Raw genomic sequence first — 280,698 nt, 5'->3', positions numbered from 1 at the left:
CCACCATCTACTATGCATAGCAAATATCACACAAGCACATGTAAATACAAACACATTCATTTATGCATACAAACAGGGACACAGCTCATTATTACAGTCCTAAAGCACTCTGCAGAAGGCAAACCAAGAGTAGCAAATAGAAATTGGTACAAAATTTCAACTGCACACCGGCACCACAGCTCAGGAAAGGTTTCATTCCTTGCTTTGTCCCAGGGTATCTGGGTGTTACCTTTTCTATGCCCTTACTGTTTGTAAAGCAGCAAGAATGAATTTCCCTTGACTACGTGGTCCTTACTTTACACATCTACACGCAGCACTTCGCCCCTATTCCACTCAAAAAGCAGCATTTCTCCTTCAGGTCGTGTCTCCTTGCAAATCAAAAATGAAATAACCCAGCAGCCCTGAACGTATTTCTAATTTCCTTCAAACAAACCATTTTGCTACTCCTGGAAAGTGCATTCTAACGAGGAAACGAGGGAGGAAGAGCTATCAAGATATTCCTTGGTCTCTTAATTTTCTATTAATCATAAGGATACCTTTTTCCTGTTACAGTTTTTTAACATATCTTTCCTCCTCAGATTCCTAGCACCCACGTAATTCACCCACACCCAGAAGTGACTGAAAAAGCTCAAGGATTTTCCAAGCAATAGATGGGACACGGAGATAACTGCAAAGCTCTGCACACAACTGCTATGCCTACGGCTGCTGGATGTGTTTTCCAGTGTTGAAAACTCCAGAACTAAACGCTGGAGCTGCGCGTTGCAGGAATACAACCTGGGCATGAATGCTCAGCCTTCAGCTCTTTGTGAGCCCAGCAGGAAGCGATTGTCATGTCAGAGGGGATCAAAAAGGCAAATCGCTCCTTTGTTTGCCATCAAGGCTGCGTTGGAAGGATGAACCCAAAAGCTGAGGGTGCCAATTGATAAAAGCAAATGCATGGTGCGGATATTTCATTCCTCTGATTGATTAGGAAGAAAACTTAATCAGGACTGTTCCTAACGCATGGAAATCAGCGATTCCTTTTTGTTCCCATAGATTTTTACTGCAGGTCTAGCTACCTAAAAACCAAACATCCACATTCCTGGGGCAGAAGGATCTGCTGCTGCAACAGCACTTCTCCGGCCGCAGGGGTGATGGAGTTTGTTGTGTGCTGCAATGATTCTTACTGGCATTTGGTGGGGCGCGTTGCTTTGCACCTCCTGAATTTTAGCACCCAGCTCCTAATCGCCATTGGGATTGGCTAGGAGTTTATTTATTCACTTATTTTTTAAAAGAGGAGCAAACCTCGTGTGCCACAAGCGGGCAGCAGGAGTGGCACAGCCCGTGGGACAGCGGGAGGAAAGGAATTTGCAGCGCCTCTGAAACGAAGCTGGGCATGTTCATCCCAAAACCTCGTCCTCATGGGGACCTCAGGCCCAGGGGCTGGCTGTGTAATTATAGCCACAGAGGGTGTGGAGGGGAAGGAAACAAAGCCACATCCAAGCTGCACGTTAATAAATATGCAGGAGGTTATTCTCCCGTTTGAATGCATAAATCTTCCCGGAGCGTTTCTGTACGCGTTTGGAATGCGAGGAGCCCGGCTGAGCCAAGGCGAGCCCTGTCCAAATTTCACTACTTTCCAAACGATGCCTCATTTATTAAGGCAGGCAGCTCCGAGTCTCGGGGGATTACCGCTGCGGCCGCCCAGCGTGAGATGAGCCGCGGCCGGGAGGAGCCCCGCAGTGCGCAGCTACCAGCGCTCCCACGGTGCCCCACGGATGCACGCTGTGTGTTTCTTGCACAGCGACCACGTCAGGGTCAGATGTATTATTCTTATCCCTAAGCTGAAGATGGTGTTGTTTGTTTCTTGGGTTGTTTTTTATTTTTTTTTTGTGCTAGACGCTTTTTTGGCACGGGATCTCGGTGTATTTTGCAAATATTCGCCTCGGAAATATCGAAGCGAAAGAGCAACTCCCGTCGGTTTAAGGGTAGCGTTGAGATGAAACAGAAATGCAGGAGGAGGGGTTAAACGAGCCAGGGTGAATATTCTCTCCCCAAAATCACACGTCCTCCAACCACACCTTGACCTCGCCAGTAATTTCACGTTGGGTGCCGTTGAATCGCCCAGTGCCAAAGATTCCTTTACTTGTACTTTCTTTTTCCTTGGTGACTTAACCCAAAGAAATGCTAAGGCTCCAGACCAAGCTGGCCCTCTACGAAAGCGTTAATAGCTCTATTTGCAACTAAAAAGAAAGAATCCGCACTCACACCTTCCCAAAAGCAGGGCTGTTAGCTGGATACATCATATACTCTCATATTGGAGATGGCTTGGGTTGGAGAGTGGCTCATACTGTCCTAAGCAGATCTCTTTATTTTCAATAGATAGTAACGCAACAGGAAATTAATAATATTGAGGTTACACATTACAAATCATCTGCAAATTAATCTCATTTTATGATTGCAAGAGAACCCAGCCTGCTCCTTCGAGCTTAGATGGAATGCACTGAGCATCGTTTTCTGTTATAGATGTGGTGGTGGCTTCTTGCTCTCCTGGCTGAGCCATCTGAAATCAATTGTGCCAAACTGCCTTTTTGGAAGCCGTGTAGTTTTAGCTTTTGTAGCTTTTGAGATTTAGGTGGGACCTTCCTAGAAAGCAGAAGGGAAATTTCCATAAAATCTTTACGAGGACTTCCATAACACCTCACTATTGTTAGACAGCACCTTGTTAGGAGGAGTCCAACCATGTACCTCTCCTACCTCTGCAAACCTCTCTGCAGTCTGTCAGCACTTCTACAACCACTGTTCTCTGCCCGAAGGCAGCAAAAAGGAATATATTCCTGCTTGCTGGCCAGCCTAGCCCACAGAGGGGTGAGAGCAGCCCCTCTGGGACGTCCCAGGGGGGAACTGGGAAAGGCTGCACAGTAGGCACCATCCCACCTTCCGTCAGCCATAGGAGCTTCACCAGGTGGTGTTCCAGAGCCCCAATTAAATCCCAATGCCAGTTTTTGGGAGGGCACAGGGATTTGGCTCATGGGTGGGCACAGAGTATTTTTAGGGGGGATTATTTTTAGTGGGGGGGGGGGATGAATATTATGCAACTCAGATGGAATACGTGTGCCTCAGCATGCAGTCACACCGCTCCCTGCCCCAGAATAGGACTCTGCAGCTAAAAAGAAAGATTTTTTGCTATTTTTCCTGCCAATTTCAGGAAACCATCCCAAATTTCCATTGCAAGGTAAGCCCGCTGCAATTCACCAGGGAGAGGAAGTTGAAAGAGGATTGTTTGTCCCCAAGTCGGCCGCGCATACAGACACACACCGGAGGAAGGCATTGGATGCCATAAAGCACGGCCATTGGGAAAGGGAACAGAAATCACAACATTGTTGGCCATTAATAGCTCTCCTCAGCCTGAAACGTAGTTCTGTAATTGTTAACAAACTCTAATAGAAACAATCAGCGCCTCGAGCCACCAGGAGCAGCATCAGAAGGGCCAGATCTAAATTTACATCTCCCATTTACTAGAAAGTGTTTTTTGCATTGGGAACCCTTTCAGCATTGTTTAAGGACGAGCTCTATTTAGTCTCCCGCAGGAAAAGCAGGTCCTAGGATTTCCTTGTGAATTACAAATAGATCCCACTACTCCAAAATGTTCATATGCAGCTCCAGGAGGAGTCCCTGGGCACTGCCTGTGATCAAGGATGACATTCTTCACATGCATCTTTCAGGCAGACTTTATTCTATTATAGTCTTCTTTTTCCTTTTTTTTTTTTTTGGCAGGGGCACTCATGAGAATTAGGACAATTTCGGATGGAAAATAAAAGGGGGGGAGGGAGGAAGAACGGGGACTTGGGTGTAAAGTGATAAGCCATTGAGCTGTAGCTATTTGTAAGCCTGTAAGAGGAAAAGCTCTTAGAAATACAGAGGAGGTGGGAGATTGATGGTGCCAGGCCCCAGGATGGACTATACAGCTGCACCAAGCAGTCCTATAGCAAGAGGATTACATGCTGCAACGCCCAGAGCATGCTTTCCTGTACCTGAAGTGCAATCAGTGCAGTGCAGTGCAATGCAATGCTGTCCTTTACCCAAAGTGCAGTCTGTGCAGCGCAATGCAATGCAATGCAATGCAATGCAATGCCATGCGAGGAAGCCTCCAAATTGCCCAGAGATGCTCTGGCATCTCAAAGGGAATCAGATTATCTCCAGGTGCCAAACTCACAGAGTTGATGCTTGTGTAATGCAGCTCCTTGCTCTGCAGAGAGAAGCGCCGTGAGAGCCTGCAGCTGGGATCCTGCTCAGTGCACAGCGGCTGCCACCTGGAGCAAGAAGGACTTGCATGGTCACTGTCGTTGCAAACAAAAGTCCTGGTGGATTAACCCCCAACCGTGGCATTGACTTCTTCATACCACCCAAAAAACAACAGCTTTGAAACACCTTGCAGGGGCACCGAGCGCCGGGCAGAGGATGTACGGCCATGTGTGATTCTCATCTGCTGCAACCCTCTGGGAAAGGAGCAGCGTGATTTATCTCTGCCTGTTCTCAAGGTATCCTTCCTATTGTTCGTGGTGGCTGTGAGCTGCGGCGGCTGGCGGAGGGGTCAGAGCCAAGGCAGGGAACAGAGCCACGCCGAGATCACGCAATGCTCCCGCCGGTGGCTGCAGTAAACAGAATCTCCCCAAAGGTCACCTCTACAGGCTCCTGCCGCGATTGCCAAAGGAAACTGCAATCATTTTTCAGCCCTTTAAATGCCAGACTCGAATGTACTCAGTCACCATTTCCCTACGTGTTCCTGGTTTGCAAGGAGACCACTTAGGAGTCATTTCCTCGCCAAGAAAAGCTTCGTTTTCCTCACAGACCCAGAATAGACCTTCTGCAAAGTGAGGGGTCAGGGCACAAGGGATGCTGCCACAACTGCTGTCCGTAGGGCACCCCGAGGATGTGCTTGGCAACGTCAGCAAAACCACCTGGGTGTGCAGAACTTGTTCTTTCCCACTCAAAAATCTCCATTGGCAGTGCCGGAAGGATGAGAAATTGTATATACCTTTCTGGATGGAAAGGTCATTAATTGACTTTTTCCTCCACTAAATCATCTGTGAAAAATCCTACACTTCTCATCACTGCCTCCCAAACAGCACTTAGAAAATCACCCTTTGCCCCTCGGATCATAGAATCATGGAATCATTTAGATTGGAAAAGACCACTCAGATCACCACGTCCAACCCCAACTCATCCACAACCCCCATCAACCCTTGTTTACAGCAGGGAATGGGGTCTGTCCGTGCTGCCCCAGCCTCAGTTCAGGAGTCTCCCAGCCCAAGAGCATTGCTCAGGGTGAATTAAGTGCTGTCAAAGTCAGCAAGAGGGTCCCCCCCGTCACACCAGCCCTAAATGAATAGCCACTGTGTTTATGTGAGCTGCCCGACAGATTGCTTTGCTCTTACCCCCAGCCCCAATGTGTGTCAATAAAAATCTCTGGGTTTCATTAGGCGAGTCCTGCCTGGCTACATAAATAATAAGGCTGTTGTCAGATCTCCCTATGGTGTGTAAGGGCAGATCTGGAAACCTGAAGGCCACGACCTTCATGTTTCTCAGCAGGGACTGAAACGCCCTCGGAGCCAAAGGAGTGGGAAAATGAGAGTCTGTGTTATGCTTTAACATGATACTGACAGGCAAATGCAATTTCTCAGAGTTCACTCGAGTGAGCGCTGTTCTGGTTTACAATCTCACGCGCCCAACGCTGTCTCTGCAGCTGTAGTTCATGCGGTGCTGCATGGGGGGACGTGGCCCTGTGGTGCTGTGGGGCACAGGATGGATCTGGGCTCTGGGATGGCTGAGGAAAAAGGAAGGTTGAGTAGAAGATCAGCTCCAAAACCAGGCTGGGATGGAGGGGATGCATTGCAGGAGTGTTGGAAAGAACCAGAAGAGCACGTGGGCAAATGGCTCAGTGGGACTGGAGGATGCATCTTCCTTCACTCACCCTGGCTGTTGCTTGAGGAAGGGCTGTAGCATGTTTTTTTTTGTACATGTTGGCTGATGATTGGCCATGCACACAGCCTGGCAAAGGGTGGGTTTCCCAAAAAGCATTCGGTATCACCAAGAGCCCTTCCAGCCTTGTCACGGAGCATCTTTCCCAAAACTTCCACAATGGCCAAGAGCCCTTCTGTGGGGCAGAGCTTCCCCAAAAAAGTTCCGCAATGGCCAGGAGCCTTTCTGTAGGTCAGACAGAAATTCCCCAAAAGCTTCCAAAATGCCCCTTCCAACCTCAGCACGGAGCATCTCTCCCCAAAAGTAAGGCTGATAACAGAGCTTTGGTACCTTGCTGGAGAAAAGGAACGAGATATGGAACCAACAGGCCAAATTACACGAAGAGGGACAAGAGTAGAGAGCCACCAGATGACCTTATTGGAAGCAGCAGTGGCGCTTTTCCAGCAGTACTCTATGTCTCCAACAGAGGAATGCATGCCCTGCTCCCCAGGCCGGGTGACAGAGTGAATCACCCCAAGGACCGGGGGGAACCGAGGGGCAGAAGGCACTGCTGGGGCTCCTCCAACCCCGCGTGGGGTGAGCAGCAGCCGTCGCCCTGCATGCATTGCGTGCAAAGCAGCTCGGCCCCGTCCCTGTGTGGTCTGGAGTGGGTTGCGTGTGTGGTCCTGCAAAGCCCTGCTCATCTGTCCAAAGGCTGCTAACTGCCTGCTGAATGACCACGTCTGTTTACTTTAGCTCTGTCTGCACCAACTGAACTCTGATCGCTGCCTTCCTCCAGCTGGGCCGGCTCAGGACCCCAAAGTGAAGGAGAGCGGAGAGAGAGATCTGTGTGTGAGGCTCCAAAAAAAGAATAGGCTGCAAATGGACTACAGTGTAAATCATGGCGAACAATTTATGGGCCATTTTCTCTCCCATCATTTCTTCTCTGATCCCCACCCCCTCCTCACTCAGACCAAGCTCATAAATTGCCCGTGCTGAGTGCTGGCAGAAAGGTTTTTCATGTTCCTGACAGATGCAATAAAAATATGCCTGTGTGTCTGGTGATTGTGTGTGCAAGGGGGAGGGAGGGAGCTGGGTGCCTGCTCTGGGTGCTGCTGCGTGGGGCTTTGTGAATGGGAATGCAGGTGTGGGTGCTGTGCCTGCACGCACTTGTGTGCTGTGGTTGCATCTGCATGCTGTGATTGCACTTGCACGGGTGCTACAGTTGCATATGCATAGGCACTGTGACTGCAAGTGCATGCTGTGATTGCCTGTTTGTGGCTGCTGTAGTTGCACGTGCATGAGTGCAGTTGTATGTACATAGGTGCTATCTTTGCACTTCTGTGATTGCATGTGCATGCTGTGATTGCATGTGCATAGGTGCTGTCGTTGCTTATATGTAGGTGCAGCCTTTGCACTTGTACTGTGATTGCATGTGCATGCTGACCTTGCACGTGCACGCTGCAACCACCTATCTGTAGGTGCTGTGGCTGCACGTGCATGCATGACATAATTGCAAGCACACTCTGTGACTGCATGTGAATCAACGCTGTAATTGCACCTATGTGCTAACACTGCACATCTGTGGGTGCTGTGGTTGTGGTGCTGTGATCACACATGCTCATACTGTGGGTCTGCATGTGCCATGACTGCACATGCATGGGCTGTGATACTATACTACCTACATGCATGGGGCCAAATTACTCCCGTGTGCTGCAATGTGGATTTGCAGCAGTTGTGTGTGCAAAGCAGAGTTTGTTATGTCTACTGCAGAAGCAATGCGTGCGTGGGGCAGTGGTGCAGCTGCCGTGCACCCATCAGCACGCGGTTCAGCACAAACATCCCTGCAGGCCACATCTGTGAGCATGTTCTCATGTGTAGGTGGGAAGTGGTTTTTTTTTTGCTTTTTTTTTTTTTTTGGCACAGGGGCAAAGTTTAAGACTTTGAAATTTTGAGATAAGAAACAGCAATTTTTGATTTTGAGACTGGATCAATTGCTGTCTTTGCTCCAATCGTTCCCAAATGCTCCGTGCTGAGCATTCCTTACCTAAAACCCAAATCTTCAGGCTATCGCGAGGTTAAATGTCGAGACTCAAAATCAGCTGTGCTCATCGATCCAAGCTGTGGAATTTTTCAGTACAATGGCACTTAGAGATCAAGCAGCATATTTTTGTGATTGTAATGGAAATAAACTCAAATCCTGCCAGCCAGATTGGAAGGAAATTACGCACAGCCACAGAATTCCTAGAAAACAGCTCTCTCCTTTTCATCACTTCTCCATATTTGCTTCTTTGGCATCATTCTCACAAGGAGTTTGATGGGAAGCAGCAGCCCAGCGTGAGTAAAGCATTGCCCACCGAAGCCTGGGAGCTTTGCTGGTAAAGAAGTTTTTTACCTCTTGGTCTGCATTTTTGCCCTGATCCACTTTTGTTTCTCTTTTGCTTTATCTATCAGTAATACTCATCCAAATGCCTGCATCCATCTTTGCACCACTATCAAGTTGAAAAGCTTTTCGGTATGGCAGGATTCAAAAGATGATGAGGAAGGCATACAGGGAAAGAAACAGGAATTTAGTTAAAAAAAAAAAAAAAAAAGAAAAAAAAGAAATTAGAGCACCCAAAAATCTGCCTCTTCTTAATTTATGATGTAAATATATTAACTGCCTTCCCAACACAGCTCAACCCACTCCAATCCAAACCAACTCAATCCAGTCCAGCCCAATCCGATCCAATCCAGCTGAACCACACAGGCATTAATTCAGATCTATCTGTCCCCTAAAAAGGACAAATAAAAATAGCAGAAGACAGTCACAACGATGTAGACAGAGAAAATCCCCAACCACGGGAAAAACTGAGCTGAAAGAGGAAAAACAACGGGCAGAAAGCAAAGCAACGACGTAGGTGCAGATGCGTGTGGCGAAGAGATGGAAACACCAGAAAAAGGAAAGAATGCATTTATCACAAGGTGCAAATGTGTCTGAGCAGAGTTTGGCTGCGTGTGTGCTGGTGGGGAACAGTGCTGGGGACTGATAGCCGGGTGTTCCTGTGCTTTGTAGCCATAAGTGCCTCTGTAGGGAACAAAGCAGGGGAGTAAAAATTGAATTATCCACTTAAGGTTGTGTCAGCTTTCCATCATAAATCTTATTTCAGATGTTTATTACTCATCTGTAAAAATTCCTCCCAGCCTTAGCCTTTGCATATACAATATGGTTTCAAAGCTGGAAGCAGCTTTAGATACGTGTAATTTAATAAGGTATGGAGTTATCGTTTGGGGCAGAAAGTTAATATTCTGCCTCACAGCTACAGCAGAGGACTGAAGATAGGAGCTGGTGGGAACAGCAGCTGGATGGGAGCTGCGGTCAACCCTTGTTGGGATGCAGCAGTTCCCAGTGGGTCCCAGTTTGGGCCAGTGATGGACTGGGAAGGAGTGCTGACTTCAGGTTCAATCTGTGGACAGCCCAGGCTTGCTGGTCCTCACACCTTCTTGTATTTTAAGGCCAAAAAAAATATTAAGATCAAAGCCCTGAGCTGGAACTAGTGCGAGAAAACCCTGCCTTATGAAGTGCATCCTTAGGTGCTGCCTGCCTGGGTTAATTTTAAAAGTCTTAATCTTCCTTTCCCCCCGCCTTTTATATTTACCTTTTATCCCTTTTCCATTTTCAATTTTATTCCTTTCACTCTTCTTGTGCTTCTTTCCCACATGCTCCTTCCAATTCCCTTCTCCCCCCCCCCCCCCCCGTTTTCCCTTTCCCTCAATTTTCCTTCTTCCCCTTTTCATTTTTCCCTTTCTTTTCCTTTCCCTTCCCCCACCATTTTCTCTCCTTTTCCTCTTCTCTTTATCCCTACCCTTACTCATATTTTCTTACTCCTATTCCCATCTCATCCTTTCCTCTCCCGACCCCACAGTACCTGCACACCCTCAGCCCCGATCTTCACCACTCCCTCAGTGCTCAGAGCACCCGAGGGGGTCAGCATCAAACCATGCCCAGGGACCAGAGTGAATTGGGGCCATGGGGCACTGTCCCTGACCCCCACTCTGACCCCATTGACACTGGCAGGCGCCGCCAAGCCCAGCCCCAATGCTGCCCTACACCTCCCCCAGGGACTGCCCCGCTGCCCCCCTCTCACAGCCATGGAGCAATGCAAGAAAGGACATTTTCACCCTCCAGCCCCCATCCACTTCACTCTTTATGGGGTCAAAAGGTAAATGCGGGGACAGAAAACTGTCACAGAAGGAATAAAAATTGCATCAAACCAGTTTGTACTCATACAACACCAGGGGTGTTTCTCACTGCATCCCACCCTGAGGAAACTGGGGGGGGGCATAGAGGATCTCCCAGTCTCACTACTCAGAGCAGACCCTCAGCTCAGATAGGTCTAAGAAGATAAAAAAATGTGGCAGTTGGGGACATGGCTGAGTGGACATGGGATTGGGTTTGGTGGGCATGGTGGGGATGGTTTGGCAGTTGGACTGGATGAACTTGGAGGTCTTTTCCAACCTTGATGATTCTATGATTCAGTTCTGCCATTGTAGAGTTTCATGATTCTATAGTCCCACCACCCAAACCCCCAATTCCCATCCAGCCCCTCACATAGTTCCCTAGTACAGCCATCTGCCAGTGCACGACCATGGGAAAAACCTGAGATGCCCCTGCAAAATTAAGGGCACATTCAAAAAAAATTCCCATAAGGATATCACCAATAGAGATATCCCATATCTGCCGCTCATTTCTGCTACCTCCTTGCTCAGGGAGAAGGGATTTCATCACTGCAGCCCTCAGGTAAGGGGAGAGGGGGCAGGGAAAACGATCACTTTTGCCCTCCGCCTTCTCCCCATAGCTTTTATTTTATTATTGTGTTCATACTTTCTCTGCTTTAAGGGTTGGGGCTGTGCTTTTGACACATACCCGTGGTGCAGGTGGGGCTCCCCTCCCTGCAGTGAGGAGTGGGATGCTCAGCATCACCCGCAGCAGCATGGATGAAGGCAGAGGCAGTGAGAGGAGAAGAGGGGAGGGAGGGCAGAAAGCTGATCCTGAAGTTTCCATCATGTGAAATTGAAGCGCATGTGCCTATAATGAAATATTTCCTCCCATTTCATGGCAGCTCAGTAATTCCTGATGGCAGGGAGCCTGGGAAAACAGATCCCCCCCTCCCTGCTCCCACCCACAGCGTTTGACCGCACGGGCAGGGACAAACAAGGGCCTCATTCTGCTGGATACCTGGAGCACTCTGAACATCCCTACACTGCCCAGCACCATGGGGAGGCCTTTGCCCCCACAGCCCTCTGCCATCTACTACAAATCCAGGGAAACCCACATCTCCAGGGTCATTTCTGCACCGCCCCCTTCCCCCCACTGCATCCCCAGGGCTGTGGCCAGGCTGGCCCCCACCCTCCCCTCAGCAACAGCCACTGCTTTCATTTACTTTTTAAATTATGCAGTTTTTCCAGCTCCTCTAAATTTAATTAAACTTTGACCAAAAATTCTGAGCCAGAGAAGAGAATAGAAAAGGCGTTTTTGTGCCAGAACAAGCATTGCAATAATATTAATAATAACAAAAAACAACAGCAAAGCCCTTAAACGCTTCAGGGATGGGCTGCAGGAGTTCAGGCCGCTGGGGTGAGTCAGGCAGAGCGCTGTGAGGCTGCAGCCCTTTGGAAGCACTCCTGCGACAGTATCAGTGCACTTGGGGACACCAGGAAGCTGCAGCAGAGCAGGGGTTTCCTTAGGAATTGCATTTTCCTGGCAGACCCCAGTGGAAGCCATGCACCGGTAGTCAGCCTCGATTCCTGAATAGTTGTTGTTGCATCCCTTGTGCACAGCCCAGCAAGCTTAACCTCTTTGAAAGGCAATGCCTACTTGCCCTGCTGCTGCCATGGCTGGAGCCACCGGATGGACTCATATATACAACCCTCATTCTTTACTGTTAAGCCAGTATTTTAAAGAAAGCAACTACAACAAACGAACCCACAGATGTAACCCAAAACATGCAAGGCTCAATTGCTCCCCCCTGAAAAATATTAGTTTTCTTCAACCTGCTCTCATTCCATTCCCTGTTATTTTGGTGAAGCGTTGGCCAAATGGTGTTTGTCGGGCAAATTTTATTCGGCCTAGTTCCTAACAGGATGAAAGTTAAGACCATATAAATTCTTCGGCCAGGTAAATGCCCTGTGCAACCCCATTCCTTCCCTGACAGCAGCCAGCACCAATTCTTCTCAAGATGGGGCAAGAATTCCATGCCTGTATACGGAACTAACCAAGCTTGAAGACAACACTCTGCACCTAGCAATTAGCAGATGACTCGATGGACCTAAAATAGCCCAGGTGGAGAGAGCTTTCCTCATGCCATTATCTCATTCATTATCATTACTTATTATTTTATTAATGCCCTCCCATGGGGTCAATAGGAAAGCAGGGGTGAATCCCAAATCCAGCAGCCCTGCACGTGGCCATGGCTCTGCTCTCCACGTGTTTCACGTACCACAGCAGTGGGAGGCAGGGCCTTGGAAGAGCCCCGCTAACATGACTTAGCAGTGAGCATTACTCATTTCTTGGTACGAAACGTAACTGGGGGATTTCAGGACCTGATGCAGAAAGAGCAGCACGGGAAGTTGCTGTTATCCAACATCTTGCATGGTTGCGGAGAATCGCGGGGGCTCAGGCTTGTTAATGCTCTGGCACTGATTAGATCTACGTTTGATTAAACGATGTCGGGAAAACAAAGCCTCCTAGATTAGAAGCAGAAGTGAGCAGAGAGAAGAGCAGAACGCAAACTACGTGGCCCCATCCAGCGAGCAGCGTCCTGCACTTCTTGTGCTTGGATGCCGAGTTGTTGTTTAAGGAAAGAACGACCTGCTGATTCTTCTTGAATTCAGTGAGGCTGTTCTGTGAGAGTACCAGAGAGCTCCTTTTACTAATAGAGAAAATACAAATAGATAAAAGCCTGGCGCATTCCCACAGTTCTCCTTTTGCTGCAGGATTCCAACTGTCCAGCATCCTGACTGTATCTCCAGTCATAGAGGCCATTCCTGCAAGTAAAAAGTAGCTTATTCAACAGCCACGTGCATGCACATTCATTCCTCTGCTCAGCTGGATACCCACCAAATTGTGCACACATCAAATCTGTCAGCACCACTGGCCATATTACTCAGCACCATGCAACTCTCCTCCATCTCCTGTTCTCTTCCTTTTTGGCAGCACAGAGCTCCCAGTCATCTCCAGCTCCCTTCCTTCTGTCAGCAAAGAACACTGTGTAGCAAGACCGAGGGCCGCAGAGCCATCCACCCTCCATGTTTTGGGTGCTAGAAGAAGCCCTCTGGGATGAAAACATCCACTGCATGCATGCACCTACATTCCTTAGAGCCTTGGGTTTTGTTGTGGATCTGGGAAGATGCAGGTTGGATATGCTAGGAAAAAATATCTTCTCAGAAGGAGTGGTGGTGCAGGTGGAGGAGGTACCATCCCTGGAGGTGCCCCAGAACCACAGGGATGTGGTGGGTTGATGTTGGAGATCTCAGAAGTCTTTTCCAACGTGAATGATTCTTTGATTTTATGATTCTTCCATGGAACAGCAAGGAAACAGCTCCCCAGCAGCTCTCCATTGGAAGTGTTGGCCTTCTTCATGCCAGAATGACCACTCATAGCCTCAATTCAATGGGAATTAGTTGAATTATTAGACAGTTCATGCTAATTTTCTTCATACAAACAAGCTTGATTCATTAGCTGTTCACAGCGCCCATGTTGCCGTATAGCCTACATTTTTCCTTCTTAAAACATAGATATAATTGTATTTGATTCTTATTGCTGCCACTTCTCTTTTTCATAAGACATTAAACAAATAAAATGAACCATTTTTAATAGAGCAGTGCATTTGAAACTTAAACAGGGGGCAAACAGCAGCTCTCTGAAGCTCACAGCAGGAGCGCCACCCTTCTGCTTTGGCTCTGGGGGTGGGTGACACCACGTCTGCGTTGTGCAGATCTTGACTCAACCTCTCTCTTCTTCAGCAAGTGCTCTCAAGAGAAAAAGAAACCCTTCTGTCCTTTCTTTTTCTCCCCCATTTTTTATTTACATTTTTCCCATTCTGAAGCTTTTCTGAGCCCAATTGCTTTTCCTACCGTCCCATTCTCAGACTTTCCAAGTTCGAAGAAATTCTTTATTTGGTGGTTTACTGGAAAAGCTGTTCACATCTATAAACAGAGCTTACTCTTCCTGATTTTATCTTTCTCCTTTTTATTGTTTCCGGTTGTTATTCATTTCAGCTGACACTTCCACAGGGACTTTCCAAAGAAGAAAATCTAAAGCGATACAAAAGTGCATCTGAACAACATCCAGGAAGAAAAGTAGGATCTGATGATAAATGCAGTGCACGACTACCTATTACTGGAAGAGCCAAAACATTCAGGAAGAAATTCAGGTTGGACACAATGGGAGGCAAGTCCACCCCAAGAATGGTCCACTACTGTGCTTGGGCAATGTAACATCAGAATAAGATGCAGGGAGAAAAGCATCAACCCTAGCAATGTTTAAAGACCCTACAAAGAGCTCACAAGACCAGAAGTTTACCTGCTTCTCCCCCAAGCCAAATCAGTTGGCTTATTACAAACTATTTATCCATCTCACACATGCTTTTTCACTCAGCCCCCTCGTAGGGCACTTCCACACTCTCTCATTATCATAATTTTAAGAAGGAGTCTAGATGCACACCTAGAACTCAGTCAGCTCCAACAGCATTGTGTGGGGGAAAGGAAATGCACTCAGTCAGCTTGGAAACTCATAAGCACACTCCAGTTTTGAATCCCTTGGCCAGACTCTGCAGACTCAGTTACAACTTCCCCAGCAGTTCTGCATCCCCGCCCCCACTTCTTGATTCCTTATTTAAAGAAAATCCATTTGATTTCTGTAACCTGATGAAGGAGTGGAAGGATGAGATGAGGATTACCCATGAGCACCCCAACAGCAGCACACAAACCATCAACACCATTTCCCCCCCCCCTTCATCTCTTGGAAACTGCTCTCATCATTCCCCCCTCCCCTCACTCAGTGCAACAAATAATTGCATGGAGAGGAAAGCATCCAGAGGAACAGCATTCCCTTCTGCAAAGGTTTGGTATCACTGAACCTACCCAAGAGATGAATAGACATGGCTTGGAAAGCTGGAGAGGTCTCATTGTGCTTAACAATTGCCCATGTTTATAGCAAAGGTCAATGAGCAAACAAACCTATGTAGTTATCCATGCAAGCTCTTGCATACCTGATACATCAGACCTTATGGAGACATCATCAGGACTATCAATAACCAAATTACATCAAACAGTACAAGTGCAACACAATGAGCAGCAGCAACAGAATAGCAACATCCCAGGCTGCAGCAAGTGAGAATTTGCTCAAATGCAACAGCCTTCAGCACAGAAAAGAAACTGCTTACCTTCAGAAGATACCCAGATACACAAGGATCATCAGAGAGACACCTTTGCTTCCACTGCCAAGCCTTAAATGAGGTCTGGAAAGGGGTGGATCCTGGCTCCAGCCCTTCTGGTCACTCAGGTTCATTGCACGCACCTGAGTTCCCCTGGGCTGGCCCTGCCTTCCTACCAGGTGTCCATCACTGCTCCAAGCTATGACTAGCATTTCTGCTAGAACAAGTTACAGAGGAAGGGAGATGGGAAACAGGTCTGGATGGAGGAGACTGGGTTATGCAGGGGTGCTCCCAACCCAGTCTGGATGTCAGCAATGACAAAACTGGCTCAATTTATTGCTCAATTTATTAGTTCCTTGCCTGAAGGTTGAATGTGTTAGCCCTGCTGCTGAGCAGCCCATGAGAAGTGAGATAGGGGTAACTCTGCACTGCAGAATGCAGCCCTCATCCACCTGGGCAGGGCAGCTTTTCTGCAACTCATTACACAGCTGAGCTCATGCACGGCGTCAGAGCTATTTTCCAAGCCTTCAGGTTAATAAAGCCTTCAAAAGCACCGTGAAGCAGCCGCTCTTCCTTCTTTACATCCCAGGGCTTTCTTTAATAAATCCCATACCGGTAGGGTGGAAAGCAGGGCTGTTTTTCTGCTTTCTGAGCTTTTCAGCTCATTTCAATCAGTATTCTGTGCTGGGACAGGAAAGGGCAAAGAGTCATCAGTGTGGGGAGAGGGATTTCTGTATCTTCACGGCTCCCCCAGTGTCACCCACCCAATGGCAGCAGTCCTGCTGTCTCCATCCCTGCTTGTCCTAGAGCCATGGTACAAAGACTCACTTGCTGGGAAGGGGGAGGCATTAGGATTTATGTAAACATGGCTTCAACACGCTCCTGGGTGACAAATGGGCTTTGCTGCCTGTGGCAGGCATAGGCTGCCAAGTGCCAAACTGGCAATCTGCTCCTCGAGGCACATGCGTGAGGCATCCATGCGCACGGAGTTGCTGGACTTTTATGGTCATGGATAGGGGAGGCTTTAAGCACTCGGGATTTCTGTGCATTAGGACGTGTTGGCTCAGACAGCCCTGAGATTGTAGGTGCTCTGCAGAGGGCTGGCACGGAACAGTGGCTCTGCCCTTGGCCGTGCCATCCATCATCGGGAGCTGCCTTGTTCTCTCTGCTTTCCAGACTGCATCCTTAGTGGTGACAATGTCAGTGCCACTCTGCTCTGAAATAAAAAGCGGTGGGAAATGGGCTTTCATAGAGCAACAGAAGAAAGTCCAGATTGGAATCTGCAAGTCAATGGCACGTCTTTCAGGGTGGTGGACGTGTGCACCTTCCACCAAGATGCAGCACACTGCATCAAAAAGCAGAATGCAGGCAAGTGGCTGAGAACTACTGGGAAGTAAGACCACGTTTGCTTCCCGCTCTCTGGATTTATGTATTTTAATGCAAGGAAAGGCTTTATTTTTGAATGAAGCTTCAGTGAGCAGAGTGCTGTTTTGCAGAGCAGAGGATTTGGATGGGATTGTGACAACCTTTAAAATACACAGACTACCAGAAAAACTTGCCTTGCGCTTCTTGTTCTTCTATACACCATGGCTCCATAGGTGTCTTGCCTGCTTTCTTTGAAGGGAAATGGCAAAGCTTGCATCAACATTACTGAGAGCAAAATTAAGCCCATTAGCAGTGAGTGCTCACAGGAAAACCCATGTGCACTTCTCTGCACGTCCCTGGCCAAAATCCTTTCAGCACGCACCTGCTTTCTGTTTGCTTTGGTGAAAAGCTGGAAAAGTTTTAACTTTACTGAAAACAGTTCTGATTTCCCTTTAAAAAAAATAAAAAAATAATGGGGGTTGGGGAAGAAAAATGCATCACTTGCTGATTTATTTCTCTCCTTTGAGTTTCATGGGGTGTCTACAGAACCCTCCTGTCGAGCCAGTTCCATTTATTGCCAGTATTGTGCTCGACTGAATGAAGGTTCTGCGTGTCTTGTTTGTTATTCTGAGTCATATCACAAACATTTTAGCAAAAGGTCCAAAGTCTTGCAGGGAACACAGGGAAGCCAAAATCGCCAGATGGAGAAAAGCACATCTTAAGGGATGACATTTGGCATGAGAAGCGGAGTAGAGGTTTGGTTTTAAAGTTTGGTTTGATCTGCCCCGTATTATATCACTGCTTGTGCTTTGCAGGAAATTGTTGAGGTTGAACCAAAATAAAGATTGAGTTTTAGAGCATTTTCTCTTTACACGTTCTTTTGGGACCCACATCTTTCAGTATGTAACCTATTAATTACAAATATACACACACACTCGTGTTCAATTTTATTATTTGGGCTTCATTTGACCCTTCAGAGGGAACCAGATGAAAGCAATAATCAGTTCATTCAGCTACAAAGCAGAACAAAGCAAAAAATAAAATTAAATTAAAAAAAAATCAAAGCTAGATAAACATAGCGTGTTCTCAGGGAAAACAACAACAGAAAGGCTGCACTGGCAGGAGACTTAATGGGGCTGCACACCTCCATCAGAGCAGAGCATGGGCTGTGCCTGAAGGGGATGCCTGGGGCTGTCTGGGTTGGTGTCTCCCCCAAATCCTGCACTGTTTCCTGCCCCTAGAATCCAGCACTGATGTTGAAGTGGAGCAGAAGAGCCCAGGATAGAGCCTGCTGGCACATGAATTCCTTATCACCGCTCTGGGGGCAAAGCCATTGTATTCTGAGCACCGCAGGTCTCACTGATCCAAAATCAGGAGAAACTGGGAAGGGGAGCTTATCCGCTGGAGGGCTCCTTGTTTATTGGGTATGTCCCAAGAACGAGGTTAGATGTTAGGACAAATATATTTGCTGGAAGAGTGGCGACACGTTGGCACAGGGAGGTGGTGGAGTCACTGTCCCTGGAGGTGTTTCACAACCGTGGGGATACGGCACCGAGCCAAGCGGTCAGTGGGAATGCTGGGATGGGTTGAGTCGGAATTGGAGATCCTAGAGATCTTTTCCAGCCTTAATGATTCTAGGATTTCAACTACCTGAGGGCTGGGTAGGTCCAGGGTTTTGCTGAGGATGTGAAAATACAACGGCTGCGGAGTTAAACCAGCGCGTTTTGAAGATATTTGGGTGAATGTGTACACGGCGCTTCTGTAAAGCTGGGTGCTGTGCTCTCCAAAACCCCACCATCTGCAGGACGTTTCATTGTGAGTGAACGCTCCTGCATGCTGACATCAGACCCAGCAGGGCTGTGCCTGTTGGGGATGCTGTTTTTATGCACTGCGAAAAGCCCAGAGCAAATCAGGGCTCCTCACTGTACAGTTATCTGGCAGAAGCTTGCAGTGCGAGATCCCAGCTGCGCAAACGTACGCGTGCACTAAATCAATGGGGCTGTGCGTGTCTGGAAGCACAAACACACATTTTTGGGGATTGGGATCCTCCTTCTGATAGGGAGGTGCCTCTGCCCTGCCCAAGGCTGAGATTTCTCCAGGCAAGAACTTGAAAGAATGTGATGATTTTGCACTTTACTTCGCTAGGCAAGCCCAGCAGGTGAGAAGTTTTCTTTGGATACTCAAATCTTGCAAGAATCCCACAGAAAGTGACCATCAGTGCTCACACATCCATCCCTTGGCTTAAAGAGAGGGACCATAACAGCTCCCATAGATAGGACAAGCCCTAACCTTTGAGCTCTGCAGTGAGCTACTATGGAATTGAAGGGAGAAGAAGAAAAATTTCCTTTTTAGGTCCAAAACCCATCAAACCCATTGTTCCTGACCCTTGTTGAGAGTGATGGAAGATGAGATACACAAACAACAGCAAAAAATGTTTTCAATCTGGACTGACAAGTATGGAAGGATATTTGTGGTGAGGGAGAAATTTGCCACCCACCGCTGCAGCTTTGGAATACAGTTTCTGCGGTTGTTCTTTATTCAGAGTTGGTTGCTGAAATAAACCAACACCAAAAGAAATGCCAAACTACAAAGTGGGATTTCCAGATAATGCATTCTTTCTTAGAGGAGGAAAGAAAACCCCATTTTTTTCCCCCTTGCTTCATATTTTCCAGCATTTTTTGCAGGATCCTCTATCATTTGCAGCTATTTACTGAGCAATATTTTGCTTTCCTCACACGCGTCCCTGTAGCAGGATCAGGTTGTTTTGCAGCAGTGCTAGAGGCTGAAAGCAAAACAAAAACAAAAGCAGAGATTGTTGCTAGCGATAAAGAAACCTCAATGACTTGTGTCAAAGCTTCGTTCAGCAACCAAAAATTTGGACTCTGGCTTACGCAAACTGGCCAAAAGCCACCTGAATTTGTGAAATTCAGCTGGAGTTTCTGGAACTCTCAGGAAGAAGCAGGGAGGGAAAGATTTTGCTTTTTTGCTTTTTGCTTTTTTTTTTCTGGAATTTTCCACTGTCCCAGCAGCAGAAAGGGCTCTGGTCACGGTGCCGTGGGAATAAGCAGAGGGGCTGCACAGCCACAGCTTTGGGATGTGGTGTGAGCCCATGCGTGGTGGTGCTAGTTGTCTTTGCCCTCTCCATTTGGCCCTGAACAGAGGAGTAAATGCAGAGGTTTTTGGTAGAGGTTGGGGGCTCGGGTGCTGCTTGATTTATTTCTCTGGTGCAGGAAGCCTGTGCAGGATGTGAAGTCATTGTGGTGATCCTCTCCAGAGGTGGCATACTCACGTTCACCCAATCCCATCCAAATATTGTGTTTCATACTCACAGAATCATAGAATCATAGGACGGTTTAGATTGGAAGGACTTTTAAAAGTCATTCAGTTCCAAACCCCTGCCATGGACCAGGTTGCAACCCACCAGGTCAGGCTGCCAATGGCCCCATCCAATATGGCCTTGGGATGGGGCATCCACATCTTCTCTGGGCAGCAGCATCCAACCTAAATCTCCCCTCTTTCATCCTCAGAGCCCTTCAAACAGGCCATGTGCTGCCTTGGGGAGGTCACGTTATTTCCTGGTGAGAATCAGGAGGTTTGCATATGCTGCGAGCAAAATTTCCTTCCAGAGGGTTGCATGAGGTTTCTGACCACTGTATCTGTGTGTTCTTGAAGATGACGTATCGTGTTACTAATTCCCCTAATTGCATGTCTGGGCTAAAAACAGACTGAGTTTTCCTAAGAACTTACATTCTTAATAACATTACTTAAAACACTGTGGTAAATTCAAGTAAATTTTTAACTGATGCACGTACATTATAAATCAGGATATACATGCAGATAATGTTTACCTTAAGCTTGTTTATCCGACCCTGCCACTCATTTGTTCTGTGCCTTGCCAAAACACAGCAATACAAGATAGAGTGAGTGGAATAGATTCAAGCCTTCAGGGTCCTAAGGAATGGAAAGCTTCCAGAAGCACAGTGCCCCAAAACAACCACATAGCTTGGCCTTTCCTCTGGACTCTTACAATAGAATCATAGCATAGACTTATGATGGTTGGAAATGATCTACGATCCCCAAATACAACCTTAGCTCATCCCACCATGCCCACTAACCACGTCTCTCAGTGCCACATCTTTACAGTTCTGGAACGCCTCCAGGGATGGCGACTCCCCCATCTCCTGGGCAGCCCATGCCAGTGCATCAGCACTCTTTCTGAGAAGACATTTTTCCTAGCATCCAACCTGAACCTTCACTGGTGCAATTTAAGGCTGTTACCTCTCCTCTTGTTGCTGTTACGTGGGAGGAGAGGTCAACACCCACCTCTCTACAACATCCTTTCAGGGAATTGTAGAAGCTGTAATAGCGATAGGTACAAAGAGATGCAGCCTGATGGTGAAGCAGATTTGCTTCCAACTGAAGAAGGTCCGAGAGCAAAAAGGCCCTGTGTGACAATGGATACGGGATGGCTTCAAACAGTGGGCTTGTCTATGCGGTGTCTCCAGGACAGACAGCACTGCCTGGATGCATTTTGATGTTTTAGTGATTTTTTACAGCTTACAGCATTAAGAAAAGTTCCTGGAAATCCATGGGCAGGATGTGAGCCCACTGCCTGGGGGTGGTCTGCTGTCCCCTCCCTTGGGGACAGTTGGGGCTGACTCACCCCAGAGCAGGACCCAGCCTTGGCCATGGAGCACAAGGCACGAAGAGACACTTGACGTGGAAATGGAGCAGTCTGGAAGGTGGAGTCTTCCTAGGGGAGGCCCTTGATTTTCCATCTTTCTTTTTTTCTTTTCTTGAATATCAGCCCTGAGATTTCCACAGAGGTCAGGAAATGACACACATGTGCATTGTTGCCACCTCCAGAGGGAATGGGGGAGGCTGCTCCTGGCAGCAACCCAGCAGCAGTGAGCACGCACTTTTGGGAAGAGCATTATCTCACTGCTCAATGGCCCCTCGCAGAGGAAAGCAAGTTGCTTTTCGTCTCCTAATGCCAGCTCCTTCACTGCAGCACCAGGAAAGCACTGATAAACATTAGTCATGGAGAAACTCTTTGGAAACACAGAAAGTTGAAAGAAATACAACCAGCCCCAGGGTGGCATTTTGGGGGAGATTTCAGACGGCAGCCACCCCTCCTCCCCAGTTTCCCATTCCCCATCAGCATCACACTGGCATTGCAAAAAGGAACGAGGCACCTGGATGCTGGCACCCACTGATCCCATCCACAGTTTAGTACGAGGCTGATGGAGAGGAAACCTCAGGAAGGGTTATTTTGTTTTCTCCATATCCAAGGGAGATGCTTTGCAGACGTGACAGCTTGTGTTGGCACACCAAGAAGTGCCCTCCGAGATGTTTTCCTGCTCTCCTCAGTTTCTCAGCTTTCTCTGCGGGCTGCATTAGTGCATACTTACATGTCGACAGTTCATTTCCAGCCTCAGATGGTCAACACCAAGGAATTCCTCCTGGCCTCAGTTTGCATTTTGTGGGCAGCTGTGCAGCCAAGGAGGGTTTTCTCCAACATGAGCCCATTCTCACATTTTCTGACTTCCTAAAGCTGTGAAAGGCCGAAATTCTGTATGTCTTCAATTAATTGTGGGCATAATTAATGAACAACACACCCCCTTTTCTCCAGCTTCACCCTAATATAAAGGTTCTCTGGCTCTTTTGGGGTTGTTTCCTTTCTAGCTCTTCTGATTCCTCTCCTTCTCCAGTAATGGCTAAATTCATCCTATTCTTCCATCATATGCATGGAAATTGAGCTCTCCCAAACCTCAAGGTGGGAATAAATCTCTCCATCTGTTATGTGAAGGTATTGTTCCCTTTCTTCCCTGCCCGGCTTTGGTGTTTTTCCTCCTCCTGAACCACGTTTGTGATATCTGAGATACAACAGAGAACCCATTTCCAACTCCCCTTTTAATTAACAGAGCTCAATGTTGAATAAAAAGACACCTTCCCTGTAAGCAACAGCAGTGGGATAGCAACAGAATTGAGCACATCTACTCTCAAATCCCAGGATTTGGGCATCGGGTCAGGATAAATGTGTGAAATACCACTTTTTTCCAATGTAAGGTAAGGAAATGTCCTGGGAACAGCACTTTTTAGAATCCAGGTGGGATCCAAGAGACAGCAGATGGGTGTCAAGGATGGGGACTGCATTGTGGCGTGGAGGGTGCAACAGAGACACAGAGACTCAGAGCCACCCGTTGCCTCTCCCCATTCTGCGTATCAGAACATTTGAATTCAGGCAAAAGAAGAATTTCAGGTGTTGTGAAAATATCCCAGCAAGCTGCGTGCAATGAGCTGACATCCATCTGCCGTTTTTGCTTTCCTAATGGTGCATTTCCTGCTCATCTCCTTGTTCCTGACTCACTGAAATCTTGAACAAAACACTTTCAGCCAAACTCTTGCACCAGAATAAATACCTAAGTGCACCGCATGCAAACCTGGAATGCTATCACATGAGCCACACTGAAAACACAACTCTGGGACATCCTTCCAAATTTTGGTGCTGTTTCTTCCAGTTTTGCAGGATATACCATCCCAGCCTGCTCCCTAAGAGTTGAAATTTCATTGTGTTGCATTATGCTATGTCATGTTATGTTATTTTTTGTCCAGGGAGGAGTGTTTTCAAGCTCCCAGCGATTTGCAGAAGGATGTGATGCCTCACAGTATTGGATAGGGCATTTTCTGAAGAATTTTCTGGGCACTAGAGAAACCATGTGAGAAATTCTGCTCAACTGCTGTTGAAGTGACAGGGCCTACACAACAGTAGATTTTCACTTCTTCTATATTTATAGCAAAATGGAAACAAAATGTGCTTTAAAGTAAACAGTAATATTTCCAGAGTTGGGCTGTTTTTCTTGCTCTTTGGTAAGCTCCTGCAAGCAAAGCTTCTCACACATCGAGTAATGGCAAAAAAAGGTAAAGACAAAAGAGTGAGATCTCAAGGCAGTGACCTGGCACTTATTTGGACAAGGCTAACTTTCACCCAAAACCTTTAAAAATGGTGGCAAGGGTCATTTTGAAGCCACCAAACCAAGCAAAGCTGGTAGCTGCAGCCTCTGCTCTTCCATTCCCTGTCCTGAGCCAACAGCACAACCACTGGGGAACCCACCAGCACTGTTAGATGATGCAGACCCTTTAAACACTGAAACCACTGCCCAGGTACACGGTAGCTGAAGGACACCTATGCCGAGAATTTGATGTCATCACACTGTTTTTTGTTCCTTCCCCCTCCCTGTCACACAAGGAAGGTGATGAAGCACCGTGACCACAAGCTGGGAGTGTTTGCTCTGTATGCATTTTGGTTGCATCAATACAGGGAACATCCTGAGGTCAGGAGGGAGCCCAGTACTTGAACTGAGCTGAACCGAGAGCAAAGGACAAAAGGGAGGTGTTGGATCTCTACAAGTTGGACACTGTGGAATATATTTTTGGAAGACACTCCTTGTGAAGGAGCAGACCCTCTCTAGAAGTACTCAGTAGCAGGAACAGCCTAAAATCCCCTTTTGATTCCCAACTTTATTTGACTCCAGCGAGCCCCTTCCGTTGTCCCAGAGAGAGGCAAAAATTTCCACAGGTAAAACACATTTTGCATAGATGGAAAGATAAGAGAAAAAAAATATATGATTCTAATAATAAAAAAAAGAAAACTGGCAATTTCACAAGGTTAAGATGACCCGCAGTGGGACTGGCCACACAGAGCACCTGCAGAAGGAGGGAATGGGGGATGATGCCCAGACCCAGGACACATCTGCCTTATTGCTCCATGATGTCCTCTTACTCATCTGTCTGATGCTTTAACGCCTCCTGGACTTTCCAATGTGACTTAAAGCGAGGTGTAGGCTGAGGTATGGGGTATAGCATCACTGGAGCATTCCCATGAACCTGGACGTCATCACCCAACACTGCCACGTTGGCAGACCCATGAGCTGGAGGGGTTTGGGAAGTATGACTCAGGCCACCTGCCTTCCTACATGCAAGCTTGAAGTCATAACATGAGAAAGCAGCAGAGAAAGCAGCACAGCCGCTGGTCAGCAGAGAGCTCTGCATGCAAACAGCCACTTGGGCTGCCCAGGCTCAATGCCCAGAGCCCCACATCCCAGTCCTTGCTCAGTCCCACAACACCAGTGAGTGATGATGTGGGCTCCTCGAGCTTCAGGGCATGCTAAAATGAGATGTGCATTTATTACGGTAAAAAATGTGGGAAATAGGAAGGGTTGCGATTTCCCAAATTACTTTTCTTCTCACTAACAGCAGCTGGCAGCAAATATATTTAAAATGTAAATATTTAAATACTCACTCGCAAGCACAATTACCTTTTTTTTTTTTTTTCCTTGTTCACAACTCGACCCATTCAGAGTCTATAAATACCCACTCAGGAAGCAAGAGTCTATGCCGCTTTTGGGGAGCAATCTGAAAATCCTCATCAATTGATGCGGCTTAATAATTAGAGGTGAGGATGGGCACGGAACATGGCTTCAGCTGGGTTTTTCTCTGTGTGTTTTAAAGGAGATGAGGCATGGCTACGGAATAAAATGCTGTGATTCGTGACACAGAAAATGATTCTGGTGTCCAAAGAGAACGACGGCTGTTTATAGCACACGGATTAGCGCCGTGAGGTTCCTTTATGTTTCCCTGCGACTTCTTCTCCCTGTGAAACAACCCCACCAAACGCCTGAGAAATGAACGTGCTTCAGCCTTTCTATTTATTTTGATGAGCTGAAAGCAAGGAAAAAAGCTCCTGCCGGCAAGCAAGGTGGAGGAGAAAGCATTGCAGCTTCTTTCCCCCACGCTGGCTGTAAAACGTACAGAAATGTAAAGCCATAAAATTTTTATGAGGGGTTGTTTTTATAATGTTTACCAACCTCATGCCTCTATGACGCTTTCCAGCAGATAGTGGTTTAATAGAGCTCCTATCACCCAACGGAGATAACTGTGAGGGAGAGCCTGGCTCTGCTTGCAGCAGCGCGGAGCTGCCCGCGCTCTGTGGCTTTGCAGCGCTTCTGCTCGATTTCAGCCCCTTTCGCTTTGGTGGAGGTTTGACATAACGTGGAACCTTTGCATCTGATTAAGAATTAAAAGCTGGAGGTGGGAAAGGATCTCCCAAGAGGTGTTTCTTAAGGAAACAGCTAGCTTGCTAATTGCGCTATTAGTTTTGCTGCTAATTAACACAAAGTTGAGTTTTGTCTGAAAGCTCCTCTGAGCAGCAATTTTGTAAAGAAATCATCCTAACCATCCTAAATTTAACCAATTTAATCTCTTGCTACCCCTCCAAAGAGCAGCTCCAGGGGCAGAGAATATCCCCTTTTCATAACAAAAAAAAACAAAAACGTGTTTATTAGCCCAAGGTTCATCCCCTGATTTATCGATTTGGATTTGCACTGCGCGATGGGCCGGGTGTGCAGCACACCAGTGTGCCTGTCGTATGTTCCCCACTGACGTGTTTACAATATTTTTGATTTACACCTTCCAGGTGTTCTTTTGGAAAATATCACCGCCTTTGGTTTACACATTTTTTACAATATATTTGTGGCCATCGGCGAGCTTCCACATTTGTTACAGAGGATGTGCCAAGAAGGAGGGCTTTTATTTTCTTTCACTTGCTGGCAAGATACAGATTTTTGGCTTTTAGAAAAACAGAGGATTGATTGACTGAAGAAGTAAAACCCCCAAAGTATGTATTTGGGTTGAGACGCAGTTATTTGCTCAGGGCAAGGAGCTGTGTGTCAGGCTGGGGCTCCGCTGTGCTGATCTCAATCACTCCATAGAGAAGCCCATCTTCACCATAAAACGGTGAAAAATGGCTGCTGAAGTTCTGCATCCTGACGTTTTTTGGAGCTACAAGCACAGCACACAGAAAATCTGTGACACAGGGAGAGATTGAAAGGGGTCGATGCACACAGCCGTGTTCTGCAGTGCAAAGCCTTGCACGTAACCCAATAAACAAACTCGACGCGCCGAGTTCTGTCACTGCTGAAACGGCGCACATAAAGTCACCCTCCTACTTTTTTGTTTCATTATCTGTATGTTTAATATAGAATTTAAATGCTGCGTTATCAGTGCCATTTAATTTCAGAAGGCTCAGAAGGAGAAACTGTCATTAATTAGTGGCGTGAAGTGCCTTCAGAAATTATTTTTTTTTATTATTCAGAAGGAAAAATACTCTGCTTGCACTGTGAGAATGCCCCGATGCTGTCCTTGAGCACTGAGCATTTCTCTTTCAGCGTGGCCAGTAAACGCTGCAGTTTTGCTATTTGCCTTTTTCCTACATCGTGCCAAAACACCATCAGTATTTCATGACCACATTTCAGCAACGTTATTTAAAAAATACAGATTTTATTACACAAACAGCCCAATCCTCCAGTATCTTTCCCAGATAAATCTGCATGAGGATCCATGGGACCGCTACCTGCAAAGAAAGCCCACTCTGAAGCCTTACCTGCTGCTCCCACTGCTTTTGTTACTGAAGTTCTTTGCTGATTTAATCTGATTCTCATCACACCGCTAACCAGGTGTGGGCTGGAGGCTGTGCTTCACACCGGGTCAGAAATGTCAACCATGTGGGGAAGCTGTTGGGAAAAACGAGGCAAGAAGTGGTGGGCAGTGCAGAGTGTGTCACCCTACAGCTCAGGTGCTGTCCAAAGACCTCCAGTTTTATCCCGTTTTAATGGTGTATTATCAGCCTCTATGCTGCATGAGACTGAAAAGAAGGAAATAAAAATCATAGAGTCATAGAATGGCTTGAGTTGGAAGGGACCTCAAGGGTTATCAAAAATATTGATTAATAGAAGGGAACGAATCTGTGCTTTATGTGCTTGAAATTGTGCATTGGACAACAGCGTGGCAATCCACCACTGCAGATTAATCTCCTCTTCTTTGCTCCGAGATCACAAGCATCAGTGCTTGAAAGGTTCCCAGTTCAGCATTCTTTGCGTTTGACGGACACAAACACCAAGCGCTGAGCTGCAGCCCCTTTTCTCCCACCTTCACTGCTGGAGTCCATCTCCAATAAGCATAAAATCTCACAATTCTATGGTAAACTTTGGCTTACATTGCCGAGGTGGCTTTGCTTGGTGTTGGCAAGCAAACCCAGTGATTGCAGGACAGCGGTTATTCCGCCAATTTAAAAGAAATTAAGCAAACACATAAATTGGCCCCAAAGCCAGGAGAAAAGATGTGACAGTTGTCGATGCCGGGCAAAGGGGCAAGCAGATTAGCAGCCTTACTTTTTAACATATAAACATCTGAGACCCGTTTCCTGTTAAAAAAAAAAAAAAAAAAAAAGAAAAAAAGAGAGAGAACTTAGGTGGATGACCTCAGGCAGGATTTTATTTTAATAGCAAACGCGAATTGTACATCACCATGGAAGAAAAAAAATAGGCCACTCTTGGTGGTCTCGATCCGCTCTGGGTACGGGAGAGCAAGAGAGAAAGGGGAGGAAAAAAAATACATATATATAGAAAAATAAACTTTACCTTCTCGCTTTCAGGGTGGGCAATGCCATTTCGGCTTCGGGGTCCTCGGCTCTGGGAAGTGTTAGCGCTGTCACCGCCGCACCGCCGCAGCGCTGCGAGGGAAAACATTCCCCGCATTCCTCCTCCCCTCTCTGCTATCCACGGATCCGAGCGCTGCAGGTTCACGTTGCTACCGTCCGACTGCACGGGACAGAGCTAATCTAAACCGGGGCCGACCCACCGTCCGACTCGGCAGCGAGGAAAAACATTGACAAATTTGCTGTTTAAAATGCTTTCTACTCTTTCCAGTGTTTTGCTGTGCTTTTTTTTTTTTTAAAGCTATAAATACACCCCGCCAGCTGCAACATGTTGCACGAAGCCAGCTTTGTGGATCGAGCGTCTTCTGACACAACGCCTTGCACTGGCTTCGGGTTAATGTTTGATACTGGGAGTCAACATGATATTTCTGTCCTCAGCGAGGATGGTGTGGTTCTCCCGTGTTGCTCTGCAGAAAGAGCTTGAAAAAGGCACAGCATAAGGGCAGCACAGCCTCAAGCATCTGTTCAGCCATTGCGGCATGAAAATAAAACTGAGTACAAAAAGACAGCTATCTCTTAAGGTAGTGCATAATTCAAGCTAAGGCAATGGTTGCATGCAAGAACTTTGGCAAGTGCATAATCATTAAATTCCCTTCTTTTTTCCCAATGAGGTGGACTGGGGAATGTGCAGGACGTTGATTCCTCTGTTGTAGGGTTGGAGAGGTTCATACTGAAGCAGAACCAAGCAAGAGGCAGCACAGACTGGATGTGATTTTGCCTGTGCAGATTTTTGGTCAGCTAAGCACATACCCACAACATTTCTGAGAAATTGCAGGTCTATTAGTTCACAATGGAATGTATCATGAAGATGTATATATAAAATGTGTATGCAGTATACATATATATAATGTATATATAAAAAAATCTGCTGTACACACTGTGCAATCCAGCACTTACCCACCCATCGGTACTGCTGCACTGCGAACCAAACCCACGATCTGTAGCAACGCAGCACCAAAATGGCTCCTTTTCACCCAAAAAACAGAATCCAGGGCACCGTTTGTGGGCAGGCATCCCCTGCCGTGCCCTCACACCATTCCCCACAAATGCCAGGAGTTATTTCACTAATGAGCGATTGCTCCGGCATTAAGAAAGTCAATCAATCTTCTGTGCGCTCTTGCAAATGAATCCTCATATTATCTGTATATGCCGTCAGGCAGGATAGTTTAGAAAATACCAGCCCCTATCTTATCTTGTCAGTTCATACACTGATTGGGGGGGGGGGGGGAAATAATGGCTGAGAGAGCCACAGGCTAGGATAATTAGTAAAATCAAGTGACTCGCTGTTTGTTTGCTTTGCAAAATGAACTTTTACCCCTCCACTGCCACTCCTCCCCCCAATTTTCACCGTCTTATCATATGGCATTTGACATGACAGGTTAATGAGAAATCCCCCAAATTCAGCTTCTGCAGCTAATTGTAGCCGTGGTTGCTCTCAGCTTGATGGTCCGGCTCCTGCCCTGTGAAACCCGAGCTCTCGGGGGATACAACGGGTGTGATTACAAACCTACAGAAACACACACTTACAGACAATAAGTTGCTCTCATTACCCTCATTTCTGTATCTACAGGAACTGAGTCTATGCATTTTTCACAATTTCATCTCAATCAAGCAGCAAATTAAAATTTAGAGGGTTTTTTTTTTTTTCATCTGTAATGCACTCAGTTTATAATTATTTTAATATAATCTAATATTGCAGCCACTCGAGCAGGCAGCTTGCAGGGTGTCGGGCTCATTCGCTGTGCAATCCTTCAGAAATCACAATTTTCGGATGGGAAGAATTGAACAATTTGGACAACAGAAGACAAACAGTTGCTGTCAGCTTGAGTGGAAAAAGAACCACATGGCGTGCTCTGGCCATTAATAATCCCCATTGGCGTGGAGATCTGTCTGCCATTGCACACAGCATGCTGCTACCTCCCAGTTTTTCTTGTTCCTCGGGCTTTCTCCCATTAGCTGATTTTGTTTGGGGGTATTTTTATTTTTATTTAGGGTGGGAAAGGGAGGAAAATGCAAAATTTGGGCTCTTGACACGAAGATCTCATGCCAAACTTCCAACAGCGCAGGGAAATCAATTTCTTGTTCAAATCCCATGGAGAAAGGCTGAACTTGGGGACACTGTGGTGAGGAGGAGGAAAAAATCCCTTTTGGCTGCCTTTTCTCCATGAAAAAACATTTAGATGGTCCCTCTTTCTGGAATACCCATGTAAAAGCCCAGAGCTTAGCTTTCTTCTCTAGCAAAAGCTGCTTTTATGTTGGATGAGGCTACTCAACTTCATCCACTGAACTCCTGTGACCAACGCACGTGGTCCGGCTCCCAGGAACACAACATTTGGCCCCGTTATGCATCAAATTTCATTTCCAGTCAGTGGATTTATTGACGTTATAATGGCCAGCCCACACAAACTGCAGCCATGCAGCCAATTAACAGGACAGACAACAACAGACATTTGAGAAGTTGCTAAACTTGGTCTTGAAAACGAGCTTGCTTTATCCCCGTAAACGGATCTTGTTCTGTCATCGTGCATTAAACTGGAAAGCTTCACGTTGCAAAGTGGTACAAAATCACATCCTGATAACCAAGGCCTCACAGAATATTTCAACAGATCGTATCGCTTGTGGTTTTATTTCATAACTGCAGTGCAAACACGAGGGTGGATTCCAAGACAAAAATATCCGCATACGCCGATATGAAGTTCTTGGTGCATCATACCTAAGGGTGCCAAAGGACAAGGGGGTCTGATCCATGAGCGTTTTACCCCCTGCCAAACCCATAGACACAAAAGCAAAACTCCTACGACCGTGTTTTTCCCCATCCCGGATTGAAATGCAGTGATCCAAACCAACAGAAACATTTGGGGAAAATCGCGTTGATTTCACCGGACCGTTGCCACCATCAAAGGACTTTCGAAGGTCACCGCCTTTCTTTCTGACATGAAATGAAGCATTGCAGATAACGCAATGTATTTCTTTATTTTAAAAAAGTTCAAAGGTCCATTAAGGCTTCCACATTGTACAAAAGGCTTAATTCACCGGAAGCCATTTTTCTCTCCCAATTGTTTGGAGCAGCAAGTGAAGCAAACAATCCGTTATTCACACAGATCTACCCAGAAACATATTTCCCATGCCCATGCCCAAGCCATCTATGCTTTAACTTAACAAAAATAACTTCTAACTGGGCTTGCACCTTTGGAGATCACTCTACGTTTTAGCTTTATCTTATTTTCGCTCTGTAGTTTCATTCTAAAATATCCAGCGATTTGATGACTTGGGTTTTAAAGCGCTGAATTGGTTCGTATTTGAGAGCGTGGTTGGCTGAGCTGGGTAGAACTTATAGCTACCTGTGGTAGGTGGAAGCTAAACTGAGATGAAGAGCTGTGCAAGAAAATACATTGAATCTCTTTGTCCAAAATTTGGGTCCGTACTTTGCATCTAAAGCTCATAGCTCCTTGTCAAAAGATGCACTAGGAGAATTGGTGTGGACACACCATTTTCTGGTGCAATTGTCTCATATTGAGTAAAATTTCCACTTTCCCATCACTGTGGGTAGGCCATTTTCTGGTACAATCGTCCCGTTTTAAGTGAAATTTCTACTTTCCCACCGTGGTTTTGGAAAACAACAGCTTTCGGCTCTTTTGAAGAGCGTGGTTCACTACTCTTGGATCCAGGCTGTCCAAGTTGCCATGTGTAATACCAATGTTATTTCCTTTATATTATAAATAGGATTTGGGTTGAATATGAATAAACTCATACCCATTGGTATGCTTTGTAACTCTAATCAGTGCTTTCCTGAAAAAAAAAAAAAAGAAAAAAGAAAAAAAAAAAAAAAAAGAAGAATGTTTATCCGAAAAATAAAGAGGTGCTAATTTTATCTTGTGAAAGTGGATATCTCCTTACGTCCCTCCAACTTCGAGGAAGATAACCCGAATGGATTATATCGTCTAAATCCAGCATCCTATGAGATCAAACAGAATAATGTACACATATGCCAAAGATGATTGAAGTATTGCTGGTGCTCACTTCCGCTTCGCTAAGTATGTGTTTCATTGATATACGTAATTTGCCACCGCCATGAAAGAAATTCAAAGTCCTCTGTTTGTGCCAGTTGATTTCTATGATATCTGGAGGCTTTTAAAATAGGGATCCAAAATAGATGTGCCCTTGTCACCCTTGTGTTTAAGCTCTCTCCAACAGGAAATGGCACGGGTTCAAATTTTTTTTATACTGGAAGCCACATGTAGCTAGATAAGAATCATGTCTTGTCTATGACTAAGCATTGACATTTCAGTGTTTAAAATATAGTCAAAATGATCCATGGCGAACCCACCTGAGACTATTTTTCTTTGTCTAAAGTCCCACTTTCTAACTTCTTGAAAGGGAAGGTGGAGCTCCGGGGCTTGTGACATGACCATGTTTTGTTAAGGAAATGGAAGTTTGCTTTATTGTTCGCGTTCAAAGACGTGGCTGTGAGAGGAGGCTTTGCTACCGGGCAGAGCATCGCCTCCACCCGCACCAGTGTGGATCCCTGCCTTCTTCATCCTCACCAACAGGTTTAAAACACAGCGTAGGAGGGGGGGAACAACAACAAAAAAAAACCAATTCGCCTTTGCCAAATCGCAGATGTCAAATTTAACACACTTGGGAAGAAAAAATGAAAAGGAGAAATGAGTGGTATTTCCTTCAAACTGCTGGTTCTCCTAGAGGAAGGGGCAGCTGGAGGGGTGAGAAGGGCTGCGATGTTTATGAAGTGTGCCGGGACTTTTGAAGGAAGCTCACTGAAGGAGGACAGATGGTTTGGGGAACTGGCAATGTGATACCAAGCCTTTCACTTAGAGGTCGCCCGGTTCAAAAGCAGCCTAGGTCGGGGATGGCACTGAGCCATTTCCATCAAATGGCTGCTTGGTGCTGCATGAGAAAAATGGCTCAGCCCCCGCGGCGCTGGCGGGTTTGCATCCTGATCTGTTAGTGAAGATGCATGGGAAGACAAGGAGTGGGAATTCCTGACACATGGGATGGGCAGAAGGCATTGGATCCTCATCCACGGCATGGCCGGGGCACATGGCATCAATTCAGCAAGCCGAGAGAGGTGGCTACCACGGGTGTGCAGCTTTGCTAGCATCCCATCTTCTAAAACCAGCCCCCATTCACAGTCTGTCTGAACCTGTAAAGGGAAAATCTCTAAGAACAAATGTCTGATTTCTAACAATGCTCCCATTGGCATCAGAATTACACTAGGCAGACCCATGGACCAGCATCTTCCCTTGTAGCCTTGCAGCATTCTTGTGTTCATTCCTAGAAATCAAGGAGAAAATCTCACTGGAGCTGTGGCTTCCAAATGCCTTGCACCCTTGGAGATCACCCTATGTTTTAGCTTTATCTTGCTTTCACTCTTCAGTTTCATTCTAAACTGTCCAGCGATTTGATGGCTTGGGTTTTTTAAAGTTTCTAATTCATTTTTCTTATCAGCCTTTGATTTTGGATTTGATTAAATGCACCCGGATAAGAAAACACATCTTATTAGCAGTACTGCTGTAGGGAGGAGAGGAAAAATGGATGTATAGAAAAAAAAAATCCTATGTAAGTCTGCAAGCCACAAAATGCTTTCTAAGAATGCTTCTAGATTTTTAAAGCAAAAGCAGCTGTTGACAGGATACTTCTTTTCTGCATAAATGCTACCCACAAGTTATCAGCTGGAATCCTACACAAGTTCACGTTCAGAAGAGCGCAGTGCACATTCACATTTGCTGAGAGGTTAAAGTGTGTCATGTATTATGTGCTGGCTCATAGATTCAGTAACACATCAGCATCCCAAAGTGTCTCATTCCAAATTAAATTGCCAAGATCAAAGGCTCGGTGATTTGGGACCCAGGGATTGCTGTGCTTCCTCAGCTAAGGGGCTGGTTTGGGCCACAACACGGAACTGTAACAAGCTAATCATGAGTTTGCATCAAAGCTTGCAGCTGGATTGTGTCTCGTGTGGGTCAGCCTTCTCTTACATATTACTGGTGCTTAAAAAAATCAGGGATGTTCATAAGTGTAATTAGGCAAATATATAAAGAAATTAGGCTGCCAGGACTTTGTGTTTCCAGAAGTCTTGCCCACACTGAAATCAATGGCAAAATTATCTAGCAGGAGAAGGAACGGTCATCCAACAGATGAGAGCAGAGAGACAGCATTGATTCTGAAAGAATGGACAGAAAACTCAGAGCAGGACTTCTCACAGCTCTGGTCTCCATCACTCCCACATGCAGCATTTTGGGCTCGATACCAAAATCATTGCAACTGATAAAAGTTCCTGGTAAGATTCAGCCAAGTTTAAGATGAGCCATGGCTTATCTCAGCCAACATCTCACTGCAGGCAGATGCCCAGCTCTGTTCTTGGCATATGTGTTTTTATTAAGGTCACCCCTTTATTGGCAAGAAGGACATGTAGAGAGAGAGAGGGAAAAAGAAAAGGAGAGAATTCATGTCTGGCCTTGCAGGGGGATTTCTGTGTGCAAAGTGGTCATCCTGCCAGCAGAAGGAGCTCCAGCTAAAATCCTGGCACCGCGCTTTCGTTGCTGATGAGATCCCAAATGCTCTTGAGAGAACGAAAGAAAACAAAATGCAAAGGAGTCAAGTTTAGGAGAGAAGCAAGGCAGAAGGAAGTCCCAGCAGGAGCAGGATGAACGGGGAGCTCAGATGGTCCGGTTGGCACAGCCCAGCCTGCGGGAGCCTCAGCCCCACCTCATGTCTGTGCCCACCTGAACAGTGCAGCAGGAATAGGGCTGCTCCAAAACACTTCTGCTGGCTTCAAGCCTTAATATCAACCAGTAGAAGAAAGATTTAAGTTAAATTAAAGAAAAAAAAAAATATGTAGGAAGTTCTGTTGTTCTTAAAGAGAAATTCTGAGATTGAAAGAGAGAAAATAAAGCCACATAACTCCAAGCTGAAAAGCAAAGCATCTCCAGCAGGCCTTTGAAAAGAGCTTATTGCTACTATTACAGCAATTTAAAATATTACAGAATCACAGAATCACACAGAATTGTAGGGGTTGGAAGGGACCTCCAGAGATCATCGTGTCCAGCCCCTAATTAATACCTATGCCTGAACAAAGCAAAGAAACAGCATATAGGAAATAGGAAATATTGTCAAACAAACAAGAATGCAGGAAGTGCCGAATTCCCTAAATTAAATACCCTCCTTAGCTTAGAGCTGATAACGATGATGTTCTGCCTTAGGCTGTTACACGCGCTGCATTCTCCTGCAGAAAGTTATCCATGCAAAGTATTAGCTTTGTTTACATGTGTTGATGATAGTGCAAAGGCACTGAAGAGCTCTGATAAGAGATTGTTACTTCTGAGTCCTGGAGACACTGCAAAAATCTCTCCCTAAAAGATGAGAAAAGTCCAGGAATTGTGCATCTTTTTTTTTTTTCCCCCTCAAATTCATGCTGCTTTGTTATGCCAACATTAACTTCTTCATCCGCTTTGAGATGCTGGTGAATGTCTTTAAGGAGGTTTGTCCCTGCAGCTACTCAGCTCATTGCCAAAAGTAATTCAAAGAGGAGGATAGATCTTCTCCGTTATATTGCCAGTTTACAATACCAGAATGAAATTAATGAAAGGAAAAAATGGAAAAATAACAGACATTTGAAAAGCAGCGGCAACTTTTTCATAGTGCTTGGCTGATTTAAATTCTTCTTATTTAAAAAATACACACGTATAGATGCTCATATATTAGATGCATATGCACATAGCAGAAAGAAGGAAAATGTCTGATGGCTCTTTTTCATGCAGGAAAAAGAAGCTATTGGAAGGAGCAAGCCTTGCTGCTATTACCCTCTCTGCAACACTTCTAAGGTTAAAGGAATAAAAATCCATCAATTTGTACAGCCTGACCTTGCGGTGTTGGTTTTTAGCTAAATTCAGATGTGCAGGATTAACCCAGCAAAGTTTACATGACATTGATTTAAAAGCTGTGTTACAGGACCTTCCTGCAAGTTACATTAATTGGAATCTTTAATCGGGCCTTGGGATAAAGAAAAAAGTTGCTTATCAGACGTGCAACATATGATAAACAGATGTCTCTGTGCATCAGATAAATAGAAGTGCAGCATGCATTGCTAACCACTGCAAGCCTGTGAACAGCACCAAGGATGGGGCCAGGAATAATTCCTTAGCCATGTATTTTTTTTTTTAGGATGAAAACAGAGCAGAGGTGTCTGAGCTGGAAACAGGATTTCTCATCTCCAGCGCACACTCAGGTGTTCCCCAGTCTGAGCAACAGGCTTTGGGTACCAGCTCAGTTGCCATGCAGTGGCTATTGGAAATATGTCCACGTGCATGGTTGGGCAACTCAAAATGGGACAAGAGGATTGATCAGGAGACCTCCTTCGCCAGACCAAGAGACACTGTCCTTGCTATTGAGGCTGATGCCCACGAGCTCAGCCCGCTGGAAAGTCCCACCCGAGCCCCCCCGTGTCCCCAGCTGGAGCACACCCAGCACAAACCAGTATCTGCAGGGAAGTTAGCTGTCAAATCCGCCGAGATCTCCCATGCACAACACCATTTTTCAGCCTCTTATCACGTTGTTCCGCTGGGGCAGCTCTTCACAGGGACGGGAAAAGGGCAAACAGCCGCTCGGAAAGCCAACGCCTGCCAAATTCCCCATTGCTTCCCCAGTGCGGCGGTGCCAGGGTTTCACACAGAAAAGCAAGCCACAGCTTTTGGAGGTGAGTTTGAAGGCTCATTTCCTGAGTTACTAGGAACGGAATCCCTCAGAGAATAATGGTAATATTGAATCAGCCTCGGACGAGGTGCGCACGAATGGAAGGATGTAACCCAAAGGGGCAAAATTCCAAGCACCTTCTAAATAACCAGATAAAAGTTGGCAGCATTTTTAGTTCTAGGACTGATTTCCACTGGGAATGTCCATTCAATATCCACAGACATCTCTCCACGCAGCTCTCCGGGGTCGGTCTCACAAGGGTTTCCAGTTGGGAGCCAATACACAGCTCTGACTTTGGCCCATGTCTTTGGAGGATGTGCTAGGAGCAGCTCGTGATGTTCTCTGGCCTCTGGAGGCAGCCCAAGCAAGAGCAGAACAAAGCTTTGATGCAAATGAAAACCTATCAGTGAGCACAGCTAAATAAAGAAAAAATGATTATTTGTTATGGAAACGAGCGGAGGAAATCTTGAATTAGTCAGTGCATCTTGACCCCTCTCTGCCCTCCTGTAAAAGTACATCTTCTAAAAGAATCTGGAATTTCAGCCGCCAAAGGGGAGAAGCTTTGGGGCATTTCCAGTCACCTGGTGCAAAACCCAAACATTATTTCTTGGGGAAAACCATCCCTATTGTACAATATGTATTTAAAGCAAAATAATAATGAGTAAAAAGCATAACTTCTGCAATGTTCAGTGGCTAAGCCCAGCCACCGCGCAGACAGGAAAAGCCTGAGTTGATATTGTGAATGAACCATGTGGTAATTGTTTCCGTACATCCTCATTAAGATGAAAAGCTACGCAAATAAACAACAACAAGAGCTGCTATGTGCCAATCAGAGGGTTATTACAAAAACAAAACAAAACAAAACGGGGAGGGAAGGGGGGGAAGGAAAAATTTGGCTCTGGATACCTCTTCCCATGCTTCCTACCAGGAGTATCCAGTAAAACCAAGGCTGGGAGAGGTGGCACTGTGCCTTTTGCCTTGATTAGTCGGACACACTTAGGCAGCGACAGTCTGGCACAAGTCTCAGCTGGGTATGAGTAAGCGGAAGGTGAGGAAGGACATGGAGAGAACCAGACGTTACGGGGAAACGTGACAATTAACCAGAGAAACTACTCTTGAGGGACTCAGAGACATAACACAGAGAAGCTTTCTCCAAAGGTGATGATGTAGCTGCCGTCCACCACATTTCTACAGCAGGATGAAGGAGCTCAGCAAATGTCTTGCTGAGCTTTTTGCTTGGGACAAGGCAATGGCGAGCGCCATCCAAGAGCAGAGCGCACAACAGGATCCATGGGGAGCAACATCACAAGAGCCCTGGGGCACAGTCATCAGGACCCACCTCCCCGTCGTGGGGAATGGCTCTAACTCAGAGCTGGAGACGCTCCCCAGCTCCAAGGGTTGAGGAGACAATTACGTGCCCCATAATTGTCCTCCTTATCAGTGCTGGTGAGCGTGCAGTAGTCTAAATCACACAGTCATGACACTGCACATGGCTGAGCAGGAAGAGCCCACTTGGCCTGGGTTAGATTAGTCTAATCCCACCTCCCTTGTTCTGTCATAATACCCCTCCGTCTCTTCACTCCCCATAAAAATATCCAGCTGGTGATTAAAATTAGTGAACTGTTGGCTCTAAGAAGAGAGCTGGCAGCTTATTCTGTGCATTTACTAGATATCTCTAAATGAATTTGCCATTTACTCAGCAGCCCCATCCTGTGAATTGCCAAGCAGCATCAAGCCTTCTCTCTCTGCAAAGAGGGACAAATGAGGCAGACCCCAGAGCAACCTGTTCTCAGCATCCAACACCTTCCTCAACAAATGCTGCACCACTCATCTTTCCATGGTCTATACATGAATAAAATTGGTTTTCAGCAGAAGATTATTAGTTTGTTTTTTTTTTTTTAATATCTCAATCACAGCCACACATTGATTTAAAAACATACAAATGAAGAGCACACCCAGAGAGGATTTGCATAAATTCAGTCTACCAGAGTGCTGTGGGAAAAAATAATTTCCAAAGGATTTTCTTGGAAGTGTTTTGGGAGAATATCCCAAAGTTTTCCACTTCCTCCCCCCCCTCCCCTTCATTTTCACTGCCTGAGACATGGAAGAGTTGGATTCAACCCACACAACTTGGCCCACTCCTGTACTTTTCTGAGCCTCAATTCCTCCAAGAACAGCCCTGGCCTCAATGCTTCATTGCCAGAACACATCCATGATGGGAGCAGCCATTGCTTAGGTCAGCAGGGGAATCAAGAGAGCAAAGCCAGTGGGTCCATGATGGAGTTGTGCCAGAAGAATGGCTCTTTTTTTAGACTTACTTTGGTGGATAAGGATGTTTCAAGGGCAAGACAAAAGAGATGGACCCAGGAGAGCTGGATTCTCTATTGATACCTGGAAAAAAGAAAATGGAGATGGAAGAGGCTTGAAGGGTGACTCTGAAAGCAGCATGGCTTGCAAGGGCAAGGCTTTTTCCTCCAGGAAGCCCAACATGAGAGCTGCATGGAGCTCACTCTGGGCTCCCCATGCCATCTTCCTCCACTTCCATCTTGAGCACCAGGCCAGGCTTCCTCCTCTCAAAGCAGAAAGCAGTGTTCTGTCAGGATTCCAGCATTCTGCTCATCGGCTTCTTATTATTTCAGACTTCAAGCAATCTGGTTTTGGTATGTCGTTAACTTATCAGCTAAGCCTCTATTTATCTGCATTCACCAAGATCTGAAGTTGTGATGTTTATTCCCACCACTCTGTGGGCGGAGGGAGATCCGCTATGAAGATTTTTCCAGTAATTTCTTTTTTGTTCCTTCAGAAAAAGCATTTTATACAGCTGCACAACTGTCATCTGGTCTCCGGGTAGGATAGAAGGGATGGCCGACAGCACAAGTTGCAGCATGAATCACATTTAGGCATTAAAACAATCTGATGGGCACCAAAAGAGTCATAGTTTCCAAAGGTCTAATGGAATTCAGCGCTGACGTACTTGAGGCTAAAGTGTGTGGTGTACATAGAAAATTGAACATGTTTCTGTCTCGCATCCTGTTGAGCTTGATGGGAGCTTTGGAAAGGGGACATCATCTCAAATAATTGATTGGAGATGTATATTTAAAGATAAAGAAAAAAAAACTCTTAAAACCAGAAAGGCACAGTGAAGGGACGGCACCCATGATCAGGGAGGGCATCTCAAAAAGATGGATGCAGTGATTTTCCAAGAGTGTCAAACAGCTGTGCTAGCCAATGTGGATACCAGTAATAAAAATGGGAAAGGAACGAGAAGTGGTGCCTTGGAGACCTGCATGGGATGGATGGAATGGAAAGGGAACCTTTCCCTATATAGCCAATGGGAGGGGTGCTCATCCTGCCCATTTCCCACCCAACTCAACGAGGATATTGGTCCAGGTCCATCTCAAAACCCTCAAAATAAAAGCAAAATATGAAAAATTAAAACAACAACAACAACAGATTAAAAATGCAGCCCTGTTTCAGCGCAGACCTCTGTTTGTCCACCAAGCTCTATCTTACAGTAACAGCATTCTTGCAAACTCAGCTTGATGAAGAGACTATGAACGGCATTTGCAGAGCAGAGGATGAGAGCTCTGCAGGAATGGAGCTGCAAGATTTCCACGTAATGGACGCAAGGGTGTGCAATACCCTTTAGTTTCTGCTGTTGCTGGAGTTTGTGCCTCCCTTTGTATTCCAAATATGAAAGGCAGTAACCATATTACCATAAACCACTCTGTTTGCTACAAAATTTCCCTTTGATGATCATTACTGGGAGGAACTTAGACTACTCTGAGGCTTTTTTTTTTTGGCCAAGATAATGTGGATGCTGAGCCTGGATTCAACAACTGTGTGCAAGAGAAAGTCTATAGTCAAGTTAGACAGAGGGGATCAACCTAAACAGCTTGTATTTTATTACCCTGATATGTTTAACTTTTTTTCCACCCATTTTTAAAGATGGGAACTGTAAGATTTGCCCTTTGCAGCTGTATGAACTGTGTGTTAAGAGTAACAGAGCAGCCTCAAATCCCTTTGTATTCTGGGGACATTTTTCCAAGGCATTTTGTCTTTGTAACAATACCCAGAGCTCCCTAAATTTTGGGAAGGTCATTTGTTTCCTAGCAGATAGATTCCCTTATCCAGAGCTTACTAGAGCCCAAACAACAATTTATAAACTCTAAGCTCCTTTCTCCTTCAAGATGAAGTGCTTTAGTGTTGAAGCCAAACTAAATCTTTAAATGGTATAAGAGGCATTTGGATTTTTTTTTTTCTACCCAGCTGACAGTAGGTTTACAGTTTATAATCTGGCCTTTGTAAAGGCATTTGTCAGCCTGTATATTTCATTTTAAAACGCGACCACCCATGAGGACGGACAGACAGGAAGCGTTTGTTCACTTGCACCAACAGCCCGTTTGAAGGTTGGCTGCAAAATAACAGAACGTAGCCGCAAAACGCAAACTTATTTTCTCTTTCCCTGGCATTATCTTGCTAACATCTCGTTTTAAAAAGCAGACTTTGCTTACAGGGAGCCAGTCCTACACTCTAAATTTGGAAGTTCCACGTATTCTCTTAATCCGTGCATCCCAGCGGGATGCTGGCTGCACATCTGCATAATCAATGAATGTACAGATGTTATAATTAAGGAATATACAGGAAAGTTAGGCTAAATGAGTTACCACACCAAAGAAGAACAGATGGGAAGCTTACCCTTGTCCTGGGCTCGCTGAGAAGACTTCAAGAGGAGCAATCTCCAAAAGAGATCCTGCCCCACTGGTAGTCAGCTCTTAAATGGGATCTAGGAGAGATGGAGCCAGGCTCCACGCCTTCTGATAGCACAGCTGAATCGCCTTCACCTGTGCTCCCAGGGCTGACTCATTGCCTCAGGTGGTCAATCAGAGGTTCAGGCTGTGATCCAGCAGTTCCCATGCAGCATCTTTGGCCTCGTGAAAGACAGATCTGCTTTTATCTCCCTCCTGTTTAACTGCCTCACCAAAGGAAGAACAGCCTTAGCACTCGAAGGGCAGAGGGGAAACGTTCAGCATTTTAACAATTCAGCAGATCAAATCTAATCTGAAATCTGCATCATCTCGATGTCATCTTTTTTGGGGTGAGTTTCCATGTTTAGCAGCAATTCGGAAGGAACCATCGTGCCAGATGGTGATCAATTTTTTGCAACTTAATGGAAACCTGCCCAAGTGGAAGGAGGACACCAAGTGATAGGGCTTCACACTAAAAATGATTGGCCTCCATCTCTGGAGCCAATGTATGCATGTCCGTGTCTCCATGCCCAAAGCTGGGAAGGCCAAAGCAAGGCCAGATGACAGGGGCTCTTTCAGACAGCAACAGATAGAATATTGCATTCTTTCTCCCAATATCACAAGTAACACTCACTTTTTATCTCTATTGCTCAAAGGTTTAAAGGGAGGAAATAGCACAATTCCAGCAAGTGATAAAGCTCTGGACTCTTTTTTTTTTTTTTTTTTTTTTTTTTTTTTCCTAGTTGCAAAATATGATAATAAATAACAATTACCTAAAACACTCGTGTCCTAGGATTGACCACTTCCTGGGCAGAACCTTTTAGGACATCAGCAGGACATCAGACCTTCTAGGATGAAGCAGCAATGTTCTGGGCATCATTGGCCTTCTGGTCCCCTCAGTAGTTGTAAACATCTTTTATTCCTACTCTGTCCTTCCTACAAGGTTCCATTATTGGTTTGTCAACCCATGGAGTCTTTAAACCCCTTTTTCCTCTGTTGGCTATGTTTTGAGAAATCTCAAATGTAAAATGAGCAAGAGAGCCACGTTTCTGCAAATTCCCAAATTTTTCCTGCATAATTGATTGGTCAGTCATACAGTCATGCAATCATACAATCACCAAGGTTGGAAAAGACCTAAAAGATCATCCAGTCCAACCGTTCACCTATTCCCAATAGCTCCCACTAAACCACATCCCTCAACACAACATCCAGCCTTTCCTTGAAAGGTCACCCATCTCCACGAGGCACGAATTGGCCCTGGTAGGTGGGAAGCATGGGAACCTGCAGGACAGCAACAGAGTGCATAAGAACTACGTAGGACACTGAAATTCCCAAGAACCACCCATGTTCTATAAACATGGTGCAAGGAATCGCCTAGAATTAATGAAGTATCCATAAGGCATGAAATTCAAGCACTGGGGCATGATCATTTACGTTAAGTGTTGGAAATGATAAAAAGACAAAAGAGCCTTTAGGAGTATCAAGCACGGTCTGAGAACATGATCCATGTCCTGGATCCACCTCCACTTTCTTGAGCTCTTTTTGTCAGTGAAGGACAGGACCTTCTCAGCCAGACCCAAGCCCCTGGGCTTTCCTGCATATGAAGCACTGATATCACACACTGTGGATTTCAGAAGAAAATGGCAATAGTTGGTGGCCCTGCCAGCACATCTTAATGCAAGGATTTGGCTGAGGGGCATGGCTTAGTGGGCATGGTGGGAACGGGTTGGGGGCTGGATGAAATGATCTTAGTGGCCTTCTCCAACCTTAAAGATTCTGTGATTCTGAAGAGGACTCAGGGAACATGAAGTTCTATAGAGAGGCACTCAAAGAGAAGACTAGGGAAAAAAAAAAGGAACTGCATTAGAAGGGCAAGAGGAGAATGCTTGCACCATGGGAGGAGGAAAAAATGCATCAGCTAGATGATTTTAAGTTGTCTCTTCAAGCTATGACAGCAAATGTCACTGTGTTTTGCCACATGACTGCAAGCTTGTGGCACTGCCAAGGGTAAACCTGCTCTGTGTCCACCTGTCCTCCCACTGAAAGCCTGGCTTTATTCTGCACAGATCTGGCAGGCAACATCAGTTTTGACGTATCCATGATTGGTTTCTTGGCTGACAGAGGAGGTATTCAGAGGGCAGGACTGCAAGGCATCCCTGCGGCACTGGGGCTGCTTCTCCCTGACCATACCTGATCCCATTTCTCCCTCCAAAATTGGCTATTTCAGGGCTGGGCTGTGAGCATCCACGGTCACCAGGCTGGCAGTGCATAAGCCTTTCCAGGCATCCTAGAGAGCAAATACACTTTCCAAAACAGGCATTAGGTTTCTCTTGGTGGCTAATAGCTTAAACTATGCTTTTAGCAATGGGGCTGTGCAATGTAACATCAGCAGAAGGAAGATTGCCATGTTCCTTTCTCACTTGTACACGTTGTGCTAATTTGCAGTGGGCAACGAGGGCAAAATTCAGCTCTAGGCAGAAGCCGTATTTATTTTTGCACATCTCCTCCCCGTCTCCTCTACAGAAAGAGCAGCAGGAAGACCAAAAAACAGAAATACAATTTTGATGTCTTTAGAGAGCAGTGTAGACGTATGGCAGGTATTGAGGTTTCCCCCTTTTTCAAGAGAAATGTCACTCTTGAAATAGAAGATACCAATTCCTCTGGAGCATCAGCATCCCTCATTGCTGCACTTCTTCCAAATTCATAGATTTCCATCTGCTTCCCTTGGGGCAGATATGGGGCACATCTGGGGACATGAATTCAAACCTAGCAATGCTAGGCTAGTCCACCAGTTCCTGTTCTGACTGTTGCTGTGTTTTATGGGGATGTGAATTCCCTCTGCTTTGTTGGAAATCAGTGTGGCTTTGCTAAGCTGTGACTATTGGGACTGCGTTTAGGTTTTCTAGGAAACCTGGAACAGCCCCACTGACCCACATCCTCTGCACAGACGATAAAAATGGTTTTGTAAAAACATTTAAATCACTCTGCAGCATTTTAGTAAACAGTAAATTTCGTTTGGGATTTCATCCCAGGGACGAGGCTGCTTCATTTTCCTCAATAAAGACAATTTCTTTATTAGCTTTAGCCTTACAAATCCTATTCCCAACACTCAACCTTTATTTATTATTTGGAAGGGACATAGATCATCCTGCCTTATAACTGTAAATATTCCACTTGCACAGAACGCAGCACATCCTCTTTGTTTAAAACCCAAGCCGTGATCTTTTACATAAATTTGCTTCCTCTCCAAGCTGCAAGGTCCAAAAGATAAACCTGGGGATATCCCAGCCTGGGAAGCCCTTACCAGAGCCCCAGCCCACCTGGGCATCCTATCCAGGATGCTCTGTTTAGGGCTGCAAAGCATTTTATGATGGGGCCATCGCTTTGGGGATTCACATAAAGCAGGTACAACGGTGGGAGCATAAATCTTGTAGCTGATCCAAATAATTTGAAGGGGCATCTTGCTAAAACGAGCAGAGGGGAGCAGCCTAAAATGTCTCCTGAAACATTTCTGAGTGATCAAATAAGGAAAATAAAGGCTCACCAGGCAGCTTTTCTACAGGCGTGGCTTTGCACCTTGAGAAGCACCTCCATCCTCCCGGCCGTGTCTGCCAAAGTCTATTTGCTGTGTGGTGCCAATGCCAACGCTTTGGCTTTGGAGGAATGATGTGTTTTTATTTGCTTCATTTCCAGTAGAGTGAGGCACAGGGTTCTGCTGGCAGGCACAGAGGGAGAAATTTATTTTTCATTAGTTCAGAATGAGTTCGACGATGAGATGACTTTTCAAAGGGAGAGGTTGGAGGGCAGCTACTTTCTTCTGAAGGTTGGAATGAAGCACTTTGCGGTTTGTTTGGCTTTTGGGTGGTTTCTGTCCCCTTCTCACTGCAAATAATCTTCATTCAGCCAAAGGTACGGCTGCACTATTAAGTTACATGAAATAGGGGAGTAAAAAGATCTCCCCAGCTGCAGGGATGATAAAAAAAAAGGCATTTTTATACAACTTCTACTTAAGGATTCGCTGTGGGGATGGAGAAGAGCGATGCTTAACCCATCTCTGCTCCCAAATGTGCTGAGAAAGGATCCCTTTACCCATCTGAACGTGTCCTTCTCCAGCCCAGCTCGAGCCAACCGAGCCTTCCTTTCTATTACAGTGGGCTTTGGCACTCTGTCAGCCCAACCACCACCTGGACCCAATGGGAAAGAACACAGGGAGAAGATCTATGGCACCAGTGAGTCACCACTTGGTGACTCAGCACAACAGGAGGAACAGCATAGGGGTCAAAGCAGCCATTCAGGGCAGCCACCACCATCCACATCATTTGTTTGGAGCCGCGATTGCTCTTCTTTTTTTTCCATCTCCGCTTTCCTTCTGGCCCTCAAGCATCCCTCGGTCAGCACAGATGGGATGGAGAATGAGGGATGCTTCGCCAGTGACATCATTAGCACCAATTAAATTCTCTGACCAAAAATTAAGACCAAGAAAACAATCCGTGCTGCAGCCTCTAAATGCCAGATCTCCATTTGCTCACAGCACTGCAGGAACAAGCAGGGCACTTAATAGCCAGCTGCTAAGTCATCAGGTATAAATATTTACAGAGCCCCACTGCAGCATGGACATTCCTCCAGATGTGAGAGGATCCTGGTATTTCGTGGCATTTTCACCTTATACAAAAGAATCCAGCTTTAGACACACGCCGCCTCATCAGCCATAAAACTACAGAAATAGAATTTTATGGAGGATGTACGCATGCAACACCCGTCCACAGCCATTCCCTCCCTTTTCTTCCTACTGTCATTGTCAAATATCTCTGTGTCTGTGTCACTGCCAAATATCTATGTCTCTGTGCATCCCAATAAGACATCACAAAGCAAACCCAGACCTGCCCATCTGATACATACACAGGCAGCACCCTGCAGAGGGCAAGTAATTGCAGAGAGCGGTACAGAGGGATTCAATGAAGGGTGATGGGGTGGAATTAAGCAAAGGGAAATCCCTCTCTAATAGCAAAATACTGTCTCAGCCCTCCAGGAGAAGGGATTACTGCTGAAGATATCTCACACCCTGAAAATCCTCACAGTAGAATCATTAAGGTTGGAGAAGACCCCTAAGATCACCAAGTCCAACCATCAGTTCATCACCCCCGTGCCCAATAAAGCACAATTCACCAGTGGCTTCAGGGAGTTTTCCTTGATGGGGAAACAAGGTCTGGGACATGGGGATGCCTCAGCCTCCTCGAAGCCACCAAAAAGGTTCTGGAGCTTTCCCAACTTTTCTCCCCAGGCGCCTATATTCAACTAGGTTGTAGGCACTTGGTTATCTCCCGTTATCTCTGCTCTCCCTCTCCACACACCGATTGCATTCCTCCCACAGCAGTCGTTAGTGCAGGGTTTGGATTGGTGAGCCCACTGCTGTCAGAATGTTGAGATTTCATCCCTTTTATGCACTCGGAAACTTCCCCCCTTCACCCGTGGCGTGAAACGATCACAGCCTGGAACCAGGATCCAGGAAACATGGCAAGTTTTCAATGAAAATCGCATAGGTCGGCTTACTAAAAATAATAAAAGGTGCCGATTTCGTGCTGGAAATGGAACAGAAGTTCTCTTGCAGTATGCCTGACTGCCTCCTTTTACTGATTCCAGACGCCAGGCCAGGCAGGCTCTGGCTATTTTCACTACCGTGTTATCACTCCGCAATATGTCAGCAAATTCTTGTACAAACATGATTTTTTTTAAAGCCACGTTTTATCACTTCTTTTACCTAATCATGAATGATAGTGAATCTAATCTGAATTGGGTTTGAAGGAGGCACAAGAACAATGAAGTGTCTTTACCACGGGGGAGCACATCTTGTGCTTTTCTTCTTCTTTGAGCCACGCATCACTTCACAACCAATTCCATTCAACGTTGAACCTGGAGATAGGTCTGAGAGTAAAACAGGCATCTCGGTAGGCATCTGAGATTTGCAATAAATCATCTCTGCTATATGCAGGGAAGCCTGCATGCACTATAATAATCCAACACACAAGGACCACACCAGAGAGATTATCACACCTAGGCAGAAGGAATTGGGGTTACATTGAAAGCACAGCAGGTTATGGATGGGGTGGATGTGAGGAAGGCAGGATGGGTCTTTAAAACTCCTTGTGTCTCCCTTGAAAAGCCACTGCTTGCAACAGCCCTCCCATTTCATTATTATTTTTTTTTTAATTAGTTGTCTTTCTTAGGTCAAGCAGGACAGAAAGCACTGTTGTGAGTTATTTCAGAGGGAGCTGGCATTTGATGGATGGCAAAAGGCAAATCTGTTGCAGGGATCAGCTCGAAAGTTCATATTCTTTCTTGAAAGCTAAACTAAACATTAAAAAGAATCAAATCTCTTCTGGGTGATACTCAAGAAATGTTTTGCTGCCCTGCCAGTGCCAGCTTCACCAAAGACTCAATTGCATTTCGTCATGTGATTCCTGTATGTGACAGATGAGAAATGTGGCCTTTTGTCCCCAAAATACCACCTGCCTATAATGACAGCTTCGTATGTCTGCAGGACACCTTTTCAGGATTGAACCCTAACGAATCCCTTCTCAGTGCAATTTTGCCACATCCACTGCCTTCACACGGATGGGAACGCGCCTCATGAGATCATCGGGTGGCTCACGAAAGCCGGTGGCTTCCTGTGCCAGGGATGCACATTTTCTGACTTCATCTTTCAAAAATGTGCCCAAATTGCCCAAGCAAGGAAAACCCCATCCACCCCTGCCCCGTCACCAAATGGGGAGATTCTTCAGAGCAGCCCCTGCATACCAGAGGTAATAACCTCCAATACCTTAAGTCAAAAAGCCAAGCCAAGCTCACTAGGTAATGCATTTGGGATTAACTTTAAATAGGCTCCAGCCACTCACAATGCATCCGCTGGCGATGGGGAGATTTGGAAGGACTAAGGCCGGCATTGAGGGATGGAGCCCACCGTTGAGTTTCCCATCGCGTGGGGATGCGGGGCTGCCCCCGCTCCCACCCCACATGGCAGGGGGGGGCAGCAAGGAGAGCTGGCCTCGCTCCATCCCAATGTGTCTGGGACGTAGACAGATGCTGTTTAGACAGGCTGATTCGGTGGGTGGCCGGGCGAGGAGACCGTGGCTGTACAGTTTATAGAAGGCTCCCGGCATAAATGAACTGTTGAAGACCATTGGAAGCCTCAGTGAAATCACAACATGCAGGAACACGGGGGAGGGAAGGCAGGCAGAAAAAGGCTCTTTCTGAACAGGGAGACAGAGAAAAGGGATGTTTTGGTGGAGTTTGTGAAAATTACAATGAGGGGGGTTTCGCTAAAGCCCGCATTCATTAGCCCCTTGAATCCCCCCAAATAAAGTAAACACTCCTGTAAAAAAAAAAAAAAAAAAAAAAAAAAAAGCAGATTTAAATAGTTTCCCTGCATCAAGGATAAGGAACAGACACAGCTTTTCCCCGCTCCTGTCTGGTCTTGCTAGGTGGAAAGCTAATATTTGAGTTCATGCTTCAGTGGGGAACATTTGTATGTTAAAATGAAAAAAACAAGCCGTCCACCCCAGTGTGCCAGCTCACCAGCCAGCGTGTGACAAAAAGGGACTGATTTGGGTTTCCTGGGTTTATTTAGAGACAAGCCCAAGCTGACCTTTCCCACACACACGCACTTTGCCTAAAAGTTGAGCCATCAGATCCTCGAGTTTGCAAAACTCCTCGTGTGTTCAGTATGACAAATTGTGCCAGAATCCTTCAATTTTCACGGTGAATGGTGCTGATATTGAAAAGAAATTCAGTGGGACTGGCCTCCCTCCTGAGTTCCACATTTAGCTGCCAGCAATCTGCACGAGATGACGGTTAAACCACAGCAGCCACAAACCAGGTCATCATCACGTTGGATATTAGGAAAAGTTTCTTCTCAGAAGGAGTGGTGGGGTGTTGGATGAAGCTGCCCAGGAGCTTGAGGGAATCACTGTCCCTGGGGGTGTTCAAGAAAAGGGCAAGTTTCTCACTGATGGACGTGGTTAATGGACATGGTGGGATGCGTTGGAGTTTGACTTGTTGATTTGGAAAGTTCTTTCCAAGCTGAAGGGTTCTATGATTTCACTCCTACATGTCGCATCCCTGCTTCAAGACAAAAGCCAAGGACCCAAAATCTTAAAATTCATGCAAAATCAGACAACTTCCGAGGAACAAATATTCACAGGAATGTTTTCCTTTCCATCAAGCTGCTGGAAACCCGCAGGAGAGGAGACCCCCAGTTCTATTCCTGTGTGATGGGGCTCCGCAGAGCATCTGCTCTCCTTTAGGAGCATCTGGATGCTCAGCTGCCTAGAGGTGCAGATGCAAAAGATCTCTCTTCCCCCTTCGTCCACCCCTCATAGACGCCAACAGCTCAGACCGTCTGATAAATGCTGCTAGGAACAGCTCTTATGAACTGAAGATGTTTCCTTTGCTTCCAAGGCAATTTCCTGCCTCCTGTGCTTGCCTGCGACCTCCTGCTCCCTTGGCTCCTGGTTGGGTTTATGACGCTGTAGTGGTAGGAAAAAAACTGAAAGATTAAAGCAAGGCTTGTTATATATAAAGGAAAGCCCCCAAATCACCCATTTGTGTGGTGGTTGCTGTGCCTTTTGCTCGACAGCTGAAGTGTTCAGCATGGAGAGCAAGATTTGGAGGTACAGTGAAAGAGATTTCCTTGGGGTCTAGATCCTGTGTGAGCTCTGGCAGCAAATCCTATGCTCATTTCACCATAAGCGACCAAAATTGTCCGGGTTTGGTAACAGCAGCAAGACTGAGGAAAGTGGGGCTGTGCACGGTGCCTTGGTGATGGCTTCTCCTCAGATAAAACATCTGTTCAGAAAGCTCAATGGGATAAAACTCTGCATCGAAACCATTGTCCATCCTGACAGCCAAATGATTCCAGGCCAGAAAAGAAGAGCTAAAATGGATCTGAAAATAATTTACTGCTCTTGAACCAAACCGTGACAAATTTATCTCCAGAAGTTGGAGGGTGTTGTTCCCTTTATTAACATTTCAAGTGTTATGAGGAACAATACGGGCATAAAAAATAAGGCCTCATACTTTGTGTTTACACCCATATGCTTCTCTGCATCCTTCAGAATTAGTTTGCTTCCCAAGGTCACAAAATAAAACTGTCCAGCTATTAAAAAATGGTCAGCCTCATACTAATTAGCGACTGATAGAGCAATGGAAACCATATTTCTCCCCACTTTGGATGCACAGAGCTAAGATTAGAGTATTGAGTAATAAAAACTCCTTTTCATAGTTAAAAGAAAGAAAGAAAGAAAGAAATCAGAACATATTTCATCTGGTAAAGGTCAGCTCACTTTAATTACATGTGCCACCGAGTATCAGAAAGTGGAATATTAAATGATATTAACGCCAAAGAGGTATCTTTGAGTCCATACATTATGCACTGAAGCAACGGTTCAAACGTGACCTCATTTAATTGTTTGAAACATCTCCAGCTCCCCAAAAAGCCGCTCCATCATCCTGGGATCAGTCCTGCTCCCATTTCTTCTATGGGGAAATTGCCCGTCTGCTCCGTTGCCTCGTTTAAATTGCTTGCAAGAAAATGAGCCATATCATCAGTGATTTTTCTCCTGTCTCGCCCCTGCTGCTGGTATGATAAGGAGAGCACTCTCCTTGCAGGCGACTCCACATTTAATTAGCTCCAGATGCAGCCTAATTAGTCAGTCTGCAGGGCGAGCATTGTTCTGTTGTCACTTGAGCCTTCCCTCACGGCGAAGCAAAAGGGATGAGATTGAACATGAAAACCAGATGTCGTGTGTGCTCAGCCCTGCTCTGGGCTGTCCGCGGCCATCGGAGGATCCCCGTAATCTGGGGGCTAAGGATAATAAATGTTGTGTTTAAAAGCCACGGGCATGGATGGACCTCCGCATGGTTCAAGTAAGACAGTAGCATGTGCCGAGCGAAGGGGTCATAGCTTAAAACAACCCATTCCCACTAATGCTCCTGGAGAGGGGGACGATGCGTCGGACCCGCGTGGGGTTTCGGTACAAATTGGTTTGACATCTCGTGCTTTGTGCACAGCTGGCTGGAGGGCCGTGTCTTTCTTCACTGGGTTACACCCCTACTGCCTCTGCAGTACCACTGAGATAGCTCTGCTTGTCGTGTCGTGTTTTGTTCCTGTTTTTTTTTCCTCCTTCCTACTTTAGGAGGTTGGCTCGCTGGAGTTTAGGGCTGCAGGGAAATAGCAGCACGCTGAAAAACCAGGCTTACCGTAATGTCATCTGACACAATCATCGACTTTACATGATTTGTACAAATCGGGAGCCTGAAACCCTACCAGCAGCCTGGTTTCTGCTCTTGGAGCAATAGGAGGAGGGAGAGGATTCACGTCGATGCAGACGTAAGATTGGCTTTGTCTTATGGCACCAGCTGATCTCGAAACAGCTGCTGAATCTGGGCTCTTCTCCACATCCAAACACCCCTAAAATGCCACGTTAGTGGCACAGAACAGGGACATCTCCCCTGTATATGGTATGTAACCACGTGAAGCACTGTCAGATCCAAACCATGAACATCAGTGGCCTTGTTCTGCCCATTTCCTTGCATTTCACGCTATGCCCATGCACGTATGAATTGGAGCATTATCCAGGAGATGCGGGCAAAGCAACTGACCCCACAGTGCATGCCATGCATGGATGAGTTATTGAAGAAGAGCGCATGAATGGATGTTGCTTGAGCTCAGGAGAACAGCTATGCGGTATGCGTTGCCTGTTTATTATGATTTTGGATGAGGAACTGGCCTGACTCTCACTAAATGACATGAACACCCAAACTGCTTCACTAGAAACCTCATCCAAACATCAGGACTGTGTTATCACCCCAGCTGGGGAAAAAAACTATTTCCTTAATATTTGGCTCGATTGGACATCAAAATGACACAGTGGTCAAGTCCTGTAACTCAGAGGAGCAGAGCTGAAGAACGGGCTCCTTTCATTTCCACGAGAACAAACAAACAGCAAATGCTCGAGCTCCTACCAACTGCACCATGGGGCTGCCTGCAGAGTCCCATTGCTCCACCCCTGGGGACACAGCGACTATCCTGGGTGATTCCTCTTGGGGACAGAATCATGGAACTGTCTGAACTGGAAGGGCCTCTATAGGCCATCTGGTCCCACTCCCTGCAGTCAACAGGGGCAGCCACAGTTCCATCGCATGCTCAGAGCTCCATCCACTATGATCCTGCACCTTACTGAATCGAAATCTCCCCCTCCTTAGCTGTCTCTGCATGGTGAGGAGGAGGTTGGCTCTCTCTCAGCTGAGATTTGCACCCAAGTGGCACCGGGTTTTTCCTTATTAATACACTTGAACCTTTCAACAGGTGCTGCAACGAATTCGCCAGAGGAAATACGAAAAACGCAAGATCACTTTCATGAAGTCTGGAAAAAATAATCTATTGAACTTCTACAGTACATCATGTTAAGGAAGAGACATCTGGCTCTTATTATGTTTCATAAGGTTGACAGCAAATAAGGGCATTAGAGTTAATTTACTTATTTGGGGAGAAACGACTCAATCACAGAAGCTGTGATTGTGACTACATGCTAAGAGAACTCTAAAATTCAATCAGATCTCCTCCAGCAGTGCCAGTGGCTGTGCCAGAAGATTTCAGATTGGATATTAGGTAAAAATTTCTTCTCTGACAGAGTGAGGGTGCATTGGCACTGAGTGCCCAGGGAGGTGGGGGAGTCACCTTCGTACAAGAATAGGGTAAATGTGGCACTGAGGGATGTGGTTAATGGGCACGGTGGGATGGGTTGGGGTTGGACATGGTGGTCTTTGGGTTCTTTTCCATCCTGAGTGATTGCGTGACTCTATGATCCCACCAGCCATCCCCGTCCCAGCAGCTTTCCGACCCCCAACACGTGAGGATGGGTGGGTTTTGCAAAGGCAGACGTGCAGTTGGAAGCATAAGGAGTTCCTCAGCTGTGGCCAAGAGCGGGGACGGGATATTTATACAGATATCAAGTACATCCAAAGGCTCTCTAATAAACAGAGAGGGTTTCAGCTGGGATAGCCAACTTTCTGCTTTGGGTTTGGGCCAAGCTCAGCGCCCAGACACCTTGGGCCCTGGGGAGGTGCTGCCTCTGGATGGGCTCACGGGGCACACAGGATCACACAGAATCACAGGCACACACGTCCTACAGCCACGCATTGCTCTCCGAATGCACTGGACTGGGTGGGCCGTTTCAGCATTCAGGATCAGAAATTCGGTGTCGTTATCAACAGAATCATTTTAAAAAAATAAATAAATAGGAAGACTCTCAGATCTTGTCAATATCTACATGGTAAGCAAAGCACATGTCCAGAGCAGGCACCCAGACCTGCAGGGGGGGAGAATACTCTGTATTTGCACGGTCTTATCCTAACCACAGCAGGGTTGGGAAAGTACTGCAAGGCAGTGAGCTGAGGAAAGCTGCTTCCCCTGGGGCTCATTACACCCTCACAGCACCTGATAGCTCCCAAGGAGCTTCAAGTGCCCTTTCAGCACCCTCCACCCACACGGCACATCCATCCCAGAGCATCCTTTTTATCACATTTTTACTTTAAATACAGGATATTTTCTGTTTTGTTTTGTTTTGTTTTTCCCCTCCCCTTTTAAGGAAGCAGTAATTACTTTTTTTATCTCATTTTTGAAAAAGGCACCTGAGCTTTCCAGCAAATTGCTCGTACGTCTCGTTCCGAGGGATGTATGTACAGATAGACAGAGATACCTAACCGAGATTTACTTTTTGGCAGAGCTTTACTTTCTGCTGCCCTCATCTGGAGCTCCTTGGAAACAGCATGGGGATGTAATACTGCATCCCACAGGGCTCAGGCTTCCATCCCTGCTGCAAACGAAGCCCAAATCAGCTCGCTTCTCGGAAGCAGAGAGCAAAACTTTACTCGATGCAATCAATTCAGAGGCAGTTTATTGAGCACGGTGGCGATGAGTTGACTTGATGACCCTCGTGGTCTTTTCCAACATTGGCAACTCTATGGTTCCATGAAACCTTTTTAAAACCGGATCTGACCATTTCAGTCATCTATCCAGGAAATATGCAACTCAAATGCAATCACCTCACCCGCAATGCCATGAATTAAAGCAGGAACTGTGAGCAAGTGAAAGTTTAGAGGAGCAAAAATGCTCAGAGCGACGTGCTGCCTTGCATGACTGTTAAAATTAAGTTATCAAACTTTAAGGCGTTGATTAAATACAACGCAGGGGTGTCTCTGCCATGATTAATCTCCTGAGTGAAGGTGAAGAGCTGTGAATCCAAGAGAGATTGAGGCTGGCTTTGATTTCTGTGAGCTTGCTGAGAGCTTTCTGGGCTTTCAAAGCGCTGCGGGGCTGAGCTTGGTTACCAACAGTGCATTGAAAAGCATGATTTGGTGGGAAAAAAAATAACAACCAACATCGTGTTTTCCCCAAGTGTTGAATCTCAGTTCACTTTCCCAGCTTGGATTTACTGTGACTGGGAGCAGAGCTGTGTGCTGCATGCAGGAGGGGCACAGCAGCCCCCAGCCCAGCGTCCAGGCAGTGATTTATGCTTGGAGCAGCCGAGGTTCCAGATTAATGCTCTGGCTAGTTTGCAGTAATGCCACTCAAGATAATTTCTGATTTAATCCATGCCACATGAGGCAGTGGCGGTGCTGACCCTTGGCTTTTAACCCGGAGACCTTTGCTGTTCTGGCTGAAGGAACTACTGTCTGTCCCCTGATAACCCCTGTGACACAGCTCAGCTGGCTTTAATATTGCCTGCTGTTGTTTATTGATAAAGATGCAGAATCTGCAGGTCACATTAGCAGCTAGAGGAGAGCACCAGCGCGATGTGCTGGGCCTAACATGGCCCTGGGTGCTGCAGGCTGAGGACATGGGATGTCACCACCCCCAACCGTTAAACCAGCAGTGACACTGGGGAGCAGTTCCACAGATCCCACATGTGGTCACTGCAGCAGCTTTAGGGACTGTCCCAGCACAGGATTGTCTCCAAGAATTCCTATGCCACCGAACCAAAACATGTGTCTTATCTGACTGCATCTCATGCTGGCACAGACTGGGTTTGCTGGGCTTGGTGTTGAGCTAGCAGCTTCTATTTTAAATCCGCTTCCTTTCCTACCAGCTCAAAGTAAATTTGGCTTTTCCAAGCCAGAAGCATCACTATCTAGATCATAGAAGCATGGAATTATTAAGGTTGGAAGAGATCTCCAAGATCCCCAACCCACCCCGCTGTGCCCCCACGCTGTGCCCCCACGTCCCTCGGTGCCTCATCCACGTTCCTTGAACACCCCCAGGGACAGTGATTCTCTCTCCTTTCTGGGCAGCCCACACCTGTGTGCTTTACCACTCTTTTGGAGAAGAAATGTTTCCCAATAACCAACCTGAGCCTGCAGCATCAGGAACAGCCCTGGTTCCTTCCTATGGTGTGCACTCGGCTTCCCTCAAAACCACAGGAATTAATGTCTGCCTGGAAGTATTTCTAAAGGAAACCTTCTGCCATGGAACACCTTGATCTGAAAACCAGCATGGCTGTCAAACCTCCGCATTGCACAGAGCTTTATGCAAGGGAAACAGAAAGAAAGAAAAAAAACACCTCAAAATGATGCTCAGAAAGACCAGGAATCCATCAGGAATCCATCAGGTTAGAAGGAGGAATCCATCAGGATAGAAAGGGGCTGCCTTGGAAGCAGGCTGATGGACACACATGGAGAAGGAGGGAAGAATTCGGGTGCCTCCCACCCTTTGCCCCACCAGATTTATCTCCTTCATTCCCTGAAGCTCAGCAGTGATGGATGTGGGCAAGCAGCAGTAACTGCCCATTGTACAGCCTGCCCAGCTCGGGGGCTGGATGCTGCTGCAGATAAGGGGCCAGGCTGTACCTCCAGCAGAATTTTAGACTAATCTGGGCTTTCAGAGAGAAATGCAGATGGGAGGAGCCTGGCTGAGCACACAGGTGGCTCAGCAGGGGGATGCTGTGTGGATTTCATGGGTCCTTGCAGGTCGCTGGGAGGGCAGCTGTGGGTGAGATGCGTGCTGGGCAGCTCGGCCGTACCCAGCTGCAGATAACAGCAGACAGGAGACAGCTGTGCATGGAGCTGTCAGCCCAGCCACACTCTGCAGATTGGCAGGAGGGAGATAAGCTGCTGACAAGCTTTCAAAAGGAGCCAAGCTTTCCGAAACTTGGGTTGGCAGGTGATTAAAATAAACGTGGTCTTTATTGTTAGGTGTCCTGGGTGATGGCTTCCCATGCACGAGAAGCTGCGTGCTCCCTTGCTCATCATGCAAACCTCACTCTGGGCAACGAAAGCCCCAACCACAGCCATTGACCAACACTGGCAGCAGGCCCCAATGGGGCGTTTTGATTTCTGCTGCCTCCCCATCCCTCAGCCAAAAGCTGAAGGAGGAGCAGAGAGGAACGAACGCGATAAAACAAAATCTCTATAAATTTCTTAACATCCATAAATCAAGCCTACAACTTCGGCACTGCAATTTGCCTTTTCCTTGCAAAGCTGACACTTAGCAGCCGAGCAGGAAAAGAACTTGCAGTCTCATCCATCCTGCTTGTGATCAATAAGATCAGCAATTAATTCTGGAAGCAAGCAGGCAGCGCTGCACTTGGAGCAGGCAGGCAAGACGCTTTCCAGGATTAAACAACACAACGAGCTTGAACTCTGTTACAGAAGGCAACGTACTTATTTACTCTTGACCGCCGGAATAAATAAAACCCTCAGTAAAAATAGGTCAAATCACTGGATCCTCAGTAGTGAAACAATAAGGAGATCTGCAGCTGACAACAGGATCTGAAGCGTGGAAGCTTTCCAATATCAAAGAAGAGCCAGCCAGGCGGCTTACGTATCCCTGCATCGCCTGGCCCTGGTGGGAACCATTGTGTTGAGGTCTATAAACATCCAGGGTTTATCTGGGGCTGCAGAGAGGAAGGCTGAGGAAGGGATGGGGGAACTGCAGGCACTGATTGCCCTCATTCCTCTGCAGGATGCTCAGAGTCCTGCATGGTCCTTGGTGTTCTCCCCTCATATGTCCTCATATGGTCTCAGTTCAAGCACATTCTTGATGCAGTGGAGGGACCACATGCTAAGTAAAGCAGGCCTTTTTCTCAGACATAGTCTTAAAGATATTAGAAGTAATGAAAAGTTAAATGAAACATTAAAAGCCATAAAAATCTTAACAATAAGCGAGGACTCTGAAGCTATTCTCTTTCCTGCACGTGCAAAATTGCTCTTGCTTTAGCTAAGTCCTAGAAAAGGGCCCACCAGCCCTCTGTGCAACTGGGCAATGGGGCTTTGCCCTCATCTTCCATCTTTGCATCTCCAGATGGGAGACCTCTGGGCTTTAGTTGCAGCTCTTTGGAGCAGAACCCATCTTTTCCATCCACAGTTGCACCATACTCAGGGCAGTGAGTCTAGAGTCCAAATCTAGGTTCCCAGATGTAATGATAAGATACATGAGTGCCCAAAGGAACAACAGGAACTTGGGTGCAGCCACCACGCTCAGCACTTACCAACTATTTACGCATACATTTGAAAAAGAAGAAATAACAATGAAAGAATTTTTTTTTTTTTTTTCTTTTGTAAAGGTAAGCACAGAAGAAAAATGTGAAGGAAACATTTGGCAAAACGTGGTGGCCAAGTTCTGCTGAGGGATGCCAAGGAAAATCCAAACAATGGCCTGGGAGGGACCGCAGCGGGGCGGAAGGATAAGGCTGCATTCCCCATGCCACAGGAAGTCTTTGGTTTAATGAGAGCGGGGCTCTTCAGGAGAGGAATCCATCTTGGGTGGTGGGTGATGCATTCTGCTGGACCCAAAGCGTTTCTCCATGGCCCACTTTAGATTCCTGCCCATCATCGTGGCGAGGTTTCATTTTTTTCCATTGTGGTTTGGGCTTTTAATTTGTTTTGGTTTTGGATCCCTGACAACGCGACGTTTGCACGTTAGTTTGCCTGTGCAAGTCTTTACTTGGGTCTCATCCATCATTTTCTGAGTTAAAACATAGCTGCTTGTCAAGAGGAAGTCATTTGTCTCTCACGAGAGAGTCACCACTCCCACCCCCGCCAACCACTCCGGCGCAGTGCAAGCACATCCATTAGCTTCCCTGGAAAATGCATCACCCGACGCCGGGACTGAACTTCAGACTAACAAAACCTCACCGAGGACACGGAGGAGCCATCCCTGTCACTCTGCTCAACGGTCAGGTCAAAGCCCGACCTTTCTTTCCATTAAATCCTTAGCATCTACATTTAAGAGAAAATATTGTGTGTTTTGTGATCAGACCCAACGCCCTGATTTCCAGCCTCCCAAGTAGCCTGTTCATCCTTGGCTCTTTTCAAAGCCTGTCTCCTTCTCCCTGGTCACTCCTCACGAGTGACACAGGAGAGGAAACACCTCTTGCGGGTGGGAGGTTGGAACAACCCTGGAAGAAACCCAGGGAGAAGCTCTGCAGGAAGGACGGAGCCTGAGGGAGCAGCCACTCATGCCAAAGTCACACCAAACACCCATCCACGCACATTTTCTCCAATGTTTAAGCCTATCTTCTACTGTTAGCTCTTCATCCGTGGTCAGAACAGGGGAGTACTCCCCTTATTGCAGACTACTGAAGCCAGAAGGAGCACAAGGGATGATTTTTCCCACCCCAATATCCAAAAAGACGGTGCTGACTCAGTTGGGTCCATCATGTGCAAACACCTCCAACACCTCCCATTCAAACAGGGTCTTCGTGCACTCCTTGGGGCACGACAGGACCAAGGTGCTGCATTTTGGCTGGGAACAATGGTGGAAACCATGCCTCCCCTGGTGGCAACCAAGCTGCTCCATGCAGCAACTATTTCATCTTGTGCTGTGACCAAAGGAGTGAGCCATCAGTGCCCCTTCTGAAGCACAGAAAAACACATGGGGCTTTGCAGCATAGATTTAGATGTTAAGGCAAAGAACCTGGCCAGGTGAGTGCATGCAGTAATCTCCTTGGTTGGGAGCCATCAGGTGCAGCTGAGAGGAGTTATTCACCAAGGGGTTCCAGCATCCAAAAAAAGGACACATCGAAATTCAGGCCTAGGAAGTTGTCTCTCTCTCTAGGAAGTTCCATATCACATCATTTTCATTTTCCAGATCAGCAGAAGAAAAGAATACTAGTCCTATTAAACACCACATCGAATGAATGATGAATCTTGAGTTTCTAAAATTCAACTGGCAAATCCAAATGAGATTACCAAGCCAAAAACAAAAAAAAATAAAACAATAGATAGAAAAAAAAACAACCAACAAAATAAGACTGCTGTAAGTTAAAGGAAGAGAAACTTTCTCCCTCTGTCAGACTAGGAAGTGAATGTAACTTTGTATCATAGGCAATATAATAAATATAAGAAAAACGAAGAAGATGAATGATGAGGCACCATAACAAGCTTCTAAAAGCCCTCATGAAAAATTGGGCATCTTTGAAAGCTCATTCCTGGAGCTTCTACAATGAAGCTGTGAAAGCAAATAGAGCTGAACCCCAGCGAGGTGCTGCTTGGAGACAGGAGTTGTGAAAGATTCAGATTTAAAGACAACGGCTTTATTTTCCTATGGCCTTGAGGGGATTAAGATAGGACAGCAGCACAGCTTCACCAGTGGAGATATAAATCCTAGAGGGTCACTCTGCAGCCATCTGTCAGCTGAAAGGAAGGGAGGAGGCAGGCTCGTTTTCAGTAGTAAATTTTGGGAAGAACGAGCACTAATGGCTTAAAATTAAGAAAGAAAAACACAGGGCTAAATAGTAGGAAATGCTTTATAACGGTGAGGTCAGGCAGACAATGGAGAAACCTGTCAGGGGAGGTCAGGGGCTCTCCAATAAGCAAGAGGTGGGACAGAGGGGGCTCTGCTGGAATGCTCATCTCCATGGGGATGGTTCCCCCCAGTTTGGGCTGACGGAGATCTTTAAGGGAAACGCAGGCTTCTTGCAAGGGGACAACGAGGGTCCAATCCCTTGAAGATGCCCTAAAGACCACATCCAGCCAGGCAAGCCCAGAGCCAGCAAATAATCCAGAGGGATGCACCCAAGCTGTTCCCATTTCCAAAGGAAAACAGCAGCTGTGGAGGAGGTGGGATCATTGGGAGCTGGGGGGGGGGGAAGGAAAAAGGGGCCTTTCAGCAGAGCCCTGCCAAGGGGGTGGGGATGGAGCAGGGGATGCTCCATGCATGCTGGGCTGCTGCAGATGCCTGCATAGGATGGGTTTTCAGGGCTGTCAGGTTGATTTCCTCTCAGCTCCCTGCACAGACACCTGCAGTCTGTTACATGACACGTCATTATATTTCTTAAAACTTATGGTGTCCATCATCACCCCCAGGCAATCACTGCAGAACCGTGATAAATGATACACAGGCAGCTTATTATACACACTAAATCCTCTCCGCTTGGTGGTCCAGAGGTTTACCTAATACATTCTATTCCTCTCCTGCTTGGATTTGCGTCTTGGATCCGTTTGATGCTCTGTAGCAAAAGCTGAATAAATGTGCTAGCTGCCAAACGTGGCTATTTCCTATCATGCCCTACCCAGTGAGAACACAATTAGCACTCTGAGTCTCTTCTGCAAGTCTTTAAAACTTAACTGCATTAGAAATATGAAATAGCAGAGGTTGGGAATGCCATCCTGACAGCTCAGAGCACCAGAAAGCTGCTGGGATGGGACAGCAGCTGGACAGGAAGGCAGGAGGGGCTGCGACAGCCAGCTGAGCTCATAGGTGGCATTTAGGAAAGGCCAGAACTACGCATTCTCATTGGAATTCAACCATTTGGAGGCCAGCACAGTCATTAACAGCGCTTAAAAATTAACATCCTAGCTTCAGGTCTTGCCTGGAAGGCAGTGCAGAAACACATACTCATGTCCTTATGGCTGCCCTCTCCTTGGGGAGTCCCTCCTGCTTTGATATGTTGTCCCAAACACCTCCTGAAGTGCACTGGTGAGGGCAGGAAAGCCTTCCTGAGCTTTACAGTGTCAGTAAGCACTGGTAACACACAGCAGAGGGCACAGCTCAAAGGGATGAAGCTCCTCATGGCTGAAGACAGCAGGAGAAGGAGGTGAGGGTGGTAGGGTTGCTGAGAATGCTGGAGGAGGAGGAAGGCTGAGTTGATGCAGGAGGTCATGGGAAGTCAATAAGAGGAAGCTGAAGGGGGTTAGATGGGATATCAGGGCTGGGTTTGGCCAAACACAGAGCACAGGGGAGAAATAAGCCCTGAGCCCAAGAGGAAATCGCAGAATCACGGATAGAATCATTCAGGTTGGAAGAGACCTCTTAGATCTCCAAGCCCAATCTCAACCAGGGACAACAACCCCACCACCTCCCCGGGCAGCCTGTCCCAAAAGGGCCCTTTTTGTGGGGGATGAGGGTTGAAAAGCAAGCAGGGAACACATTGACCTGGGGGGTTGCAGAGATGGGAAGAGCTCCAAAAGAGCAGCGCAGTCTGCTGGATGGCAGATCAGCTTTTCCTCTTCAAGAATTCTGTTTCTGCTGCGCTCGTGGGGGAGGAGAGTTGGCCTCCAGCTCCAACAGTAACTTTGAGAAACAACTCAGGAAGCAGCTTATTTAGATAGCACTGCCTGTTCTTCTGAGAAAAGAAAAGAAGAACTATTACTGGTTGCTAATGAATGGCTTTTCCACAGCTGATAGTGTTTTTGGGGGGGTGGATCCTCCAAAGTCTCCATATATCTCTGCTAAAGGGGTGGATTTTGCCTCCAAGAAGCACAGCTCATTCATGCACACGCCCCGATAGGACAGAGTTAAACATCTCCTCTGGTTTTAATGGAAAATAAAGCAGGCATGACGCATCTGTTCAGGAGATTTTTTTTTCTTATCTCTGAGATCGAAAAGAATTCCAGAGCTGGAAGACCAGAAACGGAGAGCAGCTCATTCCCTGCCAACTCATGCATGCTGGAGGAGTTCAGGTTGAGCACAAGCTCAGGCTTGGATTCTCTATCTGCTACTCTCGCTGGCTGAAGAAGGAGCAGTTTGGACCTCAATTTCTGCACTGGAGTTCGGGGTAAATAAAAGTCTCAGGCAGAACCCACTGAAGTGGTTTCAATTTGCAGGCTCCAGGCTTCCCAGAAGTTAACTCTTGTAAGATTCAATATACACAGATGTTCCTCGGTTGGATGGGAGAGGGACTCAAGTAGTCAGAGGATCATTGTAACCTTCTGGGTCGAGGATTTCCCTCTAATGGAGCCTGTGAATATGGCACCCAGACTGGAAAAGGCTGAAGAAAGCAGCTCCTAGGAATAAGCAAGATTTCAAGGGAAAAAGGAAAGAAAAAAAGAAAAAAGCAACTTTGAAAACACTGCCAAGTTGAGGCACTCAATTTTTTGCACTGCAGCAATGCGAGCATCCTCTGCTCCTTGCAGCCATATTCTCCTTGCAGTGAGGAGCTGCTGTGTGCAAACAGTGCCCAGGGCACCAGCTGGGTTAAGAGAACAAACTCTTTAAAAAAAAAAAAAATAATAATAAAATTACAGCCACTCTGAAGGAAAGCAAACAAAACTTAATAGCTGCTACCTCATAGCGGTCGGCTCCGTGCACTCTGTTCCAGGACAGCATTGATCCATAACTCAAACTGTTGACTCGGGGAATCTTTACCATGGTTGGGCTCTTGTGGGATCTGGCTGAGCACATTTCAGTAATGTCATTTCTGATCAAGGTAGTTCTCAGTAACAACTTTCAGCATATTACAGGTCAAGGTTAAGAGGGAAAGGGAAATTGCAGAGGGGCGGTGCTCGGAGCGCTCTTTAGGATGCTGAAGAGGGAGGATTTGCTCTGGAATTAAAGGGGTTATTGTGATCCAGAAGAGCAGAAAAAGTAGCTCTTGTGACACCAGAGCAGACTGCAACAACGTGCAGCTGCCTGGAAATGAACCAGCCTTAAATCCATCCGTACTGAACTGATCTCAAACCATCAGCTATTCGGTGCAGCCCATTACGGTTGCCTTGAGGAAACACGCCATGCACTTGGAAAGCAGTTTAACAGAGCCTGGAAAATCTCTCTCAAACCACGACCTGTCTCCCAGCAGAGACAAAACTCACGCAGAAGCTCTCACTCTTTGCTGGTGCAGGTTGGGAGCCGAGCTGCTGTGTCAGGTTGTTACTCACACCCACTCTCAGCTTGAATCCATGGCATCACCTGCTTTCCAAGCTGAGGCCTATGGGAACACGGTGAGTTTGCAGCAATTTGTACAGCTGAGGGGGGGTGGAAGGCAAGACACCAGCTTTGCAAAGCAAAACAGCCATCTGATTTATCAACATGAAACTAGCAGCCTCTGAAATGCTGAAGATGAACTTAGACAGCATCTGCCTGATTCATTATCCTGCACCAAATACAAATTTCCTTCCAGCCAGGCAGAATCAAAACTCCATCATCTCCCAGGCTTCTGTCCATCAGGCTGGAACCACAATTATTTTAAAATATTGGAAGGATGAAACACCTCTGCTTTAGGTGCTGGTTTATTGACTTTATGAAGCTGCCAGGGACTCCCAACTCCCATTAGTGTCAATCTGAGTTGTGGCTGCTCATCACCTTGGAGAAAAACAGCACTCTGGGGAGGCAGCTTTGGCTGCTGGAAGTTTGTGGGAGTTTTGCCACTATCTTCAATGAAGCTGGGACTTCTTCCTAAGAACTCAGCCCTTCAAAAACAGGAAATTGTGCACTGAAAACCAACAGTGTTGCAAGGCAAAGGAATTATAATAGAGTCCTACAATCAGACTGCTTGCCTGCCTCAGAGATATGGTGTTAGGAAATGAATACAGGGTTGTGAAGTAAATTCGGTGATGGATCATTAGGGCTGGTGGGTGCTCCCAAGCAGGTTACTTTCCTTGCCCCATGCTTACAGCTCCATTTTTCCCTATGAAGCTTACCATGCACTTTAGGGTATGCTCACTCCTAAGCCTTCCTGAAATGCTCACTTGTCCATGGACTATCTCCCGGCAGCAGTTCTGGGGCTAATTCCAGCACTCTGAACCCCAATGAGGGAAAGCCAGGCTCCTAGCCCCAACCAGGGCTAATGAGCCCCACCACAACAGCTAAGGGAGACATGAAGTCCTCAGGCTCCTGGGAACTGCAGGAAGTCAGGAATGCCAGCCCCAGCTATAAAGACTAATTGATGACGACAGCACAATTTGGCAATATCCTTTCAAATTCTCCCTGTCAACTCTGGCGGGATTTAGAGAATCCCAAATAACTGAGACCCTGGGCAAAGGGCTCCTTGGGGCTCTCCCCCTCCAGCATCCCTGACCCCATAAGTACATGAGTAGCATTCACCCAGCCAGGCTGAGCTGAGGCATGACAAAGGGGTCATGACATTAATTTGTACCTAATTGAGTCTATTTGAAAAATCTAAAACTCAAGATCCTGCCTTTTGCCTTTAGTTTCCCAACCCAGACCCTCTTGGGCTCCCAAAAAGAAGAAAAAGATGCATCCCAAAGAGCATCCGGCAATGGAAAATTTGGCTGCTCCCAGAGGAACGGCCCCAAAACATCTCAACCCAGCTACAGATACAGAAAGAAAAGGCACTTAAGCACATAAAGGACAGGCAAGAATGAGAATTCAGCTAGGAAGAGACGCTTAACCAAGATACAACCTCTGCCCTCAATATCTTGGTTATTGCCACCTGGCACCCCACAGAGAGCCCCAGCAGCATCTCCAGCACCGATGGGAAAGCTTTACAACAACCCCAGAAGGTTGGATTCAACTCATCACCTCCATTCCATGTTTCTGGTGGACAAAGCTGGGACATGCAGAACATGGGCTACACCGAGGCACATCGCTGCTTCTCCTGCATCATCTCCCATCTAGCTCGCCCCATCCTCCCCAGTGCTCCCTGCTCTTCTCTCCCACAACCCTACAAATGCCTTTTCTTTTTTTTAAGAGCCGCCCCATTGTTCCTGGCAGGATGGGCAGAGCGGCCAGCCGCACAATGCAAGCACCCTTTTCTCAGGATGTACGTTGGTCATCCCAGGGCAGGAAAAATGCTTACGATGGGGGCTTCCTCAGCACGCTGCCTTCCCCTTCCCAGCAGGCTCTCACACCAACCCTGTTTACCAGATCACCATTCTCCCTTGGTACAAACTCACTATGCACAACTGAAATATTGTGTATCGTGCACTGCTCTGCACAAAAAAACGTAAATACTTGAAGTTGCAGAGCTCCATCAGTGTCACCAACCCTCAACCAACGCTGGATGAGAACCCCACCACGTCAAGAGTGCCGTGCCCACCTCACTGATGACAGCAGCCTCCATCCTCACCGACGTAGTTCTGAGGACACCGGTGCAGTAAATGAGAGCAGGAGGCCTTTCATCGCTTGCCAGCCTTTGTCCTTGGGTGCTCGTGAAATCCTCGGGCATCCTGAGCTTGAGGTCAGAGCTGATCTCCATGTGCTTGTCAGCCTTCAGAACAAAGGGCTCTGTCTGTGCAACCCCACGCCTACCCTGGGCTCTGCAGATGACATTAAGGGGACGTATAGGATCGTTAGGACCGCGTGTTTCAGCACAGTGCATTCTGCTGCTAATGGCAGCATCAGCCCCGTGTCACAGACATCCTCCCTGGGGACTCGTACAAATCAAGATTCTTACTCCCTCCCAGACATCAGCGTTCGTCATAAACCCAGATCTGACACAGATTTTCGCATGCTTCAGTCCACTTCCTACAACAGCTTAAGGTAAATCAGAAACCTACAGCCACTGTCCAAAAAAAAATCATAGAACCACAGAATCATTAAGATTGGAAAAGACATCTAAGAGGATCAAGCCCAATCCCAACCCATCCCTGCCATGCCTATTAACCACACTGCTCAGTGCCACAGTTCTATGTCCTTTGAACACCTCCAGGGATGGTGACACAACTAACATTTCCAGACTGCCAGTGCCAGTTCCTGACCACTCTGAGTAGAAGTTTTTCCTAATATCCAACCTGAACTTCCTCCAAAGTTCCCAGCCTACATCTCACAGTGATGCCATTGCACACCCATGTAAATCTGAGACTCCTTGCACTAACCTTGACTAACCTTGACAAACCTTGCACTACTGGTGAGCTTGGCAAAATGCTCTCATTGCTCTTCTCCACCCCTGTCCAGGATGCATTTGTTTTCACCTTAGGATTCATCTTCTTCCCCTCACAACACTGATCCCTAGTTCATCTCAGCATCATCGCTAATAGCGATGGCAACATGAATGTCCTGGCACCCACTGAGTGTTTGGGGTGGGGAATATAAGGAGGAGACAGAAGTTCCTCAAAACTCATTCACTTTATAATTGAGGTGACTTCCATAGGTCTTCACACAAGCTCAGCATCTACATGCAACCTATAGCACAAAGACCTTCCTTCTTCTCACACTGAGCTACAGACCTACCGAGGTGATGGCTCTGCAGAATGCCTCAACCCCTGGGAAAGAATTGGTTAAAAACTACCCAAGCAGTTCGAAATCTTTTTTCCTCTGAGGCCTGAATGAGTCTTTGAGAGGAAAGTGCTTCTCAGCATCCTGACATCTGAATGTGTTGTTAAGGAAGAGGTGTGTATCCCAAGCACGGTAATTCATTTGGGCTTGAAAGCCAGAAGTGGCATTTTGAATGACAATTTGCTTAGGGAGTCCATAAATACACAACGTGATTTATCAGGCCTCAGTTAACATGGGAAACAACCCAAGAGAGGGATATTTTGTAATTGTGGCTTTGCAATGATGCATTTAATATATGGTCTGTCCAATTCAGAAGCTTGAGGAAGAGGAGGTGTTTGGGGGAGGAGTGAGCATATGGCCCAGCAGTGAAACATAAGATAACTGTTTGGGAGCAATTAGCAACTCAACCTGCCATCTGTGGTTACTTTTATTTGATTAAGTGTGTGCAACTGCCTGGTAGAGTTCCCAGAATTCTGGGAGAAAAAGAGGTTGGAGGGATGGTAGAAGCAAACAGGGAAAGCAGTTGATTGTCTCCAGCGTGTTCAAAGCCTGAAGTAAGCTGGAGAAGTCAGCACGACACAGGAGCCCACAGACACGAGTGCATACACCTAATAGGGTGGGAGTGAGCAGCTCAGCAGAGTGCAAGGGGCTCCTCAAATTCCCCTTTGTAAATTGATTTGGAAGCAGAAAAACAGCCACTGAGAGGAAATGATCCACGACAAGAAACCCTGAAAGCAGAGCAGATTCCTGCTTTGTCTTTCTACTGCACTCAGCGATGCTGTACCTGTGATGATCCTGGAGGATCTCTCTGAAGTGTACTATTCTATTTCCCACATCTGACACCAGCCAGCATTGGTGTAGCCACAGGGCTAGGTTGGTCACCAATTCCCAATGATGCCTAGATAGGACCTTCTCCATCCAAGAAGAGTATTTCCTAATTGCATAGCACCTACAATGCTGTAATTCAATAGAAAAGGCAATAATGGCAGCAGAACAGCAAGATCCCAAACTGCAGCAAGCAGGAGTCACTCAAACGTAACTGCCAGGGGCATAGAAATAAAGGAAAGAAGCTGCTTACCTTCAGAAGGCCCCAGGTACACAGGGATCTCCAGCAAGATGCCCTCATCTTCCCTGCCAACCCTTAAATGAGGGCTGGGAAGGGGTGGATCCTGGCTCCAGCCCTTCCATCACTCAGGTTCATTGCACACACCTGAGCTACCCTGACGAGGTCCTCAATCACTGCTTCAAGCTGTGACTTCACATTTTCACTAGACATGCCTTCAAAACTCACCTGAATTTATGCCTTTATGCCCCAGCTAAAAACTCCAAACACGAGGTCCCATATCTATACAGTGAACCTCGCAGTGAGAAATGAAGTTTCCATCCCTTCCTTTGCTTTCTTTTCTCTATGCTGGTGACAGGTTGAAGGCTGAACTACATGACCCTTTGCAACCTTCATGATTCTATGATTCTCTTTATACTCAGGATATGTTTCTGACCTGACCTGACCAGCACAACTGTTTCCCTTGCTTGCAAAGCTGTATTTTTGTCTATTTAATCACCTAAAATCTTTTCTGTCCTTCATTCTTCAGTGCACATGGAGCAGACAGGCTGCAAGAGGTCATAGCAAAGAGGTTGTTTGGAGATTCCATAGGTTACTCTGGCCTTGAGAAGAGATTACCCACATGGCCATCCTTAGTGGTATCTCAGACAAGTGCTGCAACTGCTGGACCTTGGCTAAAGGCAATGAACACAATGGCTTTGCAGGGATCACATCCAAGGTTTGTTGTTTTTTCACAAAGCGCAACAAGAATGTTTTCCAGAAACAACAGAAATCTTTGCAAGGAGAAGAAAACACTTCCAAGCTGTGTCTGGTTGGAGAAAACCTTGCATCTTTATCCAATAGGATGAGATTTAGAAGGGAAACGTAGCCTGGTCTGCAGGAAAGCAAGGCTCAGGCACAGGAGAAATCAAATCGCTACCCACAGAAATGTCAAAAAAAAAAAAAAAAATCCAAAAGGAAGTTTAGGATCCCTCCTTGTGACTCATAACTGCAGCATTATTCGCCAGAAATGATTCAAAATGACGCTGCTATTCCCCACCTCTGGAAGTCCCACTCATCCTGTCTGCCCCAGCAGCAATGCGGAGCAGCACCCGCTCTGCTGGGCCGCCAGCTCTGCCTCGGGGACCCAAAATAACCCAGGGAAAACCTCTGCCAGCTCCACAAGGAGAAAAACAGGGCACCCTTGTTTTTAGTATCCATTCAGCTGCTTAAAAGAGCAGGAAATTTGGGCCATTTGCTTTAACCATTGTATCTTCTGTTATTCATCAATTTTGGAAAACAGCCTCTAAAATTGTTTCCGGCTCCCCTTTTCCCATGTAAATCACTCCAAGGTTTTGTGTTTTTGCTTTAAAAAAAAAAAAAAAAAAAAAACACAAAAAAAGAAAGGCCAAACATTCTGTTGTTCACAGCAATATTTTTCAGTTCATTCTAATTTAGCAACTCCGTTGAGCTCTCCTTTCCCTACAAGCCTGCAAACAGAGGAAGCAGTTCCTGCCTGCGGCTGCACGCAACCAACAAATGCCACAGCTGAATGTTTTTTTCCTGTCCCCTGTTAATGCTCCGTCAGCTCCCTCCAGAAAAGAAGGGGCATTGGTCAGGCTGCATAGCCTTGGATGTCTTCCAAGTGGTGTCTCTGCTTTGGCGAGGATTGGGATGGTGGAGAAGGTCTTTTGTACCCGCAGGGTGATGCTGCGCTTCAGGAAAATGCAGTGCTCAGGTTTGGGGAGAAAAAAATTGGATTTGAAGGGGTTTTTTTGTTTGTTTTTTTTTGTTTTTTTTGTTTTTTTCTGATGTCAAATAACTTCTCCATGTTTTAGGGAAAAGATGTGTAAAGCCTCCATTGAGGTGTTCAAGAACCATGGAGCTGTGGCACTGAAAGGCATGGTTAGTGGGCATGGTTGGTTAAGTTGGGGTTGGGCATCTGAGTGGTCTTTTAAAACCTGAACCATTCTGTGATTCTAAGCTGGGATATGGTCATAACCAGCCATGGCAGCATAGCGTGCTCATGGGATGCCACCTCAGATGCTTCTGGAGACAAGCACAGCCATATAAATCAGGTTTAATGGAGAATCCCTTTGTGCCTACACCAAGTCCCTGCCCAGAGCCTGGAGTAGATACTTCACCCACTGTTTTCCCCAAATCTCAGCATCAGCACTCATGTGGCGGGGCAAAATTATGCTGTTGGTCTTTCAAAACTCCATTAAACTGCACGGCAATTGAGGCTCCTCTTGTCCTTTGCCCAAATACAAGAAGACACCACACAGCTCCAGGATGAAACTGGACCCCCTCTCACCCTTTCCAGGCAATGGAACCCGGAATATCTCATCCAGGATGTGCAGAATCAGTTTTCAGCGCTCACACATGCGTGCGCAGATGGGGACGGGAGGGGGGAAACGCAGCAGAAAGAAATAAATATTCACAGGGCGTTTTTTTTTCCTTCTGGAAATCCCCCACTTGGTCCTGGGTGAGTCAGCCCAAATGGTGACCTTGGAAGTACGATGGGAATGTCGTCGGACGTCAAAGGAGGGAAGGCTTTGCCGCAACGGCACAAAACGTGACTGCAACACGAGCCTCCGACCCAACAGACGGCTGCAAAGCGCTGCAGTGCTGGGAAGCGGGTTGAGTTGGGTGCTCTGTGAGAGTGGGTTTTGGTTTTAGCAGAGTTCTGCAAGATTTCGAAGAAGTTACCCCAACGCCCCCATGCTTTGAAGCCGAGGAACAGCAGCCTGATGATTATTGTTTGGCCACAGAGTGTTTCTCAAAAAAAGAAAAGACAACATTAAATGCTCCGATAAAACGAAACAGTGCTCGTTTTTGGACCAGCTCCACCCGCAGAAACAGATGTGTGAGTGTGCTATTAGTGACTTTATACCATGTCGTGGAAATGCATAGGAAAGGAAGCTCGTGGTTGGGAGAGGAAGGTCGGACGTGGGAAATGTAATTCCTAAACTTGCCATGCATTCAGAGCCCAGGCATTGAAGTAAAGGCCGGTTGGATCGGGGTCTGCTGAGAAGTCAGTGGGCTTGGTGCCTTACAAGCTGCCCTTCTTGTTTTTTAGACTGAAAAATCACCCATTTTCTTGGAAGGGGGAGCAAAAATGGAGAGCCAGGAACATACGGATATAAGGAGAAAATTGCTGTGACTTTTTCCATTACAACGTTCATGAGTATTTCTTCACTTTCCAAGCAGAAAACCCTCAAAATACATCCAAGCCAAGCTTGGGTTATCACAGAGAAATCACACTATGGATGCAGAGGATATCACTCCATGTCACAAGTTCCCTAATGCAAGACCAAGCCCCTTTTCCCACTCTGTTCAAGACCCCACTGACTATAGAGACATTGGCAAAGGCAGAGAAGGAAAATACCACACCACAGCCATTGCAATAGCACCCAGGCCTGCCTTGATGGTTCTGTAGCAGCAATCTGGAGCAGGATTTGCCACCAGGAGGCCAAAGCAAGGCATTTCCCCTGCCTCTTCCCGTGCCTGTCTGTCCATGCATATTCTTTGTTCCCCTCCTGACTTCCCAGGAAAGCACTGCATACTTCAGTGAGATAAGAGCAGAGAGGAGTCCTTGGAACCTCATGCTGACCTCAGCAGCAATGTCTTGCTTACACCTTCTCCTTAAAGGATATTAACATGTTGCTCCTGCCTCTTCTGCTCCAGCTCTGACTTCCATAAGAACCAGAGCCATCAAGGAGCAGATCGGTGCTAACGAATGGGTAAAGGGCAGCTCTGTCTCCTCATGCAGACAAACCTTTCAGCCCACACATGGGCATCTGTGGGATGACAGCCTTCCCATTGCAGGAGAATGTCTTCTGGGATGCAAGCTTGCAAGTAGATAAGATGGTGCCCACAAAAAGCCTGAGACCAAGAAAAACTTCTGCAGCTCGGGGCTGTAAGGAGGGCCCTTCACATTAATGCTGCATGCAGGGGAAGGCATTGGCTTGCATTTTTTAGGTCACAGAGGCAGCAGAGGAAGTCTGGCAGGGCCATGGTGTGGGATGGAGATTGCTCTCCTGGGCGACTCCAGAAAGCAATAAAAAAGACAATAAGGAGAAAGATAATAAAACCCTACAGCTTTTATATTCTCCCCACAAAGGCAGACTTTTCAGGAAGGAATAATGTTTGCCTACAGATTTACCAGCCCCCAGGTGCAGGATGCAAAGGACAGCTGACGTTACTGGCAGCACGGCCATGACCCTGTGAGGAGGTGGCACTGGGTTCAGACAGAGCCCTGGGGACGAGGATGGGACAACACAGAAGCTTAGTCATCCAGCTGATGATAACGAGGCCACACAGCAGAAATAGGTCTGGAAGTCACCTTTCCCTGTAGTGCCCTGATAGGGGGCCAGCTCACACAGCACCTTGCACCAGCAGCCATTCCTTTTTGTCCCTACGGTGAACATCGTCGTGCTGCGTAGGACCCTGCAAAAACAATGCCATATCCTTGGGGCATCCAGCTGGCACGTGAAGATTCAGGGCGAGAAACATCAGCGTTGGCTTCTCCATGGTCTAAGAGTGCCTGCAGTCCTTCTCCTCATCCTTAAGCCTTCAGCTCTTGTAGATGCCTGCAGCACCTGAGGACCTCCATCAGCTCACGCTGAGCGTGGGCAAGCAGAAGAAGTCGCAGTGTCAAAGCAGCAAGGCGCTGTGTTGCCATGCCAAAGGCCATCACTCCCTGCAGGTTGTGTTTGGTCCCACGAGGATGTCACGAGCTGGATTTTCAGGGCTGCTCCACGTGATTCCCTCCCATCCCCACCAGTTTTATATCCTCAGGATTACGAATCTCTAGGAAAGGAGGGACGAACAAATCCCTCCCCAGGAAGTATCCTTAAATGCACCGTGTTACTCTGACAGCTGGCACGGAGGTGACAGCCCCATCAAGACACCGTGATAACAATAACTCCAGCAGCTTCTCTGTCAGCGTGTTGAATTAATACCATTTGAAACAGGCTCAGCTATTGCATCTCCTGGCAGAACCCGCGACAGTCGGTGTAATTTATTGTTTCTGTTGCATGCTCGTTTGTATTCCCAAGCAGCCTTGGGGAGTAATTTCTCAATGAGCAGACAGCAGCTGGGGGAGAAGAGTCGAGCCTGGAGGCTGGGAGCGGGCCGAGGACACGGGGATCTCACTGGGAAGTCTGGGCTGAGCAGCAGCAGGACACACGGACACAGCCCCAGGAGTACAATGAGATGAGGTGCTACCAAGCAGCCAACGTTCCAGTGGTGACATACACTCAATTGCTTGAAACTCTGCCATCTGGAAGCATGAGGTGGGAGAGTCCAGCACATAGAAGCCCAAAATCAGGTCAGAAGCTGGACTGGATCATTGATTCATAGACTCACATGGGTCGGAAGGGACCTTATAGATCACCTAATTCCAGCCCTAGTTGGGATTGCCACTCATTAGATCAGGATTAGGACATAAAGGCCAACATTGTCTTCTACAAAGCTATCATCAGGACAATCATATACCTGATATAGCCCTAGCCTTCAGCTGTCCTTAGCTCAATGGCTTGCTGGGACAAATGAGGTTTCCATGCACCAATGACCAATATTGTAATTACAGCAGTGTCCCTGGACACATGTTCCCAAAGGTGAACCAAGGGCACCCCAGCTGAACTCACGCAATGGGAACCAGCCACCTCTTCCTGGTTGTTTTTGCACTGAAAGAGATGGGGTGCTTGACTCCCAACCTTTCCAGGCTGTTCATGATTTTGTAGACATCTACCCAGGTTCTGCACATCCTCAGGGTGCCCCTGCAGGAAAACCAGCCCTATAAGGCCAACCCTGCTCCCAGATCAGCAGTGAGAGGAACGGTTTGGAGCTTGGGATGAGGAAAGAGCAAAAATCATCTTCCAAGAAACGTTCCTGAGCTTGGTTTTCACCCTGAGGCAGTCTGAGCAGTTGGCATTTCTCTTTCATCTCTTCTTCCCCCTGGAACAAGAATGCCTAAATATATATATATATTCTGAACCATTGGAATGTTTTGTTCCAGGGTGACTAAAATATCACGCTAATATTGGAGGTACTGTGTGATTATAGAATTACACGAACACCAGTATGCAACGAGAAGCCTCTCTTTCACATTCTTCTCTCAACATTTTTCAACGATATGATGGCATTTCCTGCAGAGGATTCAATTGCAGCAAAGCCATTTCCAATGGAAAATTGTGCCGCCAGGCTCACTCCAGCAATGGAATTGGATGGATAACAGCCAACAGCAAGAGCACTGGTGCAAACACGGCACGGTTCCTCTGCACATGCAAAACACAGGGCAAAAATCCATCCCTCCTACCACCGTGGTTGAAAAACACATTAATCTTGCAGAACACGGCCAGCAGACAGGAGCCAAAAGGTTGACACTGGGGTGTGGTGGAGGGGAGACATATTTACATGCAATAGCTCAGCAGGTCACAGAAACAGGATGCTGATAACATCCTGCAAACTTCCTCCCCGAACCGGCGTGGAAAAAAAAAAAAAAAGAAAAAGAAAAAAAAAAAAATTACAGCCCCAAGGTGCATAATGACTGAGAACCATTCACAAATCCACCTTCTGGGATGCAGGCATTTCAGAGCAGACCAGCAGACGCGTCGCTTTTCTCTCGTTATAAAGAAGAGGACTTGAAAGCAAGGCAAACAGGGCAGCTGTGAGCCGAGCGCCGGCCGGACCTCAGCCCAGCGCTGGCACCAGCGATGCTTTTATTGTTCCAGATGTATTTTTAAATGGAGCAGCTTTAGGAGAGAGGCCTTTTAATAGCTGGGTTTACATGCTTCCCTTGTGCTCTCGACAAGGGAGTTCAAAGGGGTTCAGAGACACGCTATGCTCTCAATTGCACCGATATAAAAGCTGATGAAGTCAAAGCAACAGGCTTGGCAGGAGAGACACTGTGGGCTTGCACAAAAGGAGGGGAGAGGGCTGCACTCTCACTTCCAACAGCTTCAAAATCCCTAAAACCCACTTGATTTAGACTTTGACAAGAGATGAGCAGAATTTCTGCAATGCAGTCAGGCTCGAGCAGGGCAGGAAGAGGGAAACTGTTTGCCAAGAGCATCAGAGTGACTTTTTCCTCCCTTTCCAAGTGGAAACACAAAGGCTTGCTGTGGAAGAGAAACAAAACCTGCTCGCAGAGCAGGCTGGAAATAAAAATCGTAATTTATCTTGGTTGGAGCAAAATAATTTTCCCCCTCAAAGTCACTGAACTATAATCCACCCCCAACAGAACACTCAGAAACCAACTGAGGACACAGCTCCCAGCCTCTGAGGGATGTCAGGGTAGCTCCCCAAGGAAGGGGCTTTCCCCTCCAAGCAGGGCTCACTGCCCACAGAGCACAAGGTCTCTTTCCAACAATTCCCAATCTCTGCATCTACCTCCCAGGCTCTGCTTTCAGCCGTGTGCTCTGATGCTGCAGTTACCAGGGCACTTCTGGAGAGGTAAAAAAAAATAATAGCCATACCTATCCACACAGTACCAGGTTATGTAGGTGTACACACATCTATATGTGTGTTTGTGCATGTGCAGATGTGCTTCTTTTTAAGAGCATAGAAACATTTTGGTGCAGGTCCAGGCTGTCAACCACAGCCCCATGCCTCTAAACCACACTGGTTCACAAATCCCACTCTGTCCCTTCTTTTTCCCTTTCCAAAATTCTTGTATGAAAGCAAGATCTATGCTGGAGCAAGTCTCCCTTCTGCCTGGCCACTCAGAAGAGGTTTTGCTCCACAGAAAGAGGGGGCCTTTTCATAACCAGCCTGGTGTGCAACCTCTAAAAAATTACCACTGGCTGAAGGCACCCAAGCAGATGGGGCTGGTCCATGCACAGAAAGCTTCCTCCCAACACCACCCATGCTTCCAGCTCCTGCATGTCCAGGGTTGCAAAAACCAAGGCAAGATTGACAGGGAGAGGTGATTTTCACCCCATGAGGGCACAGGATGTTGATACTTTGTCTTGGGTTTGTAGCATCTGTAGAGTAATAGAATAATAGAACCATGAAGAAAGTAGAGTGGAAGAGAGGAGTGGGAGAAAGGAGTAGAGTAAAATCATAAGAAGAGTAGAGTAGAAGACTAAAGTAGAAGGCTAGAGGAGAGTAGAAGGCTAGAGGAGAGTAGAAGGCTAGAGGAGAGTAGAAGGCTAGAGGAGAGTAGAAGGTTAGAGTAGGCAGAAGAGAGTAGAGTAGATTAGACTAGACAAGCCAGATATTGAATGCTACGTTCAATGACCATCCAGCATTGAGATGGAGTAGGGAGTGCGGTGGAAGGTGTTGAGTGTTGTGGAAACTGAATTGAATGAAAATAAATGGCTTTGGCAACCAGAATGTTCCTCACTCGCTCCTTTGATGCCAAAGGAGGTGGGTATAAACAGAAATTTCACTCTCTTCCTTTCCTCCTCACGCACCTGACTCAAGAGGTGGAATCGGAAGATCAGAGGGCTTCAGAGCAAAGCAGCTCAGCTTGGATGGGATTTAAACATGGGTGAATAATAGTAATTATATAATAGTAATTACAGTACGGCTCTTGGACAGCACAGCAGCTCCTTCATGCAGCAAAGGCGTTATCCCTCCGCAGCTGAATTTCAGGCTGAGGAATGCGGCTGTCACCAAGAGGGGAAGGGAACGAGGACGCTGCCCCTCTGGCTATCGGCCCGCCCTCATTAACGCTTTTGAGCGGCCGCCAGCCGCGAGCTGGGAAGTGAACTTTCCTCTGAACCCCATTCCTTGCACCAGAGGGAGCTTCTCACCCTGCCTCGCGCCCCTTATCTCCCCCTCAGTCTTCCTGTTTATGTTTCCCATTAGATTGCTGTAATTAACGCAGTAACAGCAGATAGTGTTTGGGAACACGGTTAGCTACCACTCGGAGGAGGAGGGTTTGGTGATGCTCGAAGGGATGAGCAAAGCAGCTCTGCAGTGGGATCTGCAGATGCTCATTCCCTTACCCAGAGATGCTCCCCATGCAATGCAGGTGCAGCTCTGAGCCCTGAAAGTTTGGCGACGCCTGCAGTGATGCTCAGAGATTCTCAATGGTAAGAAAGCAAGTAAATCAAAGTGCAACCGAGCACTAAATGCATGGAGAGGGGTCTGGGTTAAATGCAGAACAGCCCCTTTTGCTGCTCTGGAAAGCATTAGAAAGGGATGCTCCTTCCAGTGAATCCTTCAGCAGATGCAGTTATACCCACACCAAACCTCCATACAGCATAGCACAGTACAAGCTTGCACCTTTGTGCTGCATTTCCCCATAAAACATTCAAATTCTTCTCCCTGTCCCCTATGTTACTTCTGCCCTATGGACAAAAGCACAGGAACAGACACTGGAAAAAGCAGAGAAAAGCAGGAATACTGCATACCCAAAGCAGTTTTTATAAACCATTTTCTTCTATTTGCCCTATCTTTAATTTTAGATCAAATGGCTTTCCCTAACCATTTTGAATAAAATTATTGCTATATTTCTGATGGGAAGAAGATGGAAGAAAAAAACCCCTGCACCCCTCATTTCCTCCCAGGAGAGGATCTCCTGCAGCACACCATCACCCTGCGCTGCTGCTGCTGCTGTTCCCTCAGATGCCAAAATGCAATCATCAGGGGGAAACCAGAGCCATAAACTCCAGCCCTGGCTGTTAATCAGGGTGATCCCCCCACAGATTGCTATCTGAATCAAAGCCCCCAGCTGATGTATGGGCTCTGCTGTGTGTCAGGGACCCTTTGGTGGAAACAGCCCCCTCACTGTTATATGGCACCTGTGGGACTGTCACTATCGGCCCTGCAGACCTCTCCATCCCTGGGAGATTTAGTGAGGGTCACAGGAGTGTGACACGTAGGTAGCAGGGTAATGGGTGCTGTATAAGGGCAAGGGGAGATACGTATCTTCAAGGAGGGAGGAAATTCAGCAGTAGAGCAAAGCAAAACAAGGGGGGGTGGGGAGGCCAAGCAAGCTTTGAAGTGAAAGCCTTGGCTGGTGGCTGATCCCATTAGCCCAGGAGAGGTGGGAAGGAAAGCAGCCCTAGGATGCGTGGTGGGAAGGACATGGGTGCAGTGGGTTTATTGCTGCTATGCTGGATGCAGGCTGGATGGAGTTCTGCTTGACACTGGGCCTGTAGCAAACAGGACAGAAGCACAACAGAAACAGATCCGCATTGTAAGGAGCATGGAGAGCAGTTCTTACTCTACAATCCTGACACAAGCAAAGCTGCCTTGTGGCTTTTATTGCCCCACAACATTGATTTTCAGAGCAACCAGCCGAATTAGCCAAGCACACTCTGCAACACTGCTGTTAGGCATCTGTAAGCTCCATTTTTACAACACATTCAGCTCATTTATTTTGGCATTTGGTGCAGTGCACCCTGCTCATTCCCTATATGAGATCAGAACAGCCACTGCAGTCTGATGCCATTCATCAGCTCTCTTGCCTATGCATCCTCTCTTATTCCCTTGCTCCTCAGGGGCCCAGTGCAGCTGCCGTGCCTCTCAGTTAGGCACAAATCCACCTCCCCAGGCACAAAAAAAAGAGCATCTTCTTATGAAACCTCCAGCAGCCTTTGTTGCCCCTGCCAGCAAAAAGCATGAACTGCAAATTCTTGCTGCTGGGGAAATAAATTTCCCTTCAGATGTGCACGGAGCACCCTTGGGTGGTGGTGCAGCTTTGTTCTGCCTGCACTGATTGTTCATGCAGCCTGGAGGAGCTAGAGCTGCAGGCGAGCCCTCGAGGATGCAGTGAAATCATACAGCTTGTTGGATGACAGCATGCCCTTAACAGCAAACAAATAACCAACTGCACAGCAAATCCTGCCTGGGGGACATGGGATGGGATGGAAAACACAGCAGCCACTCGATGCAGAGAACTAACTCACCATAAATTCACGCTGCTCACTTACCTCTGTATTTGCAGACCTCTTGCAAGGACATGAAACAGTCTGCGCTGCTGTCCTGGGCATTGCTACTCTTCCCTATATATCAGAGCACAGCAAGCAGTTGCTGAACCCTCAGCTCAGATGCTCTGATTAAACTAACAGCTGTGATGTGCATAGCACACAAGGAAGAGGAGATATCCAGGGAGTGCATAGCACCCAAAATGCAAGCAGAATGCTCAAGGTGCAAGCACAGCACCTGAGATGCATGCAGCTCAACACCTGAGGTGCACGCACAGCATTACACCCACACCATGCACAGCACCGAGATGCAAGCACAGCAATGCATCCATAGCCTGCACAGCACCTGCAGCTCTTGCAGCACAGAGCTGAAGGCACAGCAGCTGCCTGCGGGTTCTGCTCGCACTCGCTAGAGGGAGGCAGCCTCCAACAGAAGCCAGATGGGGATCTCAGAGCAGCACGGAAACGCTCCATCTTCTCCATACAAAGGCATTTCCCTCGTACCGGTCCCAATCTGACCTCCCCAGCGCTAGGCTTGCTGCAGCTCCGTTTGGGTTCCTGTGCTCGGTTGCTTTTGCCTCCCCAAATCCCCCTCCCAGGTTAATTCCCTCCATCTCAGCATGTGCCAACGATGAGATCAGCAGAATGTAACAGCTCTGAATGACAAAGCCAGGCACCCTTTAAGTCTGTATCGTTTCCATACTGAAGCACTTTGAAAAATCCTTCTCAGGTGACACCACTGAAGGAGCCATTCAATGATTATAAATAGGGTGGATATGAGGGATAGGGCACAAAAAGCTGATCTGTTCCAAAAGCAATTTCTCAGACCTCGTACCTGAAGTCTAAGGGATGTTTTTTGTTTTGTTCCGAAGCTTTCTGAAATCATCTGAAACAAAAGCAGTTACTTGCAAAGATCAGCACCGGGAGGTGGCTGCCCTCCCCCCTCAGCCTTAGGGAAAGAAAGCTTAATGAAGGATGCAGTCAAATTTTTAAGGAAGTTTGAGAAGAGATTACATTTTGAAACCCCGCAGTGCCTTCACTGGGCTAATTTAGGGGGGAAAAAAAGCTCAATTTCTGCTTTCTCTAAAGCTCTTGGGGTGACATTTTTGCTCAGCTGTGCCCAGTAACCCCGGCTCAGCTGCAGTCTGGAGGGGCTCATTGCACTCCCACTCGGTGCAGAAAGGGCTGAATGTGCACAGCCTTGCGGGAGGTCACAGCCCTGACCTCCATTTACCTGCACCCAAAGCAGAGCTCTGGGCAGAAATCCCAGCACAGCAATCCTTTCCCTGCTGTGAACCTGGAGCTGCTAAAGCGCATCCCTCCTGTGTGCTGAGCATCCTTAGCGTCCTGCATTGCTAACCACCAGCAGCAAGTGGGGAAATAAGATTTAATCCTGTCAAGAAACTTCCACAGAAGCAGGCTTTCTGGCTCCCCAGGCATTTTAATGCCACATTCACCTGAATCGCTGTGTCTAAACATCCATCTGTTACCAGCACAGCTTCATACAAACAGCTCAGGAAATTCAAAGGGGATTCAGGTTTCAGGCCTCCCAGCTGTGAAGTGATTTTTCTCTGCAAATGAGGGTTCAGCTCAGTTTGGGATCTCAAAGCAGGTGGTTTGCTCCTGAAGAGCCTCAAGCAGGTGGCCCCAAGCAGGTTTGCTTCCTAGCTGCATGCAGCCCCTTGTCTTCCCACCCTAAAATGCACAGATGAGGACTTACAGAGGGGTTTTTGGAGTAAAACCCATCAGAAAAAGGGAAATTGGCTTCTGTCAGCATGCAGTTTCTGGTAAGTTGTAGACATTGCTGCCACGGAGCCCTTTGCAGAACACCCCCATCTCTGCACCTTTGCTTTGGCACAGAGGGAGGTAAGAATATTTGCTGAGGTTGATTCGTGGCTGCATGCAGCGATGCAGTTTGGTCCCACTTCACCCAGCCATGCCAGCAGAGCTTGGCCTGCTGCCCCCATACTTCATCCAGCCCTAGGGATGGATGCAATGCTGGGATCTACCTCCTTTCTGTGCACTGCACACACCTTATCCCAGCTTCCCACCTTCCACACTGCTGCTCCAGCTCACAGCACTCAGAGCAAGCGTCACTTGCCCAAACCATCACAGAGCAAAAATATCAATTCTACCCCCCAAAATGCAGCCCAGAGGAGCTGGAGCAGAGTCTCATTGAATGCAGCAAGCTGTGTTTATCTTCTGGTTCAGCACTACCTCTCACAGAAAGAGGAAATGGTTTGGAGACAGTTTTTTTTTTTTTCTCTCTCTATTTTTTTTTCCTCCCCCCTCCCAGATGAGCAAAGCGTAAACTAAATGCTGACACAAAGGAAAGAAGTTTTGCAGCAAGAGAAAGTTCAGCCATGGCTGAGCAGTTCCCACGAAAGCTGTCCTGCAAAGACAGATTGGGCCATACCCTGGCTCTGGGCAGCCTGGTCTGGTGCTTGGCAACCCTGCACATAGCAGGGGGGATTGAAACCAGATGATCGTTGTGGTCCTTTTCAACCCAGGCCATTCTATGATTCCGTGCTACAGAGCAATTTGCACAAAGCAAAAGCAACCCCAGAGCCAGGTTGCAACAACCAGCAACGTTTCCCTTGCAAGAGCACTGGGTGATCCTGCAAGCAGGAGGCTGAGATTTTGTAGGATGCTCCTTATATCTCTGGGAACACAGCTAACAGAGAGATTTCTTCACCAGGACTGGTGTGGCCTTCCCAAATATCATGCAAGAAATAATACTCCACCTGAAGAGATCACCTTGTTATCTTCCCTCAGCTTTGGAACCGAGTCATTCCTGCTCACTAGGAAGCTTTACAGAAAGCCTGCTGGCAGGCTCAGAGCATTTTCAAGAGATGCTTCACAAGTAATACCCTTAGGACAGTGCTGCCCTAATAGCTCCAGCAACAGGAAAAAGGAATAACCAAGCAGTCCATTCCTTTACCAAACACAACCCCCAGGACAAGTCACCTACAAAGCACACAACCACAAAGGCAGCAGCCAATGCTGTAACAAAAGCACCCTGCACCTAATTAGCTTCATTAACAGCAGCTGAGTTGAAAGGGGCCACCACCAGCTGCTGGGGAGGTGTTTATATGAAGGTGAGACTCACTTAATTAGTGGAAATAAGGGTGAGGAACTTGCTGTATGGGTAAAAACAGTTCTGCTGCAAGCACTAAGAGCAATTCTTGAATAGTAATGTCAATACAAAAATACAGCTGTAGCTCTGAGCCCTGTACCCAGATTGCAGATGGAAAGCAAAGCACCAGATTCGTGCCTGCAGCAGCGATGCTGTATTTTTGGGTGCCCACAGGGCTGAAGGTAGCGCTGAGCACAGCCACTGGGTGGCAATCTCCATCCAACGCTGACACCCCTGGGACTGCCACATCCCCTCCCTTCACCCTACATGCAAATGTGCTAACATCTGGTAGCCAGGCACCTCATACAGATAGAGCCCAGCTATGCAAATAAGGAACAGGGCCCAGCTGAGCTGTCATCTACTTACAGCTCTTGGGTTTTAATTATTATTATTATATTAATTTTTTCCCAATGCTCGTCTGCTGGTTGCTGGGCTCTATTGCTGAGGCAATGTCCCCACCCTAGCAGGGCAAAACAGCCCTTTGAGATGGGGTGCCATGCTTTGTGCGAGGTCGGTGTTACCCATAAATCTCCTGCTTTTCTCCCACTCAGTATTTCCCATTTGCACCCTGCACGGGATCAGGGCTCACAGCATCCTGGGGGTCCCCAGGCAGGAGCAATCGGAGCTCCAGATGCAGCCCCTCTCCTCTGTGTTCACAGTGGGGACATCACTACAGCTCTACCCATGGGATATTATGAGGACAAGCCTACATCCACAATGCCCAGAGGACACAGGCTGTGCTTCCAGCAGCTAATGCCCCGCACAGTGCAGAGCAGCACAGCTCAGACCCAAGGACCCGATGACTCAAATCTGTGTAGCAAAACCAGCAGCAAACCACTGCATAAACTTTTGGCTGTGTTGGTCCTACCCATGCTCCTGCTGCAGCTTTCAGAGCTGCTTCATCACCCTGAACCACACAGATAACAACCCTCCCAGTGCCACCATCATCCTTATCTTGCAAAAAAGCCTCCTTCCAGGCTTTGGCTATCCAAAACCCCAAAGCCAAGCATTGCATATAACCCACAACGGTGGAGAATGGCACCAGGAACAAGTTCTCTGCCCCAAAATGAGCACAGCAACCTCTTCCTCCTCTCCCAAACCACTGCCCAGGAGCAGGAGGGAGGTGATGGGGTACACTGCTCCAATACCAATGAGTAAGATGCTTTGGTTCCCCTCTGGTTTTGTGGGGACAAGCAGTGATGCTGCGATAGGTCTCAGTGCTCGTCGCTGCGGTCGCTGCTGAAGAAACAGCTGTGGTAGCACCAACAAGAGGAATTGCAGCAGGTGGTGAAGTGATGCAAGGCACTGCTGTCCTGGGAGAGAAATGGCACCCATGGGGTGGGATCAGAGCGAGTGGCCTGATGGAAAGGTGGGTGATGGTAAAAGGTCTCTGGAGCTTGTCTGCAAAGTGCTGCCCCAGAAAGAGGGAGAATGCTGACGTGGAGGAGCAACAGGGGAGAAGATTTGCACTAAGTACCAAAGAGGCTTCAATGAGCCTCAACAACTCATTCAATGAGCCTCAACAACCAGCACTGAGAACGTTTTCCCTTGCAAAGGGGATTCCTGCAGGCAGGAGGCTGAGAAGAGTTTCTGTAGGAAAAAGACTATTCTCAAAGCCTTGAGAATGCAGCGAATAGAAGAATTTCTTCTTAACCAGGGCTTGCTCAGCGCCTGCTAGGACTGGCACCAGAGCTGCTGCAAATGGAGGGCAAACAGGAAGAAGTTGGTGACGACTGGGAGCAGCTTCTGGCTTCAGGGCCAGTGTTACCCACACCACCAGCTTGTTCTCACTGGGTGAAGGTGAGGAGAGGAGAATTTTTCTCTGGGTGCGGCTTTCCCAGCAGGGTGAAGCTGATCACAAACACTCTGATTCAGCCTTGAGATTTCTCAGGGTAATCATTAAACAGGAAAATGCCTTTATGGAGCTTAAAAATACTTTGCTTGCTGCCAACATCTGCTCCCAACTCAAGGCTGACAAGGTTTCCAGGAAACTCTCTCAGCTTCTTTATCATTTTTATTAAAGGTTGTAAGTCAGTGCTGGTGGCACATTTTAGGCAAATGAGTCACGAGAGTGAAGTCCTATTTTAGCCGCAGAAGTGATCTAATGAGGGCAGCCACAACGCAGCTGGGTGGGAGGGGTGTCCAAGCACAAAGGCACTTTGTTCTGCCAGGTTTTGGATATAGGATATGCAACCACAAGAAGGAGGTTCTTGAGTTCTCCCAGCAGAAGGCTGTCAGGTTGGCAGGAGGCAGTTGTGGGTTCCTGGCCAACGTGGCCACCGAATCACTCCCATTCACCTCCAAGATAGCATCAACCAACGGTGGCCACAGAGATGTTGGATGGGACACACAGAAGCGAGGGCTCGGTTTCATGCAGGTGGAACCAAGAACAGTAGGAGGCACAGACACAAAAAGTCCTGCCTTGGTTTCAATGGTGAACCACACGGTTTGGTCGCATTGTTTTCATTCTTGACTCGGGATGGGAGGGGAGAGGAAAATGACTCCGACCTGGTTATTTCCCCTGAAACCATCATGAGAAGGTGCTCAGCCAATCGGGGCTGTCGCCCAACATTCCATCCTTCCCTTTTATGGTCAAAATCTGGCCTCTCCAAAAAAAATAAAATAAATAAAATAAAAATAAAAAAATCAGAGTCGAACATGGACCGCACGGAGATACAATGGGTGCGTTGTGGGGCAGGCTGTCCCATGCCATGCTCTGTTGGCACACCAAAGGGCCAGGAAAGGGGAAAAAGCTCACCAGGCAGGAGGTGAGGTCTCCTGTGGTGTCAAAACCTCTTGGCTCAAAAATGGAGTGCCAAAAGCCTTGAGATACAGCGTTGACGGTGGAGGAACTGTTGGGCATCTTGAGTACCTATGGTGGGGATAACCAATTAATTGGGGTTCAAGAAAGCACCACAACTGCTGATGGGAATGGTCGTGGGAGCAATTCCAAGGTTGAACATGGCTCACACTCCCCGTTGTATTTGTTGACACAAGTTGATCCCTGCTGTGAGGGGCAGGGTCACCTGCAAATTCACACTGTGGGCTGACACTGGGATCCGAGCACCCAGATCGAGACGTAGATGTCCACATTCAATGCAGAGGAGTTGGAAGGGACCTATAAAGGTCATCTAGTCCAACTGGAACAATTCTGATTCTGTGACACAGAGCATCACTAGATGCCAACCCAAACCCTTCCAGAATTGAAGATGTCTGGATGTGGTTTTTCCAGATACAACCACACAGCCCATACCAATCTTTGTTCGGCAGTGAGAGAACTGTCCTACCCTGCCCTCAAGAAGAGGTAGATGAAACAGATAACTAACGAGCCATGAAGGAAACCACTTTCCTACTCTGACCCTGAGCATCCTTTCTGGCTTTCGTTCTGACCTGAGGCAGGATCTGCAATTGCCTGTCCTTTTCAAGCGAGATGAACTCAAGGAAGCTTTGGTTCCTGATCAGTGCGGTCCCATCAGATCCCCAAACTCTGCACCTGTCCCCAACCAGTGCATACATCCCAATCCACCCATCAGTACTTATCATGCACCTTCACAAATAGCAGAAAAATTCACAGATGTGTTCTCACTGTATTTAAATTCCAGACTTGGAAAGAACGTGGAGCAAATTACTGGGGGAGGGGAAAAGGGTGGCTTGAAGCAATCTGCCTCAGGGTAAAGTTGGGCTCCCACCTCACCCAGTCCCAAATCTTAGCCTAAGGCAGCCCTGTAAAATGAATAATCTCCCTGGGAACTTGTCTATTCCCAGCACACCTATGTATTTCCTCATACTGATTGTGTTTAAGATGCCAATGAGACATGATCACAATGAAGTGTTTGGTTAGAAGGCAGAGCCCTTACCAAGTGAGAAATAGAGGTGCCGCTGCCGAAAGAGGGTTGAACGATGTCACGTTGGGCCCTGGTTGAGTCTTCATCACACAAACCTACTGGAACTGAGACAGGAGATTCGGTATTGGTGAGCAGAGGAGAGGTCTGTGGGTTTCCCTTTGCCCACCATCCCTGGTAGGGTGATGCAGCCACCAAAATAACAGATTTCATTTCTCTCGCGTTCTTTCTGATGGCCCCCTGGTGTAAAATTAGCAGCAGGGAGGTTTCAGAAATGAATTCTCAAATGCGCTCTGGTTGCAAGAAGAAAAAAATTACTACCATGGGGAAAATCTCCCAGGCTGAAACTGCACAAATGAACAGAAAAATGCTCTGCTGAGACAGAGGTGTCGTGGGGAAGCATGGGGGACATACAATATTCTTGACCCAGACTTCCACGCTTACCTGTGAGAGCTGAGAGCAAAGCGCTTGGGCCACTTCTACTTTCAAAGAGCTGCTGATCCAGTCACTAATGGGAAGGAATAAAGCACAGGTATTAAGAAGATGGATTAAGAGCTGTTTCCGTGGCTCGAGGAGCAATTCAAGGAGAGGAATCAGTGGGAAAGCAATCCCCCAGGGCAGCACTTCGCATGGCACGCTCAGTGCCACATGGCCCTCCAGCTGGAGCTACCAGCCCACATGCACAACAGGAATATGTCATGCTGACCCATCAGTGGCAACAAAAGGCTGAAAAAGAACCTTTCCCAGTGGGTGTTTAAATCAGCTCTGTAGCACATCCGAAAGGATGACCTTAGCTGAAAGGATTCCAGGAAATCCACTGTCAGGAGGCAACTCGTCAATGTTTAACTGCAGGTTGGTTGTGCTGCTCTCAGTGCACAGGGGAGGACGTGTTCCCACCTGGTAATTAATCAGGGTTAATTAAGAGCAGCACATCTAGCTGATGGGTGCTTAGGGCTGCTCCTTGCCCCAGGTGGGGATGGCCCCATGCAATCAGCCATACTCAAGAGGCAAAGCAATGACAGCTCGCTGCATGTGCTTTCTCACCACTTTATCCAGAGCTGCTTGCTATTTGCTTATTCTTCCCCCATGAATCTCCAGCTCCCAGAGTCCTGTTGTTACATCAGAATCATTCTTCCTTTTTCTGCAAAACAAGAACTTCACAGGCTCTCAAATGGAGAGACAAAGCCGAGCAGGCGATGGGTGTTTGTGCAAAGGCTGCGCCTTTCAGCATGAGCTCCATGTGTCCTCTGGGCTCTGACCTGTGTCATTCTGGGACACGATGATTTAGGAAAATTACTGACCTTGGCCGAAGCAGGATGACGTGGTGGCCAGAGAGATAAAGCAATTAGGAGGACGAATCCTGCTTTTTTCATCCTGCCAAGATTCTTAAACCGCCTGACCTCTGCAAGGTCAGAGCCTGAAAATGAAAATAAAAGCAAAGACAAAGGTCATTTGTTAGAGGAAAAAAAAAATGTGCTGGCCTTTCACAACCCCCCTCCCAGTAGCTGTATGAATGTCTTCTTGTGCTTGTGGGCAAATCCCACGTCCCCAGGAGACCTCCAGCAGCTGGGATGGGCCAGACCAACTCATGGGGAGCAGGAGGGTCATGGCAGCAGCACGGGGGGGGTACAGATGGGTATCCCCATCCCTGCACTGCCTGGAAATGAGATTACCTCCCCAGTCCATCGCTCTGTGTAAGCTCTCCAGGTGAACAAGCAATTGCTAAGGGGAAACGAACATGACAGAGGGCTTTCACTTTCCATTTCAGCCCTGGGACATCTCCCAGCATCAGGAGGTGACACGTGAAGGAGAGCAGCCTGAACACCGAGGACCTTCCCATTCAGCACTGCATAGGAGATGTCCACCTCCAAGCAGTAATTTCAGGTCAGAAGCAGCATCTCTGCCTGCTTCTTCCCCATTGCTATTGGTTTTAAATCAGAATTCCTGGAAACTCTGCTCCTGGTTCCTTCCCGTGACCCTCCCCCCTCAGGGGTTTGAGCAGGAGTCCTCAGATTTTGCCATCAATTTTTTCCCCTCGCTATTCCATTCTCTCCAATCAGCAAAACATTTTACTCTCCAGAGTGAAGTCAAGCTAAAATCCTTAAATTGCAGGCTGCTGCATGGTCCCTATTGGAGCTGCTGACCTGGAGGCTCAGTGGCCAAGGGTACAGCTCTGTGCTTGAGGAAGGATGCCCCAAGCTGAGGGTGAGCTCTGAGCACCACATCCCTGCTGCCAATGGATTGAACAATCTGCATGCCAAGCAGCAGGGCAACAGCACTTCTCCATTTCCAAAGCTCAGTGCTGTGCTCCTTTCAGGCTGTCACTTTCCTTCTGCACTACCTGGGGCTGGGGAGGGATTTCTTTACAAAAGAAGAGCATGCACAGCAGGAGCAACCTGCTGCGAGCAATTGGCCATCCAGCAAGGTGCTGACAACCTGCTTGGATTGCCAGCAGATTGAATTAAGTGGCTCCACTCCCGCTTTGAGCTGCATGAGTCTCTCTTACAGGAAGCAGATTTCCTTGCAATTTCCTCGCAGTTTCCTCCTCTGCTGCTTTCTAATGGGATTTGAGGTGCAGTTTGCTCACTCTCCCTTTCCGTGCCAGCATCCCCCCGCACGCAGCCCATGCAGAGCAGAGCCGTTTGCTCTCTTGCAAAGGCACATCGGTGCGGTTGTGTTTCCTTTTCTGGCAGAGAAAGCAAGCAGTGAGCTGATGCCAAGAGCGCAGCCACTGTATTGCACAACGCCAGGACAACGCCAGCTCCAACCGTCAGGGGCTGCGTGGTGGCAGCGGCGGCAGAGGAGGGTGTGCAGTTGGTGCCTTTGCGGCCCCCGGGGTCTTTTTATACTTTTAGAGAAGTTGGGCTCATCCTAAGTTCCTCTCCCACAGATTGTTCCTGTTGTTGTCGCTGCTCCGACCCCGCAGATCATGTGGCTTGGCATGACCTGGTGCCTCACTGCACTCCTGCTAGGCCTGGGCTGGGGGGGGACGGTGAGGACGGCAACTCCTCTGCACCTACAGCTTTCCACCTCTCAGTCCATCTTCCTTTCAGTCCATCCCCTTAGGGAGCTCCTTTGACTTCTGACATGCAGAGAGCTCTCTGTCCCCCTGGGCAATGGCATGCACATTTGCAGCCCCAACGTGTGCAGCCATCTCCTTCCCCAAGCAAGCATAGATGGATGGCATGGTAGAGTCGCCGCAGCTTTTTTCTGCCTGACCCAAAGGTATTTGTCTATCTGAGCCCAGCCTGTCTCCCCTTTGAGTCATTTGTGCATGGAATCAGCTTTGCTCCAAGGGACCATCTCATTATCCCAAGTGCATTGGAAGGCTGTGGCTCCATAAGGAGAGCTGTGGAGAGCTCCATAAGGACAGCTCAGGCTGTGTCTGGGGGATAAAGGAGGATAGAGCGATGGGCAGGGACCCACAGTGCCATCCTCCAGGGCAGGGAAGGCACCCACTCCACTCTCCCCCATGTTTTCCCCCTGTACCATCCAGTGCACACGTCTGTTTTTTGCAGCAGTCTTCGTTGCTTCCAATGGTGGCAGAGCAGCAATGAGTTTGAGGAAGTGGTTTGCACAGCCCTCAGACTTTCTCTGAGGTGCAGAGCACCCCAAGGCCAGGCTCCTGCTGCAGGTGTGCAGGGCTCTGCCTCCAGTGGGATAACGGAGAGGGTCTCCATCCTCTCTGTTTTCATAGAGACATGGAGTGGTTGAAGTTGGAAAAGGCCACTGAGATCATCTGGTCCAACCGTCACCACATCATCTTCCACCTTTTGCTACTGCAAAAGTGGCTTCTCTATCCATCTCCACATTCCTGGGATGCCTATGAGAGAGCAAACCACTGCCTCATTGAGCTCCATTGGCTGCAACCAGTGCCCACACAAGGAGCAGGCAGACAGGTCCACACTAAATGCTATTTATGCAATGCTCCATCACCCAGCACCATGGAAAATCCCACCTGCAGCCCAGTGCTCTCTTTCCCCAAACCTTGCAGCACGTGGCTCTCCATGACTCAGATCAGAGCAGAGCTCAGCCAACCTCTGCTTTCAGTCAACAGCTCTAATTAATGCTGCAGAGCCTTTTACTGGCTGGGGATCATGAATATTTCCATTGCTGCTCTCCAGCTGTTAATTCAAGCGAGGTCCTTTTCACAGTGATCCTCACGGATGTCTTCCAGCAGGGTTTGTCCCTCCTAATTTCAGGGATGGCATTTTCTTTTTGCAAGCGATGTGGTAATATTTTGCACAAGCAGAAAAATACCCTTTTTTCTTCAGTAGCAACTGCTAAAACTCATTGGCCATAAAGAAATCCATGCACTGAACAAGCTTCTTGTATTTTAGCTGCACGAATTTGCAGCTCTGTGGCTGAGCTTCATCTCTTCTCAGGGGGCATTTGGTGCCAGCAGAGGCTGATGCATACTGCCTAAAAGAGCACAGATGATTTAGCAAGCACATCATCGCCTGGAGGGGTTCTTGTTGCACAATGGATGCCATGCTACTGCAGCAGTGTCAGTCCCATGGCATGCACACAGGCCACAGAGGTTTGCACAGTGTCAAACTCACACTTCTGAGCAATCTGTGCAACGCTCCATCTCCAGCTTCCATGGATCTGATAGAGCCAACGCTGCGTGAAAGCGCTCAGCAGAACCAGACCAGCTCTGCAGCTCTTGGTGCTGAGTAACCCAGCTTTCGTGTGTGGGTCCTGGCCAGGAAATGATTCGGAAAATGAAAATCAAGTCACACCTCCCCAGCAAAACTACAGCAGCAGGGCTGATAATTTTGGGTGAGAGCTGCAGCGGAGCAGAACGGCGCGGGCTGTCCCCCACCCTCATCAGCTCATGCTCTCACCCCTCGCTGCTTCCTGCCTTCCCCCAACCCTTCTGGGATGGGTTTTGCATGTTTTTCCCCGATGGGGTAGGATGAGAGGGGACAACGTCGCCCCCAGTATCACCCCAAGCATTGCCCCCAGCTCTGTCCATGCCCATCAGTGATGCAGGGCTGCAAAATGCACCTTTATTTCCTAGCAATCCCCTTTATCACGATACAGAGCTTTGTTTCCCCTATGGATGCAGCTGGTTGCGTGCAAGGAGCCATATAAACCCTTTCTCAGGAAAGTGGCTCTCAGGGGGATTTTGCAGAGCCAAGCAGCTCCGCTCTGCAGAAGGGTGAAATGGGGAAACCCTCCTGCTGCGCTCGGCTGGAAGCTTTTTCGTTTCTGCACTACCTTGTGGCTTTCTGGGAACTCATGGGAGCCCTCCTGCACTGAGCGTTTTCATTAAGGAACAAGAATCCTGTTTTCTTCCAGTCTTCCTCATCACCAAACCCAACGGGGACAAGGGAACTTATCACCCAGGAGGTGCCAAAAGCCATTTTGCTACATACGCCGCCTCCTTCTGTGCCACGCAATGGATGCAAACAGTAGGAGCAGTCCCTGTGCCCTTTTGGAAGGGACCAAACCTGCTCCTGCTCAGCTCCATCGATCCCAGAACAGACCTCTTGTGTCACAAGGAGCCCCCAACCCCTCTTTCAGTCCCTGCAAGGCGCTCCGTCGCGTTTCATAATTGCCTTTTTGCAGAGGTTCTTATTGAGTAATGCCTATTTTGTTGAAAAATTACACCGCAAACAGCCAGTGGGGAAGGATATAAATAATTGCTAATAAATGTCAAAGTAGATTAGCAAATGAGAAAAGCCAAGAAAGAACTTTGCTTTCTTTCTTTTTTTTTTTTTTTTTTTTTTGCCTTTTTGTCTTGGAAAATAACGGTGGGGTTACTGCAGAGATTGTATGTAATGAATACCTTGCAGGGGAGTTAGTGCTTGGTCATTTCCTTAGCTGGCTTAATGTTGTCTGCCTCCTCCGTGGGCTACAGCAAGCCTGGAAAATAGCCTTTTCTTCTGTAAAATGAGAAAAAGCAGACAGAACGTGGTGGGTTTCTTCTGAGAACATTGAGAGTCATGGGGTAAATGATTCTACCTGCTCCCATGTTGGAAAATTTGGGGTTATGGCATCCCCAGGGCTCCTGTATCAATGATATTTGATGTTGACTTCTTGAAAAGAAGCCTCTAGGCAAAGAAAAACTGGGGAAATCAGAACTGCAAATCTGAAATAAAGATCAGAATAAGCAAGAATGGTAGTAATCATCGTGAACATGACAGTGCTGTTACTTTGTTTGGGATTTTCAGCCCTGCACGGGGTGCCTCTGCATTTCTGAGGTTCAGACATGCCGTGCACCCACAGCCCATCCCCTTCTGGAAGGAGAAGCACAGAACCATTTGGCCAATGCACTCCTGCAGTGATGCCTTTGATTTAAGGACCCATTAAGATCAATGCGAAGCTGCGCTTCCCAGAACTGCAGCAGATTCACAGCTGAGAGCCATAAAAGTAAATGATGGAGCAGCAGAGAGGGGAAGAAGGGACACAGCCACCCCTAAATCTCTCCTGGAGCTGCCCGCACTGCATCCCATGCGTCGCTCTGCTTCCCATGGTGACCTCAAGCCTCAGAGCTCAGAAATTCGCCCGACACGAGCTGCTTCAGCACAAATCCCTGGCACTTTTCCCTTTCCATTGCCCCCTCTTTTACTCAGTAGAAAGCCATGTTTCCTCGCTCTCGCCTTGAAGAAATAAAAACCTCAAGAGCATAGAGGATGCAGAAACAAACAGCGAGCCCTTCGCTTATTCCTCGTGGCTCCCCTGACTACTGCCAGCTCAACTTGTGGTTGAGATTACAGCCATAAATCACAAGCTGCGCTGTGAAATAACAGCTCTGATTTCACCCGGTGTGAGGAAGGAGAAGCAGCAGGGCTTGTGCAAGGAAGGGCACAGCGACCCGTGGGCTCAACCCAGGCTCAGAGGGGAGCCAACCTTCAAGCATATCACCACCAAATGGCTGAACTTGCACGTGACTGCCAACTGGAGCATCCTCTGGGCAGGATGGTTGGCATGGGTGTTGTCAGCTGCGTGGAATCATAGGGAGTTTCATCACCCCGAGAGAAATTTGTGAGTACGGCACAGATTTAAGAACTCTGGTCCTCAATAAGGCAGCCCCTTGTGCTGACCGTGAGCCCCAGATAGCAAACATCAGTGGTTCACAGAGGTAGGATGATCATAAAATCGTAGAATATCTTGAGGATTCCCCACTCTGCATGAGCTCCCCAGAAATAACACCGGTGATGGAAGGAGGCAGGGGTAATGCCCTGTTAAACCCATGTGTGAGCCTCACACAGCAAACCCTAGATGATCTTTGAGATGTGGCAGATGATCTTTCAGGACCCTTCCAACCCAAGCCACGCTATGAACCTGTGAAATCCGTGCATGAGCCTCACATAGCAAACACTGGTGGAGCAAGGAGGTAGTGGTAAAGCACCACTAAATCACAGAATCATTCAGGCTGGAGACCTTTATGATCACCAAGCCCAACCTCGACCCATCCCACCATGACCACTGACCGTGTCCCTCAGTGTCGCATCTCCACGATTCCCAAACACCTCCAGGGGCAGCGACTCCACCACCTCCCTGGGCTGTTCCAATGCCTGACCACTCTGCTGGAGAAGCAGTATTTCTTAATATCCAACCTGTGCTACATGCATGAGTCCCACATAGCAAACACCATCGGTGCAGGGATGTAGGGAAGATGCCCCAATGAATTCGCACACCTCATGCTCCTCTATTCCTCCTGCATGAGCAGCGCTCAGCTCTTAGCCACACTCAGCTCACGCAGACCAAGTTTCATCCCACATTGGGTGATCTTCTGAAACTGGCCCTATTTTTAGCCCACCCCTCAGTCCCAGCTGCAGGACCCTCGGTAGCCACATGGTATTTTTAGCCTTGTCCATCTGGGTGAAGGCGCTGTGGTTTGAGCATCTGCAGTGAGGTGGCCAGGCAGCGGGAGCGAAACGGCTCCAGGGCTTTTTGGCAGTGGCCATTGTGGGGGGAAATGTGGAAGTGGCTCCTCGATCCTGCACTTGGGGAGGGTTAAATAAAGAAAAGAGCCGGTGCGGCCGGTGGGTGCCCTTGGGTGCAGCTGAGGCCAAGTGCATCAGCAAGACATGAGCGTGTAGGGCAGCAATGGAGGAGCCTCATACCCAAATCCATCCACGTAAGCCCTAAGGGCATCACCCCTGTGTCCCATCCTGCAGCACCTCCCAGGTTCCATTACAAAGACCTCAGCATTGCCCTCTGCATCACCCCAGTGCTCACCCCTCTTTGCTTTCCTGGGGGGTCATGCAGAAGGGGCCAGGGGGCGCACGGCCCCAAAGAGCCAATGGCCCCCATGCTTCCCCTTTCTCAGAACAGAGCACGACGTTTCTCCAAAAACAAGAGCGACAACAACAGAAAAATAGCTTTTACTATTTCTTTTTTTGCTCCCTTTTAGGTGAGTTTTGCTCCTTTTCGGGTGGGATTTGGGAAGTTGCCGCAGGTTTGGTAGCTTTCGACTTCGCGTTTTCACTTTTTGAAAGTCTGTTGCGGTGACTAATATCTGTCCGCCCGTATCACACTACCTTGCTCTGGAAATACCCACCAGTACATGGAAAATATAATTCAAAAAACATTTCCAAAGGGGTCTCTCGCTTTCCTTCACGTCTCACAGAGCCCCCAGGGAACTGACACCAATGGGGACCTCGGTGACTTTGGAACCGAGTGGTGATGTCCCCAAGCGTTCACTTGCTACAGTAGCCCTGGTCTGGAGATGCCACTTTCCCATCCCACAGCCCTCCATGGCCACACAGCACCAGGCAGATGCTGTCTGTTTGTGCCCAGCATCACCTTCACACCAATGTGACCTTATGAGGCTCTTGTTGGGATCTCCACTTCCAAACTCTTCTGAGCCTTGGTGTCTGCACCACTGCAGTGCCTCGTTGTTGGGCTGTCCTAATGGATGGCATCCCATAATGTTCTAACAGCTGGACCAGGCTCTGAGCAACCTAATCCAGCTGCAGATGTCCCTGTTCGTTGCAGGGAGTCGGACTAGGTGGCCTTCAAAGGTTCCTTCCAACACAAATGTTTCTGTGATTGTATGATTCTTTGGCATCCCATAATGTCCCATGGGGCATCCAAGCCAAACTCTTCACCCAGAGCCATCCAGCCATTGCGGTACCACCTTGTAGGACTGTGCTGGTGCTAATAGATGCCATCCCATAATGTCCCACGGGATGTCCACGCTCGGCCCAACCCCACAGCAACACCAGTTTTCAGACGGACGCTCTTCCCCTTGCCCTGTGCACTTCCTAGTAAAATAAGAATGTGTGTGTCTGCCTTCAAAGCAAAAGGCTCAGGATTTATAAATAAAAGAAATAAATAAGGGTTTTTCTTGTTTTTTTTTTTTTTTTTCTGTTCCAAATTAGCCCCGGGCAGACAATGTGTACATGCAGCAAAAGACTCGGTTTCCTGTCTGTTTGTCAAGGCTCCTAACAAGCTTCCTCTGTATAACAAACCCAGCCAGGGGGCGGAAAGGGTAAGGACGGAGCTGAAATGTGTGCAGTGATTGCACAACCACCCTGTCTATTAGGGGCTTTCACTGGGGGGCTTGGGGGCAGTGCAACATCCCCCCTGTGGCCACCCATGGGGATGGATGCTCGCAGTGCCAGGCGAGTTGCTGGCATAGGGCTGAGCCTTCCTCCCCTCCCAAAATAGTTCTTCAGATCCACGGATGAGTCATTTGATTTCTTGGCCAAAAATATCTTCCTGCTTGGTGCTTGGGTTTTAAAAGGATGGGAATGAGTGGTGGGGCAGTGCTGCTGCATGGGACTGCTGGTGGTAACCAGAGCAGTGTTGGAGGGATGCTGGGATGATCCATGCAGGAGTGTGGGAAGCACGGGCAGCGCTGAGAGTGATGACGCAGCGTTGTTCTTGTGGTATTTCAGGCTCAGCCAGAAGTGGGAAGTGTCAAAAATCTCATGAGATGTGGCCTGGCCTTGTGAGATTTCCAGCTGTATTGCAAAGCCCTGAGGTCTGGATTCATCTCTGACCCAGTTTTCTCGCTCTTTATTGCTTATCCCCATGGATATTGCTGCTCATAGTTCCTGCTGGGGCACTCAACTGTTATCATCTCTGAGGGTACCCCAGGGTGAGCTGCTGCCAGTGGTGCCACAGAACCCCACAGGTGGGGATCCACGCAGACTCCATGCAGAGAGCCTGTAGGGACAACACGTGCAGGGCTGATGCACATGGGGCCAGAGGATGCTCTTGACTTCCTGCACTGAGAGCTTGCAGGTGCTTCCTCACATATCTGCACCTGCCTCATGAACTCGTGGCTACACTGGGAGCTGCTGAAAATCAAAAATGCTAAATCGCTACAAGCAATAGCAAAAAGAGTGACCCCTCCAAAGGTGAGGGGGAATCACGTGCCCAACCCTGATGCTAGACACCTGAGAATCCACTCAGCCCTCTCTGCGTGATGTAAACGGAGCCGGGGACCAAATTCAGCACACTGAGTTTCACCCTGTCACTGCTGCTGCGAGAAACTTACAGTAATGCCAGAAGGGAAAGCATGGAAGGAAATTCTGATTGAAGCAGGGGCACCCCCAGCATGGCTCACAGCAGCCCCTGCAGTATTCAGGAGGGATTTGAAGCGAGATCTCACGCACGGCATCGCAGAGCCATCCGGCTGTGTCGTGGTGTTTGCTTTCCCCCATCTCAGAGCTGCATCTCGGGCAGTCAAACACAGCTCCAAATAGCTGAGGTCCTGATAAGAGCCGTGCAGTGTGCTCACTCCTGGCACAGGTTGAAATCCGGCTCAACCCCGAGGCTTGGTTTGCCATCAAGGCGGTGAGTGTTGATGGATGAGGGGATGCAAGTTGGCTGGATGCAGAATTCCAGGTTGGAAATGATAGAGCAAACCTTCATTGGGCTGGTCGTTGAGTCAGCACGTGTCCCCTTCCCTACACCAGCCAACGATGGGCACCAAAATTCACCTCTTGCTTGGCACACCTATTGGAAATCGGATGGGAGAAGACTTGGAGGAAAGGCCTTTTCACAATGATTGCCCAGTGCCATGCGAGCGACAACACACGTTTATCTCACTGGTGTCTCTGTAAGTGAAGCCGTTGCTCTGATTTGACTAAATATGGACCATCCACACCACCAGCAGCGCACAACAAAGAGCTGCAGAAAGAAGAGGGGCTGTAGCGTTCACCGAAGCATTTGGGGCAGCTCTTTGCAGTGAAACTCCACATTGCCAGAATACAAAACCGAGAGCAGCTCGGTGTCAGGGGGGGATTTTTGTAGCTTTGTGGATTTTCGGAGCCGAAGCGCGTGTCTTCCGGAGGGCTATTTCGGAACCAGTTGAAATTACTGCACCTGCAGCTTCAGATGATGAAGGAAACAAGGGCTGGAAAGGTGACCATCTGAGGGATAATTGGGTCTGTTGTGAATACATCCTGAACAAAACCTGAATTTTAGTGCAGAGCCAGGCGTCGGGTTCGACTGTCCCTTCCAAATCGAGACATTCTGCCATCCTTTGCTGCAAAAAGATCTCTGAACAAAGCAAAAAATGCCTCTTTCTGATGGTGAGGGCCCTTTCTCTGATGCATCCAAACCCCTTGCCGAAATCTGGGGGTTGATGTGGAACAGGAACTGCCCTGCTTTTCACCCAGGGAAGTCACGCACCGTGAATCTCGCTGCCCAGCACGGTGACTTGTAAAGCCCATTAGTTTCTCACAACCTACAGCCAGGTTATAATTACCCCAGAGTTTCCAGTGGAAACTGAGAGTTTCCCACATTCACCCCAAGGGCAGAGCAGTAGCCAAGAAGCACTGCATGCTCGCTTTCCTCCTGCTTGGCCTGATACTCATCTCCTTTCCCCATACATCCATCAGAGAGAAGACAGCACTGTCACTTGTCACAGCCAGGAAAGGGGAACCAAAGCAGCACTTCCCATTGAAGTCACTCTCGGGCACATCAGAAGATCCCTGCTTTTCCATTCACGACCAGCCCCATGCTCAGCCCTGTGGAGACAGTTCCCTCTCTGCCCTCGCCCCTGCCCACAGTCCCTTCCTAAACATCACCATGGGGAGCTCATGGGGTTGAGGGCACTGACCAAGAAGAGCTGTGCTGGGGGCCACCGTCCAACACCTTGAAGGTACAAACTGTATTCTGGGCTGCCCATGTCACGTTGGGTTCAGGACAGCAGGTTGGCTGAGCTCGCAGACAGCCAATATTGGCTGAGGTTGGTTATGGAACATCCAGCTGGCCTTGGTGTGGAGATATTTACCCTTATCTGTTGACTTGCATCCATTATCTCCTCCTTGGCTGCCTTCTCATTGCCTGATTTCCTCCACTTTCTCCATTTCCTGCTTGATGGTGAAGACCACAGCCCATCATCACCAGCAGGCCACCCCCTTGTGGAGCGGGTCTGCTCCAGGTCCTGGGGAACCCCATGGCTGGACAGGCAGCCATCCATTCATCCACCATTGATGATGAGCACTGAGGAGCTGAGAAAACCCCGCAGCAGGAATTTGGGTAGGAACAACAAACCAAACCAGCAAACATTAAATGTTCAGGATCTTTACAAAGGAGGTGCTGAGACTCTCCTCCCAAATGAAACCAGGGCTAAGAGTTGAGACCGTCTCCTAGCTTGCCCCTTTCCCTGTTCTATAACCATTCTCACTGGGAAGACCAACCTGCAGACACACCAACCTCCAGCACCCTGCAGCTGTGTCCATGAGCCAGATTTATCTCAGGGAGAAGTGGTTACTGCTCAAAAGAAATACAGAACAGAAAGATCCAGGCGAGGGAATCACTTGTTTCAAAGCCCCGTGTTGCTTCCACCTACGTGCTTCTTCCCAGTGGGGGCTGCTGTGCAAGTGCGAGGGGCTCCCCTCCACCATCCAGCATCACTCTGCAAAAATAGGGAAACGTTGATTTTGGTAGGAACCTCACTGGGGATCTTGGGCAGTTTCGAGTCGCAGAGTGGATTTAGAGCCACGCGCATGATTTTGGTCCCAAGACATGAGATTGGGCAGGGAATTGAACTGCTGGGGATGAGAAGGGCACCAGTGGCACAGCAATGGGGGCCTTGCTTATGTGCATGGAGCACTGATGTGCAGGAAATGTGAGGGTTTTTTTTTTATGGCCATGGTGAGCAAACAGATCATTACCAAATTACAGCTCCAATTCCTGAGCTGGAGATGGCATTAAGCTGAGATCTAGATGCAATTCCCAGTCATAGCTGAGGCCTGATAGGAGACTGCTGTTAGCAGGACAGTGCTGACATCACCCTCCAGCTGGGTGATGGAAATTGCTCTGCACCCACACCCATGTATTTCTCCCTCAGTTCACAGCAATGGAAAAAAAGATTAAGATCCAGGAGACATCTATATGCCAAGGCAAGGTTCCCTTTGCAGCTCATCAGAACTTGAAGGAAGAGCCATAAGTTACTGCTAATTAATGCCATTGAGATTCACAGCTTGTTTCAAAATTCAAAATCACGTTGCAGTTTGTGGTTCCTGGCCTATAAAAGATCAAGAAAGGAAGTTTTACAACTGCCACTCGTGCAAGAAGCAGGACAAACACTTTAACATCCACCTACTGTCACGCACTGTGCGAGAAATAGGGAAAATGAGTTTTTCTCCAACTTCAGATTTATTGGTCTCTTAATCACCACGTTATAAAGATTTCCTTGTGCAGTGACCTGGGATATTCTTTATCTTTTTTTTTTCCCTTTTCTTGAGCTGGCTCTGTTTCAGAGCTGAGTCTAAGTTCTTCTTCGTTCTCCTTTCATTCCTGCCCAGGTTCTCTGCTATCTGAGTGGGTTGGCTTGTGACTGCCTGCCTGCCTATATTTGACACTCCTGGCCATGCTGTTGCATCAGGGTGTTTGCACCGTTGGAAGTAAATTGCACCCAGCAAAAATAGAGTAGGATACAACATCTGGACACATGAAAACTCAGTGGGAAGGCAGAGTATTTCGACCTGGGCTTTGGTTTCACAGCCTCGGTGTCATAATAAACCCAAGGGTCTGACAAAACAAAATATGTGCCATGGTATTTCTCTGCATTTTCACAGCTGTGGCTTAGGTGGAGCTTGTTTTTATGGTCTTATATCTGGTGTTATGGCAAAAACGATCAGAGAAATGGATTTGGAGAAATAAGTGGCTGTCGTTCTTGCTGGAGCCTGGAATCTCCCTTCCTCCATGTGAGCCCTAGTTTTTGCAGACACATTTTGCTTGGGGAACCCAGCACATTGCCTGCCCAAAGGTCTCAGAACGCAGTCCTCACTCTCAGCTCTCCCCGCTGCCTCTTTGGCCCAATTCTCAGCCAACCCAAGGCTGGCAAAATGCTTTCAGAGCATCCCTCCCCTCCCGTTACCTGCACAGGGTTGATTTTACGAAGGCTGTGATTTGATGCATGAACCAAGAACCACCAGCAGGGTAGACTAGAAATCCAAACCTTTGAGCTCTGCCACAGATGATGGCAGGTGAGTTATCCCATCAAGCTTCCTTCGTGAGGCATACAGAGGTTTCCTTGGTGTTAGGACTGGCCAGCTCTTTGGGGCAGGGAGATGTCCTTCAGCTGGTGACCATGCAAAGCAAGGTGCTTCCCATATTACAACATGCTCACAGGAAGAGCCTGGAGATGCTCATCGTGGACAGGCTGCTGTGCTGAAATGGGACATTGAGCAATCAAACCAGTTGGAAATCCTGGTGTCTAGAAATAAAAAGTGACTGTTTTTCTAACGCCTGTAGGGGCCGGTGGGGCCCAGGCCAAGCAGCAATGGGTTGGAGGAAGCAGCTGTAGCTGGTTTGCATTGTATTCCTGAGCAGTTTGTGAGCTTGGACCTTCCATTGAGCTGTGGTTGTCTGTACTTGGCCTGCAGAGGGATGGAGATGGCTGTAGAGCTCTTCCTGTTTCTACAGAATGAGATAGACAAAATCTCAGAAGTTAGCTGGATCCAGACCTCAACATCCTTCTAACCACCCAGTTAGAAGTCCGTTTTTCACACAGGAGTCTTGTCACCATGGTATTCCAGTAATTCGGACTTCTTACACAGTATTTCAAGCATGTCGTAGAGATGAATAGGCACTGGTTGTACTTACAGAATTCTGCTTCTGAAGCCATGGCTGGTGGATCTGTCTGCATTTGTTGAAGGCTATGTCATGGGAATCTATGGGAACATTAAGGATCAAGGCTGATAACACTGCAGGATATATTTTTCTCCCAAGAAAGATTATTCCTAGTGGTACAAGAGACTTCCAGCCTGACATATCTCAAGAGACAGGTTGGCTTTGAACCCAAATAACATTCCAGGAATCATCAGCTGGGGGAGGCATGGGCTGCTGTGGGGCTTGCTGATGGATGAGCTGTTGATGAAGAAGAGCCAACACGAGGCACTGAGGTTTCACTTCAGTAAGGCCATAGAGAAGAACCCAAGTGAACAGAAACCAATGAAAGTCTTTGGGCTCCAAACCACTGAGATTCAATGCAGCTGCAGCGAGCAACTCATGGGGTCAGGTGAGGTGCAGGGATGGGTATCCAGGGTGCACCTTTGGGTCAGTGTGAGATCTGCAGAAACTACTCAGAGCTTGTACAGAGGCCACAGAAAGTCTGGGCCAAAACAACGTGCAGTGTGGCACAGGTACCTCGAAACCTTCCTCTGTCTGCTGTGGCTTCTGGTCCTCTGCCTGTGAGTGAGCATCAGCCTCAGATGCTTCTCTTGTGTTACATTTTGGAGACGGGCAAAGCCAGGGATGCTCACCTTACACAAGGCATGAAGTGTGATCCCAAGTCCTGTCAAAGCCTTCGTCTGAAAGAGGACAAACCCTGCATCCAATCATGGACCCTACATCGTTCTTCTCACAACTGCCCTCTGCCACCCAACCCCATGCCATGGTCTCCTTCTCAGGCCTTGGCCACCCACCAGCTGTCTCCTCTTGGTCCGGATGCTGTTTGGATTGGGAGCTGTGCTGCTGGCTTAATGGAACAATATGCAGCAGCAGTCCTGAACTGCACTCTTGGCTCTGAGGCAGCATGGCAACACTAAAAATAAAGCACAGAGTGCTCCAAACAAAGGTACCTCTGTTCCCCTTGCTCTTCCGCGGTCTTGGGGTGGAAAATGAAAGAGCCCTGAATACATAGCAGGTGGCTCCAGGCAAGCCCAATATGGTGGTTTCTGAGGAAGGACTGGCTCTGGGACATCTGGGGAAACCGCAAGCGGTGTTTTGGTGTTCAAGCCTGCAGGCTGTCATATGTTTCACAAGTGGGCACGTGTTGTTCCATCGCAGCCGCACAGACCGCAGGGTCACCTCGCTCCCTCCTCCTTCAGCACCTTGCCTGCAGAAAAGATGCTTCTTCGTGAGCCAGGAGGCCTAAAGGGAAAAATTGCCCCCGGTGGAGGGATGGACGATGTGGGGTGGAATGGTTGATCTAAAAGGCTTGGAGGAAAAGGGGAAAGGTTGGCCCTCTCGCTAGTGGTTTTGTTAGTTTGATATGGGTTGCAGCATGACATGCACAAATGTGTCAACCCTTCAGTTCTGCAAGGGATGAAATAGGATTAATCACCACAGGGACCCTAAGGACAGGAGAAAGGCTAGAGGGGTGCATGCTGCTGGTACAGTACCTCAGCACCCACCTCTGTGATTGAGCACCTCGTAAGCCAGAGCTGCATTTGTAGCAGGAGCTGTGGAATTCACTGCACTTGGGCTACTGACATGTGTACAGGACTCTTGGCCTGCAGTCATTTCTTCTCATAAGCTCCAAAGCATCAGGCTGTAATGCCTGCAAGGGACGCACACAAGGGCAGACAGGACCACAGATATCCCACTGTTACAGCTGGATCCCAAGGTGTGATTTAGTAGGATGCTCATCGTGTAAATATCCATCCCATGTAGTCCAACAGGACAGATTGCCAAAGGGGTCTCACCCCAGGACAACCAACAGCGTAGGGCCATCCTTTCATCCTAGTGTAACCACTTTCCAGCTGGGTTTGCCATCTCAAAGCACTTTCTTGGCACTCTGAAGTCAGCAGCATGTGAGATAAGCAGCTCTTCAGGACATGGGAACAGAGAGGCTGCGTGCTTAGCCTGGAGGAATGCAGCAGGGTCAACTTCAAACCCCTGATGAGTTTTTTAGTGGCTTCCCCCCCTCATCCCCCCCAAGTCTCATGATCTGCTTTGACACCCAAGCAAGGGGGAGGACAGCTTTGCATCCATCTCCTCAGCATTTCCCTACAGCTGCCTGGATCTCAACGCATCCTCTGCCCAAGTACCTGTGAACCCCACCCAGTACCTTGGGCATCAGGGTCACACCACAAGGACTGTTCCTTCCCCAGCCAAAGCCTTTGGCAGGGCAGGTTCAAAGCACACAGCAGTTTGTTGATGTTTGTCCTTCACAAGGGCAAGGACAGAGATCCAACAAGGTCTTCACAGTCTTCCATGCTATTGTATTACCCCAAAAACAGGCTAGAAAGGAAGGCAGGTAGGGGGATGAATGCTCAGCCACCATTCCTGCAGTGCTGACTCGTAAATGAATACAGGCAGGTGCCCCCTTTCGGCCCTCACTTCTTCCCAAACCCCTGCCACAATCCCCCAACAGATCAAACCCCCTGAGATGGACGTGGAAGAGAAGACAAGGGGCAAATGAGAACCATCAAATCAACCCTTCCCATCTTGGAGCATTGTGGCCCAGGTCTGCAAGGCAAGTGCACTCAGGACAGTACCAGAAAGACAGGCAGGGACCTACCCTCATGGTCTTCTGTAAAAAGGCCCCACAGATATTGCATTTTTCCCCCCTCCTCCATTGCATTATTGCATATTATCCCCCGAGACGAAGCCAGTTACAGAGCAGGACCTCCACAGACCCCACACAAGGGAAGACTTGGGCAGGAACAAACTAGGAACCCCTCCACCACGATGAGGAACCCCACTGACAGCACCAACAAAAAAAACACTTCGCAAGACAAATACAAAACATAGCACTTTAATTGCAGGAAGATACAAAAAACAAAAAAAGAAATTACAAAACCATTTAACAAAAAAACTTAGGCATAAAATAAATAGGCAGCCTCACTGCACGCACACCTGCAAGGTCCTTTGGTCCATGGTGCTTCATGGCTGCTGCAAGGCATGAAGCCATGCCCAAGGAGCTCCCCAGCACTGGGCAAACACAAAGCATGTTAATGAGGGTTGACACATGGAAGCTGCTGCCTGCTCACGCTTGGGAGAGACCAACACATGCATTTTTGGGATGGTGAAGCCAACCTATTAACACTACACTGCTATCTTTAAAATAGAAGACATCTGTTTGTACAAACTCTGGTTTTGGGTCAGAAAAATTAAGATCCCTATGTTCTCATAGCCAACGTTTACATATATAATTTCTGCATCGCTCTCTGAATTTCAAAATACTCCCCCCCCTATGACAGACAAAAAAAATATAAACTTCATTGCAAAAATAAAGAGGGATTTGAGGAGGTTTTTCCCCCACGGAAAGCATACCACAGACTTCAGCAGGACTGCAAATTCTCTGGGGGAAAAATAATTACTTCTGTGAAGGATTTACTTGAGCGCTGTAAGGCCTTTCCAGGAGTCACCACCTCCTTCCAATGGTGGTTCTCAAACCAAGTGGGGCTGTTGCTTTGGATCGCTGCGTTTACACAGATTTATGGACTGAAAACAGCAAAGATCAAGAACCAACTCTCCAAACAAAGGGAAATTTTGAGGCACTAATGAATCCCAACGGGTCTGGAGTCACCCAGACCCCTCGTTGTGCCCACGGAGGCTCACACAGCAATCTGTTGATTCTCTCTGAACAGCGGCCGTTGGTGTGGCCCACAGATGTCCTGGAAGATCCTGTACACCTGCTCTTGCTGCACCTCATCAGGCAGCATGGGGCTGCTGCAGGTCTTGCCAGCCTCCTCCATCACCTGCCTGACACAGAGCTGCTCCACCTAGACCAAATAAAAAAGAGAAAGGAGTTGTGAGGGCACTGGGAGAAGAACAGCCATGGCCAGGCCTACCATAGCCTGCAGGCCCAACACCACGATGCACCATAAGGCACGGCCACAGGAGCTGTCATAGGGAGGAGAGGACAGGCTGCCATTCCATGATTCTGTGACCCACTCAGAAAGTTGGGCAAGGATGAGCAGGATTGGGCTCTGAGCTTGGAAACCCCCTCCTTCCAGAAGCTCAGAGGTCCTGCGGGTCTTGCTTGCTGTAATGCCCACCCCACACCACAGTCTTATGCCTTCTCTGCCACCCATAAGGTGCTGTGCCTGCTGTGGACTCTTGAAATGCCCCATGCCTTGCCCCAAGGAAAGGCTGTAGGGCTGAAGAGCCAGCCAGAGGCCACCAGTTAATGCAATCATTCCAGGGACTTATCCCCTCATTTTCCACAACAGAGAGCACAGCTCCCAGAGCCAAGGGGCAGGAACAGAAGGAAGCACTGACCAAGCAGCAGAGCAAAGCAGAGGCACAGGAATCGTGCAGAAAACAGCTTTTCCAAACCAGTAGGAAATCTATGAGCTGCACAGCATGTGGAAGCTTTGCATGTATATGTGATCTGACCAGGCCGAGGGGTCTGAGACAAGCAGCAATATCTCAGGAAGCTCACACCAACCAGAGATTGGAGCCAGAGTCCCACTTTCAGGAAGAAAAAAAATGAGCAATACAGTCCAGAGAAGAGGCACAACCCAGTGTCAGGGACCAGGAGCAGGGCAGATCATAGCAGCTGCCATACCTGGACGAGGATGAGCTTACACCGCAGCGGCACCGTGTCTGGGAACTCCTCTCCAAAGCACAACATGACCCTGCTGTCCGGGAAGCGGCCCTGGTTGTTGTAGTACTGCTGCAGCTCTGCAAGGAGAGAAGCACAGCTGGAGGCTGTCTGCAAGTTGTGATGCACAGCATGGGGGAAAAAAAATAATCAAGCACCCTGACACGAAGCAGGCTGGTGGCTCTGCCAGGAGAAAACCTGCTGCAACAAAGCCTCCAGCCATGAAGCCTCTGCTACGTGACAGTGCACTGCATCACTCCTTCCCAGATCTGATATCTGGAGTTACTCATCCACATCACTTAGGTAAACAGCAGTGATGCACAGTTATAACCCCAAAGCGCTCCAAGAGGAAGCGGAGCAAAGTCAAGAACAACATCAACCCCTCCTACAGTGCTCATACCAACCTCTAAAGAATAAGTTGGTGTCAAATATCTTCACCACTTCATCACGGTCCAGTTTGCTTGGCCTGTCCTTGTACACCAGCGTGTTCCCACTCCAGAAGACCCTTCCCTGGCACAGCCTCTTGATAAAGATGCCCTGCTTGTTGCTGTGCAGCAGGACACCCCTCTCCAGGTGCCCAAAGAGCTTCTTGGTGATCTGCTTCTGGCGGTCATTCTGGATGGCTTCAGCTGAGGGGAACCTCACGTGCTCCAGGCTATCAGGGGCGTAGAGCTTCTCACTGTGGTTAGAGGGCTGGCTGAGCGACAGCCTGCAGCCCTCAGGGTATGAGGTGGTGATGTGCCCCACCAGCCTCCCGCTGTAGAAGAAGGTGATCACCATCTGGGAGTAGCCTGGGAGAAAAGGACAGGTGAGATAGAGTCAGTGTCTGCCAAACAGCACACGCTCACAAGCTCCAGAGAGGAGTGTGATGGCCACAGCCCAGTGTCACACAGGGGAATGGGAGCTGCCTTACCCGAATGCTGCTGCTCGTAGCCAGTGTACCCATTCACCAGGGGCAAAGCTGTGGGCAGAGAGAGTAGAGATGTGCCCAGCTCCAGCACACTTTCCCTTTCCCAAAGCCTAATCCCACCCTCCCACCATCCCAAAGCTTTTCCCACTCAGCAAGCACATCAGGCTTCCCATCTCCTGGATGGGAGACACCAGCAAACACTCCCAGGGTAATTACAAGAATTGTGCAATGAACCCTGCACTGCGGGGTGCCTTATATCCACCAAAATGCTGACTTTAAGCACTTGGGAAGGTAGAATACAAGCACTGCCCAGAGGGAGCCTACACCATCCATCGTCACAGGCACTGCCCCTGGATGAACGGCTGGGTCCCATAGAACACCCCACACACACTACTCACAGGGGCTGGGCTGCTGCATCCACCAGTCTGGTATTGGGGGGTTTCTGCAGGTCTCCTGTGGAGGTGAGGGGCTTCTCTTGATGATCCCCAGGTATTCATCCACACAAGGAGGCTGGAGCAGGAAGGGATACCCATTAGATCAGCCAGGGGCAGAAAGCTGGCCAGGGCCTGAAGAGGGGCTTATGAGGCAAAGCAAGAAGGCAAAAGGGATGCCAAAAGGCTGATGAATGCTTTTTGGTTAGAAAGAGCAAATTTGGGATTCCCCAGGCTATGCACCAAGATAACCTCTCAAGAGGCATGGAGCAGAACAGGCCCCACACTGTGCAACCAAGAAGGGGAAGAGAGGCACAGAGAAGCCTGCAGCCCCCACCAAACACAAATGCAAACGAAGCATGCTCCAGCCACGAGTAACCACACCGTGACCCCAAGCTTGCTCAGATGAATGACCACAGCCAGTGCAGCTGCAAAAGCACCGTGCTCATCATGAGGCAGATGTAGCTTTAAACACGACCAGGCAACCGGACTTTGCCTCGTCAGGTCTGTGTCCACAGAAGAGGGCTCACCTCTTTCATCAGGTCATCGATGGCAGAAGGGCTGCAGTCCATGTCTCCAACATCAGCTAGGCTGCTCCCGTTCCCAACGCCGATTTTGCCTGCAGAAAGCAGTGAGGATGATGCAGCAGGGCAGCCGTGGCCTCGCCACCAGATTTCAGAAACCCCACGAAAGTTATGAAACTGAGAACCGCAGCAACCCCGCGTTCCTCTTCCCCCCCCCCCAGCAGCTGCATTTTGGGGCCAGAAACCAGCCTGCAATAAATGGCACTGGTACATGGTGATGAGCAGTAGGGCAAACTAAATACAGCTTGGGGCTAGAGCACAGGAGAGGGGTTTTTCTGAGCACCCCAGAGACTGGTGCTGCTTCTCTTTTTTCCATGAGCCGTGCTGCCGGTGGGAACCTGCAGTGCCATTTGCATACAGGGCCCCATGTGAACACACAGAAGGAGACAAGATGCTACAGACAGATCTGCATGATATTTCTTGTTTTCTCCCCCCCTCTCCTCCTTTTCTCTAAGCAAGGAAAGGAAAAAGGAAGAGCACACACCAGAACAACAGCAGAGAGATGCCTATTGCAACCTGCGTCGTACCCAATACTGCAGTGACTGCTCTCTGGTGAGCTGCTGTTCCTCCAATAAGTGATAGCAAGAGGGAAAGGATTTACTATAACTCCCTGCCAGGGTGGGTGTCAGGAGGACAAAGGGCTGGGAGGGCTCAAGCAACCCCAAAGCAGGGGAAGGACTCAGGTTGGTGCATCTTTATTTCCCAAACAGCAGTTAAGCATGGAGGAAAAATAAAAACATTATTGCTCCTAACAACCCAGCAGCTCCTTGCCCACCTCCCAGCACTGCAGTGACACAGGACACGTCCCCAAGCCATGGGGCCAGCCATACACTGCTGGGTGTAGATCAGCAGCACCCAGCACCCATGCCCTCCAATGGGGCACTCACATTTCTGCTCCTCCTCTGGCACGATCCTGTACACCTTGTAGGGCTCAGAGATGTCCAGCTGGGACCTGTCTGTCACCTCCTCAAAGTCAGGGCTCTTGTTCAAGGCACAGCGCAGCCGTGTCTTCCAGGTGGCTGGCTCTGCTTTGTCACCTTCTTTGAATTTGCCTTTGAAAACAGCCCAAGCCTACAGCAAAACAAAAAGGAAATCACCTTCCATGCAAGCTCTGCAAATCCCTTTGGACCAAAGAGCAGATGAGCAGCACATCTTGGGCAAGCTGTTGCTCAGAAATGGGACACCCCACAGAAGTCCCCAAAAGTTCAGCCATTACCACACGCCCAGCTCTGCACCGGCCACATCACACTAATCTAAGGGAGCTGGAGTTGGTTTCAAGCCCTTCACAGCACAGACCAGAGCCAAAACAGCAGTGTGCAACTTCACTTTAGCACAGACTGATGCAAGGATGCACATCCAAGCAATGATACTTGTCCTGATCCAGAAACACCCAAACCCATACTAAAATACACCTCATCTTCCCAGCTTTAGACCAGTAACTGACAGCTGGATTCCTTAATATCAAAACGTCATTTGTGCTTTCATGGGGAGGTGGGACAGTATATTTTAATACAGATAACAGATATGAATATATTTATATAAAGCCATCTCTACAACCCATTGCTCTGGTCGGTGCCCCGAAAGCCATCAGTCACCATGGATAGAGCAAAGTATGGGAATAGAGCAGAGGGAAGGGAATTCCTGGGGAAGAGCCCAGCTTTTTGGTTCAGGACAGAATTTTCCTATTAGATCTGAGATGTAAAGTCCCTTCTCTCTGAGAAAAGCTGACACTTCCTTCCTTTCCTTTCTTTTTTTGATAATGCACTCTTTATCAGAAAGTGCCCAACAGGAAGCTTAGGGCAGGTCACAGAGCACATCAGGCCAAATCATACTACATATTGGGCTACAGCTTGATACATCCTCACTAGATAAAGAGGAGGTGAAGAAGGAGCAGCAGCCGCTCCTGACTCCTCACCAACGTGCCAGGAACAAACCTAAACCTGGCACCAACACAGCAAAAAGGAAAAGCCATCCCCAGATGATCCCAACAGGGATCCTACAGGTGCTGCAAGCTGCAGACCCTGCCGACAGGGAGGACATCTCCCACCAGCTGAGATCCAAACAACCCAGAAACCACTGACAGCGGGGACGGACCACCTCACCTTGACAGCCCAGAAGCCGTTGGTAACAGGGACAAACCATCTCACCCTACCTTGAAAATCGAAGCGTCCACCTCCTGGTTGTAATCCTGTTTCCCTGCATGCTTCCACGGGATGCGGAACATGGTTTTCTCCTCATTCTCCCAGATGAGCCCTGGGTACTGCTCGCTGTCAATCTGCTCAATCAGCCACTGCCGCAGCCGCCTCCCACCGTTGCGGTCGCACATCCTAGGCAGAAGTGGGAGCTGTCAGTCTGTCAGTCTATCTATCTCGACACCCCTCTGCCCCCCACTAACAGCAGCTGGGTGGACAGAGACATCTTAATGCATTCTAATGGCTGTGTTTCACTTTCAGGGCACCCGACTGGAGAGCCAGCGGATCGCAGCGATGTCTCCAAGTAGAAAAATAAAGCGATTTGAATGCAAGCAATCTCTCTCTGCTCCACTTTATCACGTGCAGCGTCGGTAACACACTGCCTGCAAACACCAGCAGCTGCCACGTGCCCCTCCGTGCACCAAACCTCCCCTTTTTTAACACGGGAAAAGCCACAGCAGCGATTCTACAGCTGTCCCGCATCGCTCCACCCCAGCCATGTGGGCAGGCACTGGACTGGTGCCCACACCCCATTTACTGAATATGACGAAAGCACTCGTTAGCCTATCTGCAGCCTGCGTGGAGCCCTGCTGGAAGGCACCTTTATCCTCTTGCTGCTGAGGAAAGCTCTGTCACAGCAACAGGCTGACTTGCAAACTCCTCTTTTTGGGGATCAGCGCCGTAGGAACTATGCTGTCACCTAAAGAAGTGACGCTGTAGAGGCAGACAGCTCCCAGTACCATAGCAATGGGGGAGAGGGGGGGTGAAATAAAAGAGGGTGAAGCCTCTTGCAGCAAGGAGCAGCGCAGGTAGCAGCAGGGTCACCGCAGGGAACAGGGCCATGCAACCACATCCTCTCCAGGACAGGACCAGGGCCCTGCTGAGGGGGGTGAGTTCACCTCATTTCTGGTCTCAGCTCATTTTTAGCACAAATGGCTTAGCGGAGCAGCCACGGGAAAGCCAACTCAGCCCATCTTCTCATGAGCTTGTTCGCATTGCCTTAAAACTTCACATCCCAGCACTCAAAAGATCCTTCCCGATGCAATCCCAGCACCGTGCAGCCCTATTTCCTGCACACCCAGCTCCCTAGAAGCCACCCTACAACCCCTCTTACAACCCAGTACCCTGCCTGCCCTATAATGCACACACAGCACCCTAAAACTTCATCCCAAAAGCCCACAGCTCCCCTCCATCCACCCCCACAACCCTGCCTGTCCAGCACCCTACAACCTCCACACTTTGAAGTCACATCCCCCAGCGCTCCGAAGCCTCCATCCCAGCACCCCCAAACCCCACCTCCCGCACCCCCACCAATCCTAAACCCCCCCCGCTCGCTCCCAGCACCCAATACAGACCAGCACCTTACAGCCTTGCCCCTGCACCACCCTCACCCTACATGCCCCGCTCCAGCACCCAACGACCCTAAAACCACCACGACCCTAAAACCCTCCAGCCAAACACCGCACCACAGCCCGCACCCCCAACATCCCTCCCCCCAGCTCCCGCACACACCGCACCAATTACCTTCCGCACTCCCCGCTCCGCACCCCAACGCGCGCCCGCGCCCGCACCCTTATAGCGCCCCGCAGGCCGCTCCCCGCGTCGCCCCGCCCCCAGCGCCGTTCAGCCAATGGCAGCCCTCTCCACCCTCCTCTTCCCGCCCCCTTCTCCGGCTGCCCAATGAGGGGGCGCTCCAATGGGGGGCGCGCGCGCGCTCGGCTTGCGCGGCTTTCTCCGCAGCCCGCGCCTTTCCGGGAAATCGGCGTGGTGGCGCGGAGGCGGGAGATGTCCGTGTGTCCAACGTCCGTCCGTCCTCCTAGGGCCCATTCCACCCCATTTCCTCTATTTCTTCATCCCCACGCTGCTCCCGGTGGTGCTCGGCCAAACCCAGGGTGCTTGGCTTGTTTTCCTTGCCCGCAGGTGGCACGAGGCGGTCACCCGGGCATCCCGTGGCAACGCGATGGGCTGCAGGTGTCATAAAAATAACGAGCCGCGGTGCAAAGCCTTCACTCCGATGCGTGACAAATAGCTGCTGGGAGAGCCTGCGTGAGATATGGGGAGAGCCAAACATCCTGATGTGATGAGGGTCACTTGTAGCAGGAGGGGGGGGGGGGGGGGGAGATTGCACTGCTGACCCCCCGCATGGGTGATGTGGGAGTTGGCAAAACACAGAGCAGGGCTGGAGAGGTGGTGCTGCTTTCCACCGAGGACAGAACGTGCAGTCGTGTGGGAATACAGCTGCCTGGCACCTATGTGGGGGTAGGAGGTGCTGTTTGGGCAGCAGATGCTGCCGTGATGCTGTAATCACTCGGGGCATCCCCTGTGGTTCCCACAAGCTGGGGTGAGTTAGGGGAAACACTGCAGTCTCGGGATGCCCACAAGGCAGGGCAGACTGTGGGATGGGTGCTGAAGTGGCAGCATGAGGTTATCACACCTACTGCACATCTAATCTCTGCTTATCACAGATCTGCGATGACTTCCTATTGACACCAGAAACCAACTTTCTTCTCTTTTTCCTGTGCACGAGTTCCATTTTTCTGCTTCCTAAAATGATAAGCGAGGCATTCGATGCAATGTCTACAAGGTTTGCTCAACTTCCCTCCAGCTCCCTTGATCATCAGCACTTATTGGCCTTTTCCCCACTGATTGCCCAGGGTGCTTTCCCAGATACTGCGGCACTTCTGTATAGAATAACGCAGCCCATCCCTCCATCCCTGCAGCCATCCCCATGGTTTTGATCAATCCCCTGTTCCTTGGCAGCTCAGCACCAGCTTTGTCCCACTCACAGCCTCCAATACCCAGAAATTTCCACTAAGGGACTTCCTAGAAATACTTGAATAAAGGATTGGATCCATTCGTGGTGACCCTGAGAAGGGCTTTAATGCAGAGTGAGGCCCTGCCTCTCTGTTTCTCAGTAACAATTGATTTTTCCCATACGACGGGGCTGGTGCATGAGAAGCAGCAGCAGAGCAGCCCCTGCATAACTGCAGCTGTGGGGTCCTGCCCCAGCCTTTACCCCATCGCATCCCACTGCAGCTGCACCCCATGGGCGCTGGGCACGGCGGCTGTCACGTTTTGCAAGGCACAAAGATAGTGTCCCTCTGGGAGCAGCTGCTGCCTATCTGTTCATCCACGGGCTCCTGCTGCTGGGCAGTGGGTGGTTGGGTGCTGGGGGAGTGGTGCAGGAGCCATCCCTGCTCCCACTTTGCTCCTGCTGGACCAACAAGCGCTGCAGCTCCTCCTGGTCCTGGAAGGGATTCCTGCCGTAATCGTGACGGATCCAGGCACGGTACTGCCAAAGCAAAGCCACAGAAGGTGCCACAGTCAGTAGGTGGACACAGTGCAAAGGCCTGAACTAACCCCAGGCATGCCAAGCACAGCATAGGTACAGCAGCAGCCCCATTTTGCAGGAGCTTGCATGCCACGCAATAAGAGATGCAGCATTGCACACAGACCAAGCATTAGCTGCATCACCAAGACAGAGAGCAGCCTTGCTGGTTGCTCCCAGGAACCAGAGAGCTGGCAGCAGCCCCAACAGCTCTATTGACTTTATTTAATTCAACTTATTTACTTTCCCCTGCCAAGAAGCTGCTGTTGTTCTTTACAGCCACGTAACCATACACAAAGCGTCCCCACGCTTTCTCCAATGCAGGGAAGGGCTGCACTCCCTGACCCCAGGCAGGTCAGCTCCTGTTTGCAGAGTGCTGTGCTCACCCACTCTGCTCCTGTCCCAGAGCCAGCTGGCACCCAGCAGAGAGCTGGAACCAGCCCTGTGGAAGTCATTCCCGACACTGCTGGGGCACGGCCACGCTGCATGGGGAGGGAGCAGCAGTGCTGCTGTGTGCTGCTGACACCCAGAAATGGGAAGCCAGCAAGCAAGGAGCAGCACTCAGAGCACCCAGCAAAGCAAAACGCTTGCAAGGAGTTGGAGGGTGCAAAACCTGCAGGGTGCCAAGGAGCAAGCAGCAAGGATGCAGGCAGCACTGGGATGGTGGCAGCTTCAGAGGGAGGAAGGGAGCTGATCTCACATCCCTGGTTTATGGGCATGGCAGATCCCTGTGCCCTGCTCTTGATGTCCCATGATGGCTATAAGGCTCCAGCCTCCTGGGATCAGGTGAAGGCCAGGGGAAAGCCTGAGAGCAGTGCTGGTGGCAGCCCCCTCCTGCAGCTGGGGAAAGTCAGCTGGGCAGAGGGGATTTCCAGTGGGAATGTCTGCATTTCCCGTATCCACTCCCCCAGACAGGGGACTCACCCGGCAGCCGCCTGCACACAGGAAGCCCCACTGCAGGGGTGGGAGCTGTGCTGGTTTCCTTGCTAGAAAACAGGCAGTGGGAGCCAACTTTGGAGCAGTGAGAGCCTGGCAGGGCCACACCCCTCCAGTGACAGCATCTGTGCCAGAGCTGACACTCTGGCCACTGTCACATGCAGAGAAATCCCATGGAGCAGCTACTTGCATGGTGACAACATGCCATATATTGGGGTTTTCCCTTGAGGGATGCTGCAGGGACCATGCTTAGGGCTGTTGTGCACACATCACCCACATGCACTCCCTGGTGCCAGCTCAGTGCCATTTGAGCATCCCCTCCCCAGGATGCAAGCTGAACTCTCGAGAAAACAAGAGCACTGGGATTTAAAACAGCTTTATTCTAAGCTCACTCACATTATGCCCAGGCACTTTTTAAGTTTTTGCATGCATGCATGCAAAAAGCAAAAGCCCCTGGTAATAAATAGCATGCTCGAAGGGCAAACAGCTGGCTCACACTGTTTGCAAAATTGCTGCATGCAAAACAGGCATGCTTATTTGCAAACACCGCAGATGCATCCAAAGGGGCCCTCAGCTGCACAGCTCCCCTCCTTTGGCACTGCAGGCCAGTCACTGGCATGGATGCATGCAGGACCCACCTCCTTCAGCAAGGTCTGCTCGTACTCCTGCAGCTGCTGCTGGAAGCCGAAGTTGGGGCTGGCATAGGAGCGCACAGCCTTGGTGGCGGCCAGGCAGCGCTCCCAGCCCAGCTCTGTCACTGTCATCAGGTATGCCACCACGATGGTGGTGCTGCGGGACACCCCGGCCAGGCTGGCACGATGTGAGTTGTCAGGATGGGGCATTGTTACCATGAGAACCCCACAGCAGGGGACAACAAGCTGTGGGATGCAGCACTGGGGCTTTCCAGCCACGGTGGCCCCTGTCCCATCAGTGTCCCCATGAAGGTCACACGGTTATGTCCCCTCCTCTAGCCTGTCCCCTCTGTTTAGAGCTCAGGTTTACGGGGCTCTTTGATGATGATCTTGTTGACCTGATGCCACTCCTCACATCTCCTCCACCACAACTGATGCTCAATATTGAGGACACTTATTGGGATCCCATCCCCGCTGCCCAACCACATTTGTTGGGATCCCATCCCCACACCTCCTCTGAGCACCTGGGAGCCCCCACCTCCCCATAGTGTCCTTTGGATGACTTTTCCCCACTTTTTAGCATCACACTGAGGAAGCCCACAGGCTGCCAACAGAGGCTCTTACCAATGGACAAGGCAGCCTCCCCCACGGAGCCGGCACTCGTGGATGAACTTGATGCTCTCCTTAAAGTGCTGCATCCTGCTTGGGAGAAAGGCAGTGAGGTGAGAGCAGAAGGAGCTGCCGCCTCCTGGAATCATCCCCAGGATTTCCCTGGGGCTGGCACAGAGATGGGTCCCCTGCCAGAGGAAGGGACTGGCCTGCATCAGCCAGGAAGGAAAAGCAGGAGAGCCTTCTGGAGAATTTCCTGCATCCCAAGGTGATGAGATGGAGCGAGCCACCAGCCCAATGGGAGGGCAAAATCCCCGTGCTTAACTCATCCTTATGTCAGAGCTCATCCTGAACCATCCATTCCTAAACAATGCCACTCCATCCCCTCCATGGGGAGAAAGATGCAGGACAGGTCATGCCCAGAACATTTTGCTTTACACATTCCTGAAAGCTTCCTGCTAGAAACCAGCCACTTCCAGTGCAGAGGGAGTGCATTAGACCAAATCAGTGAGTTTTGCAGCAGAACAGACAGAGATATGAGGCTTTTTGGCTGCTCAGCTGCAATGCAGCATGGTGCTTTGCTGCAGCACTCACCTTTCTGAAAGCATCAAGGCACAGAGGTGGAAAAAGGCTAAAATAACTCAGCGTAAACTCATGATCCCAAGGTCCATAGGAGGGTTACATGTGCTCCAATGCCATCCATCTCTCCTGTTTATTGCTGTTGGACAGCAAGCATCTCCCAGAGCTCACAGAGAGCTGTTTGCTTGGCTCTTCAGCAAATATTCTCTATGATTGCTGCCCAGCCTTGCTCACCACGGGGGAGTTTTGAAGCAGAAAACCTGCTCCTGGGTAACTTGGGGCCGTGCCTAGACTGACCGCGGACTCACTGACCCGAAGCCTGGCGCACAGCCCTGCATTCCTCAGGGGGAGGAGGAGAGGAGGTGGCCCCACACAGCCACCATCCCACTGCTGGGTCCCAAGCTTCCTCTGCTCCGCGTGACCAGGCTGGGCCAGCCCCACACAGCCTTCCTGCTTTCTCAGAAGCTCAGACACATGCTGCCACAGGGATATTCCCCTCAGCATCCTCCTGAGACCCCAACCAGGGCCAGGAGACCAACCTGGGCACAAGCGCCATCCCAAGATTTCCCCCTCCCTTCTGTGCGCCCAGCTGGGATGCTCTGCACCCTTCTATGGAAGCATGGAGCTCAGGTGCCCCCATCAAAGGCATATTCAGAAATAGCCATTCTGTGGGGAGTTTTAGGAGTTCTGCTGCCCAAAAGCCAAGAAGAGAAGGAGGTGCGGAGGATTCTTTGAAGCTGTAGTCATGCTAAGAATATTTTGTCTCTTGGCTCTGGATGGAGATGTCAATCCACTGCCAGCAGAGCATCTCCTGTTGGGAAACAGGGACTTTTCTATACTGCCTACACAGCCCCCAAGGCTCCAAGCTCTCCCAGTCCCACACATCTTCTACATCCCTTCGCTGGAACCGACAGCACTGAGCCTTGGACATGAAAAATGTGGCTGTGTCTCCTCCCATTGACCCTCACTGATCTGTCTGTCCATCCTCACTTGTGGTCCTTCCCTGGGTTGCATCCCATAGGAGAGGTAACACTGAGAGCCAGCGAGGCCCTGAGTCACAAACATCTCCTCCATAGGACACCAAGTTCACCAGGATTGTGAAATCCATGACTTAAAGTGGCAAGCAGAAAAATAGTTCCTTGAATAAGTCTTCCTTCCGGCAGCCAGCCTTGTCCTTCTTTATTTTCCCCTTTCAGTAGACGTACCACAAATGCAAAGAAACAAGAGGAGAGAAAAAAAAAGAAATAAACCAGAAAAAACCCTCCTTCTTGCTGAGGCAGGGCTTTCTTGTAAAGCTTCTCTTTCCGCTCAGCAGGAGCATGAGCAAGCAGAATCATGCCCATGGAGCACAGTTTCTCCCAGGGATGCTGAGAAGTGGCACCTCCACCGATGGAGCTTGGTACAGCCATTGCACGGGAAGCTTTTGCCTTTTTAGGGGTGGATTGGCAAGAAAAATTCCCAGCAGTCACCCATTTTTCTGGTTCTAATGAACGGTTCTTGGGTGCCTATTGTCCTAAGTAGGGGACGATGCTACATCTGCTACAGTCAGCACTGCAGCCATCAGCCCCACCATCACCTCTCCCCAAACTCATCTAGAGCATCCTCACATGGCCAGTATTTATGTTCTGTATGGGGGAAAAAATATTTTGATAAATATCCAATTTCTCCTTCCAAGGAAGAAGCCTGAAAGGCCAATACAAATCACTGTCACACCAATGAGCCTTGCTCCAGTTTAGAGCTCTGCCTGGTAGAATAATTCCAAGATTTGATGGAAAATTGAATTTACTGACCGCAAACACACAGAGAAACAGATGTTAGGCCATGCAAACACTATTAGCTGCCTTAAAATGAGCTACAGCTTTCATCAGACTCAACGACACGAAGCTTTGGCAGTGCAAAGTGAATATTCATTCTGAGAAACCCGGTGGCTGTCGGTCGATAGGAGATCAAAATGCTACCTTGGGAGGCAAAGGGGGTGCAGATGACTTACAGGTTTTGACTGGAAGAATCAGAGGCCGAGATACAGAGATAAGTCATGTCCTGAAATGAAGAGAAAGTTGTGGTAGTAAGGTATCTCCCATTTTCCCTTTTCCTTCTACATAACCCTTCCATTAGGTGCCTCTAAGGGCAAAGCTCCTCTTTAAAATGCGATTTTCCAAAGCATCTTGGCCAGAGCCAGGGTTGCTCAGACCATTTGCCACCGTTTCAATAGGATCCAGGGGCACCACAGCCCCCCCATCGTCTCCCTGCCCCCCCATCGTCTCCCTGCCCCCCCATCGTCTCCCTGCCCCCCCCACCGTCTCCCTGCCCCCCCCACCGTCTCCCTGCCCCCCCCACCGTCTCCCTGCCCCCCCCACCGTCTCCCTGCCCCCCCCCATCGTCTCCCTGCCCCCCCCCACCGTCTCCCTGCCCCCCCCCATCGTCTCCCTGCCCCCCCCATCGTCTCCCTGCCCCCCCCATCGTCTCCCTGCCCCCCCACCGTCTCCCTGCCCCCCCCATCGTCTCCCTGTCCATGCTACAGTGACAACTGTGCCCCATCAGAACAATGCGTGCGGACGCACAGCCATGAAGTCACTCATCAATGAGTTATTTCCTCCTGGTTCCTTTAATACACAAGGAATCATCCCGCCACATGTTGGCGTAGGTCAGATTACACTTTCTTTAGAGCATCGCTTCCTCGATCCTCCCTGTTCCGAGCTAAAATTAGACCCTTTTCATCTAATTTTTCTTCTTCTTAGCAAATCGGGTGGAAATCTCACCAGACAGAGCTGACACAGCCCAGCACGGCACACCAGGGGTTGCCCTATCTCCATTCATCTCCCTATAACACCGCTGCCCAAAGCTGCTCTTGCTTCCTTTCATGAAAAGGCTGGAAAAAGCCAATTATTCCAAGTGAATGTCAAAGGGAAGGAGCAGAGCTGGATGGGCATGGCCATCACGGGGACATTCCCACATTGGAAAGACCCACGTTGCTAGGAGAAGCACACGGGGTTTCCCCAAGCATCTCCCCTCCCTCCCATTGCCTTTCCCTGGCCCCATCCCACACTGATCCCACAGCCCCCAGTGGGATGGGGACCATATGATGCGTTTCTAATGGAGGTGGTGGAGTCACCATACCTGGAAGAGTTCAAGACCTGGCACGCAGGGACACGGTCAGCAGGCATGATGGGATGGGCTTGGAGATTATAGGGGACTTTATCAACCTTAAGGGTACTGCGATATGATCCTAATCCTCTCCAACCTGCTGCTTGGTGCATTCCTACACCCAGCAAACCACAGCACTCTGGCAAGCAAGTTGCAATGGGACAACAGAGCTGGGACACAAGGACAAGCAAGATCTCGTGGGATGATTTCCAACTGGGATGAGCTATGATGCATTGCAGTTTCCCAGCACCTGGATGAACGAGGAAACCCACCAAGCTGGGAAAGCCAGCGTGCCAATGGTAGGGCTCAATACATTCAGCTGGACCCCAGCTGGCTTCCCCTTCCCCACAGGACCATGTGCCTCCATCCCAACCTGGGGGAGGGAAGCTGGGCTGCAGGCATGGGAACGCTGCTGGGGTTTGCGGTCCCCGGCCAGGGGCTGTGATTGACACATTGCTCAACCCACCATGCTTTTCCTGTTCCCCTTTCCACTGGCTCTGTGCACTGCTGCGGGCTGCAAGCTGCCTAGGCAGGCTGCTGCCTATATGGCCATGCCCCATGCCCCAGCTGCTGCACCTTCCCTGAACAAACCAGTTCTTTGACCCCATTTTCTGCCACCCTCCTTCCTTCTCTCTCCTCAGTTTCATTGCTCAATGTCTTGGCAGGGAAGACCACCTCCCATGCACAGACCCACGGGCTGCTCATCCTGCGTGCACCCAGCACACGCACACCCAGCAGCTCCTTCCTACCTCAGTTTCCCTCCCTCAACTCCTTTCACCTTCCCATAGGACAGCAGCAGGCATCCATGAGATGGGGAGAAGCCATCAGGTGTCACTCCCAGAAGTGACAGAGCATTACGCCACTTTGGGGACATGGAATAGGATACAACTGCCTCCTACGCACCTCCTTCACTTCTTATTTTCAGGATTCCAGGATTTTAAAGCATTCCTCAATGCTCATTCCCAAACCCAACGCCAGAAAATGGGATCAACACTGGAGGGACGGGGAGCGATCTCGGGTGATTTGATCCTGGACGGAGGGTCCCCCTCAGGGGCTGCCCGACACGGAGGTGAGCAGGCAGAGCCCTCCCCAAGCCCCATCCTGAGCACCGGGGGTGGATGCGGTTCCGGCAGTGCCGTGCGTGGGGCTCCGCTGCCCTCTCGTGGCCCCTACCAGGGGCAGCACCATGGGTCGGATGCCCTCAGCCAAAGCCTCCATCAGCTACAAAACCCTCCCGGGAGGCTCCGTGCGCCCCCCAGCTACTCCACCCTCAGCACTGGGTGCCAACGCAGCATCCCCCCGGCGTCCCTCACTCACCTCCAGCACCGGCTTGGCCCCGTTGTGCACGGAAAGGATGTGTGTCACGCCATGCCTCCGCAGGCTGTCCCTGTCCTCTGAGTCTGCAAGCAGGAGCAGCTCCAGCAAACACTTACAGATATCCTACCCCCAACTCCATCCCACTGCCTCCCACCCCATGGGACCAAACCCGGTGGTATAAGGTTGGCCAACCCCATCGGTTTGGCCTCTCCTGGGATGGACAAACCCATTTTGCAGCCATCTCCAAATAAAAAGACCCTTCTGCCAGGCAGGCTTCCCACACTCACCACGGATGTTCCCCAGGTAGAGCCCTGTGACCACCTGCAAGGTGGCAAAAAGCAGAGCTGTTCTGTTTGACACTCATCCCCTCTGCTTCCCAAACCCCCCCCCTCCCCCCCAACCCACAGATGCTTCTGCGTTACTCAGGAGCATCACCTGTGTTCACAGGCTGGGGCCCCACGGAGAAAACACCCCCAGCTAAAGATGAACCAAGCAGCTAACGAACAAAGCATCTTCATTAACAAACAGCAGAGGTTGTTTCCACCCAAGACAATCTGCCTGTGCTGGATGCCAAACCAAAACCCTCCAGGAGCACAGAGCTCAGGAAAACTCAGCACATGGATGGATTGGGCCTGGCTGCTGTGCACTTGGGTGCAAGCGTGCAACCACCAACCAGAGCCCAACCTGGAGCAGCTTCCTGCTGTGTTTGGCTGTTCTATAGCAACCAGTCTTGCAAATGGTTCCAAAGGTTTCCTCTGCCAGCAGGGTGAATGCACAGCTTACCCATATGGAGTTTGCTGGGCTCTGTGCTTAACAAACCCAGTGAGCAGCACCACACCAGGGCATTCCTCACCCTGGGTGGATAGATATCATGGAGAAGGATGTTATGCTCGTGGGGAGCCTATCCTGAGCCCAAAAGATCCCCTGCATCTAGAGCTGTGCTCCGAGATGGATGGATGGAGAGAAATCATTGCTTTATATTACCCAGAGGAGCAATAAAAAGACTCAGAGTGGCTCTAATTTATCCCAAGTGCTGCTCTGCTGCCATCCTGGTGTCTAATTTTAACCTGGATAACGCATACACCAGTGGTTATTTAAGGATACAAACAGACATCGATCCCTCCTGCCAGCTCTGAGCACCAACCTCAGCGCAGCCCCACTGCCTGTTTACATTACAGACACATCCCTATGGAGGACAAACAGGGGCACAGCTCCTGGGACCCCCAGTCAGTCCAGGGAGTTTGTGCCACCACGGCTGTACCACCCAAAGGAGACCCAAAAGCCAGCTGCCACCTGTTGAACACCCTTAGGCACTCAGCCCTGCCCTCAGTACCTTGCTCATTCCACTCCCCATGGCTTTTCTCTCCCCAAGGTAAGGATGTAGACAGGCTCTCAGTATCCAGGGTTATCTGCAAGAAAACACTCAGAAAGCCCACAGAGAACAGTAAAAGCTGCTTTCCCCATGGAGCCTCAGTAAACTCAGCTCGCTCACCAGCTCTGTGTCATCAGGCAAAGAGGAAAGCAGCTGCTGCAGGACTGGGCAGGATGAAATGAGGATCTGAGGCTCAGGTTTCCACTCCAGACTCTCTGGTACAGTGGGCATTGCTCTCCTAAATCAAGGCACCACCTCACCATGGTGGCATGGAGAGCGGGGACACCCCACTGCCTTTCTGCACTGCTTTGGGGCCAGGTTTCATGCTAGGATGCTGCTGCCCGCTGCAAGCCCAGGGCTCAGCAGGATCTCTCTCATTCATACCAGTTTCTCCCAGTCATGGGAATGAGAGCAGAATTCAAAACAAGGCACTTACCCCAGAAAAACAGAGAGTGGCACAGGCAATGTGCAGCATCGGGAATGAGTCCACCTCCCCCTCCTTGCAGTAAGGCAAGACAAGCTGTGGAGCAGCTCTGTCATTCCAACACACGCTCCCAAACCTCCATTTCCAAAGCAGATCTGTCTCGCTGCTTGCCAGCCCCCTCCCAGGTCGATGCTGTTAGCCTGACACAAGGAAAGACAGGGAGGAGAAAAACAAAACCAACAAAGCAAACTGCTCGCATACTGAAAACCCATGGCGAGGTGAAGTCGAGGTTGCCTCGAGTGCCAGAGAGCCCAGCCTGAGCCAACAGACATCTCCCAGCACACCAGCTCATTTCCCACACTCCATTTGAGACGTTTCCTACAGGCACTGACACAGAAAACAGCAGCACAGCCTCAGGACGACACTTCAAGGCACTTGGAGCTGTGTTTGTTGCCATGCTGTTGCTGGGTTGGTTGCAGACATCGCTGTTTTGCTGTCAGATTCACCGCCGTGATGAAGCCAGCTCTGCTGCAGGCACCCCAACATCCTTTCTAACACCCTTTGCTGCACTCTGGAGGCAAACAGGAAGGGGAGCTTGTTGCTTCATGCCTGCTGAATCACCTCACCTTAAAGCCTTCCCAGAAGCTGCCTTATTGCAAGGGAAAGGCTGGCCAGCTCTTCATGAGCAGCAGCAGTGACTCCCTGGGCTTTCCAGCAGCTAAATGGATGGAAAAAACACAACAGTCTTGTAGGCAGGAAACAAATTAATTGAAGGCAAAGCTTGTTTTAGTAGTTTGGATCTTTAGAGGGCTGCTTTAAAAGCAAAGACTGGGATTTGCCTGGAGGAAGCCTAGGACGTGCATTAGTGGATAACCCAAGGGAAAACAAAGCTTGGCAGCTACAGACAGAGCAAAGCAAATACAGAGGCGCCAGCCTTCGTAGCTCAGGCTCTGGAAACCTTAAGCCACGTCTGAGCTGTGAACCAGAGCTTGCTCAGAACACTGCCTTTACATCTGGGCTGCTCCCACAAAGCGTGGCTTCTCTTTCCCTCCCCTCAACCACAGCCACCCTCTCTGAACAGCACCCAGCTACAAGAGGCAAGGCAAGAAACACCTCCTGGATTTACATCTAAACCCTGAGCTACAACGGGCACTTCTCTCTCTTCCTCACTTGAGGCTGCACAAAACACTTCAGCCAGCTCTGCAGCCCATGCTGTTGAGATGGGAAAAGCAGTTGAGGACAAGAATGCAGAGCCAAGTCCCCTTTACAAGGACAAGGGAAGCAGCCTTCATCTCCACCACGTGCCCTCCGTGCTTTGATTCAGCACTGCTGCCTTTTGCAGAGCTATTTCTGGTGCTGAGTTATGGGACACCGAGCCTCCCCAGGAGCTGGGATCTGCTTACCTTACATGTAGTTCAGAGCACTGCCACTCCTGGCTGTGTCCCAGAAATGCAGCCTTAAAGAGGAGTTAAGAAATAAAGGTATTGCAGCTCCTGAGGAGCTACTCCTGTGCCAGGACAGTAGGATGACTGTCCTGAACATTCAGCAGTGCCCATTGCAGAGCTAGGTGGAATTTCACCCCTTCAATTTCAAGGCAACGAATACAAAAAACACACTTTCCAAACTACATTTCATCTTACTTATCCTCCCCCCAACAAGAAATAGAAGCATTTCACTCCCCTTAACTGATTAATGCTGTCTATATAACAATCACTACAAGGATATATGGAGAAAAAACCCTGCCCATCAACCTGCACTACAAATGACCATCACAACAAACGCATCCGAAGACCAATAAAACCAAAGCTTTCAAGTTAACCAGATGTTTATTTTCATCTATTTAGGTGGAGAGATTGTTCCAGTACATAAGCAACGAGGTCACGCACAGGTGATGGAATCATTTCATATTCAAGCAGAGCTGAGTTGCTTCATTTCTTCCACTCGTTCTTCTCATAATCCCACTGGGAAGAGATGCCTTCCACGGGATTCATCCGCATGTCCAACATCCTCTTTGTCTGCATTGCCAGCCACTCATCAGAGAAGGTGTGAGGAACAGGGCTGTACACTGCAATTAAAACCACAATAACATCACCACACTAAGTTAACAACTCAGCAACACTTGCACCTTTGTTCCCAACAGAAAGCTTTTCCCTCTGAAGCAAACACAGCTGATCACACGTGCACCATCACCTGTTCAAACCTAAGATCCCCAAATCAAGTTTTGGAAGCATTCAGCTCAGCAGATTCTGGGGTTGATTCTCTTGATGAGTTCTGCTCATCAGCCAAGACAACAGCCCTCTCCTAACTTCCACCACAAGTAGATGAAGCCTCAAGATAGAGAGCAGCTCATTCAGCTGCATGCTTTGCCTCACGGCAGCTGGAGGGCTCCCCTGAGGTAGGATCTTTAGCTGGGAAGGAAGCCAAGCATGACAGAAACCCAAATGTTTACGACCAAGAAGGCAGCAAGCTTTTGCAGCAGCAGGTTTCACAGCCAGGGAAAGCTCTGGGATCATCAGCACACTGCTATTCTTTCCCCTCCTCTTTCCTCCAGAACTCTCTCCAGTAACTTTACCTCTCCACAAATCAACTGCCTGACAATTCATGCTACATACCTGCTTACATCCAGTCAGTCTCAACTCCAGAATGGAGTTTTCAGAAGCTAGGGATGCACCAGGACGGCTGTTCCACAAAGCATTTTGAAACAGAGCCATTTAGGGAGCACTTCCTGATGTCACAATCAGATCTCAACTGCTCTCTCAAATCAGGGGGGAGGACACCACGCAGTGTTTACTTACTGTACATTTTCTGCCAGATGAGGATGAGGCCAGATACGCCAAGAAAGAAAAGCACTCCACCAAGGACGGTCTTCCACTCATTTGTTCCTTTGTTCATTTCTGCATAGCTCTCATTGAATTTGATACGGTACACTGGAGAAAGAAAACATTAAGCATCAAATAATCTCTTTTTACTTCTGCTGCAGCTCGCAGGCAACACATCACTTGCTGGAGGCAAACTAAAGCTTCAAACTGTATGGAAGAGATGTTAAAATATCTTCCGAATTACCTGACACCCTCCATGCCAAGATCAATGCATCTGTGCCAAAGGAAATGAGCTGCATTTCACCTTCCCCTCATGAAGAAAGAAACGTTACTCTCTCTTTTATATGTGACTGTAAAGTTGTGCAAAGACTGCATAATAGAAGTCATGGAGCTTTCCTTCCCTCCCTTCAATTCCTAGTATCACTATTTACCATAAAGCTCCTTAACACAAAGGGTTTCAATGGCAATGCTTATATTTAAAAGGCTTCTCACAGCTCTGCCAACAAGACCTCCATCTCACGAAGCTCAAAGCAGCATTTGATTTGGAAAGTGCCTATGAATATTTGAGAGGGCTTGACATCTTCTTGCCAGGACACTGGTGGACGCTGTGCTCTTCACAGATCCCATCAAACAGGCTCTCACTTGCACAACACAACGGCTGTTAGAAGGATGACAGTTTTATCTGCAAGGCAGAACACCTGCTTGGCACTTTAAGCAGCTGAAATTTGGGGATGCCAAGGTCAATAACAGTAAAATATACAGGGTCCAGTTTTTCACCCTTCCAGTTTCATTGGTAGGACTTGAAAGATAGCAATCTATCCCTCCAAGCCTTCAGTTTAGTTTACTAGAGCAACTAGAACACCTCTCAACAGACGAGAGAATGGATAAGAAATCCTACCATGCCCTCCCACAGCAGGAATAGCTGTGGGACAATCAGCTTGACTAATTAGATACTGTTGATTCTAATTTGGAATATTGGTTGTAACAGCAGGCTTTTCTCAGAGAAGACAGGCTCTTTGCTAAGCCTGACCCACAGTTAGCTAAATACCTTCTGTCAGATGCACTGCATGACCTCAGGCACATAACAGAGACCAACAGGCACATCTAGCTCCCTGCAACAGCAGTAAGAACACAAGCCACACAAACCACTGATCTCTACTTGTGCTCCATCATAATTAACAGAGTGCTCTCATGGCTCAAGTCTCTGCCCACAGATCCGCTCAGTAAAGCAGGGCTTAGCAGCAGCTTAGAGCCACCTTCTTTGAATGCCTTTCTAGTAAGTCATTGGTAATGAACACACAGCAGATCAGGTCTCATTACTGCTAGCTGTAAGGTTATTTAGAGGCTTACATTCAACTTTCTCATCAACAGACAAAGCGGTCCAAGATGCCTTTTCCTTTTCTTTCAGAGCCTTCTGCTGAGCAGAGAGCTCCTTCACAAAGGCTGCTTCTGGCAGGGGAACATCACGGCGATCAACATATGCTGGATGGCTGAAATCCTCTGCTTTGACAACACCAGCTGTGTTTGGGCACAGAAAAGACAAGAATCAAACTTCTGACTCCTGCACAAACATCTCTCACTGGTTACAATACAAACAAAAGGCCAACAGCGCAGTTAAAGCATGACAGCAGTCAAGTAAACTTGGGGGGGGAGGAAAAAGACTTCTGGCCCAAGCCTTCATCACTGAGAAAGACAAGAGAGAACCTACTTGGAATGAGTGCAATTTTTAGAAGAATCAAGTAGCTACAAATCTAATCAAAAGGTAATATGCAAAATGGCTTTAAACTGTTAATCCCCAAGCCAATCCCAGCTCTGTTTCTAGCTGTCATATTGATTCCCTTCTCAACACACACAAGTCCTCTACACTTTTCCTTCCCAGTCCAGGCCCTCTGCTCTCCATCAATTAACCCCAGTGCCACCTCTGCAATGCCATCTGCTGGCAAAGGTGCTGCCCAAACACTGCCTCTGCTGCCAGGCTGAGAAACTAACCTTGCCAACCCGTTGTCCTGCATCCTACCTTACCCACACGTGAGCTGCAGCAGGCACACAGGAAATGGCACAGGAAGAGCATTCAAAATAGCAATTTCTGCAAGAACATGTAATGCCAAAGAGCTGTCTCCAGCAAATAACATCACAGAGTCAGAATTACTGAGCTATTCTATGCTTTATACAAGTCTTTTGGACAAGTTTCGTGTTATTTGTCTCCTATAGCTGTACGGGGATACATCACTGATACATCTAACAACATAATTAACCACTTGCTTCCCTTGCTATTGGGAACCAGCCTGTAGCTGGGAGAAAGCTTTCTTCCTCACCTTCAAGGATCCTAATAGTTGCATTCTGTATCCTTCCTCTCAAACACCACTTTTATTGTCCCCACTAAAACCAAAGCAGTGCCACCTACCATGCCCATGCGCCCTCACACAGATGGAGGTGGAAAGGGCTCTTCTCCCAATGAGGCTGAATGCTCTTGAAGCCAACATCCTGCCAGGTCAGAACAACAACAGGTAAATAAATCATTGTCAGCTGAAGACAATAAATACATTAAACTGAAATAATATTCCTCAGTGTTATTGCCTTTGGGCTTCCTGCATCTACTCTGAAGGACAGAGCAAACTGCTCCAAGCTTTACAGTAGCATCACACCAGTGGAGCTGTGCAATGCATCCCATTTTCCAGCAGCCTCCAGCATCGTGCATGGCTCAGCCATGCAAGATGCCCTCAGCAGCCCAGTGCTGGTGGCATGGAGCCTCATGCTGGGCCTGGAAGCACCTCACAGAGCAGTGGAGCTCCAGCACCGGGCAGCAGGCGCTCAATAACGGTTTCTAAGAACGTTTCCTGCTCCAGGCTGCGGATTTCTCCCGGGTTTCAGCATAAAACCCAACACATCCCCACAGCAGAAGTGTACCTCTGCCTTTGAGCTGTTGCTCAACCCCCCCAGTGCGGCGGGGACACCGCATGACATGGCATCATATCGCCGATATGACGTCACACGGCAACACCGATGAGACCCCTTCGAGAAGCGGCGGGCGGCCCTCAGCGCGTGGTCGCCAGGACGGGGCCGACCCAGAGGCGGCGACAAACGGTGCCCCACATACCCCGAGCGTCCCCGCTGTCCCCTAAGCCCTCCCGCTGTCCCCCAGGCCCTCCCTCGCCTTCCCGCGGCCTCCCAGCCCGACGACCTGCCGACCGTCCTCTACGCCGGGCTTCCACCGGAAGGAGCCGCCGGCCGGAAGCGCAGCGCACGCCGGAACTCGGCACAGGAGAAGGAGAGCGGCGCTGGGGGGGGTGTACTCTCCCTCCGCCGCGGTGGCTGATGGGATGCGGGAGGACCGTCTCTCGGGTTTTACGACAGCGCGGCGGGCGCGCCTTACGGCAGGCGGCGGTCTGAGGGACGGCCGCGGGCGCTCTTTACGGCAGGCGGCGGTCTGAGGAGTGGTTGCGCTTCGCGGTACCGTCGGGATGAAGCTGACCACACAGGCTTACTGCAAGATGGTGCTGCACGGCGCCAAGTACCCGCACTGCGCCGTGAACGGGCTGCTGGTGGCCGAGAGACCGCCGGGGAGCCGGGGCCGAGAGCAGGCCGGGCCGCCTTCGCTATTCGTCGACTGCATCCCGCTGTTCCACGGCACGCTGGCGCTGGCGCCGATGCTGGAGGTGGCCCTCACGTTGGTACGGCCTCGGCTGGGGGGCCGGGAAGAGATTTCAGCCTGGGAGGGAGAACGGTGGGGGTGGAGTGCAGCCAGGCCTGTGCTGCTCATAGCTAAGTGTGGGAGAGAGCTTGTGGAGTGGAGAGAGCCCCGAGAGCTGCACGCTGTGACCTTACATCTGCAAGGCTTCTCTGTGCACGGTGTTGGGTAGTTGTGTCTGTGTGGGGAATCTGCTGGTTTTAGTGTGGTGTCATGCTGGGAGAAATCCAGCCTGAAGGGCCGTATTGTGCAGCAGAAAGGGTTTTTCTTTCCTTACCTTGAAGCAGCATCACCTACCTTACATTGAAGTCAGAACGTGATACTTGTGCACATGTACCTGTTTTAATTCAGTTTTATCAACTTCCTTCTTAATGGCAGCAGTTTGTCTAAACAGGAAAAGAAAATGAAGTCTCTTCATGCTGCACGCATGGTAAAATCTCATCCTGTGTGTCACAAGCTCACTTTTCATCTCTTATCTCCCCTGGGCAAAGCTATGGCAAGTTCACCCATGTGCAGCCTCAGTCTTACAGTACTGCCCCATAGCTTGCCTGCTGCTGTGGGACATTCCCTCATAGAATCATGGAATCATTAAGCTTAAAAGATAACCAAGATCGCCAAGTCCACCCTAAGCCATCTCACAGTGCCCACTGTGTCCCTCAGTGCCACATCTCCACTGTTCTGGAACACCTCCAGGGACAGTGACCCCACCATTCCCTTGTGCCAGTGCCTCACTGCTCTTACTGAGAAGGAATTATCCATGATATCTAACCCAAATTTCCCCTGGCACAGCTCTTCCACCACATCATCAACATCAGCACTTCCCACATTTCAGTTTTCAGCCTCAGCCTACGAGTCATGAAGACCAGGAGCTGTCCTGGATCATTGCTCCTTTCCACTTTGCACATTAGGACAGTTGCTTTGTCAACAGCAGGGGCCAAAGGGAATGAAATGGGCTTGGATTTCATCTGAATGGGGATTTGTGGTGGGCCAGTGCCCCATGAAACTGGAAGCAGGGAGACAATACTGTTCTGCTGTAGGCATCATCACCACACAGCTGAGGTGTGTGCATGATTTAAGCTGCAGGCTTTCCTACCCATTTTCAGACATGCTATTAGCTGTAGAAAACTCACACCTCCCTGATACCAGTAAGTATAACAAGGTTTTGAGTCGCATAGACTTCCTGACCTGAGCAGTTCCCTCAGTTTAACAGATTGCTTTGTCAAAAGGTACTTATTTGTAAACAAATTACTGCTTTCTCCAAATGCAGTTATGTCAAGGAAGTGTTAATGGTAAGATGTCTTTGGATTTGACTAAATACAGCCTTGAGACACTGGAATGCAGGCATGGTCTGAGTCCTGGCCATGCTGCTTTGCCACATGGCTGTGGAGCACACAAACCTGGCAGCCTCAAATGGATTTACACCAGTGTAACAACACAAGAGTAGCTAAAGAGCATATGCTGCTGGTGTAGTCGTTTTCTCTCTGTCTCCACTTATTATTTTCTCTCTTATTTCTGGGAAAACGCAATAATTCTGCTTATAAATGCTCTGATGTAGGGATCACCTTTGCCAGAAAAGTTTGTTTGTCCTGGAGGAACAAATAATTGCTAGTTTCTAATGAGGTACTGGATAAGATACATGGTATGCTTGAAATCTGTAGAGGGTTTGTCTTCAAATCAATTCTTTGTACAGGATTTGGGGCAGTGAACTTCTACAGGCTTATAGCAGTTGGGCAGTCAGTACAGTGGGAAAGGCATTACACCAGAGGTGTGGTGACAGAAAGGACCAGCAAAGGTGCTGTAAAGGAAAAGGAGAAGATTGCTCACCTGTACCAGAAGATTCCAGGGCCACAGAGGAAAGCTTCACCAAGCAGGGACCTCCAGGAAAAGAACCTTCCCCAGGGGCAGTCAGCCCTTAAATGAGGGCTAAGAGAGGTGCAGCCAGGATCCACCCCTCCTGGTCCCACACATGAATTGCCTTCACCTGTGCTCCCTGGATTCTTTCCCCAGGTGCTCAATCAGTGGTTCAGGCTTCAGCAGTTCCCATACAAAGCTTTAGGCCTTCAGTGAAATATTCTGCTGTAGATCTTGCTGTAAGATCAGATTATTAGAAAACAAATCCTGTTTCTTGCAAAGTCTGGAATACATGGATACATCTGTAGGAACCAGCATGTGAAATCGTTATGGAACCTAAGAAATGGTGTGGCCTTAAGTGTTTGCTCGTTGTTTTTGATACATAAAGGCAAAGCTGGGGAACCCCCTGATATTTCCCACGTTAATTAGGACTTAATAAAACATGTTGTAGTTTGCAGTCGCATTTGATGACTCTTATGGTGCTTGAAACACATCATTGGAAAAAAGCCCGTGGCCTTTTGCTCCCCTTCTTTAGTTAAACGAGGGCACAGGTGTCAATAAATGCTGGCAGGGCAGCTATAAGTGAGCTTTTTTATCCCTGTGATGCTGAGAAGGAGAGCTCTTTTGCCTGTCCTGTGCAATGTAACACATGATTGCTGAATAAACCAGTGAGGTTAGCATAGCTGAAAGTCAGTGCTTGTAACTAAAGTGCCTGTGTCCCAGTAGGACTGAGGAGCTGTGGCAGGTTTTGGTGGGGCCTAGTTCTCTTCCAGCTCAGTTGCTGCTGTTGTTTGGTCAAGTCTGTGCTCTGCTGGTGCAGAACCAGATCCAGTGGTTGAGATTGGTTGGAAATTGCAGGTGGAAACACATCTGGAAGTCCAGGAGGGTTGTTTTGGGGGGTTGGTTTGGTTTGGTTTGGGGTTTTATCCCCAAACTGAACTCAAAAAGCCTTATTTCGAAGGCAGCAGAAGCTAATGTAGGGCTGAGGCCTTTAGTTTTAAAACAACAAATTATTATTATGACTGTTATTAGTTATGACATTCTTGTGTCTGGGTTTCTGGCTTTAATGCCAAGCTTTCACCAATTAAAACCATCACTCTAAACCCTCAGAATGGGTTCACGATTGAAACAGCAGTTAACCCTCAGCTGCAGCACAGCCTTGATTTTACTGTGTAAATCCATGTCATCCCTTGTAGAGGAGGGATTATTCACGTGGCTTTTTTGTTGATGCAGTCTGATACTGTAATTATTGCTAGAAATGAGATTGATTTGACTTAGAGGGTCAGCATCAGATACGATTTTGGAATCCATTTTAATACAGCTGTTGAGGTTTGGGGTTTTGTTTTTGATGCACGCTCTCTAAGGACAGCAAAGGAAAATCCCAGCTGCTTTCTCTGTTTCAGATGTTACCCTGTTTCTGTGTTCTCCTGCCTCAGTACCCTCAGTTCTAAGGAAGAGCCCTGGTAGGTGAACTTCAGGTGTGCCTGTGCGTGTGTGCACACCAATAGGAGTTCTGAAGCAATGGCAGAGGCATTGCAGTGCTTCACTTCTTTTATTCACAGCCAGACACGGGATTTCCTTCTCATCTTCCCCCCTCCCCCCCACCCTTAAGCTTAATTGTTCCAATTACTTTTTCAGATTGACTCTTGGTGCAAAGAGAACAGCTACGTGATAGCTGGATATTACCAGGCGAATGAACGCGTGAAAGATGCCAGGTGTGTTGGTGCAGTTTTTTCCTTCTGTTTGCTCTTTTCTCTTGTGCTTTGCACTCTGCCAGCAGAAATCATCCTCGTTAACCGTGAGCGTTGATTAACTTTGACAACTTTCATCTGCTTTCGTATTGTCTTCGTGCTGCTGGTGGCTGCGGCCTTTGTTCAGGTGCAGAAACCTCAGGCTTTCCAGAATCACTCTTCTGTAGTGGATGCTATAAAAGGCCAGTATTTGAATGGCTGCCAGCCAGTTTAATTACAGTTGTCAGGGATATAGCCAAAATTTGCAGGCGTGTTTGCTTGTGCTGTAAATATCTTACAAGCTCAAGTGACTCTAAATAGCAGTTGGAAAGTCTTTTAGAAGTGACCTAACTCTTGCTAATAAAACTGCTTAATTGTCACTGAGTTCTATGGAAGGAAGTTCTGACATGGCAGAGGCTCCCTCTTGAAATGTAGGATGATGTCAGTCAAGCAGAGATCCTTTTTTCTTTTTGTTTTCCCCAGGAATGGTCTTTTCCCCTCCCCCTCCCTTAAAAATTATGAAATTAGCAGTCAAGTGGCCACTGATGTGTACATATATCACATGTTTCTCCTTACATACATTAGGCAAATCCAGTATCAAGACTATTGAGGTTGTATCATGCTTGTTTAAAGGATCATGCTGTGTTCCAGTTACCTTGCTCGTGTTTGTGATTGCTTGGCTCCCTAGCAGGGATGCAGGCGTTGCCTTTTCCTTATGAGGGAAACAGCTCTGCTGAAGGTATTCTAAAGAAGATGCAGCTTGTCTGTTCCAATTGTGGTTTGAAAGACTGACAGGTTTGTTTCTTCCAACCCCAAGACTTCATCTCTGGCACAGCATAGAGATTTGCAAGCTTTGAAAGGGAGTAAAGGTTGTCCTTTAGAAGAAATCTGGTTCTGTGGAGCAGCTGGGCAGTGAGTGAGCTCAGAATGGGGAGCACTCAGGTGGAGTTTCTTTGTAAAATGCCTGTCTGGGTTCTTGGTCTGGCAGAAAGAGGTAGAAGACCCCAAGGCCTTGGCTGTGCATGCAATCTGCTACTGCACTGCCTGGGCACAGACCCTGTGCTGAAGGGAGAAGGTGGGGCTTTCCTGGCTTGCTGTTTTCAATCAAGTGTAACAGCAACGTGGTGCCTCCTTCTGGTTTGTAAGCAAGCTCTGTAATTTTCACAGCCCTTGAAGCACATTTCCTGTTGTTTTAAGCCGAAGAGTCACAGCTCAAATAACACAATTCTTTTTCCCTTCTGCTGCAGTCCAACCCAGGTTGCTGAGAAGGTGGCTTCCCGAATTGCAGAGGGCTTTAACGATACAGCACTCATCATGGTAAATACTTCATCTTTTCCTCTTTCTGCATCGTTCATCCTATGGCCATGACACCAGGCTACGTGCCATTCTCTGGATCTATAATAGTGAGGCAACCAATTTGCTCTGTGATGCAGATGCAGTGACTTGTAGCCAGTGTGGTTCCTAGGAGCTGCCTGTGGTTAGCTCTCTGTTGTCTCAGGGGAAGTGGGGACCTTCCCTGTGGGAGGTTTGAACAAAGGCACTGCATTTAGCACGATGGACTCCTTTCCTGACTTCAGTTCTTGTCTCACGTAGAATCACAGAATGGTTTGGGTAGGAAGGGACCTTTAAGATCATATATGAAACAAATGGAGCCACCAAGAGTGCTGGTGGCTTAAACATGGAAAAGTCATCTCGTGTGAAGGCAGATTGGTGGATGAATTGGTATCAGCTGTCCTGTCAGTAATTTCTTTTTCAATTTCACCTCTTTACGTGGGGTTTGGAGAAGGCTGAGGTGGTGTTTTTCTATTGCACACCAGGTTGATAACACCAAGTTCACAATGGAGTGCTTGGAACCTGCCATTCACGTGTACGAGCTTCACGAGAACAAGTGGAGGTGCAAAGACCCACATGTGTGAGTAAACATCAGAGCTTGTTCCTTTGAGGGGTGGGGAGGAATGGCCCTCAGTGGAGGAGGTGAAGGAGGTTTCCTTTGTGATCGTGGCTAATTAGTGGTTATCTGGCTTCCTAGTGATTTTTGTGAAGATTGGAGTGAAGCTCAGAGAATTGCTGCATCTCTCTTGGACAGCAAGTCCTATGAAACACTCGTGGATTTTGATAACCACCTGGATGACATCCGGAACGACTGGACAAACCCAGAGATCAACAAAGCTGTCCTCCACCTGTGTTAGAAGGCTTCCTACTGACTCACGTTCCCACTACGTACTGAAGAGACAAAGATGATATTTTTGAATGTAAATAGAATAATATTCAGTACCTGGTGTGGAAAGCTGGAGTGACACATCACATTGCCAAGGGTGATGTGCCTATAAGCTGTTGAATCCTTGTCGTGAGGTTCATTGGCAGAGCTGCACGCCGTCAGTTCCAGCTGTCCCCGTGGATGCCTTCCTGGTTGCAGTGAATGTTGCTATTCCTTCAAAACCAGAACGACTCCTGCTTATTTCCCCTTGTTCATATCACCAAGTTTTGACTAAGCTTTTGTACTCGAGAGAGAGAGAATAATTTTTAAAGATTTATGAAGATAGGTTTCCAAAAAAAAAAAAGAAAAAACCAACAAGCAGCAAACAAACCAGTTTTGTCCTCAGATGAGGTATTTTGAGGTCAAATATCAAAAGTTAACTGTTTCAGGGTAGTTTTTTCTCTGGCCTGGCTGGAAATGGCCTTTTTTCACTGCAGCATAATGCATACTGCTGAGGATGATGTGCCATGCTCAGGTGTCACCTGATCTGCAGTGGTTTTGCATGACACAGCTACAGAAAATGCACTAGGGCTGTATTCCCAAATGCTGCAGTCATTTCTGCTGACCCTGGACACACAACCATAGTTATTGCCTGGAAAAGTTAAAACACAAAGTAAAATGGGATGCTCACCTCGTGTGATTTTTTCTGTTTGGTTTGATTTGAAGCCTGAAATGACGAGATTGAATGAAAGCTCTAAAATCCTTTTAAGACTACAAAAGGAGAGGGTGAAATACAGTATTGTTTCTATGCAGCTTTTTTTTCTGTCTGTCTTTTATGCAGTTCTGATTTTCAGCTGGTATTCATTTAAGTAAGCCTGAAACACACCTCTGAGTTGAAGGGAAATGTCTGTATCAAGCAACCCAGATTACATTTTGTTCAGCTTTTAGCTGTCTTTCTGATTCTTGCTTGTTCCTAAGGGTAAGTTCAGTGGGCAATGAGGAAGCTTTGTAGCACTGTTTCCCTCCTATTTTAGGATGAAGATTTGAACTCAGTGGCTTTGTTTGCCTGCCTGCTATGCAGCAGTAAGTTGTGATGGGCTTCACAAGAAGCACGGGCACACAGTCAGCAGCAGTCTTTCCAAATCACGAGTCTGATATGCTGGCAGGAAAGGAAGAGAATACACATCTAGCTCAGAAGCAGCAAGATGAACACGTTTTGGTGCCTTATGCTACACAGCCACAACTCTATTTCACACACTGAAACAACAAATCCTGGAAGCAGCCTTGACCCAGCAGCATAAGGCTGAAGTAAGCCATGCAGCTCACCCTGCAGGAGGAGGACTGTTGTCTTCCTTTGCAAACACCTCAAGTTCTGCCCCGTTGTTGCAGTGGCAGGTGTTGCCTTAACAGGACACCTAGCTGTGTGAGATGGTGAACCAGTGCTGCAGTGTAAGCTGAGCCACAGGAAATCCATTTCTCATTCTCTGTAGCTAGATGTCATAATCAAGCTTTGATTGTATAGATGCTAATACGGGCTAATCTCCCCCCCTTCACCCTCTCAAAGTGTGTATATCATCAGGCTGCAACCTGGTGGAAAGGATGAATGCTGCCTGTGACCATCAAGACTCATTGCTGGAAGGAGAGCAGCTTTCACTGCTTTGTCTTCAGTTGGCTTTCATACGAGATGCTTTGAGTGTTTTGCCACCTGTAAGGAGGCAGGCTGACCTCAAGCAAAAGGAACAAGCACTGCAGTGCTCAGATCTTATCACGCCTGTCCTGTTTGCATTGAAGGTTGGACCGAAAGCAGCCATTTCATAAAGGCAAGGCGGCTTGGAGCCCCAGTGGCTCTTTGTGGAAGAATGAGGAAGCTGCCAGCTTCTGAAGGCTGTGTTCTCCTTCCCTGCTGATGTCCTCAGCCCACCTGTCAGAACAAATGCTGGTCGCCTGGCTGGCAGATGTACAGGATTCTTCAGAGGAGCTCAAGGTAACTGCTTTTAAAACTTCTGGGGAAGGATTCTGCATCTCCACCTTGGAACCACTCTTACGTTTTGTTAGCAGTTAATGACGTGCAGGTCTAATTAGTTTTTCTTCCCTGAGAGATCTCACCCTCACACAGAGAGGGGTGAGGCACTGGCACAGGTTGCCCAAGGAGGCTGTGGATGCCCCAGCCCTGCAGGCATTCAAGGCCAGGCTGGATGTGGCTCTGGGCAGCCTGGTTGGTGACCTGCACGCAGCAGGGGCTTGGAACTGTATGAGCACTGTGCTCCTTTGCAACCCAGGCCGTTCTGTGATTCTATGATTTGCAGATGTGGTGTTTGTCCAGGCACTGAACTCCCAACTCTTCACCTCAAACCTAAGACACTTGTGTGTTTGTTGAGGTGTGTTAGAGTTGTGGTTTTTTTCCTGCTTTCTATGCAGTATTTCAGAGCAGTAATAGACTCTGCAAGTGCATGAAAATGCCAGCACTGAGCACTTGGGTTTCTGACTGGGAGGATGTATGTTGTTCTTTGCTGGATCCACAGGAACGCTAACCTTGTATCCTTCAGTCACAAGGGGGAGAAGCAAAAGGCTTGAGCACGCTTTTTGTAAAGCCAATTCAGTTTGAAATCAAAGATGGGATCGATCTGAGGCCCAGGAACACAAGGAGTGCCCCGAGGCAGGACACGAGCTGCTGTGTGGCCCAGGGCACTTCCAGCCTTCTGATAGCAGGTCAGAACCTCCACGCACAGCCCCAGCTCGAGGCATCCAGAAGTGAACAGAGGGGGCCCTGGGGTGTTATTTTCAATGAGATATCTGAGCACATCAGAACAGGGAGAGCAGTGGCTGGCTGGGGCTCAGCCTGTGCTGGGAGTGATTTCTGCTGCTGGGGAGCACACTGCATCCGTGTTCTCTGTGAGCTCATTGCTGTGTGCGTGCTTAGGACCTATTTTTTTAATTCAGCAAGTGGAACGGCCTGCTGCTGAAGTTTCCCTTTCCCCCTCCTATCTGTCAGCTGTGCTGCTCATGGGATATTCCCCCATCTCTGGCAGTGTGATAACAAGCACAGCCTTACTCCTGAGAGCCAAAGGGGCTGTGGAAGCAGAGAGCATCTCAGCTGGTGGGATGGAGAGGAGGTGAACCTCTGGGAGGTCACCCCCTGCCCCCTCAGCTGTGTGGCAGGGATGCACACCCAGGGGAGGTGGCAGTGGCAGACGCAGGGAGCCAACTGGGGTCTCTTTGTTCCCTGGCTAGAAGCCTAATCCCTGCACTCTGCTGCTGCCCTTTGTGAAATGCCTTGAGATGCTCAGATGGAGGGCATTACTGATACGGGAAGAGCAGGCAAATGCTAATGGAAGAGGCTGTTAGCAGCACTGGCTGCAGCTTGGGAAACGTCCTCCAGGGGAAACGCACTTAGCCTGCACTTCTGAGCTGCACCCGGGGTTTGTGCTGTAATTCAGCCCCTGGAAGAGCAGTGCTCGAGCTGCACACTGCTGCCTGCATGCTGCGGGGAGCTGGGCTGGGTTGGGTAGGCGATGCTGTGAGGTTGCTTCCTTCCCATTCTACCAGTGTTCTTTTCCTCCAGGCTTCAATTTGACTTCTCTGTCAATGCTTCGTGCTCCCATGCTGCTTGCTGTACTGCCTGCAGCCAGCCCTCCAGGGGCAGGCAGTGATTTCACTCCGCTTAAGCGTCAGCTCAGAGCTCCATTGATTTTGATTTTAATTTTTTACCACTGCTTTTAGACCACGTTTTCACCCAACCTTCCCATCCCCATCCCAAAGCAAACCCTCCCTGTGCGTTTCGGTTTTGGCTGGCACATCGTGTCCTCGGGGAGGATGGAGGCAGATTGCTGGCTGTGGGATGGAGCTTCCAATAACAGGACTGTGCAAGAGGTGAAATCCTTCCACGTTTGTGTGGCTGTGCAGTGCCCCAACTCAGCCCCTTGCAGCAGGGCTCGCTGCTTTCAAGTGCAGAGGAGCAGATGGGAGCAACCCAGCACGCAGCACTGGAGCTGGGTGCAGGAGGGAGCGGTGCCAGGAATGCCCTGATCTGCACAGCAGCAGCTCGGGAAGGCTGGAGAAATAATGCAGCCCTTCCTAGAAACGCACTCCAGAGCTTAAGAGCAGACCTAATTGAAAAGAAAAAAAATGTACAGAGGGGATAAAAGGGCAAGCTGGGCTCAGATTAACCTGGAGCTCAGCGAGCTGGGAAGCGGTGGCCAGGTCTCAAAGCCAATTCCCAGCCCAGGCCCTGTGCTACCTGCTGAAGCCATGCCCAGCAGGGCAGCAGATCGCTCTGGATGTGGTTCTGGCAGCAGAGCCCAGCCCTGTGCTTAAGGTACGTGCTCGCTTTCTGCTTCCCTTTCTGCTCTCTGCAACAGCAGCCGTGCTGCTTCCTGCCTCTCTGCCCAGGCCTGCTGCTGTTACCCCAGGGGATTTTCTTTGGGATGCTTTCTCCTTTTCCAAAATGAGCCCGGCTGGTGGCTGAACCAAAGGGAACACTGTAAACGTGCCCAGGGCTGTTTGCCCCCACCAGCCTGTGGGGAAGGCTGCAGAAAGGTGTCTCTGTGCCTTTCAGGTGTCACCGGCCCAGCTGGAGAAGTGCTCAGCCCGCAGAGCTAACCACAGTTATTTTAGCTCGCTGCTGTTGCTGTTCACCTCCCAGCTGCAGCAAGGCAGCTCTGTCAGCTGCTCGCAAGGTCCTGTTTCAGCAACAAACACAACTGCTGCTCCTGCCCCGGTTCAATCCAGGACTCTGGAGTTTGGGGCTTTTTGTCCCCTCCAAACAGCAGCAAGAAGGACTTCAAGAGGCATTAAATAGCAAACGGAGGGGATTTTGCTGTTCAGACCGAATTGGTGCTGCTGAGTCTGGTGAGGGCAGGGGACCCCCAGGGATGCTGTGTGCATTGAGTGCCCTCTGCATCTTGGACTCTGCTGCTGGCCAGGCAGAAAAGTGCATGCCCCATTCATCTGTCTGTTTTTTGGGCCTCGGCCTCCAGGTGCTTCCTGAGCTCTGTCCTCTGCTCGGTTCGAGGCTTTCCCTTGGCTCCTGCCTGCAGCCAGGAAGGCTGTGAGGAGGGATTCCCTGGATGTGACGCTGCCCTGGATGTGAATCTCTGCTTTTCAGCTCTCTGAAGGGAGCATCTCCTCTCATCACTGCAAAGGAGTCGGATATGCAAAAACCTCTGGCTGCTTTTAATGCAGGCGAAGGCAGACACTGTTCACCTCAGGGTGAAAGCTGGAGCTGTCATCCTCAGAGCAGCAAGAGCCCCCCTGCGTGGTCCTGCCCCTAGGCTGCTTTTTTAGGTGGGCAGATGAGACCCCGTGGGAAACACAGACCCTTTCTGGCCCCAAAAACTGGAGCAGGAGCATCACCACTTTCTGGGTATGGACCTCAGCATCAGCACCCACACACCAACCCCGTGCTTTTGGGATGTTTAGGTGCCCTTCCTGCCATAGGGGATGCTCAGGTTCCAGGGGCTCCAGCTCTCTCTCAGCACCAGGCTGGGCTGTGCGGGGTGAGAGAAAAGCACCGCTCCCCATCACCCACCCACAGCCTTGGCAGGGCTCGGATGGGACCAGAAGGGGGGGAGAGCAGGGAGGGAAGGATGGGAGGAGCCGGGACTTCACCAACCCGATTAACCAGGTTAGAAACCAACCTTGCAAAACCCACAACACGGATGGGAGCAGGGCTGGAAATCCCCCTCTCAGCTCACAGTGGGAGCTGGGATGCAAGGCACGTTTGGCGGGCACGGCGACGGGTAAGTGGCATCCCCTTCTACGTGGCCAGGGCTGAGTTTTTGTTGTCCCATTCCCCCTTTCCAACCCACCTGCTGGGACCTGGCCGTGTTCTGGGTATCCCCTCCGGGCACATCACGGAGCTTTTTCCACGCGTGCAGCGCTGATGCTGCGTTGGTGACTCCTGCAATGAGTGTCTGTGGGTTTCTGGAGCGTGAACTCATCGGCGATGCAAACATCTCTCTGACACGGAAACGAAGTTGAAGCTCCAGCACCAGCCAGCAAAATGGTGATGGGGGAATCGCTCTGCCTGAGCTTCTCCCGGCTGTGTGAGCGCGTTCAGCCCTGGGGAAGGGGCTCAGGGAGGGAGGTGCTGCTCAGCTCCCTGCAGGCCCTGTGAGGTGAGAGCAGGGATGAGGCACCAGCCCTCTTCCCATCAGCTGTGGGCAGGAGGGATACAAATTCCTCAGTGAGGGGATGTCACCCAGGGCAACTCAAAAGAAGTGTGAAACGCTGCAGTGTGTCCTGCAGCTCTGAAACGTCAACCTCTGTCCCTGAGGTTTTACCCACCCTGATCCCTTTCATATCCCGTTTGGAAAATGCCCCTCTCGTACCAGCTGCCTCTAGGAATTCTCCACCTGCATTTCTCCAAAAGCTCTTGGCACACCACAGGAACCCAGAGGGATGCTCCCAGTCCCAGACATCCCCATCCTCCTGCAGGTTTGGCTATTTCTGCTCCCAGGTGCCACCCCAGGATGGGAGATGCTGCGAGGTCAGACAGGTGCCTCCTATATTTCGTGCCCATGGGCTTGGGCTCCTCTTTGCAAGCATTGGTTGCTTGCACCAACCCCCATCCTGCCCTGCTTGCATCCTCCTCACCCAAACGCATTTGCAGCGCAGCCCCAGCAGCAGGGACGCAGGTTCCCAGCACAGGCTGCAATGCTGGGGTGCTGAACTCTTTCTCCACCCTCCCAAAAAGTTCCTCCCCAAACTCAGCGGCTGGGATTGAGTCACCGAAACGCTGTGACATCAGCCCGTGGTTTTTCTGCATTGCTTCCTGTTGTGCCCAGGCAGCTCGCTCGGGTGCATATATATATATATATGTGTGTATGTCTATGTATTTATATATAAACTCATAGGTGCATGCTTTTAGCCAGCCATCAAGTCCTCTCCCGTTCCTCCTGCTCGAAGCATTACCGGCGTCGCTTCCCGTCGCTGCGCTCCCCACAGCCCTCATCTCTCTCTTTATGCAGTGAGCAGTGCTGGAGAGCCAGGAGCAGCGGCGAGGCCCCGAGAAGAGGATGAGAACATGGGGCTCAAGTTATCCTGTCTGAAAGGTGGGTCTGGGTGGGTGCCAGGGTGGTTTTGGGCAAAGGGTTGCGCTGGGGACGTGGTGCTTTACTGACTCCTAAAGGTATTGCTGCTGCTTGCAGGAGGGGTTTGGCCTCTGGAGGGATGATGCTGCGGGTTAAAGGAAGGGGATGTGGGTATTTTTTCCAGCCTTATAAAATGTGGGGTAAGGTCCTGAGGTTGCTCAAGGCTTTGGAGCACCCTGGGATGCTCGCATCTGGGATGCTCAGGGGGAAAGGTGGGTACCCCAGCCCCCAAGTTCGCCCCGAGCGTCTTTAATAGCATCGCCATCCCCAAACTTCAATTTTCTTAATGGAGTCGAGCAACCGCGACGTCTGCCGTGGCATAGAGAGAAAGGAAGTGGGAGCTTTTAACGCGCCGTGACGCTGAGCAGCACATCTCCCATTAGCTCTTAATGCCGCTTGGCAAAGGGTTGGGATGTGATATTGGGGGAGGGGCTGTGGCGTGGCACTGGGGGGGGGGGAGGCTGGAGGGATGGGGTCTCCCCCAATCCCAACGGGATGCGATGGATTTTGTACACGTGGGAGCGCATCCATTTTTCGGATGTGCCCAAGGACGATTTGGGATGCCCTGTCCTCTTTCATGGTCAACCCAAGCACAAACGCTGCACCCGCTGTCCTGTGGAGACCTTTGTCACAAGGGATGCTTCACCCAGAGCTGAGCCCTTGGCACCGCAGGGGAGCTGCTATGCATCAGCCGCCCTGAAGCATCCCCAAAGTGAGGTCAGAGCCAAGGGAGTGCAGCCCCCAGACGTCCCCCCCAGCCCCTGCTCTCCTCCTGCGATGGGCTCAGAGACAGCAGTAAAATAAAACACCCCCCTGAGGCTCTCTTACATAAGGCAGGGTTTAATCCTTAATTAAAAAGAGATTAAAAATATCAGTGTCTGTCCCCTTCGGGCATTTTCCTCCTGCAGAAGAATTAAACCTCCCTGGCCGCTCGCTGTGTGTGGAGCTGGGCTTTCCTCTTGATTAAAACAGCAGATTAGAGCTCTTCATGGCCCAGCAGGCAGGTGGGCAGCTGGGGGCTGTGGCACCCCAGTGAGAACACCAGGGATGAAGAAGGTTGTGCCGTGCCATCATGGGGCTCTGGGGATTCTCCAGTGGCTCATATAGGGTTGAGCAGAGCATCGCATCAACATACACCCCCTATTCCCTGGCCTTTCTTTCTTTCTTTCTATAGGTTTGAAGATGTGTGTGAGCAGCGGCAATGGCAGCACCGGGACCCCAGAGCCGGATGGGAAGCACCTCCACGTGCCCTCCATCATCGTCACACCACCCACACCCACAGGGACCATGTTGTGCAGGGACACACGGAGGGCGACGGGGGGGACGTCACCACCCTGCAGCCAGTGCTGAGCACCCAGAGGGGACACCGACAGCTTCAGTACTGCTCCAGGGCTGAATCCTGCCCTGCTGGGGGTGATGCTTCCTGGTGTGCTGCTTCGCTGGAGAGCCCCAGGAGAAGACGGCGTGCAAAAGCAGATGGAAATTTAATTTTTTAATGACAGCAGCAGATGGCAAAAGACACAAAAGTGTATTCACACCATGTCAGAGCCATTTATAAAGTGCCTGGCGGAGCTGCAGCGCGTGCTGGTGGCACCACGGGTATAGCAATGGATGGGGGATCCTCTCCTGCAGCCCCCAGACCTACCCAGTGTGGGCTGATGGGACCTGTGGAGTGGCGGGGAGCACTGGTCCTTCGGGCTCAAGACGGAGGCATGGATGGGTGGATGGATGAGTATGGGTGATTGGGTGGGTGGATAGGAGGTGAGGTGGATGGATGGGTGGGTGGGTGGCTGGACAAATGGAAGAGTGGATGCACGGATGGACTGATGGAGGCATGGATGTACGAATGGGATGTATCAATGAATGGATGGATGAATGGACAGACACATGGGTAGACGAATGGGTGGACGGATGGAAGAGTGGATGGAGAAATGCGCGGACAAGTGGGTGGGTGGGTGGGTGGATGGATGGATAGATTGATGGTTGGTTGGTTGGATGGATGGGCAGATGGGTGGGAGCCTGTGCTGGCTGATGAATAGAGGGAACAGGCAGCCAGACCATGCCTGGCGCATGAGCACAACTGGCTGCCCACGGACACCCAGGCGGACGGACGGACAGACCTCCGGCCCCGCGGTCCATGGAAAGGCCGGGGCACGGGGCGCTGCTCCTCCTGACCGCCAGGGGGCAGCAGCTCAGAGCGCCGCTCACACAAGTAGTAGCTGGGCACATCGGGCCCCGAGGCGCCCCGGCAACAAGTGCTGAACCCTGATTGGTCGGTGCCCCAGGAGGCATCAGGATTGGTCCCGCGGCGAGCGACTCCGAACCGATAGAGGTAACCAATAGAGGTCCACGGCCGAATGCAACAACCAATCATCTCTCTCCAAGCTGCGCCGTGTCCCGCCCCCACACGGAGAGCGCGAAAACGGGCCCGACGGCGGAAAGCGGGGTGCTGTGGGCGGGGCTTCGCCGTCGAGCAGCCAATAGGGAGCGCGGGCGCTTGGCGGGCCCCGTGCCGGTTCCGGTCCCCGTTCCCGTCCCAGTTCTGCGCGCGGCGCCGGTCCGGGTCTGTACGCATGGAACCGGCCGAGGCGGAGTTCCTGGCCGAGAAGGAGCTGGTGACCATCGTGCCCAGCTTCAGCATGGACCGCGTGCACCTCATCGGGGTCAGCGGGACCGGGCGGGGGGGAACGAGGCCTGGGGGGGGCTGAGGTCGGAACCTGAGGGGACGGGGAGTGAGGCCTGGGGGGCTGAGGGGACAAAGAGCGGGGAGACTGGGGGAAGGGGCCTGAAGGGATGGGGGATCAGAGCTGGGGGTGAGGGGGTGGGAATGGGGGTTGGTTGGCTGGGTTTGGAAATGTGGGTTCTGAGAGGTTGGGGGTAAGGGATGGGGAGTTTGGGGGACAGGGCTTTGGTGGGTCGGGGATTTGGGGATAAGGGTTGGGGCGTTGGGGGGATGGAGTTTGGGGATCTGGGGAGTGAGGGGATGGGGGATTTGGAGGGGAAAGGGGGGTTGGTTCTGTCAGTTTGGGTATCAGGCTGAAGGGATCGGGGATGAGCATGGGGGGATTTGGGGGTCAGGAGCTGGGGGGATTGCGGGATAAGGGAGGGGAAATCGGGGTTGAGGTGGGGGTGTTTGGGGATTTGGGGGAATAAAGCTTGGAGGGTTTGGTTTGGGGGCTGATGGGGTTGGGAACAAGGGCCAGAGAGCTTGGGGATAAAGGATGGGGAATTTGGGATTGGAGGACAGAGGTGTGGGGTTTGGGTCAGGGGCTGTGGGGGGGGTTGGGGCTGCACACAGACAGCTGGCACCTTTGGATGTGCCTCAGCCTGAGCCCAGGGGGCAACGCTTCTATGGTAAATGTAATTCCTGGCAGTAACTTCTGTGAAACGCTTTGAAATAGAAAATGCACTGGGAACGTTCCTTATTGCTTCTCAAGGGAGAGGAGCAAAAAGTCTGCGAGCAAGAATTATGGGAAGCCAGAGAAGGAAATTCAGATGCTACTCAATTTAGGCTTTTCAAAATCCCTTGGAAGTTCCTACCATCCAGACGTGACAGAGACCAAATGAGCAGAGAGGACTGCGGCATCCAAGCCCTTTGCAGCTGCCTTATTCTCACCTTCAGTTAATTTTCCAGGGGGATCTGGGCCCTTTCAACCCCGGTTTGCCAGTGGAAGTGCCTGTCTGGTTGGCCATCAATCTGAAGCAGAGGCAGAAATGCCGGCTGATACCCCCAGAGTGGATGGATGTGGGTAAGGACAGCAGCTTCCAAGGGTACAAATGGAACACAGAAAAATCTCTGGTTTTCACCCTTACTGGGGAGCTTAATTGAACTGATGCAAAGCAACCGTGAGAGAAGAACCCAGTGTTTCTCCACTGGGGTTCTTCATATTTGCATGCAATGCCATCTTCCCAGTCAGGGCGTTTGACTTCTGCTCCTTTGGTGAGCAGGAGTGGGGTTGGTGGAGGAATAAGAGACCTTAAGGGAGCAGTTCTGCTCTATTCATGCAAGGGCACAAACACTCATTAGTGCGAGTGCTTTGTGGCTGAAGGGGACAAATCCTGGCAGGTGAAAGCTTTGGTCAAGCTGGTGTGGATCCAGCGTGCTGTGCCAAGCGCCTGTCAGCATTTTGGCCCTGATGAGAATCTGTTCCCCTTGGGAGCTGAGAGCTGCCGTGGCAAAGCTGCTCCTAGAGCCCAGGACAGGCATTAGGTGTAAGGGGTGTTTGACTTCATTATAGAAGCCTTTTCCTGTCTGTCCACTGTCCACGTTTACACCAGCTTGAATCAGAGATTTGGTCTTACAGGAACAACGTGCTGTTTTTGCTGGGGGAGAAGTGGGTCAGAAGAGTTGGAGCTCTGCCACTGCCTGACATTCCTGTCTGTGTTTTTAGAAAAGCTGGAGGAAATTCGGGACCAAGAACGCAAAGAGGACACCTTCACTCCGATGCCCAGCCCCTATTATATGGAACTCACAAAGCTGCTCTTAAACTAGTAAGTGGGAAATGTATTGTAACAGTTTCCACCTGACTACATGCTTGCATAGACAATTTTTCAAGCTTTCTTTGGCAGCAGCCCCAGAGGGCTGTGGGAAAGTGAGAGTTAATGGGGGTTTATTTCACAGCGTGCCAAGATCTCGCTGCAGCCGTTTTCTCATGGTAGCTTTGCATTTCGGTAACTGGGGATTGCTTGTTCTGTGCCCTGATAATTGGGGCTGCGCCGCTTTATTGAGCAGCAGCTAAGCGTAGAGGCCTCGAGTACAGACAGCACATTCCATGGCTGCAATCTGTTCAGCAGCCTGAACCCTCCAGGCTTCTTCCTTGGCTCTCCTTCAGGAGGAAAGCTCCTCTTTGCTCGGCCTGAGAAGCAAGAGAGCGGGGTTATTCCGAGTCAAACCTCGTGCCTGCTGCGGCATTTCACTTGTAAAATGTGCTGGCTGGTGTTTTTCTAAGCTCAGGCTCTCCTGACTTGAAGCCCTTGATTACAGTGGGGTGGTCGTTTAAGCACTGGCTTCTCCTCTGGAGACGACGCTGCTGGCGTGCGGCGTCTTCGCTCACGCTACAATAACCCTGACAGCTCTGTCTGTGTGAGTGGATCTCATCTCTCGAGGTCCTTATGGCAGCACTGAATTGCCTTAATGGGAGCGTGAGGGCACGACTCGTGAAGTCCCTTCAGCTTAACTCTCCCTGATGGAGCCACGAGAGCACAGACCGGGCTTCGGTGGCAGCCGAGTGCTTCCAGCTCCCCTCCCGTGTGTGGCTTTGGCCAGGTTATTGGCTGTGCTCGTACCTCGGACCAGCTGGGCAATTACAGAGCAGAAGGATTGCAGCGAGAAGCAGATGCTGCATCAGAGCCGAGAATTCCTGGGTAAATAAACCACCCCAAAAATCCCAGCACAGGAAGCACCAGGCTGGATTTTAACGTCGAGTCGCGGCGTTGTTGTTGTTTTTTATACAGCAAACTGCTCTGCTTCTGCCTTAGAGGGCTGAAGGGCTGCCAACATCACTTATGCCAGTGACATAACACACGAGGCTGTTCTGATCCTCTGTCTCTCCTCCAGCGCCTCCGACAACATCCCCAAAGCAGACGAGATCCGGACGCTGGTGAAGGACACGTGGGACACACGGATGGCCAAACTGAGGCTGTCTGCTGACAGCTTCGTCCGGCAGCAGGAGGCCCACGCCAAGGTGAGGTGGGATGGGATGCAGGGATGCAGGCAGGGCTGTGCTGGGAGGAGTCCAGCTGCTGTGTGTGGGCTGCTGGTTGATGAGAGCTGCTTGTGGGCGCGCTGGTCGGGCGTGTTGTTCCAGAGCCGTGGGCAATGTGGGTCAGGTGCTGAAGCCTCGTGTCGAAACCTCTCTTGATGGGCTGCTGGTGGCTCTCCAAAGAGCAGCAGTGGGCAAATAGTGCTCGGGTTGGTCTGTAGAAGCTGCAGGCTTCTCTTAGCTGCTCCCTCGGGGTGCCGCCCTCCCTTCAGCACGGCTCTGCTCCACAAGTTCTGCTGCTTCCTCTTTCAGCTGGATAACCTGACGCTGATGGAGATCAACACCATTGGGACTTTCCTTACTCAAGCCTTAGACCACATGTACAAACTCCGGACCAACCTGCAACCTTCTGGGAGCACGGAGTCCCAGGATTTCTGAGCTCTTCTGCCCACACCAACCCTCCCAGCACACACACAGCCACTGTGCCAGCTTCCACCTCTCCGTGCACATCTGCCAGAACCCTGGGAGCTTTGTGAGCCGTCAGCCACGTGCAGCCCGTTTCCGGCAGCAGCTGCAGAAGCAGGGTGAGCTTCCCCTGCCTGGGGAGGGAGCAGGGCAGAGCTGGCACAGGGCATTCCCTGCATGAGAGCTCCACAAAGCCCTCGCTTCCCCTTCGCAGAACTTCACCTCTCCCTTTGGTTCAGAGGCTGCTGCCAAAGACGTGCACGGATACAGGTGGTGGCTTGCCAGCATCCAGCTAATGATGTCGGGCAGATCTCTCTGCCCTGCAGAGCGTGGGTGTACTTCATAGAGGGAACTTCTGAGGGCAGCACAGGCCACACACTGGCTTGAAAGCAATGAATTTCAAGGCAGAGCTTCGCTGTGGATTCGCTCGGAGCCTCAAAACAGGGAAAGATGTGCCTGCAGCGAGAGCGCTGGGAGGCACACATCCATCTGCTCCATGGAGAAAGACAAAAGAAAATGGCTTTTCCCTCTCTGGTTGGTGCTATTGAACCTCCCAGCACCTGGGCCACCACCAGGCTGAGCAGGACCCCAAGGGAAGGGGGGCAGGACCCCAAGGGAAGGGGGGCAGGACCCCAAGGGAAGGGGGGCAGGACCCCAAAAGGGGGGCGGCAAAGCTGGGAGCAGTGCCCTTTTCCTATTGCTGCTGGGGGAGAAAGAATCCTCCTGCCATCCTCAGGAGGATTTTATGATGATGATTTTTGTTCTGATGTTTTCAGAAATGACAGCCATGGAGTCATAAATACCTACTTGCTACACTCACCAAATGATCTCCTCCATCACAGTTAATTCAAACAAAGATGCTGAGAACAAGTTTAGGGTGGTTTTTTTTCTCCATCTCTTGGTGGTTTGCTCTGACAGCATCTCCCTGCCCCAGCAGCTCTGCCCCAACTCTTGCATGGACAAAACATGGCCCCAGGGAAGCATTGCTGTGTCAGAACCTCGATATTATGGGCTGGCATGGGGAAGGGGGGGGTGGATCTCAGCATGGAAGCGAATCTGCAAGCCAGCCCTGGCTGTGGAGCTGCAGCAGCTGCATCGATGAGGGCTGAACGGCCGACCATTTTCCATCCCTGTGTTCCTCCTTGCCCAGCACGCAGGGAAGGAGAGCAGATCGTGTGTTAACATTCACCACGAGAACACAGGGAACTGAAAGCACAGGGGTCACCTTTTCCAAACGCCGTGAGCTGATCTGGTGGCAAACAAGGAACAGCTTCCCCTGGGAGCGCAGCCGTGCGCCAAGCTGTGAGGGCAGGGCAGCAGCTGGGCTGCCCCAATGGGCTCTGATTGGCTTTGGGGCTGCTCCCCATGCTACCCCAGCCTCTGGCCCCATCAGTATGGGGTTCTTATCAGCACGCAATGCCCACAGCTGCCCCAGTGTTTGGTGGGGGCAAAGAGCCAGAAAGCAAAAGGCAGCGGAGAAAAGAGGATGGGGGGGGTTTGGATCCAGCCCAGGGATTCCTGGTACAAACACAGAAAGGAGAAATGAAAAGCAAACAAAAAGAGGTGCAAGGCAGGGGGGGGGAAAGCAAAAAATAAAATAAAATAGCAAGTTTTTTTTTCATATATATATATAACAATAATAATTAAAGCAATAAAAAACATACAAAACTTTTTTCCTTTTTAATATATATACACATGACAAGGCTGAAGCACTTTTTTTTTTTTTACTTTTTTTTTTTCCTCTTTTTTTTTTTCTCCCCCTCTTTTTTTCCAGTCTCTTCCATTGCCAAACCATCACCCCACACCCCTCCAAACGTGGGACCCTCCCTTCTTTCCCCCCCCCCCATCCCTTTTCCTCCTCCCCCCTCCCCAACCTTTTCCCCCCCCCCTCAGGCACGAAGCGCTGCTCCGAGGGTTCATGGACTTTATTGGTTAAAGCCAAGTGCGGTGCTGGGGGAGCCCCAAGCTTGGGGGGGGGGGGTCTGTGTGTGTTTTGGGGGGGCTGGGGCTGCCCCTCACCCTGCAGGGCTCCTCCAGCCTTAGTGTTGCAGGCAGTGGAGTCTTCCATCAGAATGTATAAAATGAAATAAGAAACGAGCGATAGAAAGTGTGCGTGGGGTTGGGGGTGAAGGAGGAAGGGGGGGGGGACACAAGGTCAGAGCCCAGCCTCCCTCACATCCCCCCCCCTGCCACCCTTTGCTTCATGCATGGCACATTCTCCGTTTGCTTTTGTTTTGTTGGTTTGCTTTTTTTTTTTTAATTATTATTATTATTTTATTTATTATTATTATTATTTTTATTTTTTTTTTTTTAGCTTCAAACCTCCCAGTGAAAAATATTAAATATTCAAGGTAATAAAATAGATTATTATTTCTAGACTATATGTTCGGCCTAGCCCAAGGAGGGTCACCTGGGATACCCCTTGAAATAACCCCTAGACCACTGCATTGCAGGCAAGGCAAGGCACTTCCGCAGGTGATCCAGCTCTGCTTGCAGTCTCTCTCGTTCTGAGACAATCTTCTGCTTCTGGGTCCTTAATTCCTGCAGGGAGGCAGCAGAAGGGCAGCGTCAGGACAGCAGGCAGGGAGTGCAGGGGGTGGACAGGGCAGGGAACAGCGGGGACCTGCAGGAGTGTGGGGACACTGCAGGAAGATGTGGGGATACTGAGCGGAATGGGGACATTGCAGGAGGATGGGGGACCTTGGAGGACCTGGGGGAGATGGCAGGAGGATGGGGAGCTGCAGGAGCATTGGGGGATGCTGCAGGAGGATGGGGACCTTAGAGGACCGTGGGGAAACTGCATGAACATCAGGATGTTGGAGAAAGATGATGGGGACGGGACTGAAGGGAATGGGGCACTGCAGGAAAGTAGGGACCTCAGAGGGAAATGGGGGGGATTGCAGGAGGATAGGGACAATGGGGACCCTGCAGGAGCGTGGGGACACTGCAGGGTGATAGGGCAACTGTAGAGCATAAGGGGAGGTTGGAGAACAGTGGGGATGTTGGAAGAGGATGGGGGGGACTGAAGAGAATTGGGGGACTGAAGGGAATGGGGGCATTGCAGAATGGGGAACTACAGGAGAATGGGGACCTTAGAGTACAATGGGGAGATGGTAGGAGGATTGGGCACTGTATTGGGTGGGGATATTGTAGGAGGATGGGGACACTACAGCAAGATGGGGACATCAGAGGACGATGAGGACACTGCAGGGGATGGGGACGTTGCAGAAGGTGGGGGCACTGCAGGAAGATTTGGGAATACCCCAGGAAGATGGGGGGGGGGGGATGTTGGAGAACAGTGGGAACACTGCAGGAATACAGGGACACCAGAGGAGGTATTGAAGGGAATTAGGGTGTTGCAGGAGGACAGGGGGATTGAAGGGAACAGGGCCACTGCAGGAGGATGAGGAACTTAGAGGACAGCAGGGAAAGCACAGGAAGATGGGGACACTGCAGGAGGATGGGGCACTGGAGAGGATGGGGACATTGCAGGAGGATGGGGACACTGCAGGAGGATTGGGCACTGTGGAGGATGGGGACACTGCAGGAGGATGGGGACACTGCAGGAGGATTGGGCACTGGAGAGGATGGGGACACTGCAGGAGGATGGGGACACTGCAGGAGGATTCAGGGCACTGCAGGAGGATTCAGGGCACTGCAGGATAATGGAGACCCCCCACAGCAGGCCTGGATGCCCTGCAGAGGCCAAGTGCCCCCCCAGAAGCCCCACTCACCGCCATGCTGTGCGAAAGCTGCTCTGCCGTCAGGCTCAGGCTGTAGTGCTGGGCCTCCAGCCGCCGGCACTGTGTCTGCAGCACTTGGCGCTCCAGGTTTTGTTCTGCAAGGTACAGGGATTGGGGTGAGCACCTGAAAGCCCTCGCTCCCTGCCAGCTCCCAGGACAACGCAGCCCTTCACCAGCTGGATGGAGAAGGTCCGGGTGGAGGGCCTGGGGGCAGCAGGGCTAAGATGATGCTTGGTGACGTGACCCCATGGCCAACCAAGCCAGGCCCCAGTCCCCAGTCTCTACCTTCTATATGTTCCTGGTAAGCTTCAAAAATTGCCTCGATCCCTTGCCACTTGGGCCTGGGGCACTCCTCCTCATCCTCCTCCTCGTCTTCCTCCTCCTCATCCTCGGAGGCCGAGTCACGGCGGTCCCGTGGCAGCGGTGGGGCGAGCGCCCGGTGCCCCTCAGCCGTGCCGTTGTGTGGGGCAGGAGGGCGGCTGGAGGCCTGAAGCTCAGGGATGTTGTAGTGGATGGAGGCGTCCAGCTTGTGGTTCTGCTCCGCCGTCCCCCCTGCAGGCACACAGCGTCAGCCCTTTCCCTGCTGGCTTCATTTTTCTCAGCCCCACGTGTTGAAATGGATGAGTTTTGCTACAACAACCCAGCTGTGTTTTCCCAGCATTTATTTTTTTTTAAAGAAAACCCCTCCACCATCTTTCCCAGGGACGCTCTGGGAATGGGGTTACAAGTGCATTTTCCCATAGCGCCAACCCACAGCTCTCCTGCCCGTGCCCCCGTGAGGTTGCTGCCCCAGCACGGTACCTTTGTGCTTCTGCAACGCCTTCTGCGTGGACTGCAGCACGGACTCATGGAACTGGTGGGCAAACTCCTCAGCAATAAAGGGCTCCCAAGGCTTGCTTTTGCCATTCATGCTGTGGGACAGCGGCACAGGGACGTCCTTGGGCAGAGGGCCCCTGACATAGCTGAGGATGCTCAGTGCCTTCTTCCCCGAGTGCCCGTCGCTCAGCCGAGGTTTCTCAGCCGGCTCCTTCACCCTGGGCAGCTCTGCAGTTCTCAAAGGCTCCACTCTGCCCGGCTCTGATGGCTTCTGCACCTCGGGCACTGAGGCTACGATGCCAACGGGCTTATCTGGGTCCAGCAGCAGCGGCGGCTCTTGGGGCAGAGGAGCAGCAGTGTCGGCACAGCAGTGCCCCATCGGGCACTGAAAGTGAGGGGGAAGGAGGAGTGGAGAAGCTTACCGGCAGCGGGGCCGCTGGGGCTGTCCCGTGGAGAGCTCTTCACCACCACGGCGGCCGGCGTTGGCTTCTGCTTCATGGCCTGCAGCATCTCCACCAGCTTCTCCTTGTCTGCCGCATGGGAAGCTGAGGTTTAGTGTAGCCTCTGCTCAGCAGGGTGTGCTTGCGGCACCAGGCAGCCCCGCAGTATGGGGACAGGGACCCCCACCCCGGCACGGGGCATGGCGTTACCTTTCCTCTTTTCAGCGCTGATGTGCGTGAGGTTGAAGATGGTGAGGAAGCGTTTCTTCTCCTCGAAGTTGGGGCTGTTGTTCATCTCGTCGGGGCTGTAGCGGGTGGAGAGGGGGAGGCGCGGGGAGGGCGTGCGGCGCTTGTTCTGCACCGTGGGTGGTGAGGGGCTGCGCTCCCGCAGCATCCGCCGGCGCTTGCGCCGCTTCTGGCTCAGTAATTCCTCCTTCTGCTGCTGCGTGGTGAGGCCGAAGAGCTGCAGGAACTCCAGCTTCTGGGGCCCGAGGGGGAGAACAGAGCTGGGTCAGCCCCGGAGCAGCACAGCACCTGTCCCCACCCTTCACTCCCATCTCCATCTCCATCTCTATCTCCATCCCACCCCCATCCCCATTTCCATCCCATCCCCAATCCCAACTGGGCCCCACAGCCAGCTGAGCGCTGTGCCCATACCTCAGAGGATGTGTCCAGCTTCAGCGGGGGCTGTTCGGCCACGCACCGGAGATGTGCCCGCACCTCCTCCTCGTCACTGTCATCGCAGGAGTCATCCAGGTCGTAGTAGTAACCTGGGGAAGGGGAGAGGCTGATAATCAGCCTGCGGGGGGCTTGCTGGGACCCCCATATACTGCTGGGGCCCTGGGAACCTGCTGGGACCCCCAGGAATGGCTGGGATCCTGCTGGGTAGGGATGCTCACCGCAGCATCCCAGCTCAGCTCTGTTTTGGGATGGTTTGCAGGGGGGACTGGAGGAATTACATCTCTGTTGGCTGCTTGTAGTGGGAGGGCTGACTCTCCCCTTGCTGCTGGGACACCAGGGAAGAAAACACCCCAGGAGCACCTCGTGCCAGGGCCAGGGACACAGGGGACACACTGTCTGCCTTAACAGGGGGCACCAGGCTCAGCAGGTTAATGGGGCGCAAGGGGGGGATGGCAGTGCTGCCCCCACACCCCGCTCCATCTCCTCCTCGCTGCTGTTCACATCCCCGCTCACACAGCCCTATTAATATTTAAAACCAGCTTATTAGCCTCAGTTCATCATTTATTAATTGGGCATGTCTAGAGCGGAGGATTTACCAAGCTGCTCTGATTTGGCTTTTGGGAACATTTGCATTGAATGCCCACAGGCTGGGCTGACGGCATCACAGGGGAACCCCCTCCTGGCTGCCCCCATTGGGGCCCTGGTCCCTGGTGGGGGGGGTCCCAAGCCCCCTCCTCACCTTTCTCCCGGGCTTCCCGTCGCCGGCGCTCCTCCAGGTCCAGCTTGCTGACCAGCCTGCGGTGCTGCTGCACAAACTCATCATAGATGTACATGGGGTCCTGTGTGCGGGGCTGGGGGGGTCTGTAGGGTGAGCTGGGCTTGGTCACCTCCCCAAAAGGGGTGGCCGGGGGTCTCTGCTGGCTCAGGATGCTTTGCGTGGATTTCTCCAGCTCGGCTAGGAATGGTGTGTGGGTGAAGCCTGTGTGCTCCGCAGCGCTGGGCTCTCGTGGCAGGGGGTATTTCTCCAGCGCATCCCTTTTCCTGGCACTGTCTTCCAGCTTCTCGGGGCAGAAGACTCTCTCCACCTTCACCAGTGGGATGCCCTGCCGGCTGGGTTCAAAGGGGGCCGGGTGGCCGTGGAGGACGTGAGGCTCAGGGAGGCGCCGGGGGGGCTCCGAGGGGCTCTCCATCAGGGAGACAGGGTTCCAGAGGGATGTGGTGATGGGGTGGTGCTGGGGTTTGGGGGAGATGAGTGGCGGCGGACCACCGAAGTGCTGCCCTGGCTCACGGATGCTCGGCTCATGGCGGCTTGGTCCCGACCTGCAGGAAGGAGAGGAGAGGGAGGGATGGAGAGGAGAAGCAAACCCTCTGTGCAGGTTGGATGTGGGGAGGAATGATCTGTTGGGTGCACAGAGGAGGGTTGGGAATGGGACACAGGACAAGGGACCACTCTGCGGGACTGGGATGGCACAGGCACTCAGCGCACAAAGAGTGACGCTGCAGTGAAACCTTCCCTGAACACCCAGGGAAGGAGCAAACCTGTTAGCAGGATAAATATTTCATGTGCCGAAGAGGAGCGTTTAACGCTTTTCCACTCGAGCGCTCCAGACCTCTGCGCAGCAGAGCAGCGAGGGCTCAGCGCTGCCAGCCGGGTGGCAGCTGCCACCGTGCCACAGAGAGCTCCTGCAGGCACCAGCACTGCTGGCTGAGGGCATCATCTGCCCCGGTGGAGAGCGGGGTCCCTGTCCCTCCCCACCATCTGGGGGTCTTTAGTGGAGCTTACGTGGGGTGAAGGCAGGATGCTGCGTGAGGGACAGGGATAAGAATGAGATGGGGACAGGGATGAGAAGAAAAGATGGAAATGGGATAGGAGGAAGATGAGGCTGTAAGAACACCCCCCCTTTTTCCCCCCCTCCTACTTGCTGCTGTGCTCAGGGTGACCTTGATGTCTCTTCCCTGCTCTGGGGAGGGATGCAGGGATGGGGGCGGGCGGCTGCAGCAGGCACTTGCCATTGTGCCGCCCCGCAATCCGCTCCTTGTTATACTCGATTAGCTGCACTAATCCCCTTGATATCCAAAAATAACAATGGGAGCCGGCAGCAGAGCCGACTGGATAAGCCCACACCACCAGAGCGAGAAAACCCGCGTCAATGCAGGGCTGTGGGCACGGGGTGCCCCCCTCATCCCACTGCGCATCCCTCTATCACAACAGCTTCCAGGCTGCGCAAGGGGAAGCTGCAATTAGCGGTGCCGTCGCCTCGGCAGCACCTGGCTGCTCACTGCTGGCCCTCGGCCACCTCCCGGGCTCACCGCCTGCTGCCGCGCAGATGTCAGGCAGTGGCACCACGCAGTGCTGCCAGCACAGCCGGCCTGGCTGGCACAGCACGGCGGGGACCTGCTGGCACCGGACACACAGCTCGCCTGGTGCAGGGGGGAAGGGGGGAAAGCATGAAGGCTGAGCTTGAGGGGGAAGAAAGGGGGGCTCGTCCTGCTAAGAGCCAGCTCACGGGGTGGCAAAAACGGCAGCAAGATGGGATAAAAAAACAAAAATCTTACAAAGCCTTCAGGAAGATTGGCACAGGGAGCACGGAAAGGGGCATCCTGCATCCTGGCAGAGAAGCAAAAGCCACCCGGGGCGCGCAGCCCTACTACCTGGGGTTGTCAGGCCGGTGCTCGGGCTCAGGCTGGCTCGGGGTGCGGCCCATGTCGAGGTGCTGCTCCAGCACCTGCTGGCGAAACTCTGACACCTGGGACTGGCGGTCCTCCTTCTCCTGGCGCAGGCGGCGCTGCCGGGCCAGCCACTTCTCCTCCTCGTTGGTGCGGTGGATGAGCAACGCCGTGGCCGCGCTGCTGCCGGGCAGGGGGAAGACGTTGTGGTTGGGGATGAGGCTGGGCACGGGGTGGTGCGAGGTGGGTGCTGGGTGCAGAGGGTGCTGGAGGGGCTTCGGCGTGGGCAGCACCGAGTCCTTCAGTTTCTCTGGGGAACAGAACAAAAAAGGGGAGACGGAGGATTGGTGGGGTGCAGGCTGAACCCTGCCTGTGCGTGGAAGAGGGCCGCCCAGCATCCCTGTGGGATGGCGGCCTGCAGCTCCTGCTCCCCCTGCCTGCTGCCAGCCCAGCTGCTCGGCGTGCCGGGCTGAAGTCAGATGGCACAAACACCTCTCCAAGAGTCCCGCAGCAGCACCGCTGAGCGCAGCGCAACAGCTGGGCTCCTGGCACTGCGAGCTGGCAGCCAGAGAGCTGGGCTTTGGGACCCGACCCCCTCAGTGCTGGCCCATCTTTACCATCTGGAGAGGAACGGGGACCAGCCCCCAGTGCCACCCACAGGGTTGTTACCTGCTCTGCCGGGCTCCGGCAGCTTGCTGCGCTCTTCAGCCGGGTGCCCCCGCAGAGCATGGAGCTCGGCCACAGGCAGGAAGGGGCTCTCCATGGCTTTCACCATGCTCAGCTCCTTCTCCCTGGCACGCTCCCGCTGCCTCTCCAGCTCCCGCTCCTTCTCACGCTCCCTCTCCAGCTCCTTCTCACGCTCCCGTTCCCGTTCCTTCTCCCTCTCCCGGTCCGCTTCCCTCTCCCGTTCCTTCTCCCGTTCCCTCTCGCGTTCCCTTTCCCTCTGCCGCAGCTCCTCATCCATTTGCAACCTGCGAAAAAGAACCAAAGGAAAAACACCCCCCATCAGGTGCCCGTTAGCCTCCCATAGACCCATAGACACCCCTGCTCCCCTCCCATCTCCACCCCACAATCACTCACCTCTCAGCAGCCAGGCTGGAGATGCGCTCCGATTGCAATGCGGAGAGCGAGGAGTGCGAGAGCTCGGCAGGGTACCTCACACCTGACAGGTGCAGGTGCATGGCAGAGGGGTGCAGGGGGGGCAGCGAGCCTGGGGCCGGCAGTGGGTAGAAGGGGGACCGCAGTGCTGAGAGGCAATAGGAGTCGTCCATCCTGGGGAGACAGAGGTGCTCAGCGAGGTGCAAAACCCCAAGAAGGGAGAAATCCTATGCTGGAGGGTTGTTGCAGCTCGCAGCACGTCCCCTTGGGGTCATCCTCCCTCCTCCCAGTAGCATCCCTGCCGGTAAGGGTGAGTGCCCACCTGAAGGCAGGGTGAGGGAAGGGGTGGTGTGTCAGGTAGCTGGGGTGGTAATACGCAGCAGCCGCAGCAGGGTCCAAGCCAAGAGGTGGCAGTGAGGACATGCGGAGGTCCTCAGCTGTGTGGTAGGGCCGAAAGCTGCGCAGGTAATCCTCAGTGACAGCGCTGGGTGGCACCACGTGGTGCACGGGACGCTGCAGGCTGGTGGGGAAAGGGGACAGTGAGCATCAGGGGGGTGTCACCCCCACCTGAGAGGGGCCCGCAGTCTGCATCTTCCCACATCCCTGCCCATCTTGCATGCTGCATTCCACACCCCCCACCACCCTGCACCCCACACCCTATATACCACATCTTACACCCCCTATCCCACACCCTGCATCCCTTATCATCCCGCATCCTCCCAAATCCCACACCCGGCATGCATCATCCCTGCATCCCACCCCCTGCATACCCACATCCCTGCTCCATCCCACATTCCACATCTCCCCCTGACACCGACTCACTTGAGAGGTGGGAAGCGGGAGTCCTGGACCACAGAGCTGGGGGGCAGCCCAAAGGAGTATGGAGTGCCCAGGAGGTGCGTTGGGACCGTGGGACCCCCCGCTTTCTCTTGTGTCAGAGGGGGCTCAGAGATGAGCCGCTCGCGGCTGCTGCTGCTGCTGCCTCGTGACCCTGCTTCTTGCTGGAAGGCAGAGGGGTAGAAAAGAAGAGCTGGCTGTTAGGGCATGGTGGAGAGCATCCCCGCATCCACACTGTTAAAGCATGGGGCCGAGAGGCTGCATAGGGGTCACCCAGCTGGAGAAGGGGGTGCTGATGCTGGGGATTGGCCGACAGCAGGACGTGCTGTACCTGCCTGCAGATTTACAGGCAGCTTTGTTCTCCAGAGCCATTAATCACTCGGAGGATGCAGACACCAACGGCGCCCGGAGCAGCACAGCCGGTGTAAATCCGGCAGAGGCCCTTTGATAACAGCCATAAAACGCAGGGCCAGCCCCGGGGGGAGCCAATGGCAGCACCCCATCCCACTGCCTCATCAGTCAAGCGCTGAATTCCCAACCAGGATGAAGGTCACACGCACTGACCTCAGCTCGGGGGGCACCCTGGGGTCACCTGGCAGCACCGTCCCCATTACAGGGGCTGAGCCAGCGATGGAAGGATGAGCCCTAGCAGCAGGAAGCAGGCTATTCCTCCAATCAAAGGCACGGCAGTGCAGGCTGCAGGACCCCAGGGCAGGCTGCAGGACCCCAGCCAGCCATCGGGGACGGTCCCAAGGTCACCGCAGGCAGCACAAAGGCCGTCCCCCCGCAGCCTGTGCTGAGCACAGTGCGTGTGAGGCTGCGCTCTAATTACCTCCCCCAGCTCCAGGCGTCACGCTGCAAGCACAGCTCTGCCAGACAATAAAGCACGCTCGGTTAACCTATATTCCACTGGGGTCACTGAGGAGCAGCAGGACGGCGTGCAGGGGGGCTTGGTGGGGTGGGCAGCACCCGGTTACCCTGAGCCCCTCCATGTACCCAGGGGTTTGGTTTTGTTCCTCCCCACATCCAGTGTTTCTCATCCCTTCCCTCGCTTCTCCGCTTTGTGGTTTAATTAGTCCTTCCAAGTGGCATAATCCCCCCGGGAATCTGCTTGCAACATGCAAGAGGAGAGGAGAAGAACTAACGATGCTTCTTAATTAGCCAGTGCGTCGTCTCTCCCCCCCCCCCATCCACCACCTCCCCACTTCTCTCCGGATGGCAGCCTGGGGATGTGGCAGAGGGGACAAAAGGAGCACAGTGCCGGGCGGCACCACGATGGGGAGCAGCTCCCAGCACTTTTATCACGCTTGGCACAAGCAAACGGCCCTCACACTATCAGCACAGCACACGGCAGCCGCACACCCTCTGCTCAGTGCCTCGGCGGCCCTTCTGGGGATGGGCTCCCCATCCTTACCTGCCTGCCCTCGCTCCTCCACACCCCGTTGACCGTCTTGGTGGGGGCGATGGTGACGACGGGCGGTGTGCTGGGCACGCTGTGTCCCCCCGGGGGCACAATGATGGGGCCCATGGGGCCACGTTTGGGCGTGCTGGCAGGTGAGCTGTGGTTGGTGGCTGGCGAGGAGACGGGTGACGACTCGCTGCTTATCGAGGAACCTGGGAAACAAACACAACAGGAGAGAGGCAGCTGTTAGAGGTACCAACCACCTCCCCCTTGCCTGGGGGGCAGCAGCAGGTGAAACCATCCCTATGTCCACGGAGACCCATCCTCTGTAGTCCCGGGCTCAGCTTGGATACAGGGGCTCATTTCCATCTCTCTGCAAACCCAGCTGAGCTACGGGGAGAGGGAAACCCAGCTCACTGCCCCCATAACCCAGCTCAGACCCCAAAGGTGAGCATCACCCCCAGGGCTGAGCCCATGCTCCAGTGCCAAGCAGTGCCAGCCAAGGCTGCTCCCAGACGCCGGTGTGAGGATGCGTGAGCCGCTCCTGGTAACCCCTGGGCAAAGCTTTGGCTCCATTTGCATAATACATCCGTATTTGAAATTATACCCACCCCAGGGATGCTGGCTGTATTTGCAAGGGAAAAATAAAACCCTCTGAAATGGAATTAAGGCGGAGAGTGCAACGCGTGGAGGAAAGCAGAGCTGGAGCAGCAATACAAATTCCACGCTAACTGGGGCAGGAGGAGCCCAGCATGCGCTCGGCTGCAAATTGCCTGCACACAAATCCCCAGGCGAGGATCAGCTCCGGGTGCAGGAGCCAAAATGCACCAAACTGGCCACCGGCCAGAGCCTGGGGTGCCCAAAGCCACCACAGTGAGGCTGCCTGGGAGGTGACAGCTCTGCCAGGCCAAGCACGGATGCCGTAGCCTTGCATGAGCCAGCCACCTCCCTCGGGTGTGCAAACTGTCTGCGAGCACACGAGCTGGATGCCCTCAACACGCAGTGCAGCTCCTCACCCTGCACACATCCCCCTCCGCTTCCAAACGCCCTCAGCACACGCAGCCCAGCACCGGGACGCGGAGGGAGCAGGGATGTCCCAGCTGCATCCCAAAGGATGCAAGCAAGGCAGGCAGGACGAGCGCAGCAGCACTCTGGCCACGCCACCTTATTAACTATTCCCGAGTTGCTCCGAATCGCTTTCATTTCAAGAGCGGTGAGGCTGGGGGAGAGAAAGGCTGCCCGCCACAAAGGAGGCACCGATAGGGATTTGACACCCACTGAAGTCTATCTTGTCAGCGCAAGGCCAACAACAATTAGCAGCCTAATCCCCTCTGAGCTGGGAAGCCATTACTCACCATGCGATAGCGTTAACAATCAATACCATCACAATGAGCCCGGCAATTAATGAAGCTAAAGTCTTACTTCAGAACCTTAATTCTCACTGTGTGGCTTTAAACGGGAGGGTTTGTGATCGTTATAATTAACTGGCGGTATTCAGCCAGGAGTTAGTCAATGAAACTAATCTGGATTGGAGATGACAAGAGGCACAGTGTGATGGTGTCACCTTTGTTTTCTGACCTCCTGCTTTCCGCTCAGCGATAGCAGATTAGCAGCTGGGGCTGACAGGCAAATGTAATTAACAGCTGAGACCCTGAAGGAGGAGGGAAAAAGAAGAAAGCAAAAGGGGGGAAAAAAAATCTACCCTGCAGGCAGAGTTGTGCAGGGGTGAGCCTGGATGCCCCGGCCAGCCCCTGAGCTCTGGGGTTCTTTGTGACTCGCTCCATCCTATGGGGATGGACTCAGCCCTGAAGCAATGAGGGATGTGCTGCAGGATCCCATCCATGGCCTCTTCCACAGCGGGATGGAAGCGTGTCCCTGTGCATCTCTATGCATCCCTGTGTCCCCACGTGCTGCAGGGCTGATCCATGCACGCAAACCACCTCTGGTCCACAACACCACAGAGAAAAGCCCTCTGAAGGCATCATCCCATCCACAGCGTGCCATGGCCAAGCATCGTCCCAGCTCTGTGGGAAGGGAAATGGGATGAGGATTGGCTTTCCAGGAGGAAAACCACAGCATGGAGCAACACCCAGCACAGCACTGCAGCCCACAAGCATGGGAACCCCTGGGATGAAGTACTCAGGTAGCCAGAGAGGGGAGGAGGATGGGTTCTGTGAGCAAACTGTGCAGCAGTTACACACAGCCCAGCAGAGGGAGGGGAAATCCAAAGGGATTGCAGCAGCTTAGCATGAGACAGCATTGCTGGGGCAGGAATTTGGGTAGGGCTGCATATAGGGAGAGCACTGCAGGAGGGAGGAGAGGGCAAGCTGGCAAAGGAAACCCCAAGGAACTGAGCAAAAATATATTGCTTTGGATGGGCTGAGCTGCCTGCACTGCGCTGTGCCATGGCTCTTGCAAATAGTGCTTGTGAGAAGGTTCTTGCCGAGGGTCTGGGTTACGATAAGGAGCAGCCAGTGGGGCAAATATCAGGGAGAAACACTTTGTGTTTGCAAAGCGGCTCTGAAAGCCCACACACAACCCCCTTGAAAACTGCAGCCCTGCCCCACAGCAGCACCAGGGCAGGATGGCAGAGGAGTGGGGTGCTGTGGGGTGGCAGGGAGCGGGGGTACCCTGCATCCCTGGGCACCACACATCCCTCCCTGCCCTACAGGGCTCCCGGTTACAGCGCTGGGCTGCAGCATGGGTTTGTTATGTAGCAGGGCTGCAGAAAGAACACATCCAAGGAGCCTCCGGAAAAATGAGATTCAGAGAGGGGGAGGGAGGAGGGGAGGGAGGGGGGCGAGGACAAGCTCCGTGCTGCGCTCTCACCAGACTTTCTCTCGGGGTACAGCGAATGATATGGCATTTGGATTACTCCAGCTGAATTGAATTTCTAAACTGCCCCCTCGAGACACAGCATTGAGAAAAGACATCAGTGAGAAAACACCATCCTGCGGCTCGGGGCACCCGCGGTGCCACGGGGACACAGGGGTGGCGGTGGTGGTGCTGCTGCATCCCGGGGCAATCCAAGGGTTGTTTCCATCCGTTCCCATCCCACCCGGCCCCATATGTACCTCTGGGCTCCTCAGCTTGCTTGGCGAGTTTGCGCAGGGCGGCGGCGAAGCTGGAGGACGGCGCTGCCTGGATGGACAAAGTGCTGCTGGCCGCCGGGCTGCCATTGGGGACGATGGAGCCGTTGAGAGGGGAGGGGGTCAGGGGGCTGACGGTGGCGGTGGTGCGAGTGGCGGTGGAGAGCATTCCTAAGGAAGGCGACTTCGACTCATGGCTCATGCCTGCAAACGAGAGCAGCGCGGGTCAGCAGCACTGAGGGGTTGGCACAGGGTGGGCACAGCACCGGGCTGCGCAGCCCCCCCTTATTTTCCCCCCCCCCCCCCACCAACCCCAGTTTGCCTCCAAGACCTCCCATCCAGAAGCAGAAAACAAAAACTTCCTCTTCAACCCTATTAAACCTGCCCCCCTAAGCTCATGTAATAGTGAGGAGCCCCCAGTGAGGAGCCCCCAGTGGGGAGCAGACCCCCCCCCCTGGAGCCCTCCGTGTGCTCACAGTAAGCAGCTCGTGGCGGCGGGGCTGCAGCTTATGGAACAAAGCGAGCGCGCCCGGGCTGCTCGCCTGCAGCAAACAAGCTGCCACGGGGCCACCAGCTGCCGCCAGCGTCACATGGCCCCACTGATCCGGCACGCCGCGCTGATAATGGAGCAGGGGGGGCTCAGCATGAGGGAGGGGTGCTGGGGAGGGGGGGAAAAAATGCAGGGCTGTGGGCATCAACGCAGCCCCCTGGCAAAACGGTGCAGCCGCATCCCGTGCTGCAACCATTGCAACCCCAAAACCCCACCGCTGCAGCCTCCGATCCCCTGGAGCGCAGCCCCCAGGTTGCTGGCACCGTAACCCCACAGTACTGCTTCTGCACCCCCAAATCCACGCCATCACATCTCCACTCAGCACCATTTGGTACTCAAATCCTCGCAACTGCACCTTCACCGGGGTGCTCCCACATATATGCCTCAATCCCTACCAATGCAATTGCAAATCCCCATCATTGCCCCCCCCCCATAATACAACCCCCAGTGGGCGCTGCTTCACGCCCAAATCCCCACTACTCCACTTACAAACCTCCACCACAGCTCCCCACTGTACCCCCAAGCTTCTTTCCCCCCCCTCCCCTCCCCACTCCCTGTAGCACATCCCAATTCCCACCCTTGCAACCCCAACTCTCCACCACTGCAACCCCAAATCCCCAGCACCACTATGCACCATTTCACACCCGAATCCCCACTACAGCACCTTCAAACCTTCACTACTGCAACCACACCAGACCCCCAGGTCCCCTCACTGTACACCTTCATCTCCAAAAGCACACCCTCAAATCCTCCTCATTGTACCCCCAGGTCTCCAACATTGCACCCAAAAGCACAACAGCTCTATAGGACCTGGGGAGGGGGGGGGTGGTTTGGATATGGGCATGACACAGTGCACCCCACACCCCATCGGGGTGCCTGTCCCCCCCCCTCCCTCCCTGGCTATCCCAGCCATGAGCTCCAGGGCTCTCCACCTCCAAAAACAGCAACTGCTGATGTCAGGACCCTTAAAATAGATTTCTAAATGAGCAGAATCATTAACGCCAGGCTAAAATTAGCCCTGCTCTCTGGTGGGCAGACCTTGGGGGGGGGGGGGGGGGGGGGGGGAGGCCATGCAGTCAGGGGTCCCATCGCACCGCACAGTGGCCACGTTGGCACAAGTCACCCCCAATGGCTCCTGTGCCAGCTGGAGGGCGAGGGGCGGCCAAGGTGGAGCAGGGGAGGGCACAGGGCCGGATGGGGGGGGGCAGCGGGTGCCACTCAGCATGGATTAATCTTTGCCCCCCCCCCGGCCCCGGGAGAGGCGGCCGCGCGCTCCCCTCTGCCCTCATTATCCAAGCATTTATTAACTCCGCTGCTCTCAGCCATTGACTGCCGCCTTGTCGACACGACAGGCTCATGTAAATTCATTATGCGAACAGCTGGGAATCAAACCCAGCACAGGGTGTTGGGGGGGGGGGGGGGGGGAGGGGGGGGGCATCACACCCCTAGCTTCACACCAACCCACAGAGCCCCGGTGAGGTTGGGGTCCCCCCCTGTAATTACGGGGCACCGGGTGCAGCGTTCAGCCCTGCAGCACAGCCCTATAGGGCTGAGCACCCCACACAGCTCCTTACTGCCTGGTGGCCCCCACACGGGCCCCCCCCCCCCCCCCCCAGCCCCAATAAAAGCCTGGCGATGCTGTGCTAATCAGCGCTTCTCCTGCCTCCCGCGGGCTCTGTAATTACTCCTCCCTTTCATCCCTGGCTCCTCGCAGACACCAGACCTGGCCCTGCCACCTCCGCGCTCTCTAATTACAACCTGATGGCGCGGGTGGATTTTTTTTGGCCTCCCCCCCCCCCTTTTACACGCTGCTCCCTGGAAACCTCCTGCTTTGCAGCGGGGCTGCGCACACCCATGCACTCTTGCCGGTGCACTCGTGGGACCCTCAGAACAGGGCAGTCACCACAGCACTGCCACCGTTCTTGGGGGGCAGGAAGAGAGAAACCCACGTGCCGCCTTCAGGCATGGAGCTCCACGGCTCTCCATCCCCGTGGGGACCACAGGGACACGCAGCACGGGGTCGCCGAGGCCATCGCCATCCACTGTGCCCACACAAGGGTCACCCCACACCTCAGGGCTGGGCGCGTGCCACTCTCCTCCACCTGCTCCTGCTGACGCCGGCGGGTTTTTGGCAGCAGGAGCTGCTCCAGCAGCAGGAGCAAAACCAGTCTGGCCGCGTGTGCAGCTGCAGCCAAACCGACACAACGGCAGAGGGGCGCATGCGCTCTCGGTGGCAAAGGGGCACATGCAAAATGAACCCCCCCCACACACACACACACCCCAACAGCCCTGGGGATACACAAAACACGGGGATACTCACTGCAAAACCAAGGCTGGGCAGGAGTGACACGAGTTGACAGCGCTGGTAGGGGTGGCATACGTGGAAGCAGGACCACGCAGGGCAGAGGTGACGCACCAGACCGCTAGAAGGCAGCAGGCTGCAGCACAGGAGGCAGCTGCTGGAACGCCGGTGTCACTGCACGGATGGGGACCCACAGGGCACACGGTGGTGCTCACCCCACCCCTGCAGCATGGCCTTTCCCACCCTGTCTCCATCTCCCCGCTCCCAGCCCGTCCCCTTGTCTCCTGCTGCCACCTCAGCCAGGCGCCACCTCAGGAGCGGGGACACCAAAGGACTCAGGGATGGTGGGTGGCTGCAGCAGGAGGATGGGGAGCGCTGGCAGGGGGGCTCTGCAGGACAATCTGGGGGCTCAGTGTCACTGCATCATCCCTCTCGCCCCCATCCCCCTTGCAGGAGGCTGCTGGGAAGCGCTGTGCTGGCAGGTTCAGCACCTCTGCTTTGTCCCCCTCTGCCAGTAATGCACAGGCACCTTGAAAGGCCCCTAATGAGCATGAAGTACCCTTCAGAGCAGATTGCCATTGAACTCAACCTGCACCAGCCGCCTGCTTAAAAGCAGCTATTTTGAGCTCATGGGTGCACAAGTGCTGGAACTAATAATTTATTACCAAATACGATCAGGCAGCATCTCCAGCCCCTGGCAAATGGAGCAGGAAGAAAAAAAAAAAACAAAAAACCAACACCCGACAGAGCAGCAGAAAGCTGTACAAGAGAGAGGATGAGCATCCTCCCCAAGGACCGACCTCAGCCACAGCGCTGGGACTCCCATCTGTGAACCCCATCAGGCTGAGCCCAATGCTTAGAGGGGAGCTGAGCAGCTCAGGACAGTGCTCCATGGCACGAGCCACCATGGGAGCCCACTACAGCCACCATCAGACAACACCAGGACCAAGAGAAATCATCAGGGCCATCAAGAGGGGTGCCCAGGGCCATCACGGGACATCACCAGAGCCACAATGGGAAGCCCCCAGAACCACTGTCGGATGTCACCAGGGCCACCACGGGATGTCATCGGGCACCAGCAGGTGCCATGGGCAGAGAGGTCCCTGCAGGTGCCAGCTGCATCCCAACGAGGAGGATGCAGGGATGGGGAGGCTGTGGGGAGCCCCAGCTGAGGCCAGTGAAGGGGTTAAGGCCCCTGCTGCCCTCTTTGGCTTTTGTTCTCCTGCTCTGCCTCTTAACCCCGGCTCCAGCGATACTTCCTCTCCTTTCACTGCCTCTGCTCCCAATCTGGAGCCGGCCTCCAGCTGCACACGCCTCGCACAGGGAACAGCTGCTTTGCATACATTTTCCATGCTAATTGCCTCACATTGTGGAGCCCCAGCGCTGCCTGAATGCAAGCGGCCAGAACCAGGGCGGGCAGCACGTCCCCAACACGCACCTCCAGGGAGGTGTCACAGCAGGACAGGCACTAGGTGACATCCTGGGGATGTCGTGCCAAGCCCCAGACTCCTGCAGGGAGGGTGTGAGGCCATGGCACGGGATATGTGGCACAAGCACACGGTGGTGATGGCAGCAAGATGCCAGCAAGTTTGGTGATGGCTGCATGGGATGCCAGGCACACTGGAGTGGCCCCCAGAGTCATGGGCGAGGGGTGGTGGGTCCTCAATGCAGCACCTGAGCAGCACCAGGTACCTTCAGCAGCAAGGGAGACAGGGACAGTAGGGGACAAGCAGCAGGACCGTGTCCTCGCCTGTCCACCTGTCTTCCCACCGAGCTGCTGCACATCTTCCATCCCTCATTAAAATAGCTCTGCCGCTGCACCTCCAGCACGCTCCATTAATTAATTAATTGATTGATTGGAGCCTGCGCTCCTGCCCTCCTCCCAACCCTCCCTGCACACTGCTTTCTAATGAGCCAAAACAAAGGTGCCTGTCCCCATAGAGCACCCAGTGTCCCTAAATGTTCCAAAGCACTTTGGGCCACCCTACACAGTCGCTCCACAGGAGGGGTCCAGGGTAGCCCCCAGAGCTAGGAGGATGGAGATGGGATCCCCAGATCCCCCCCAGGATGGGGATGGGAGCACAGCACGGCACAGTGCCATCAGCCCACGTGCTTCCATCGATCTCTGCTCCATGGCTCATTGATCTGGCAAACGACAACAAGCAAAGTAATCAGAGCTCGTTTGGAGGCAGAGGGGCCGGAGCTGCACTGCCATCAGCACCAGGGCTGCAGGCAGCATTGTTCCCCAGCTGCGGCCCCGAGTGCATCTTTGCAAGCTGTCCCCAACCCTGTGTTGTGCTTTAAAGCCACTTTCCTCCCTGCTCTGCTCCAGCAGAGCTGAGCCCAAGCAGGGCACTACCACCACCACCACCACTTCCCATTTCTCCAAAGTGCAAATGCCTAAAATGCCTTCCCCCCACTCCCGAGCCTTTCTGCCCTGCATGCACCCATTTCCATCCTCACCTGTATTGCCAAAGCACCAGCCCTGTGGGAGCATAATGACTTATAAAGCAAAAGCACCTGGGGAGGGGCTGCATGCAAACAGCTGCAGCTGTAAAACTGCAAGCAGGAGCCAAGGGGAACAACAAGCTCTCTGCTTTGGAGAAAAGCAGCTACAAGGGGATGGGCAGAGGGATCCAAGGGCATTGCAGAGGGCTGCAGGGCATTGCACAGATCAAATCTGGGCATTGCGCTGAGCTGCCAGGCATCATGTGAGAGAGAGGTGGGCATTGCACAGTGCTGCAGGGCATGGCACAGTGCCACTGGGTATCACGTGGGTCAGAGCCAAGCACTGCACGGCACTGCTAAGTATTGCACGGATGGTGCTGCAGGGCACTGCACAGTGCCACCAGATATTAGATAGGTCAGAGCCAAGCGCTGCACGGGGCTGCAGGGCATTGCATGAGGCTGCAGGGCATTGCACAGGGCTGCAGGGCATTGCACAGGGCTGCAGGGCATTGCACGGGGCTGCAGGGCATTGCATGAGGCTGCAGGGCATTGCACGGGGCTGCAGAGCATTGCACAGGGCTGCAGGGCATTGCACGGGGCTGCAGGGCATTGCACGGGGCTGCAGGGCATTGCATGAGGCTGCAGGGCATTGCACGGGGCTGCAGGGCATTGCACAGGGCTGCAGGGCATTGCATGAGGGTGCAGGGCATTGCATGAGGCTGCAGGGCATTGCATGGGGCTGCAGGGCATTGCATGAGGGTGCAGGGCATTGCATGAGGCTGCAGGGCATTGCATGGGGCTGCAGGGCATTGCACGGGGCTGCAGGGCATTGCACGAGGGTGCAGGGCATTGCATGAGGGTGCAGAGCGTTGCACGGGGCTGCAGGGCATTGCATGAGGGTGCAGGGCATTGCATGGGGCTGCAGGGTAATGGCACAGGGCTGCAGGGCATTGCATGAGGGTGCAGGGCATTGCACTGGCCAAGGTCAGGCACGGCCCAGAGCACCCAGGCCACCTCCCAGCCCCGTGCCCATCCCCATTCCTGCACCCCAGCCCAGCCCCACTGCAGGAGCGCCCGCGTTGCTGTCAGCAGCGCATTGTTCTCGGTGCGAGAAGCCCTTGCCCAGCAGATGGCAGGTATAACAAAGCAGCTTGCTGTGGCCAAGCCAATTATTTATCTAATTATGATTTACCACTTAACCACATGATCTTTCTGCAGAGTTGTGGGCAATTAAAACCAGGGTGATTATGTGGATTATGCAAATGGGCTGGAGCAGAGCGAATAAAATTGGAGCGGAGGCTCTCACGCAGGCTGGGTCTTGCATGGGGCAGGAGAGGGGCAAAGGGGACAGTGCTGGGGGCTGTGGGGCAGGGTTAGGGGGCAGCAGGGCAGGGTGAGGGGCTGGGGCCAAAGCCAGCCCTGGGATGCGAGCTGGGATGGATGCATGAGCTCAGTGCAGGGCAAGCATCGCCCTTTAGCATCCCTTTAGCATCAGGGGCAGCCCCAGCCACGCAGAGCTCCAAGCTGCAGCACAGTGCCCTGTAACACATCCCTGTTGCCATGGGGCTGCCCTACTGCTTCCAAACCCAGATGGGAAGCTTGGGGGTGACGGGCACTGGGGATTTCCCAGCACCTGTTGGAGACCACCCCAAAAAGGCACGCTCCCCCCCCCCCCGGCCCCTGCTGGGTGCTCAACAAAGAGCTGAGTATTAATAAGGCAGCCTGGCGGATTCCCTGCCCGCCTGCCTCCGTGGGAGATTTATGCACCACGCGAAACCAGGAAATACAGAAGTATTAATGGTAATACCTCTTGTCCTAGCAAAGGTCGCGGGCAATCTCCATCAATCCCATCAATCCTACTGCTGTGCTGTGCTGTGCTGCACCACGCCATGCTGCAGGGGAGGCCGGAGCGATGCACCCAGCAGGATGGAAGTTTGGACAGACAGACGGACCCCCGCGTTCACAGCGCACGCCACCCCTGCTGCTGCTGTGTTATGAACATGCAGATGGCACAGAGCCGGCCAGAGGGAAGGTTTTACCTTGGGATAAGAAATGAACACTGGCAAATAGGAAATTTACTGGGTGTATTTTCATTTTCCAGCTACCGGCGCCATCTGCCAGCAATCGGTGCCCCCCACATTGCTGGGATTTTATTTACCCACTGCTGCTGAGGTCCCAGCCAGGCTCCGTGTCCCCATGTCCCCATGAGCCCTGCACAGGAGGGCTTGGAGCAGCAGCAACACCCTGTGTTGCAGTCGGACCTCACTGTGAGTTCACAGCCTGTATGGGAACCCATGGCAAAAGCAAAACAGGAGCACAGCTGGGAGTACAGAGCAGTGGGTGAGGATGCAGCAAGGTGCGAGTGAACACAGGGCACTGCCCCATGTCCCAGCCTATGGCACAAAGCAGTGGGGAAGAGAGCAGGGGAGGAGCTCCCTGAGTCCCCCCCATGAGCCCCGTGCCAGGAATTAGCACAATTAGTGCCCGTGAGCCCACGTGCCAGAGCCATGCAGGCCAGTCGGTGCCCCCACACGTACCGTTTCCTCCCTTTTTTTTTCCTTTTGCCTACAGTAATCCTCAGCCTTTAGAGCAAATTATTAAAATTCACTTGTATTTAATCTGCCTGCTGGAATTAATTGAATTTTTACGCTTGGCAAATGTCACTCAGTATGCGATGCCTCCGAACAGGGACTGGCGCTGCAGGTGCAGGGGGTGCAGCCCTGAGGCTTTACCCCCACGGGGACATCCTTGGGGACAGCCCCAGCCCCAAGGTGCAGACACAGATCTGGCAATGGGGACACGATGCCCCTCCTCAGTGGCACCAGGATTCCAAGGTCCCCATATGGTTCGGCTTCAGCCTAGATGGGAGCGATGCTCAGGACACACAGAGGCACCTCTAGGGCTCTTAGGAGGACACGAAGTTTGGAGAGCTTCCTGTTTCCAACCCTGCTTCACCCTGAGCCCTTCCTCTGAGCACCTATTTCCACTCCTTCCTGCGTTGCTGGGCAATAGGGCTTCCAGACCAAGGTGGGATGAGAGATTCAGGGGAGCCAAGGCCCAGGGGAAGTGCCTCCCCCCCTCGCTCTGAACAGTGCTGCTGCACCTCAATGGCTTGCAGGGAGGGGAGAGGGCAGCTTGTGATGCTGGTGGCATGGGGACAGCACTGCGCATGGCACGGCAACGCATGGCACAGCATGACACAGAAAGACATTGCATGGCATGGCAAAGAATGCCACTGCATGGCATTCCAGGATGACCCAAACCCACACACCTTGCCACGGGCAGTGTCCCCATCCACCATGCAGCTGCAAAATGTACCCACACGGTCCCACTGTACACCGAAAGCAGCATCCTTTGGGCATCTCCACTCACATCCAGGCCTGGGGAAACCCTCCTGGCTCTGCACGTTGGCAGAGGAGAAGTTTGCATGCAGGATGTGACTGCACCATCCCAGCCACGTGGGGACCACGGGGACCCCGGGGTTGGGTGAACAACTTCCCAACTTGACTGGCGCTCATCCCCCCTTCCAGAGCCCACCCCGGATTATCATAAATTAAGGCGTAATTACTCCATGGAAATTTACAGCACAAAGATGCAGCGCTAACAAGTGTGTTTCGCAGCAATGGGGGAGATACAAAGCACTATTGTCTGGTGGGCACAGAAATCTGCTCTGCTGACAGCACCACATCCTGGGGACGGGGATGGGGACAGGAATGGGATGGGACAGGGATGGGGAAAGGATGGGATAGGGATGGACCTGGGGTTGAGGATGGGATAGAATAGAATGAGGATGGGGATGGGATAGGGATGGACTTGAGACTGGGGATAGAATGGGATTGGATGAGGATGGGGATAGGATGGTGTCGTTGTCGTAAACCGTTGACAGATGGGATGGGATGGGGATGGACTTGAGGATGGAGATGGATTTGGAGTTGGGGATGGGATGGGATGAGGATGAGGATGAGGATGAGATGGGATGGGATGGGATGGGATGGGATGGGATGGGATGGGATGGGATGGGATGGGATGGGATGGGGATGGGATGGGGATGGGATGGGATGGGGATGGGGATGGGAATGGGGATGGGATGGGATGGGGACAGAGATGGGATGGAGATGGACTTGGGGTTGGGATGGAATGAGGATGGGGATGGAATGGGGATAGGATAGGATGGGATGGGAATGGGGATGGAGTTGGGGATGGGATGGGTATGGAATGGAGACAGGCATAGGGATAGGATGGGGGTAGGGATGGGGTTGGGGACAGGGATGGGAATGAGAAATACTAGGAAATACTACTTTTCTGAAAGAGTGGTCAGGAATGCGCTGCCCAGGGAGGTGATGGAGTCACCAAGCCTGGAGGTGCTCAAGGAACGTTTGGATTTGTGTTGAGGGACATGGTTTAGTGAGAACTATTGGTGACAGGTGGATGGTTGGGCAGGATGATCTTGAAGGTCTTTTCCAACCTTGGTGATTCTGTGAGATGGGGTGGTGTTAGGGATGAGGACAGGAACAGGGATGGGACAGAGATAAAGGATGGGGATGAGGACAGGAACAGGGATGGGACAGAGATAAAGGATGGGGATGAGGACAGGAACAGGGATGGGGATGGGAGGGAGATAAAGGATGGGGATGAGGACAGGAACAGGGATGGGACAGAGATAAAGGATGGGGATGAGAACAGAAACAGGGATGGGGAAGGGAGGGAGATAAAGGATGGGGATGAGGACAGGAACAGGGACGGGGATGGGAGGGAGATAAAGGATGGGGATGAGGACAGGAACAGGGATGGAGATGGGACAGAGATAAAGGATGGGGATGGGAACAGAAACAGGGAGGGGAGGGAGATAAAGGATGGGGATGAGGACAGGAACAGGGACGGGGATGGGAGGGAGATAAAGGATGGGGATGAGAACAGAAACAGGGATGGGACAGAGATAAAGGATGGGGATGAGGACAGGAACAGGGATGGGGAAGGGAGGGAGATAAAGGATGGGGATGAGGACAGGAACAGGGACGGGGATGGGAGGGAGATAAAGGATGGGGATGAGAACAGAAACAGGGATGGGACAGAGATAAAGGATGGGGATGAGGACAGGAACAGGGATGGGGATGGGAGGGAGATAAAGGATGGGATGAGCACAGGAACAGGGATGGGGATGGGACGGAGATAAAGGATGGGATGAGCACAGGAACAGGGATGGGACAGAGATAAAGGATGGGGATGAACACAGGAACAGGGATGGGGATGGGAGGGAGATAAAGGATGGGATGAGCACAGGAACAGGGATGGGGATGGGACGGAGATAAAGGATGGGGATGAGCACAGAAACAGGGATGGGGATGGGAGGGAGATAAAGGATGGGGATGAGAACAGAAACAGGGATGGGACAGAGATAAAGGATGGGGATGAGCACAGGAACAGGGATGGGAATGGAGCTGAAGATGGGGATGGAGACACAGTGTTTCCACAGCATGGCACCGAGCAGAAAGGATGGCCACCAACCACCTTTGCCCCATCCCCTTCCCCAAGACCAGCCTGGCACACATGGGGTTAAGAAAATCCCCTTGGGAAGGGGGGGGGGCGGTGATGAGTGCCAGCCCGGGTGTCCCCCCCCTGCACCCCTCTCGCCGGCGGCACAGTGCTGCCTGCCACGCTCCTACAGCTGTCACAGGCATTAAAAAATAATAATCAATGTGGAAAAACAACGGCGCGGCGCGCGGAAATTTCAGGCGGCTCCACAGAACGCGGCCATAAAGGAGCCGGGATCCTCACGAAGCTGGCTGTGCAATTAAGCAGTTTTCTGCTGTACGCCGATAATCACCTAATTATACTATTAATGACAGTTCAACCTGCTCGGAAATAAAAGGACATTCTTCCATAACAGGATGCCAGCTGTTTGTTACAGATGTCAAACATCTTTAAAGCGTTATTACAAAAAGAAAGGAGGGAAGGAGGGAACCCTCCGGAGCGGAGCAGCTCAGCTCCCCCCCCCCCCCCCCCCGTCCTCATGGGCTGTACCCATTTAATTTGTGGCAATTAAAGCATTCATGGGGGGCTGCGGGGGGGCTGTGGTGCTCTCCTTGGCATGCAGTGGGGTTTGGTTCCCTGCTGGGGTTATGTTGGAGCACAGTGGGCCTCGGGCATTTGGTAGCATGAAGGTGTCATAAGTGCCCCAATGTTGGCGATGCCCAGGGGAGGATGCGCTGCACTGGAAGGAAACAAAATAAAATAATCATAATAATTTAAAAAAAAAAAACTAATTAAAAGGAATTAAAAATTCAGAAGGATACAAAATAAGCATGGCAAATAAAAAGGGGCAGGGTGGCCCATGTTCCCCACACTCGCACACACACACATGCACCCCCCACCCTGGCAGTGCACCCCGGTGCTGTGCCCACGCACGTGCTGCCGTGCAGTGCCAAGGAGCAGCCCTGCAGGTGCCAGCAGCCAGTGCCAAACAAGGGGGGGGTGAATGGTGAGGGGGGGGCACGGGGAAAAAAAGGAAGCACCTGCTGTACGGGCCTGGAAGGGAGCAGGGTGCAGCGCTGAAAGCTCCAAAAGTTGTCCCTAGGACCAGGGTTAGGATGGGAATAAAGGGCTTGTGGGGGAAGGAAGGAGGGAAAGAGGGAGCAAAGGGGAGAGGGGTTGGGAAATAAGCCCATGAGCCTCCCCCCCAGGCAGGAGGCACAATGCTGGTCTCACGGCACGCAGCATGCTGGCAGAGGGGAAGCGTCACCACTGTGTCCCCAAGGCAATGTCCCCATGTCCCCAGCACCCGCCCCCAGCTCCTCTCACCCCCCCCCCCCCATCTTGGCAAATCCTCGCGGGGAAGCTGCAAAGTGGTTGACACGGTTGCCATGGTGACCGAATTTAGGGCTGGCGAGGAGGAGAAGAAGAAGAGGAGGAGGAGGAGGAGGAGGAGGAGGAAGGCAGGAGGTGCCCTCCTGTGCCCCACAGCACCCGGCGAGGAAGAGCGAGGCGGACCCCCCCACCCTGAGCACCCCGCAGCAGCCGGGGGCGGCCATCCCCACCCCAGCAGCCGTGCCGGCGCGGTGACTCATGCCTGGAGCCAGCGGGTGTCTGCGCGGCATCACCCAGATCCCTCCATCTGCTTTGATCCTCCGGCGAAATATTCCCGTCCCCAGAGCAAAAAATAGGAACCATTTGGGGAGGCCCTGAGTCAGCGGCTGCCGACGGTTCCCTGTGTTTGAGTTCCTCGTGGTTGAGGGTTACGGGGTTCATCTCTGGGGGATGAACGCCCTGTGGTCAGGGACGCCCCACGGGCAGAGGACCCCAAAAGGCAGCACGGTGCCGTGCCAACAGGCTGCTGCCTTCTGCAGGGCTGTGGCCCTCAGGGGATGCTCTCAGGGCTGCTGCTGTCACTGTCCACAAGGTCCCAGCTGCATCCCTGCATCTCACAAGCGTGTTCCCCACACACAAACCACTAGGGCACGGGGTGCCCCTTGTTCTTAGCGCAAGGATCCCCATAGCACTGGAAGCCCCCTCTGGCTCCATCACCAGCATGTGGAGTGGCAGCAGGTTGGTGGCACCCACCATGTCCCATCCCATCTCTGCCAGCCCCAAACAGGGCACCGAGCAGCGCAGCGCCCTGCTCCCACCCTTCTGCTCCAACAACCATTTGCCTTAATTGCTTCAAACCACGCCGGGCGACACTTCACCACTCTCAACCTCGCTTTTATCTGCTGGAGGCAAACGGACCACCTGATGGACGCTGAGCGAACGGGGCTGGGCAGCTTTGGGGGCTGTTTTGGGGGACTCCCTCTCCCAACCTCAGGCTCTGAGCAGCCCGTCACGGGGGTGCGGAGCAGCCGGGTGCATTACGACGAGCGCGTTGGCAACGAGCGGCACGACAAAGTTCCACGCAACAGGAGACGCCGTCGGTAAACACGGCTCAGCGTGGCGGGGAACTCGGCGTTACAAACACAGCACGGAGCGCTTCCAGGTGTCCCCATCAACCCCCAGGGGGTGACAGCAGCAGAGCGAGCGATGGGATGGGGATGCGACCCCCCCCTCATCATCCAGGAGGGAGCTCAGAGCTGGCGGTGCCCCCCCAGGCAGAGCCGCTGCCCCGCGGTGCCCCCCAAGGTTGCAGAGGCGCAGGCGCGGCGGCTGCGTTCCCCTATGCAGAGCCACATGCAAAAGGCATTTCCTGCAACAATTCCCCCCCCCCCCCGCCCCACCCCGGCACCCCTGCAGGGAAACGGCGCTGCCTATGGGGTGACAGCCCCATCACCACCCAGCTGCTGGGGGGGCGCCCCAATCCTGAGCCTGAGCCCCCTCCATCCCGCCCCTAAAGTGTGCACCCCGCCAACTGTGGGGTCTGCTGGTGATGGTGGGGTCCCCGCGGTGCCCGTTTGGGGCAAAAAAGCAAAGTTTGGTGCTCTGCACTGGGGGCACCAAAGATCCTCCCGGACCCCAAACACAGCCAGCACAGCCCTCTCCATCGGTAGCATGCGGGGGGGGGGGGGGGGAACTGTGGGCTCAGAGAGGTAGGATTCCCCCCACTCCAAAGAAAATACAGCTGAGAGTGCCCCCGCCCTGTGCAAAGCTCTCTGCACCCCAAAACGCATTTGGGTACGGCGAAAAGGAAAGTTCCCCCTGGGCCCCCCCTTGGGGACAAAGGTGGACTTGAGGCTGGGGGGTCCCCGCCGAGACCCCCCCAAGGGTCGGTCCCCGCTCGGTGCCTTACCTGGTAGGTAATAGAGGGGGGGTTTCAGCCCGAACATGGCTTGTGTTACAGTTCCATTGCGGCCAAGGGGAAAAAAAAAATAACGAGAAGGAAAAAATAATAATAATAAAATGACCCGAGGTGAAGTGTCAGGAGGGAAAAAAGAAAAAAAATATATATATAAATATATATTAAAAAAAAATTAAAAACGAAATATCTATCTGTATAAAAAATAAATAATTTAAAAAAAAAAAGCCACCCCAAAAATGAGCGGCGAGCCACACGCAGGGGGTTGGAAAAATAAACCGAGAGGCGAAAAAATAGCGCGAGGAGGGGAGGGGAGGGAGGAGGAGGAGGAGGAGGGAAAATCAAGTGCGTGGGGGGGAGGAGGAAGGAGGAAAATGGGAGTAGCGGTGGGGGGGGGGGGGGGGGGAGAGAGAGGAGGGGGCACAGAGACGGAGCGGGGAGAGATGGGGGGGGGGACCCTCAGAGCGTCCGTGGGTCCATCTGTGGGTCTGTGCGTCTGTCCCGGAGATGGGAGGAAGAAAGGCGAGAGGCAGCGGGAGGAGAAACCCAAACCTCCCCCCCCCTCCGCCTCCCAACAGCACCGGGCAGGGGAGGAGGAGGGCGGCCAAACCCCTCTCGATCAATTTTCATGCAAGAATCATTATCGGTAAATTGGAAATCTGGCGGCTTGACAGCAGATTTGTCTCTGCCCTAATGAAAGGGAGAGGGCAGGGAGCGGTGGGGGCAGCGCAGCCCGCACTGAGAGCTGATTCCCCCCCCCCCCCCCCCCCCCCCCTCCAGTACCGCCACTTTGGGGAGAAAAAGGCTCTTTTTGGTCCCCTTCGCTTTGGGGAGAAAAAAGGTTCCGTTCCGCCCCCTCTTAACTCTCCCACCCAGATTATCTCTTCTTTTTATTTCATTTTGCCGATGGAGGAGGAAAGGGGGGGGGGGGGGGAGCGGGGGGGTTGTTAAAATAAAAACGGAGGGGAAAAAAAACCACGTGAAATAAAAATGAAAGCACCCCGAAAGAACCCAAGTTTGGCGCTCCGGCACCGCGGGCACGCTGCGGTCCTGCCCCAGCTCCGGAGGGGGGGGGGGCTCCGTGCTGTAATCAGGCTCCCGATAGCATCTCACACATTCCCTCTCCACTGATGCATTATCAGATCCGGGAAGACATGCTCGCAGGCAAATAGGGCTAATAAATGCTATTAGAGCAGCGCGGCGGCTGCACAGCCCGCCTGCTCCATAGTAACCGGGGCCAGGCTCCGGCTGCTCGAGTACGGCATCAGCAGCCGGAGGGGGGGGGGGGGAGTTGGGGGGAGGAAGGGAATGGGCGCACATGGGTGTGCACGGATCCGTGCGTGGCTTTGCACACACGCATTTACACGCGTGGGTTTGCACACGGATGTGTGAGCAAGGCTTTGCATGCATGCACGGCTGTGCACCCATGGGTGTGCACGCGTGCCCGGGTGCACGTAGGGTGCATGTGCGTGCTCTTCCCCCCCCCCCCCCTCCCTTGCACGCCCTCTCTTCCCAAGCTGCCGCCTGCTTTTAACACCAAAGTTCAAGAAGGCGACGTGTGATATCTCTCCCCTGCAAGAGAAAGCCACATCCTGTACGATAATGGCCAGCCCAACGCGCTGCTGGGAGCTGCAGGCCACCGCAGCCCCCGCCTTCCGCCCCAGCCTGCGGTGTAGGATTGGGGGCTCCTGGGGTGTCCCTCCCCTTCCCCCCTATGCCCCTGTGGGAGCTCTGCAAAGGATCTCGGAGCCGCAAAGGCACACGCATGCACCCAGACACGCCAGTGCAAACACACGCACGCGTGTGCACGCGCAAACGCAACCCCCCAGGTTGGGGGAAGAAAGGAACCCATCAAAAACTACAACCTCTTCCTCCACCTCATGCTCTACCCCCCCCCCCCCCCCCTCCCCGTTAAATATTGCTTTTCTAATTCCAGGTCGGCGGATTATTATCATGTCTTTTCTTCCTTCCTAACCTACATCTGTCAAGATCGGTGCTGGAGGTATTTCTGGCCCGTCCCCTGAGTCATCGCTCTGCCCCGCTCTACCCCCCCCCCCCCCCAAGGCAGTTCCTCTGCACTGCTCTGAGCTACGGGGTGCTCATTGCCATGGGATGTGCAGTTATGGGGCGCTCAGTGCCATGGCATGTGCAGGTATGGGGTGCTCAGCACTACGGGGCGCTCACAGTTATGGGGTTGCTCAGTGCCATGCGGTGCCAGCATGGCTGCCACACAGCAGGAGGGCTGCAAATGCAGCGGGGACAACACAGCCCTTTCCTCCCCCCCCCCTCCCTTGCCATCAGGGATGGGGCTCCCCAGGGACCCTCCATCATTACCCCAATCCCCCCAATCTCCGCTCGCAGCTGTCACGCTTTTATAGGGTTTTAATTTGCTGGGCTCACGCAGCCATCGGCAGCGATGAATAGGGGCCCCCCTCCTCCGCCTGCCTCCCCACCCCCCCCCCCTCCCCTCTGCTCCCCCCACCGATGGCATGAGCCATAAAAATTAATTTGCAAACATGTCATTACACAATAGCTGTACAGGCAATAAACCTGTAATTACAGGCCAATGGCGGAGCGGGCTGGGAGGGAGGGACGCGCCAGGCTGCCAGGTTGGGGTTTGGGGTTTCGCCTCCCCCCTGCTCCCTTTGTTCATTATGCAAACGAGAATTGCTTCACTCCTGGAAGTTGGGCTGCACTTCAAAGGGGCTCAGTTGCCTCCGCTCCCCACAGTCGCCCGGGGTAGCAGAACCCCAAATCCCAACAGCACCCCACAGCCCCCACTGTGCGCAGCGGGGAAACTGAGGCACGGCACTGGGGGGCATCCCTGCACCCCGCTGGGAAACCGACCCGTCCCTCCATTGCGCCTCGGCCCAAGCGAATTACCCACCACCTCCCGCTGGGTTTGCAGAGCCCAAGGGGGGGGGGGATTACAGCCGCCCTGCCTCAGTTTCCCCACTTACCACCCCGCGGGGAGACGGGACGCAGGGGACGCGGGCACCCGCCCGGCCACCCGGTTCAGCAGCCTCGCCCCTCGTTAGCGGGAGCCTGACGAGCCTGACCCACTTCCCCGAGCGCCGGAGGATTAATTGGTTCGTGTTCGCGCGGAGCCGTCGGGAGCTGGGGCAGGTGCCAGGCGGAATTAGCAAAGCATGAGAGCGCAGCGCGCCCGCGCACCGCCACGCACAGGCACCGGGCACTGCTGGCTCCTCCAGTCCTGCGCTGTGAGGCCAGCACGTCCCCATGGGTCAGCATGTCCCCATAGGGTCACCGCGTCACCCATGCATGGGATCACCGTGTCCCTGCGGGGTCTGACCCCAAACCGCAGCCCATCATCCCCGACGCCGCCAGCAAGCTGCCACCTGTGGGTTACACCTCGGAAAGCCTGGTGCAAAGCTCTGGTGGCACCGGTGACCCCGCTGCCCCATTGCCACGGCGCTGACAGCACTCGGCTCCCGTGTTCCCACCCCTGTGCCATGCATCCTCCGGGACACCGCGCCGTTGGCCGCACGCAGACAGATGGATAACCGAGCACAGCACCCGCCTCTGGCAGTAAATAAGCGGCTCCGCAATGATTTCCTGCTCTTGTTGACCTTTGCCTATGCAGAATAAAGACATAAATCCATATTTTAAACCCATCTGAGCGCCAGCCAGGCCCACAAAGCCATTTCCAGCCTGCGATTTGGATGGGGCGGTGAGCAGGGAAGCGATGGTTTCTCGAGGTGACATTCCCCAGGAGGGAAATGAAGTGTTTTATTTGCAGATATATAGGGCACGGCCGTTCCTCCGCTTCCACTTCCCTCCGCCCTCGGCTCATAAATAAAACATATGGCCACGGAACCGGCTAATTACGGGAGGACGGCTGCGAGAAATCAGCTTTTCCACCTTCCCCCTTTGCCAAAGTTGGGGAGGAGCGGGCGATGGGGTGCTGGGAGATTCTCCGCTGTCTCGTAGGAGGCGGCGAGCCCCGACCCTTTGGGTTGGCCGAAGGCATCAAGGGGGTTTCTTCCCCTTTTCTTCCCATTCCCTGGTGGGGAGAAGGATGGCTTCGAGCAGCCTAATTGTTCCCCGCGCATTAGATACATTAATGAGGTCTCTGATCAACCGGCCGCCTCTCCGGCGAGGAGGCTTCAAGTAGCAATTTTCCATTTGTGTTTCAAATTTTAATGAATGTTCCTGTCTCCGGCTGCGATGCGCGGCGATAATCGGCGCGGCGCGGGTCAGCGCGGGAGCAGGGGCTGCGCGGGAGGGCTTGTACGTGGGTTTGATTTCTGTGGGGAATAGTTCAGATGGAGCACGGCGATGGCAAGGGGCCTCCCATTGGCTGCCACAACCCCGGAGCCACAAATCAGAGGGTTATTATTTCCTTCCGATGCCCCTCCAGGATCCTGCATCTTTAGCAGGTCAGCACCGACAGCACTGCGGGGCCAGGCGTCACCCCCCAAACCTTGGGGGCAGCACGTCCCCACCCCACGTCAACATCCGGACCCCCCTCCCCCGACCAGGACGGGGTTTTTCTAACCTTGTTTTGGCATGCCTGCCATTAACTTAATTTAACATCCATATTGCCGCTACTTAATTAAATAGATGAACTCATTTTACATTTGCAAGTCTTAATTCATCCTGAACAAAATTGGCCGTGTTTCGTTCTTTCTACGCTACCAGCTCCCCGGAACAAATGAGTGCCTTTGTAGTTAACTGCTGGTACAGGTTAAAAGCTAATTAGCAGCCCGGGTTGGGTGTTAACTTCCTTATTTATCACCCGGCGCCACTCGGGGAGAGAGGGGGAGCAGGCTGGCACCTCCCGGCCCTGTGTGGGCACTGCGCTTGGCTTGGGTGCTGCCCGTGCTCCTTGGGTGCACGGTGCTCCGTGCTCGACGCTCGCTACTTGGCACATGACACTCAGTGCCCCAATGCAGGATTGCTCAGTGCCCAAAGCTTGGCGCTCAGCGCGTGCTGCCCAGCGCTCGGTGCGTGATGGGCAGCACAATAATCAGTGCTCAGCGCACAGTGCGTGACAGCCGGTGTGCAAGGCAGAAGGCCTGGTGCTCCGTGCACGTTGCTTTGTGCCCGCTGCACAATGCCCAGCTCACATTCTCAGTGCCACGCTCGCTGCACGGCGCTTGGCACGTCACGAGCATGCCGCCACTCCAAGCAACCTCAAAGACATCACCTTCCCAGCCCTGCAGAGCATCCCGAGCACCGCCACCCCACGGATATTGGGGGAGAGGTGCACCTCGGGGTCAGGGAGCACAATCCCGATCCCAGCTGCCCTTCCCCTGCACAGCTACAGTTCCCACGCCGGCGGTGTGGCCAAGCGTGGGCAGTGGGACCCGGCAGGGCGGCGGCGGGGAGCAGGGGGGGCCCGGCTGGGCGATGCTCAGCAGCCTGGCCTGGCAGGAAGCCGGCTCCAGGAAGGCTCATCTGGTTTGACTAACAAATTGCTAACTGCTTCCCTCGAGGCAGGTGGAAGGAAACAAGCTCTGCTGCTGTAAACAACCCCCCAACCCCATGCTTTCCACCCCCTTGCCCCGCACGGCCCCCCCCGGAGCAACGGGTAGGGGCAGGTTGAGGCAGGAAAGCGCTTGTGAAATTCCCCCTGCCACCACAGCACGCTCTGATGCAAGCCCCAGCGGCTGTTACGAGGCCCAAGGAGAGCTCTCCCCCCAAAAAAAGAAAAACCAGTGTCGGTTGGGACCCCCCACGTGCTGCACCCCAAAGCTTGCACACCCCAAAGCTTGCAAAAGCTTTGCAAAGGTTGCAACAGCCGTGCTGGGACAACACAGGGGACAATGTAGCACGGTGCCCAGGGAGCAAACCCACCACACTGCCACACAGGGGGACAACACGGCACGTGGGGCAAACTCACTGCTCTGTGACACAGGGGGCGGTGCGTCACAGTCCCCACACTGCAAACCCCACTGCTCTCAGGAGCGGGTACAGCCCAGCAGCCCCTGTGCTCAGCACTGTCACACCACTTGTCCCCTCTACCTAAGGCCCCGCTGATGGCGACGGTCACCAAGCACACGGATGGAAGGGACCGATAAAAATCTGCCTGGTCCCGTAAACCGAGCTGCATCCTGCTGCTGAAATAACAGCGAGAGGGGATGCAAGGAGGGAGCTCCAGTTACCTGGACAGGGGCCAGGTGGCTCCGTGTCCCCACTCGGCGCCTGCAGAGCCACCGGGCCACGGCACGGAGCTGCCTTGCCAGCCCCACACCTGTATTTCAGGTCCTGCTCCCAAACCGGCTCCTTCAGGTGACATCCCGCAGGGACGTCGCCCTCACCCCGGGGCCACCTCAGTCGGTGCCTTTGGGGGCAGTGGGGTGGTTCAGAGCGGAGGAGTAGATTGAAATACAGTTAATGGGGCCCCCACCTCTTCCTGCTGCACCCTATAGCACAGAGGTGGCACCAAAGGGACTCCTGGAGGGTAAGATCCAAGGCTCAGCGCAACACAGAGGTGGCACCAAAGGGACTCCTGGAGGCTGGATCCGAGGCTCAGCGCTGCCGGGGTCCCCTTTCTTCTCTCCAGCCCACAGCAAACCCCGTAACGCCGCAGAGCGCATCCCTCCCCGGCGGGACCCCATCCCAAATCCCCACATCAGCAGAAGCCAAATGACAGGGGCCGTAACGAGCAGGCGGGTAACGCGATAACAGCTCTCTGCGCCGAGGAGATAAATGGCCCCAGCAGCACAGAGCTGGATGGGGCCGGGAGCTAATAGAGGCTGTCAGGGCGCTTTAGGAGCGGAGCATCGTTTTGGGGCCGAATGGGAGGACGCCGACAGGAAGTGACAAGGAAGCTGAGCAGAAAGCGACAGGCAGTACACAAAGAGCATGTCCTCTGTAAGTGGCGATAAACCTTGAAAAAAAGAAAAGCTAAATCAGTTGTTTAGCCGATGTACCACATGCTGACAGGGCAAATGTGAAGGCTTTTATGGCCACATGGGTTTTCATTTGCAGTTATTCATAGCGGAGCCGGGCGCTTTATCTCACTTTACATTATGTGCAACCACAATGCAGACACTTGCACCGCAACGCATTGCCTCCCTTGGAAAATATTAATATGTAAATGTCAGGCTCAGAAGGGCAGAAAGGGAACGGAGGGCTGCAGGAGCCTTGCAGGGGAGATAAAGCCCTGAAAGGGAGGGCAGTGAATGGCGCACCCTGAAGGCCCGTTCCCCAAACTGGGCACCCGTGTGTGTGTGTGCAGGAGCACAGCTGGTGCACATGGGTTCTGCACAGCAGGATGCGTGCGTGTGTGCACACCTCCATCCCTGCACAACACGAGGGCTCTGCACAGCGGGATGCACAGCCCCAGTGTCCCTGCAAAGGACGTCGAGCCCCAGCAGACCCACGTGCAGGTGCACACATCCGAGCACGCAGATGCACAACCCTTCCACGCCCTTGCAGACAGCCCCACAGATCCTGCTGCAGCCCCCGGCCCATGCCAGCAGCCAGGAGACAGCTCTGTACCCATCCTAAGGGCCACGGGTGCTGCAGGTTTTGGAGGAAGCCCTCTGCCTGGGCGAAGCGCGCCGGCGCGCCGTGCCAGTGCCTGCCAAGCCCCGTTGGGCAGAGCTCCAGCCATGCCTGCTGTTCCTGGGCTCCGTTCCTCTCCAAGTGCCTCCAGCCCCGGGGGTAGTGCCAGACTGACAGCCTGGAGGCTATTTATTCGCAGGCAGAGGCAGCGGGAGCTGCTGGCGGATGCAGGCGCCTTTGTCCTGAAGGGAAGCTTGCTCCCGGCCTCGAGGTTGCTCCCGGTCTCTCTTTCTGCCTCTGTATGACGCCACAGGGCCCCAGCCCACGGGGACGATGCTGGGTGCCCAGGGGTGCCCACTGTGCCCCCACACACCCTGTCACCAAGTCCCTTAATCCTCCAGCAACAGGATGCCACAGTGCCCCACAGCTGCTCCGCAGTGTTGGGGGGGACCCTCGCCATCACCCGCCGCCCACAGCTGTGCGTGCACAGGGCACAGCAAAGGGCTTGGAGGTGGCAGCCCAAAGGGATTGGAGCCGGGTGCAGGAGGCTTTGCAGACAGCAGCCAGGGGGGCGCTTCGGGCTGCAGCCCCCCCGGCCGTTACCAGGAGCAGCGCTGGCAGCCGGCGCTGGCATGGGGACAAACCCGGGAGGACGCTGCCCCCAAGCACCTCGGGGAAGGGAACAATCCCTGGGCATTTCTTTTTTGGCAGGCCCCACGACCCCCCTGCCGTGCCCCCCATCCTCCTCCCGCGCTCGGGCGCGGAGACACAATTAAATCAGTGTTCTGCTAACAATCTGCCGGCTAATAAGACATTTTCCTCCCTCTCCCTCCTCCCCCCCACTCCACCCCAATCCGTGTGTGATGGGAGCGCTTTGATATGAGAGTGGACTCTAATGGGTTCGGTGTAAGGGAGCCTTAATTTATTACGTGCCTGTAATTGATGTTTGTATAAAGTAGCTCTTACAGCTCCTCAGAGCGGGAGATGAAAAGCAATCAGTCAGCCATTTGCCTCCAAAGGAAGGAGCGAGGAGAAGACAGACAGAGAGAGAGAACCAGACGTACTCATCAAGCCCAGAGGAAAAAAAAAGAAAAAAACACAACAGAAAACGAGGGAACAAAACAAAATCCGCCCCGTGCAGCCCCACGGGCAGCTCCACCACTGCTAACACTGCTGGGTACTGCCACTAGCATCCCTGGGTACAGCTAATCAAAATCCCTGGGTATCCCCACCGACACAGCCAACAGCATCCCTGAGCACCTCTGCCAGCATCCCTGGCTACCACTAGCCGAAATCCTTGGGCACTGTCAGCATCCTTTGGGTACCACCACCAACATCCCTGGGTACCACTGGCAGCGTTTCTTTGGGTACCAGCACCAACATCCCCGGGTGCCCCACCGACATCCTTGGGTGTCACCAGCAGCATCCCTGGGTACCACGGCCAGCATCTTTGTGTACCACCCCCCGGCACCCCCGCTGTCCCTGCACCCCGGGATCTGGAGCCCAGGCAGGATGCAGCACAGCATCCCCACAGAGCAGTGATAGGGCAGGACGTGCCCCCTCCCGTTCTGGCAGTACACACAGGGCCGATTAGGCGAGGCGGGCGGCAGCAGCCGGTGCTGAGCTGCTGTAATGACGGCGGGCGCTGGGGAGTCACGTGCCGCCCAGCGCCGGCTGGGGAGCCGTACGTCACCGAGCCCAGCAAAAAATCGGTGCTAAATTGAATCAATCCATCTTGGAAATGGCTCTTGTCAGCCAGTGTCAGGGAGAGCGTCTGCGGGAGAGGGATCAGGCGGGGGCAGGCCGGAGAGGGCCAGGCAGGCGGCACCAGCGCTGCGGCACGGCTTGGGGTCCCTGCCGGCCCCACAGCACGCCTCAGTGCCACAGCGTGGACGTGGGGATCCTCTCAGTGCAATGTGGGGCAGAGCAGGAAGGGGTCCCGCATGCACGCTGCGTCCCCTCTCTCCTCCAATCCCTCTCCTCCCTCCATCTCTGCAACACCCCACGGCGTGCTGTGCCTTGGTTTCCCCGCTCCCATCCCCAGCAAGGTTTCTGCACTCGGGAGCAGAGCAGGGACAAAGATGCCCCCGTGCCCAGCAGCACCCTTTGCCCTCGGATGCTGGGCACCACACGAAGCCCGTGGGGCTGGGAGGATTACGCAGCGCAGGGAGACAAAGGCAACACAGCTTGACACAAATATAGATGGATCCTTGTGTACGAAACCCGCAGACTGGCAAATTAAAACGTAGCGCGAAAGGGGGCAGTGGGGACGGAAGCGGCCCCGGTGATTGATTTTCCATCCAGACATTCAAACCAACCGAATATGTCACCCAGACAAGCACTCTAAAAGCCACGGCAGCCCCAGATTTATCCTCCACCCGGGCTGGGGGCCATCAATCCCCGGCCAGGCAGTGGGGCTTGAACATCATCGATCCCCAGCAAGAGGCTCAATGCCACCTGCACGGACACGCAGCAGCCCTGCACTGCCTCAGCAGGGCCCACAGCGGGGATAGGAGGAGCGGACCTGTGCCCCACTGCCACACAGGGCAGGGGACGTGGCATCGGCAGGGGGAGCACCGGGGGCAGCCCCACAGCCCGCTCCTAATGAAGAGAATTAGTAGGGGAAATCAGCCCTTGCACCGCTGCTCCTAATTAAGAGCCAGCAAATTCCCCAGCCCGCCTGCTTCCCGTCCCCAGTACAGGCTGTTATTTACCTGCAGCTAATAGGTTCGGCACAGTAATGATAGTCTTGTATCAAATGACTGGATCTTGGCTTCTGACAGCTTTAAAGACCCGTCTCCGGGACACGAGGGTTTCTAATTACAGGTTTTGTCACGGGAAGGCTCGGTTCAACACCAGTCACTCTCCCCGGGTGACACTTCTGCCCGGATTGGAAATCTAAACACAGCCCAGACAGTTAAGGTTAAAAATACGGCACCGTACAAGACAAGAGATCATAATTTGGGTCACTGCCGTGTTTAATTAATTGGAATGGAGCAATCAAAACGCTGCGTGCGGTAATTACAGCCTGGGCCAGAGAGGGGCTGGGGGGGAGATGATGGGCATGGGGGTTACGGGGATGGGGGAGATGGGGCTGTGAGCACAGGGCAGGGATGGGGTTATGGGGTGATGAGGAGGGAGCAGCAATGCCACCAATCCCATCACCTCCATATACATCACAGCAGGGCATGGCACGTGTCCCCACCGTCCCCATCCCCGTGGTGCCACGCAGATGCAGCCCCAGCTCCCAGCCCACCCCGCCTGTGCCGGAGCCGCCGAGGCCGCAGCCGGTGATTTATTTTCACCAATTACCAGGGCATTTTTTTTTTTCCTTCGCTGGGACCACGCTTAATTGATTGGAACCTATTGAAAACAAATTAACCGGCACCGGGGTGCAAAGACCTGTTTATGGCTGCTCGGCGGGGAGGACACGTGAGTGACCCCGAGCAGGGTCAGCCAACAGCACGTGGGCTGAGCCTGCAGGGATGGACGTGGCACGGCCCTAAGCTGCTGGCTGACCTCTCTGCAATGGTTATGGCTCACGTGAGGGGTAACTGAGGCATGGAGCAGCAAGTGGAGGTGCAGACCCCATGCAACAAGGTGCCACGGCACCCCATGCCCAGATGCGTTCAGGACCCCATTGCTGCACTCAGCACAAGAGCCCGTGTGCAGCTAATGGTGGTGACCCCATTAAGTGAACCTGGCTAGCATTAATTTGACCCCATCCACACACACTAATCAGCTGTAACCGTGGCACCCAGCTCAATCCAAATTGATTTACTGAGGCTGGAAATGGATACAAATGTGATTAAAGGCTTTTTATTTTACATAGGTCCTCTATAAAATGATTTAAATCAATTGCTGGATAAGGCTTCACACTACCACTGCTGCTGGCCCCATGGCGCCAGGGGGGGAAGGAGGCCCATGAAACCCCCTGCCCTTCCCCACAGCACCCATGGAGACTCAGCCCTCCAACAGCAGGTCGGGGGTGGCACCTCAATACCCCCAGCTGCATGTGGGTCCAGCAATGAGGCTCATGCTTTGCTCCCAACCCCATCATGTCGGGACATCCTGCATCCCACATCCTGCATCTGACATATCACTTCCTGCATCCCGCACCTTGCATCTCCTATCTCACATCCTGCACCCTGCATCCCCCTTCCTGCACCCTGAATCCCCTATCCCCCATCCTGCATTGCCCATCCTGCACCCTCCACCCCCTATCCCGCACCCTGCATCGCCCATTCTGCACCTTGCATCCCCTATCCCGCACCCTGCATCCCCTATCCTGCACCCTGCATCCCCTATCCTACACCCTGCATCCCGCATCCTGCACCCTGCATCTTGCATCCCCTATCCTGCACCTTGCATCCCTTCTCCTGCACCCTGCATCCCACATCCTGCACCCTCCATCCCTTATCCCACAGCCTCCATCCCTTATCCCACACCCTGCATCCCGCACCCTGCACCCTGCACCTCACATCCCTTATCCCACAGCCTCCATCCCTTATCCTGCACCTTGCATCGCCCATCCTGCACCTCACATCCCCTACCCCACACCCTACACCCCCTACCCCACACCCTACACCCCACACCTCTCCCCCTGCACCCCACACCCTGCATCCCACACCATCCCGCACCCAGCCGCGCGGTCCTGGCGAGCGATCAAAGCCCATTAGGCTGAGTGCTGATGTGCACCCATTGTTCGTCAATTATTCAAACAATAATTGCACCCTTATTTAAAGTCTAGTCTTGCGTTCGCGGTACTGCAGGCTGCCAAGGCCCGCGCTAGATTTACACCCCGGCGCGCTCCCGCTCTCACATAGCCAATTAATTAAGTAAACACATTCCTCGGCACGCTCTCAGGTGTGCAGCTTCCCCGCCACCGCGTCGCCGTGTCATTTAATCCCAGCGGGGCTCACAGCGAGGGACACAGGGATGCTGAGCCCCCGGCACCTGGACCCGACCCGGGGGTAGGGAGGAGGGGGGGTCCCGGGGCTGTTCTTAGGGCTCAGGTGGCAAAAGGGAGCCGTGACGGGGGGACGAGGGGGTGGCTGCTCCCTGGGGACAGGGAGGTTGCTCTCCAGAGCCCATTAAAGATGAAGCAATGCCCTCGCCTGCGCTTTCCTACAAATTGCCCGTTTGGTTTCTTGCGCAAAGAATTCCGGGAGGTGGGGAGGAAGGGGGCCGTTAGCGGGGCCCCCCGTCACCTACCGAGGGAGGAGGCGAGGAATGACAGTCACCAAGAGGTCAATTCATTCATCTGGCGGTGTTATTACAAGCCTAAATTTATTGTCACCGGGCCACACTGGCGCTGGCACAGAGGACGCGAGGTTGCACCCCTCCTGAATAAGCAGATAAATGAAAGACATCTGGAGAGCAGAATGAAGGGGCAGATTATTAATGCTGAAATTTAGAAGCCAAGGTCTGAGCCACGAATCCATCAGCGCAACCAGTTATGTCCAATAAATTAGGAGAGATAAGGACTGAAGGATGCTGTATTAAAGGCAACATTCATTTTGGAACTGGCACAAGGGTTCGCATGTCCCCGGCCCCCTCGGCACTTAACCCATCCCTGTGCCTCTGGGGACTGGCTACCAAGCCAGGGGTAGGCGAGGACCAAAGGGACCGAGCCACCACCAAAAGGACAGAGTTATTCCATTCCTCACCACGTGCCCTCACCACCCATCCGTCCCTGCTGTCCCACCCCACGCTGCAGCTCCAGGCAGACCAGCCCTGCCAGTTGCTCCTGCCTCAGTTTCCCCAACGCCAATGGGAAAGGCACGGATAGGCTCCCGCCACCAATGCAGTCCCCACCTGGCAGAAAATCCCTCCCACAACCCCTGCACGGGGAGATGGAGCCCCCCATCCCATCACCTCTCGGTGTCCCCAAAGCACCAGCTGGGAAAAGCGCTGCGCTAAAACAGGGAGATGCTGGAAACCTGGGGGGGCTCCTGATCCCCATTCCAGCCCACTGGTGGCAACAACAATCCCACTGCACCCACGTAGCCCCAGTGCTCCCTGTGCATCACTGGGATCGTCGCAGCCCTCAGTGATATGGCCACGGCTCTCAGGGCATTCAGCTGTGAGCCCCCCCCCCCCCCTTTCCACGCCACGGCAGCTCGCAGCACATTTTGAACAGCCTAATCTGGCATCTGACGGATCGGGGATTTGTTTAAGCTCTTTTCACCCCCTGGACTTTAATCGTCGCTGCTGCCTGACCTCCAGCGTGCTGCCGGCACCACTGAGCCGCGCCAGCGCCCGCGGTGCCACCAGGGGACAGGGCAGTGCTTCTAAGCAGGGAACGAAGCAGGGGGTTGGCGGGGGGGGGGGGGAGAACCCCGGTGCCAAAATCCACCCCCTCTCTCAGCACAGCGAGGGCTGAGGGTCGGGATGCAGGGCAACGCCGCGAGCCCTGGGCAAGGAATAACTATCAAATAACTGTGCATTTAAACCCTTTTCAGCAGGGCTGAAGGTCAGGAGGGGAAGGGCAGAGGTTAAACTCGGCACGGCCAGGCGCTGACCCCAACGCAGGAGGGACACCGGGGAAGGGACGGGGCAGCACGGGGGCACCCACCGCCCTGCCACCCACCGACACCACGCTGACCCCGTCCCCTTTCCCCTCGCATCCAGCGGGGCGTCCCCAGGGCGCCCACCCCGCAGCCCAGCACTTACTGAGGCTCTGCAGCAGGGACGACCAGCTCATCATCTCCGGCACAGGGAGGGTCCCCCCGGCGCTCAGCCCAGCCAGCAGCTGCTCTCCCCTGCAGCGGGCTGCGCGCCACCCGAGAGCTGGCCGCGGGAGATAGCAACCATTTTATTCCCTTTTAACTCTGCCTGCGTCTCCGGCACGCTCTCCCTCCCCCTCCCCTCCACCCAGGACTGGGCCTGAGTTACGGGGGCTTTGCTTTTCCCTCCCTTCCCTCCTCCTCCCTCCTTGCACTTGATAGCAGCCTTGTCAAGACTGCTGAGTTGCTGCTGACCCCTGCCCCGGCGCTGCTAATTAAGGCTGCACAGTGACAGTTCAAGTGCCTCGCCGCGAGTTTGCAGCACCGCCGCTTCTAATTGGAGACGCTTTTTATTTCTCAATAGCCGCCACGCCGGGGCTGAGGGTGCAGGGGGAGGGTTCCCTCCATCCCAAGCAGTGTTGCGATGCCCTTTGAAGGGGGATGAGCAGCTCGGTGCGCTGCCCCGGTGACACAGTGGCTGTGCCCACTTGGTCCCCGTTGGCACCCTGAGCACCGTGCGGGTACAAATCACTGCAAGGGTGACGCGGGAATTGACAGAAGGGCACTGCAGCCAGGAGGAAAGCTCCTCTCCTGGGTGGAGAAGGAGGCGAGTGGCTCCCCATCGAGTGTCCCCAGGCTGGAGATGGCAGCAGGCACATCTCACCGCTCTTCTCCAGATGGATTTTTGGAGGTGCCAAGGCTGGCGGGGCCAGGGCGAGCAGCCAGGGCGCACAGCCCTGAGCCAGAACCCCACGCTGCCAAGAAATCCCACTCCTATGCTTCCCCTCCCTGTGCTGAGGCTGAGCAAAACTCATGGCACGGGTGTGCAGGCCCCGGGGCAGTCCAAAAACGGCCACGCTGGGGTTGTAAGGGCACCCAAAGCGCCCACTGCCCCCCTCCTCACCACAGGCTTCCAGCCGTGCCAGCAGCCTGACAGATCTATTGTGTCGTGAGCCGTTTTATCACAGCGAGTGAGACAGCGAGAGCTGTTGTCCTGACCCCGCAGTCAGGCTGAGGAGAAACAGAAGACGGCTTGTATCATCCCGGCGGGTCAGAGGGCAGGGGGAGGCAGCCATCGCCCTCCAGCCCTGCCAAATTCTTGGGATGCACGCCCGGGCAGGCAGCTGCACGGCCCCTGCACGCAGGTGTGGGGCTGGCAGGGTGTGGGGATGGCCCCACGGCACCCTGAGTGCCCCTGCTGTGGGGATCAGCCCCCCTTGCTGCTTGGTGGCTGGTTCCTGTGCCCAGGATTTTGGGTGTCCCAAGCAAGTCAGAGACCCGAATATGCTCTATCCCGGAGCACCCCCAAAAGAGCATTCCCATGAGCAGAGGCGACATGGATGGGGATAGGGACGCTCCAACCGCACACTGCCACCTACGCGGGGGGGCACGGCAACATCCTCCCAGCTAATACAGGGGGGTCATCGCCCTTCCCCTGCCACCCTGAAAGCACAGGGATACGGTGACACTGTCACCCTACAGATCCAAACCCCAGCAAATGTCGTGGGGACACCTCCGCGTGGGCAGGGACAGCAGCACAGCAGGTGGCAGCGGAACGGGGACAGCAGCAGCGGGGCGCTGAGCACAGCTCTGCTCTTCCCCTGGCCGTGACTCACGCGGGAATTCATCGCCCTGCGGGCAGAGCGGCTGCGGCGGTGTCACCTGGGAGGCGGCGGGCCGGCCAAAAATACTTGTTTTATGACATAGCTGTCTTTTCTGACAGCGGGAGAGCCAGCTCAGCGAGAAACCTCTCCAGCAGGTCCTCGTTGCTCGCCTAGAAGGTCGGTCGTGGCTCTCCGTTAGCGTCATCCCGCCCCACCGCCTTGCACAAGTTCTGCCGCCGGCACAGAGCCGCCCAGCCACGCGGCTTGGCTGCTTTTTGGTGGCGTTCCGGGCTGGGAAGGGCTTTTTTGGGCAGACACCAAAATGCCATTCTGCAGACTTGTGTCTCTCAAACGGCATCGCTGTCCTTGTGGGTACCAGCCCCAAGCTATCCCCGACATCAGAGCGCCCTGTCCCGGCAGCGGGAGGGAAGGGAGGGGATAGGAAAGCATCTGAAAATGGGTTTCCAACTTGGAGGCTGTGCCAAAGGATGAGGAATCGCCTCCCTGACCCAGCCCTGGAGCTCATAGCTGCTTTCCATCACCGCTTCCCGGTGCCACGTCACCCACGGTCCTGTGCCCTTTGGAGCTGGAGCCCATCCCTGTGAGCACGGGGATACCCGGTGCATGGGGCCCAAGCCCTGGGAGCACACTGCTGTGGGCGGAGGGGTCAGAGCTCACATGGGGACCAGGGGCTGCCCGGGGCAGGTGGCAGCAGAGCCTGCGTGGGGCCATGTGCGAGCCCAGGGCCTGTCCCCCCACCCCTTCATCCCTCCCGGCAGTCTTTGTACGCCTGCGTGCAGGCACCTCCGGGGTGAACGCATTAAGGAAACACAAAGCAGATCCAAGGCACATTTCGGCTGCAATTTTCTCTGCTCCATTATTGACAAACAAGCTGCTTCTCGCAGGTGATGGCGAGGCCAGCGCGGCAGCTGGGGCACCACGGCGTGCGCCAGCCCCATGTCGTGCCAGCTGGTCTGCCCCCGGCACAGGGCACGCCACAATGCTCAACCCCCTGGCCCCAAACCGCTCCCGGGTAAATGATGCACAAGCATCATCCCCGCAACAGAGAGGGGAAAGGAGGAGCTAAGGAGCTCCCCAGGCTGGAGGCCAGCACTGTGGGACAGTGCCACGTCCCTCCCCAAAAGCAGAGCTCTGTCCCACTTCTCCTGGAGCAGGGGCTGCTCCCCGGCCGGGGCTCAGCGCCGTGCCGAGTCTGTCGTTAGCGCCGTGCCAAACCCAAAGTGGCTGCTTCGAAACTGCAATCCAATAAAAGTGCTACTTGTCTATTTATCATCCTCAGGGCTTTTTATCACAGTGCAGATGGCTGCTACCTTCGCAAGGCACAGCAGTGTGCTGGCACGCGCCTGCCGCACAGAAGCTCGAGCGCCGCAGAGTCTGTGCTTACACCTGCGAGGAGCCGACAGGCCGCCTGCTCCGGCTCCAGCGAGAGGCCCCTTGCAGGATGAGACCCAGCTCCCATGGCGTTTGCACCAGCCACCAGCACGGTGTGTCTGCCCCGGGCATCAGCACCGGGCATCTGCATAGGGCGTTTGCAGCAGGCATCCACAGCCTGTAATTAAGGCGGACGCGAGTTTTCTCGGCAGCAGAAACACAGCGGCGCGGCTCCGTGCGGGCGCAGGGCAGTGGGTGGGAGCTGCTGGAGCAGGTGATTAAAGCCGTATTAAGTGTCTGTCTGCACGCGGGAGAACACACACCTAATTACCCAGCCGGAGTCGGCCGGGAGGGAGGAGCGGCCCCGATCGCAATCGCATAATGAAGTGTAACGCGGGGCCAGACCTGGCGCGGGCGGTAATTAACAGACGGCAAAGTCAGGATCGCAGCGGCCGCGCTTGGGTGTGCACAGCCCCGAGGTGGGGCAGGCAGCGGGATGGGGTCCGCACACCAGCTCTGCGTGGCAGGAACAGCACCCGAGGCTGGGCACCGCCCTGCGAACCCAGCAAGCGGCCGTGCACAAACGTCGGGGATGTTCACCCATGCTCTGCGTCCCCAGAGCCAACCTGCTCACGGCTCTGGTCCAACCGCGTGGCGTTAAGCATTGCTCCGGTGCTCCAGCATCATCCCGTCAGCTATGGGGCCAGCTGGAAGCTCACCCCTTGGGCTTGCACAGGGGGCAGGCGCGCTGCCAGCGCACCCAGCCCTGGCTGAGAGCCACGGTGAGACACCGTTGCATGGGCGTCGAAAGCGGTCCATTCGGCTCCGGGCGGCGATGCCGGGACGCGCCGGGCAGACGCCGCTGCACAAAGCGTCTGCGGGGCCGCAGGAGCTGCCGGCTCCACCTATTGCACAAGAAGCCAAGCTGCCAAACCCACGCTGCCGCTCCCCCAGCGAGTCCAGCGGGTCGACAGCGCCCGGGGAGCCGCTGCGTCGCCCCGCCTGCGTCCGCAGCACCGCTGCAGGGACCCCACGCCCGCTCCTCCCTGCCGCTGGCCCAGCCGGTTCACAAGAGGCCAGGCTTGCCTAGGAACGCCGCTTGCATCAGCCCCGACCCAGCTGGCACCGCTCGCAGGCGGGTACGTGCTGTGCCGTGCCGTGCCATGACAGCAGCAGGGTAGCACGCCAAGGTCAGATCCCTGCAGATAAGGGCACGGCCACATCACAGGGACCCCCCTGCGTGGTGCAGCGTGGATGGGGACCCCACCGCATCTCAACCCGCCCCCAGCACACCGCAAGTGCCAGCATCCCTGGCGCGATGACAGCCCCCAAAGAGCAGCACAGCGGGGAGACGGGAGGACGTCCCCTCCCTCTCCTCTCTTTTTCTCTCTCTCTCTCTCTTTTTTTTTTCCCCGAGCTCTCCAGAACAAAGTACACACTCTACCTCTTCAAACCCACCACCATCTGTCCGTCCGTCTGAGCGCTGCGTCGCCGCCGGAGCCTCAGTCCCGCCGCTCGCTCACAGCGGCCGCCTGCAAGCAGATGGTGCCAGGGGAAGGACGAGACCCAGCCTTGCGGGGCCTCGCCGCCGGCGGGTCACAGCACAGCTCTGCCTCCCTGACCCTCATTCTCCCCAGCACGGTAATTACCCGGCGTGCTGAGCACACAGCCTGTGCCGGGTCATTGTGCCGGACACCAACAAAGGGCGGCTGACGGCGAGACCTCCCGACCCCTGCCACCCCGTGCCCAAAAGAGCAATAAATCACCAGGAGGTGACAGGGCCAGGCTGGCGGGCGGGGAAGTGGACGCCCCGAGCAGCTCTGTGCTTGTTTGTCGGGATGGAGCCACGGGAAAAGCCATGCAATGAACAAGACCCGGTGCCTGCGCTGGGGTCAAAGAAGCTGTGCAAAGCCTGAGCTCCGCGTGGGCAACAGCACTGCAATGGGAAAGGTGAGGGCAGGGAGCCTGTCCCTGCTGCTTTGAGTTCTTTGGGGACAAGCGTAGCAAGGCAGGGGGTGAAGAATGCTCCCCACATCACACCCCTCTGGTCATGGCCTGTCACTGGGGAACTTCACGGGTGAGGCAACCCGGAGCGTGCCGCAGCCATCTGCTTTGGGGTGCCGAGCTGCTCTGACCTCGCAGTTTGCAAAGCAGATGTCGTGCCCTCCCTTCCAGCCCTGCAGCTCTACCTGCCCCCAGGACCACCAGTGTGCCACCACCGGCCACCTTGGGGCCACTACATCTTTGCACCAGGACAGGCAAAGCAAAATCGAACGCAAAGGCACGCTGCAAAAGGCTCGGAAACCTCACTGCAGGAGCAAAACTCCTCTATCTCCTGCAGGAATTCGGGGCAGCGAGGCAGAGGACATTAGGTCCCCAAACCACGGCCACCCCGTGCAGCCGGCTGAGCAGGCCACGCTCTGTCCCCGGGTGCCCGTCACCGCTCCCACGAGGAGCAGCAGCCCTCACGCTGACTGAGGCAGTGCTATTTAGAGAGCTCTCTGCTCTGAGTCACAGCCCAACGAGCTAATTCCCTGCAAAGCAGCCGCCTCACAGTGCCGCACAAAGGCAACCGGCTCCGCTGCGCGCACTCATGCACGCACGCAGCACACGGCACGGCACGGCACACCCCGATGCCCCCGGAGCAAAGGGCCAGGTGACAGCTTCCAGCCCTCTTCCACCACCCATCCCAGCCCATCCCCAGGGGTTTCGGCCCGGGGTGAGCCCCCGTCTTTTCTCCAGGTCCCTGAGAGCGCCTAATGCCGGTGTCTTTTGGACTCATTAAAATTCATTCTGCATGATTTAGGACCTAATCTCGGTGAAACTCCACAGTGCTTTATTAATAGCACATTAGCGGATAATTCATGCATTCGGATGAAAAATCATCCTGTGTTATTCTCTGGGAGGAGGGGACGGGGGGGGGACAGGGCGCGAGGAAGGAGGGGGCTCTCCCATCCTCCTGCACCTCCACGCCGCGCGTCACGGCAAGGCAGCAGCCCTTCTGACAACTGCCACCACTCATTAATCTTGACGAGTTTTCTGCTGAATATTCTTCCACGGGCTTTCAAACTGTTCACTAATTGCAATTAATCACTTACCGAAACAGATGTCAGGAACAATGGAATTGGGAAGTCTGGAGGCTTGATAAAGCTGTCAGAGGAGCGCGCTCGTGTGGCGGCGGGTGCCAAAAGGCGCCTGTGACACCTTCCCCCAGCCATGTGCTCAGGGGACCCGGTGACCCCCCTGCTGCCTGCACAGCATCTGTGCATCCCCACGCTGTGCCCGGCCAGAGGAAACCCACAACCATGGGGCATGGGGCCCTGCAAGCTATGGGGCGACGGGGAGGGAGGAATGGGGATGGCGACATGGGAACAGGCTGCGATTTCGGTACTGTCAGCAGCAAGAACCCACGCTGCTGAGAGATGCTGCAGCCCCACAGGACAATGTGGGGGAGCTGAACGTCCCCACTGGGAATGTCTCTGACTGCACGAAGGCTCCGGTCTTGCCCCGCTGTCTCCCACTGCTGAAGCAGGCAGCAGTGAGCCCCAGCAGGGCGTCACGTTCGCGGTGCTTCACGCAGGCGACGGCACGTTCCCTGTCCCTGCCAGACGCTGCTTTAGCACCAGCAGGGATCCAACAGCCTTCCCAGGCGGGCGCTCCGCGTTGTTTACCCATCACACATGAAAGGTGCTGAGCTGACAGCTCCAGAGATGGAAGATTTCCCCCTCCCCATCCCTGTCCCAGTCCCCACTGAGGCTCAGCTTGGGGACCTGCCTCTCTTCAGAACGCCTGCGTGCCTTCACCCTCCTTGCCACGGCCCAGTTTGGAGAGCCAAAAAGCCACTCCATAGGTGACCCCAGCAAGGGGCTGCTTGTCCCTGAGGTTCAGCTGGCAGAGCTGGGGCTGTGCACAGCAGCATCTCAGCTACTACCAGGCCTGGGGACGTCCTGTGGGAACAGCAAGACAGGGGACAGGCAGAATACGCTGCGCAGCCCCATGAGCAGCTGAGCGCAATTCGCCCCGAGTCCCTGCAGCCCCAATGCAATGCCAGGTCTGTTCACGAAGCGTGTGATGGGGACACACCGCCTTGGGGACAACGTGTGGTCCCAGCAGGCAGACCTGAGAGATGACAGCATCCTTGCAGGGGCTGTCGCAGGGCGAGCCAGACCCAGGGCTCGTGACCAGCGCGGCCCCAACACATGTTACAATAAATATTCCGCACAGACACCGTTCCATATGTATGATCCTGTGGGGTGATGATTTTTCTACTGATCACTGGAAGTGACAGCTGTGTGAAGAGCACTAGAAACAAAGGCACCGACTGCTCTCCCCGTTACACTCCGCTAGCGAGATGACGGTGTGACACGGAGCGGCAGCATCTGGTGGTGCGGGGAGCAGGACAGGAAGCCTGTTAGCTGTGGGCACAAAGGGGCAGGTGCTCTGCCCCGCTGCTTCGGAGGCTTTTTGTGCCCAGGAGCTGATGCTTGCTCCCAGGGAAACACTGCGCCGGTATGGGGAGCGATGGGGATGTCTCATGCACTGCCCCATGGACCCATATAGGGCGACGTGCAGTGGGATGGGGTACTGGGAACGCTGTGCCCAACCCAGGCTCGTTCAATATTTGCCTTCCATTTGCCAGTGTTCCCTCCCTGCAGATAGCAGCAGGGCTGTGGCACGTACAGGAGGGAGAAGCGCCGGGTTTGGTTAATTATTAGCGAACATGCAAATTCCCCCTACATGAGATAACAATAAACACCACGATTTCAGAGAGATAAACAGGGCTTTAAATTTCCAGCAGCCTTTACTGGTGTAAAAATAAGCGTCCCTTATTTATTTAGCTCCTTTGAGAAACCACATCAGTCCCCAAACACAGTCTTTTACTGTCAAGCTACAGTAGAAGCCTTTATACACAGCAAAGATACTGACAGCTACCCCTAGCACAACCATCTTTTATTCATGCTCATAATATAAACTGTATTCCCTCGGAAACAAAAGGATTTAACTCGCTGCTGGCCAGGGCTGCCTGGTGCTCTGGGAGGGAGAGGTCGGTGCCACGTGGCCATTGCTGTCCATTGGCCCCTGGGGACAGCTATGGGTGGCAGAGCAAAGCCCCGGTGCCTGGCGCTTCCAAAATCCTGGAGGGCACAAAGAGGAGTGGGGAAATGGAGGTTAAAGGCACAGAGAGCTCCAGGCACACAGCTCGTGCTGCTCCAGCACATCCAGGGCGAAAATAAAGCAAATAAAATCCACCCATCCAACGCTGAGCGATTGGGCAAAGCCCCGCACTCTGCAGAGCTGAATCCCATCCTTCCTTCAAATAAGCAGGCAAAGCAGTGGTTACAAGAGTGGTTCGTATTTAATAATGCAATTTATATTCCACTCTCAACATAAACTATTGTAAAGGCACACTAATGTAAAAATACATCTGGCTTGTCAATAGTTTATCTTCTGGATCTGCATCTAAATCCCTGGGCATTCTTGACTTATGGCTGCACCAGTGTCTAATGAATAAAAAGGTGCAAATTATAGGCCTTGCTTTAATGCTCATCATAAAATTAGATGATAGTTGCAAAAGCTGCATTCTCCTGCCCACAGTGCAGCAATGGTAAGCTATAAATAAAGTGTATTTAATGTATCCCAGCGCTGTGCAGAGCCAGGAAACAGTATGTTACTGCACAGCCTTCAATGGATCCGCCACAAGTTCAATGAAGTGATAACTGATCCATCATGTGAATTTATGTTAACTGTCTGCTCACAAAGTCATGGCCTCAACACTGTAAATAGCCTACAATCCTTCTAGCATGGCCTGCCTGCCAATAAAACTGTCACCGGCAGGCTTGTAGCAAGCACCTTAGGACAGTGGAAACAAACCATTAAGTTCTTGGGTTTCGGCTTCGCCTCGCTCACCCCACCAGGCTCAGCTGCACAACTGCATCCAACGGTGCCCTGGGCACCTCCTAGCAACCCCACCTCGTGTGCTGAGTCAGGCAGGGCAGGATGTCCCCATCCTACAGGGGAGATGTCCCCAGCAAGGAGACGTCCCCAACCAATAAGGGACGTGTCCGCAATGAGGCGACTTCCCAGCCAACACAGCGGATGCTCAAACAGATGCTCCCAACAAGATGTCCCCAACCAATAAAGCACGCGACCCCAGCAAGGAGACGTCCCCAGCACGATGTCCCCAAGCAGCCCAAAGCCATACAGAGCCCACACCACACCTCCAGGCAGGTAGAAGAGCTGCGCACGGGGGACACGCCAACGGAAAGCACCGTTTGCCATATCCCAGCTCTCATTAACGTGGTGCTGAGCAGTCCCTAATAATAGCAACAGTAAATTCCCCTAACCAATTCGGGTCCATTTCTATAAATAATGTAGAATCTTTTTATTTACTGACAGGTTGTAAAAGTATCAGTGAGAATAATGTGAAATCAGGCACTGCTGAATAATTCATGGCAGCAGCTCAGCTCTCCCCTTCCCCGCGCTCCCCCTGCCCCGGCGTTTACACGGCAGCACCTTGCACCCTGGTTATCTCATGACACCCAGGACTAACAGCCTGGCACTAATTCTTCATCAACTGGGACTTTTATAGCCGGAAGGAGTGAAAAAAAAAAATAGCAGGAAATAAAAATAACCCTGGGTGCACCCTATCAAAAATGCGTGGTCCTGCACGAGCCTCTGCACCCGCATCCCCAACCTCACCACGCTCTGCATGTTCCAACTGCAACTCCACCCACCCTCCAAAAATCAGCAGTAATTAGCAACGTCTGCTGTGCTGTCACAGGATGTGGGGCCAATAGGAAGACCTACGGCAACGGCAGGATGGTCACCATCGCCACACCACCCTCGGGGACGCCGGTGCCCTGCTCCTGCTGCCATCAGGGGCAGCTCAAGCCCTGTGCCACCCCCCAGCCAACATCACTCCCATCCCTCATCCCTCCCCCAGCAGTCAGGACCCCCCCCCCGATACACCCTCCTTCCCCCCCACAGAACAATACCTCCCCGTGCTGTTTTGATGTGCGGCACAAAGCCGGGAGAGCTTTCCATGTAACATGATAAAAGCAAGTCCCCAGCCAGCACAATTATTTGATAATTCTCCCTTAACACCCATCAAATTAAAGCAATGTCCAAGGGCTGCCTGAAGTGGCACTGATAGGTATTAAACTTTAATGAGATTTAATGGCACTGCCCTACTTTTTAAGCGCTTGGGCCTACATTTATGAACATTTAATTTCCCGGGCCCTGACCTCTTTTTCTCCGCCGGCACAGCTGGATCCTGTTAGCACGGCCGACCCCGACCCCACACCTCAGGGCGATGTGGGGCTGAGATCCATCCCAGGGTGCTGCAGGGCGATGCCAAGGGGAGCCTGGGAGGCACGGGCAGATGTGATTCACCAGCAGCGAGAGCAGCCAAATTTATGGAATAACTTAATTAATTTGCTCCCGGAACGATATTACACCACGGGTCAGATTGGCTTAGGGCTGCTGTGGTGAGGGTTTGGCTCTCATCATGCTGCTTGATTGCATTTCGGAACCTCCGGTTGGGTGAAACTGCCTGCAAAGCCGTCACTGCCTGCCAGCCCGTTGCATGGGGACAAATCCCGACCCCAACCCCCAAATATCCCTTGGAGTGATGGCAGCCTGGCCCTGCAGTGCTGCTCCAGTTTGTTGCTGCCCTCTAGTGTGTATAGGATAGGCTATCCCCACCGTCACTTGTCCCCATGCCCCCTGGGTCACACGGTGGCCCCCAAACTGGGGATGCAAGATGGGCACAGGTGAGCGCTGTGCATCGCCTCTTGCACCGAACCTGTGGCCCAGAGCAAATTAGGGACACCCCAATAAGGGTACATCCGAAGCTTCACGCCTTCCTGGGGAGAGCCCAGCACTGTGCAGCAACACAGCAACAGAGCTGTCCCATCGCTGGCCCCAAACCCTCCCCACAACCCCAGCCCCGAACGCACGGAATGCAAAGGCAGGGCAATAAAAGGGAGCGTTATCAAGTCCCAGCAGAGCCAAGAGCCCGCACCGAGCTGGGGAGGAAAGCAGAAAGGAGGGAGAGGAGGGGAAAAAAAAAAAAAGCAAAAAAAAAAGCCCACCCTTAACCCCGGGATCACTTATCATTCAGGCTGCATCACGCATCTTGAAAGTGCAGACACAAAAATGTAATGTCATAACATTCGCAGTTCAATAACCTTTGCTTCACGAGACGGCTTGAACTGTCAGAGGAGCTGGAAGGTAAATATTTCAGCGCACAGGCACTGAATGCAAAGGCGTGGGGAGGGAGAGCTGGGAGGCGCGGGCGGCCTCGGCTTTCCCATCTCGCCTCGACACGTTAAAATATCCCCCACCGTAAATCCCGGCCGGCGCTGGGGAAAGGCCGCAGCGCGGATAAAATACGAGCAGATATAAAGCCAGACACCTTTATTGTTCTGCAAAGTCTTCCAACAAGTGATGAATCCACAGCTTGACCCTAACCCATCATATTGTTATACGGAGGAAACAAAGCTGGAGCCGAAAGCCACGGCTGGAATGGGGCGGGATGCTGTGGCCCCACGGCGACAGCGAGCAGCTGGGGACGGGCACTGGCTTCATCTGATCTCTGTGTCGCCAAAATAACCCACTGCCCTTCCGGGGAGCAGGATGGAGGCCAGCCCACCCCCAACCAGCCCCCCCCAACCAGCCCCCCCCCAACCAGCCCCCCAACAACCAGCTCCCCCCAGCCAGCCCCCTCCAGAGGCACGAATTCCCCGCAGCTGGGATTAATGGCAGCAACCCTAGCGAATGAAGAGCCTGTGGGTTAAAATGGGGATGGCAATGCTGTGGCTGCAGGGGTCAGAGCAGCGGAGAGCCATAATGCGTGAGAGGACATGAACCTAAAGGTGGAAAATCATAGAATGGCCCGGGTTGAAAAGGACCACAATGATCATCTGGTTCCAACCCCCAGGAACAGGGTCACCAACCAGCAGACCAGGCTGCCCAGAGCCACATCCAGCCCAGCCTTGAATGCCTGCAGGGATGGGGCATCCACAACCTCTTCAGGCAACCTGTTCCAGTGCCTCACCACTGGAAAATCCCTAAAGAGGCTGCAAGCTGGGAAGCGGCTGGCTACCCTCACAGCAGCAGCATCCTGAGTGCCCACAGGGGGTGGCACAGTGCTCAGCAGCACTGCTTACACAGACCACCCAGGTCCCTTTGGGTCGCACAGACCCCCTCCCATGCTGCACGACACGGCACAACCGGAGACACCCACAGATGCCCTCCCACGGGCTTCACCCACCCCGCTGCTGCTCCGCACCCCAGGACACCCAGCAGCGCGCCCGCAGAGCTCAGACACCCACCTACAACCCCCACGACCCGCAGCGCTGCCGCTCCGTTCTGCCGCTCTGCCCCGAGGAGGCAACAAACGGTTTGACAGCAGCGAGGAGCGGTTCAACGGCACCGAGGAACGGTTCAACAGCCTCCACCCCACGTAGGGCGAGCGGCAACAGGCAGCGTCGCACCCTCCCCGAAACACCTGCTAGGCCGTGCTGGCAACGGGCGCGCGCCCGGGGCGGGCGGGATGAGAGGCGGTGGGGAGCGCGCCAGAGCCCGCAGCAAGAAGCAGCATGTCTGCCTCTTGGCAGCACAACAGAGAGCAGGTGACAAGCACGCCGGCGTTCGCTTTATTACAGGAAGCGAGCGCACAAGCATCTGACTGAGCTCTGCCCGCAGGATCCCCCCCCCCCCTCCTATGGTTAACCCCGCCGTCCCCGGCGGCACGCGCGCCCCTGGTTTGGTGCATCCCCCCTCTCTCTCCATGTGCAAACCTCCCCGTGCTCCGACCCAGTTTTACAGGACGTGTAGTTTTGCCCGTTCCATAAGTATTGCTCTGGGTGTGCGGCCTCCTGAGTGCTCAGTTGGCTAGGGGGTGGTGCTGCCCCACTGCACGCCCCAATGACATGCCTCAATGCCAATGGGGTTGCTTCATTCCCCCTCTGTTGCCCAGCTTTTGAGGTTTGGAGGCTCTGAGCCCCAGGAGCCAAGCTCACCACACCAGGCACAGCCCCAGCTCACCCCCCACGATGGCTCTTGCATCTCACCTGCATTCTTCCCACTGGGTCTGGGGTTGGCAGAGAGCTCTCAGAGAACGGGAATGCGCCTGGGGGTGGGCAGCCCACCCTCCTTTCCTGGGGAAGTGGCACCCCCGTCCCATCCATCCTACCCCATCCTAGGCCATCCAATACTCATCCCACCCCATCGTTCCGGGGGCACCATGCCCTCTCCTTGCAGCACATCTGTCCCCATCCCTGGTACAGGGACCCCTCCCACACAATAGGTCCCCGCACTGCATGCTGCAGTCAGGGCCAAGCAGATCTCAGTGGTGTAAATACACACATATGTGTCTACACACGGGCGCGCACAAACATTTCTCCTCTGCAAACACTCCCCAAGACAACAAAATGAGCTGGCGCTGCCTCCCCTGCACTCACTCCCGCGCCGACCCGTTCCTCTGACACAGCAATTAGAGGCAGATATTAATATTTAAATATCACCAGCACAGGAGAAGGGAAATCAAATAAAAACGCTGCCACGCACCGTGCCGGCCCATCAAGCCCTCTGTGCTGGAGACAGGAGGGCGCCAGGGGAAACACGTCCTGTGGGTGCCTGGGGACACAAGCGGCTTCGGTGGGTGATGCAGAGCTGAGGACATGGGGGCTCTGGGGCTGCCCACCTGCTCAGAGAGGGATTAGAGCCACCAACCCTTCCGGAGAGAGGAAGAAGAGGAAGCAAGGAGCAAAAGGGTGCTGGTGAGAGAGCTGGGGGCACGCTTCTGCTTTGAACCAAATGGCCTCAAACTTCCCCAGCACACGGGAGTGCAGGGGCATGAGCCTGCTCCCGCACCGGAGGGGGCAATGCCAAAAGCAGAACCCCTTTTTGCAGACCAAGCAAGGAGGTGGTGAGCAAATGGTGAGCAGGCAGCAAGGAAACTGCAGTGCTGCTGGGGGCGAAAGCAGCTTGGCACCTCCCCCCCCCCCCCCCCGAAGACACCCGTACGGCCCCGCTGGTGTTAAGAGGCTGTGCTGGAGCTGCAAAGAGGATTTACTGCTAAACGCAAGGGGCTTTAGCGGCAATAACTTTCCCTCCTCTTGACTTAAATGGATTTTAAACTTCAAAAAGGATAGAGGGGGCAGGCTGCCAAGCAGTGGGGCCTTGCCAAAGGGCCGACCCCGCGGGCGCTGGGGGGCCGTGAGCAGAGCAAAACGGCCGAGGCAGATGAGGGGAGGCAGATAAGGGCAGGGGGGTGGGAGCCGTGCCGCCCGCTCTTGCAGAAGCCCCGCGATAAGGCAGCTGCTGTTATCGGCACGGGTGCATTGGGGTTGTGCTTCCTCCCGCACTGTTCCGCAAATGGGGTGCTGGGAAAAGAGGGGGCTGGATGCAAAGCAATGGGTACAGGCTCCCCTCTCAACCTCCAGCAAGGGAAGCCAGGGCACGGAAAGTGCTATTTCAAGGGCAATCCCCTTGGCAGGCTTCCCGGAGCGGTCACACAGGAACACGCGGACTCGTGCGCAGTGCCAAGCTTTGTCCCTGCTGCCCCCCCACAGGGCCTCGCTGCCCTTCGCTCCTCTGGCACCTCTTGCCAGCCCCAAACCTGCCCCGTGATCCCCCTCAGGGGCACCCAGCCCTCTTGGAATGCCCACAGCCCTGCGCATGATGCTGGCACCAAGGGTTCCTATGTCACCAGGGAGTCACTGTGGCACTGAGGAGTCTCTATGGCACCTGGTTCACATCCTCCCCCACTTCGACCACTATGGGGGAACTCAAGAACAGAGAAAGGCCATACCCCAAAGTTCAAGCTGCAGGCTGCCATGCCAAACCCTGCATTTGGAGCTCTTTCACCCCACGGTGACAAGGAGCACAGCCACTGGGAAAGAGTGATCGGAAGGAGCAGGAAGAAAGGGGATTGAAAACAACCCCGTCCTGAGCTCTCCCCACCCCCCCAAAACCTGCAGCCCCATTCCGGGTGCTAGCATTGTCAGCAAGCGATAAAATGTTCTGGTTGCTGAGCTGCATGTCCCGCTGCACCCTCCCTCGTACCTCTCCCCGAGACGGCGGGAGCCCTGGCCCCCCGCCAAAGCCACTGTCTCCACTGTAATTCTCCCTGCCCCAGAGCCAACACACACACACACACACACACACACACACACACACACACACACACACACTCACCACCACCTCCTTCCCTCCCTGAAAAAGTCCAGGGTGTGTGCACGCACCCGCACACATAACTTGCACCCCCAGCGTGCAAACAGCCTCTGAGCACACAGCCAGCAGCTGCAAGCGCATCGCTTGCAAAGTGCTTCCAAAGCCCCCCCCCTTTTCTCTTCCCCCCTTCCCAAAAACACCCCCCTGGCACAGCGCAGCAGCCGCCGGCACCGGCCACGCCACCGTTTGCCATCGTTCCACCCAACACCTACCCACAAGGTTATACAAACACGCTGCCAAGCACACACGGCCTCGCGCACGCTTGCCTCACACGCACACAGCCCCGCGGGGGCACACCCACAAACCACACAGGCTTCACCCATCTGCTCACACACGCGCACGCGCAAAGAAGGAAGAGGAGCTGCCTGCTCTTCCCGTTGCATTCTCCCTCCATTAACTTCTCCAGCAGAATTCCTGCCGCGCAGCCTGGCGCCCACCTGCTGCAACAGGCACCCACCTGCTGCAGCTCCTCCGGGTGTCGCCGCAGCAGGAAGGCTGCATGGAGGAAGCCGGGCTGCTTTCACGATACAGTGGGCACGGAGGACAGCCGGGCGCTGGCACCCGCCATGCAAAGCAGGCAATGGGATGGGGCAGAAGGAAGGCGCCCCGGCCATTAACCAGCTGGGAGCCGGCGCGGCGATCCACCAGGCCTCAGGGCAAAGGGCAAGGCAGGGGTGGAAGAGCAAGGATGGAGGCGAGCAGATAAACACGCCGGGAGACGATGAGCCGAGAGATGGGCGAGACGCAGAGGCCGTGACCTCACCCTGCGGAGCGGGAGAGGCAGCAGCACGCCTTGGCCGGGCTCCCCGGGTAGAAGCGGACGGTTGGGTTAGCGAAACCCTCTGCAACCGATGAATAACGCAAGAGCTGCTGTGTGGGTAAACTGAAGCACGGCGAGGTGAGCAGCGCGATGCTACAGTTGGCAGGGCTGAGCTTGCAGCCCTCTGCGTCCCTATACCCCACCACCACGCTGTCCCCTTGCCCTCGCACTCTGACATGGGGTTGTGGTGACCTCGGTGACATTGCAGGACACGGGGAGCCAGACCCATGCACAACACTCAGCCCCAAAGCCAACACCACGGCCTCAGCCCCACAGTGGGGTCTGAGCACAGCACTGAGCCCTGAGCCCTACATTAGGGTCTGAGTACAGCACTGAGCCCTAAAACTTACATTGGGGTCTGAGCACAACACTGAGCCCTCAGCCCCACACTGGGGTCTGAGCGTAGTTCTGGGCCCTGAGGTGCTGAGCCCCAATACTGAGCCTCATACCAACAACAACACTGAGCCTCATACCAGGGTCTCAGCACAGCCCCAAACCCTGAGCCCCACACTGGGGTCTGAACACAACACCAAGCCCTAAACCACAAACCTTAAACCCCACACTGGGGTCTGAGCACAACACCAAGCCCTAAAACTCACACTGGGATCTGAGCACAATATTGAGCCCTCAGCCCCACATTGGGGTCTGATCACAGCACTGAACTCTAAGCCCCACACTGGGCTCTGAGCACAGTGCTGAGCCCTAAACCCCAAACCTTAAACCCTACACCGGGGTCTGAGCACACTGCCAGACCCTGAGTCCCACACCAGGCGCTGAGCCCAATGCTGGGCCCCGAACCCAAACCCTTTGCCCCACACTGGGCTCGGCGCCCCACACCCAGCCCTAAACCCACCTCCCAGCCCCACCTCCAGGCTCCTCTAACCCAAACCACGCGCACCCACCGCACCCCACGCAGCACCCACGAACCCCCCCCCCACGTCGCACCAACCCACCCATCGGGACCCCCCCCCCCACCACCCCTTCTCCAAGCTTCCCCATCGCAGCCCCGAGGCCTCCACGAAACCTCACCCCCCCCTCCCTCCCCTCCTCCCGGGGCAGCGCTGCCCGAAGCGGGGTCCCGTCGGCACTCACCCAGCGGCCGCGCCGTCCACCGAGGGCCGCGCTCCTCCATGGGCTGCGCGCTGCCTGTGTGTGTGTGCAGAGCCCAGCAGAGCCCAGCAGAGCCGAGCCGTGCCTCCCCCGCCGCTTCCTGCTTCCCTCGGCGCCCGCCCGCCGCCCCGGGAGCCGCACGGCTGGAGCGTGACTCACCGGGGGCCGGGCCGGGCAGGGCAGGGCCCGAGGGGGCGGGAGGGGGGAGGCCCCGGCTGGCACTGAACGGCGGCCACGGAGGGGAGGTGGGGGCACAGCCGGGGGAAAGGAGCCCCCCCTAGGGGTGGGCAGCACCGGAGGGGATGGGAACCCCCGCTTTGGGGTGTGTGGGGGGGAAGTGAAAATGGGAAGGGAGCAGTGCGCAAAGGGGGTCCCCGTGTCCGTCACATCAGTGGTACCCATCACATCAGTGGTCCCCATGTCATATTGGGGGTACCCAACATATCAGGGGTACCCAACACATCGGTGGTCCCCATGTCATATTGGGGGTACCCAACATATCAGTGGTACCCATCACATCGGTGGTCCCCATGTCATATTGGGGGTACCCAACATATCAGTGGTACCCATCACATCAGTGGTCCCCATGTCATATTGGGGGTACCCAACATATCAGTGGTACCCATCACATCAGTGGTCCCCATGTCATATTGGGGGTACCCAACATATCAGTGGTACCCATCACATCAGTGGTCCCCATGTCATATTGGGGGTACCCAACACGTCGGTGGTCCCCATTTCATATTGGGGGTACCCAACACATTGGTGGTACCCATGTCATACTGGGGGTACCCAACACACTGGTGGTACCCATCGCATCGGTGGTCCCCCATATCGTGCTGGTAGTGCTCATCACATTAGTGGTACCCATCACATCGATGCTCCCCATGTCATACTGGGGGTACTCAGTACATCAGTGGTACCCATCACATTGATGGTGCCCATTGCAATGGCGGTCCCCCACATCACGTTGGCAGTGCCCATCACATTAGTGGTCCCCATGTCATATTGGTAGTGCCTGTCACATCAGTGGTATCCCTCACATTGGTGATCCCCATGTCATACTGGGGGTACCCAACACATCGGTGGTACCCATCGCAATGGTGGTCCCCCATATTGTGCTGGTAGTGCTCATCACATTAGTGGTACCCATCACATCGGTGGTCCCCATGTCATATTTGTAGTGCCCATCCCATCAGTGGTACCACCACATTGGTGCTCCCCATATCATATTGGGGGTACCCAACACACCAGTAATACTTAAGGCATCGCTGGTGCCCATCACAATGATGCTCCCCCATGTTGGTAGTGCCCATCATATTAGTGATACCCAGCACACTGGTGGTCCCCAAATCACACTGGTGGTCCCCATATCATATTGGTGGTGCCCTTCACATCAGAGGTACCATCACGCTGGTGGTCTCCATACCACATATCATACTGGGGACACCCCTATTATATTGGTGGTACCCAATGCATGGCTGGTACCCATATCACACTAGTGGCCCCCATGCCATGTTGGTGGTACCCAACACATCAGTGGTGCCCATTACATCAGTGGTCACCATATCATATTGGTGGTACCCAACACATTGGCGGTGCCCATCGCAACGGTCTTCCCCCATATCACGTTGGTACAGCTCATCACATCACTGGCATCCATCACATCAGTGGCAGCATCACACTGGGGGTCCCCATATCACATTGGGGGATACCCATCACATCCGTGGTGCCCATTACATCAGTATTCCCCATTGCCCATCGTATTGATGGTACCCAACACAACGGTGGTGCCCATATCGTGTTGGTGGTACCCACCACATCAATGATACCCACCCCATCGGTGGTACCCATCACATCAGCAGTGCCCACCGTGTCAGTGAAGCCCACCACCTCTCAGCACTTTCTCTGATCTCCTTCTTCCTGTTGTATTTTAAATTTTGACAGCACTCTTTTTAAAGAATACGGAGGAACAAATGCCCTTATCAGCAATTCTCACAAGGTATAAAGAGTCGCTTTTATCTCGCTGTCTTTACTAATCTAGAGCGAGCCGATGCCTGTTAATTTTTTAATTTTCCTAGTGAATGCATTTGTGGCTTTGTCAGCATCCTTATACACAGGCACACATAAACCCACTCTATCGGCACATGCGTGTTCCCAAAAATGGCCTGGGTTTGGGGAACATCCACTCCCGCTTTGCACCTCCCGCTGTCAGATCCCTGTTTCCCAGTCCCTCTCACTTTGTCAAACCCAAAGAATTCGGGCAGGGTGGGTTTAATGTCCCCACGGGGCTGCCACCTGCATCCTATGCCAGTGGCCAGGAACGCTTGGGCTCTGCGCTCATTGCTGGTGGCACAGGGAGGGGACCGCTGTGATGAGCACAGCTCTGCTTTTGCAACCACAAAGCAGTTTCATCTACATCGTAAAGTGCTATGTGTCACACGAAGCTCACCAGGACACCCTGGGACGTGCCACCACCTGGGGACACGGCAGTGCTTTGGGGACACCGAGCAGACAGGAGTGGCTGAGGATTCCTGCACCGATATGTCACTGTCACCACACCAGTGGGGGCACGGGGGGGGTTCATCCCCATCCCTACCGGGCAGGCAGGGCGAGTGCAGGCTGCCCACACGCCGAGCCTGGGGCTGGGAACGCCAGCACCCGGCCACAGCGTGCAGATGAGATGTGGCAGGCGTGTAACAAGCCATTAGTCACTGTCACCTTTGCCCGGCAGCCACTGGCAGGGTAATAAATCCAACGCTGACTCCAGCAGGCCCGTTCCAGGCCACAGCTCCCAGCTTGCCTCCTTGCGCCGGGCTGTGAGCAGCTTGCAAATGCAGCCTGCACCCTCTGGGGACGCAGCGCTGGGGCTGTGGCACGGCTGTTCCTGGCCCCCCCAGTGCTTGGGGTTGGGCTGGGGGCACAGCATCTCCCTGGGAGCCCTGGAATTGGCTCCCTGCCTGCTGCACCAGGCTGTCCCCAGCGCTGGGAGATGGCATTGGTTGTGGCTGCCTGATCAAAGCAGCATGGCACGGCGCAGCAGGGCACAGCATGGCCTGTCTGGACAGCCCAGCAAACCAGCCAGTCCTGGGAGGCGGCAGGCGGGAAGCACGCATCGTGATGCCTCTCCCAAAAATGCTGCAGCTCCTGACGGACGAGGCAGCCGAGTCCTAGGAGCTGCAGCCCTGCCCAGCCCTGTGGGTCCCCCCTGGCCCCCAGCAGGTCCTGCCCAATGCTGTGGCTCTCCCTGGCGCCCGTGGATTGACTCACTGCCCCGAGGACAGCGGTGCCGCTGGGTCACCTCCCCATCTTCTCATACCCAAAACCACCGGGTGCACTCCCGCTGTCGCCAACAGGGGACGGCCCCTGGGGACCCCCTGCAGCACCGCAGCACCTACTTGTGGCTCCAGCGTCCGTTCCCTCTGCATCCAAAGCCGTCCGCTGGTTGCGCTCAGGGCCGATGTCCGTCCCTGGGCTCTCCCTGGTGCTCAGCACCCGGTGCCGGGGCTCGGTGCCTTGCTTTGCAGCGTGCGTCTCGAGGGCAGACGATGACACCTGGAAGAGAAGCAGCACAGGGACTCAGTGCCTTCTCCCGCTCCCCCACCCCAAAAGCAAAGGGCCAAGCGGGGGCACAGACACGCACACAGGATGCTTTTGTTTTGCTGCCGGCAGATGCACGTGGCCGGCATGGGGCTGCAGCTGGATCCGGGCACTGCTTCCAGCACAGCCAGACAAGAAAGGCTCTGGGGGGAGAGGGCGGGGGGGGAGGGGGGGCCATGAATCAAAGCGGCGTCCCCTCGCCGGCGAGCAGCAGCTGGCTGGGTCGGCTGCTACCGATTACTCAACCGGGCAGTGTTTACTCGAGATCAACAATTCCCCCTTGCCTTTCCTGCTGGCTCCGGGCAGGCGAATGTACCGCACGGTGGGGATGGGCTTTCCACACCCCAACTGCCAAGCAGATTTTACAGCCCTTAAAAAAGGGAGATATGTTGCTTTTTAGCTCTCTTTAGGGCTGCCCGTGCCCACGCTTGGCTCGCTGGTCGTGCCCATGCCCAAACCACCCAGCTCCCCGCAGCTCCCAGCCCACGGCTGTTGGATCTGTCACCCTCCTGCTCAGCGTGCACACAGAGCACAGCTCGTGCTGTCAGCAGTGCTGTTCATCTTTCATCAAGTGACAGCGAGGAGGCAGAGCATCCCAGCCCCAAGCTGGACGCAGCACGGTTATTTTCGCCTCTGGAAGAGACGCGTGAACAAAAAAGATCCCTGGGATGGATGCACATTACCAACAAAGCAGTCCCCAGGATGTTGAGTTCGTGCAGCTGCAACAAAGCGCCCTGGGCTGCTGCATCCAACAGAACATCCCTGGGATGCTGCATCAGTGCAGCCCCGCAGCACAGGGACCCCCCACTCCCCATCCAGGGACCGGGGTTGCAGTAGGAAAAGGGTTGACACTGATCCAGTCCTTCTCGGGATTAGTCCTATAAACCTGGAGAGCCTAAGTGAGATGGATGGCACATGAATTTTGCTGGGAAGCCCTCAGACTCAATGAGCCACACATGCGAGCAGCCGTATAAATTTACCGCTCGCTTCCTGGAAAGGTTTAATTTATGGAATCCATATGGCAGCGCCGCGCAACCGCGAGCACTCGGCGCATCCCGTGAGCCCTCGAGTGGCTCCAGCTGGCAGAGTGCCACCCTGGCCACCGCCACACGGCTGTGGGGTGCTCCTTTCCACCCCACAGGAGCAGATGGCAGTGCCAACGCTGGGAGCACAGCCCCAGGGTGCAGCCCCAGCAATCCCCTACCTGTGGGCAAGGGAAAGGGTTGGGGAGCGCGTTGATACCTACAGCGACTCGTCATTAATTAGCGTTAATCAGCCCTGGTCGCGTGTCACAGCAGCACTGAGCAACGAGCAATGGGGGAGCAACAGATATGGGGTCAGCTGGGCAGCCCCAATCCCTTCTTTTCCGTCAGGGGGTGTTGAGATGCAAAGAGATGCAGATGGGTTCTGCAAGGCAGCCAGGATCCCAGTTGGGGTCTGTGCCCCCCTAGCACCCCCAGGGAGGAGCCAGAGTGAATATTGAGGCACACGGGCCTCCCCCATGCTTTAAGTTCACCCCGTGCTATCTGTCAGCAAATCATCCCCGGTTACACAGATAAGGAATAATTGATGCAAAGGAGCCATCTGTTTGCGAGCATGGAATATCTGCTCAATTAGGAGGGATCTGTCCACCCAGATAAAGCATCCTCAGAGGGGGGCCGTGTCCTCAAAGCCTCACTCCCAATTAGGGCTGAGCCGGGTGCTCCCCTGTTTGCAGCACCCCGAGGTGCTGGGCAGAGCGAGAGCACAAAATCCCAAATATCTGACCCAGGAGCTGATCCCATAACACAGAGCAGCCGTGCCACAGCCCCAGGCCTGCGGCGAGGTGACATCGACATGACATTGCTACGTGACGTTATTAACACAGAAAGAATTGAGCTGTCAGGCAGGCGGCGGCCGCTCGCCCCGAGCAATCACTGCCCTGTTAATACCTGCCCAGGGGAGAGGGGCAGGCAGCAGGGCAGAAGGCAAAAGTGGGGAGAAAAGGCTCCAAGCAGAGCCAGGGGAGAGATGCTCAGCGCTGGGTGCAGCATCCCTACGTCCCTCCTTCCCATGCACCGGCCAAGGGATCACTGCTTCTGCACCCATCACTGGGTACCCACAGGTTTTGGGATGGTTGCTGGGGTAGGAAAGCAAAGGCCACGTGTACACAGGTCCCATAGCATGGAAAGCAGAGGGTTTTCCCCTAAAAGCACAGCCTTGCTGCACGGTCCCCCCATGGGGGTGGGACGTGGCAAGGCACCACGGTGCCCACCAGCCCCCGCTGCTGTGTTTCAAGTTTCTGAGCCGTGTTTGCTCGCAGAAAGTTGGAACCTGCAATTACAACCGTGATAACCCGTAATTAAAAAGAGGAAGGAGAAAAATAAATTAAAAAAAAAAAAAAAAAAAGAAAGAAAGAAACAAAAAGCTCCAGAGGGAGCTGATGGCATTAACCCTTCTCGTGTTGGGGATGTGCCCAAGCCACCTGGCCCCCACGCACTGGCACTGCTGGGATGCAGGCAACATGGGGTGATGCTGAGCATCCCGACAGCGGTCAGCATCCCCCCCACCACACCCCCGTGTCATGGGCTCCCTGTGTGGCACGGCACGGCGCCCGCGTGGGCACGGCGGCGGCTGCACCGTGTGTCACCACAGGGCTGTGGTTACCACCGGGATCCCACACAATCTGCTCGTGTTCACCCTGCGGGACCCCGAGGAACACAGCCTGACCCACTGCCAACCTCCATCCCACGGGACCCCACGGCGTGGCCCTGCGGTGTGCCCCCCTACCACCCCCCCCCCTTCCCCGTCCCGGTGACATGATCTCACCCGACGTCACCGCAGAGATGGTGACAGTGAGCTAACGAGCTGCAGGCAGCAATTTGGGTTATATATACTCCCATAGCGACAGCAGCTAATTGCCCCAGAGCGCAGCGGGGTCGGGGCACTGGGGGGGGGAAGGATGGGAGTCCGGCATGCGCTCAGCCCCCACCCCACGGCATCACCCAAGGCTGGGGGGGGGTGCAGGCATCACCCCATCCCTCCCCTAGCTATTCTAGCCCGGCTTTGCGCCCAACCCTAAGCGGCTTTACCTAAAGCTGCCGTCCCAGCCTGTCCCAGCCAACGGTCCTAAGGAGCTTTCATCCCCTCATTAAGGGGTTTGGGGCCGAGGGGCGCAGCACCCAGCACACCCCCCCAGCCTCCCCCCACCCCCAACCAGCTGCTTGGGGACACAGGGGCGGGCGGAGGGGGGTCCCATTGTGGCAGCCCCCAGCCCTGCACGGCAGCTGCCAGGCGAGGTGGCGGGCGCGCAGATGCGGCCCCGCGCAGCCTAAATTGTTTGCCAGCTTCCTCGGGGCAGCACAATGGGGGCCGCGCAGGCGGATCCGGGGTCAGGGGTGAGAACAGCAATAAGTGGTTTATGCCTTTTGTGAAGAGGCTGAACTGACAGCTCAGTGGATTAACAAAGACGTCCTCTGTTCCCGGGCAGGTCATGTGGAAAGCACTGAGACGACCCCTGTCACTTCTTTTTTTTGCAAGAACAGACATTTGTTCGCGAGCGAGCGGGGAGGTGATGGAGGGGGTGGCAGAGGGGGGGGCGGCCGCCCACTGCAGGCTTCCTCCAGCCTTGCTGCTGCTGCTGCTGCCTGCCCTGGCCAAGCCCCGTCCCTTCCACGGCCCCGATTTCCTCGGTTTTCTCAGGTCATGGGATTTGCCATTTGGCAGAGATGCTGCTGCTGCAGCCCCACTGCACCTCAAGCTGTACGTGCGTGGTGGGAGCCCGGTGCAGCCCCGACCAGAAGGACACGCAGCTCTGTCAGTTCTCTCTGCCCAGGGAAACTGAGGCAAGGACACCACCACCACCACTCCCAGCACCGGCAGCAGAGCTGTGTGCACGGGGACACCCACAAACCCACAAGGATGTCCCCAAGGCTGTGCTGCACACTGACCTCACAGCCATCATCAGGCTTCAAAAAGAACAGATGAAATAAGGCCGCTCCTTCCCGGGCACTCCGCTTATCCCCCCTGATCCCCAGCTGTCCCCGTGCAGCTTCCATCTTGCCCTGAGTACAACCTGTGGCTCCAGGTTGTACTCAGGGCAAGATGGGGATCCAGGGGGGACCCAAATTCTGCATCCACCCACCCTACGCAGGGCAGAAACCCTTTGGGAAGTTCTGCTGCTCTGCTCACTCCCACCCTCCTCATCACAGGCACACCACAGGGACACGGTAGCACCGTACTCACCCACCTCTGCCTGCAGTGCTGTCCCATCCCCGTGGGCACACGGCACTCCCCAAGCCCTATATACCCGCCCATGCTGCCCAAAGGGGCTTTTCACCCTGGAAAACCCCTCCTGCCCCACAGCAGCTCATGTTTTTTGGGACATTCCCAAAAACACACCAATCCCGTTGCACACAGGCATGGCATCCTGATGAAACCTCCCCAGGGACGAGGGGACGTGGGGTGGCTTTGGGCGTATGGCAGCATCCCAGCGCCACCTGGTAGGACCTCATTAGGACACCACTGGACACCAAATGGGGACACCTCTCCCGGTGTCCTGGGGGGAACACAGGCAGGGCAGGATGCCCACAGATGGGTGCCATGCAGCCGTGCCCAGGGGCCACACCATCATCATTAAAGACTCAGTGCCCCCTGTCCTCCATTCTCATCCGGCTGCACTGCTCAGCCTGCTGTTCCCAGCTCCCTCCTGCCATCTAAAGACAGACTTACAGCGAGCTGCACATTAAACACACACCATCTGCAAGGGAGACCTGAAGGCAAGCTAACACCTGTGGTGTGCCCTCAGCACGGCACTGAGCACCCCAGCGCACACCCAGCCCCTGTGTAGGGCTCTGCAGGCACCCAGTCCCCTGCTGTCCCCAGTTATGGAGGATTGGAGAGCAGGAAGCAGGAGGAATAAAAGGCAGGGAGGAAAGATCCTGCCCCCCAAAAGCAGGCAGGGAGGATGGGGGAAGCCCAGGGCAAAGGGTCCCTATTAGGGTGCACGGGGGCCCCCGACTCGGTGTGCTGATGCACTGCAAAGGGTCACAGATCCCTGCTCAGGTCAGCAGGGAAGGGAGCCAAGGAGGCTTTCCGCCTGCCGGGCCTGCTCCCACCAAGCAATTTATGGCCAAGACTTTGCAACAGGCTGAGTAATTAGTGCTGGGAGGGGAAAAGGCTGAATCAGCACCCAGCAATCAGCACCGAGGGGATGGGGCTACAAGAGTAGGGACTGCACGGCCCTGAGCTGGGGGGGCTGTTGGGACTGATCCAGCATGCAGCTCAGCATCCCACCCCAAAAAATAGCCCCCTGGCTGTGGACCAAGAACCTCCAACAGTTGTTCCCCAAAGGTGCGTTTTTGGAAGCACTCTAGCAAGCTGCTCCCAACTCAAAAAAGCTCCCATCCTGCTTGTTCGAACAGGAGCAGCCCTCTGCTTCTTTCTCTGCATTCTGGAAAGAGATATTGCAGCATCAGGATGCTTAAGATCCAGGGATCCCTAAGCGCAGGGATCCCCAAGCCCAGGGGTGCTTGAACCATGGGATGTTGAGTCCCAGGATGCCCAAGGCCAAGGTTCCCCAAGCCCAAGGATGCTGAAACCCCAGGATGCTGGGGAGCCCCCACCAGCCGTGCCCAGCAGCTGTGGGGCATTCGCAGCTGCAATCGATGCACACTGTTGGGAGGAGCAGCGCTGGCTGCCTCCTGCCTCCGTCTGCTGCCTGGTTTTACGAGGGCCATTTCCAAGAGGTCGCTGGAAATAGATTTTTATCACCTCGAGGTAAATATCGTTTATGATGACATTACTGCTCCGAGCGGTTGCAGGGAGGCGGGAGGATGAGGTGGGCAGGCAGCACCCGCACACAGCCCCCAGCCCCATCCTTATCCCCATAGGTTTGGGCAGCGCTGAGTCCCTACACCATCCATCTGCCTGGGCAGCACGAGCAGAGGGAGCCGCGCCATTAGCCCCACGCACCATTAAGCACTTAAAAAGCCATTGGGAGACACTGCACCATTAGGTGACAAGCGAGCTGGGAGGGGAAGGATGTGCAGGCAGCAGGAATCCAAGCAGAGGGCAGGGCGTCTCATCATGCTACCCAAAGGATGTCCCACGAGCCCCCCCAGGAGCGATGCCTGCGGAGGGGCAGCAAACACTGCGTTGGGAAACCAGGGGCTTTCAGGCTGACGCATCGCTTGTGCAGCCAGCAGGCACCTCCCCAGAGGGACTTTTCACCAGGGCCACGCTCACAGCAAACCACACAATCCCTCTGGGCTCCCCCAGGCCAGGCTTTGCCATAGGGATGATGCCAGCAGGGAGGTGCAGAGCAAAACCCAAACGCAGGGCTGAGGATGGCAAACTCACGACAGCAGTGGCACCACTCCCAGCACGGCACCCGGCCCAGCAGGGCTGGCAGGAGGACGGCAGCCAAGCGGTGCCCACAAGGAGCCGCCTTTGGAAAAGGGCACGGTGATGGGCAGGGGGCCAACAGCCACCCTGCAACCCACAGCCCGGCCACACACAGCGCTGGAGCCGCCCTCCTCGGGGCCAACAATCGCCCCTTTCAGCGGGCATCCAGCATCAGAACCGTGCAAAGCCCCGGGGAAGAGCAGAGCCTGAGGCTGGGGCGGTGGCACAAAGCCTGCAATGCGAGGCACAGAGCAACCCTCGCCCGCAGGCAAAGCGAGCAGCAGTGCCAGCCTGCACCAGGAACCCCATCTGCTCCTTCTGGGGCACTCTGCGTCCTGCCCCCAGCCCATCTTTCTCCAATCCCATATACAGCATCCCAACCCCATTGCAGATCGTCCCTGCTGCAGCAATGCCCCGCTGGGAAATGGGGTTTGTCCCCACCACCACTCCGTGCCTCCTGACGCAGAGGAGCCAGAGCAGAGCCAGAGCGTGTTGACAGGGTCATGGTGACCCTTCTGTCCCAAAGCCCAGTGCTGTGGCTTGGCCAGCTCCATCCCAGCCTCCATGGAGGGACTGCAGCAGTGGGGGGTTGGAAGGGATGCTCCTGAAACAGGTCCGTCAGAAACAGGCATCCCCTGGGGTATAGCATCCCTTGGGGTACAGCATCCTTTAGGGACAAGCATCCTTTGGGGATCAGCATCCCTTGGGGATCAGCTACCCTCAGGGACTGACATCCTTGGGGTCCAGAATCTCTTGGGGTTCAGCATCCTTTGGGGATCAGCATCCTTTGGGGTTCAGCACCCTTTGGAACCTCAGCATCTCCCACCTCATCCCCTGCCTCAAGCAAGGTGCTGAGAAGGAAGCTTTATCCTCCCACCACCACAACAACAAAAAACAACCCAAACAAGGATTATGCTGCCAAAGGAACCAGAGAAACACCCCCAGCCCCTTCGCCCCCCCCTCTCAATCACCCCGGAGCAGATCCAAAAAACTCAACCACACCAGCAGCACTTTGCAAACTTTGCAGCAAGTTCACAACAGCTCAGGGTACCACAAGGACCCCCACTGCCACGCTGCCCCCATGCATTCCAACCCACGTGTCCCCCCCCCCCCAACAAATCCATGTCCCCAAGCACACCGACAGGCACGCAACAAGTCCTGAGCAGGGGATGGGGGGAGCACATCCTTCTCCCCCCAATGCCCACAGTGGGGGGCGTGGAGCCCCCCCAAACTCTTCTGTAGGGCCAAGGGCCACCTGGCTTGTCACCTACCTGCGTGGTGCAGCCGGAGGGGACGAGCAGTGACCCCGTGGCGGCAGCGGAGCAGGGAGGAGGCACGGCTGCATGCACACAAATCTGGAGCTGCCGGGGAGAGCCGGGCGAGAGGGAGGGGAAGTGGGGGGTGAGGAGGGGGGGGGGGAGGCAGGGAAATTAATAAGGGGAGGGGGGGGGGGGAAAAAAGGCAATGTGCCCCCTCCTTGCAGTGACTCCCCCCCCTCCAGCCCCGGGGGGGGCTCGACAAGGTGCCTGTGGGGTGGCTGGGGATGATGGAGGGGGGGGGGGGGGGATCAAAGGCTGGCGGGGGGGTCTGGGCAGCCAGCGCTGCCTGCCACAACAAAGAGCCAGACACAACAAAAGCAGCATATGGCCAGAGCCGCGCGGGGCTGTAAATTAAACATAAAGGGAAGATTAGATAATTAATGAGCGCTCCCGGGCCGGCTTGATGGGGAGGGGGCTGCCTGCAGGGGGGGGGGGGGAGCCCTGCGCCCCTCACAGAGCCCTGGGCATGGAGGGGGAGGGGGGTCCTGGGGGGGCACCTGTTGGGAGGGAGCTGCAGCCTCACCAGCTGCTCCGGGCGCAGCCTAAGAGGATTAGAGGAGGCTGCCCGCCCCCAAAAGGCCCTAACCTGCAGAATAGAGCTTGGGGGGGGGGGCTGCCTCCATGCCCCCCCATTATATCCCTCCCCGGAGGGGTCACCGGGCACCCTGGACGGATGCTGCACTCGGAGGCAGGGCTCAGCCTGCTCACCCCCCTCTAAAATATAAACCACAGGAGGGGAAACTGAGGCAGGCAGGAGGCAACGTGACAGCCGGGCCGTGGCACAGCTGGGGGCCATAGGCACGGCGTTATTTCAGCACAGTGTCCAATTGCACAACCCCTCTCCTTTTTGTTTCTCCCCAAAATACCAAGTTAGAGGGGTGCACGACACTGGATCTGAACCCTCAGTATGGAAGATGGGGAGGTAGTTGTCCCCAGAGCCCCTCGGCTATAGGGATGTCCCACTCAGCACCAGGGATGCTGGGAGGGGGTGCCAGGAACGCAGCCCCAGCCGAGGGGAAGGAGTTAATCCCATTATTGGCAGCTCACAGATGGTGGCTGTAGCAATTCCCCTGCTTAGCAGACTTAGGAGATAACGCAGGAGGGGTGGGGAAGGAGGCAAGGGAGGAGCCATCCCTCCCCAAACACACACACAAGGGCTTGTACCCCCTCCTTGAGCCTGCAAGTGCTGTGGATGCTGTCCTCAGCCACCAGCTGCACGCCAAGGGGACAACTGACCAAAGGCAGGGACACACGGACCCCGTGGGGAACAGCATGGGGGATTTCACTGGGAACCCCATTCAGAACCCCATTGTCAACCTCATTGTAGAGCCCACTGGGATCCCTATTGGGGAGCCCAGTTCAAACCCCATTGGGGACCTATTTGGGGACACCACTGGGAACTCAACTGGGGACCCCATCGCGGACCCATTGACCAACCCCATTTCCAACCCCAGTGCCCTCCAAGCAGCTCCCATGCCCAAATGGGAGAGGGCCAGCAGGGAGGTCCCTGTTTCCCTGGTATGGGGATATTTCTGCAGCTGCTCCCAGCACGGCAGAGGTGGCACCAGCACTAAGGGATAAGGGAGGCTTGGAAAAGGCAGGAGGGAGGCACCACCAGCTACATGGCAAAAGCATCAAGGTGACAATTCCCTATCCACCCCCACCAAAGCCACCTGATGTCCCTTAAGGACAAAGGGTGAGTGCCATCACCGAGCCCAGCACGTGGCAGGTGACAGCTATACAACCAGAGGGCCCTGGGGACACTACAAGGCAGCCACCCCCAGCTGTCCCCATTGCATACTCCACTGCTCAGCATTCCCCCACAGGACTCTGGGCCTGGGGAGGGCTGGAGGTTGCCACAGCAATGGGAAAATGGGAATCTCAGTAGGAACAGGGAGAGAGTGACACTGTAGGGGGTCCATATCCTCTGCCACGGGGGGGGGATATGGATGCAACAGCCCTATTGGGGGTCACAATGTGCTCAGCACCTCCACGTGGGTGACCCACGCTGGTACCCCTTGCCTTGTGCATCTCACTGCTGCAAGCAACGGCACAGGGGAGAAACACCTTTGGTAGAGCTTTGGGGAAGAAGAGGGACAGTCCCACAGCCTTTGTGACACGGAGAGGCTAAAGAGGACATGGGAACGCCCCAGTGGCCACTGTAGGGTTGGCTGAAGGGCTGCCTGGAGGGAGCACAGGCAGAGCCTGGCTGCTCCCCACCGCTCTGTGCCTCAGTTTCCCCTACACCAGCAGCACACAGAACACAACGGATGGTTCGTGGCTCACCCAGACAAACAGAAGCAAGCTGCCCATCCGGCAGCATCCTCCACACCTGTCACACCACCCCATCCCCACATCAGTGCTGGGCCTCCCCCCCCCTCCCCAACCCCAGCATCTCCCCCAGTGCCGGCCGCTCTGCAGGTCGTGTGCCTCACTAATCTGCCCATATGGAACACGTCCCTTTAATCTGCGCCCATATGGAGCCCGGACAAAGCCCTCACAAATCCACCCTGGGGATCCCCCGGCTCCTGTTGCACCCCCAGAGCATCCTCCTTTAGCAAAGCAGCCAAACCCCCATCCCCAAATCCCCCCCCAACTTAAGGATGCTCTGCCCCACGGATGCTTTACCCACCCCCCAGCGCCCCGATTCCCACCCGTGAGCACAGCAGTGATCAGTCAGATGGGAGCAGACAGGTTGGGGCCTGGAGCTGCCTTCCCTGCCAGCCCAGACAGCGCTCCCCTGGGATTAATACCACCATGTAAATATTAGATACTTTTGTCTCCTCCGAGACCAATTACACAAATCGTGGCAGCTCCCGCAGGACTCCCTGCTCCTACTTACTGTATCATCATTAACAGCTTATTAGAGAACAGCTGCTCAAAGAGGGGGGTGGAGGGGGGGGTGGAGAAAAAAGAAAAGGAGGAGAGGCAGCAAGGAGACCTGCACGTAGGAGGACATGCAAGGTGACCTCTGCCCTCCTCCTGCCCCGTCCCTGCTGTGCCACTCACTGACTGGGCCTCTCTGCATGCAGCTCCAGGGACCAACAGACTGGGACCCACTGGGAGGAGGTGCTCCATGGGTGTCACGTCGTGCAGGATGGAAAGCCCCAAAGGGACAGAGACTGCAGGAGCAAAGCCTTGGAAATGCCTCGCGCCCAACCCGTGTGGGAGCACCTGGGGGTCCTGTGGGGTCTGGAAGGAGGGTATCCCCCAAACTTTGGGTGCCTCACTGAGAGGGTGGTACAAGGGGACAGGAGGGGGGCGTATAGGGATAGGAGGGTGGTACAAGGGGACCAACGGGTGACAAAAGAGGACAGGAGGGTGGCACAAGAGTGCAGGACCAGGGTGCTGCACTGAAGCACCGTGCTGTCCTGGGGATGCTTAGGGGCTGGTTTGGAACGAGCCCATTCAGCGCTCACTAAATCAATCACAGCAGCATCAAAAGGCAAAGTTAATTTGGAAGCGCATGCTCCTTGCTCTCCTTAAGCAGTGATACCAGCTCTGGGGGGAGGGAGGGGAAAGGAGGGTCTCAGCACCCCTCCCAAGGAGCCGTTAAGAAGCGGGACCGGAGGATGCTCGGTGCCGAGGTTGGGGACAGCGGCCCCGCAAGGCGCTCGAAGGGCGGTGGCGCCCCCTAGCGGCCGCGCGCGATAGTGCAAGCGCCGGCTGCGCGCAGGGCGGTCGGTCGGGCTGCTGCCCTCCCCCCCCCCCCCCGGGGAAGACAAAAGGTTCTGGGTCACCATCTGTGCCCCCTACCCCCCTCCTCCCCGTGCTGCTTCCTGGGGGACGCACAAGGGCTGCATGGGACAGATGCGCTGAGGTGGGTTTTTTTGGGGGGGAGGGTTATAGCAACACGAGCGCCCTGAGTGGGGAAGCAGGGGGGGGGAACCTCCCCAGGGCTGCGGGGCACAGGGAGGTGGCAGCTTCCCGTCTGATTGCTAATTATCCTCGTTATTCCGTGTCAGACACTGGCTGAAGCACCGGAGCGATTTGCTTTCTCCCTGTAATTAGGCACGGCGCAATTAGCAGCTCATTCAAGTTCAAGTTCCACGTCCTTGCGACCTTCTCAGACCTGAAACCACGTCCCTACTCGACCCACCTCTGTCCCCCATCAGCCCCCATCCACGTGCCGTGCCCCATCCCGGGTCTCCCTTCCTCTAAGGACTTGAGATGGGGCACCACTTCTTGAGGCAACAGGAGGACATCCCCCCTAAATCCCCCCAAAACAAGCACAGCGCCCCCTCCCAGGGGCAGAACAGCAGCCCACTGGTTCCCCAGGAGAGAACTGGGAAACCCACAGGTGCGGGAAGAAGGATGTGTGACCCATAGGTGAACACCCAGCCAAAAGCACCGATGGCTGCAGCAGTTCTGCGCTGTGCTCCCAGCAGTGGGGTGGGATGCTCAGCCCCCCCCTCCCCCCCCCCCCCAGGAGCTAATTAATGCTGCTGCTCAGGCAGAGCTCATTAGCGCTGGTGCAGCATCGCGCTGCCCTTCCCAGCAGAGAGCAAGGTCAGCACATGGGGATGTGGCACAGAGAGGGATGAAGCTCATAGGGCTCTGCCCCCACCAGCACCACAAGAGGTTTTCCCATGACAGGGTGTTGTCTGGGGAGCTTACACCAGAGGGAGAAAGAAAAAAAAAAAGAGAGAGAAAAAGGGGGGAAAAAAATAAGGGGAGGGGTGGAGAAAAAGCCCCGCAGAGCTTGAACAAGAGGGAGCAGCAGCCAAGGAAAGCAGAGGAGTCAGCCAAATGCTTCGCTCCGTGGCAAGGAGGGCGCGAGTGGGCCGCCCTGTAAATGTTTTGAATTTCCAAAACAGGAGGGAGAAGCCAAGAGCTGCCGAGCTGCCGTGTGTGCCAAGAGGGACAAAGGGCATCGCTGCCTGGCGCCTGGCCCCGGCCCCGTGGGGGGCTCTGCTGGTGTGGGGCAAAGCAGCTTCAGGGCCACCCCCCAGGTCAGGGCTAACCATAGAGGGAAGGGATGCTGAGGTGCTGGGTGGGTGCTGGGCTGTGGTAGGGGGGTGGGGGTCCTATGGATGTGGAGGTGGGACATGGGTGCACGGCCACTGCTATAGCGTGGATTTGGGGTGGCCCAACAGAGAAACTCAAAGCTGTGGGATGCTCTGCTGCCAATCCCCCCATCCACCAGGAATGGGGCAATGCACACGAGCGGCCCCAACCTGAAATCCCCCAAGGTGCAGGGCCCTAAACCTATCCCAGATTGCATGCAGGATGCTGCACAGGTGGTCCATCCCCAATATGGGGACCCCCCTGCCCCCCCTGGGACCTTGTGACGATGTGCCACGGTAACAGGAGGTGGGGGCAGCACCCACAGCAACGCCAACAGCACAGCCCCATTCCACAGGTCATAAGCTTAAATCGCAGCCTCTCATACCCCCCCCCACCCCCAAAGCCCAGCCCAACCCCATCCTGCCCTCAGCCCCATTGCCAGCCTGCCCCCAGGCGAGCCCCCCAGCAGCATTCCTGCAAGGTACCGCAGGGCTGGGAGCAGGCAGGGAGACAATATAGGGCCTATGCGGCCTCCTCGCAGCCAGATGTGTGTTAATAAGGCAGCTGCCCCCTAAGCTAATAAGGTCACTCACTGGCTCCAGCAAGACGAGCAAACAAGCGGGGGTTTGGCTGCGGTACAGCCGCACTTGGCACTCGCCGCGCGTCGGCTTCCTGAATTCTTGCTGCCTTGCAGAGCGGAGCACGGAGCAACCCCACAGCCCACCCTTACAGCACCCCACATCCACAGCCTGCATCCCACCGGGGTGACGGGGACACCCCCTACCATCCCCCCCCCCCCCCCATCCCAGCAGTGCTGTGCTGCAGTGCTGCACCAGGAAAACCCCTGGGGAACGGCTGCAGAGGATTCCGACATATTTTCCCAGCAGCTACACCTCCGTGAGCCCCCCCCCCCCCCTCCCTCCCTCCCCTCCCTGCCCCAATCATGGCGCCTCCGACTCCCTTTGTTTTAATATCATAAAGCAAGCCAGATGCCGGCTTTAATCCCCTCAGCTGGTGAGGATTTGCAAACACATGAGGAGGCAGAGCTGCTGCTCCCCGGCCCCACGGCGCGCTGCGAGCCCCATCTGCCGCCTGGGGAAGGGGAGCTGCCCCATCACTGCCTCTAGTTGCACACCCTCGTATTTTGGGGGGGGCAGGGGGGTTTCAGCTCCTTCCTCCAGCAGAGCACAGAGCAGCCCCAGCGATGGCCCCACACTCGGGGTGATGGGGATGCTGAGATGGGCCAGCAAAGGCGATGCGCAGCAGCAAAGTCCCTGCCATCAGGACTGGGAGCATGGGTGCGTATCATAGAATCCTAGAATGGCCTGGGTTGAAAAGGACCACAGTGATCATCTAGTTTCAACCCCCTGTTACGTGCAGGGTCACCAACCACCAGACCAGGCTGCCCACGTCCCCAGCACACCCAGCCCCCATTCACAGCCCTGGCTGCTCCTGCTCCCCCCCAGTGCTGCAAAAGCACGCAGATCAGCCCAAACTGCCCTGAATCCCTGGGTTTTTTTTTGGCTGTTTTTTGTCTGCTTGCTTGAGGGCAAGTCACTGTTGTTTTTTTTTTAAGAGCAGGCTCTCCTCCGTCCCACTTCGCAGCCAGGAGTTCAGAGGCAGCAGAGCTCAGCGCTTGAAAATGACGCCTTGTTTGCCAAGAAATCATCCCAAGGAACAAAATAATTATATTATATATATATATATAAAGCCTCCAAAGATCATTAAATCCACCCAGCCCCCTCGAGAAGCCCACCCCCTCCTCAAACCACCAAAGCCCAGCTCCCAGGGCTCACATTGCTGCCCCCAGCCAGGAACAGTGCCACCCATCACCATATGGGGCTGCAGAGGGTTCACCCCTTGTCCCTGCAGGGATGCTGCAAGGGATACACCAAGGATGGGGGGGGGCTCCGGCCCTACAGGCACAGGGATGTCACTCCCAGCCCCTCTCCAAGTTTTGGGGCTGGCAGAGGGGATGCTCCATCCCGGCAGCATCACTTCCAGTGCTTGGCAGGGAAGGGGAAAAAGGAGGCCAGAGCCACCATGCCAGCTTCCCCCTGCTGCCACCTCCCCCCCCCCCCCGGCATTCCCCCCCCTCCTCACACCCTGCAGCCTCCCAAAAAGCCAACGTCTCCACGCACCCCTCCAGCCAAGGGGATGGGAATGTGGAAGCAATTGCGCTTGGCAAGGCAGCAACAGTGAGTCAAAAACAGTTGTTTGGCTTGTCAGCCACCCAGGCCCCGCAGCACTCTTGTTTGCCTTCGCCTGCCTTAACCCCTTCCCACCCCTATCGCCAGCAGCCCCCCGGGCCCCCACTACGTGGGGACACCCCCAAGCCAGTGGGATGACACACAGCACTCCCTAAGCAGCCCCAGTGGGATGCTAAAAGCTCCTGGCCCCCAGGAAGGAGAGCACCTCCATCCCACCCGGCCCACGGTGGGGACCCCACATCACTACTTCATGGCGCAGGGAGTGGGGTGCAGCTGTGCAGCACAACCTGCCCCCCCCCCCAAAACGTCCCTCCAAATGAGGCCATTTAGGACATCCAAGCAAATCCCAGACTGCTTCCCCACCAGCTCCTCCCCTGCCTGCCATATGGCAGCGAGGCCACGAAAGCATCCTAAGCAGGGACACAGCCACGTGCCTGGGGCTTTCCTTCATCCCTGGGTGGCCCCGATTGGGGGAACCTGTGCCAGGCACAGCACGTCCCCCATCTGACAGCATCACAGCCCATTTCCATCCATGCCACCCTGACTGGGGACCCATCCAGCCCTCTTCCCAGCACCCATTGGGACCCCATCCCAACACCCAGCTAGGAGAACAAGGGTACCATAGGGAACCACCCTTAGGACACCCCAAAAGCACAAGAGGGACAGGGGGTGAGGGAAAGCCACGTGCACTGGGGGAGAGGGGGGGACAATACAGGATGCTGGAGCCAGGGATGCAATAAAGGGGAGCCAAGCTGCGCGCAAGGGAGAGGGGAGGAGGAGAGGTGCTGGATGACCAAAGTCATTGAACATTTTTTGGCACGCCTCTCACCCCCCTCTCCACCTCCTCCCCCCCCCGGGTATCCTGGCCGCTGGCCCAGCTCAGAGCTGAACTTAAACAAACTCCTGTTGCAGCCATCTGCTTGATTTTAAAATAAATCAAACAATCTGTTGAGCCGTGGGTGATCAAATTTCCATCTGTGCGGACGCCTGCTCGCCTCCTCGGAGCCTCCGCTTGCCTCTACCAGCCAACCACTCCTGGCAGCATGTGGCCTCCCTAATTCCTCCAGGAAAGGGAGAAACCGGACCTCCCTCCTCCCCCCCCATGCACAAACCCCCCCCCCCCCTTCCAGCTCCCAAAACCCAGCTCTATTTTTGCAACCGCCCACCCAATGGATTCTGGATTTCAACAGGAGCGAAACATGGCTGGGTTAAGGAGGTGGGGATCCCAAGAGGGCTGGAGCTCACCCATACGGGGGGGGATTCCTCATCCCCTCCCCGTCCAGCACAGAGAGGGGCCGAGGGGATTAAAAATAAAAGGGCAGCAGCTGCTGGGAGCCGGCCCTGAGTTGGCCCGACGTGCTGCTGGCTGCAGGAAAGCGGCCCCACACCGCCAGGAATAGCAGCTGTGCAGCCACTAATGTGTGGCTGTCCCCACAACAGGGACACAGGGTGCACGTCACCTCCAGGTGCCAGGTCCTGAGCCAAAAGGATGGCTGTGGGGTGCGCCGGGTGCCTTTAGGGGCTGCAGGACCCCGGCCCCAACGCAGCCACGGGGAACAAGGGACCCTCGTGGGCACAGGCAAGGTATTGAACGTGCTCTCAGCGAGTCCCTGTTGGCTCTGGCTTCCTTCTGCTCAGAGGGAGAAGGGAAATGCAGCAAAAGGGCAAAAAGAGAGGGACGGGAAGGAGAAACGGGTGATGGTGAGGATGGAGCACGGATGGCACCAGGCAGAGCGCAGCGGCTGGGGTGCACTGAGAGCAGGGTGATAGGGGAGAGGGCCAGCCCAGCAGCAGGCAAACCCAATGCACCACAGAGGGTTGGAAGGACATGGGGTTAGTGGGAGCAATGCATTGCCCGAGGTCTGCAATGCCATTTGCCACAGAGCAGAATCAGCCGTGAGGAAGAGGAGGCAGGTGGGCACCGTGAGCCCACTCCTGCGCTACGGAACCAAGCTCTCCTTCATGCACGGTGCTGAGCCCCAGCAGCACAGCTCACTGCTGCCAATGTCCAACACTGGGGGTGTTTGGGAGCCAAACCCAAGCAGAGTGCAGGTGAGCAGAGGGTCAGTGACCACACGGCAGGGAAGTGTCCCCAGGGTGGGGGCAATGGCAGCACGCCTGGCCAGAACCACTACATCCTCCTTACTGTGATGCCACCATGCCACCCAACCCAGGGACACTCATTGCCCCATGGAAAACAAACCCCCATGGCCAGGGATGGGACGGGGCTCCCCAAAGGGGTGCTGGGTGCACAGTGCAGCTTTGAGGTGACTGCAAGGAGCAGGTTGCACTGCACCAGCAATAGTGGGAACAGAGGGGGGGGGGGGAGGGAAGAAGTAAAAAAGAAAAGGAGTAATAACACACCGCCACCAAACCCCTTTTTGGAAGAGGAAAGACGTGACAGGACCTGGCTGAGAAGCAGGAGAAAGCCCAGATTTCCTCATTACTGTGCAGATGTTCTGGACTGAAAACAGAAGACAGCAGGAGCACAACTCAGCCCCCCCCCCCTCCCAGGACACCGCAGTCAGGGCATCTGCGCTCCATCCACAGGCAGCAGCAGTGGCTCCAGCCCTGTCCCTCCCCCCAGACCCACCACCCTGGGGGCCACCCGCACCCCAGAGCCGTGGTGTGGTGGCAGCCAGGCCCTGTCCCCACACAGGGTTGACCTTGGCACGATCCCTTCTCCCCCCTTTTCCCCCCCCCAGAGGACTGAAGGGCTCTGTGTGCAGCGTGTTTGCGCTCACGGCGGTAATCCAGGGAGGGGGGAGAGAGGGAGAAGCAAACGCAGCTGTTGAAGCAGTGCAGACAGGGAGGGAGGTACGCATACATGCTTATCCTGGGCAGGGTGATAGCCACCATCACCAGCACTTGATCATCTGCTGACAAAAAGCCGACCCAAGAACACACTGCAGGCAGATGGGTCAGATGGTGCCGTGTCCCCCATCCCCCCACAGGGCACTGGAGATGCCTTGTGCAGCTGTCTGTCTGTCCATCCATCCCTGCAGCCACAAACCTCCCAGCAAGAGGTTGGGTTGGCCATCACCAAAGCACCTCCAGCTCCGAGGGCACTGGCACAACCCCAGAACAAGAAGGAGGGGGGGACACACCACATCACCATGGGACACGGCCCTGAGGAAGAGCATTTGACACACACAGGCTCCATGCCTCCTGCTAAGGATGCACTAAGTCAGCCACAGTGCCCACTGAGTGCTGACAGACCAGCTGTCCCCTCCTGAGGATGGTCCTTCTCCTCCCACCCCTACTGCAGCATCTGATGCCCCCAGCAGCCACAACTGGACATGAGGAAGTATTACTTCTCAGAAAGGGTGGTCAGGCACTGGAATGGATGCCCAGGGAGGTGGTGGAGTCACCGACCCTGGGGGTGTTCAAGGAAAGACTGGATGTTGTATTGAGGGACATGGTTTAGTAGGAGCTATTGGGAATAGGTGAACGGTTGGACTGGATGATCTTTTAGGTCTTTTCCAACCTTGGTGATTCTATGATTCTATGATTCTATGAACTGTGCCCAAGAAATGGAGCATGCCCAAAGCCCACCCTGAGCCCCACTGATGTGAACATCCCCCGTTCCCATCTGTCACCCCCCAGCCAACCCCATGGAAAGCAGCAGGAAGCAGCAGTGTGGGATCAGACAGTGATTTCCTGAGGCTGTGCACAGGGCCAGGAGGAGCACCGGACACCAGACTGACCCCACAGAGCCCCCACACAGCACACTGCCAAATCTGGAGGGTTTCAGCCCACAGCAAGCTCCCAGCACACAGGGGGGCCGCATCAGGTTGCACAGCACAGAGGACATCCAAGGGGCTGCACTGCGTCTGGGAGCAGCAGACCCCCATAGCAACAGAAACACTCCAAAGCTGAGCACCAGCACCGAGCTCCAACACCTGCAGTGCAACAACATGGGCACCCCCAGCCCCATTTCACATGGGCTGCTGGATATCCCCCTGCAAGCACAGTGGTCACTGTGTGACACAAGCCAGCCATGGGGGTCCCAGCACACTCTGAAAAGGTCTGAGGGCGCAGCTGCTGCTCTGAGCACAAACAGATGACTTCAGCCTCCTGAGAGCAACTAAAGCCCAGCAGCTCTCGCACTGATGCGGAACAGGGGGAGAAAAATAAAAACAAAATACAGCAGCGCTAGGTTTATACATGGGATGAGCTGCAAAGTACACACAGGCAACAGCCCCAACAGAGCCCACCCCACCCCCCACCCCCCATCCTTTGCTCCCTGCACTACAGCTGAAGATCCAGGAATAAATGGTCCCAGCACAGGCAAACAGCTGCAGGGGCTGTTATCAGCCATGGGGGAGCAGAGCAGCTGCACGGAGCAAAGCGTGACCTGCAGCAGCAGCCTGGCCCTGTGCATCCTCCCCTGGGTGCTGCAGGGGGGAGAACTGTGCTCCTGACAGCCCTGGAAACGATGCATTTTGCAAACCCAACCTCCCAGCAACTCAGAACGGGACGCATTTTGCAAAAGTAGAGCACAGCTCTGCAGCACGCAAAGCAACAAAGGGCCAACGCAAACTGAAATGCAGCACTGCTGCATGGCTCTGCATGGCCAAGGCATGCTTCAGGCATCCCTGCAGCCCAGCAGGGGAGGGCTGGGGGTCGGGGATGAGGAGCAGTCAGAGCCCTTTGCTGAGGCCTGGAGGACGGTGCAGCTGGAAGGGCTCCCAGCCCAGCTGCTCACAGCACAGGGAAGCCCGGTGCTGCTGGGAGACTGCCACCAGCACAGCACTGCCATCCTGCACAGAGGCCATGTCCCCACACCAGGGCTGTGTCTGCACTGTACCGAGCTCAGCAGGTGCCCCTGACACCCACAGTCCCATCCCATGCCATGCAGGGCACAGCACCCCCTTCCCTGTATGCAGCCCTCACCTTAGGGAAGCTCTGCCCCATCACCCGTTCAGATTTGTCCCCCTCACATCCCCAGTGAGAGCAACATCACACCAAAGGGACAATCCTGTGCCATCCTTTCCAGCCTGGGATCCCTTTTGTGGAGTACTTCAAGGCAATGTCTGGCTGGATGCTGCCCAACGAGAGCTCCTGGCCTGATGTCCCTTACAAAGAGCACGAGGTACAGAGCAGGAGCTGCTGCAGGATGCTCTGAGCGTTGCAAAAGCCTTTGCACCATCCCCTGTCCCAGAGAGAGGAGGGCATTGCATGGGATATTTCACGCGGAGAGGGCAAAAGAAAACCACCAGGTCAAGAGAAATTCTCTTCCCTCCCTCTTTATAAGGAACAAATCCTGTAACTACATCTGCAAAGTGCACTGTAAAGCCTAGGGATGCCACAGCACACTCCCAGCTGCAAATACTGCCCGGAGCCTGCAGGGAAGGAGGGGAGGAGGGTTGCAGAGTGGGGTGCAGGGCACAGGCAGCCTTCCTGGGCTGTGTGCGTTTCAGGATGGCGCCCTGCAGGTGCCCTGGGAGGAGAAAGGCAGCGTCCAGACCCCACACCCTTTGGGGAATGGGACAGAAAGCAGGGAGGGATTAGGAAAAAATATATATATAGCAGCCAGGTGGTGAGCTGTGGAGTCAGCACAAGGGCTGTGGGACACGGCTGGCAGCGCTGGCATTTGGGACAGCTGGGACAGCAAGGTCAGCCCAGCCAAGGCACAGAGCCCACCGTGGGGCACAAGGGAAGGGTGCTAGGAACCTATGGGTGACCCCCCCATAGGACACAGGGTGACACTGAGCAGGAGGGCAGGGGATGGGGGGGGGTGCAGGCCTGCAGCCCAGCTGTGTGCATAGCAAACACGCCGTGACCTCAGCAGCAAGAGAAGCGAGGGGCAATTTCTCTTCGTGTTGTTTGCAGCGCTCGACACCAGCAGCACCACGGGTTGGAACTGAGACCCTACAGACAGAGCAGGATCCCCTTTGCTCTCCTGTTCCCCCCTCCTCCTTGCATAGCCCACACACACAGCAAGAAGAGCAGCCAGCGGGGAGGGAGCACGCAACCACCAGGCTGGCACCTCATTCCTGCTGCTTTTGGTCGGTTTGCTTCAAAATGAAGCAAAGATGCAATGAAAGCAAAGGTTCCCCAGGCCACGACCTGGGCAGCTTTTTGCACTGCAGCACACCTGAGACCCGCAAACCCTCCCCAGCAATTTTGCACAGTGCAATGCAGGAGGTCAGGCTTCCCCCTGGCCTCCTGCATTTGCTTTTGCAGCACCATTTCTGCTGACAAGCAGTGGGACAGGGCTTAGCCAAGAGCACAGCAGCTCTTTGAAGTCAGCCAGCAACGTTTTTTCAAAGGAAAGGCGAAAACGCCTCCCAACAGCTGTTTTGAAACACAGTGTGACAGAGCCCAAAAGAAAGGGGCCGAACCCTCTGCTCCCAACCTGCAACCCTGGGGCAGATGCCCTCTGCTAAAACCCCAGCCAGGGTCAGAGCTGAGCCTCCTGCTCCATTGGATGCCTGCAGGAAGCCCAAACCCTGCCCTGACAGCAGGTGATGCTCACAGAGCAGTCAGAGAACGTCCTGAGGACAGCAATATCTCCAGGCGCACGCTGAGCACTGACCTGAGAGCACAACACTGGGCTGATGCAGTGCTTGGGCACCACAGCCACCAGCTAAGGGCAGGAGGACTTGGACTGAGCTCTGGAATATCAACCAGCACAGGAAGCTTTATGGCACACTATAATTCCATCCCTATATTCCATCTCCTGTAACCCCTCTCTCCCCAAGACCAACAGCCTCCCCTCTCCCCTACACATTCAGTGCCCTCTTCTCTCCAGCACTTTCCCAGCCACAGTTTACAGTTTATTCAGACTGTCCAGCTCACAGCATCAGGCACTCACCCTACAACAGCACGCTGGTGCTCATAAGCCTCCTCTTGCAAAGGGCAGAGCTGGGAGAAGGATATACCCTCATGGTGCACACCTAAAGGACATCCAGACACCCACACTGAGAAACCACTTGGGATCTCAAACCTACCCTATAAAAGCCAAAACCAGGAGGCCCTGCTGCAGCTCCCACACAAACATCCCCCCCCTCCAAAGAAACTCACCTACAGAAGAATCACTCCAAACACAACCTCCCCACTGCTCCTCAGCTCCAACCAGCAGTAGATTCACCACAACCCCTCTGCCTCCGCCTTCCTAACAAGCTTCAGGTGCTGAGCTCCCTCGTTAGCAGCTCACTGCTAACAGCCCTGATGCTCACCCAGCAGCAAGACCATATGGGTCACCCCCACTGCAGGCAGGGCAGCAGCAAGCCACCAGCTCTGGGTGCAAGGGAAAACATACCTTCAGCAAACAGAGCTGCAAAGAGGGACAGGGAAGTGGTTTCATCCCTGTGTTAATAGGATGCATGATGATAGGGAGGAAAAAGGCAAGAGGACAGCAAAAGTCAACATCAGGACATGGGACAGCCCCACAAAGTGCAGCAATCCCTGTGCTCAGCCCGAGCAGCAATGCCTCCTGCACTGCTCTCGTTGTAGCAGCCCCTTAATTTGCTCATTAGCAAACCCAGAAACAAGAGGGAGGCATTGAATAGCATCCCTTCCCCGGCACAACCCCCACATCCAACCCCCCCAGTCTGCTTTTCATGGCCCCGCACAAAAGCTTTTCAGTGCTGCACAGGTCAAAGACAGGAGTCCAAGGGGAAGTTTGGGGCTTGGGCTGGTGGGGAGAAGGGCTCACGTGTCTCCATCCCCACAATGGAGCGCTCAGAAATGCCATATCCCAGCATGGAGAAGTGTGAGCCACCACCAGCTGGGGATGCGCAGATCTCATTCCCAGCTGCTGGTGCATCACCCCTGGGTCAGCATCACCCCTGGGTCAGCATCACCCCTGGTCAGCATCACCCCTGGGCCACCATCACCCCTGGCTCAGCACAGCGGGCTGCTCCCTGCATCCCAACCCTCCCAGCCCCCTCAGCACGAGCTGAGCGCCGCCAGATGCCAATGGGGCAGGAGATGGACGGACAGACAGAAGAGCTGTGAGCACGTGGGGGGGTGACCCACACATCCTTGCTCCATTGAGCCCCGTGCACGTGGCGCGTTGCGTCAGCTGCAAGCAGCATCCCGAGAAGGCAAGGATGCAATGAATCACCCTCACTCCACGAGGGACCCGCATGGATGGCAGCCAGGCAGAATGGGGAAACCACCCAAAATCAAGGGATCCCAGGGGATTCCCTTTGCTGGTGCCTCTCCTACACCGTGGCTTCCCAAATGGCACCACCGGACACCGAACTGTGAGCCCATGGCTTGCAGAAACGGTCACTGTGATCAGGCTGGGGAGGCTGGAGAGGAAAGGAGCGCTGTTTGGGGAGGGCTGTTTTGCATTTCCAAAGAAAATGCCAGCGCTTCGGAGAGCCGCGGGGTTCTGGCTACAAACTGAGCCGAAAGGCTTTGAAAACTCATTTGAGGATTTGGGATGGTGGTGTCTCACAGCGCCCGGGCTGGGGCCTGCTTTGCAGACACAGAGCAGCTGCTCTCCAGGAGCTGGAAATTCGGGGCTGGAAATTTGGGGCTAAAAGCAGGAGTTCCCCCGTCCCACGGGAAGGAACGCAAACTTGGCGGAAGGGAATCTTTTGCTCTCCAGTGCAACTTCCCAGGCGCTGCCCTGCAGCACCCTGCATAACCCCGCGCTGCACATCAGCCTCCCAGCTGCAGGAAGGGCTCGGGTTGCTGCGGGAGGAAACCCTTTGATTGGGGCTCCCTATAAAACCGGAGACAACGTGGGAAGTTTCCTCGGTGGCGCGCTCCTTCCATCTCCAGAGCATGCGGAGAGCATCGCAGCCCTAGAGCAGCTCTGGTTATCCGTGGCTGCAAGAGGTCCACGCTCAGGATTTCCTTGGTTCTGGCCGTTTTGGATGCCAAACGAGCCCACCTCCCTCATACAGGGCTGCAAAGAGCCGGTGCCAACACCTCAGAGAGATGGCTCTGTGCAAGGCCTGGTTGGAAGGATTTTTTTCTTGGAATCCTCTTGGAAGGATATTTATCCGCTCCCTGTTGGCTTGACGGCTCCGAAAGCTCATTGCTAAAGGCACCCCATTCATTAGCACTGCCCCAACGGGACCGAACCCAAAAGGAGAGCATCCATCTACGTCACCTGCTGGCTGCCAGCACTGTCACAGCATGGGGGGGCAAAGGGGACCGGGGATGCCTTACCTTGGGGACGATAGCCGGGGGTGGCACGGCCAGCAGCTCCGGGGGGGCCACGCTTTTGCCAGCCAGGACCACGGCCCCGCACTCTGCACACGCGCCGATGGTCAGCTGCTTGCCATCATCCACCAGCAGGCTGTTGGCCACGCGGAGGGTGTAGAGGAAGACAGGCAGCCTGGCGACCTGCACCGCTTTTAATCCAAGGCATCGCTTCTTCTCCTGGCGGCAGAAGAAGCAGACGAAGGTCTCCACTTTATACTGGCGGGACCAGGCGCTGCTGGGGTGCTGGGAGTTCCTGCCCTCGTGCTGCAGCCACTGGCCCAGCAGGTCGTGGTAGCACAGCACACACGTGGCCACCAGCCCCGTCGAGTCGGCCGGCCGTGCCCGTGGGGCTGGCGGGTAGACGGTGAGGAAGGGAAAGAACGGTTCCTTCTCTCCAAATCTCCCCGGCGGGTTGACGTTGAGCTGGAACTCCCTGCCGGCTCCCAGTTCAGCCCCGCAGATGTAGCACACCGAGGTGGGACCTCCTGGTTTGCCGATGGGGTGACCCGGCTCCGAGGCAGAGAACACCTGGTGGTACCTCCCCAGGAAGCTCTGCACCGAGTTGATGAGCTCCTCGTTGTGGCACGCGCGGTACATGGCCCACAGGTCCTGCAGGACCCCATAGCACTTGCGACAGCTGCTCACCTCCCAGTGCTTGTTCAGCCCCTTGGCTCCAGGCGGGCAAGGCAGGAGGCTGAGGAAGGGGAAGTGCATGGTGCTCTTGGCGTTCCCGTTGGTGATTTTGGCCGCCACCGGCCTCGCCTCTTTGCCACACTCCTCCCCGCACAGGTAACACGCCTCGGGCACCGGGGGGACACCGGTTCCATCCTCTTTGAGTCCCCTTGGACGGCCCTTGGGCATGGCGTTGGCGTTGAGGGGCACCACGTAGAGCCGCTGCAGCACGGGCACGTTGGCCAGCTCGAAGCTCTGCCACTGCTGCATGAGCGAGGAGAAGCAGCAGGGGCACACCAGGGTGCTGCCGGCGGGAGAGAGGGGCTGGGCGCCCGGCGGGGGGCTGTGCAGCCAAAGGAATGGGAAAAAAGGAGCCGGCGAGCTCTTCTCCTGCTTCTGCACGTGGACGCGGTGCTGCCCGCCGGGCGCCAAAGAGCTGCCGCAGATGTAGCAGGCGGTGCCCGGCACCCAAGCGGGCCGCTCGCCGCCTTCCTCCTCCTCCTCGCCTTCCTCCTCCTCGCTGGTGATGTTGATCTCGCTGTCCGACGAGCAGCACGCCGCCCCCCGCTTGATCCCCGCTGCCACCGGGGGGGCCCTGAGCGCGCCGCCCGCCCCCTCGGGCTCCGAGAGGGGATCGGCGTCGGACAGCTCGGACAGCTCGGAGCCGGCCGCCGGCCCTTCGTCCTCCTCCTCCTCTTCCTCCTCCTCCTCCTCCTCCTCGCGGCGGCAAGGCGGCGCGCCGGGGTCCCAGCCCGGAGCCCCCCGCCGCAGCCCGCTGCCCCCCGCCGCCGCCGCCGCCGCCGCCTCGCACTGGTGGGGCCGCTTGAGCCAATACATGCGCTTCTCCACGGGCGTGCGGCTGCGCTCGAAGGAGTCCCACTGCTCTCCCAGGAAACAGCGGCAGACGGCGCAGACCAAAGCGCAACCCTCCGCCGAGACGGCGCGGGCTCCGGGCGCCGGCTCTTGGTGCTGGAGGAACGGAAAGAAGGGCCGGTGGTCGCGGGGGGGCCTCACTTGGAGCTTCAGCTCTTTGCCGCGGCTGATGCCGCCGCCGCAGATGAAGCAGCAGAGCGGCGCCGACGGGGGTTGCGGAGCCCCGGGGCCGCCCGCAGCCGCCGCCGCGCCGCCCTCGCCGGCCGCCAGCGCGGCCATCAGCCGCTGTTTGCGGGAGAGCGGCGCCGCCGCCGCCGCCCCCGGCCCCGCCGCGCTCATCGCCGCCCCCGGCTCATCCCGCGGCTCCGCCGGACACGCAGGCTCGGGGGGCGGGTTTGAGGAGCTCCCCCCCCTTCGCCTCCCTCCGGGCCGCGCCCGCCCTCCTCCTGGGTTGGAAAAGGGGTGGAAGAGAAAAAAAAAAAGTGTTTTGGGGGAGGTGGGGGGAGGTTGGAGGGGGTAAAGGGGAGAGGGGAGAAAGGAGAAAGGAAAAGGGGGGAGGGAGGGGAAGGAAAAAAAAAAAGAGGAAGAAGGAAAAAGGGGGGCGAAAAAAGGGAAAGGGGAAAAAGGGAAATAAAAGGGAAAAAAGGGAAAAAGGAGGGAGGATAAAAGGGGGGAAGGAAAAAGAAAAAAAGGGGAAAAGAGGGAAAAGGGGGAAAGGAAAATGAAAAAAAAAAAAAACCGAAAGGGGGAGGAAAAAAAGAGAGGAAAGGAAAAGGGGGGAAGGAAAAGGGAGAGAAAAGGGGAAAAGGAAGAAGAGGAAGAAATGAGGGGAGAAGGTAAAAAAAAGAAAATAAAGGGAAAAAGAGAAAGGGGAGGGGGGAAGAAAAAAGGTGAAAGGGCAAAGAAAAAAAAAGGAAAAAAAAATGAGGAAAAAGGGGAAAAAAGGGGGAAAAGGGAAGTGAGAAAAAAAAAAAAAAAGAATGAAAGAAAGAAAGGGGAAAAAAAAGAAAAAACAAACACTGAATAAAAAGTTCGCTGCGAAAGTTTGGGTGCCGCTGCGAGGCGCGGAGGAAGGGCGGCTGCGAACCGCCTCCCGGCACCGCAGCACCGCCCTCCCCTCCCCGGCGCCCCCGACCCGGCCCCGCCCGCACCGCCGCCCCCATCGCGACCTTCCAGCTTGGGGGGGTTGAGGGGGGCACGAGCAGAACCCACCGAGAGCCGTGGGGGGATTCGCGAGCTGCCCCACGCCCCTCTCCATCCTTCTTCACCCACCCCCTCCGTGCGCGCTTTGTGTCCCCACCCCCCTCCCGTGCCGGAGACACCGCGACACCGTCCCTGTCCTTCGCAGCGCCGCGCACCAGACATTAACTCAGTGCCCCGACCGAGTCCCAGCCCCAGTAATTTATTTCGCATTTAAAAGTCCTGCTGCCGTTCCAGTTCAATACCAGATTCTATTTCCCGCTTGGCCCTAAAATGCTGCATCGCTTTGCCGCTCGCTGGTAAATAGCTGATGTGTTCTCAGCCGGAGCTGGCCGCGTTTCAGCGACGCATGCAATAATCCCGGTATATCCTTACCTGCCTTACAGCCCGCGATAAGATTTAGTGCTTGTAAAGCACTTTGCTGTCCTTGGACAACAGGCACCGCGGAAGCTCAAAGCGTACCGGGGTCCGGCCGCAGTGAAACCTGCCTTATTAATCAGCCCAGCACACCCAGCGTGGGTCTCCCCATAAAAAAGATATATGAACGGCAGCGGGGCTGTCTGCAAGCAGCACTGAGCCACTGAGTTTGTGGCAAGTCACCCTCGTGTTCCCATTGCTGTCCTTGCAGGGCACCGTGCCTGTCTTCGCTGTGCAGGATTGAACCCCGAGTGAAGCACAGCGATTGCAGCACGGTGACGCGGCGCCGTGAGCGCAGCGGGGTTCAGGGGCCGGCGCTGCTGGGACACGCAGGACTGCCGTCTCCCGTGGGATCACCCCATCACCCTGCTGTAGGGGCTGCACCCTGCCGGGTTGGGCCGACCCTCAGATGTCACCTCCTCCCCGGTCACTGGCCGTGAGATCAAACAGATTGTGTGACATCAGCTGGAGAGCGGGCAGGGGGCACCAAGGGCTCTTTGGGGACCGGCATCCAGTTTCCACGCAGATGGCTCCGGCAATAAAGCCTTGTGGCTGGGGAGGGGGAGGTGACACACCAGGAGGAGAACACGATACCTTGGGAGAGCTGGCTCGGGGAGGCTTTTTTCAGGGTTTTCCAGAAGACAGCGGGGCCTCGTTGTATTTTATTTATTTATAGGCCTGATGTTGCGGCTGCTCTATGCGGTGAGGGCGTCGGGAGCGCGGCGCGTGGCGGGGCGGGCATGACTAGAATGCTCTTTAAAGGTCTCCCAGCATCGCCCCTTCTCCCTGCCAGCACTGCTGTCTCCACGCAGTGATTTTGTGATGAGACCCTATAGGATGCAACCCCAACGTGGGGAAAGCCCCCCGCCAGCAGCAGCACCCCCAAGAAGCGACGCTGCAGGGAAAGGCTTCACCCATCCCTGCAGCCTGTGCCCCTGCTGTCCTCAGGGAGCACAACCCCAGGGCTGCCCCCAAAGCCCCACTGCCCCCCCAGGAGCCACACGTGGGGCCGACAGATGCTGTCCCGCCTGCTCTGCAGATGGGCAAGGAAACAACACTCTGCATTCAAGCACCGGAGTGCAGCGGGGCCGGAGCCTCTCTTTTGTCCCCGTGGTCACTCCAGGGGTGACATGAGCCCCCAGCCCCCCCTGCGGCCCCGCATCCCACCAGCACGTAGCCTGGGAGCAGCTTCCTGGGGCCTTGGCTGCGCACGGCCGGAGCAGCTCATTTATCATCCACCGTCTCCTCGGCCCTGCGGTTGCTGTTTTTTTGCAACAGAGAAGCTGGGAGGGAGAGAGAATTTCTCAAGTCGGCCTCGGCAAGAACTGAAAACATATGCCCTGGCGGCAAGCGCGTCCCCCGGGGCGAGCGGGGATGGAGGAGAGGCTGGCGCAGGATTTTCCATCGCTGCTCCCTTGGAGGCAGGGAGTGTTCCATCAGAGCCTGCCTTTTTCAGGCTATCTCAGGGCCAGGGAGAGTGACGGCGAGGTCTGCTGCTCTGTGACACCTTCAGCAGCTCTGCGTCCGCACGCACATCCCAGTGGGATGGGTGGCCTCCGCGTGGCCTCTGTGTGGCTGGGTTGCATCAGGGCTGGGAGAGAGCACGAGTTGTGCAAGGTGCTGTGCAAACAGCCCTCGAGGGCCGGGTGGCTTTGCAGCAAGCCGAGGCTGGCTGTGCCAGGACCACCCGTGTCCCCACCATATCTACATCCCATCCTCATCTCCATCCCCAACCTCATCCTTGTCACCATCCTCACATCTATCGCTGTCCCCAACCTCAACCGTGTGCCCAACCCTGTCCAACCGGGCTGCTCCCGCTTCTGCCCGCTTCCAGCACACCCTCACAACCCAGGCACGTGCTGCAGATCCCTGTCCCCAGGACCCGGAGGTTAATATGGAAATTACCAACCGCTTATTCCTTCCAGCTGTTGCTGTGAGTCATCAAGTGCCTTAAAGAGCATTTCAAACAACACAGTGCCTTCGAGACAGCGTGACTGCTCCCCCAGCCACCCCCAACTCCCCCCCAGATAATCCTCCGCGGGGTCTGGGGTCTGAAAAGGGGATATGTTTCCAAAGAAGCTATTCTCTAATTGGGAGGCAGCAGAGCCCTATTGTGCAAAGGAAGAAAAAGGAAAAGGGTCAGGGGAAAATGAACCAGCAGCTCTGAACGCATAAATCCAACCGCATAGAAGCCATTCCCATGGGGGGAAACTGAGGCATGCAGGCTCCAGCCTGAGTGTCATCGTGTCACCTGCCCAGGTCACAGCTGGCAGCACGGCCTCAGTGGGATGCTGGGCCATTGGCCTGGGGTTCAGTGACCTTGAACTCTGCACTCAACAGCTGTGTTTTTCTCTCTGCTGGCTCACTTTTATGTACTTATTTATTTCTTTCTTTCCTTAAAGGCTGATCTATGCACTTATTTTCAGCAGGAAAAGGCAGAGCAGCCTCACGGAAATGCATATGTGTTATGTATGTCTATCTATGCTTCATCGGCTGCTTTAACTTGTATGTGATTTTTTGGACTTCTGAGACTTGTTCAGTGGGTCTTTTTGCTGGGAAATCCCCTCTTGCTCATGAGCTATCCGTGCAGCCATGCAGGTGACTCAGGGATGCTCCCAGCCAGGTGCACGGTGCAAGCAGGAGCATCAGAAAGAAAAAGGGCAAAGAAACCCCCAGCCTGAGAGTAGCAGAGCTGAGCTGCTCCACACCACAGAGCACTGAGAGATCACTGCTCCACTCTCAGCCCCATTCCCATCAGCATCCCCCTGCAGCACTGCATGGTGCCATAGGGCACTGCTGCCCCAGCACAAGGGCTGGGTTGGCTTTATTTGAAAAATTATTTTTTTTTAAGAGGCTTGTTTTCCTTTTTTTTTTTTTTCTCCCTCTTCCAGAACGGGCTGCTCTGCAAATGCCAAGTGCTGATGCCACAGAGGGCCGGGTCAACAAAGAAGAATGACTGTGGCTGTTAGAGGCTGCTATTAAAAGAGGGTGGAGAGGAGAGAGGGAGAAGGGGGGCAGAAAGGAAAGTCACAGCGTGTTGGCACAAACAGCAACGGTACAAACCCAGGAGTGCCATGCAGGGCCGCAGGGCACTGTGTGGGATTGGCACCAAACCTCCGCAGCTTGCATCCCAAGGCAGCCAGCAGCACTGGGGCTGTGTGCCCATCCTGGTGCCTTGCAACCTTCCTTGCCACCAGCTGTGTGCCCAGCCCTGTAAGTGTGAGCTCCGGACTATTTCCAGCAGGGCCAGGCCATGGGATGTGCAGAAGGCTCACATGATGCCAAAGATGCAATGGGAAGACGCAGGCTCTGATTTCAGCTTTCTATTCCCGGCCCGTTATTCACCAGTGGAAGATGCCATCTGTCTGTCTGCCCCTCCCCAGCACCCACGGGGTGATGGGGACAGATTCAGTGGAGCAGCACTGACACTCCTCTATGTGTATCCTCACCAGATCCCAGCACGTGTTTTCCCAAGGGGAGCAGAGACTTTTCAGCCCACTCCTCCTGACTGCTGATTGTCTGCTGCCCTGACCCCAGCTGTGTCCTTATCCTCATCGTCCAGGACCCCAAAAGCCAGCAGAGCTCACAGCCCCTGCCCATCCTAACATCCCCCATGTGCCTCCACCACCCACAGGGAGCCAGGGCCAGGCCGGGAAGCGTGGGATGGGACAGCATCAGATGCATGGGAAGGATACAAAGAGGCTGGACGCTCTTCCAAAATCCAAATAGAAAGAATGTTTGAGGTTAATACAATGGTTTATTGGTTTCTGGCTTGCAGTTCTCTAGCTTGCGACTTTCAGAGTGCACCTCCTCAGCCCTGGGTTTGCTCCTATATCGCCCTGCTTTTCACAGCTGATCCTTCAGTGTTCCCACTTTGGATCCATTCACCCGACCGCGAAAAACAAACTTTGGTGAAAAGGAACGGAGAAGTTCTCTCCGAAATCGGCATTTCCCGATGGAAAACCATTCCATCAGCAAAACGCCGAGCTGCTCCGGTTACTGCCTGGTCATGGCAATGAGGCAATGCAGCTGGGAAAGGAATTACAGGAGCTGAGAGCTGCGCCGTGGCCCTGCAGCAATGGGGTGCATTGCTTGGGGTCCCCACAGCTGCTGCACCCACTCCTGGGTACCCAATGTCCCCACACACAGCGCCATTGAGGCGCACGGGGAAACTGAGGCACGGGGCAGTGAGCTCAAACCACCCAAATGCCCTCGACCACCAAGCTCCTCCCTTCCCTTTCCTCTTGCTGTGTTCCTCTCAAAGGCATTGCCAACCCGACTGCTGCCTCTTCCCAACCACACGTAGGGATGTGTGCTGTGGTTCAGGAGCACTGGGGACAATCTGAACCTTCATATTGTCACCCTGGGGACAAATCACGCCCTCTGCCTCCTTTTTGCTGCTAGCTGGGGCCGTCCCGAGGGATGCTGCATCCTGACCCCTTGTGCCAATATGTTCCATCCCAGCAACCTCATGTGAAATTGGGGAGCAGGGCTGGGGGACCCCTCCCCGACCTCTCTGCATTCCTCCCCACTTCCTGCAGTAAATCACAACGTGAATTAAAAGCAAGCTTATCTTAAAGGATTTTTAATATATATATATATATATATTTAAAAATACAGCTTCATCGGAAAGGCTTTTATTTTGGGGGGGTGGGAGGGGAAGGAAGGTTTATGCCTCCCCGGAGACCTCTCCAATAAAACGCGCTCTGGCTCTGCGAGCGTCTGACTGCAAATCAGGTTCCAGCCGTTCCCTTCCTGTGCCGACCTGCTGGAGTCTGCTGTTATTCTTGGCAGGGTGCCCCGAAGGAAGAAAAATCCCCCCCCTCTCCCCCCCCCCCCAAGCTCCGAGAGAGCGGCTGGGAAATGCTGATGACATGACACCTTCCAGCATTCCTCAAGGTCAAGAGGGGAGGGAGGGAAACGAGAGGGGAGAGGGCTTGGTGTGTTGTTAGTGTGGGTTGTGGCTTCACTCAGGCATTTCCCTTTGATGCTCGCTCCTTGTTGCATGCACTAAGGGGAAGGGGGGGTGGTTGGGGCATCCCGTTCTGCAGGGCCCTATGCCTCCTGTTGGAGCATCGCCGCTGGGGGAGCACCTCTTGCATCGCTCAGCTTTCAGCCCCCGTTGCATTCGCTGCATTGCACACAGACACCCAACAACCCCAGCGACATCACAGCGTGATTTCTTACTTCAAACCAAGCCGAAGCCGTGTCTGATGCTCCACAAACCTCTGGGTGATGGGGACCAGCCTCAGAGCTGGAGGATGCAGCTCATCCACAAGCATCTCTGCACGCCTCGATCCTTTTTTGCCAGCGCACAACAGAGAGACAATTGCAGCAGCTCCTGCAGAGTCAGGGCCCCAGACTCAATGCAGTGCTGTGTTTATAAATAGGGAAATACGGTGCTTACTGGCAGAGCAGTTCCTCCCGACGCGGCCCCGCTGAGCTCTGAGCACTGTTTATTGCTGGCGGAGCCGTGCTCCTGCTGTGCGTGCCATTGCCCTGCAGCACTGACACCCAAAGTTGGTACCCGAGAGCTGCAGCCAGCTGATAGGGACACGCAGCGTCCTCTGGGGTCCCCCAGCGAACAGAACTTGGCACCTCTCTCCTTGAGATCCAGCAAATCTCCTCTAATCCCCACTCTTCCAGCTGCCAAATCCTCCTCCTCCTCCCCCCGGCCAAGGTGCAGAGCTCTCGAAGGCGAGCAGCACGCAGCCATTAATCCTCACCACGGGCTGTCACCTCCGTGCTGCGGCCGCTGAGGGAGCAGAGGGTGAGCAGCCACAGCCAGGGGGAACAACGCACCCCTCTGGGTTGAGTGATGCCCCAGCCCTGGACTGATGCTGAGCAGATGTCCCCAGTTTGTTCCCCAGCGATGGATGGCTTTTATTCTCCTTCTTTTCCTAAAGATATCGGAAGGAAGAGCAGATGTGCGTGTTAGCTTGGGTCAGGGTGACATCCCCACCGCCCTGGGAGTCACCACGCATCACCCATGGGATCCCAGTACCTCCTTTGCACCACGCTTTTAGTCCAAGGTAGGATGAATGTTGCTGGGTGAGAGTGAGAAGTAGGGGCCGATGCTCCCATCTCTTTGCCAGCCCCCAACTTAGTGCCATAGGACCTGCCCCAAGCACTGGGCATTGCCATGCTGGTGACTTGGGCAGGAACAGCAGGGGGGGTGTCCCCAACATCCCCGAGGGCTGCAGGTTCCCCTGGAACCGGTGCTCAGCCGCATCCTGCTCTGCTGCAGGAAATCCTGGAAGGCCGCCTTACAATGCAGCGCTTCCTGTCCCCAAAGGACCGCCGAGCACGGGAAAGGCAGCATGGGGCCGACGGCACCGGGCAGCCCCGGGGGACACATTGCTGCCCCACAGCACCTCACATTCCAGCCCACCTGGGGCTGCCCGCTTCCAGGCTTTGTATGATTTAAAAAAAAAAACAACCAAAACGACCCAAAACAAGAAATAAATACAATAGGAGCAACGGTTGGGTGTCCCCAAGGACGCAGAGGAGGAGCACAGCTGCGGCAGTGCTATCGCAGGGGATGCTCCCTGCGTGCCCCCACCCAGCTGGGCACCTTTCACCCCCAGTGACACCCCACCCACATGGCCAAGAGTGTCACCGTGCTGTCCCAGCTGCTGCCATCCGGGTCACGTCCCCGCACGGCGGTGCCGGGGCTCCCGCTGCTGCTTGTTTTGCAGCGGGGCGGCTGCAGGGCCAGCTGGCTGCCGCCGGGCTGGAACAGCGTGGCCTATTTTAAACTTGCTTGCACAAGGAGTCAGCAGCTCCAGCTCGGATTTTTTCCGCACTTTATTTGTCCAAGAGCTCTGCGGGGAGGGGAGGAGGAGGGGGGAGCAGCTCCCGCTTGCTCTGCAGCCAGCAGCTCACCTGCGCCAGCGGTGGTCCGGCTGCCGGCAGAGATGGTGGTGATGGTGGCTGCGTGCAATGAGCCAGCTGCTCACTGCAGCATGCATGGAGAGGAGGGGGGGGGGGGGGGGGTGTTCCTAAAATCCATCTGAGCAAGCATCCTGCTTTCCAAAAGCAGCATGGAGCTGAGAGCACGAGCATGCCAAGGGCGCACGGTGTAGCAACGTGGATGGGAAGACCCCACCATAGAACCAGAAGCCGTGCACGGGCGAAATCCCACCCAGTTTAACCACCCTCCCTTCCCCCCCCCCCCCCCCCCGATTTTCTATTCCCCCCTCCCACCACATCCTCTCTATCATTCTCAGAATGGCCGCAATCCCCCAGCAGCCCCACAGGGTTTGCGGGGCAGCAGCTCCTCCCCAGCGCAAAGCTCGCAGCCGTGGCATCCACCGCTTTTTTTTTCCATGCCATTTCCTTCAGAACAAGCAGCTTATGAAAGCTGCTTATGAAACGACTCCTCCTGCCCTGGGGCTGAGGTGAGCTCAGAAGACCCCTTCCAGCTCTTTTGTCTCCAGCCCAGCATCTCTCGCTAGGGTTGACAGCCAACATGATGTAAAAGGCGATTTCCTCACCCTGCTGGTGGGAAAACACTGGGAGGAACAGAGGGGGATGACTACGGCTTAAAAAATGTCAATTGTGCTCAGCAAGCTTTCTTTTTTTTTAAGGTTTTTTTTTTTTTTTTTTTTTTTTTACCTTTTTCCCCAAGAAGAAGGAGCCATGCTGCCCTGTAGGAATAATAGGGTTTTTCCAGATGCACCAAACCCTCTGCTTGCTGGAAAAGGGGTACGGGAGCAACACAAACACCCCTGCAATTCGTTTTGCAAGCAACAACCAAACCTACAGCTCAGGATTTAGGCTGCTGGCTGAGAGCCCTTTGGAGCTTTGTAGGTTGAAGAACAGCTCAACTCTTGGAAGAAAAAAGGAGGGGGGGAGGAATAGAGTTATCAGCTGTTGAGTGCTAGCTGGATGTGAGCGCTGCTGTCCCGCGCCGGATGGCCGCGGAGCCGTGCGGATGTTGGCCCCGCACACTGTGGTTATGGCTCTGGCTGGAAGCCCTTCTGAGAAACCCATTGCTGTGATTTACAGCTCTTCCGATGTGCACGAATCCGCTCCTCTCCCACTGACCGACCCATAGGGGGACATCTGCCATACGTCAGTGTCAGAGGGATGGACGGATGGATGGATGGATGAATGGATGGGGGCAGAGGTGTGCTTGCCCAGGGGGAGATGGCACGAGCTGGGAGCGTGGGCCCCATCCCACGCAGGGCTCAGCGCCCATCACTGCTTTTTTTCTCATTAAGTGCTGGTTATTGAGGCAGAGGTGCCACGTGCCATGCTGAGGGCAGCAGTGGGGGTCTGGGCGCTGTGGAAATGCCCCATGCAATCAGGGCTGTGGCTTAGCGCTGTGCCCTGCACCCAGCCTGGCCCCGCACACCTGGGGTAGGGCTAAGGATGAGGGTAGTCCCAGGGACTGGGTGAACTTGCACCCAGCTCACCACTTGTAGGATGCAGGGAGGAGCATCTCTATGTCCTCACCAGGGGGCTTATGCCCTAACAGCATTATTCCAGGCGATGTGCTATCTTCCTGCAGCACCACTCCATCCAGGTGCAGAGCAAAATGGCATGTATTGACCTAGTGGGAGGGAGCAGGTGTCTATTGCTCCTACTCCAGCATCTCTCCTGCTCTGCACCCCTGTTGCTCATCCTACACAGCAGCAGTTTGGAGGACAGTGGCTGTCAGTGCTATTCCCCTGTGCTGTGCCCCCCATTCTCTATGGCTCTTTGGTGGTTTGAATATATTTCTGCACTCCCAAAGCAAAGCAGCACCGTAGGAAAGAGCCCGCAGTTGCAGTTTTGGGGTGGGGGGCTGTGGGTCAGGGGACGCAGCCCCACTGCTGTGAGCCACAGCTTCTGCCAACTTTTTGCTTTGTGAGCCTGATTTCATAGGAAGCAGAGATTGCCCAACGCTGCTGGAGCAAGCGGGGTGATTGGCAGACACCGTGCAGCATGGTGTTCATTAATCACCTCCGAGCCCACGGGAATCACAAAGGCAAATCCCATCCCAGATGCAGAGGAGGGGTGGGCAGTGTTGTGCTCTACGGGTACCCCGTGAGGCCAGCTCCTATGCAACCCCCCCGAGCAGTGCTCAGCACCGGCCCCCGGCCGCAGGTTGGGTGCAAGGCTCTCCAAACAAAGACCATATGGTTACAGTAATCCAAGCGCTTCGTACGCCGTAAAATGACTAACTGTGAGAAGCCAGGAAGGCTCCCAGGGGCCCCACAGCCAGCCCCGCCGTGGCCTTGGAACAGTAACCGGCTGTGTTCTCCCCAGCCAACCCGTCCTTCCCAGCAGCCCCACCATTAAACACGCGTGCTGCAGCCTGAAGAAAGCGCTAAGTCCGATTTAGGGGAGGGGGGATGGGGAAGCATGCACTCTCCCCCCCCCCCCCCAAGCAAAGAGTGGAGAGCAAAGCCCCTGCCCGGCCCCCCGCTGCCTCGATTTATGAATGAGCGCACGCTTCGCCTTGGCACCGCCGGTTTCCTCGATGCACGCGGGCAAGAAGGGGGGAAATCCTGGAATTATGAGGCTCCAGCACCAATTAGGGCTGTTTACATTGACGTAAAGTCTGGGTGAAGTCCCCACCCCTGCTCTGAGCGTATTTATGGCCTTACTGCTGCTGACACTGACAAATGCAGGAGGGAAAGTCCCGGAGCGCTCCGATCCAGCGCGGCACTGCGTGGGGGTATTCAAAGCGGCTCAGCACCGGGACTGCCAGCACCAATGGAAACCCAACCAGGCTAACCCTAACCCGCTTTCACCCCAGCCATAAAGCACCCCAAATCCCAAGCCACTTCTCTGCATTATATCTCAAGGGCGGAGGGAACAAGGGTTACATCTCTCCTGCGGGGAGGAGATGTTCTGCCAAAGGAAGCACAGGAAAATGCTCCAGAATTTTGTAAGCACCCACTTCAGGATAATCCATCCCCCTCCTCTCCAATTTAGGGACCTCAGAATGCTGTTGTCAGTGGGGTGATGGCACTCAGTTGGGCTCAGTGCCTCTCCATGGCACAGAGGGCTCCTTTGGGGTGCTCAGGCTCTCTTCACCTCGCCACTCACTGCTGCAGGGCACCCTGCTGGGTTACAGGCTCCAGCAGCACACAGAGCCCACAGAACAGACATAGCAGCTGTACTGCCAAAAAATCCCCAGAAAAGCTCTTTTTTTTTTTTTTCCCCCTCCTCCACAAAGGGAAATACCTGAATCTGCTCCCTGCCACCCACACTGCAGCCTGTGCATGAATTCAAGGAGAATCTCCAAATTCAGGCTAAGGCATCCCTACATTGAGAACGAGATGCGGGCATAAAGCGGATGCAAACAGGGGGTTCCTGGGGTGGGGACAAACCACAGCGTGGGGCTGGGATGCTGCTAGATGCATCCAGTGCTGCAGTTGGCTGCAAGGAGAGGGAGCAGCATGAAACAAGGGAAAAGGGGACAGACCCCCAGGTTGTGTGACCCTGGGGCCATAACATATTAAGAAAGAGGGATTATGGTTCGGATTCCCAGGCAGCAAAGGAATGGAAAGCAAAGCTTTTCCCTTCTGTCCCCTGCAGTAACCTGGGGAAACTCCTTGCTACTGCATAGCAGCAGATGGGACTAGAAGGACAGAGTAATTGCTTTCGCAGCAAATAAATGTCTGTCAGGCAGTTGGAAAGCCTCTGGAAAAGAGCAGTTTGCTCCATGCAAGAAGGACTGCAGAGGTGCAGGGCAGAGCCTGCAGCCCGTGGGCTCTATGCAATGCGTGCAGCGGGTGGCGGTGGCTGCAATGCCCCAGGCAGCAGCGCCCTGTGCAGTGCTGAGCTCTGTTCTTAACGGGTGACAGAGTGGAAATTAGTTGATGTCGGCTGCAAAGCGCCGTGCTTCCCAGCTGCTGGATGCGCTCACTTTTGCTGAGGCAACTGCAGCCCACGCGCTGCTCCCCGACGCCTGCACCTTGCTGGAAGCCACAGCATGAGGAGGGGGAAGAACAGGAGCCGTGCTGCCCCGCGGTGAACCAAAAAGCAGAACTTTCTGAAGCTCAGCTTACAAATGGAAAATCCCCTTCCCTCTTCCCAGCGTTATTTTTACCTGGGGTCTCAGCTCGGGGCTGATGCTGCTATTGCAAAGGGTGAAGCTGAAAAAGCAGCAAGCAGAGCCCCCTGCATCCCCACAGCCGTGGTTCAAATGTGGGGGTACCTCAGGGTTTTGCTCATGGCTCCGACCTCTGCCACCAGGCAAAGCTCTGCAGCGGGGACAGAGGGACACCGAGGAGCAAGGGGATGGGATTTTGGGAGGCTGTGGCGCTGACATCTGCCTGCCAGGGCCCCGAGCCGGAGCGCTGGTTATTCCCAGAACAATAAAGCCATGGGGGAAAAGAAAAAAAAAAAAAACCTTTTGTTTTGCAGGCAAGCGGCTGGAAGAGTTCCTGTGCAGGCGATTATATTGGCGCTGCTGCGGCTTTGCTGTAACGCTAATTATGCAGCAGTGGGGGAGGGCTCAGCCTCTGCTTCACTTCTTTCTTCCCCCCCATGCCATTCAAAATAAAGAAGCAAAGCTCAGCGGAGGGGCAGGGAAGCAGGCAACGAGGCAAACAGCTTGCTTGCAGCCCATGTGCTGCTTCACCTCGAGGTCCAATCCATGCTTTCGTGCAATTCTGCATCCACCTGCAGCCCCACGCCTGTGCTGCACTCCCTATACTCCATCCTGGATCTGACCCACATTGTAATGAGCTGTACATCTCCTTGCCCTCCTGCACAGTGATGCTTCGCCCCCCCCTTCACATGTATGCAATAAAACCCATCCCTGCTGCCCAGCATCCCTCCAGCAGCATCTGGCAGTGCCGACCCCATCACCGCAGGGCTCAGCACCATGGAGGTGTTCTGCTGTTCTGCCATTGCCGAATTCTACCTGCACCCCACAGCCACCGCTGTGCCTTTGTGCTCCCCTGGACAAAAGGAGGATTTCTGCTTCTGAAAGGCCCTGCAAAGTTTGGTTGCAGAAGGGATCAGCTGGCTCCCAGCTGGCTCCCGGCTTCCAAGGGTAGAGCTGCAGTGCTGACGAGCTGGGTTTTGCTCTGCAGTGAAGCAAAAGCAGCACGTACTTGCTCATTTCTCCTGCAAAATCCACACTACAAGGCAAAGCCAGACCTCACCATGGTGCATCCACGGGAGGCACTGGGGAGGACCAGCAGCATCTCAGGAGCGCATGCCCCCATCCCCACCTCTGACACAGCCCTAAAGCAGAACCCGGTGCCACGCTCTATGACAGAGCCACAGCAGGAGAGCAATTGGAGAAAGCAGCAGCACAGGCCCAGTTTGGGAGCAAAAAAAAAACCCACAGATCCTTCAGCTGTGCATAGACCCCACAGCAACAGCCAGCCATGAGCAGCTCAGAGCTGGGTGCCCACAGCTCAGTCCTGGGATGGAGATCGCAGTCGCTTGTGGAAAAACAATCTCTGGTCGAGCTGTGCTGCCAGCCCCACACAGGGACTCCTTGTTTTGCTGGGCTGGGAGGTAAAGCACCGCCTGTGCCTGCAGACACTGCACATTGCTCGGCTCAGGCTGCTCCCTCCTCCCCCAGTCCATGTGTGCTGGATCTGGGCAGACTCCAGCCCACAGTCAGGATGCGCACAGCTCCCACCGAGCATCGCCAGGGCAGCACTGGGGCCATCCATCCTCCGATCCACGCTGGCACTCCACAGGAGGTGAGGGGTGAAAGCAATTTGTGCCATCCCCACAGCTCCTTCCCCCAGCCTCATCCCACTGCCTCCCACTGACATCCCCAGCACGCAGCAGATGGCTGCAGGAGCGGCACAGACGGCTCCATCTCAGATCCACCCTCCGGAGGCATTTCGCCCCTGCGCAGGGACGCATCCCCCTCCATCACCAGCACTGAGGGCCGCCACCATGTTTTGTTGGCATTTTTTTCCCCCCATCTATGGGGATTTTCAAAGCTCTTTTCCTCTCCCTTTGCCCCGCGCTCCTCTTTTATGATCCGGGCTGGATTAGTGAATGAGCCATTGTAACAGGGCCAGGGAGAGAGAAGGGAGCAGATGGGAGCACTTTCGCCCGGGCGCTGAGCGATGCAGCCAGGTGTTCCAGGAGCCTGGGCTGAAGGTTACCCAGGTCCAAGAAACACAGCATGCACAGGGCTTCACAGAGAGGCAGGCTGCCCTTACAGCCCCCTGACCCTCAGCACTAAGGGTCCTTGCTGTCAGCGGAGCTCCATGAAACTTGCTTCCATTTGCTGCCATAAGCTCCTTGCAGCAGCACCCCTTTCTGCTTTCCAGGGCAGGAGCTGCCCAGACCGACCTCCCCAGGCAGCCGTTCAGTTCTGCTCTGAAGCAACCCCAAGCCCAAATACGGCATCATTTTGGCCCCTGTTCTTCTCCTCCCACGCCTCCGAGCCCGCCTGCACGTCACACCCCATCCCATCCCAACCCTGGAGCACTGAATACAGCAGGGAACTAGGGCTGCACCCCATGGCCATATACTGCAGCTGCATGGGGAGGTATAGGCATCTCCCCCCCCAGCCCTCCTGCGCCTTGCAGCCTCCCCATTTTGGCACTGGGGTGGCTGGCATGCTCCCCCAAAGGCTGCCCACACATTCCAGAAGCTTTCCCTTTTGGAGTCGCAGTGGCTGGAGAATCCCAGCTATTCCAGCATCTTTATCTTCTTTTGGCTACCATTATTCTGGCCACGTCATAAATCCAGCACCGCTTCACTTTCAACCTCTTCCAAGCTGCACTTTTTAACCTCCCTCCTCGAGCAGGATGGGGATCTGCTCCTTGCCCCCCTGAACTGAGAGGTGCCAACAAAGACTCCTTGCAAGTACAGCTTGTCACCACTGATGGATGACATGGAGCCAGCTCCGAGGCTGTGCCAACCAGGTGGCCACGCTGTGCACAGTACAGGGACAACCCGAGGATCACGCTGCTGGAGGGGAAAGCCAGCCTGGCTTGAGGAAGGAGTGATGCTCACAGGGATGTGGATGTCACTCATGAGGACGTGGGTACCACAGAGAGGGATGCCACGTGCTGTGCCAGAGACTGCTGGTGGCTGTGGAGTGACACACGCAGCGCTGAGCTGGGAGAATTAATTCTCTCCATCCTGTGTGGCTTCCTCCATAAGGTATCAGCGCTGCTCTTGATTAGAGGAAAGCTTCCCATATTACAGGCTTTTGGCTCCGGGGAGGAACGAGCTGGCCAATTGCAATTATTAAGACATTTAAAGTGCATTTAACCCAGGAGCCCTTATTTTCCCCTTTCAGTGTAACCACTAATTCCTCCTAAACGGTCTGCTCCGTGCTCCCAACCAGACAAAGGCTTTAATGTTTGCCTGAAGAGCCCCACGGCACAGGCACCGTGAGGAGAAAAACACAAAGCTGGTGCAGCCCCTATAGGGAAATCCAGCAGGGCCAAGTGCCTGGGGAGTATGTGCTGCCATGTGGGACACGCAGGCCACCATGCCCCAACAGCACAGGGCCACCTTGACCGCATCACATCAGGGTGGCTGTGTGCTGGCAGTGCCCACGGAGCTCATCCTGCTGCCATCCCACAGCTGGGGACAGCCTGCAGCTCTCCTATCAGCAGTGCAGACCCACGCTGGCCAACCAGCATCACGCGCTCTCTCAGGGCCAGGTCTTTCTTTCTCTTGTTGCTCCTGGATCCCTTCCGACCAAATCCACCGATGGAGCTGAACCGAGGGCTGGAAGTGATGGATTCGTACCAGGGATGAACCTGCAGCTTTCAGCTGTAACAGCACCAGAGCTTCCCACGTTCCAAACAGCCGGGAGGCCTCGGCACACGGTTCCCCATCCAAAGCAAATCCCTGCAGGGCTCTCCATCCTGTGCTGGGCATACCCCATAGGGGTGGCTCGAGCCAAGCATCGCTCCCTCTGTGCCCAAAGTGGGATTTACCAGCTCCAAAGGGCCGCGGGTCCCCAGCTGCTCACACGCAGCTCTTCACACTTCATTCTTCCCATGGAGAGGGGCTGGCTGAGGAAAGCTCCGGGCTCAGAACCCAGCTGAAGCTCGGCCCGATGGGTAAAACAGATGCTGCAGCAGATGCAAAAGTCATCGGCTCCTCCCGGGCTGGGGAGAGAGAGGCCAAAAAAGCAGAGGGATGGGCAAAGGGAAAGCAGATTTTTGGCGCTGGGGAAGCAGGAGGCGGCCGCGCCGTGGTGTGAGCCCAAGCTGGGCTGTGCCGGCTCCAGCCCCGCTCCCTGGGGTTTGGTTCCCAAACAACAACAAATTGGTTGCAGATTCCGGGCCGGGTGGGGAAATAAAAAGAAAATCAAACCGAAAGCCTTTGACTGCAGAGATTAAAGGGGATCAGAGGCCAAGCACACAGTCGGCACCCAGCTCCTACTGCTCACATGATGGAGGCTGCCTTGTGCTGGGGCTGTAATTAAACAGCTGTGTTTGCTTTAAAGGACCATGCAGGGCTTGCTCAAACCCCATTTCTGTAGAACATCACTTGATTTCAAGCAAATATTTTTGATATATGTTGCCCTGGATTTGGGACCAGGGGAAAAATAACACAGGAGGGTGGAAAAAATAGAGATTTCTTGAAGCACAGGGCCACAAAGGTTGGAAAAACCTCTATGGTCATCAAGTCTGACCATTAGCCCACCACCACCATGCCCACCTGGCACAGCTCAGCTGTAGGGATGCACAATGGGGGTGATGTTGCTCTGCCGTGGCTGTTTAGCAGCCAGCAAGCACAGGGTTAAGCCCCAGCCAGCCCCTCTATCAAGGGCTGAGCGCATTTAGTGGTTTAATATTAACCGAAGCGTGACAGCAGGGCTGCACCCCACTGCTGTGCCTTCAGCAGGAGGGCTGAGGGCTCTGAATCCCTATAGAAAACCCAATGCCACTCCAACTCTGAGACGCAACAGCAGAATTGTCAGCACCCCCAGCACCAGGCACACACACACACACGTGTGCAAGGCAATGAGAAGCACAGCCCCGCTCAGCACACAGTCAATACCTCATTTGAGGTTTCGCCTTTCAACCATTTCCCATTCATTTCAGAAAATGGATCGGGCTCCCGCTGCTGCAGGAAGATCGAAGGGACTCCCCTCCCCCCAGCCAGGAGTGGGGGGCAGCAGCATCCAGCCTCCCCCCTGCACTGTGGTAGCATTAATGGGAAGTCAATGCAGCTGCTAACGACCATACTAGTGCTGACCTTCAAGCAGGGCCAAGCAATGAATTGTACCATTAGGAACAACCTGCTAGGGGGTGTAGGATGGTACTCACCTGAAAGCACAGCTCTGGAACAGCATCACCGCAGTGCCAGGAGCAAAACCAGCACAGAGCCAAGGTAGGGAGCAGCTCTCCCTGCTATATAGCCTGCCTGGGAGCCTGCTGCCCATCTACTGATGATGCAGTGATGCCCACCTTGGAGCCTCTTGATGAGGTAATGATGCCCACCTGGGGTCCTATTGATCCTACTGATGGGTTAACGATGCCCACTGTTAAGATCTCATTGATCTTACTGATGGAGTAGCAATGCCCAGCTTGGAACCTACCCATGGGGTAATGATGCCCACTTTAGATCCTATTGATCCTAATGAAGCCCACCCTGAGTCTTACTGATCATAGAATCAGAATCACTAAGTTTGGGAAAGACCATCCAAGCCCAACCATCCACCTGTCACCAATATTTCCCACTAAACCACATCCTTTAATACAACACTGTTGTGTTCTGGTGGGGTGACCACGTTCACTTGGAATCTCACTGATCCTACTGGTTCAGGGTAACGATGCCCACCTTGGGCCCTATTGTGATGGGACAACAGTGCCCACCTTGGATCCCACTCATGGGGTAATGATGCCCTCCCTGAGTCTTATTGATCCTATTGATGGGGTAGCAATGCTCACCTTGGATCCTATTGATCCTACTGGTGGGGGTAAGTGTGTCCACTTTGAATCCTGTCAATCCTCTTGGTGGCATGATGATGCCTACCGTTCATCCTACTGATGGGGCAACCATGCCCACCTTGAATCCTGTTGATTCTTTCGATGGGGTAATGATGCCCACCTTGAATCCTTCACCTGGGATGCTATGGACGGGGTTACCATGCTGGGTCAAGCACACAGCCCCCCTGCTTTGTGCAAAGGACGATGAGAACCCCTTTCCCGTGGGAAGGACCCACGAGAGCCCCTCGGCTCTCTGCTCTCCCCTCGCGTTGAGGACAGCCGGTTGCAGAGGTCACTGTTGCCCTCTGGTGGCTCAGGGACACGGGGACAGCGGTGACAAGGAGCCGGTGGGGATCCCACTGAGCACCCACTGAGCAGGAGAGGAGGGGAGCACAGAGGATGGGAAACAGGGAGGGGAGAAATGAGCAGAAAATGTAGAACGAATTAAACAAGCTTCCCGCTCTGCCCCCCACCCCAGCAGGTTCCTCCCCCATCCATCCTCAGCTCCCACCTCTGTCTTTTCCCTCTCGCACACAGAGGCTGTGAACCAAAAGGCAAAGGCTGCGGCTTCCTACATCCAAAGCTGTCACTGCAGCTGTAGCACTGGGAGCCATCCCTCCATCTTCCAATTTGCCCATCTCAGCCAGAAACAAATAACCTGCAGGCTGCAATTTCAGGCTGCTGGCTGTGCAACGGGCTGTAAGCTTCTAAAGTGGAGGGGGAAACACTGGGGAGGAGAGAACCCTCCCCAGAATGGGGGTTTTGGGGTTCTGTTTGTGTGCTGGTGGCATCAGCTCTGAGGTACTGGGGGAGGCACGGTGGCTTCCTGCACCCAGCTCCTATCATGCTTGCACAACCCTGTCAATAAGCATTATAAGAAAGCATTCAGCTCACTAGGGAAGGCAAAAATCTGTAGGGTTAAGATAAAGACATGATGACAGAGCGAGGCAGGGTGTTATCTTGGGCACAGTGGAAGGAAACGAGAGCTGTGAGGGAGGGAGGGCTGCTTTCCCCTGGAAAACATCAGTCTGCCAGCTTGAAGGTCAGCAGAGGTCTGCAGCAAATCAGCTTTTAATTGGAAATGAGCGCAGTAATCACTCCTGCCATCCCCATCCCCATTGCCTATGGCAGCAGGCAATTCCCAGCCCAGTCTTGGACACTGCAGTGCGAGCACACTCCATCACCCCTCCCCATTTCTCCACCCCCAAAGACAAGCAGAAGCTCACAGAGGTCCCTCGGCCACCTCTGATGGCTGAACCCGACCCTCGCAGCCCTGCGGGGCGTTAGCCAAAGTGCAGGAGAGCAGGCAAAGAGCGAGGTAAGAGCGGTCGAGACCACAACCCCCTAACAAGGTCCTGAGCAAATCCATCCCAGATGTGAGGCCTTCCCATCAGGAAGCAATAAACACACAGTTGCAATAAAGAGAGCTGCAAGTGCTCCGTGGGGTTGCGCCGCGGTAGTGCCTGTGTGCTTGGGGGGGGCTGTGCTCCTGCTGCCCATAAATGCCCTGTTTGTGCCATGCACCCCTGCGTCCTTTGAGCTTGGAGGTTGGATCTTGCCTGAGATGGTGACCCCTCTCAGCTTCTCAGTGCTCTTTGGGGTAGGAAGGGGGGAAATCACAGCCTCTCACGCTCTGCATCTTGAGATAGATGGTACACAGACCTGTCCACACCTCAACCAGTGCTGCTTTCCCATCCGCACCCGGTCCTGTGGCACAGCACCAGGAGCTTCTCACTCGCCCCACTGACTGCTCCCAGCATGAGAAGATGGAGAACATCCATGCAGGAGAGCCCTCAGCCGGGCTCAGCCCCGTGGGGCAAATGGGGGCAGACTCCTTCCTTCCTGAGCCTGGAGGTCTTTGCGCCCCCCCTCCCCCAGCAGCTCCTCCCGACGCCGAGTCGTGCCTCAGTAGGCTGTGCTCCCCCCAGGCAGCCTTTTGCAAGCTGGTGCTTTGTAATCCGGCGATGCACAAACCGGGCAGCTCTCCAGCCCTCCGAGCTGTTTTGCATTTAGGCTTTGCTGGCTTTTAGCTACCGCATCCAGGGCAGAGGCAGGAGCCGTGCTCCCCATCCCCAGTGGCTCTGCCCCTGCTGCATCACCCCCAAGCCTTGCGGGTTGCTCAGCATCCCTGCAGCATCAAGGATGCCGTGACCCATAGCAGCTCTGCTCCTCCAGCCCAAGGCCCATTGCATCCCCGAGGTCCTGGAGGAAAACCCCACTCCTACCCATATTGCCTGGCTGATGACCGTGGTGGGGCTGCTCCCATCGCTCCATCTCACCCCTGTGGGGCAGAGGACAGTGCATCAGTGGGAGCCTCAACAATGCCACATGTCTGTTGATGCCTTTGGGATGGATGCTGACGGTGAGTGTCCCCATCCCAGCACCGCCTGGATTTCTCCATGAGAATCAGAGCCCGGTGCTTTCACCCCCCCCCCCCCCTCCTTCTCCCCTTACAGGCTGTTTTTCTCCCCCTCTCCTCCTTCCATCAAGCAGCAAATATGCTTTCAGAGCAATAAGACGGCTGTTCAGCCTTTGGAACAAATGTTCTCTGCCAGGCTTCGAGCACAGGGGCGGAGGGGGGACTCACACTGATTTAATGACAGTGATTTAAGCAATTTGATCCATTTTTATGGCGCATTTACAGTTAAGGAAAAAGGAAGGGGGGGGGGGGGGGGGAGGGAAGAAAGAGGAGAGAGAGAGAAAGGCAGGAGTGGAACAGAGGCAGAAAGGTTGGGGAATTGCACCCCAGCAGGCGCCTGTGTGGGGAGCGAGGCTGCAAGCTGTTCCCAGCCCACTCTGCCAATGCAGCCCCACCAGCTCCCATACTGTGCTCCCAGCTCCTGGGCTGCAGCTGGACCAGAGCATCCCTGGGATGGGGCACGAGCATCCCCATCCCCTGCCATGGGTGTAATGGGGAGGGGGACGGGACGGGGACGCAACCCAGCTTGTAGGGGAAAGAGCTTTGCGGGGGTCCTGGTGTAAGCATCTGCGGTCTGTAGTTTTGCAGTGGGGTAATTGCTACATAATGCAAAGGATTAGAGATTAACCCCACTTCAGCTCTTGTCAGTGTCAGGGAATACATTGCAGACACATTGCTGGGGCTGGGTAATGGTGTGAGAGAGGCTTGCTGTGTGCCATAGGGCGCAGGTTGTGCGTCGCCAGCACGTCCCCAGAGGGTCTGTTGGGAGGGATGGAGCAGCAGCGGGCGGCACTGGGGGCTCTGGGGGCTCAGGACACAATAGCACGGGGTTGGGGGTTTTGTGTTCTTCAAGTGCCTTTAAATTAAAAAAATAGAAAGGGGATGGGAGGGAACTGGGGAAAGAAAAGAAAAAGAAATGAAATAAAATAAAATAAATAATCCCAAACAGCAAACAAAATAAATCTTCCTTACCCACGCCAAAACAGAGAGAAAATAGCCAGGGACGTTGGAAGGGAAGCTGTTGATTACAGACGCGGGATGCGCTGCCAATTTCAGCAGTTGGACAATTTTCCTTTTTCAGCCCATAAATAGACACCCCCTGCTCCAGGGTGGGCCAATTCTCGTGGCTTGGCGGCTGCTGTGGAAAATTGTCCCTGGAGAGAGGGGGGGAGGGGGGGGACAGCAGCAAAGCCCCCAGCCCTGACCCTCCTGTAGCTCCTGCAAAGCCACGGGGCAGAGATCAGAGCCCCAGAATGGCTGGGCAGAGCCCCCACGTCCCCCTGGGGATGTGGCTGTCACAAGTTGCTGTCCCTGCACTGCTGGAGCACGGTTTCTTCGTGGCCGTGTCCCCAGGATCCCCTTTACCAGCTTTGTGGGAGAAAAATTACATTTCCACTCAAATTTTCACTTTGGTGGCTCAGCCCTCGGCTCAATCACTGCCTGCTGCTTCCGAGCTTTGCTTTGCATGAGAGGAGCAAGCAACAGAAAGCTTCCAATTATGAGGCTCTAACAGCTGGGAGCGCAGACTTCAGCCTGAAAGACCCCAAACCGAGGGGGTTCTCAAAGTCACATCCTTTGTCCTACTGCAGAGCACACAGGGATATGGGGAGCATCCATGTGCTCAGTCCAAAATCACATCTCCTGCCTCAGAGCTCAGCTCCTCCATGCCCCAGAACTCAGGATCCCTGGATTTGCACACAGAGAATGCCCCTTTAAAGCCACAGAGCCCTGGGGCAGCTCATCCCCCATCCCTGCACTATGGGCAGGCAACAGCAATGCTGCTCTGCAGGGTGTTTGGGATAAAGAAGCAAGAAGGTTGTTGCAGGGAGAACAAAAGGACGAATCCCAAAAGGCTCCAAATCAGAGGGCAAATGCAGAGTGGGATCCCAGTGGGGCCAGAGGGTGCTTAGGGTACCATGTAGAGCCAGGAGGTGCCTCACTGCATGGATGCAGGTTGGGCATCCCACTTTGTGACCCCTAAGCTTTCATCCAGCTTTGCACCTAGAGAACCTCTTTTGAACGCAGACAGAGAGACAGACACCCAATTTCCTGCTCTACCTCCAATTTCCCTCCCTCCCTTAAGCACAGGCACCTCTCCAAGCCCTCCTACCACCAGGCTCACCCCTCCCTGACTGCATCCAGCTATGGGGACTGCTCAGTGCCACGGTCCCCATGGAGCCACCTGCACACCGCGCCGTGGGGACACTGCCAACCCACGAGCAGCTGCCTTGGCCCTGCTTCAAGCGGCGTGGCATTTCAGTTCAACTATTTTTAGGAAGCTGAGCACCCCTTCCCTGAAATGCAGGGCTCAAGGAAAGCATCTTTGATGAATGACCTTGCAGCACCCCAAGGGCTGCAGCCACGTGAATCCTGGTCTTTGGTGCAGAGCCAATGGGTGCTGCTCCAGTCAGCGTCCCCGTATCGCCACGGTTCTGTGTCCCCGTGGCCCTGTATCCCCATGGCTCCTTTTACCCATATCCTGACAGCTTCATGTCCCCACATCCCCGCATCCTCCCCATCCACGTAACCCCATAGCCTCGTGTCCCCATGTCCCTACAACCCCACGTCCCTGCAGCCCCATGGCTCCGTGTCCCCGTAGCCTCGGATCCGCGTATCCCCACAGCCTCACATCCCCACGCACAGCCCCACCGATTCTCCACTCCGCCACCAGGAGCTGACATCCCAGCACAACCCCCAGCCCCGCTGCCATGCAGGTCGCTCCCTGTTTCAATTATCACCTGCTGGAGCAGCAGCTGCCGAGCGCAGGGAACTCAAAGCAAAGTCAACAAGGGCTTGTTGTTTCAGCTGCTCAGGGCACGCCTTGCTCACCCCCCCAGCGCCAGGGATGGGCAGGTAAATGCTGCAGGAGCCGTGGGGCAGGGAGCAAGCTTGCCAGCAATAAGAAGAAAAAAAAAAGACCCACCAAGCCAGCAACTGCACAGAGGTTATCCGGGGGACAGAGCAAATAATTGGCGAGGCGAACAATGCATTTTAATTAAACCTCTGCAGGAAACGAGGGGAGGGAATCAAGTTAATTGCATGGAGCGGGAGCAGGAGATTAAAAATGTTCAGTGCTCGGATGGCGGCGGCTCCCATCCGCCTTCGCGGAGCAAAACAACGCCACCCTGGTGGGTATGGGGACGGTGGGGACACAGCGCATGCATCGCTGGGGCCTGGGGACGCTGCAGTGTTGTCACCGAGGGGCTCCGAGCACGGAGCTTTGGGTGGCTGCAGGCAGAGCCTGGCCATGGGACACCTCGTGGGATCCAATTGGGACGGGGCAGCGCTCGTGGCAGGGGGACACCTCAGCCCTGCCTCATCCCAGGAGCCAGGCACAGCCTCATCCGAGCGCCTACCAGCCCACGAGCGCCTCCCCATGGCACCCAGGGCAGGGTGGAGGCAGCAGCCCCAGCCCACTGTGCTCTCTCATTACCCCCACCACCCCCAACCTCCCATTAATTAGCACCAGCACAGCCCTCTGCTCACCGCCAGAACAGCTAGCATCAACACCTCCCCCTTCTCTTCTCTACACTCATTTCCCAGGCTGTGGTTTCCAGACTCTGATCCCACATAGTCCTGTTCCCAATGAGGAGCCCCCCACTGGGGGCGCGGGAACGATGCCAGGAGCAGAACAACCCACGTGCAGGATGCACACAGAGGGCACAGCACATCTGCTGCATCATTCCATCCACACAGCAACCAAAATGCATCCACCTAGAGAGAGCCCGGAGCAGAGCCTGGCTGTATGAGAGCTGGACAAATTACAGCAATTAAGAGAAGAAGGAGGCACGTTGACTCCAGTTCCACAAACCTCAGGATTCATTTGATGTGTGTGTGTGTGTGTGCAGGGGGAATGGGGGTTGGGGGGGGGGGGGGATGTTTTGCAGCCACTCTGCGCAAAGCGCTTTGTGTTCTCGGTGGCACAGGCTGTCCCTGCAGGCAGTGGGTGCCACCAGGCTGGGACAGGCTGTCCCCAACTTCTGCAGCATGAGGACACGTGGTTCTGTGCTCTGAGCAGAGGGTTTCGTGCCCCGCTGGGAAATGAGAGCTTCAGAGCAGCGGAGGTCGAGAGCTTCTGGTTTTCCCTTGCAGCTGCAAGAGAAGGGCAGGAAGGAACGCACGGAGCTCTGTTAAATGCTTTGCTCCTGCTGCATGAGCGAGCTTTCCACCTGGGTGAGCACGACTAACCAGCCAGAAAAACAGGGCTGTTTTAGCACAGGCTGAAAATACACATGGAAGGGAGGGGGGAAATGCAGGATGCTTTTGATTGAAATGAGAGTCGGAGCCAGGAGGTGAAGTGAGGGGGGTGAACACACCTAGAGCCAAGAGAACGCTGGGAGGTGGGGGCCAAGCCTCCTGCACCCCTCTCCCATCCATCACAGCCAGACCACCCCTCACAGCCCTCCCCAGGGTTGGGACCTGGCACCCCTGCTGGGAGCAGAGGTAGGGACGTGCTGGGATGAGGACATTTGCAGGTGCCTGCAGGGAAGCTGTCACCTCCTGCTCCTCTGCTCCGTGCGTCACATCGCTGCCCTGCGCAGCCGCACCACGCAGGCATCACTCGGGGTGTTTTTGCTGCTATCGCTGCCAGCAGACAGCGAGGAGGAAAACAAGGAGAAAACGCCACAAAGAGCCACAGTGCCACCCCAGGCAATTCGACCCCCTGCTTACAGCTGAACACCCTTGAGTGCAGAGCCCCTGGAGCATCCCCTCCGCCAAGACTGGTAGCCCCCCGTGGGCACAGGAGGGGATGGGTGCTAACAGCCATGTGCAAACCATCTCCCCTTGCCCCTTCTTCAGTGAAGCAGTGATTGCTGGCTGCCTGCCCCACCAGCAGCCCTCTTCTGCTTCATGCCACAGCCCTCACTTACACGCAGTCCCTGGGGGACGAAGAGGAGTCATTTTGTTGGCATTTTCAGGGCAGAGGATGGAGAAGATGCCCTGATGCAGACGCAGCATGAGATCCTACATCCCACCCCTCTCCCTGGGGAGGCTGTGTGCTGCTAGAAGGGCAAGAGCAACCCCACGGGCTCCCAATCCTGGTGACACCGTGCAGTAGAAGCACTGCTGTGTCTGACCACAGGAACAAAGCCACCAGTTCACCCGAGCTCATCCCCACATCCTCTGTGCTGAGCACTGTGCACAGCCAACTCCAGCGCTGTCTGCTGGGGAGAGCAGCATGCAGCCCTGGCAGGAGCAGACAGGGATTTTCCAGCTGATCCAGCCCCCCGCAGAGCACGTCCTGCTCTGCTCACAGCTGAAGCCCTCAGCCTCCGGGGAGCCAGGAGCGATGGGCATGGTGAAATCCTGCTGAAAGCGAGCTGGAAAGCATCCCCGGCAGCGACCTTGCCTGAACACAGCAGCTTGGGTTGGGAGAGCAGAGCAAAAGGATGTGAGTCACATCTGAGATGTGGCCATGAAGGACAGATGTGTTCTCTCACTGGCCAGGGCTCTGCCTGTGCACGCAGAGTGGCTCCAGCTCATCTGCCAGCCATCCCAAAGCAGGAGTGATGATTCCCTGCAGTAGCCCTGCAAGGCAGACCGGGGACATTTGTGCTCCTGAAAGGAAAAAAATAATATACAATACATACATCTTAAAAGAGGTCATTTTCCTATATGGGCGTTGTATGCACGTTCCTGTACGGTCCTGTATGCACGGAGGGTCTGGCACACCGCAGCTCCAGCTGTGCAGCAGCCCGACCCGTGCACGCTGTCCCAACGGAGGAACAAACGGGAGCGCCTCTGCCTGGATTTCCCCGTGCACGACAGCGGGCAGCAGCGACCAAAGCTGCATTTCGCTCTGCAGACACACGGTGGGGCCGCGAAACCGAGTTCTATCGCTCACAGGTCCGATCTGCCTCCCTCCGGGTGCAACATTGGGGTGCTGCCCCTTTAGAGCTATTGCGATACCCACCAGCATCCCTAAGGGGAGCCCAGCATCCCTCCAGAGGACGTGCAGCCCTTGCGTTTTGGTGTGTGGCCCTACGCCCAGCTCACAGCATCTCCTGCCCCACACCACCAAAAGTTGGTCCTCCAGCAGTCACAGCCACCCACTGACTGCACGGGCTCCCCTCCCTCTCACCAACAAATTGTGGCTGATGTTGGGTGATGAACATCTCAAAAGGTGGCGACAGAGGAGCAAAGAAGGGCTTAGGGTCAGTGGTAACCACACCTCCATCACTAACTCCCTTCGTTAAAAACAGATCTTGCTCCCAGATGCTGTGACAACAGGGAGAGCTTTGAGCAGCTCTGACATACAGTAAAATCCTCAGGGCCTGGGAAGCAAAAGCTCTCTTATCCCTGGAGGAAGGGAGGTGGGGATAGGGCTGTTCACCATGCTCAGAGCACCCCAACCTTACCCTTACCTGCACACACTTCCACCACAGCTGCTCACACTCCAGTTTAAGGCATTGCCCCTCCTACCCAGCAACCAACCCCAGCAGCTGCCCTTTGCCACGCTGATTAACGGCCCTATAGGTCTCCATCCCATGTAGGTCTCCACCCCATTAAGCACACAGCAGCCTGGAGGTGCCATGGGGCACCTGCACTGCCCCAGCCCCACACTTCTCAACATCAGGGGGTTTCTCACAGAGCAGGAGCAGCTGTCACAAGTCATGCCATTCCCTCTACGAAAAGCTAATCAACCTACACCCATGTTTTCCCAAGGAGAAGCCCAGATAAGACACCTCAGCACAGGTGGTGACCCAGGGACGGAATTCATTCATTCCTGTACCCCATTTCTGCAGGAATTGGGACTGAAAGAACCCCCCCATGAATGGACTGCGTGCCCTCCAGGGAGTGTTGCAGGGCAGGGACACAGCATGGCCACAAAGAGACCACATGGACATGGGGACCAAAGCATCCAGCCCTGAAACATCTCAGATCCCGAGATGGATGAACCAGAGCGCAACGGACACGGGGAAGAGGGGGGAATCAAAGGGAGAGTGTTTTGGTTATTTATTTTTTAGAAAAATACACATGCAGATAATATATTCTTTAGGTTTAGGGAAGGGGTAGGGTGGGGGATAGGAGATAAATGCAGCAGGAATGAGGAGAGAGCTCCTCTCCATCAATCACACACAAAGTGCAAACCGGCAGCGGCCTCCCTCAAGCAAACAGCCGTCTGGCAGCAGGGCTGGGAGGGGGGCCCTGCCTCGGGGACCTGCTCTGCTATTTCCCTTATGGGATACACGGGGAAAGCTGCACAAGGAACACGTTCCCATGGAAACCTCCACTTTGGGGACAGCCGTGTCCCAAAGTCCTGCAGCCGCCGTGCCAAGGAGCGCATCGGGACCCGCATCAGAACCTGCTCGGCTGCATAGCTGGGGCTGCACTGATGCAGGCAGAGTGGGAGCAGCAACCACTCCTATTTCTCAGCTTGCTTTTTTCTTGCCTTTTTTGTTTGTTTGTTTAAGTGACAAAACACATTGCTGGGGTCTGTCTGCTCTGGAAATACACACAGGAGGCTCCGGCGAGGGATTGGGGCTGTTGGCTCCTATTTCTACAGGCTGCCCACGGCGCAGCTCTGAAGTCTGGCGGATGGTCATGCGGGTGTATGGCAGCTCCACACGTGTGTGTTTGGGTGGTTTCGAGCAGCCCAGCTTTGTTCTGGGGGCAGGTTGCCCTCCCCACCTACTCTGGTTGCCGTCTCGCCGTGCCGCTACTCGCTGGCCATCTGCTCAATGTGGTCGCTGAGCAGCTTGTATTGCTCTATAAGGGGAGAGGGAAAGCGATGCTTGGGTCGGTGCCACAGCATCCCAGTGGGGGCATCATCACATCCCAGTGGGGGTGCTGCCCATCACATCCCCCTGCCCAGCCCCACCTTCATCCAGATTGCCGATGGTCGCCTGCTTCTTGAGGAAGTCGCTGCAGAGCTTCTTGGTGAGGCCGAACGCCAACATGTTGTGGATGAAGGTGCTGAGGAAGGACAGAGGGGCTCTTGATGAGGGCAGGGCCACACGGCCCTTCCTCCTCCCCACCCTCCTCTTCCTCGCCGCTGCCCTCTGTGGCAGGCGATGCTCAAATGCGGGCCCCACACTGGGATGCTGCAGGCTGGGATTTGCCAGCGAAAGGCCAGAAGCAAGTCCCAGGGAGAAGCACTGGGGATGCTTTGCCCATTTCCCCAGCAGAGGGGACATCCCAAGCGTGGCACATGGGGTTCCAGCACGCCCTGCTCACCCCAGCTGCCCGAAGGTGATGTTCTCATTGAAGCGCAGGCTGTCGTCCCGCTCCTCCTGTGTCATGTGGCACCACTTCTCCCTGCAAGGCACGAAACCCACCTGGCATCACCAATCCCCCCCCCAGCAAGAGATATCCTGGGAAAAAGTCTTCTACCACCAAAAAACAGCTTTGATTTCACACCTGACCTTCGGAGCCCTCCTTATGGCGAGGGGGACGAAGCCTACAGCTCTTGGGGATGCCCATCCCAATAGGGCTGTGCCCATCCTCACCTTCAGGCACTTCCCTGCCTGCTGCACAGGAGCCTGCAGATCCTGGAGCCCCCAGCCATGCATGAGGGCTCTCATCCGCCTCCCCAGCCCCAAACCACATCCCCAGCACTGCACTCAAGGATGCCCCAGCTCCCCTTACCCCATTCCCCAGCAATGTGATCAATGCACAGCCTTCACAGGATGGGGCTTCAAGCTTGAGAGCTCTGCAACTAGCTCTAGGTGGTGACATACGTCCCACTCATGGGACTTTGGGAATAAAGTCACGCTGGGCAGGACTGCAGTGTCACTGTGCAGTGGTGCACGGTGCTGGGGTGGAGCTCAGTGCATGCACACCAGGGAAAGTGCAGCTCCAGGATGAAGCCAGTCCCCTTCTGAGAGGTCACAGCCAAGGGTGAGAGGAAAGGCGAGGAGAAAGGGAGAGGAAGAAGAGATATATCCATATGGAGGAGAAGGAAGAGGAGAAGAGTGGGGGTGCACGGCGAGCAGGACGCAGTGCTGGGCAGAGATCAGGGAGCTTAACTCAGATGCTGAGAGCTGAAACACAAAAAGGATGAGAGCTCCATGGGAAGGAGCCCACTCTTCAAAGCACTCAAGACAAATCTGCTGTGCTTCTGGCTGGGCGTTCAGCATGGGATCACTGAGCTCTGCCCAGACCCTTGGGCTCAGCAGGGGCAGATGCAGGGTTCCCTCCTTCCTTTCCTCCTGCTGCAGGCTGATGCTCCATCCGAGCAAAACAAAGTTATCCTTACCCATGAGAACGATTTATGGCCAAGACTCGAAGAGCCCTCACCTCGAGGGGTTTGCTCACCAGTCAGACGTGCCATGCTCCTGCAGTTCAGAGCATGCCCAGATCCCAGCACCACTGAGCCACCTGGGGCTCCCTCCAGCTGGGAGGATTCACTCACAATTATAACACAGCCCCAGTTTGCAGCTTGCTTTGTGTACAGGGGTGGCAAAAAAATCAAGGAGCAGATCTTCCAACCGCAAATGCCCTTTCCAGCAACGACAGCAAGCAGGAAGGATGGGAGAGAGTGATGCTTTCTGCACAGACAGCCCCACTTCATGCCCCAAAACCTGCCCAGGACGCAGCTCCATCCCCCAGCAGCCAGATATCCCATTCCCACTGCACCATGCTGCAGGCGGGGGTTCTTTCAGCAAAACAGCATTAATGGCAGAGAAACCCATTCATTTGCAGCTCTGCGTGATGCACAGATCTCATGCATCTGCTGCTCCCCGGTTTTGAAATGCACACGTGAGGCCCCCCAGGCAGCGTTTGGGGCTGAAGGGACCCCTGGCAGGTGATGTGAGGGAGGGATGCAGACAGACACACACCTCTTCTCCTCTTCCTCCCCAACGTTCCCTCTGGAGCGGCAGCAGACCGACAAAAGTGGCACGGGACAGATCATGCAAGAGAGGTGGATGGAGGGAGAGGGGGAGAAGGACGGACGGGAGGAGGTTGTAAGAGGCAGAGAGAGGGAAAAGAGAGAGAAAAAGAGGAATTTAGTGACACCACCTCCTCCCCCCTCCCACCGTCCCTCCCCCTGAGATGCTGGGAGCGTTCGTTAGTCGGACTCAGCCATCAGAGTAATTGAGAACGGCACCCGGAGCAGAGAGCAGCTGCCGGCGGCGCACGTCCTTGCGAGACATTTGCTGCTGCTAATTTGGGGGCTTAGTCAAAGCAAACGCAGTTCCAGTGGCCTGGCTGCCCACGATGACGATGTGAAATGAGCAGGGAAACCTTTCTGCTCCCCGAACTGAAAGGGAGGAGGATCCTACCTGGTGGTGGGGGAGCGCTTCCTGCGCTCGCAGTGCACGGCATCGAAGAAGGCGGCGTTCCAGAAGCGGAGGTTGTGCCTATGGGGCAGGGATGGAGGGTCAGAGGTGATCCTCCCTCTTTGTGCCCCCCACACCTGCATCCCACAGGTTGGGAGGTGACTCAATGGGTCCAATTGGGGTAAATGAGGGCTTCGTGCTCCTCCCCACCAGGGGGATCCTATGCTGCCCACCCCCCACCTCACACAGTGTGTAGGCAAGTGGGCAAACCCCAGCAGAAGCCACCTTGCCCGGCGTTACCAAATGGGCTGCTGCTTGAGGTGCATGTACAAGTAGATCTTCTCTCCTTTCTTCTCCTCCTCTGGGCTCTGCACGGAAACTGTGGGGACACACGGTGACATTTGGGCACAGGGAGCTCAGGAAGACACGGCACCAGCCCTCCCCGTGCTCCCCTCATCCCCACAGCCCCAGCACTTCTTCCACGCTCCCTCCCCGCAGATGCATTTGCCATGCCTGAATCAGCAATGCTGGCTCCACTCACCCGTCTTCTTCAGCTTCTCCTTTGGTTTGTCCTCACCTTCGCTGTGGCACAGAAATCGGTGTTAGCTCCCAAGAAGCGCAGTGACAGCCAGAACAACACCACCCAGACCCCTTGGCAAGGGAAATCTCATGTGAAACATTGCTTCTGTGCCACCCTCCCCAGAGCCAGAAAGGCAGACAGGAGATGTTGGTGCCCATCCCACGGGCTGGATCCGGAAGACCACAGAGCAGTGGCAGCATCTCCTGGAACCAGGCATCACCACCCCAAGGAACATAGGACTCCCATGTCATGAGATGCCCAAAGCACAAAGCACGGGGACCGGCCAGGAGCTGTCTTCCCATGGCCATTATCACCCTACCTCTCTCCCATATCCCCAAGCCCAGTTGGCTCCTGGCACCATCAGCCCACCCTGCCCATCCAACACGGAGGTACCCACTCGCTCTTTTTGGCCACAGGACCCTTCAGCTTGGTTTCCAGGCCCCCAAAGAAGCCTTTGACATTCTCTGTCTTGGCTGATGTGTTTTTCAGCAGCCGCTCTGCAATGTCCTTCTTCTCTGCCAACCAGCTGTTGGCCGACTTCAGGTAGGAGTCAATGCTGCCTGTGGGCTTCTCCTTGGCCTCCAGGGGCAGCGCGTGGGTCTTCCCTGTGGGTGACACCCCAAGAGCTCATTCCCCCTTGGCTCCAGGGATCAGCTCTGAGCAGTGTTACAAAGACAAGAAACCAGAGAGAAACCCTCCTCATCCCAATCCTTGTAGGTTTCGGACAGGAAATCCAGCTTGCCGTGGGGCTGTGACCTCCACACAACAGGGAATGAAGTGTCATTGATGTCCCCAGGGCTGGGGAACATCTGGAGATCATCACATACCCCCAGCAAGAAGCAAGGACAACCCAACCCAGCAAGGTTTGCGTGGCTCTGGGCCCAGTGAGGCTCTTTTCTGGTTGGTGTCAGAATCAGCCAAGTTAAACCCAGCTCAGGAACCCACCCATCAGCCTCCCCATACAGTCAGCACGGACAACACCAAGCTCAGAGCCTTCCCATCACCCTCTCCACGCACACCAGCTGCATGCAGAGCACCTCACCCCCAGCACAGGGTGCAGGTGCCCCTTACCGATGTAGTAGTACGTGAAACACATGGTCATGAGGTTCTTGGCAGGGCTGAAATCATCCATCTGGTGACACCTGATGGGGGGAGGGCTCAGTGAGGACCCCAACAGAGCAGCTTTGTGCTCGTGGCTGCAACAAACCAAACCCTCCAGCACTTACTCAAACAGCACCAGGGCAAAGGACTGCATCAGGCGGTAGAAGGTCTGCTCTGACACGCACTTGGAGTTGCAGCGCTGCAGGCACAAACCCAGGGGTTGTGTTATAGCATCACAGCCATCGGGTGCATGACTGCACCAAGATGCCCTCTGTGCTTTCATCCTGCTGTTCTACAGCACTGCTCTGGAGCGCTGCCCAATCTGCCATCCCAAACCCTCCATGCCCAGCACAGGCACTCACCTGTGCGCTCACGTATCTGGCGAACCACTCTCTGCCCTTCCCATCCTCACCGCTGCACAGCTCCCCAAACCTCGCCTTCTCCTCCTGCTCCAGATCCTCTCTGCAATGGAGGAATTGGGAAATAAAACACCGTTAGAGCTGAGGCTTCCCCTATGGATCCTGGGTGGAGCGGTGTGGGGTGGATGCAGGGAGGAGGTGTGGGGATGCTGCGGGCGCATCTTTTCGGATGCCTTTTGGATCCTCCATCTCCCGCTGCTCAGAAAGGGGGGGGGAAAAGGGAGAAGAGGCAGCAGCTGGAGCGGGAGCTGAGCTGCCAAGATAGGCACTGAGCCCCAGGGTGAGCCCCGATGCCATCCATCACTCTGAGGCTGCTCACCCCCCGGTGAAGATCTTCTCCACGTAGTGCCGCACGAAGTCCCGGCGCTCGGACGCTGCCTCATCCCTGGCCGACCCAGTGCTGTGGTTGGAGGAGAAGGATTCACCTGAGGAGGAGCGGCGGTGGCCCCAGTGAGTGGGGGATTCACCCATGTCGTTCTCGCTGTCTGCCGACTCGGTGGCATCGCTCTCCTCTGCTGTCACCTCCTCCAGGTGCCCGTTGTCACTGGGGACGGCCGGAGGAGAGGGCTCTGAGGGGGCACGGGTGGCTGCTTCTGTGCTGAAGTCGATGAGGTTCCCAACAGGCACATCTGGGGGGGCCTCCATGGCTCTGCAGGAGGTGCGGTGCTCTGGTGGGTGCTCGTCTGCCCGGCCCTCACTGCACCATCAGGAACCAGGGAGGAGGGGATGGCTATGGCAGGTGGGGCCGTGCGCTGGGGGCCAGGCTGTCATGGGGCATCTGAAAGGCAGGGGAAGGACAGGGTGACATCAGCACCCACATGGCGCCCATCAGCAGTTGCACAGGGTAGGCACACGAGGCTGCTCCCCATCGGATACATCACAGCCACGCAGAGCTGGCATGCTTTCTGTGTCCTTCAAGAGGGTTTCTCATCACTTAGCCCAGATGAGCTCCGTGCGCCACACTTGGGATCTGCCATCCCCCAGCCTGATGGGTGACACCGGGCTGCATCCCCAAGTCTCATCTCTGGTGAAGCATCCCCTTCCCTGGCAACAGCACCGAATCCCCGTGCGTGCACTTGAACCCAAGTCCTGAGAAGAGCCCCAAGGACACTGCTGCAGCCACCAGGATCACCAGGCAGCTCAGCATCCAGAGGCTGCAGTGCAGAGGGGCCAGTGAACGCTCCCAGCTGGCTCCCATCCATCCCAACCCAGTTGTCCCCAAGCATGCCAGGCTATGCCAGAACTGGATGCAAGCCAGGATGCACACTATGGACATGCAGCCAGCAGTGCTGTGCAGCATGGGCTCCTCCTGCAGCCATGCCTTGCTCTTCCTCTGCACCACCAGGCAAAGGGGTGACCCAAAGCCCTGTCCCATATGCCCTGCCCTACAACACAGCGATCCGGCTGGGTGCCAGCATCCGTCAAGTCATCACCCATGCACACACAGTGATACTCCAGGAGAACAACTTCGGGGTGCAAGACCTCAAAACTTGCAGTGGGAATCAGCAGAACCCAGGCCAAGGCTGCAGGCAACGTGAGGAGATGCGTTCTGCCCTTAGGTGGCCAAAAAGGGTTTAACCTCCTGCTCACCAGCACATGGTTAATCACTGTCATAGAGCAGAGGCCACAAAAGCTGCTTCAGATGCTGCACAGATTGCTCATGCCAGCCATGGGCATCCCCTTGAGCATGCATCGCTCAGAGCTTCTATATTCCCTATGGGCAGCTGAACAACACATCAGTGCTGGGGGTGACACTGCAAACCAGGACTTGGCTGGAGCCACGCACAGAGAGTCAGCTCTAAGAACTGCTCCTCTTCCAGCAGGCAAATAGGATATCTGGGTAGGGGGGAGGTCGTATGGCCTGCTCAGCTCTGAGAGCTTTCTGGAGGGGAAGGAAAAGGAGGAGCTTTCCTGAGAGGAGAGGAAGCACTGCAATGCCCAGCGGGGGTTACAGCTTCTGGAAATGGGAACAGGAAAAGGAATGGAAGAAAGAGAGCCCCCCCAGCATCGTAACCCTGGCTTTAACCACCTCAGTGCTGCCCTCAGCTTAATCTCAGCTGTAACAAGGTGCAAAGCTCAGGACCTCTCACCTGTGCTGTTCTGGCTGTGCTCCCCACCCCAGGCAGCCCCAACCCCCTGTGAGCTGTTCTGAGCTGTTGCCCACCCCTGGCCATGCCCCCCCATCACTGCATGCTGTGCCACAGGACCACAGCAATCCCCACGTGCTCAGGGCTGCAAGGCTGCATTGCTGTGCTTTCTGCCCTCTGAGCACCCAGAGGCTCAGCAGCCCCCAAGGAGACCCAGCCCATCTCCCTGCTGCTCTGGGAAAGGCAGAATGAAACCTTTTGGCCGTGCATTGCTCAGCCCTGGCATTGCTCCACGCTGCAGCCGTCCGTTCTGCTCTTTCTGCTCTCAGCTCCCGGCTCTCAGCTTGCATTGCTCTGCACGGGGCGTCTCAAAGGTGCACAAAAGCACAGCGGGCACAAAGCTGTGCTCCTGCCAAAGGTTTGCTGCGTGCACTGCAGGGAACGGCCTGTTTGCTCCGTGGGAACAGGTCGGTCCTGTCCCCATTCACTCCCCCCGCCCCCCGCAGCTCCGAGCAAACAGCAGGACGCTCACCTCCATCCAACACGGCAACCCCACCAAGCTGGGCGTCCCACCCCTACCTCTCCTCCTGGAGCGTCTTTCAGCACACGCCAACCTCCTGCCTTACACAGAGCTGGGAACGACGAGAGCTGCTCCCAACGTCCTTGTCCCTGCGCCGGCAGCGGAGACACGCTCCGTTCTATCCGGGTTTAACCCAGCCGTGTCCTTGCTGACTCCGCATGCCCCATTCCTGGCCCCTGTGCTGGGATCTCCCAACCCTCACAGCGTAATAAAAGCAAGCTGTGGCCGTTTGGCTCATTATTCCTCCCCCCCAGGTGCTGCGATGTGAAACGCTGCCATGGTCAGTGCGGGGCTGAGACCTCCCGCACTCAGTGCATGCCAGTTGGATCCACCACAGAGCACGAGGGCTGGAGAGGCTGCAAACAGCCTGCAGCCCAGCTCTCAACTTGGCCGTCCCCCCCCCCACCTTTATCCCCCAGCCCCGCACGGCAGCCTTTAGAAGGAGCCCCATGCGTCGTGCCAATGGATGAGTCCACCCCACAGAGCTGAAGGAGGGCAACGACGGAGCACGCAGCCATAGAAGAGGATGGATGAAGCCCCTACCAAAAGCCTGCCCTCGCTTGGGGGTCCCACCACGTTTCCCCCCCCCCTCACCTTTACACCCCCAGCTCTTTACCTGCACCCAGCGGCCGCCACGTCGCTTCGCTCGGGGCTCGCGGCAATGGGGATGAATGGATGGATGGATGGATGGATGGATGACAGCACGGGGACGACAGCAACGCGATCCCTCCCTCCGGAGCTCACGTCCCCCCCCCCCCCCCCTTCCCAGCTGCCCACGCAGGCACGCACACGGCGCACAGCAGCTGCGGCGCTGGGAGGAAGAGGAAGGAAAAAAACCCTTTGTGCGATTTCGCCACGCTTGGCGGCTCCCCCCCTCTCACGATGGCAGCCCGCACCCCCTCCCTGCCCCCCTCCCAATCCCCCCTTCCCCCCTCCCCTCCTCGCACAGCCCGGCTGAGGTACGATGCAAAACCCCTCCTCATCCAAAAGGGTTTTCCCAGCTTTTTTTTTTTCCCCCCGCCGCCTTTTGGTTTATTTTGGGAGCCCTGATTGCGTTACCTGCGGTTGCTCCGGGAATAAAACAGCAATGAGAACGGGAAAGAGAAAAAAAAAAACAGATAGAAGGAAGAAGGGGGGGGAGCACAGTGAGATATGGGGATGGGGACAGGGGCACGGGGCTCCATCAGCAACTTGAGACCCCACAGAGGGATCACCCCAATGGGACATCACATACCCGGGGGGGATATGGGCAGTTTTTGAAGCCCTGTGTGCCTGCACAACACCCAGGGTCCCATTTAACCACCCCTTCCCTCTCCCTCCCCCCAGCTTCTGCATCACCCCACCCAAGCCCAAAGCAAAGCCCCCACTCCTGTGGCAGAGCATCCCATGGGCACTGCAAACCCACTGCATGCTATGGGGAGCAGAACCCCCTCCTGGGGGGTTGGGCATTGATCCCTCTTGCCCCAGAGGGGAGCAGGGATGTTGGCCATCAGTGGGATGCAGCTCCATGCCTGCCTGGCCCCGTGCTTGGGGGGACTACAGCTGTCCCCCACCTATGGGGGAAATGCTGTGGCTGTGACAAAATCCAGGCTCAGTGGGAAGCCGAGAGCATCACTAATTGATGGTCTGCTGAGGATGATTATTGTAATTAACTCAGACGTCAGGAATTGCAAGTGACATGTAAAAACACAGCCCAGATCCTGAATTCTTTATATAACAGCATCAGGAGGGCTTTACTGCCTTCCACTCGCCTGCTCCTGCTGCACTGGTTTCCATGGGGTGCTTGCAGGGATCCCATGGGTACCCACACACCTCGGGGTGCTTGCAGGGATCCCACAGGCACCCACAGACCCTGGGGTGCTTGCAGGGATCCCATGGGTACCCAGACACCTCGGGGTGCTTGCAGGGATCCCATGGGCACCCACACACCTTGGGGTGCTTGCAGGGATCCCATGGGTACCCACACACCTCAGGGTGCTTGCAGGGATCCCACAGGCACCCACAGACCCTGGGGTGCTTGCAGGGATCCCATGGGTACCCAGACACCTCGGGGTGCTTGCAGGGATCCCATGGGCACCCACACACCTTGGGGTGCTTGCAGGGATCCCATGGGTACCCACACACCTCGGGGTGCTTGCAGGGATCCCACAGGCACCCACAGACCCCGGGGTGCTTGCAGGGATCCCATGGGCACCCACACACCTCGGGGTGCTTGCAGGGATCCCATGTGCCTGCAGCACTGCTCTGCCCTCAGGTTTGGGGGCAGTCAGCTGCTCCACCCCCATGTTCTGGGGATGAGGGACCTGGGGGTGGCTGTGGCTGTCACCCACCAGAAGTGCCCTATTTTCCTCCCAGCTCAGGAGTGCCTCTTTCATGGAAGAGGCTATCAGGCAATTTTTGCTCCATGCCTGCAAGCAAAACACCATGCAGGGCAGCAGGGCTGTGCATTGTGCAGGGGAAGGTGGTGACAGCTCCGGAAGTCAGGCAAGGTCTCAGGGGCAGGAGGATGTGATGCAAAATCCTGCTGCAGAGACTGGGACAGAGCGAGCATAGGAGGAACATGACCATGTGCCAACCCCAACAGCACCTGCGCTGCCAAGGATGCCCCAAAGCTGGCCCTGCATGCATGCAATCTGTATGGAGCCTCTGTGTTTGCACCCAGCTAGGAACCAAATCCTGCAAAAAGCATACAGTGTGGTGCAGTGCTGTCCTGCACATTATGCTGCATTTCCAATACCCCCCAGCTCAATGCAGCTGCATGGCGCTCACCCTCTGAAAACGCACAGCCTGAGGGGTTCAGCTCAGATTTGCAAGGTGAGGAAGGCGTCAGGTTTGTAGGTTGCACCCAGCAGCATCTTCCCTGGCTTTCTCCCAGCCCAGAGCACAGCACAGAGCTGCCCCTGTCCCTTCTGTCCCCGGGCCCTGAGCACCTCCCAGCAGAGCCCTCCTCCCCAGCACAACCGCAACCCCGCGTTGCGACACCGCGCATCGTTGTGACACTCCAACCACCTCCATAAGCCGTTCTTCCAGACGGGCCCCTCTGCAAATCCCTCCTAATCCAATCTATTCAGTGGCACTAAGCTGCACCCTGCCATGCCCGACGCCCTTATATTGGCACAACAGTTGGGAAAATCCTCTTGGTTCCTTGTTTCTGGGAAGCTCGACCTGCAGCCGGGTGCAGCACGGCGGTGCAGCATTGCAATTTATGCATAGAGGAGCAGAGCAGCTGCTTATATTGCCTTCGTGCAGGGCTGCAGATGGCTGAACTGCCCTGTGCTTGCATTCTGCATCATGCCTGGCTGCTTGCAAGCACAGTGCAGGAAAGCAGGAGGCCCGTGCACGTGCTGCATTTGCACGGTTGCATTGCAGTTGTGCAAAGTGCCGTCAGTTGGGTCCGTCCTGCTGGGATGGACAAAGAGCAAACACAGAGCACAAAGGTCTGCGTTCAGCACCCTGCTATGTGACGGCAGCAGGGAGGATCCCAGCAGCAAGATACACCTCTGCTGTGCAAACCCAGTGCTGGGACGTGCCATGGGCACTGCGTGTCGTTGGGGAGGTGCTGGTGGAGGAGAGGCCAGCAGCAAGTCACAGCTACGTGTCCCACAAAGCCCAGCTCTGCTCTGCAATGAATGCCCACAGCTGTGAGATGCCCTGTGCTCTGTGTCTATGAAATGCACGCACATTTCTCAGCCCTGAGGAACAGGGAGAGGCCCAACATCGGCACGAGGTGCAGATGGAGCTCCGGTGTTGGAAACTCAACATAAAATAAAGCAAAACAGGAAATAGCTCCGTCAGCAGGGAGCTGCATCCCTTATATCTTTGAATTCAAAGCTTCCAAACTCACCAGCTCCACACCCAATAAGAAGAAAAAAGCCCTGCCAGCGCTGCCCCCAGCGCCCCACGCAAGGATTTGCTCTTTACCTGTAAGCACATCCCTGAGCTGCTCCTTCCTGCAGGCACAGAGCAGCATCTCCTGTGTCCCAAGGCGTGCACAGCCTCCCTCCCCAGGGCTGCTTCTGCCAGCGTGTAATGCTGCAGTGAGGGATTGAAGAAAGAAATGAAAGAAGGCAAACAGGGCTGATGGTGACGCAGCCGCCAGCAGCTCTTTTCCATCTCCACAGGTGCCAGCCCTGCTGCAGGGTGCTGCTGGGAGCTCCAGGACAGAGCCACCCTTGAGCCACCAAGGAGACGCAGATCCTGAGTTCCACATCATGCCCCCAAGTGCAAAATGCCATCCTTGTGTCACCAAAGGGGTGCCAACACCACGTGCCACTCCTGTGCCACCAAGTAACTCCAGAACCCATTTCCCCACCCAGGTGGGGATGCAGACCCGGGGTGCCACCCCTGTGCCATCACAGTGCTATTAACACCTCGTGCCACCAAATGCCACGTGCCACCCCTGTGCCATCAGGGAGGTGGCATCCTCCAGCGCCCATTTCCTCACCTACAACCCAGCCCCACTGCCCCCCGTGGCTCTGCCCTCCATCCCTCCCTCTGCCACGCATTGCTCCATCCTCTCCTTTCACCACAGCACGCAGCGCACACCCCCTTCCAGCTCAGGGGAGGAAAAACAATATTAAACAAAAGAGCAGCTTTATTTCTCCCTGACATTTAATAACCTTCATCACCCAGCAGCTCAGCAGCGCTTTCCCATCCACAGAGCCAGGAGAATGGAACGTTCTGCTTCTGTCGACACCGAAGGAGGGATTTGCAAAGGCAAAAATAATATCACAGTGCCGTGCTGGTGCTGCAACTGAGCAGAGCTCACAGCTGCTGTCACCCTGTTGTAAAACAGCTGGAAGCAGCCCGACATCTGCATCCTGCAACGTGAGCCTGCGGTGGGGTGGCAGCAGGGTTTGGGGCAGGGAATCCCAACCTGAGGTGGGGTTTTGCCCTCTGGGACCCTTCCAGCTGCACTGGAACAGCCCTGAACGTTTGTGAGCTTTGCAGCTGCCGCAGGAGCAGAGAAACAGAACAAAACCCTGAGGTCGGATCGCAGCCAAGCGCAGGGCTGGAACAAGGAAGAGATAAAATCCGCCTGCTGCAGAGCTCAGGCAAACAACTGCTTATCAGTGCCTCAAGGCTCCGGCCTCGGGGGGAGCACTGTTCCCTTGTGCTCATGTGAAGGTTTCTATTTTCGACCCTGCCACAGCCCTGCAGTGCTGTTCCTCCCTCTGTCCAACTCACGCTGTGCTCTGGGTGGAAGCAAAGGCCCTCGTGGCAGTGGGAACGTGTGTGCAGCTTCCTCACCACCAACAGATCCCATATTTGCTGGCAGAGCTGCACCTTGCTCCATCTCCACCACCAGCAGCCCAGAGCAATGCAGAAAGGTACAGAGGGCACAAAATCATAGAACCACAGCATGGCCTGGGTTGCAAAGGAGCACAATGCTCATCCAGCTCCAAGCCCCTGCTGTGTGCAGGTTGCCAACCAGCAGCCCAGGCTGCCCAGAGCCACATCCAGCCTGGCCTTGAATGCCTGCAGGGATGGGGCATCCACAGCCTCCTTGGGCAACCTGTGCCAGTGCCTCACCACCTCTGAGTGAAAAACTTCCTCCTCATATCCAACCTAAACCTCCCCTGCCTCAGTTTAAAACCATTCCCCCTTGTCCTGTCATCATCCACCCTTGTAAAGAGAAACACCTGCCCTCAGGTGTTGTCCGTGGGCACCAACCTGGGGCTGCGACAGTGCTGGGGAGCAGCCAGAACTGATGATGCTGGCATCCCAGGGCACCATCAGGCTTCTGGGGTCTGTTTGAAAATAGCACATTGTGTTGAAAACAGCAGGATGAGTGAGCTCAGCTCAGTGCCAGCTGACACAGCTGATCCCTCAGGCTGTGCTGCCACCTCTCCCAGCCCAAGCAGTGGTGGTGTGGGAGCACAGCAGCAACGCATTGCCCACTCTTATTTTGGGAAGCACCGTTCCTCTTCTCCTTTAAGCCTATGGATTCTGCTGGCAGAGCCATGATGGAGCAATCCAGCGCTGCAGCTTACCTGGTCTGCAGAACATCCTCCCCCAAGGCATGGGCTGCACCCTGCAGGCTGTGCAATTGGAGAAGAACAAAGAGGGAGAGGGGAACTACACTACACAGCACCACTCAGCTCCACACAGAATGCCTACAGCCACCAATTTATCCCCATCACCTGCTGACATAGAGAGGATGGGGCTTCCTGATTGCCTCCAGCTGCCCCAGGATCGGAGCATGTTTGCCATCCAGCTCCTCCTTGTTTGTTTTTAATTAGCAGCAATGAGAGCAGGGCAGCAGCAGCAGCAGCACTGTTGTGGTGACAGCAGAGCTGTGTGGGCTGTCACACCTCGCCCCCATGGGATAAGAGCAGGGGTGGGTGGGTGAACATGGGCAGGTAATGGGGTTACTGCAAAAGGGGCAGGGTTTGGGTAATAGGATGGGATGGAGAGACGTGGGGTCAGGGCAGCAAGCAGAGGCAGCTGCGGGGAATGATTCCTCTCCCTCGAGGTGAGGGATGAGGAGGTGAGAAAACAGGGAGAAGCCAACTCCAGAGCACAGCACTGCAAAGGGAGGTGAGACACGAAGGGAGAGAAGGAGGAGAGTGACTCCAGATATAAATTTAGAGCAGCTTGCAGCCTGCCTGGCTCCGAGGCGACAAGAAATGTTTGCAGTGGGGAGGTGTTATCCCCAGGTACCGGAGTGACAGACTGAGATTGCTGGTGGGGAAGGGATGATGGCACAGAGCATCAGGCATCTCCCCTCCACACTGGGGCTGCAGAGAAGGAACTGCATCAGGCTGGCAAACGAGATGCTTATTGAATAATTCAGAGCAGCTGACGGCAGCACACCCAGCACCTCCTTGACCTCCGCTGTCAGTGTTTTGTTTCTCCTCCCAGAAGTGTCATCTTTAGCACAGAGCTGCTCTCCATCGCCCCAAGCAGCATCCTCTAGGTGTGGTAGTTTGCAAACCTGCATGCTGGGCTTCCCAGGTGCCCCCACCCTCACATCTCAGGGTGCAAAAGTGAACGGATACCAGGGGTGGCCCAGGGGGTTCAGCTCATCCTGGGGATGCCCCAGATGCCCTCAGTGCCGTAGACATACGTGGGGGTGGCCAGACTCCCGTTTCCCATGGCGTGCAAAGCCTCAGGATTGGAACATTCAGGTCCCGGGGGTGGCAAGATCCCAAAAGCACACGGTTATGGGATGCCCGGACCCGGGGTGTTTGTGTGCTGCGATGCCGATCGCCGGCTGCTCGAATCCCGGAGGCTGCGGCCCTTGGGGCGGGCGGCCGTTCGCAGTCTTATGGCGCCCCCTTGCGGACGCGCCGCAGTTCAGCCCCGCTCCACCGCTCCCCCCCACCCCCCGGGTCGGGGTTGCGCTGCGGCCTCCAGCCGCGCTCCCGGCTCCATTCCGGGTCACGCGCAGAAAGTTAATTAACGCACGAATGTGTCAGCGGGGACGGCTGTGTGAGAGCAAAAGGCTGACAACTGCAAAGAGCCGAAGAGAGATCGCACATGTCTTTAATTAGCCGTGTAGAGCTTGCTACTAATTAACCTTTTGCATTAAGGATGAGGAGGAGGGGGGGGAAGAAAAAAAAGCCAAGCCCTGCTGGGAAGCTGGGTGAACAAACACGCAGTGAATTAC

At 53.7% G+C, this 280,698-nt stretch overlaps 7 protein-coding genes and 5 long non-coding RNA genes across 26 annotated transcripts; 3 read left to right on the top strand and 9 right to left on the bottom strand.

Annotated features, from left to right (window-relative positions):
- Positions 1 to 17,655: 17,655 nt before the first annotated feature.
- On the bottom strand, positions 17,656 to 42,462 carry LOC128082525 (uncharacterized). Of its 2 annotated transcripts, XR_008207704.1 has the most exons (4): positions 39,691 to 42,462; positions 29,173 to 39,375; positions 27,163 to 28,378; positions 17,656 to 22,275 (listed from the first exon to the last, which is right to left on the bottom strand). It is a non-coding gene; the product is annotated as an uncharacterized LOC128082525 (long non-coding RNA). The 2 variants fall into 2 exon arrangements; XR_008207703.1 differs by lacking the exon at positions 17,656 to 22,275 and having other exon boundaries at positions 27,040 to 28,378; positions 29,173 to 42,462.
- A 19,526-nt stretch (positions 42,463 to 61,988) lies between these two features.
- Positions 61,989 to 68,396, bottom strand: LOC128082532 (uncharacterized). The gene is made up of 3 exons (XR_008207715.1): positions 68,258 to 68,396; positions 66,002 to 66,221; positions 61,989 to 64,412 (listed from the first exon to the last, which is right to left on the bottom strand). It is a non-coding gene; the product is annotated as an uncharacterized LOC128082532 (long non-coding RNA).
- Positions 68,397 to 82,965: 14,569 nt separating this feature from the next.
- LOC128082528 (uncharacterized) lies at positions 82,966 to 87,542 on the bottom strand. 3 transcript variants are annotated; one of them, XR_008207709.1, is made up of 6 exons: positions 87,127 to 87,542; positions 86,821 to 86,979; positions 86,527 to 86,590; positions 86,098 to 86,189; positions 84,999 to 85,112; positions 82,966 to 84,846 (listed from the first exon to the last, which is right to left on the bottom strand). It is a non-coding gene; the product is annotated as an uncharacterized LOC128082528 (long non-coding RNA). The 3 variants fall into 3 exon arrangements; XR_008207710.1 differs by lacking the exon at positions 86,821 to 86,979 and having other exon boundaries at positions 87,127 to 87,532; XR_008207708.1 differs by lacking the exons at positions 86,821 to 86,979; positions 87,127 to 87,542 and having other exon boundaries at positions 86,527 to 86,814.
- A 16,429-nt stretch (positions 87,543 to 103,971) lies between these two features.
- IRF8 (interferon regulatory factor 8) lies at positions 103,972 to 111,495 on the bottom strand. Its single transcript, XM_052686701.1, has 9 exons — positions 111,423 to 111,495; positions 109,859 to 110,033; positions 108,594 to 108,777; positions 107,653 to 107,741; positions 107,090 to 107,201; positions 106,695 to 106,742; positions 106,186 to 106,572; positions 105,746 to 105,861; positions 103,972 to 104,957 (listed from the first exon to the last, which is right to left on the bottom strand). Exons 2-9 carry the CDS (start codon positions 110,030 to 110,032, stop codon positions 104,790 to 104,792), a joined length of 1,278 nt encoding a protein of 425 aa, XP_052542661.1. The 5' UTR covers position 110,033; positions 111,423 to 111,495; the 3' UTR covers positions 103,972 to 104,789.
- Positions 111,496 to 111,589: 94 nt separating this feature from the next.
- Positions 111,590 to 122,373, bottom strand: LOC128082520 (dual specificity protein phosphatase 22-A-like). 7 transcript variants are annotated; one of them, XM_052686713.1, is made up of 8 exons: positions 121,936 to 122,048; positions 121,777 to 121,852; positions 120,731 to 120,764; positions 120,444 to 120,526; positions 117,973 to 118,022; positions 115,419 to 115,496; positions 114,801 to 114,972; positions 111,590 to 113,190 (listed from the first exon to the last, which is right to left on the bottom strand). In XM_052686713.1, the coding sequence occupies exons 2-8, from the start codon at positions 121,795 to 121,797 to the stop codon at positions 113,017 to 113,019; spliced, it is 612 nt and encodes a 203-aa protein (XP_052542673.1). In that variant the 5' UTR covers positions 121,798 to 121,852; positions 121,936 to 122,048; the 3' UTR covers positions 111,590 to 113,016. The 7 variants fall into 7 exon arrangements, with proteins under 7 accessions (XP_052542673.1, XP_052542670.1, XP_052542671.1 ...); XM_052686710.1 differs by lacking the exon at positions 120,731 to 120,764 and having other exon boundaries at positions 121,936 to 122,373; XM_052686711.1 differs by lacking the exon at positions 120,731 to 120,764 and having other exon boundaries at positions 115,419 to 115,493; positions 121,936 to 122,369.
- Positions 122,374 to 124,046: 1,673 nt separating this feature from the next.
- Positions 124,047 to 128,360, bottom strand: LOC128082523 (cytochrome c oxidase subunit 4 isoform 1, mitochondrial). The gene is made up of 5 exons (XM_052686718.1): positions 128,240 to 128,360; positions 127,463 to 127,542; positions 126,409 to 126,576; positions 125,035 to 125,166; positions 124,047 to 124,304 (listed from the first exon to the last, which is right to left on the bottom strand). The coding sequence occupies exons 2-5, from the start codon at positions 127,539 to 127,541 to the stop codon at positions 124,168 to 124,170; spliced, it is 516 nt and encodes a 171-aa protein (XP_052542678.1). The 5' UTR covers position 127,542; positions 128,240 to 128,360; the 3' UTR covers positions 124,047 to 124,167.
- Positions 128,361 to 128,436: 76 nt separating this feature from the next.
- On the top strand, positions 128,437 to 135,336 carry EMC8 (ER membrane protein complex subunit 8). Its single transcript, XM_052686717.1, has 5 exons — positions 128,437 to 128,729; positions 132,236 to 132,312; positions 133,575 to 133,644; positions 134,145 to 134,239; positions 134,357 to 135,336. Exons 1-5 carry the CDS (start codon positions 128,520 to 128,522, stop codon positions 134,514 to 134,516), a joined length of 612 nt encoding a protein of 203 aa, XP_052542677.1. The 5' UTR covers positions 128,437 to 128,519; the 3' UTR covers positions 134,517 to 135,336.
- On the bottom strand, positions 128,649 to 130,850 carry LOC128082529 (uncharacterized). Its single transcript, XR_008207711.1, has 3 exons — positions 130,571 to 130,850; positions 129,084 to 129,132; positions 128,649 to 128,767 (listed from the first exon to the last, which is right to left on the bottom strand). It is a non-coding gene; the product is annotated as an uncharacterized LOC128082529 (long non-coding RNA).
- Positions 135,337 to 136,902: 1,566 nt separating the features above from the next.
- LOC128082526 (uncharacterized) lies at positions 136,903 to 143,192 on the top strand. The gene is made up of 2 exons (XR_008207705.1): positions 136,903 to 141,576; positions 142,790 to 143,192. It is a non-coding gene; the product is annotated as an uncharacterized LOC128082526 (long non-coding RNA).
- Positions 143,193 to 143,607: 415 nt separating this feature from the next.
- Positions 143,608 to 148,403, top strand: GINS2 (GINS complex subunit 2). The gene is made up of 5 exons (XM_052686699.1): positions 143,608 to 144,278; positions 145,250 to 145,364; positions 146,007 to 146,106; positions 147,173 to 147,299; positions 147,630 to 148,403. The coding sequence occupies exons 1-5, from the start codon at positions 143,973 to 143,975 to the stop codon at positions 147,753 to 147,755; spliced, it is 774 nt and encodes a 257-aa protein (XP_052542659.1). The 5' UTR covers positions 143,608 to 143,972; the 3' UTR covers positions 147,756 to 148,403.
- A 1,282-nt stretch (positions 148,404 to 149,685) lies between these two features.
- On the bottom strand, positions 149,686 to 237,519 carry GSE1 (Gse1 coiled-coil protein). Of its 2 annotated transcripts, none has more exons than XM_052685670.1 (17): positions 235,600 to 237,519; positions 211,343 to 211,499; positions 162,541 to 162,759; positions 159,479 to 159,678; positions 158,050 to 158,228; positions 157,550 to 157,747; positions 157,210 to 157,401; positions 156,799 to 157,100; positions 156,115 to 156,439; positions 154,202 to 154,782; positions 153,439 to 153,551; positions 152,992 to 153,262; positions 152,764 to 152,886; positions 152,327 to 152,677; positions 151,811 to 152,077; positions 151,517 to 151,620; positions 149,686 to 150,323 (listed from the first exon to the last, which is right to left on the bottom strand). In XM_052685670.1, the coding sequence occupies exons 1-17, from the start codon at positions 237,517 to 237,519 to the stop codon at positions 150,189 to 150,191; spliced, it is 5,637 nt and encodes a 1,878-aa protein (XP_052541630.1). In that variant the 3' UTR covers positions 149,686 to 150,188. The 2 variants fall into 2 exon arrangements, with proteins under 2 accessions (XP_052541630.1, XP_052541631.1); XM_052685671.1 differs by having other exon boundaries at positions 149,711 to 150,323; positions 152,764 to 152,871; positions 235,600 to 237,029.
- Positions 237,520 to 265,013: 27,494 nt separating this feature from the next.
- KIAA0513 (KIAA0513 ortholog) lies at positions 265,014 to 273,855 on the bottom strand. 5 transcript variants are annotated; one of them, XM_052686284.1, is made up of 13 exons: positions 273,703 to 273,855; positions 270,739 to 271,197; positions 270,363 to 270,462; positions 270,126 to 270,199; positions 269,971 to 270,041; positions 269,297 to 269,504; positions 268,861 to 268,901; positions 268,620 to 268,698; positions 268,323 to 268,400; positions 267,879 to 267,908; positions 266,275 to 266,355; positions 265,919 to 266,013; positions 265,014 to 265,806 (listed from the first exon to the last, which is right to left on the bottom strand). In XM_052686284.1, the coding sequence occupies exons 2-13, from the start codon at positions 271,062 to 271,064 to the stop codon at positions 265,757 to 265,759; spliced, it is 1,233 nt and encodes a 410-aa protein (XP_052542244.1). In that variant the 5' UTR covers positions 271,065 to 271,197; positions 273,703 to 273,855; the 3' UTR covers positions 265,014 to 265,756. The 5 variants fall into 5 exon arrangements, with proteins under 5 accessions (XP_052542244.1, XP_052542245.1, XP_052542246.1 ...); XM_052686285.1 differs by lacking the exon at positions 273,703 to 273,855 and adding an exon at positions 273,086 to 273,285; XM_052686286.1 differs by lacking the exon at positions 273,703 to 273,855 and adding an exon at positions 273,133 to 273,285.
- Positions 273,856 to 280,698: the final 6,843 nt, after the last annotated feature.

This window comes from Tympanuchus pallidicinctus, unplaced genomic scaffold (assembly GCF_026119805.1).
Source record: "Tympanuchus pallidicinctus isolate F22 unplaced genomic scaffold, pur_lepc_1.0 scaffold22, whole genome shotgun sequence".
Lineage (NCBI taxonomy): Eukaryota > Metazoa > Chordata > Aves > Galliformes > Phasianidae > Tympanuchus > Tympanuchus pallidicinctus.
Note: the sequence above shows the minus strand (reverse complement) of the source record. Positions and strands in the feature narration are given on the sequence as shown.

What these genes read in the sequence shown, in the direction of transcription:
- IRF8 (XM_052686701.1), bottom strand. Translation starts at nt 110,032, where the DNA reads ATGTGCGACCGCAACGGTGGGAGGCGGCTGCGGCAGTGGCTGATTGAG. An exon ending in TGGACGCTTCGATTTTCAAG is followed by an intron (nt 108,778 to 109,858) that starts GTAGGGTGAGAT and finishes GTTTTGCTGTAG; the next exon opens with GCTTGGGCTGTTTTCAAAGG. An exon ending in CACCAACTTATTCTTTAGAG is followed by an intron (nt 105,862 to 106,185) that starts GTTGGTATGAGC and finishes CTCTCCTTGCAG; the next exon opens with AGCTGCAGCAGTACTACAAC.
- LOC128082520 (XM_052686710.1), bottom strand. Translation starts at nt 122,046, where the DNA reads ATGCCCACTGTACCAGAGAGTCTGGAGTGGAAACCTGAGCCTCAGATC. An exon ending in TGGGGAGTGGAATGAGCAAG is followed by an intron (nt 120,527 to 121,776) that starts GTACTGAGGGCA and finishes TCCTGCTTGCAG; the next exon opens with ACTCAGAGGACAGGGACAGC. An exon ending in GATTCTTCCAGTCAAAACCT is followed by an intron (nt 115,497 to 117,972) that starts GTAAGTCATCTG and finishes CTTTCTCCCAAG; the next exon opens with CAGGATGCAGCACTTTAAGG.
- LOC128082523 (XM_052686718.1), bottom strand. Translation starts at nt 127,541, where the DNA reads ATGTTGGCTTCAAGAGCATTCAGCCTCATTGGGAGAAGAGCCCTTTCC. An exon ending in TGTGAGGGCGCATGGGCATG is followed by an intron (nt 126,577 to 127,462) that starts GTAGGTGGCACT and finishes GCCCAAACACAG; the next exon opens with CTGGTGTTGTCAAAGCAGAG. An exon ending in CATCTGGCAGAAAATGTACA is followed by an intron (nt 124,305 to 125,034) that starts GTAAGTAAACAC and finishes TTTTAATTGCAG; the next exon opens with TGTACAGCCCTGTTCCTCAC.
- EMC8 (XM_052686717.1), top strand. Translation starts at nt 128,520, where the DNA reads ATGAAGCTGACCACACAGGCTTACTGCAAGATGGTGCTGCACGGCGCC. An exon ending in TGGAGGTGGCCCTCACGTTG is followed by an intron (nt 128,730 to 132,235) that starts GTACGGCCTCGG and finishes TTACTTTTTCAG; the next exon opens with ATTGACTCTTGGTGCAAAGA. An exon ending in GAACGCGTGAAAGATGCCAG is followed by an intron (nt 132,313 to 133,574) that starts GTGTGTTGGTGC and finishes CTTCTGCTGCAG; the next exon opens with TCCAACCCAGGTTGCTGAGA.
- GINS2 (XM_052686699.1), top strand. Translation starts at nt 143,973, where the DNA reads ATGCAACAACCAATCATCTCTCTCCAAGCTGCGCCGTGTCCCGCCCCC. An exon ending in ACCGCGTGCACCTCATCGGG is followed by an intron (nt 144,279 to 145,249) that starts GTCAGCGGGACC and finishes TTAATTTTCCAG; the next exon opens with GGGGATCTGGGCCCTTTCAA. An exon ending in ACAAAGCTGCTCTTAAACTA is followed by an intron (nt 146,107 to 147,172) that starts GTAAGTGGGAAA and finishes TCTCTCCTCCAG; the next exon opens with CGCCTCCGACAACATCCCCA.
- GSE1 (XM_052685670.1), bottom strand. Translation starts at nt 237,519, where the DNA reads ATGAGCGCGGCGGGGCCGGGGGCGGCGGCGGCGGCGCCGCTCTCCCGC. An exon ending in AACGGACGCTGGAGCCACAA is followed by an intron (nt 162,760 to 211,342) that starts GTAGGTGCTGCG and finishes TCTCGTTTGCAG; the next exon opens with GCATGAGCCATGAGTCGAAG. An exon ending in TCCAGCCTGGCTGCTGAGAG is followed by an intron (nt 157,101 to 157,209) that starts GTGAGTGATTGT and finishes TCTTTTTCGCAG; the next exon opens with GTTGCAAATGGATGAGGAGC.
- KIAA0513 (XM_052686284.1), bottom strand. Translation starts at nt 271,064, where the DNA reads ATGGAGGCCCCCCCAGATGTGCCTGTTGGGAACCTCATCGACTTCAGC. An exon ending in TTTGCCCTGGTGCTGTTTGA is followed by an intron (nt 270,042 to 270,125) that starts GTAAGTGCTGGA and finishes TCCCCCCATCAG; the next exon opens with GTGTCACCAGATGGATGATT. An exon ending in CTCAAGCAGCAGCCCATTTG is followed by an intron (nt 268,401 to 268,619) that starts GTAACGCCGGGC and finishes CCTGCCCCATAG; the next exon opens with GCACAACCTCCGCTTCTGGA.